Raw genomic sequence first — 251,011 nt, forward strand, 5'->3', positions numbered from 1 at the left:
TTACAGTGCTATATGTTTAAACATTAAAAAAAACTTCATGAAGACAGGACTGGATAAAAGATGAGGCTTGGGCTTGTCAGTGACTTTTTTTGAAACAAATTATCAGCATCTCAAGGCAAAGGTCCTGAGTCATTGAGTGACTGGAGGCAACCTTTGGAAGGCAAGCACCCAGAGTTATTGCCATTGTGTCAGACTACTGCAGTGAGGATTGAGGTCAGTGGATTGAAGACAACCAGTTGTAATTCATGGCAGAACACATCCTAAGGATGGATCCAGAAAAGTTTTCTGTGCCATCCCTTATTCATTCAGCCAGAGCCTTTGGCCATCCTCCTGCAGATGATGATGTAGACTTTCCATTCCAGGTGCCAACTACACTGAAGTTTGCTTTGGAGAATTCCTAAGATTCACCACTCTCTGGTTGAAGAAATCTCATCTCTGATCTTAATAACAGTGTCTTTATTTGATGATTTTATGATTTGAGCTTTTGCCCAATTTGTTTTCATGGAGCTGTGCTACAGAATGCAGTACTAATGTTTTGGGCGATTAAAATCCAATACAACAAAAGTTTTTTTTTTAGTTTTGCTTGAATAATTTTATTAGTTTTAACTGATTGAAATTTAATTCAAACAAAAATATATTGGTGCTTTAAAGTTTTAAGATAAAAAGTAGTTTCTAAGCATTTTTAAAATATTTATTAGTCTGTTAGTTCCCTTGCACTAACAGCATGGGGAATCAGGAAGAGATGGAGGAGCAAGAGGGAAGGCTGGAGGGTAAGGGTGAGAATGACATTACTGTGGACGGTGATGATAAACTCCATGCATCGTTGCACCGGCACTCCACAACACCATGCTGGAGACTTACAGTGGCCAATGTTCTGGGGAGAAGCACTGGGCACAGTAAATTTAAATTAAATTTTTAATTTTTAAATTTAGACAAACAGCACAGTAACAGGTCATTTCAGCCAATGACCCCGTACTGCCCAATTTACTCCCAAATAACCACAAACCCCGTACATTTTGAATGGTAGGAGGAAACCCGAGTCCCCGGAAAAACCCATGCAGACACAGAGAGAATGTTCAAACTCCTTACAGACAGCACGGGATTCAAACTCCGGTCCCGATGGCTGGTGCTGTAAAGGCATTGCGCTAACTGCTACACCAAACATGCCACCCTAAATCCGGCTCCAAGAATGGGGAACCTGGTGCAGAGCCTCATCGGAAGATGGCAATTTTGGGGGGAGGGGAAGGTGGGCAGATGTAGGTAGGAGGTTGTGATTCCATTGTTTGTACTGCCCCAGAGGAACTGGAGGAGGATCATATACTTGGGATGCTTTCTTGTCAAGTCTGAGCTGGGTCTGCCTGCCTGAATAATTCTGAAGCCAGCTCCACACCAGTGAAGAACCAGGAAATTGTGTCTTCTGCTCTAGACCATGCACACTTCTTTGCAAGAATTTGGAGAAAATTCCCTCCAACCGGTCTTATTGATTAAGAAGACGACTTATTTGGAGGCAAAGGTTGAGGACATAAAAATCATTCCTGTCTCGCCCCTTCCAAGAGGTGGCCCCTGTTTGAGACTTTCTTGTTTCTCTACATTGTACTTACATCTATGACAATAAACTCTCTCATGACATTCTCCTGCACTCACCTCATATTGCTTAATTCCCTTAATATCTAAATGCCTATCCTTGTCATATACTCAGCAAATGAGCCTCTACAGTGTAGGTGGGAGAATTCCTAAGATTCTCTATTTTCTTGTTGAAGAAATCTCGTCTCAGATATAAATAATAGTGCCTTTGTTTGAAACTGGAACTCTGGTTCTAAACACATCAGTCAAAAGAAAAATGACCCCTGCATTTGCCCTGCCAAGCTCCCTGAGATTTCTGCACATTTTAAGAAGCAGGCAATATTCCAACCAGAAAGAAATAGAGAGATGTCAAGGTGAAACACTAATTAATAGGAGCAGGGATTAATTCCTTGGCTATTTCTAACTGGTGCAGGTGAATCTAATAAGCAGTGCATGAGGGCAATTAATGCATCACTGAGACATTTTTGGCTGTTATTAGTGAATTACAGTGGTTGGAGAGAGAGTGAAGAGAGCTGTAATTCTTTTGGGGAGGAGTCTAAGCACTATTCTGTAGCTGATCTTGGTGATCAGCTTGAGTTTGTTGGACTGAAGGGTCTGATTCAGTGCTAATGACTCAACAGCTCTATGACAGGACTGGGTGTTCATAGGATTCTTCTTCTATTATGGAATCCAGTGCATCTCTCTTGCGCTGAGTGAGAGGGTTCCGCTCATGTCATTATGTAGGAGTATCCCCCTCCAATGTTTCCTTGTCCTTGCTATCCTTTTGCTTCCTGGGCTTCAACTTGACCTCTCCTCATCAGGATCCATCTATCATTTGCTGGCTTTGGCTGGCATCACCCCCTTTATACTGTCTCTCTCTCCATGTCCATTTCTCTCCACAGATGCTGTTTGACCCATTGAGTTTATTTAGCTGTTTGTTTTTTTTTTAGATTCCTCCCTCTTTTGTCTCTAAATACTAGAGTGAGTTGACAGCAACAATGTTTTAGGAATGAAAATCTTTTTTCCAACCATGATACTCCAAAAAATACACAAAAGCAAAAATTCAGTGGCAGCTTCTTGTGAGAACCTGAGTCAAATGTTTTCCAGAGAGGTTAACCAACTTCCATCAATGTAAACTCTTGTGATTCTTGTCGGCTGAGTGTTTAGACAATAAGTACCAACCACTTCGGAACCCATGGAACCTGAGAAAAGGTAAATTGTCCTTGGCCCCAGTGAAGAGATGAAGAGAGATTAGTGAAAAACCTCACAAAGATAAGCGTATACAGAGCCGTTGTCATACCCACACTCCTGTTCGGCTCCGAATCATGGGTCCTCTACCGGCATCACCTACGGCTCCTAGAACGCTTCCACCAGCGTTGTCTCCGGTCCATCCTCAACATCCATTGGAGCGTTTTCATCCCTAACGTCGAAGTACTCGAGATGGCAGAGGTCGACAGCATCGAGTCCACGCTGCTGAAGATCCAGCTGCGCTGGATGGGTCACGTCTCCAGAATGGAGGACCATCGCCTTCCCAAGATCGTGTTATATGGCGAGCTCTCCACTGGCCACCGTGACAGAGGTGCACCAAAGAAAAGGTAGAAGGACTGCCTAAAGAAATCTCTTGGTGCCTGTCACATTGACCACCGCCAGTGGGCTGATCTCGCCTCAAACCGTGCATCTTGGCGCCTCACAGTTTGGCGGGCAGCAACCTCCTTTGAAGAAGACCACAGAGCCCACCTCACTGACAAAAGGCAAAGGAGGAAAAACCCAACACCCAACCCCAACCAACCAATTTTCCCCTGCAGCCGCTGCAACCGTGTCTGCCTGTCCCGCATCGGACTTGTCAGCCACAAACGAGCCTGCAGCTGACGTGGACTTTTACCCCCTCCATAAATCTTCGTCTGCGAAGCCAAGCCAAAGAAGAAAGAAGTGTAGTTATCAACATTTCAATTCGTATAAATACAGTGAGGTACAATATACTGTAAATGGTTCAATGGATTTTAAATGAATATGCTCAGATTCCCTCTATATAGTTTCTTGCTTTTCAATGAAATGTTTTCAGCCTAACTTATTTCTTTTAGTGATCAACAGAGATTTTTTTTAAAGAAAAATGTCTCTTTTCTTCCGTAAAATTTTCCCCAATTTTCAGGTTAGTGAAGAAGGATGGATGTTTGTAGCTGTCCTCAAACTTGTCCACAAGTTTCAGGAACTCAGAGAATGTTTCTCTGTCTTTTACCAAAGATTAAATTCATAAACTAACTTTAGACATTCAGCACAGTAACAGCCCCTTTTGCTGCCAAATTACACCCAATTGATCTACAACTTCTGTACTTTTTGAAGGGTGGGAGGAATCCAGAGGACCTAGAGGAAGCCCACAGAGTCACAGGGAGAACGTACAAACCATTACAGACAGCATCGGATTCGAACCCGGTTCCAGCCCCCTGGCGCCGTTACGGCGTTGTGCTAAATGCTACGTGAACCATGCTTTCCCAGGTTGTTCAATAGGAGTCTGTGGCATCCAGAAACAGGGTTGCCATCAAAAAGATTGAACAGTCAGTCAGTAAATAAATGTAACAAACAATAAACTAGAAACTAAGAAGTTTTAAATCATAATATAAAAATATATTAAAATTAAAGATAAATACACACTATATAAAATGTATCAGCTGAACACCAAGTATCCTATCGATCTGATGTCCAATAGGACAAAAAAGGAACACTGTAGAAATTGCTTGGTCCTCAGGGAGGGTGAGGCTGTGAAAATGGTTTTGAGATTTTATGTTTAGCACCACTTAACTTGCCAAGTTCCAGTTTATATTTTTAGGATCCTGCATGGTCCCTACAAAAACCGAATGGAGCGATATGTTTAGTGTTTATGGAAGGATTCAACTTAAAGATCAATGAGGCTTAGTCATTTAGAAATCAGCTGAGGCTGAATGGTTGCTGCTGCCCCTCTGCACTCTCACAGGACCATGAATTTGACCCCTGCCCTGACAAGTAATCAATCAAATGCTTTTCTGATGAGATTGATGTGTCTTCAGGGAAATTGCATGCTCAACATCACAATAGGAAAGCCAAATAATGACTTAATTCTACTATGGGATCTGTCAATAATCATAAGGTCCTTTCATCTAGTGAAAAAGCCCGACTGTAAACGTGAAGATTCTCCACCCTTACATTGGGAGACTTACCTCTATGAATTCACCATGGCTCCAAGGCAATCCCTGTCAGGGAAGGATCATCGGTGGAGCGCTGCACTCGACCATCTCACATGAATGCAATGTCGCTGAAGCAGCTGGCTAGAGGTGGGCTGGTGACAATGCAGTGACGCTGTCAGCCAACGATTCATCTCCCCTCTCTCTCCCACCCACTTACCCCTCTCCCTCCATGACCCCCTTTAGGTTGAGGTCCATTAGGTCAGGAACAGCCAGTGGGAGCCATCAGGTCAGGGGTGACCAGCAGGGGCTGGTCCCTGGGGGGGAGGGGCCGTCAGGGCAGGGGCGGCCAGTGGGGGGTGTCAGGGCAGGGGGCTGTCAGAATGGGGGCTGTTAGCTCAAGAGTGGCCAGCAGGGGCTGTCAGGTCAGGGGCAGCCGGCTGGAGACGTCAGGGCAGGGCCCATCAGGAGATGGTCGGTGCGGGCTGTACCCTTCGGCCTTTGGGGCCACTCATCAGCAGTTCAAAATGCAGCAGAGCAATGGCCATCTTCCCTACCCATTATCCCCCACGCAGGTGGAACTGTTCTGGGAAGCACAGAGTAGTTCCAGCTGCATGGGGGAATTATGGGTAGGGAAGACAGACATTTGCTCTGCCTTGTATTTATTTTGGGTGCTGCCACGGCACCAGTCGCCTTGCCTCCATCGGCTGTGGAGAGCACGACAAGGAGCTGTTCAATGTGTATGCGATGCAGTAGCAGGCTTTTAGGGCTGCTCCATGAAAGGTAAGTTTATATTTTTACCTCTGCGTTTATAGCCGGCCTCCAGGCAGGGGTTGGCATGAAAGGGACCATAGCAAGCAGGTAGTGAAAGTGGATTATTCCCCTGTAGTAATCAAACAGTGTCATGCCTACAGTGACTGCAATAACTGTGGTTATCAAAACAATTTGAGATTCTTCAGGATTCATGATGGTTTAAAGGTAAAATAATTTAAAAAACATACAATTTTAGGAAAAGGATCGGAAGTTGTTTCATCCAGACTTAAAAGAGAGCAGAGAATGGTTGGGAATAAAAAAAAACAATTAATTCGAGATAAATCAAAAGCTTTGTGTACTTCTTCTTCTCTAACATGATTATTTTAGAGCTTCCAAAGATAAACCTAATCAGAATACTAAAACAGAACATAAATAAAATCAACAACTCCCAGCCAGTAAATCTGAACATGGCTACTTATCAAGGCAAACTTTAACTTTCTCTAAGACACAAATTACAAGTAAATCTCCACCATTGATTAAATAGATTACTTCTTATGAGTCATTGAGATATTTCCAGACATTGAAACATTGCCTGTCATTGATCCTGGGAGACTTTACTGAAGGTACAACTAGGATTTTTCTCTTTTGTTCAGGAAACTCTGCTGTATTTTATTATTTGGTTTTAATCAATAAGCTCATTGACACTCATGAATTATGATAACATTGTTTCAATAAGCAGGGGCCTTTCAGCTCCTCAAATCTCTCCTGACATTACTTCGAATATGCCTGATCCAATGCATTGAATTGGCTTTCCTCCATTCCCTTGGAACCCATTTATAGCAAAAAAAAGACCAATACAATTTACTCTTACAAATTTTATTTAATTCAGAATTGTTTGGGGGAAGTGTATTCCAGATTTTGGTCACAATTGCCATAGTGAAGTGTTCTGGCTTTCTCTCCTGTACGGTTTCACTCTAATGTAAAATTATGCCTTTTAAGTATTTTGGATAGATGGTTAAACAATCTGGGAAAGGATAATCAATGAAAATAAAACAAAAGCATGATTTTATTTCTGCCTCAGTGAAAGAGGTCATTGATCTTTGATCATTGAGGAATTGGGGTGGGGGGGGGAGCAAATTGAACTTCTTGGGAGTCACTATCTTGGAGGATCTTTCCTGGACCCAATGCTCTAATGGCATCCTGAGGAAAGCATGTTAATGCCTCTACTTCCTCGGATTTTGCATGTCCTCTGATAATAAATTTGAAATCTGAATCTGATTAAAAGACACGTAAAAGAAAGTTTGTTGTCTGGAAAATTCTTTCAAGTTGGTCGAACTGAGCAGTTATGTGACATACAGCTTGTAGAGGAAACCACAGCGGGAGCACTGGATGCAGTAGATGACCCCTTCAGATTCATAAGTGATGTGTTGCTTTACTTGGAAGGACTGATGGGGGCCCTGAATGCTGGTGAGGGTGGACGTGTGGACAGAAGTGGAACATCTCCTGTGGTAACAGGGGTAGGTGCCAAATGGCCAACTGGTGGGTCAGGTGGAGTGGACGAGGGAGTAACAGAGGTTGCGGTCCCTGTGGAAGGCGGAAAGTGGAGGAGAGGGCAATATGTGTCTAGCGGTGGGATCATGTAGAATGTGGTGGAAATGGTAGAGGAGGGTATGTTCGATGTGGAGGTTGTTTGGGTGGTAGGACAAAGGGAATGCGTGGGAAGAGGGGGCCAGGGCAGATGTGCGGGTGATGAAGGATATGCGGGTGAGACCACGTTGATGGTGGTAGAGGGGAAGCCATGTTTTATGAAGAAGGAGAGCAACTCTGATGATTTGGCATGGAAGACCTCATCCTGGGAGCAGATGCGATGAAGACAGAGGAACTGAGAGAAAGGAATGGAATCCTTACCCTTACAGGGGACAGGGTGTGAAGAGGAGTAGTCGAGTTAGTGGTGTTGGTGGGTTTGTAGAAGATGTCTGTCGAGACTTCATCACCTGAGATGAAGACAAAGAGATCGAGAAATGGAAGAACATTACTAGAAATTACCCAAGTGAGTTTGAGGTCAGGGTGGAAGTTGACAGGAAAATGGATAAGTCATTGAGGCAGCATCAAAGTCATCAACGTAGCACAGAGTGCTCCATATTGCCAACAAAAAGACAGGCATTCCTGGGTCCCATGCTGGTGCCATGGCTTGCCCTTTGATTTGGAGAAAGTGGGATGAGTCAAGATAGTTTTTAATTGGAGAATAAACTCTACCAGCCGGAGGAGGGTGGTGGTGGAAGGGGACTGGTTTGGTCTATTGTCCAGAAGGAAATGAAGGGTTTTGGTGTGGGAGATGGAGCTGTATTATGTTTGGATGTCAATGGTAAATATGAGAATATCAAGTTTAGGAAACTGGAAGCTGTTGAAGTGAGGAGGGACTATGAAGTGTGGGGAGGGACTGGACCCAGGGGAGACAAAATGGAGTTGAGGTAAGTGGATACAAATTCAGTAGGGCAGGAGCACGTGGAAACGCTGGGTCTGTCAGGACAATTGGGTTTGTGGATCTTGGGTAGGAGGTAGAAACAGGCAGTGCTACGTCAGAAACAATGAGATTGGAAGCCGTGTGAGGGAGATGACTGGAAGAGATGAGCTCAGAGATGATGTGTGATATTGTGGTTTGATGAGTTTTCGTGGGATCCTGTTGGAGGGGTAAGTAAGAGGAAGTGTCTGAGAGTTGTCATCTGGCTTTGGCCTATAGAGGTTAGTACACCAGACCACAACAGCATCACCCTTGTCCAAGGGAGCAGTGCTAATTTTTTAGGTGCTGGAGCTCACCAAAAATGGTGACAAAGAGGTCCCGGAGCCGTCCCACTGGGTACCCGGAAAGGACCCATGGTATGCTGAAGCTGTTCCCTGATGTGCTGGAGCGGCGTTCTAGTGAACTCCGGTAGCACTGCACCCCTGCCCTCGTCTAAGGGTTTGATGGTGAGGTTGGGATTAGTGCGGAGAGCGTGGAGGGCCAGGTATTCCGAAGTGTTGAGATGGGAATGAGTGAGGAGAGTAGTGAAGTTAAGATGGTTGATGTCTTGGCAGCAGTTGGCAATATAAAGGCCAGAATGAGGTGTCCCGGAGGACGAAGGCATGAGAAGTGGTCTGTGGTGGGGGTGGGGTGAAGAATCCTGGTCGTAGAAGTGGACTCGGTCACGGAGCCAATGGAAGAAGAGTTCAGCATCATGGCACTGTCTGACCTGTTGAGTTCCTCCAGCAATCCTTTATTTGCTCAGGCTTTAACACCATATTTGGTGTTATGCTGCTCTGCCTTGTGTTCAATAATACAAATCTTGAATAGAAATTCCACTTTGTAAGGAATATCATGTTATTTATTATTGCTAACTTCACAAATTAATGAAAAGTTCCCCAAAATTACTGAGACCTTGGAAATGAGAAGCATTAAAACAATCTGCTGGAGGTGGAACTCATCAAGTCGAGCAGCAGCAGTGGGAAATAAAGAATGGGCAATGTTTCAGGCACAGAAGAGGTGTTTAAGATGATGAGAGGGATAGATAGATTTGATGTGGAAAGGCTTTTCCCATTGAGAGTAGGAGAGATGGATACAAGAGGTCATGGGTTGAGAGTTGACGGGCAAAGGTTTAGGAGTAACATGAGGGGGAACTTCTTTACTCAGAGAGTGGTTACTGTATGGAATGGGCTTCTGGGAAAGTTGGTGGAGGCAGGGTCAATTTTGTCATTTAAGAACGAGTTGGATAAGTATATGGTTGGGAGGGGGATGGAGGGATATGGGCAGAGTGCTGGTAAATGGGATTAGAGGAGGGTACTTGGATCAGTGTGGACTAGAAGGGCCAAATTGGCCTGTTCCCATGCTATAATTGTTAAATGGTTATAATTAATTAATTAAACGTTTCAAGACTCCAGCCTGAAAGGGATTTTATGCACAAAAGCCACGTTACCACCTGCCAAAAAAGGCAAATTTACCTTTTAGCCAGAGGATGGAAAAGGTGGATAGCGCAGCCTTCTTATGTAGCCCGGAGCAGCGCACCGGCTTCTCAGGGCAGAAGGGGGTGGGATGTGTAGCGCCCTGCAACAGCCCCGTCATCCTGCTGCCTGACAGCTCCGCCACCCTGCCTCCTGACCACTCCACTGCCCCACTGCCTGACAGCTCTGCCACCTGACTGCTCCGCTGCCCCGCTGCCTGACAGTCCTGTCAGGAGCGGGCAACGTAAGAGAGTGCTGCAGGGGAGCGGTGTGTGTGAGCAGTGCGGTGTGAGGGAGCGGGCGGCATGAGCGGCTGGTGGCATGAGGAAGCAGAGTGGCATCAGGGAGCACAGCCTGACAGCTCCACCGGTCGCTCTGTGACAGCATAGCGGGGCAACAGGCTGTCAGCTCAACGTCAATCATCTTACCTTCCTGTTTCAGTGGCAATCCCTTTACGCAGGAGGTGGAATGATTTCACTCCACCTCTAAATTTACCCCCCTAGGCGGATGGAAACAGCAGTGAGTTCGAGCAGTCAGTCTGCCTTCAGACCTTTTATGGAGGTAAGTACAGCGATGTAATGATGGAGAATGTCTGTCTTGACATTTGCTTTTTTTTCTCTATAAAAGGCTTGAAACATATACTATTTCTTTTCTCCCACTGATGCTGCCTGACTCACAAGCAGACATTGGAACCAGGGCACGAGAGGGCTGGAGTCTTCCTGACTGGGTCAGAGGCTCGGATCTTGTGCTCAGGTTGCCAATGCTTTGGACTGGGGTCTCTGTGGCTGTGGCAGCTGCGGGAGCGCTGGAGGCAAACCAGCAGTCACTCAGTGACTGGGGGGGGGGGGGGGGGGATTGCTATTTTGCTTCTATTTCTCTGACTGTAGGAGGTGCCCAGCAATCTCTACTGATGATGATTACAGCAGACTTAAGAAAATTTAGTGTAATATTCTTCTTCTTCTTTGGCTTGCCTTCACGGACGAAGATTAATGGAGGGGTCTGACAAGTCCGATGCGGGACAGGCAGACACGGTTGCAGCGGTTGCAAGGGAAAATTGGTGGGTTGGGGTTGGGTGTTGAGTTTTTCCTCCTTTGTCTTTTGTTAATGAGGTGGACTCAGCGGTCTTCTTCAAAGGAGGTTGCTGCCCGTCGAACTGGGAGGCGCCAAGATGCACGGTTTGAGGCGATATCAGCCCACTGGCGGTGGTCAATGTGGCAGGCACCAAGAGATTTCTTTAGGTAGTCCTTGTACCTCTTATATTACACTTGTTTTATTACACAACAACAAAGGAATACAGTATTGAATCTTGAACCTAGATTGCATTCAGCTTCAGATTCCATCATTAGTAGATCCCCCACTCTGTGTCTCAATGAGTTTTGTTTCTATTATTTTTTTCTTAACAATAGTACAGTTGGAAAGAACATAAACGTATGATCTAATTATGCCATGAGATATATGATGTAATGTCCTTTCTTAAAAGAAATCATGTTCTGGATAATAAAGTGCCTTGGAGAAAGTATGAGATTGACAATATGTGCTGATCTCTCAGATAGATACCCCTGGAGATCAAATTGTTCCACCTCATGTATTCAATTATAAACTTTAAATCAAATATATTCTGATTTTCTTCTGAATTTGGAGTCTGTGGCCTTTTTTGACCTAATCTACTTTAAGAAAAATGCTTGATACAATTACATTACCACATCTACCACATCTGAAAGGAGAATCCATATTATTTCATACTACTGGTGAACAAAAATTCAGGCAAACTTTATTTTCAGAAAGGTACAATACAAAGCAGGAGGAGAAGTCCTCCCACCATTTTGATTGTTGGCAGGAATGGCTAAAGTTTCAATGAAGTTTGTAAATTTTTGATATCAATTAGACCCCAATACTACTTTGATTAACTTTGTAATGGTGAATTCCTGGTGCTGGTCGGATGCATAAAATAGAAACAGCCATTACAAGCACTTTTTAAAAGATTTTACTTGGTGGTAGGCAGATTGCTGGAATATTTCTGAAGAAATGCAGTGAGTTTAATGAGAAAATAATTTAAATAAAACACATTTTATTAGCATTTCTTGTCATTTAATTAGTTTTATTAGCCAATGGGATTATTAACCCATCATATCTATTCTGCCTCACAGAGAGAGAGAGAGAGAGAGAGAGACAGAGAGAGACCGAGAGAAGGGAGGGGTATGTCGATGCCAATGCCATCTGTTTGGAGAGTGCCCAGATGGAGTATGACATGTTATTTGCAGTATAGCAATTGAATAGAGTTAAAAGGGAAAGTCTGCAGATGCTGGCTTCACAGTGGAGCAGCTGAAAGAGCACCTAATGAACACCTCCTCTCCTTCCCTCACCTTTTCTTTCAAGTCCCTACCTGCTTTCTGCTCATACCTTGATGAAGGACTCAGGCTCAAATCCTTGGTTATATCCATTTGCTTCCTATAGACACAGTCGGCACCAGGGGGGGTGGGGGGCATTCGTGGCCATGGCCTCCACATATGCTTGTGTGGCATGGCCCCCCATCCCCGTGAGGTGCTGTGTCCCCATACGCTTGCAGCCATCGCTCGCCATCAGACCCTTCCCTGCCCGCATCACTAGTGAACAGCTTGACGCACACTAGTGACTCTCCATGCAATAAAAGCAGCGCTGTCGGCCGCTCTGTTAGAGGGAGGGAGAAGTTTTACATCCGCTCAGCAGGTAGGCCACCACCAGCACCCTCACCAACCCCCACTGTTGATCGAGTCTCTGCTACTGTCAGATTGTGCCCCACCCGGGAAGGTAGGACGCCATTAGCACCCTCACCCTCTTTGCTGAGCAAGTTTACTGTGGACTGTGCCCCTCTCGGTTACCCTAATGCCCTCCTCCAACACTTGTTCTGGCGCTGACCCAGTATAGACTCCATGGGGCCTGTTGAGTTTCTCCAACACTTTTCTGAATTGCACGGTGAGTACGGAACAGCACTGGCCCTGCTGAACTTAGCCACAGAGTCGGTATTATCTTTTTATTTCATTTCCCACCAGCCAGCTGTCAGGCTGACAGCTGCGGTGTGCTGTGCTTCAGAATGAACCAGGAGAGGGGTTAGGAGTTGTAGGTTTTGATCTGGTGAAAGGAGCATCAGTTGACCACAGTTGAGATTTACGTGAGTCAGCAGGGGGAGCCCACCCGCATTAAGGTTAAATTCCCAGACCAGCCGCAGATATTCCCACTCCCTCCACTCCCCCAACACACCCACCCACACACCCCAACCCCTCCCACTCCCTTTGGTTGTAAGGTTTCTAGAGCCTTTGGAAAAGCACACCACAGTTTTAAATTTAAATGTCAAGGCAAGGGTATTTAAATGTTATAATGAAACATAGTCTTTCTCCTTGTATATGGGCACATCAAGTCATTCTGACATTAGTCAGCAGGCCCACACTAAACAGATTGTGTCACTTTTTTTCAATTTCAACAACTATCCCCCCCCCTGTCCTCGACCCCGTCGCCATCCCCCAGCCTGCACTATCTTACCATCTCAAAGACAAACGGTGAACAATAATTTTAGCTTGTGATGCACCTCCACTTCAATCCCCAATCACTCCTTCCCATTGTGTCCGAGAGACACAATACTCAGGATGTGGTCTGACTATTCGTTTAACTTTGGATTTGTAGTCTGACATTCAAGCTCAATTCCATTTAATTTATTATTTGCTGTCCTCCCTTGAATGAGTGGACAAGAATACAAGCACTTTTCATATAACTCGTGCAATTGCAGGATTTATTTCAAGGCAACAGTCCTATGGTAAATAAAATAATGTTATGATGCTACACTCTAAACATGAGATTAGGCTAAGGCGGTAGTACAAAGTGATGATATAATTGCTGGGTACATTATTGTGGGAGCCTAGTTACTGTACAGCTGTGGAGAATGATAAAAGGCCACTGAGAACTGCAGGATGCAAACCATATATTTGAAATGGTTTAGGTTCTTTGTTAAAAAGAACAAAGTTATTTTGTGCAAACATACTAAGGCACAAGTCTGTTGCTGTTCAGTAATTAACAATGGAGAGTGAAGGACTGTTGGATTGCAGTTTGAGCAGAAGCAGCTTTAACAATGGGAAATTTGCCGTGACTTTTCCTGGAGGCGGGATAGCTTAATGTTGTGAAGGGGCGAATTCCTCAAAACATTTGCAGAATATGATATTTGCAAATAGCGCAGATGCTAATTTTAGATTTTAACTGTGAATCAAGAAAGCTGAAGCTGCACAGTGCAGGCCCTTCAGCCCTTGATGTTGTGCCAACATCCTTAAAGAAAATTACTAACCCCTCCCTATCTCGTAACCCTCTATTTTTATTCCATCGATGTACCAGTCGAGGAGTTTCTTGAATGTCCCTAAGGTTTCATCCTCCACCACCCTCCCTGGCAAGACATTCCAGGCACCTACAACTCCCTGCATAAAAAAACTTCCCTCCCTTCACTTTGTTCTCATGTCCTCTGGTGTTTGTTATTCCTGCCTTGGGAAACTGGCGCTAGCTGTCCACTCTATCTATGTCTCTCATAATCTTGTAGACCTCTATTAAGTCTCTTCTCATCTTTCAACCCTCCAAAGAAAAAAGTCCAAGCTCTGCTAATCTTGCTTCATAAGGCTTATTTTCCAATCCAGCTAACATCCTGTTAAATCTCATCTGCACCCTCTTCATAGCTTCCACATCCTTCCTGTAATGAGGTGACAAGAACTGAACACAGTGTGGTCTCACCAGAGATTTGTAGAAGAGAAGGGTAACCAACATTTCAGGCCACTGCATTTCACTAGATATTTGGGTCAACTTGTTAATTTGTCCGAAGTAAGAGCATATGACAGGGACCATGGGTTGCCAGCTAAACCCAGCCTGACTCAAAGCAATCTATTTTTATATATTCATAAAACACATAGATAATTAAACATGAAGGAAGTGTCTTTCAATTTCTTCATTCCATTCCTTTCCTTCCTTGGCACACATCAGTTTCAGATTTATCGTCAGAGTACATACATGACCTCACATACAACTCTGTGATTTTTTTCCTTGCTGTAATCTTGAAGGTGAAACAACTTTACAAAACATTTTCACATCTGAAGAAAGAATAATTTTACAGCGCTGGGAAAAACTTTGAGCTCATAATTTGCAGACAAGTTATGTGCTCAAGTATTACTTGAAGCTGTCGAAACACAAAGACTTATCATCCAGTTTGTCATCCCCATGTATTCATCAGACTGATGCCTTTACCATAAACAAGGTGAAAGTTTAAAATGATAATGCAGAGCAAGTAACTGCATGGAAGGCAGAAAACTAAAATGTTAGAGATATTCAGGACAGACAGAGGAAGGGTTAACGATATGATGACTTTCTCTTCAGAGGCCAGTTTTCCTGTATTTTCCGATTTAATTTCAGATTCCCAGCATTCACCACAATTTATTCCTGTGCTGCATACATGGAATCGCCTCTAATACTAAATGGGTTTGATTTACTTGTGTTGATGCATTGATGACTTCACTTCTTTGTTTTGACCCTTTTTACTTCTTTACCCCCACATTTTTGAAAATTTTCACCTGCTGCAAAAAAAGTCAAACCACAGTCTTATTTTGTTGTCTTGGGTGATATTGGCATCACAATAAACCATCAAAACTGAAGGAAGTATATTCTGATTATCACTGAGGGAAATAAAGAACATGTACTTTTGGAGTTAATATAATGCTTATTGGAAGAAGCTTGCTACAAAAATCTGGGTAAGGTATTAAGGATATTTAAAATGGCTGAGGCTTTTAGTGAAGGGTAAAGTTGATTAAATTCCTCCGCCTTTTTTCATCAAAAAAAGAGAAGACAGATATCAGTATAAGAGCATATACTTTAATACAGTGTGCATATTTTACTACATTATAGAGGAATCCACTAACTTTAAACAGTAATGTACACAATATCTTAATATTATATAATTCTGTATAATACAGCTTGAAACAGGTCCTATTTACACAAAGCACAAAACAAATTCAACAGTAACAGTACATCAAACCATTGATTTTACAAGTACTTTTTGAGAAATACATTTGATTATTTAACATATGAAACATGTAACACAAACAGATATTATGATCTTTTTAGAAAAGAGCATTTCTTTAATACTATGAATCTTTGATAAAGGCAGATTAACATATTTTTTATATTTAGAGACATCATACAGCTGATTACAGTTTAGAAACAACTATATACATGATGTTTAAAAAACAATATGTGTTATTTCAATGATAATGACCATTTAGCCTCAATAAAACAAATATATAAAAAAAAAACATTAATTGAGGAAAAATACATCAAAATCAGAAATCTGGCTTTTTGGTTACAGTTTGCTTTGGAAATATTTTGCTGACAGGAATTTCTTTGTACTGGTTTAAGAAAAACAAAGTTTAATTATGGAACAAAGTATATCTATTAAGAATATCTGATGGGCTAAAGACTTCAAATGTATGAGCAATTCCATTATTTGGATGTGGAAATTTATCCGTAATTAAAGTGCTTTCACGAAATAGGTCACTGCTCCACAAATGTGGTTCAGGCATTCTTGAACATCAACACATCTTTAAGTATCTTAGGTGGGCAGGGAGAAAGCTCAGAGCACATTTAACATTACAGTGTTAAGTGAGGTGTGGATGAATTCTTGTTCTGACCAAGTGGTCACCTTTACTTCTGCTTCTGTTGCCCTTTCCAAAATCTAATTTAAGACATTTTTTCCTCATGCGCACTTTGTCAAAACCCGTCCACCATTTTAAGTCAGGATACATAAGAACCAATATGAAGAAAAATGACTGATGTAATTAGAACATTAAATGTCAAAGTAGTTTTTACAACTTTTTCAAGACATCCCAAGTTCAGTGAAGCACATTTATACCATAAGATTTGTTGAAGTAACACAGCAGTCATTTTGCACACAACAAACTCTCATAAATGCTGATATTGATAAATACTGTACAAGCAATTAATTTTTAATCTACATACCTTGATGGATACTTAATTTCTTAGCATAATTTGCAGGAGACAGGAATTTATTCAAATTCCTCTTCAAACTTACAAAACCATAGAATGACATCCCTATATAATTCTGATGGACGTCAGCTCGGTCTTTCATCAGAGATGTTATGCTAAGGTCTCATCTGATGGATAGGAAAGATCCAACTGCACAATTTTAAAGATGACTGTGCAAGTTAGCACTATTTTCTTATAAATTTAAATTTAGACATACAGCACAGTAACAGGCCATTTCAGCCCATGAGTCCATGCTGCTCAATTTACGCCCAATTAATCTATACCCCCAGTACGTTTTGAACGGTGGGAGGAAACCAGAGCTCCCTGGAAAACCCTTGCAGACACAGGGCGCATGTACAAACTCCTTATAGACAGTGTGGGATTCGAACCGCTGTAAAAGTGTCGAGCTAACCGCCTCGATAACCGAGCCACCCTTGGCCAACGTTTCACCACTCAATCAACATCAGGAAACAGATGGCCTCATCATTTTTAGTTTGTTATTTCCCAGGAGCGGTTTTGTGCAAAAGACTGCTGCCTTTCATACATTACATGTGTAATTGTATTTCAAAAGCACTTTGGGTCAAGTTGAAAGTGACATGAAGGGTGGTACGTACAAACAAGTTGGTCCATTGTCATTAACTATACTCGCTTCTGTGATGGTTTGACTCCTCTATTTGATGGAGTAGATTGGTCTGACGTTTCCAGACATCAAACTGCCCTGATAATTTTAGACAGCCCTTTCCTTGCCTACAAAGCTGCAGTAACAGGGCGACAGCCTCACTGCTGTGTGAAGAACAGGAAGGTATAGTGCAACAATAATGTTCCTATTCTTATTCTCACTAGCTCCTTGTAAAGTACTGTGCATGTTAATCATAAAAACAAGTCAGAACTGAAGCAGACAGAAAGTGTGAAATGTTTTGAACAAAAAAAAAGCTTGGGAACACAGTAAATCCCTGACACACTGGCAATAACTCGAGCTGCAAAAGGCCCTCAGATTGAAACTCGAATAAAAATAAGCAAGTAAATCTCAACAGGAAAGACTTGTTCATGCACAGATTGTTAATATTCAATCCTGTTTGGAAAAAAAATGATTATCACTAGTGTTTTAGGCACAAGTTGTGACTGAGAAACAGTAGATCACTGACTGAGCACCTTTGACTAAATGTTTTACATGCCCTTAACCCAAAGCAGTGGCCATGCGTAATAAATGCAGAAATCACTTTTCAGAAACAGGTGAAAAAGATTATCCTGCAATATTTGCATCTCCTTCTGGAATTGGCCTGAAGAGGTGAATGGTTATATTTAATGTTTTTATGTTCTCATACTCATCTCTTGATTCAAGATTGTCTAGTTTGGGTTTTACTAAATCTATTGAATTCACAACGAACTAATTTCTCATGAGAATGCTGCTATTAAATTCTCATTGGAAACCATTGTTTTACTGTTTTAATTTTGTTGACATAGCTTTGCAATAGTTGAATGCAATACAGGTTACATTTCAAATCAGAATTCAATTAATGCAAAGAGCAGACAGCTAATCGTGAAAATCAGCATGTGTTAGAGAAATAGAATAGGGGTCATGGAAACGTAATCATGAAATGTGGAAGTCTTCAAAATGGTTACACAGGTGGATTCACACGATTTCCATCATTATTGAGAAGAAAGAGGGTGAAACTTCCAATTAGGAAAATTCATTCATGAATAGATAACAAAAACTTTGAACTATTCTAGCATAGGTATTTATGCAATCAGCTTCGAGGTCAGAACAGTTTTGTACACATGAGTTAGTGTGTCCACTTGAACTTGGTTAAACAGTCCTACCCTATGAAGGATAATGAACAAGGGAAATTATATCAGAAACATCTGATCTGAATGAAAGTATTGTAAGAACTTTGGAAGTGATTTATAACACTGAAGGTCAGAATCTATCACGAACAGACAAATTTCAGAGAAGTTTACATTTTACAAGTGCACAAATACAGAAGAAACTGTAAATTGTTGGAAACATGACAGATCAAAGGAAATGCTGGCATTCCGTTAAGTTGTTTTTTTTAAAAAAAAAATCCTCTTCGTGGAACAATGTCATGACACATTGGATGAAGTGTTAAAAGAAAAACAGTAGACTAAAATTGGTTATCTTCATCTTTCCTGACAAGAAAACAGTGAAAAAAAAACTGCTGGATGCTTTCAAAGGTCCAGAGTGTTTTTTTTCTTTTATGTATTCAATGATATTAATAAAGGAAAAAAAAATTCCATATTAGATTATCAACATTATGTAAACAGATGCAGTTTGTCACACTCCAAGCATGGAAAACATCACAAAATAAATAATGTTCCTCTGCTTAGTCAGCCACATTATATCATGATGTAACGACACTGAACTTGACTTGTCATGGAAGCTGACATTTCTGAAACATTACTTGGATATGCTTTCAAAACCCAGGGATATATTATTTCCATTGCACCTCATACCATGTTGTAATTGTTTTTGGAAGCTTTCATATTGCAAGCCAGTGCTTCAGCTGTGCAGTGATCAAATAACAATTAAATTAGTCACACAGTCATCACCTTTAATTGGGCTTGACATTGTCTCAACACAGTACAGTAAAACCCCTGGTATCCAGCACCATTGGAGATTGGTAGATGCCAGATAAATATATTTTCTGGTTGCTTGAGACTCATTCTAACAATGCCTAACTAATAAACCTGTATTAAGAATAAACAGTTCAAAAGACAAAAATAATTAAACTAAACAAACTTCACTTAAACAAAGCATTTTATTTTCAGTCACATTCTTTGAAAACATTTAACCATTGCTGCATCTGCAGGTTCCTCCCGCTCCACAGATCTGCCCGAACGATGACCATTAGCATTATAGTTTAATTAGCATCCTCCCCCCTCCCATGTTTACAGATGCAGCCTCTGACCTGGATGGCTCTTACTCAGTAGGGATAAGGAGATACTTTAAGAGTTACCCATCACCAACCAGCTCTTCATCCTGGGCGACACCATTGCCGTTTCACACAACTTTATTCAAACAACAGCTATGAGCTGAATATTTGCTCCCACCTTCACCAAAGTATACTTCAGAGAAATTTACTTTTACAATTTTAAACTTGTATTTTTACCAATTATTTTATTTTTATTAATTTAAAATTTTACAATGTATTTTCTTTGATTATTTTGCTGGTTGCTTGAGGCTGCCTATTGCTTGAATTCTGGATACCAGGGGTTTCACTGTATTTTTATTTGATTTAGCAGCAGTATCTTACTTACCTTAAACTGTTGCACTTTCCCTTGTTCTACAAGATAATGTTCATTTTCAGGGGTGATGCAGTAAGCTATTCTCTAAAAGAGAAGCAGACCAGTCATAACAATCATTGGTTAAGCTGTGATCTCATATTTTCTCCTTATGTATTTTACACTGACAGGGCTGCGTCCTCATTCTCCTCATTCTAGCTTTTTTTTTTGCATACAAACTTTCTTTTCATTTAAAAGAGCTAAACTCGTTTCCAAAATATCAACAAACTTGTCCATACGGAGTGATTTCATCCACTGTATATGCCATCGTATAAAATGAGACATGAAAATTCAAAATGTTACCCCAAAACCAGGCGTTCTCTTATTCAGCAAGTATAAAATCTGAAGCTTGACAACAAAGTTAAGTACTCCCCGTGTCAAGTATACTATACCAGCCTTAACAGTGAAGTCTCAGCACTCCCCTCGCTGGGTCCATCCACCCAGTCTGATGGCTGTTAGCTCTGTACAAGCTTTAAACGGTGTTTTAAAGGAGTCAATGTTGGTCTATCTTAAAACATTCTAAAATTTACACCTTTACTGGGTAATTTGCTTTTAAAATATTGTGACAGCATCACTCCACTGGCCAGTTGTAAGTGCCAGATGAGGTTGTCATATACAGCGAGTGTAGCTGAAAACCTACATCATAAGTGGAAATTCTGGGGGTCGTCTTATGCAAGAGTTGCCTTATTCACCAGCATTTTTGGATTACAGGGATAGAGTAGGAAATCAGCATCTGATTTCCACTGTCTTCCATGTATCGGTTCTGCAGGACACAAGCAATGAACACCAGCTCAGGTTGATACTGCAGCTGCCCAGTGCTTCTCCACGTTGACAAGCTATGACTGGGCCAGTTTCTCGCTCAGGATTCCGCTGTGGATTCACAGCTTAAAAAAAAACAAGGACTGAATGGATTCTTGTACCACCTCTAGTGATAGGATTTTATATACATGGGCTGTTGTCACTGTGCCCTGCAAAATGTAATCACCCGAGCAGGCTATTAAAGATGCAGTGGTCAACAAATGGAAAACAAATCTCTATTTTGGATTTCAGAACCAATCAAAACTCATGACATCATACTTATCCTTTATTTGATTATGGTTCATATTTACTTTGCCAGCTTTGTTTAATTAGGTTTATCAGTTGCAAAAGCCCAAATATCAAATTCAGTCTGGTCTGTGGGTGAGGATTGAACTGCACTAATATCAGGTTAGCAAGAGGCCTCCTGAGTTATTGAAGTACCTCAGATTTCAGATGTATGGTCAGAGTACATACATGACATCACATACAACCCCGAGATTCCTTATTCCTGCAGGTTTGGAAGAATTACCACTAATTGGTGGTGCAAAAAATAAACTGTACACTGCGTAAAACATGTACACAAACAACGAACTGTAAACAAACTGACTGTGCAAAACAGAGAGAACATGGTGTGCTGAACAGCTTCTGTGCTTCAAGAAGGCAGGGGAGGCCATAAGAGCATATAGAGAGGCAGAAATTTGGATTCCTTATAGTGGAACAAAGAGGTATATTCAAAACCCTTTGAAAATCAGTTAACATCTAGCTGAACTATCCACTGAAAATAGATGGATGTTTGAGTGTGAGAGTTTATTGCCATCTACGTAAGTAGAGTGCATACATGCACTGAAATTCTTTCTTGTTGCAGCCACAGAGATGTGTATGGTGACTCCATGGCCAGCACGTACAGCGATCAGAATAAAAGGCACACGGTCTTGTACAATGACAAGCCTCCAACTGTCTGGAGATACTTAGGAGGACAGGGATGAGCACACTCTGTGAAGCAGAGTGGGACAGCGGTTAGAGCTCCAATTCTAATATCTGGTGCAATCTGTATTCAGTTTGCAAGTTCTCTCTGTGACTGCATGGTATTCCCTTGGGTTTTCTGGTATCCTGCCACATCTAAAAGGTATGAATCTGCACCAGAATTAAGTCAGCAAATCAACCTCCATCCTTCCCAAAATATCATTGGGGCAGAAGAACTTGGTCATCCACTTAAATTTAAATTCTGATCTGAAGGCTCCAAACTCTGTGGTTGGTAAATTCTGATCTGAAGGCTGCAAACTCTGTGGTTGGTAAATTCTGATCTGAAGGCTGCAAACACTGTGGTTGGTAAATTCTGATCTGAAGGCTCCAAACTCTGTGGTTGGTAAATTCTGATCTGAAGGCTGCAAACTCTGTGGTTGGTAAATTCTGATCTGAAGGCTGCAAACACTGGTTGGTAAATTCTGATCTGAAAGCTGCAAACACTGTGGTTGGTAAATTCTGATCTGAAGGCTGCAAACACTGTGGTTGGTAAATTCTGATCTGAAGGCTGCAAACACTGTGGTTGGTAAATTCTGATCTGAAGGCTGCAAACACTGTGGTTGGTAAATTCTGATCTGAAGGCTCCAAACACTGTGGTTGGTAAATTCTGATCTGAAGGCTGCAAACACTGTGGTTGGTAAATTCTGATCTGAAGGCTGCAAACTCTGTGGTTGGTAAATTCTGATCTGAAAGCTGCAAACACTGTGGTTGGTAAATTCTGATCTGAAGGCTGCAAACACTGTGGTTGGTAAATTCTGATCTGAAAGCTGCAAACACTGTGGTTGGTAAATTCTGATCTGAAAGCTGCAAACACTGTGGTTGGTAAATTCTGATCTGAAGGCTGCAAACACTGTGGTTGGTAAATTCTGATCTAAAGGCTGCAAACACTGGTTGGTAAATTCTGATTTAAAGTCTGCAAACACTGTGGTTGGTAAATTCTGATCTAAAGGCTGCAAACACTGTGGTTGGTAAATTCTGATCTGAAGGCTGCAAACACTGTGGTTGGTAAATTCTGATCTAAAGGCTGCAAACACTGTGGTTGGTAAATTCTGATCTAAAGGCTGCAAACACTGTGGTTGGTAAATTCTGATCTGAAGGCTGCAAACACTGTGGTTGGTAAATTCTGATCTAAAGGCTGCAAACTCTGTGGTTGGTAAATTCTGATCTAAAGGCTGCAAACACTGTGGTTGGTAAAAACAAAACCATGGTGTCTGCAGACTTTCACCTGCAGATACCTTGATGAAGGGCACAAGCTCAAAATGATGGTTAGGTGCTACATAAAATACACTATTTGACCAGCTGAGTTTCTCCAGCTTTGTATTTTTACTTAAATTCTAATCTATTTACCCCCCCCTCCCCCGATCACATATCCAGTTTATTGTTTCTGTAACAAGATGTATACATCCTTTACACTTCTTCAAAACTATGACTTGACTAAAATGATAAAAGAATTCCAATACTGACCTCTTTTAAAGTCCCACGTACAGTGAAGAACTTGTAAATTGCGTAGATTGGCACCAGTGACATTGAAGATACTGCTATTCCCCATCCAACATTGTTTGCCCAGTTTGGAAATATATATTCATCATAAGTTAGAGGCTTGAACTTCACAATACTGACAATTACTACAAACTGAAAGGCAGAAAAACATGGTGTCACTTTTTCAGCTTCAAATGAAGGAGGATAATGGAAAACTAACATTTTTTTGAGTGAATTAAAAATGAGGAAAATATCTTAAATACATTCAAAACTAGTGCAAAAATAATCCATAGTTCCATTTTCTAAAATATCATGATAACAGTCACGTGTAATGCTTGAACAACCCCAGAGGTGGCAACTTTCCTCCTTTAGTCAATAGACATCTATCAACCAATAACAACAATTTTCATGTGTTAAATACAGTAAAATGTCTTGAGGTGATTAGCCAGGTGGAAGAAATGCAAAGATGTATGAAAACATTTCTTGAGCCTGTAACCCAAGATTGTTTCCCCTGGTGGAATGATTAAAAGGCTGGAGCTATAGAAGTGCGCACCTCTTTCTTTTGTGGGCAAAGGTGAGAATTTTGAAGGGTAAGATTTGATGAGCATTGCAGAGACTAAGATCAAGGGCAGGATGATGCCAAGATAACGGAAGGCCGAACGAGGCACGTAACAAAGACACAAATGGAGGTCTCAGTGGCAGGAGAACTGAGGCAACTGTGGACACCAAAGCTGAAAATTGGCAGTCTTTGTGAAAGCACTTTGGGGCCAAGCAAGACACCACAGTTACAAAGAGGCTGGGCCACCCTCTCAGGAAGCTCTCTTGAAGATTGAGGTTATAAATAGAAGAATACATTCAAGAAAACGCGGACATTGTGTAATTAAATTCTAAGAGACCTTTGATGAGGTTTGGATCAAGACTTCACGAGTGGTACGGTTGGTGCAGCTGTTATGACTTCGCCTTTACTGCGCCAGTGATCGGGACCAGACCAGGCTGTCTGTAAGGAGTTTGAACATTCTTCCTGTGTCTGCATGGGCTTTCTCCAGGGGCTCTGGCTTTCTCCCACCGTTCAAGGCATACCAAGGGTGTAGGTTAGTTGGGTGGCATGGACTCATGGACCTGTTACTGTGCTGCATGTCTATATGGATGTCTAATGGCTTTGGAAAGGAACATATGAAGCAGTAATGCAGGGTGAAATAATTCAGGCACTGGAAAACATGAATGATCTGCACAAAACAAAAATAGGGGATGTATGGGAGAGACATCTGGCTCATGAGCTATATATATATATATATATATATATATATATATACACACACTGCATAAATCACCACCAATTACCTAATTATAACAAAGGACTTGGCATTAAGGATTTAAAGCAGAGGTCAGGGATATTTTGTGCAGAAGGCTCAAAGAGATGGCTGACAAAACTTAACAGTGTGCTGAACAAAATAAAGATCCAAGGATGGAGTGAGGTACATCAAAAGAAAAAAGTTGTCCCCTCTGAGCAGTCAAGTGTTTGACTCAGACAACGGCGGGTTTAAACACTATGACAGCAACGTAAACAATGACCTAGGCTGGGATTGAATGACAGGATTACTGAGGGTGCACTCCTCTGATCAAGGTGCAATCATTCATTGCCTCTCAGATGGATAGTAAATATCCAGCAACTTCATTTCAACATATGAGTAGATCGTTCCTAGACCGGAAACCAGAGTGAGTTTACCCCTTGCATGCCCTCACAGGTAAATACGACTTACCAAATATTCATGTATTTACTTATTTACAGATTAGAAATTTCTTAAAATACCAAATTACTGGACTTTCCATTTTAATATCCACCAGATGTAGTTGATATTTTTCAATTGAATTCTTCTCAGAAAGGATTAATTGAAATTATATATGATAGATTATTGAAATTACATCCAGTACTTCATGATAAGATTAAAAAAGGTTTGGGAATTGGAACTTGTCGATAAGATCCTCTTATCGAAGGATCTATGGGACAAAATTCTTAAACTGGTGAATACATCTTCAATATGTGCCTGACATTCATTAATCCAATTCAAAGTGGTGCACCGTGTTCACATGTCCAAAGATAAAATGGCTTGTATCTCTTCTAATTTTAAACCTATTTGTGACAGAAGCAAATCTGATATTGCTGCATTGACACATATGTTTTGGTCTTGTCCATCCTTAGAAATCTATTGGAAAGACATTTATAATATTTTTTTCAACTGTACTTCAGCTGGAACTATGACCCAATCCAATAACTGATCCTTTTGGGGTTATTAAACCAGACATAGGGAGTTTTCCTGTACATCCACAACTGGTTGTGACCTTCTGTGCACTGTTGGCTAGAAAAGCCATCTTATTCAAATGGAAAGACTCTAGACCTCCAACAGTCTTTCAATGGTTCTCTCATATTAACTCTAGAAAAAAATTAGATATTATGTATTTGATTTATTGGTAAAATTTGAAGATGCATAGTGACCTTTTATGTTTTATTTTCATTTGATGTAAATGTTTTTAATGTGATTAGATGTTCTCACTCTTCCAGATTAGATATAGTCTTACCTTTGTTTTTTGATTCACGGCATGAATCACAAGTCAAAATATATGTAACCCTCAGGATAAGCTGCTCAGATGTTTTTTATATATATGTATGTATTATGTATGTATGTATGTATATTTATACTGTTTGATGCTTTATCTTAATATATATACATAAGTGATATTGTATTTTCAGTTTTGTTCCCATTTCTTCGTTGTACTATATTTATTAAAAAACTGAAAAAGAATAAAAAGAATAATCACATGTATGATTTAAAAATAAATATATAGACAGGCATAAATATTTTGTTAAGATTTACTTGTTTACTATTCAACAATCATACAGTCTGCAGGAAGAAGCTATTTCCCAGGCTGGCAGTCCTGATTTTGATGTTCCTGTACCCCTCAGGATGAACTGTTGACTCCTCATTGATCACCAAGGCACTGCACAGCCCAGTCTCTTCAGTCCACACAAGAAATCCCTTGGGCTGTATAGTAACAATCTCACTATCTAACCTGAACACAGGAAGGAAAAAACACACCTGTTTCTCTCCTGAAGTAATTTAGCACAATTTCTGGAGACACACAGGAGTCTGAAGATGTTGGAATTGAGAGCAACTAACAATCTGTTGAGCAGCATCAGGATGATCAATGTTTCAGGCCTGAACCCTTCACCAAACTGCCCACACTGGCTATCTCTCCTCTGCCCTCTCAGTCTTGATGCTCCACCCACTGTGCTCATCCAACAGAATGCTTGTCGTTAGGATAATTTCTGTGTTTCAAGAGTATTTACTTTGTAAATTGGTCAAGACCCCAAAGTTCACAACCTACATCAACATCTAAGGACAAGATTAGTCCCCTTAAAATGCACATTTCTCGTTAGCAAAAGTAAAACATGAAGATCAACAGACACCAAACATTTTGGGCGTGAGCCTTCATCAAGGTATGCAAAAATGTTGGCACGAATATTTGTGGGATATATCTTGGACTGACCCCCCCCCCCCCACCATTTTGTTGAGGCACTTGCCAACCTTTTTTTATACCTTGTTGAAGGGCTCAAGCCTAAAATCTTCTGCGGCCCACTCTCATACTCACATCTGTCCATGGCCTCATACTATGACACCAAGACCACCTGTAAATTGGAGGAGCAACACTTGATTTTCTGTCTGGGCCCTCTCCAACCAGATGGTACTAACATTGACATTTATGGTTTCAGCTAACTTACTTTCTATTCTTCCACCTTTCCATTTCTTTTTGTCTTCTTACCTCTCGCTCTCCACACTCTTCTCTCTCTATTTACAGAGCCTACATTCCTCCTCCTGCTATGCCCTCTCTCCCTTATCCACATATTACCTCCTGTCTTTGGGATCGTGCTCCCCCAATCATTCTGTTCAGACGCCTGTCTACATTTTTTTCATAACTTGATGACGGACTTAAGCCCTAAAGATACATAGTCGGGCGTGAGTCCTTCATCAAGTTATCTTTGCTATATACCAGTAGTTCTTAACCCCTTTTACTTTCCACTCACGTATCACTTTAAGTAATCCCTATGCAATTGGCACTCTGTGATTAGTAAGGGATTGCTTAAGGTGGTATGTGAGTGGGAAGGGAAGGTTGAGAACTACTGCTCTAGACCCAACTGTTACTGAAATATTTTGCTTGAGAAAAATTGTCATTGGCCCATTTCCTTTGGAGTTATGAAAGCATGCACATAACGAGTCAATTAGGGACAATTAAAACAGTGGTTTTCAAACTTTTTCTTTCCACCCACATACCATCTTAGGCAATCCCTTACTAATTGCAGCACACCTCTGGCATAGGGAATATGTAAAGTGGTATGTGAGTGGAAAGAAAAAGGTTGAGAACCACTGCTATATACACAGTTTGACTAACTGAATTTCTCCAGCATTATTTCTCTAGAGCACCCACCTTCTGAGAGGTTGTGGTTGCTCCTGTACATTGACCAGCTGGCTGGAGAGACAGAGCTTAGAGCACGAGGCAGGCTGGCGCCAGGGTTAGTGGTGTGGCAGGTGGAGCAAAAGTGGCATAGGGGAGAAAGGTGGTGTGGTCAAGGCCTTCTTTCTCCTCCTTTCCTCCTCCACCTTCGACTAGCCAGCTTATCCCCAATTCCTGCTCTATACAAAAAGGGGAAAGGCCTTCACCTGCCCTGGGCCTCAAGAGGCTGTGAGGAGTGATTCAAGGGACTTTCAAGCCTTTCCTGTTCCTGCCTACAAAGTACTGGAAGGTATTCAGTGGGCCAGGTCAGCACTGCCTGAATCCTATTAGCCAGGGACATCCACCATAACAAGGCCAGAACCTGTGATGCTGAGCCCCATGCAGAGGCCTCTGCCAGAAGAGAAATAAACTAATATGTATGGCTTCCAAAAAAAATGCCTATCGATGCCAGAGTTCCAAAACTACATCTCATGAGGCAATCAGATGATAATCCCCATTGTCTTATTTTTGCTTTGTGGTCATTTCTATTCTCCTACTCCATAACATTAGCTGCCTATTTGCAAAGTATTTCACTACCTAGAGAGCTCGTTGAGGTATACAGAGGTTCCTTATCTCTAGTTGAAACCTACATGAGAAAGATTTGGAGATTGCTTCGGTGAGCAGCTTCGCTCTGTTCGCGTCAGTGACAGGGGCCAACCATTTCAATTCTGTGCCCCACCCCTGTCTGTTCAAGTCCCATGCACTGCCAAACAAATGCCACCCATAAATTCAAGGAGCAACACCTAACCTGGGCACTCTCCAAGGGAGATAGCGTAACATTGCCTTCTCCAGTTTTTCCTAGCCCACTCCCAGTTCTCCCTCTCTTCCCTAACCCTTTTCTCCAACTCTCCACCCCTTCCCTCTCCATTCGCAGAGCTATGCCCCCTCCCCCTGTTTTCTGTTGTGTCTTCCCTCCCTTAGAAACCTATTCTTTTGTCTATGGGACAGTGCTCCTCCCACTGTCCCTCCCCCACCATTTTATTCAGACACTTGCCTACATTTTGCTCATACCTTGAAGAAGGCCTCAGATTTCAGATATATTTTCAGAATACATACAGTACATGACATTACATAAAACCCTGGGATTCTTTTTCCTGTGGATGAGATAGAATTACCACATTGGCAGTGCAAACAAACTGACATGTAAAGAAATCAAGAAATCTAAACAAGCTGACTGTGCTATTCAGAGAAGGGGGGAAAAAATCAATAAAGTGCAAAAATAAGAGTCCTTAAATAAGTCCCCGATTGAGTTTGTCATTGAGGAGTCTGATGATGGAGGGGTAGCAGCTGTTACTGAACCTGGTGGTGATGAGTCTTGTGGCACCTATACCTCTTTCCTGATGGCAGCTGTGAGAACAGAGCATATCCTGGGTGGTGTGGGTCCTTGATAATTGCTGCTGCTCTTCCACGGCAGCATTCCTTGTAGATGTTCTCAATGGTGGGGAGGGTTTTACCCATGAAGTCATGGACTGTGTCCACAACCTTTTGGAGGGCTTTATGCTCAGGGGAATTGGTGTCCCCATACCAGAGCGATGTAACCGGTCAGTACACTTTCCACCACACATCTGTTGAAATTTGCAGGGTTTCTGATGTCATGCCAAACATGAGGAAGTCGAGGTGCTGATGTGCTTTCTTCACGATGCCATTAGTTTGTTGGGTCCAGGAAAGATCCTCCGAGATAGTGATTCCCAAGAACTTAAATTTGCTCACCTTCTCTTCCTTTGATTCCCCAATCATCACTGGATCGAACACCTCTGGTTTTCCCTTCCTGAAGTCAACAATCAGCCCTTGGTTTTGCTGAAATTGAGTATGAGGTTATTGTCGGTGCACCATTCAGCCAAATTTTCAATCTCCCTTCTGTAGGCTGACTTATCGGCCATTTTTATACAACCCACTACTGTGGTATTGTCAGTGAATTTGTAAATGGGGCCGTTGTTGCTCCAAGTGACACAATCATAGGTGTAAAGTGAGCAGAGCAGGGGACTAAGAACGTTGGTTATGTATCTGGATCTTAGTTACAAAAAGTTACCTGTTTGACCTGCTGAGTTGCTTCAACATTGTGCTTTTACTTTTATGAGAAAGTTGCTTTTGTTTGGGGAAACTTTCACAGAGGGCTAGTTTACACAGTAAAGGCTGGGCCCCACACAATCTGGTATATATATCAAAAGGGCCAGAGCAAAATGCCCAATTATTGGGCACCAACTAAACCAGCTGCAGATTGCGGGTGATCTGAAGCAGAATCAGATGACGCTTTAGGCAAAAGTTCTGAGGAAATGATGGACAAACTTGAAGGTCTGCAAGAAATAGAAGATTGTGGACTTTAAAGGAAGTCCAGACAGCATAAGCAGAGTGATTCATGGGTTTAAAGATCACAGAGAGCCATACAAAATCAAGGTGAACATAATGAATACATATTGCACCTGACCAAAATCAAAGCTAAGATGAAAGGTAAGTGTTTCTACCATAAAGTGTTAATCACTTAGGTACGTGAAAACGATGGATTGGTCTGCATGACCAGAAAATAAGCCACTCAAGTACCTTTGAAGCAAGTATCACACTCTAATTTGAGCTAGGATGACCAAGTATGAGATCATTTTAATTAGTCTCTTGTCAGTGCAGATAAAGCATTTTTCTTCACAATAACAAAATAGACACATGCCAAAAACAGTTCTGTTGTCGAACTTTAAGAAGGAAACTGCAAAATATAATTTTTTGATGAAATTATTGGAGATTGTTATTGATTAGCAGGCAGGTCAAATATCTCCAAAACCTGATGTCCCTGGGATTAAAGATAAAATGGAAAGCTTTCTGATTTATATCTGGTTACAGAAATGTTTGATTTACTTCCTGATAAGTAAAATTATAAATGGTAAATCAAAGGAATAGCTAAGTGCTCATTTCCTACTCCATGCTATCTTGTAACAATTAAAAATATTTCTTTTACGGTCACCAGGGATTTCTCCAAATCTGATTTCCCGAGTCGACTTCAGTTCTTCATCTGAAACTAGTTACGAGTGTTTTCAAGAGTGCAATTGTTTAAACTGTAATTGAAGGCTTCTCTGCAACTGACAATTCACATTGTGTTGTTCACCAGTAAGTAAAAGAAGTAATTAACTTGACCTTTTAAATGGAATAAAAGAGCTCATCTCAAATTATCTAACGGAGTGTGCTCAGAAATCTAGAGGCACAAGTTGCTAAATTGTTAATCATGGATCTCAAACCCACAATCTTCCAGTGGGGAGGCATGTGCTCCATCAGCTTACCCCTGGATAGTGTTAAATTCTTAAAACAATATAAAATAGGAAACTTAATTTGAGGAAGAATATCTGCCCTAGAAAAGAATTTCAACATCTGTTGTACAGCAGATATTGTTTGCTAATTTTCTACAAGAACCACAATATCATTTTCTGGTCCTGTCACATAAAATCTGTTACTTTGCAGAAGACTCATTGAAGTGAATGTCAAAAGGGTACATTTATTCCATTGCAAAAAAAAAGGCAAGGCTTGGCCAGAGAAATGCCAATGGAGCTAAATTCAATAAGACACATGTTAGGTTGCTTTACAATTTGTTTTTGACAACTACCAGCTGCGTGCCCAGAGACCTGCCAAAAGCAGAATTCTGTTCTGAAAGTAAATGTGACTAATTGTATAACCTTGCTGTAAGGTCTTTAAACAATCCAAATGAACACAGAACACACTTTTCTTATTCTGTAGAGTGTAAACATTTGGCCCAATGGGTTTTGAGATTTAACTAGATGTAATTTTGTTTTGATAGAAAAAATAATTCTCTTACTTTCTGACAAACAAAATCTATTTCAAATGTCTCACCTAAATGCCAATTTCATTGTCAAGAGAGGTACCACAATGGAAACAGTTTGTTCATGCTCACTAAGTTGCCTACAGAAGCCAGGTTCATTTGGCTCATACCCCCTCTAAATTGATCCTGTTCTGTACATTAACAAGTGATTAGTTTGCATAATATTCATTAAGGACCTCGTCTATAATATCTGGAACTTTGCTCTAATAACCAGTTGAAAAATATCAACTAGTGGGTCAGCATGCAAAAACAAATAAACTTGTTTAATTAGCGAAATGCATACAGCTTTAGTATAATTGTGCACTTGTTGGTCAGCATGATGATGATGGGCTGAAGGGCCTGCCTCTGCACTGCATGACTCCATGAGTTCTTGACTCTGCAAGGAATTTTGCCCAACTATTCCTATTTTTTCCTGAAGAGGTGACCAAGAAAATTTTTATGTGAGCAAGCCTCCAATAACTTCAGCAAGACCCTGAATCGCACCCATGGTAGTCTTGCTTTCCTGGTCAAGATTCACACTGATTGTAGCTAAGTATCTGTTTGCACTTGTTGCTAAACAAATGTCAAACATGCATTGCACCATGATTTAACGTTACTGCTGTAATCCCATGTCATTACAGTGTAAGTGAAATCAAACTGCATGTTATCTTCACAAGGAAGGACCAATCATGTTTTGTAAGGAATTTTATACCTCAATTCTTTTACAAACCTGACAAAACATACACTAACAGAATGAATTTTTATGCCTAAAGATTCAGAGATTTAGACATCGTATCACTTAGAAAAGACAGAACTCTTGTATTATGTACATGCCTTATTCCCCATTAAAAAAAATTACCAAAACTTTTTTAAAAGATCACAATAATGAACAATTATATTTTACTCATGCCCAGTTTATAAGTCATCTTTCCATTAAGAATCCCATTTTATCTTGTAAGTTGAAAACAAAGTATTATGTAATGCAGATAACAATTCATTGGAAGTGCAGTTATTGTGAAATGGAGCACTTCTGTGCCAAGGTGACTGGCTTGTGGATAGAGGCTAGTCCATTGAGGATACTCCTTGGAAATTCAAACCTTGCTCCACATTACCTGATTATTAAACCACTTGAAGTACTGAAGTGAATACTTGTGAAGACAGTATTTCACCACCTTGGCTGGACTCTTTTAATGATGTTTCACAGTATTTAATGTCAACCTAGCTATTCTTTGCTTACCAGTAAAAAGGCTGGACTGAAAAACTTCCAGCAGAGCCTCCAGTAGAGACCTGGTTTGAAACCTGTCATTTGTCTGATGTCTTCACTGAATCTGTCAACTCCTAGAGCAGAAACAATTCCAGAACAGATTAGAAAATCAACAGAAATGTGGGCAGGACATTTTAACACCCATTCCAATTTAGTTGCCAGTGAAACAATGCAATTTTATATCTAGTCACAAAAGAAATAGCAATCTAATTGCCCACAAGCAAGCAAGCATTATCATTTCTGTAGACATTCTCTACATAGATTTTAAAAGGATATATGGTCTAGCTGAAGCTAAGTTTCCTTAACTACAAGATTTTCCATTAAAAAAACCATCTTAAGTATTCTTCAATGTCTCCTAAGTTTATTACCTGAATTAAGCAAAATAATGAATATTCGTTGAGGAGACAGAATTTAGAACTGCAATAAAGAAAAATGCTTTTTAATTGTAAGCAGATATATCTGAATGACAAGGAACTTGATTTCATACTAAGCAAAATGAATATTGCAAATTCTTAAAACATTTACTTAAAACAACAGATGATTAGAAGTATTTACATGAATCCCACATTTCAAGACCGAATCTGGAGACCTTGTCATTAAAATGAGGAAATGAGGAAATGGTACTCAGAACAATGATCCTTTGAAAATCCATCTGCAAGGGTTAGTAAACGATAATTATAATGATCTGTTCTATTAATTTGAATTATGTCTATGTCATGTCATTGGAGTCAAGCATTTAATTTTGTGAGAATTAAAGGGAATGTTATTTAATTGTTGACAGGAAACAGCCTGTAAAATCAATTTAAATCAGTTGTTGTAGTCAAATGTATTTAGTATAGTGGATGTGAATCCAAAGCACTCCCATTTTTGACAATCGTATCACTTGACCACAATCTGCATGCTATCAGCTTGAGAACTTCATTCCCTAGCTGCACCTAAAGGAACTAGCACTGGATGCTACAAAGTGTAAACTGCAGTGTTTGTGTTACTGAGATGAGTAAATGCAACAGCACAACCATGTCATTAAAGCACGTAATACATCTGTGCATCCAGGATCCTTTTAGTTCCTGATTAAATTAAGTTTCGCTCTTCTGGGTTAGCTACATCATACAATCAAACCTTTTAAAAAGCTGTAGTTCTAGATATCTGAAATAAAAAGGGAAATGCTCAGCTAGTCAGGCAGTTATCTATGGTAAAGAAAATGGGTAATGCTTCAGATTGAATGCATTTCAACAAAACCTTCGGTTATTTCACATTATAACGGAGTTACTTGAACATTCAAATTATTGCTTACTGATATACAAGCAAGTAGAAAAAAAATAGAAAAAATCGGAGAATCAAGACAGCAGTAACAATTTCAAATATAACTGAAGCAAGCAATTGTTGCTGTCCCAATTCCATCGCTCAGTCCTAAGGCCAAATAAATGGTCATTAAGTTATTATAAAGCTGGCAATCAATGAATCAATGTTTTTAAAATTCTAAATGGAATCACATTGAGCCTATTTTAAGGTAAGCATCTTGCGGATTATAAGACTGATTGTGCCAAATACAGCAAAAGGAGTGTTGGAAAGCAGTCCTGAACTGGAGATGCAAAATGGACAATTGGATCCTTACTTGCTCATGTGACGTATCTAGTGCCTGCTTCTGGCATGAGGCATACATGGTTTGATTTTTGATATACCAAAACAATTTGCAATGTATTTCTGGTTAAAACTTCAGAACACACTTTTTCACCAGTTCCATTCAAGGCTCAGTGGGCTGGAGAGTGCACTTTTATTGGCAAAGAAAAGCCAAATTTATAAACTAAATTGTAAAGCATTTCTGTTACCATTTTTTCCAAAAAGATAACAGTATAATTTTGAAAAAAAAAGTCAAAAGCTTTGTGTTACAATAATCCATCATCTCAAATTGAGAGTTTGCTAAAAGGTATTTTATTTACAATGGAATTGTAATATTTCCTGATGCAGGAAAATTTATGCTATTTACATTGGCTGGGCTAGTAATGAATCCTGAATGATAAACTGGTTATTTGTGAGGCCAGGGACGAACGAGACTATCATTCATCAGACAGAGAATACAAAGCTTACTCTGTTGTTTCAGCTGGTCCTGTGAGCATGAGCTTTATGTTTTTATTAAGATTAATTATGAAAAACAAGATTCTTTGGTAATTAATCATTTCTCAAATTATCATGGATATATGGTTAAGTGAGATATATTGCACACTAAGAATAGTGAAGAATTGCAGATTCAAAACTTTTAAAGTGTTCATGAAAAATTCCTCATCGTAATCTTAATTGAGGTTGTAATCCATTCAATTTAAACTTTTAGGATTAGAAAGTGCTTTAAATGTAGCAAGGATCCAGTGAACATCAGAATGGCAAGGTTAGCATAACAGTTAGCGCAACGCTGTTACAGCGCCAGTGATCGGGTCTGTGATATGAATCCCACGCTGTCTGTAAGGAATTTGTACATTTTTCCTGTGTCTATGTGGCTTTTTCCCAGGTGCTCCAGTTTCCTCCCACCCTTCAAAATCGAACCAGAGCCTGGGCTCGTTGGCCGAAATGACCTGTTACCGTGCTGTATGTCTAAAAAAATAAATAAAATAGATCAGTTTTCCACATGGAGCAAAAACACAGAAAAGCTCGAGGATCTCAGCAGGTCTTGCCACATCAATGGAGGTAAAGATATACAGTATAACTAACATTTCAGGCCTGAGCCCTTCCTCAAGGTATATATCTTTAACTCTTCTGGATGCTGTGAGACTGGCTGAGTTCCTCCAACATTTCTGTGTTTTTACTACAATCTCAGTGTCTGCAGAATTTTGTGTTTTACTTTTTCCATGTGGAGCATCTGGGTCCAAGATATATTCTGTATCCAAACTATGTACAGGTACAAGGTTCACTAAGGTGCTATATTTTATTCATAATGTTGCTGGACTTCTGACAAAATTGAATGGTTATTTAATACATACTTCCACACCCCAAAAAACAAAGAACCCTGATGATTATCCTTTGATAGTACCTTCCAAACCCATGACCTCTATCAAATAGGAAGGACAAAGACATAAAAGGCTTGGGAACATCACCACTTGGAAGTTACCCTCAAAGCCATACACCATCCTGACTTGGAACTGTATCACTATTCCTTTAATAGTCACTGGTCAAAATCCTGGAACTCTCTCTCTTTCAACATGGGCGCATCCATACCTGCAGCAGTTCAGTAAGGCTACCAACTTCTCAAGGGCAATAAATAATGAGCTACTAAATTCTTGAACATCATGCAAACCCCACATGCTTGGATAAATAAAGATAAAACCTGGTTATTTCTGATGGAGCACCAGTTTGTGATTAAACTTCTACAGTACGTTTCCCCATCTCTGAAAAGCTTGGGACTGGATGCTTTTCAGTCACTGGATTTTTCAGATAACTGCCCAGTAGCATCAGCAGAATACTTGTATTGGTTAACGGAAGAAAACAGAAGGTCAGCCATTGCCAATCCCCGACACCTCCCCACCACTGTCATCGACCCCCAACACCTTCCCATCGTTGCCGCCGGTGCTGCCCAGGAGCCCGAATTCCCCTCTCTTTCTCTGGAGCCCGAGGTCCCCACTCCTGCCCAGGAGTCTGCTCTCATTGATGACGCTGGGACAGCGGAGAACCAAGTACAGTGGAAGGTAAAGATGAAGTGGAGGGTAGAAAAAATGGAAAGAGAGAGGGGAGGGAGTTACCTGAAATGAGGACAATCTCCCCATGTGCTGCCTGACCCGCCGACTTCCTCCAGTCGCTCACTGATGGCTCGAGATTCCAGCCTGCTTCCCAGCTGGTTCCGAACTCTGTTGTTACCAAACTGGAACTAACAGCATGTCAGAGCACGTTGTGTGAATTTTTTTTTTCCAACTTGTAACATCATGTTCAGATTATTGAACTTTTCGGTTAACTGAATTTCGGATATGGGGAAACGTACTTGCCTTCTCAAAATCACTTTACAAAGTCCAGCATTTAATGCCAATCAATGCCTGCTCTGCATATATTTGAATAGCAGCCAGCCTTCTGGTTCTCCTGATAATGCTAAATACAATTGAAAATTTACTTATCTTTATTGACATGCAGATAGTTGTGATCCACTACACAGAGATTCCAAGGCCTGTATGAAATTTATCCCCAACCCAGATGCATCATTTGCCAGTCTGCAACATTACAATATCAGGAAGCTTTCCCCTTCATAGGTCTTCAATCTTTCTTAACCACAAGTAGACATTTCCATCATTAATTAGTAGTTTTCTTATACACCACACTTATTTCCAATTTTATCACTGGCTGTCTTTCAAGGAAAAGCTAGTCCAAATTAACAATCAGGAGAGATGTGAAACATGTCACAAAATCAAAAATGCCCCCATGCAGTGATGCCATAGGACATGACTCAACTAAAACGTTCCCTAAACTCTAGCTTCAAAACAGGTTTTATTTCTGTAAAATGGGATGTGGTACTCTAGCTGATGCAAGAAAGGAAAAAGGACATTAACAAGCAAAAGTTTCCAGCTTTCCGTATAGGGCAAGGTACAGAGTAAGACTATTGCACTGTTATGCGCCTCAGCTGTAAGCTCAAAAGAATATCTCATATGGCCAAAAGAATTCCTTCCTCACCTCCATAACGGCTGTCCCATGGATTCTAATTTACGGTTTTTTTTCTACTGTGTGTGCACATGCATGTGTGTGCATGTATATGTGTGCTTGTGTGCGTGGGTGTATATGTGCATTCCCCAGTATCAACCCAGACTAATAAATTACGCTAAATTTAGACCTTCATTCTTTAAACAGGTCACCCTCTTGACATTCTACTTGATCAAAGTTCACTGAGATTAAATTTATTTTATTATTACCATGACATTTGGTCTCTAATGGAATATTTCTCAATTTGCAGCAGACATATGCTCCATGCCAAAATATTTTTTATACAGTCTAAGTGCTATAAACCTAGCGGTTTACCTTAACAGAAAAAAATGGTATTGTAATTCAATTCAAAGGAATCATAAATTGGCTGCATATCCTGTACTTGTCGTTAATATTTCTGTAGTTGCTTCTAGAGCAGATCGAGTCATTTAAATTAGGAAATAGATGGTAGCAAAATGATAATCATGTTCATAGTTATTTCTGATCATATATAAGATCCAAATCTACATGTATCTTTGATTCGGGAAAAAAAAAAGTTCAATTCAAAGAGAAAGTAATTCATTTGAGCACTTGGGATGGATAGGGACCAGAGCAAGAATGTTATTCATACATGATCATTCCATATACAGTATGCCGTATATACTTGTGTAATAGTCGAGCTTTTTGGACCAATTTTTCAGGTTAAATTTGAGGGAATCGACTTTAACATGGGTCATACATTTGACCTTGGTAAGTATCTGCATCGTTCAAGCTGCTGGTAGCTCAAATGGCTGGGACCAGAGAAAAGTCTGCACTCAGGGCATCGGAAGCTCTGATGGATGGGCTGCCAAGGGGAGGCTCCATGGTTGGACCATCGGGAACTCTGGTGGGCAGGCAGGAGGGATGAGGCTTCATGGTCGACAAGTTGCAAGCTCTGGTGGGCAGGTGACCGGGGTGTTAGGAGCTCAGATGGACAAGGGGTCAGCCAAAAAATAGAGGGGGTCAACTTTTACATGGGTCATGTGGAAAACAAGCAGTTTTTGGGCCATAAAAGTGGGGGGAGAGGTCGACTATAACATGGGAGTATATATGGTAAGCATTTGAATAATAGTTGATCCATTATATCCTGCATTTCTGAAAAAAAACAAACCTGACACTTATTCTCTCAAAGTTCCCATGTATTTCAGGACTGGTGTCCCAAAGAAGTTGTTAAAATGTTTTATTAAACCATTGTCGTAACAATTTATAACAGAAATTGAAATATTTGGTCATTGACATGAATTCTATGTGAATTAAAGGACATTTCAAGCAGTAATCATTCATTTTTTTCACTCATTCTATGCTAAGCAATGAATCTAAAAATTACTTAAAATACGCAATGCAGTAGGAGTGCTTTGAAATACTATAATTATAATAAGGGGTGCATTTAATGAAAGAACACAAGCAATCGCTATTTCAGGTATTTAAGTTAACTGTAGGGGACATGTCAACCATTTGCAGTTTTAAAGCTGCGACATCATTCTATTGGAACTGATGAGAAGCCCCAAGATCATTATAGTATTAGAAGTCAGATATAACAATGTCAAATAAATTAACTGAAATCAAAACCTTGAAAATCCATTGTAATTCTTTTTGAAAAGATCGTAAAAATCTAACTTTTCAAAAAAAATTGATTCTTTAGTGTCTCACATTTTCTGGCCTCTCCAAATGAAAAATGAAGTTGCCTTGCCCACACAATTTCTATTTAAGTTATATTTAAATTTAGAAATACAGTGCAGAAACAGGCCCTTTCATCCTATGAGCCCATTGACCTATCTTCCCCTATACATTTTGTAGGGTTGGAGGAAACCGGAGCCCCTGGGAAAAACCCATGCAGACATGGGGAGAACGTACAAAATCCTTACAGTCAGCGCAAGATTCGAACCCTGATCCTGATCGCTGACGCATCGTGCTAACTGCTACATGGCAACCGTGCCTAAATATTCTTTGAATTACTAAGCTGCTGGCAAGTTGAATACAAATGAAGTGAAATGTTTTCAATGAAAGTTGTGCAGAATATCAGAGTGCAAAGGAATAATTTATATTCTTCCAGTCATTTGTTTTAAACCTGTCAGGATTAAAATTATACTCCAAAACAATTTGGACTATGCATAAACATTATGAATATCTTGATTAAAGCAAACTTTATTTGAGCATGAACTTGTTTTCAAATAAAGTTGAGAACACAGTGATTCACTTTCTTTTGCAATACCAAGACCAAGTTAGTGAATGGTCAGAGTTATTACTGCTTTTAAACTGCACTATCACAATAAATTTTAACTTGGACTGGACAGTGTAAAAATAATTTATCCACTGGAAAGCAGAAACTTCTGATATAATCCTGTATTAAGCACGATGATTATTTTCCAGACTTGTTCGTATTTTCCAAGGTAATCTTGGCACTTGTAATTGGATTGTAGGGGCATGAGATGCCATCACAGTTCAATTGCATAACTTGCATGTTTAAGTTTAAATCCAAATATCCAAACATTTTCTTAAATGTCGCACAGTCCTTGAGGGTCTTGGCAATGATCCCATGAGGTGACTCAGATAATGGAGTCTTTTTTTTTTAAGTCAAGAAATAGAGGACAAAATGCCAGATCACGTTATAAGCACAAAATAATTAAGGCAAAGGGGGATGACAGAGCATAATCTTTCAAACATGAGTTTGTCAGGAGTAAAACAAGAAAGTCTGCAGATACCATGATTGAAGTTGTCATTGAAGTATTAACATTAATATGAAGTTACCTATTGTCAGTTGCTTCATTGACCAAGGCCTCAAATGGCCCTGGTAAGCATGAAGTTTTAGAATGGAGGCATATACAGGCTATGAAATCATGATTCCCACTGGTTCATTGAGCTTTGAAGTCCATATTTCTGGCATGACATTCTAAACATTGTGGACACTTTGGCGAGGGTGCAAATTAGATTCACTATGATTTTGCCTGTATTAGAGCGTATTAGCTACAAAGAGAAGTTGGGGAGACTTGGATTGTTTTCTCCAGAGCATCAGGACCCGAGGGAGCATTCTGATAGATGAAAATATAATTACAAGAGGCATCTGTAGAGCAGGTCATATTTTTCCCAAGGGTGCAGATGTCAAATACTAGAGGGTATAAGGTTTAAAGGAGATTTACAGGGCAGATTTCTTTTACACAGTGCCTGGAATAAGCAGATACAATAGCAACATTTAAGATGCATTTGGGACTGGCACATGAATTGGTGGAGGCATTTGGACAAAGTGGGGAGAGATGGGATTAACATCATGATCACCAACACATTGTCAAACAGTGTCCTTTATAGAGGTAACATCGCTGATGTTTTGGGCTTGAGCGCTTCATCAAGGTAGGGAAAAATGTTGGCTGGCACCTGAACAAAATGTTGGGGGGGTGGGGGGGGGGGAGGCCTCCTCCTTACCTTTTTGCTTGGATGCCTGCCAACATTTTTCCATACTTTGATGAAGGGCTCAAGCCCGAAACATTGGCTATAAGTCTTTACCTTTGCTATATCTCTGCTCGTCTTGCTGGGTTTCTCCAGCATTGTGTTTTTACTTCAACCGTGGTGTTTGCAGTCCATTGTGGGCTGAAGGGCCTGTTTCTGTGCTCTACTATTTAATGTTTGATATTTTATTGCTCTTTTTTGTATCTATGGCCAGAACTATTTGAAAGCATAATATTTAACAGAATGTACTGCTTAGAAAATATGGAAAAATAAAGTATCAAAATATTTATAGAACAGGCGGATAACATCCTCTTGTGAAAATCCACAATTGTCATATACAGTAAAATTCCAGTTATCCGGAATTCATGCAACTGGCAGCCTCAAGTAACTGGCAAAAAAAATTGCAGAAAATAAATAGGTAAAAAAATACAAAAGATAAAAATTGGTGCCCCCATTCCACGCCACATGCAATCTCAAGCAACCGGCAAGTTCATTTTTTAATATTTACAGTTAAGCAGTTATATAAACCATTTAGAGTTAAGTGCCCTGATGATATCGAGCTTGTGCCCTTAAGTCTCGCGCATGAGCTAACTGAACTCCAGTACATGAACACTCCGCCCATGAGCCAATGGAAGATTCACGCATGTGCACAGAAATCAAGATGGCTGCACCCAGCCTATGGACCCTGGGACACCGACTAACAAAGTAAGTATGCCCATTTTGGCTCTTACATGCCCTGATTCCCTGTTATAGTTTGTCAAATACATCATAAACCGCATAAATTTTATGTTTTTTCTTATTTTTAAAAAAATTCAGTCATATGTGCGGATGGACTCAAGTTGCAAGTCGGGGAGTACCTGTACTGTGTATACATCGAGGCAACACAGCCATTCCATCATGAGCTGATCCGTTCTCCCTTTCAGCCGCACTTCACTGTCATTTCCCTATAACCCTGACTGTTCAGATACCTATCAATGTACCCTTAAACTCACCCAACGACCTGCCCTCCACAGTTGCCCACGGTAGCAAATTCTAGAGGTTCACACTTTCTGGCTAAGAAATTCATCTGCATTTCTGATTTAAATGGGGACCCTTCAATCCTGTTGTGTCCTCTTGTCCTTGGGTCCTCCACCATGTGAAACAATTTTTCCACATCTACTCTGTCCAGGCTTTTGAGCATGTGAAATCCTTCTCTGAGTCCCCTCTCATTCTTTTGAACTCCAAGGAGTACAGTCCCAGAGCCATCAAACATTCCTCGTATGCTAATCCCTTCATGCCAGGAATCATTCTTGTAAATCTTCTCTGAACCCTCTCCAATGCCAGCACATCCTTTCTTAAATAAGAAGCCCATAACTGTATCCCATACTCCAAGTGAAGCCTCACCATCACATCCCTGCTTTTATATCCACTTCCTCTCACGATGAATGTCCACATGACATTCATCTTCTTCATCATGAACGCAACTGAGAAGTTATCCTTTAGCGTATCCTGCATGAAGTCTCTCAAGGCCCTTTGCACCTTTCCAATCAACTTTGGCCAGTTGGTCTCTCATACCTCCGAAATCACTTTTATTTAAATGGTATGCGGACATATTTGATTTTACTTTCTCCCTCTCAAAGTGCAGAGCAAATTCGATCATATAATGATCACTGCCGCCTAAGGTTACTTGCATTCCTCGTAATTTTGAATACCTTTATCAGATCTCCCCTCATGCTCCATCACTCCAGAGAAGAACCGTCTCCTATATTCAATGCTTTCAGCCCTGCTTAAAATTTCTCTTCACTCTTTCAACTTTATTGTTGTTAACATTGTTAAGCACCAGAAATGTTTCCTGCTCTGCTTGTTCACTCAACAAAGAACACTAAATAAATGATTCTAACAGGGCCGAAGGGGGAAAAAAAATCGAATGATTCATTAGGAAGCCTCATTTTGCAGCATGGTATCGCTTCCTCTCCACCCACACTTGCAGCTCCTCAACCCCCGCTCCCATTACCAGTACTGAATTATAATTATATCTTTAATCCTTTGAAAGTGGGAATTTCTGTCCATGATGAATCCTGTCTTTTCAGATGAGGTGAAAAAATTCTACTCTCTCTTGTAAAGTCTCAGTGAAGCCCTCATATTCCCTTCATTGTTTGGATCATCACTCATTTCCCACTAGCTAAAAGCAAGAAAAGGGTACCATTTTTCTGGCGCTGGTACCCAATAGGATGACCAACAGTGAGGCAAAAAGGATAGAATAGTGTAATGCTAGTTAATACTGGGATTTTAACCTGATCCCTTTCACGTAATTAAAAATTCCGTGCGATGATTCGCAGTATAAATGGGACAATGAACAGTGTTGTGCAAAATAAGCACAGTTCCAAAAATTAATAGCGTTGCTTTAATAAATATGAAATGGCAACTTATGAAATGCCTTTACAACTTCAGATGAGATCAAATTATGTCTTTTTATATTTGATTTAAACCTTATCAGTGGTAAAAATTCAATGGGCAACAATATAGACCAAGATAATGGGAGACAGTTTGCTTATATGTTGCTTACAGTTGAACTTGTGCTGTATGTACATTGATATCATGCATGAGTTAAACTGATATTGGGTGCCTTAGAATTTATTTATTACTTAACGATTTACCACAAGCCTTTCAACATTGTGTTCAAATAACTTAAAATGGAATAGTTAAGAAGACCTTACCATAAAACCATGATACACCAATGGCTTCTATTAATACCCCAAAAAGGATTGCTGTTCCAGCTGCAAATTGGTCTAACAACGTGAGGACATAAATTCCACCCTACAAGAAGCAGAGAAGGGTAGTCAGTACTTTTGACAATTTTAGTTTTCATAAGCTGGTTCTTGAAAACATAAACAATTTAGAAGATTCAAATTGGAAGTTCATTTGACAATATACAGGATTATGAAAAATAACTAAGACTGGAAAACCCTCATTATCATTATAAGGTAATACCTTTCTGCGATTTATACCAGAAAGCAGATAACGGTGTTTAATTGGCATTTTGAACTGAAAAGGTTTCTATTTTCATTTTCAATATTAGATCTAATTAGCTTATTTCCCAGTGCTGAATTTTCCACAGTCTGGTCTCATACATTTGTCACTTTAATTTATCATGTTGTCATGTTGGGAAGAGTATCAGGTTCAGTGGGTTCACAGAGAAATTAATCTGGTACAAGTGCTACATTCATGTGCAACTTTAATGACCACATGGGAGACAAACGGGGAGAACGATAAATGGTACTCAATTACTATTTCACTTAAGCAATGATTTTGACATTCACCTTGGACCTAGATTAGACTCCGACAATAGTGATCCAATACTCTAGATGTTCACAAACTTGAGTCCACACACTACAAACAGGGACCCTTGCACACACACAGTTCCTTGTACCAACAAGGGTGCAGGTCTCTGCAAGTATTGATCTATCGCAATATTACGGCTCAGCTTCAGTGTAGTGCACACCTTAACTGTGACACTTCCAGCCTTGTCCACAGTAGCGACCTGGCATGGAATGATGTCTGGGACTTGGACCATGAGGCAGAGAGCAAAGATCTGCTATGCGTTGGTGTTATATACAGTGCTAATCTGTGCTTCTAACCAATAATGACTTTAGGAGATTTAAATTAGCTAATGGCAAGATGTACACTAATGGGTGGCCGAAGTCCAACCTTGATTGATATGTGATGTGATTTCCATACAAACTTTGGATAGGGAGGGCACATGACCACCCACAATACACACATTCCAGACAGTCAGGGACAAGAGGACACAACACATGTATAAGTGAGCTAAAATTATATAATAATCCAACTTCATTGAAAGTTACAGAACTGATGTAATTCACTAATTCAAAATGAGAGCAAAGAGAAGAGGCACGTCCAACTGCTATCTTATTGTGCCAGAGACCCAGGTTCACTCCAGACCACAGGTGCTATCTGTGTGGAGTTTGCATGTTCTTACTGTGACAGGATGGGTTTACTCCATCTGCTCTGATTTTCTCCAACACCCCAAAGATATGCAGGTCAGTAGGTTACCTGGACACTGCAAATTACTCCATGTGTGTAGGTGAGTGGCTATATCTGGGGAGTGGACAAGGGTTGTTGGGGGGGGGGGGGAGGGTGGTGGGAAGATAAATGGACAGAATAATAATGGGGTTAATGTAGGTCTAGTGTAAAATGAGTGGGAAATGGCAGGTGTGGATTCAGTGAGCCAAAGGGCTGGTTCCACATTGCATCACAGGTGCAGCACAGATAATGTGTCTCTAAGTGCAGTGCTGTTACAGCACCAGTGATCAGGACCAAGGTTTGAATCCTACACAGTCTGAAAGGAGTTTGTACGTTCTCCCTGTGTTTGCGTGAGTTTCCTCCAGGTCCACTGATTTCCTCCTATCATTCAAAACGTATCAGAGGTGTAGGTTAATTGGATGTAAATTGGGCAGCATGGACTTGTGGGTTGAACTGGCCTGTTACTGTGTTATGTCTAAATTTAAATTTAAAAAGCAGTTTTAATTTTTTAAATTTTCAACATTTGAAATGCTTCTATGAGGTGTCCCCCCCTCCCCCCCTGTTATTCTTCTGAACTCCTAGGATTACAGTCCAAGAGCCGACAAACATTCCTCATAGGCTAATCCTATCATTCCAGGAAACATCCTTGTAAACCTTCTCCAATGCCAGCACATCCTTCCGTAAATAAGGAGCCCAATGACTTCTATAACTTGACAGGTTAAAGACAGATGTTTCATTATAGCTATTGACAACGCAAATTTATTCTCCTGGCATTAAACTGAAACTCACTGACCAGCACATCCATTTCAAGTCAATCTTTCTCAAGATTTCCTGTATGTCCAACTCTAAATCTCTTACAGTCCTTTATCTCCAGGTTTCTTCCAGTCATTCATTATTGTTTCCAGATTTACTCATTATCCTTACTGCCCTTTCCAAATTCAAGAAAAAACTGAGCAACTTGCTTTTAACTTTCTCAATAAAAGAAACACAACAAGAGTTGAAATGACAAATTTGGATCTCTTCTCAGGCTTATGTTGGCATAAACATTAATCAGATCCAGCATTAAAATGATACAATTACCATTCATGTTTCAAAGCTAAACAGTAAAGACTAATGGTAAGTCCACTGAAAGGACATTGCTTCATTTTCCAAACTTGTTCTTCCTTGTTTCTCCTTTGGAAAGTATTTGGCATCAGAACAAAAGTTCCATTCTGATTATTGTTGCTTGTTTATGAGGGGCTGTTCTTAATTTCCTTTCACCTCATAGGTCGGAAAAGGTAACAAAACAAGGAAAATGGTACGTTTTTCATCTTGTTCCTTTTGACTACTGGGTGGCCAACATTTTAGGGAGGCTTGAAAAGAACAGGCAAGGAAACTGTTGGAAAAATATTCAAAGCCTCCCCAATCAGTTCAAATTGGTATCTAGACACGTTAGCAGGAATTCAAAAACACTCTGTCTGCTTTCTCATTTGAACACGTCATCAATAGTACAAAGATCCTCAGTTTCAGGAATTGAATCACTCTCTGAAGGATACCCACCTTCTGACCTGCTTTGTTTGTTCTGAATTGGCAGGTCCAGCTGAGTTTCTATTCAATTGCAATCTCCAGGATTTTGATGGTGTTGCATGTTATTTATCACTTAATATTTATATTTTTCTGTTGCTCAGTCAGTTTGTTTACATTTCTTCCTTTGTTTACACTTCTCTCTTTTTATATATGTACCTGTATCTTTTTTCTTGAGTACAGTCTACAGTTACTGATAAGTAGAAATTCTGCCTGGCCCACAGTAAAAGAATCTCAGGGTTGTATGTAATGTCGTGTATGTACTCGGACAATAAATCTGAACTTTGAACTTTGTGATAAGTAATGGTTTTTATGAAATGTTGGACTTTCCTGTAATCCAGTTGCTTGACAATATTGGGCATTCATGTCACTTGGAACATGTCAGCCCATGCCTAAATATTGTCTGAACCTTGCCCATATTCTCTGAGGAGTTATTACCAGAAGTACACATGGACCTGTGATCAGTCCAAAGGAAGGTCATTGATAAAGGAGGTCGAAGGTGGTGAGACCCAGGCCACCCTCATGAAGCCGAGATGTTTGACCTTTAATAGCTTAGATCCTCTTTCTTCATGTTAAGAATGACTCCAACCAATGGATGATTTCCCCTTGACGCTCATTGATTTCAGTTTCTCTGGTGCTCCTTGATGCAACACTAAATTAAATGAGGCCACTAGCTCATATGACACCTTGAATTCAGCTCTGTGGTCTTGGTTTTGATGAAACTGTAATCAGTCAGCAGCTGAATGACCCTGCCAAATCTCGAATTTGACATTGATGGGCAAGGTATAGGAGAACTGCAAAGTCAACAGCACCCTCCATTAATTTGCTGGCACTTTCGAGTGGATGTACAATTGAGTCTTGATGAAGGGTTCTGACCTGAAATGTTGATCATGCCTTTTCTCACAGAGCTGCTCGACCTGCTGAGGTCTTCCTGCAGATGGCTTGTTTCTCCTGATTCCAGCATCTGTATCTATTATGTGTCTCTGTGGAGACTGTTTCATTGTCCACCACCAATCACAACAAGATTTAAGAATGCAGACTTTTGATCCGATCTATTGTTTGTTTGATCACTCAGCTCCCTATGTTGCATCTGATTTTTTAAAAAGCCCACTTGAAACTGCCTTGTTGCGACTTTTCCACGTTGGGACTTCAATTTTGGGTACAGGAGATGGAGCTCTTGGCATGATCTTCTGGACACCTCATTGAACTAGATCTCCCGGTTTGATGGAATGAGAAATATGCTGGAGTCAGAGGATGAACATTGTGGTGATGTAAAATGCTGCTGCTGGTGGTACACATGGCTTCATGGGTACCAGTTTTAAGCTTCCAGATTTGTCCTGAGTCTATAATTTTTAGCACGATTGAAGTGCAACGTAACACAGAAGTCCACAAGAAATGTGCAGTGGTCTCTTCGACCAGTTACGTGGGTGGATGCTTCACTCACTTCCCGACGCAGACCCAGTCTGACAGCTATGTCTTTTGCACTTGACCAGCTGGATCAGTAAGTCATGGGAGGTGTGTGTTACTTGCTCCATCACCACCATCCAGGGGCTTAAACAGCTCTGCCAGGGGAGGCATCTCATCCAACTTGGTCAAATGAACTTTGTACTTGTGATTGTGACCTCTCTGATATTGGTGAAACAAGTGTCAGTGAGATGATTGCTTTGTGGAGCACATGCACCCTGAGCTTCTGGTTGCATGTCATTTCCACTCTCCTTCCTACTCGTCAACCGATCTGTCTGATCTCAGCCTTCTTCCCTGACACGGTGAGGCCAGACATAAATTTAAAGAACAAGGTCTCATATTCCACTTGAGTAGCTTACAATTGAACAGAATTTTCGAATTTCATGTAACTCATGTGTCCTCCCAGACATAGTTTTTTTTCCATATATTCACCTCTCCTGTCCTTGCCTCTTACTATCTGCTCCTGTTGCCAATCATCCCCTCTCCATCTGGCCATCCTACCATCCTCTATCCCATTCCCACCTCCCTTCACCCTCCCTATTCCAAAATACTAGCAGTATTTCATAGGAATACAAAAAAGAGGAGCAGGTGTAGGCCATCTGACCCATCAAACCTGCTCCACCATGGCTGATCTGATGATAGGCTCATCTCTAACTATTTGCCTTTTCCCATATCCCTTGATTTCCCTACTATGTAAAAATCTATTTAACCTTGTCTTAAATACAGCCATTCCCCGACATACATCTGAGTTCCGTTCTGGCCAACCGGTCAGATCTCAAAGTGGACCCAAGTTAGATCCACGCTATCAGTCTTCACACTGATCCCACTGCCTTGTACTTTCCCGACAGCCCATAGTACCTTTACAGCGTTCTTTTATCCTGAGAACTGAGAGTGATGCTATGATGTACACAATATGCAAGATATTGTCTGACGATCACCATCGTACGCACTCAGCTATTAGCACTGGTGGACATACGAACAAGCATAATTTTTATATTTACATATATTTTAAAAAATTTGTACGGTATTGTTTTCAGTTGTATGTATGGATGGTTGTAGATTACATGGTCATGAGTAGGGGAGAGGCCGTATATTTACTGAGGTCACCTCCACTGCTTCAATGAGGAGCAAATTCCTCCGATTTACCATCCTCTGGGAAAAGCAGTTCCTCTTCATCCCATTCTAAATCTACTACCCTGAATCTTGAGCCCATGTCCCCTAGTTCTAGTCTCCCCCACCAATGGGAACAACTTACCTATCTTTATCTTATATATGCCTTACATAATTTTATACATTTCTATAAGATTCCCCTCTCATTCTTCTAAATTCCAGAGAGTACAGTCTCAGACGACACAATCTCTCCTCATCAGCTAACCTCCTCATCTCTGGAATCAACCTGGTGAACCTTCTCTGCATCACCTACAAAGCCAATATATTCTTCCTCAAGTAAGGGGACCCGAACTGTATGCAGTACTCCAGATGCGGCCTCACCATATCCTCTCTGGTCCTAAATTGAATCCCTTTAGCAATGAAGGGCAACATTCCATTTCCTCAGTCCTGATGAAGGGCCCAGACCCAAAACATTGATGATCTCCACCTTTTGCTCACGCAAATATTACTTGACCTGCTGAGTTCCCCTGGCATTCTGTTCAAGGAAGGAGTTGGATATGTAAATTGCAGTCAAGTCAAAATTATTTAGCTCAGGGCAAAAAAAGAAAGCAGCACAAACGCAGTCATAACTGTAGAGGAGAAGAAGGTGAGGAAGGAGAAGCAAGATAGTTGAAAGAAATGATTCACTCACCCCACAAGGAGACAGCAGAGCACAAAGCCAATTAGTTTCATACTCCTGCAATTATGAGTTGGAGGGAATCAAAGTAGAAGGTGATCAGTAGAAGGTGACCAGTGAACACAGGGTGAACTGGATGGTGGAAGTTGGTGGTGGAGGAGAGCTGAATGGGAAAAGAAGAGGGCTCAAACTGTTCTGGTAGGGGATGGAGGAGTGGAGGGATTGGACATCCAAGGTGACACTGAAACAGCTGAAGCCAGGAAACTGGGAGGTGAAGGATGGAACACAAGTGCTGCAGACATGGGTGGGAAGAGACAAAGAAAGAAAATGTATTTAAAGTAGGGAGAAATAATTCCATGGAGCAAGTACAACCTGAAACAACCTGTCTCCTAGGATAGTTTTGATTGCTGGCCTCTGCGAGGACACAAATGTGAACCGTCCTTGTTTGATCAAAGGGCATGCATGAAGGGGAGATTGACAGAGGAGGGGAGATTAGTCTGGGAAATGATAGTCTGATATTCAGAGGTGGAGTAATGGCCTGGGATGCATGTGAATCAGACTGCAGACTCTCATGTCCTGTGATGTTGATTGTTGCACAAATTGCATTGTCTTATTTGCAGTCAGATGCCAGGCTTAATGATTTGCCAAAATACAAATCCGCCTCATGATCCACTATAGATGAATTGAACTGTCAACTCCACCTAAAAATGGAACCAACATCAAATTAAACTCATACACTTGTACAGCTGGATTGTGTACTGGAGTCAAATTTTAAATTGCTGCCCAATGCCCAACCATTGTTGTGGGATTCAATGGAAAAATGTCAGAAAACATTGGTAGTTTAGAGAAGAGAATGGTGCAGTGTTAACCTATTCTGCATGCCAATTTCCATCTTACAATTTCTGACTTACATTGGTGACGCAAATGAGTGCAGCCAGGAATGTTCCACCTGCAGTAACCAATGTGAAAAGCTTTCGGTGCTTCTTCAAAACCTTGAAGTCATCTGTAATCCCAGTAACAACTGCCTCCATGCCACCCATCTGAAAATGAGAAACCAAGAGTGACTGTGTTAAAACCCCAACTAATTGGGCTACTTTTCATTGATTATGAAGGTTTAAAGTAAATACAGAATATTCTGGAAATATACAAAAGCAACTGAAATTTAAAAAAATCATGTTTGTATTCTACCCAAAAGTCCACATTAAAACCAGCTTGATTTAAATCCTAGTTTGGGTTGATACTGTGGTATCTCGGGAAAAGACATTGCAGGATGCCTCAAAAGTTAGATATGTATTTACAGTAAAAGTCTTAAAATCTGACTGCATGGGGATGGGGTTGGCCCGGATTTCCTGGCAGTACATTGGGGCACTTCCGCAATGCATGCACGCGCACAAAAGCCGGGAGTTGCAAGAAGTTTAGATTCTAGAGGGGTCCGGATTTCTCGCATCTGGATTTTTGGACTTGTACTGTAATTAAGATCAAACTTCTAAATTTCTCTTTCAATGTTTCTGGTACATGAGGGTGAATTCCCAATCCATGTGACCCAAGTCTGTGAGAGACACAGAGTTGGCATCAGAATAAGTCTTAGCGGGAGCATGAGGGTAACTGCGGGGGTGGGGTGGCACAATCTGACATTCAAAATATCACTCAGCGGGGGGAGGGGGAAGTTTGATGGTGCCTACCATGAACCCCCTCCGTGCACTGCAGCCGCCTTCCCCCTCCCTCCAACGTAACAGACAAACGCGCTACTTATATTGTGTGGAGACTAGTGATGCTGGATGCTAGTGACACTAGACACTAGTGCTGCTGGTGGGAGATCATAATGCTTCATTTGGGGGCCAATGGCTGCGAGCGGGTTGGAGGGCAATGTCCATGAATGCCCCTCCTCCTTGGTGCCTACTCTGGAGAGTCTGCATTTATGTGACTCATCATAAGTTCCCTTCCTTGTGGCAATCACATTCTGAACAACAGGAGAAATTCCAGGATATAGATGTGGATGGGTAGGAGAATGGACAACTTTCCATGTTTAGGCTGGAGCTTAATCTCAAAGGGAATATGGAGTTAATTATGTTCCACAGCATTGCTGCTTTTGCCAATGTTGTCTGCAAGGAAGAGAGTATCACTGCAATCCTTCCTCTAGATTGGACACATTACATTAGTTGTGGATGATATGCAAGAGTGGCCTAATCGTTGACTTGTATGAACTGAATATTTATCTAAACTGTGAGACTGCTGCAGATGAAATGACATCTTTAGGTTTTCTGTTACAAATGTAGAATTGTATGTTTTTATTACTTTCACCTTTACAATTTGCCAACTTCACAAATTCTTCATTTGCATTCAGCATTTTTGTTTCGCAGCCTTGCCTGAGGCAAGGTAAAAGCACATGAAAATCAAAAATGGTAGTTGCTGGATATCAAGGGTCTTCAACCTGAAATGTCACCTCTGCTTCTCTTTCCACAGAAACTGCCTGAGTTCCTGAGTGTTTCCAGCACTTTCTGTGTTTATGCAGTCAACCTCACTCAGCTTGGATGCATCAGTATTCCTTCAAGCTAAAAAGCGTACCTTGGCAACACTATTGTACACTTGTGCATCAGCCCCACAGGATACCGATTCATGGATGTTTCTTTTCGGGCAGGTTTGGGGGGTTGGGCGGGGACAGAAACGAAAATTGGTCTTCATCACGTCTTGTAGGCAAGCCATGGTGGATCACAGTTTTAAGCACTTATCTTTAATTGATTTTAACCTTGCTAATTATATAATGAAATTGATGCATTTGTTAAATGCAAAATCACCTTTGTCAGATTTCAGGAACTATTTATTATTTTTGAATATTTTGCATTTGTTTAAATTGTTACATTAAAAGTGATTTTAAAGCATCGTGGAGCAGTAAGAGATCTGATATAATTATGATACTAATTATTCATCTATTTTTGCAAAGACTCTAAATTGTAAGTAATTCAGCACTTTATCATTATGAATGGAAAACTCCCAGTTACCTTGTATTCGGAAGTTTTTGTCAGGAATAATTCAGAATGACAGCTGTTGAAAAGACTGTCTACCCCTTTCAACAGGAACCTGTTGTGGCAGAATGGTCTTGTAAAAACCAGACTCAAAAATGAGTCAAGCTCTTTAAATCAAGTGAATGACCCAGTTAAAAGGGGCAGTGTAGCATAATTAAATCATGATTACATGATAATATGTTGTTTTGTTGGGAACAATCAAATCTAATCGTCATTCTTTCTCCATACAGAGGGTCTAGATGTCAAGGGCCACCGGCATAAGAAACAAAACTGTTCATTTACATGGAGTCACTGACCCTCGGAGAAAAGATTATTTTACTTGATTTTACTATATTTAATTATTTGTTGTAATTTAAACATTTTTCAACTAGTTTATGACATTAATTTACTTGAACAGTTTTTAAATGGATCTGGCTATCAGTTACAAGTCACACTGGACAACAAAGATGCTGCTTCCTGAACATTTTTTGGGTGTATTTTATGGATTTTGGGCTGATGATCTCGAAAATCACCTAAAAACCTTCCTATAACATACTGTTTTTACAATATAACCTTTTATTTGTGATTTCCTGTCATATTTTAAGTCTACTTCAAGCTACAAAACCATGAAGTGCAAACAGGTCATTGACAATTAATTGTCTGCATTTGCACTTGGACTCCTTCCCTGCTGATCTTGGTGTGGTCAGTGACCAACACGCTGAGAGGTTTCACCAGGAAATTGTGATCATGGAAAAACGGTATCAAGGCAACTGGATCAGGGCAGCTGGAATCCATCAAAGCTGTCTGTCATTGTTGGACGCTGATACGAGAGGCTTCAGATGCTGAGCGCAAATTAAAATCAGCGGCAGAACATTTTTAAGTCGGTTGAACTGACGCAATGTGTCAGCACCATTATGCGATCAAACTTGCAAAATTTAATAAAAGTTAATTAAATATTTCTCCAAATTCCACCATGAGACAGCAAATCTAAAATTAGATTTGTGTTCAGCTTAAAGTTTTCTATTATTATCTCCAATTTTTTTTCAGGAAGCAAATCTTATGAAAGAAATTGTTGTCCGGTGATATCAAACGGCTCCTGGAACATCTGGCCATTCCTGGGACATCTGGACATTCCTGGAACATTTGGACATTCCTGGGAAATTTGGCCAATCTTGGGGCATCTGGTCAATTCAGGGGCATCTGGCCAATCCTGGGGCATCTGGCCAATCCCAGGGCAATGCTTAAGCATCCAACAGTGAAGGCATGCTCATAGTCCCAGCTCATGGTGCCTCGCAGGGCACCAATTTCGCAGTGGGGATCAGCCTCCCATATCTTGACCAGGTTAGTGCAGCTAGGCACAGTGGATTGCTGGTACAAACAGCAACCAGGATCTAGGATAATCAGGCCCATTCAGGAAAGGGAGCAAGTAATACTAATGAACCTAAGGTGGTATTTATCCTGGACCTGGATTTGTGAAGGAAAGGCTCAAAGTTCTTTTTATTGTCATTAAAAATATAACATACATGGGATACTTTAATTTCTGCCTGCATAAAGCAAACAAGAGTTGTTATGAATATTGCCCGGAGCCTCAAATAATAGGATAAAGAAAAGCAAAAGAGAGTCCCTTCAGAGACAGGGACTGACCGTGGATTTACCCTCCTGCACTTCTGGAGCCTCTGCAGCCGCACATACTCATGTTCTATCAGCAACAACCTGAGCTCCAGATCCAAACCTCTGACACGATCAGGAAGCCTTCAGAGCCTGAGGCCTTTTGGGAGCCCTTCTTGCCCTCAGCACCCTCTCTGATCCCAGCTCTGATACCTGGCTCCCATAAGCCAGTCTTCAGTAGCCTGCGGCCCGTGCAGGTCCCCCGATCGCAGGTCACCCGCCGTCCCTCATCCGCTGAGCCTCACTGGTCTGCGGTAGTTACCTTTCCTGCGTGGGTACTTCAGCTGCTGTGCCATGGTAATGGTCCTATAGGGTCATTTCCCATGCTTCTCCTCCTCAACAGTGAGTGTTACCTTATGGTTTCTGGTGTCCTGTGCCAGTCCACTGCTCCCCTAGAGTCTGCAACCCCTTGTGGCTGCTGTGAGCGTAGGCACGGCCATCTTGGTGACAAACCTCCTATTTGCAGGATTTTACCTACAAATACCATTGGTTCCTTAACAGGTCTTTTAAGCCTGAATAAAGCTGTCAGCGTTAGGAACAAGCAGTTGAACCCTTCGTTAAAAACTCACAGAAATGCTGGAGGAACTCAGCTGATCTTTGCAGTGGTCTACAAAATCCAAATATATATGTATATTGCTGATGTTTTGGGCCTGAGCCCTTCCTCAAGGAATAAGCAGAATGCACCAGAAGCAGGAAATCTCAGAAAGTCTAAGATTTCAGACAGCCAGCATTGAACCATTGAGAGAGGGCATAAGGAGTCTGAAGAAAGGGATGTAACTTGTTGCAAGCTTATATATTTATGCTTGCTCGGCTGAAGCTTGTCATCCTGCACTTGCTAACTAGTGCCAACAAATGTCAGCAGCAAGATAAACCATATCAATACTTTAATCTGCCAATTTCAAGCTATATTACATGCTTTCCGATTAAAAACACATGTGTTTCTTTCTACTTTATTCATTTGTGGATTCAGATTTTGTTGGCAAGACCATTGTTATCTACTCATGTCCAGACTGAACTGTTTAAGTCAGTGGGAAGAGGCCTTCTCTTGAATCCCAGTCCCTGCAATTTTTCAGGGGCCCTGCAGGTTTAAAAAAAATTGTTGACAATAACAGGATAACAAGTTGCTGTTGACAGCTCAGTTTGTTCCCAAAAGAGCTGTGTTTACACTCCATGAATGTGGGTTGATCATGTCTCCCCTTGCATCACCACAAACCAAGGCTGCTAGCTACTGAAGGCTTAATAAAATGTGGGGCCTTGACCTAACCCTGCAGAACCTATCTTATGCAAGATAAACTTTCAAAGGGCTGAAAGCTTCCTGATTGTATCGGAGGCTTGGATCCGGAGCTCAGGTTGCCAATGGATGGAACAGGAATCTGTGCGTCTGCGGAGGCTGTGGGAGTGCTGGAGGTGAATCCGTGGACATTCAGTGAAGGAACACACTTTTGCTTCTCTTTCTCTTATTATTGGGGGACAATGGGCAATGCTGATGGTGTCTCTTTGTTTGCCATTATAGCAGGCAAAAGTTGAAATCTATCGTTTATATACTTGTATTATTAAGTAACAATAAAAGGAACCTTTGAATAAACTGAATGCCTGCAGTGCAGAAAGAGATTGTCTATGTCCTCGTATAAGACCATAATTTCCAATCATAATGGAATTACTTTGAAAATACTAAGCAGGTCAGGAACCACAAGAGATGGGAGAAACAGAGCCAACATTGCAGGTGAATGTATTTGAGAAAGGTTATCGAGCTGTAAACTTGATTCTTTTTCCAAGTATGCTGCCTGATTTGCGAGTCTTTCTGACATTTTCTGCTTCTATGTTTTGCTTTCTAATCATAACATGAGCCAGATCTGTTCACACTTTGACTGCCAACAAAATGTGGGCGGAGGTACGTAGATTGTAGTAAGGGGGCATGGAAGTAGCTGGCCACCTCTCCCTTTCACCACCTTTTCATCTGTTAAAAATGGGAATGTTCCCTCTTCAGCCGCATCAGATACCAGCAGATGGTCCAAATAAAACTAATGAGGGCTCAGGTGAAATTTCAGACCAAGGCCAGGTGTTCCACTTGGATTTAAATTACCATTTTAATTCAGGAATTGGTCTAAAACAGGGGTGGCCAAACTCCCAGCACCACCTGCAGCCTGTTGCCCATTTTTAAGTGGCCCAGTGTAAATTTTAAAAATAAAATGGAATATGGCCCATTAGAACATAGTCTCTAACAATAAATTGCACTGAATGTACATTGCACTTCTTAGTTTCAACACTAGATGTCACTGCCATTTTGAACAACTACTAGACTGACCATTGCAATGTTACTCATTGAAGAAAACATTTACCTGAGCTGATTAAACATGGCAGATAGGAAAAGACGGAAAATAACCAGTGAGTCCCCCAAGATTTCAGACATGGTGGGAAAATGAATACCTTATCACAGAAGTCAAGTGGAACTGCGCTTGTTTGATTTGCAAGGTATCTGTTAAATTTAATAGCCTATCCACAGATTTACACATTGCATCATAATCATTTAGGTGGACACTTGGGCCATGAACTGTATTCACTGTGGGTTGTGGAGGAATGTTGGAGGCTGCCTTATAATTTTCTTGATTTTTTTCTCTTGTTATTAATTTGCACCCAGTTATTTTTATTTTGCACCGCTTTTCGAATTTGAGTTTTAAAGAGTTTTATTTTTGCATTCATTTAAATTAAATGTAAGGGCAGCAGATACAGAAATGCCTACTGTAATATGTGAGCACATCAATAAACTACTGTAATGTCAACAGTTAAACTGTTCAGTAGTGTCGTATCGTTTTTCTGATAGTAAATGAATTTTCGACAGCACAGGGGTTTTCTGGTCTAAAACACAGCTTTTCCTGCGGTGTAACTGGTCAAAAACTGTTGGGCTTAATATTGTTTGGCCCGTGACTCTTTATATTTTTCTATATTATTTTTGGTTTTAACCCACAACCTAAAATGTTTAGCCACCCCTGGTCTGAAAGATCTGATAAACTTTTATGTCAAACAATACATTAGTTTTGCTTGTTTGCTTTGTGTTGCCCAATACACTCAAATTTGTACAACTTTCACAACCGCCTAACAGATATGCAATATATAATGTTCTGAGTTTGGGATTGAATTATATGTTTGCAGCGTTGAAGAACCTGCCCTATGAACATTTGATTTTGATCCTGGGTGAAAAGAAGTTTCATTTCCATTGTGGATATTTGTCACCAAATTAAGCAAGTTACTCATTAAAAATATAGATTTAAAAAAACGTTCCAGTAAGGATACTTACTGTACTAACAAGTCTCCCACAGAATAGATTATGGCTGCTCTGTTGACCCATTGTTTTATTTACAAGGGGGATTTTCTGTCATGTGAGGTACAATGACCAAGCATCTCTGATTTTCCCCATTCAGAATCTATGTTTTTCCGCAAAACACAGGCTCATGTCAGCAGAAATTAGCTGGCATTTCTCTGGAAAGTTTTATGGATGAGAAAGTGACTTTCAATATGTTAGGACTATCCTGCAATAACTGACTAATTTTTTTTGTCTTGGTTAAACAAGCATGATTCTAAAATCAATTAGATGGTACAAATTCTGGCAATGAGGTCTAAGTAATAATTGCTTGATGCGATTACAGGCTATTCTACATATTTTTATATGTGACACACTATATATGTCCATAAACCTTTTTGAGGTTTAAAATATTAGAAGTTATCGAGTTTAAACAGAGTCGAGGAATTAAACATTTTCGTTATTCACAATTACGCTATTAACAGCCTGTATAAATTGAAAATAGGAGTTTCTACTCCTTCTGATACTTTCAACGTTTTGCAAATTGAGTATTAGAAGAGTAATGTTAAATTTGAAAAAAATTGATGCAGTTTATTTGAACCACCTTGCAGGGTCACTGTAAAGAATGTCCCGACTGTGTGTGCCCTTTGTGCTCCAGTAATAGTTCAGCGTTTTAATCCTTAAACCTTTATATTATCATTGTGTCTCTAATGTTACATAAAGGATTGTACCAATGCTAAGCAAGAGTAGGAGCACAGTCTGTAAAATCAGTTTATGTGGCATATATTTTTTGTATATCTACAAATTGCAAATTTTCAGCAAGGTGAAAAAAGGCAAAAAAATATTGCAAGCCACTTACTGAACTGTCAATCCCCAACGTCAACAACATTATGAAGAACATAATTGCCCAAAATGTTGAACCTGGGAGCGTAGAGATTGCTTCAGGGTAGATAACAAATACCAAGCCTGGACCTGAGAACAGAATAACCTAGAGTGAACTTGTTGAGGTAACAGTCCTCTGCAAAATAGAAACACCAAATAACTTTAAAACAGAAAGAGCACAAGTTATCTCTTTTGGTAGCTGAGTTCTACAGAACATTTTGAATGTAAGAGGTGGGTTTGCAGATGGTGCTACTATCAGTCTGGTTTGAACTGGATATTCTGGTTTGTGAGAAGAGTATTTAAACACCTTTTAAAAGGAAGATAAAGTAATATTAATCTTGCCTTTTTTCCATCTTTTTTATCTTGGAGCAATTATCAACATCATCAACATGACCGTCCATCCACACTCTGGCCTGATGCAGTTCATTTTAGATGCCAATAGAGTCACCCCTTGTTAGCTCCTCCTGCTCTCTACTGTACTGCCTCATCATGGACAGGGGAATAACTTCCAGTAATATTCCTTTACTTCATCTGGCCCCTCCAATGCCTCTGTTTTATCACAGAGCCTCTGCCGCATTCAGAACCAAATAAGGTGCAATTTCCACTGGCTAAGTGATTGAGAGAGTAGTCCTCATCTTCATCCCTTGTCATTAATTCTGTAACTTAACCAACAAATACAGGGCCACAATCTAATGTTGGTGGTATAGTTGACCCCAAGATACATTTCCAATCCCATATCCTACCCATCACACTGCCGAATAGTAATAGAGCCTGGCTCTCTCATTACCTCAATCCATCTACCTTTGTTATCTGCAGATTTAATTATGCTCATGGTCTCCTGATTGATATTCTGTCTCCACCCTCTTGACCTCGGCTGTACCAAATCACATGCATCTAACTTTAGCCACTCCTGCAGTTCCATACTTTCTACTTCAGTATCAATCCCATTCAATCACTAATTTTCTCTATAAACTACTTTCCTACATTCCCATCCTTTCCTCCCAGATCCTACCACTCAACTACACACCAGTGGCAACTTACAGGAGCCCATTAATCAATCTTCCTATGTCTTTAGGATATGAGAGGAAATTAAAATTCTGGGGTGGGGGGAAACCAATATGATTACAAGGAGACTTCCACTCAGGCAGCACTGTGGGCAACATTGAATGCATTTGTAGTGTTTCTGCAGTATTTCTGCTTCTTAAACTAAAATTTTGCTTACAGTTCAAAGTCACAGTTGGATGTAAGGTTGGTTAGAAGATGAGCAGCTATCCAATATTAGTCAGTCTGTGCACAGTTAACCAATTCCAATTTTTAACCATCCAAGGAAAAGCTATTTGGGGAGATCGATGAATAGTATTAAGTGTGGCATGTGAGAGAACACATTCAAGAGTTGAAAAGGCAGAGCTGAAATCTATTTTGCTTAAGTATTTGTGCAAGATTTTCATCTGAAAACTTTGAGCTGTCTAATTGGTCTTAATTGTATTAACAGGATGTTGTGATTGAGCAGGGAGAAAGCATTAAAATCTAATGTGAAGCAGAGGATGGTTCATTTTATGCCCCTACAGCCTAATTTCCCACATTTAGTTAACTGACTGCTCTTGCTTACATGGGGAGTCAATTATCAACGACCTATCCTAGATTCTGAAGATTGATGAATGACATTCATTGCAAACACAAGATTTCTGTGAGAAATTAAGTATGAAAAATTAAATACAAGACTGGTCTTAAGTTATTTCAACCAAAAGGAATCTGAATATCTCACCTTCGCAAAGTTCAAGCCGAGTTTTATGACGCAAGATTTGCGCTGTAGAAACTCACCAGAAAGAGGTATGTGTTGCAGCATGGATACCTTACAATTACTGTCCTATCCCTGAGCTGTGCTTCCACTTGGGAAACTTCAGCTGTGAATTATAGACTCAGTGTTTGCACTGTGGATGTATGTGAACCTGGTGAACACATTTTCCTGAGGTCCTGTCCCCTCTGTCACTCAAGTGATATCAAACTTGCCACAGACTAAAGCCTTTGTTTTATATTTTTTTCTGTGTCAAGTTTCCTTTCTCTGTACCTTAAATCATTTTTATTAATCACTGAAAAAGAACCCTCTACACACTCTACTAATTATCATTGATCTATGACATATTTCTGCAAAGAAAAAACTTTTCTTTTGTCCTGCTACTTAGACATGCACTTGTACCAGTTTTTTATCCCCCCCACTGTGAATTCTTATATCTACCATTTTAACTCTAAATATTTAAAAAATATTGGACACAGGCTGTTGATGAATTGTTCAAAATGCATTTTCATTATTATGGTTCAATCTAGGAAGTCAAGAAAGAACGGCAAGTGTTTTCCCCTCCACAGCTGCCTTGGCTCAATCGCTGAACGAAACCGTGCAAATGTATAAGAACAATGAAAGAGATTTACATTTTGGGGCATCTTTTATATCTCTTTCAGGATGCCCCAAAATGTCCCACAGCCAATGAAGTACTTCTAAACTGTAATCACCACTATAATCCTGAAAACTATACTTCGTGTTCCAATCTAAAATAGTGCTATTGGATTTGTTTTTGGTTGTGGGTACATTCTCAGCTTTGAAACGTACTCCATGTCGCGACCTCTCATTATCAACCCCGCATCCTGAAGTTGGAAACAGATGAGCACATCATGAAGTTACTGAACTTAACATGGCATATACTGACTCAATAAGGAAAATTAATGGAAAAAGATTACAACATAATTTCTTCAACAATGTTGTATCAAATCCAGAACTCAATGAGATACACAGATTGGGACTGTTCTTCAAGAAGCCCCCAGGTTCTAGTGAACCAGTGCAGACTTGAAAGGCTGACATGGCCTGTTTCCGCTCCGTAAATGGTTATATGGTTATATGGTTAATGTTTATATTAGGTACTGCAGTCTTAGCCATTTTCCTCAGTATGGTCAAGTTTGGTGTTGTATTATACTGACTTGAAGCATGGATCAAATGTCCTGATGATCACAACACCTCCGTACATTGTTAACTCTTCTCCTTGTGCCATGCTGTTTTAGGACTGGTTATAGAAGATATGCTTTGAGTGCACATATATTCTAAACTATTCTGAATCTTGAAGCAACTTGGACATTGCCTCCGTTTTGTGTTCCAACAATCATACATACAATTGAAAATGTACATTCAAAATGATACGAATTGCTTACCATCTGTGGCTACCTCTGAAATATCGACTCCATGCTTGACGGCCATGTAGCCCAGCACAGAAAATATGGCAAACCCTGAGAAGAAGCTTGTCACACAGTTGATGGAGCTGGTAAAAATAGCATCTCTGAGCCACACAAAAGAAATCACAGTATGAAAATTCCATGGATATAAAGTTACAAATGTTCAGGTATTTAATAATCTAGCATAAAATTGTTGACTTCTATTTGGGTCAAACGGCCAACCTCTTAATTTGTTCCAACATTTGATTCAGTAGTCTCATTAAGAAGAAGGATGTAATTAACCTTTAGAAAGCAACAAGTAGCACTATGTTAAAAAAAACTTTTATCCATAATAAAATCCTTGATTCAAATTTAGAATGTTAACCTGCAAATTTGTAAATTACTTGCTTCTAGTGGTGATACAGCAACCCCTATATTGTTAGATGTATGTTTATATCAACATAGTTTTAGGATAAATGTGTATTGGAAACCTGTAATGGACAAAGAAGAACAATGAGAGGAGAGGGTCTCGATGATTTAAATTCACCTCACCTAGAGACCATACTTGAAATTTTAATGTCAAATAGATGTTGCAAATTAGGACAACACAACACATGAACAGGCCCTTCAACCTATCTTGTCCATACAAACTATGATTCTATCCTAAATTAATTAATCTCACTAGCATCCCTCTTCCTGTACATTTATCAGTCTAAGTGCCTCTTAAATATTACAGTTGTAACTGCTTCTACCACCTCCCAAGGTACCACATTCCAAGTGCCTACCACTTACCTGTACAAAAATAAACTTGACTTGCACATCTCCTTTAAACTTTCCCTCTCTTATCTTAATGTAATGTCTTCTAAAACTTGACATTTTTATAATGGGTCAAAGACCCTTTCGACCCCCATCTATCCTTCTCCTCATTTTGTATACATTCTCTCAGCCTCCAATGCTGCAGAGAAAACCATCTGAATTTGCTCAAACTCTCTTAATAGCTAATACACAGAATGCAGGCAACATGTGGCTGCGTCCTTTCCAAAACCTCCATGTCCTTCCTCTAGCGAGATAACCCAAGTTTTGCACAGCTGCTACATGACTCCCAGAAGTTATACTCAATGCCTTAACCAGATTCGGTAATACAGATTGCTATTATTAATGTGCAATAAGAATTACTAATAGGGAAAAAGAGGGATTTAGACTGTGAGGTTGGGAAGAGTTAGATTGGTGGTGGAGTAGGTTATAGGTCAGCACAACATTGTGGACTAAAAGGCTTATACTGTGCTGTACTGCTATATGTTCTATAAATGGGCCAGTAATTCTTTTATCCAACTTGAAGAGCAGATGGATTCTATAATAAGTGGTCCATCTGCAATGCTAATTTTGTGCGTCGACCAAGTTGAACGACTATTCTTGGCCATTTGCACTACAGGGCAAGATTTTAATCTTTGCGTACACATTGCCCTCATTTTAGCAATTTAATAATGTATCTGTAACATGCACTTCTGCCATGAGGTATTGTTTCAAAAGGTTCATAAGCTGAAGCTATCAAACAGCTAAAAAAAAAATAAAGCTGGTGAAAATCTGGAGTACATCAATAATGCTAGGCCACATCTATGGCGATATAAAGAGTTAACTTTATCAGATCAGTAATCTTTTATCAGAATCCTTCTCACAAAGGGTTATTTAACTGAAGTTTTAATTCTGTTTCTCTCTTCGTGAAGTAAAAACACAAAATGCTGGAGAAACTCAGCAGGTCAAACAGGGTTCTTAATATAGATAAAGGTACATAACCAACATTTTGGGCTTGAGCCTTTCATCAAGGTATCTGAGGTATCTTTAGCCTTGCAATATAAAGGACCCTGTTTGACCTGCTGAGCTTTTCCAGCATTGTGATTTTACTTCAACCATGGTGTCTTCAGATCTTCCTGTTTTAATTCACTTTTCCTGAATGCCTTAACCAGTGAGAACCAATAGTATTCACATGATATTTCTGTGCTCCAACCTTTTCCCATTGTAATTGCTGTGCCAATCTCCATCTATTACATGTTAGGCCACACATCACCTCTCACAAAAAAAAAAGTCAGATTTGTCAGCGGGGGAAGAGCATTTAACTTCCAGTACACTTTCCACTTGTGAATATTGTTGCCATTGGTCATTTGATGTGAAAAAACAAGACTGTCACCTCACATTAGGACTTGCTCCAACAGTGCTACATTCGGGATCTGAAAGTCAGCATGCATTTCCGCCACAGTGGCAGTAGGTGGTAGCACAGCAATGTATAAGCTCCTAAATCAATGGCAACCAAAGTGTTGAAAATCTTTGAAAATGATTTCAAAGATTAAAACAAAGACGAATATTAAGAATGGCTAATTTCTTATGTTTGAAGTGTGATTTGGCCCAGCAACTCATTAATTCTATGTGTTATTTTGGTGTTTGTTTCAAGGAGAACTTTTAAATTGAGCTACAATTGATGTATCCAATTACAGTAAAACCCCTGGTAGATGCCGGATAAGTGAATTTTCCAGTTGCTTGAGATTGTATGGTGTGTGATTTGTGAACTAATGGCAAAGTGTACCAATTTTAACCTACCGTATTTTTTACCTATTTATTTTCTGCAATTTTTTTTGCCGGTGGCTTGAATTTCAAATAACAGCAGTTGTACTGAAAATTGATATCTATATTTTCCACTTTCTGCAAAACATGTCTGAGTTTTCTCCCATTAATTTTCCTTCATCTTTGCCAATAGTTGCTCTGGCTACGTCTGAATTAATATATTCTAGGAAATGTATTCACAATTGTGCTTTGGATAATGTTCATTCAAATGCCTGATAATAAACAGAGCATTAAACCGACAATGCCAACTTCAATCTCACCATCAAAAACCAGTATTACTTCACACCAAGGCATGGTGAGAAGAAACAAAAGTTTGGCAACTTTGGAAGTATTGGTTGATTGGCAGACAGTGTGTGGACCTGCTGGAGATGTAATGTAAAGTGGAAGTGAATCAATCATTGATTCACGTTGGCCAGTGCATCCGCTCTGCAGTTTCTTCCTTTTTTGTAATGAGAGAATTAATTGACAACAAAATAGACCATGATAATCTTGCACATTGGAAACAATTTTGGCATTTCACTGAATAAGGTGTAACTGCCATCTTCCTGTAAGTTCATTAGAATCCTCTTTCCTCTTTATCCCCACATATACCCTTTTTACCATTCCACTCTTCTGGTTAAAGTTATTTTAATGATTTGTAATTCCTTTGAGAAATAATTTGCATTGATTCCCCTCATGCAATACCACAGGAGGTCAAATTAAGGATTAAAGTTATGTGGTGAACTTGATTTCTCACACTAATTCATTCCAAAAGTAGTATTTGGTGGTTCAGTTTGCAATGTGTGAGGGATAAGATGAGGGTTCTCTTTATCATCTGTTGTTTAGGTAAATCATGTGGGATCTTCATGATTACTCCGCTGACCTAACAGCAGATGCTCAGCAGGAAATGTCAGAGAAATAAATGAATGTATTTCCACTGTGCCCATTAAATGCACCTGAAAATGGTTTGGTATTTTTCAAACTATAAACCATCAGTTTTGTCAAAAGTGGTTTCTAACACTATGCAGAAAGATTTTCATTTGACCTGCTCAAGGTTACAATAGTCTTGAATGACCATAACCCCTAGGACTTGATGACTTGCACACTAATGCTTTAAATAGCTGAAGGGAGATTGTAGATGTGGTTAGAGTAGAACACAAATCAGGAAACGAGAAGCACCTGTAGCAAGGATGAACCAACAATCATGGGGACTCATTGATCAACCAAACCGAATTAGCACTAATTATAGTGGAACCATATACCTTGACAAAGGGCTTGGGCCCAAAATGTTGGTAATACATCTTTGCCTCCAGTGGATGCTGAGGGACCTGCTGAGATTCTCCAGCACTTTGGTGTAATAACAGTAATTATACGTAGGAAGAGAGATAGCTTAGCAGGTCACTATGTTGAGAAACCTGCACTGAATAGTCATTTTAGATTTCTTAGGAAAGGATAAGGGGGTTTCAGAGGAGAGCAAACAAAATATGGAAAAATATTATAAGAAAATTGAAAGCAATTCAGTTCATCAGGCAAGGGTTGGCCTTTATAGATTGGAACACTTATTAATTGATATGAAAGTAAATGAGCAATGGCTATCATTTAAAGAATTAAAACAGATGAACTCAACAGGAAATTAATCTAGCCATTATTTACAAAGTAAAGGTGGAAAACATTGCTAAAAAGAACAGCCACCTGAGAAATGTGAAAATTTCACATTTCAGTTTCGCATGGCCAAAACATTGACAAGGAAATGAAAAGTAGAATCCTGAAAAAATGTGGAATAGGGACATTAGAAAACATTTAATGAAGTTTCTATCGATAAGTGAGAAGGCAAAAAGCAGCAAATCATGAATTTGAATCTCACACAGTCTGAAGTGGGAGAAATTATATTGATAACTAAGGAGATGGCAATTAAATTACTATAAAATTCCCGTTACTAAAAATACAAGCAATGTCAAACAACCAGTAAAACAAAACAAAAGAAATTTTTAAAAAATCACGTCAAATAAATGGGTAACTAATATGGAATTTTAAAATTGGGGCCTCTTAGAGGTTAGTTTGCCAATCTATGCAACACACAATCTTAAGCAACTGGAGAATTCAGTTATCCGGCATGCACCAATCCCCAAAGGTGCCAGATACCGGAGGTTTTGCAGTAAACCGTTACATTCTATCATCATTAATGAAGAGACTGAAAACATCATAGAACTAGATCTAGAGTAGATAAAGTCCAGAAAGAAATGAGCATGTGTGAAAATTATGGTAAGTAATATAAAGGGGACCAAAGAGCAGAAGTGCCCAGGTCCTATAAGTTTTATCCCAAGGTCGGAAAAGGGTTCTTTGGAAAGAGAGGGTGCTTTAGTTGTCTTCCAAAATTCTATGCACTCGAGACCAGTTTCCAAAGATTACTTGACAGAAAATTTTCATGCTCCTTCCCACATTTCAAAAGACATAGCAATGGTAAAATTATGAAGGGAAATCCAATACAGCACTTTGAAATAATAATAGGATTGGGGGCAGCCAACTGGGAATCATAAATGGGAAATCAATTTTGTGAGTGTTTCTGAGATTGTAACCAGGAGCAAATAGAAGGAAAAACCAGTGGGTGTGGTGTGGTTGGATTTTCAGAAGGCTTCCTATAGGCTGACATACAAGAGATTATCAAACAAAATGATAATACATTGCACTGGTGCAATATGCTGGCTTCAATTAAGGAAATGAATGGGGAGTAAACAAGTTATTTATGACCTGGGAGGATGTGACTGGTGGGGTACCTCAGAAATCAGTGCTGAGAGCAGTTGTTTATAGCCCAAAGCAGTTATTTGTCTGAGGGGGTGAAGCATAATAAATAGAAAAGCTGGGGGCAGTGTGAGTTGTGAGGTCGATAGAAAGAGGTCTCAAGGAGGATATAGACAGTTAGTGAAATGGGTGAGAACGTGGCAAGTGGAATTTTATTTTAGATTCCATCCAAAGTGGTCATCCATCACTCTCATTTTCAAAAAAAAAAGGAAAAGTGGTGAGAGATTGAAAGGCGCTGTTGTTCACAAATGACTGAAAGTTAATATCTCGTTCGGAAGGTGCACAGCGCCCTGGCCTTTTTTGCAGGATGGCTGGTGTAACAAGAGTAACAATTTCTTCCTTATTATCTGTATGTGTAATAATGGTCTCTTTAACTAAGGAGGATCGAAAGGAAACATTCACCATATTGATCCCTGGGATAATGGCTTATTCTATAAGGAGATAAGCAAACTGGCCTTGAAATTAGGAGTATGAGAAGTAATATCACTTATCTATAATGTAGAAATCTTAACAGAGTAGATGCGAGAATAATAGTCCCTAGTTAGAGGTTCCCATTATAAAATAAGGGGCCAGGTATTTAGGACTAAAATGGGAGGAAACTTCTTCACCCAGAGGGTACTCAACCTTTCCAATTCTCTACACAGTTGAGTTGCTGAGCACTTTTAAGGCAGAGATCAATGGATTTTTGGATAGTAAAAGAATCAAGAGATGCCGTCAGGAAAATGGGACTTAGGTGAAAGATCTGCTCTCATCTTATTGAATGGTGGAGTAGGCACAAGGGGCTGGATGATTTACTTCTGCACCTCTTCTTTTCTTTTGTTGTCTCAATCCAACAAATACACCAGATCTTTGACAGTTTTATTTCTACATGCCATTTGTGTGCAGAATCATTGCATCCATTGTTTTACAAAACAGTCCTGCACACTGAAGGGATTATTGATAACCTCGCTATTTAAAGCGATGAAAAGATAAACATAACCACCAGACTTGAACAAATTCAATAATTAAACAGTGATAACTTACCTTAATTCCCATCCTTATTGCTAACTAAACATATTTTAAAAATGAGCAATAGAAATATCCAATCAAATGCAAATACTTCTGTATTTTTGATTTTGAAATGGAGCAGTGACTTGAATAATGAAAACTAAGAATAAACTGTTCACCATTTACATCTCCAATTCCTAATACTTTTCATAACTGGAATTCCAATTGCATGATCTGTAAGATTAATCATTGATTTAAGACTATAATTTTGCAGAGAACCCTCGATGTTTCCAACTAGATTTTGATGGTATAATTAGTTTACATTTCCTAAACTGAAAGGCATCGGATATTTATTTAATAATCATGCTTGTTTTTGTTTGGCAAGAAAAGCAAAAACATGGCCTTCTGCTAAGTTAAAGTTTAAGTCAAACTCACACTTGGATCTAATGATTAAATTGAATTCTGTATAAATTTTATCAGACACACACCACCAAATCCAAAATCCATGAAGGACTTACTACCTCATGTAACTTCACTTTTGTATCATAACGTAAAAACTCAAAGCTGGAGAAACTCAGCAGGTCAAGCAGTGTCCTTTATATAGAGCCCTTCATCAAAGTATGGAATATACCTGTTGTAGGTGCATGAAATCAAAATAAAGCAAATAAGTGATTAAGAACATATTGTTAAAATGGTAATGTAAGTAATGCGGGAGTTGTACAGTAGTATATTCACTGCAACCTTTTAGAAAATTTTAAACCTGTTTTAAACCATTTTATTTCAAAATAGTCAAGAATGAGAAGGTCATTTTCATAGAGGTTCAAGGATGCCAATGAACTCCTTGGAAAAAAATAAGATTTTATTTTAGTGCAGGTGGAAAGGAGTCTAGGAATAAGATTCAAAAATGTATAAATAGTAACAGCATAACTGAAGACATAAGTATAGGGCTTCATTTTCAGTGGAACAGGATTAGAAGTGAAAAAGGTACATTGACCTTCTATAAAACCTTGGTTCCTTGGGTCTCACAATAGATTGGGTTTCAACTTCTGTTAACAGTTTGGTCAAGTGATTTCCAGTATTTCAGCCATTATAAAAATAATCAGGTCAAGTTCATCTGATATGAGTGTCCCTTACAAATCTATGTTAATTCCCTTTGTCTATCAAAAGAAAAATTTGATCAGACATCTCAGCATAAGTTATAAACTTAACAGTTGCACATTCTTCAACCATTGTTAAAAATTCTTGTCTCAAGAAGAGCATAGAAGAGCTGGAAAAAGTGTGAAACATTTTAAATTGAGAGAGTGCAATTTCAGGAAAGACAGAACAGAGTGGGATTTTTCAAAAACAAGGTGGGGCCATGACCTGATATTGATCTCTACTTTGTGAAGGAGTTCAGTGGGGCAGATATAATCCCCCTTCTTATATGGGAATCCATGAGGGAAAAGGAATGGAAGGATACACCAAGAAGACAAGATGAAGTCAGATAGGAAGAAGTGCACATGGAGTCCAACTGCCAAACAATCCTATTGCCTGCTTTTGTGGTATCTGCACTTGTGGGAGATATTGATAATTGTATCAATGATAAATGAATAAATATTTTAAAGTTAAAAAAACCTGAAAATCTACAAATTTAAACAATTTTTAGTTTAAAATTATTTTGGTAAATAAAGAAGTAAGACACACGAGATATTGTGTAAAATTGTGATCTGTCTGGCAGGATTATTGTGAGACTAAATTTTGAGGAGAAATGTTTGGAAAGCTTCACATTCATTAAAACAAACAGCATGGGGTCTGAAAGAGGAAGTAAAAGTGGCCTCTGCTTGGAGAAACAACACTAATTTACACTACTCAGGCACTCTGATTATCCATCTGCCAGCAGAAATGAACTCCAATTAAATGTGAAGGACACTTATTACGAGGTCCCATTTCATTTAGTGAGAGTATCACTTTAAGGGCTAGTACAGGCTGCAACCATTCACAGCTTTGGAGAGACTGGGTGGCAAAAACTAGTACAGGCTGTATCTAAATTCACTACTTTGGAGAGGAAAAGGAGCATTTGTGTTAAAAGCTCTTACAAAATATTTCATCTTAGTAAGTTTTCCTAAAGAGATTTAATCAGACCAGGGAAGTAATTTCATGTTGGGGCTGTTTCAGCAGATAGATTATGAATTAGGAGCTAACCAAATCATGCCATCTGCATATCATCCAGAATCTCAAGGGGCCTTGGAGAGGTTCCAGTCAACCCTCAAAATTATGATGAGGACCTGTTTTGAGAATGAGAAAGACTGGGATGAGGGTGTCCATTTGCTTTCTGTTTGCAGTGAGAGAGTCTGTACAAGAATCATTATCCCTTTTGAGCTGGCATTGGGGCACCAAGTTAGAGGATCTTTCGCATTGTTGAAGGAACAATGGGTTAATGAGGATGCGCAGTTGAATACGTTAGGTTATGTTTCAAAGTTTAAGGATCGTTGGCAGAAAGTCTGTAAATTAGAGCAGGAGAATTTGAAAATGGCTCAAGGCAAAATAAAGGCCTGGTATAATTAAAAAAGAGCTAGATGAGAACTTTTAAATTGGAGGATAAAGTGTTAATCCTTTTCCCAAAAAATTCGAATCCCCTTGGGGCTAAATTTTCAAGCCCGCATGAGATGGAGTCAAAGATGAATGAAGTCATCTACATAGTTAGGTCCTCTGATCGGAGACGTAAAACACAGAGTTGCCATGTCAACATGTTAAGACCTTATTTTGAAAACATGGCTTTTAGCAAAGAAAAGCCTTCCCCAGTGGTACTGGTTGCTGATAGAACTAAAGATTCTAGCGTCCGTGAGACAGTAGAGGGTCACTTCAAAGAAAACATTGCCCCAGTTCATCTGTCTAATTCGATTGTTTTGCAAAATTTAGATGCTAAAAGCCCCAGGAAAAGGAGAAAATGAAACAGCTACTTTTAAAATTTAGGAACTTGTTTCCAGATGTGCCTGAGAGAACCCCAATAACTTGTCATAATGTTGATGTTGGAGATGGCAAACCTATCAAATGACATCCATAACGAATAAATGCTGAAAAGTGGAGTCTGGAAGATCAAGAGATTGGATTATATGTTAAAGAATGATATTCTTCCTCAGATTTCCGTTTACCTTGTGTCCTGGTAACTAAACCAAGCGGGATGATTAGATTTTGCACTGATTATAGAAAAGTTAATGCAATAACAAAGACAGATGCTTATCCTATCCCTAAGGTGGATGATTATGTGGACAGGCTTGGAAGAGCTAAGTTTCTTATGATGGACTTGATAAAAGATTAGTGGTGTGTTCATTGAACAGTCAGAGGTGGGGAAATTTCTGTATTTGTGACCTTGTCAGGGTTATATGAATACAATGTTTTAACGTTTGGAATGAAAAATACTCCAGGGACATTCCAAAGAAAGATGAATTCTGTGGTTCAAGGTTTAGAGCAAACAAATACTTATACTGATGATTTGGTTATGAGGAATGACACCTGGGACGCACATATCTCTGAGTTAGAGAAATTGCTTGAAAAACTTTCAAAAGCTACCTTTACTGTTAATTTAGCTAAAAGTGAATTTGGCTATCCTACTGTGACTTCTGCTGTTGGTCAAGGCAAGTTGGTGGCTGTTCAGGTGAAAGTTCAGATAATTTTTGAGTTTCCCATTCCCATGGGTAAGAAAGCTGGTGGGAGGTTTTTGGGAATGGCAGTGTTATTATATAAAGTTCTTTAAAATCTTTGCTGATATTGCCCTTCATTTGACCATCCTTCTAAAGAACGGTGAAAAGTTTGTTTGAACAGAACTTCGTCAGGAAGCATTTGATAAACTGAAAGCCATTTTATGTCATATGCTCTTGATGAAGCAGTGGCAACAGTGTTATTACAAAAGAATGGTGTGATGATATTGACCATCCAGTGGCTCACTTATGCAAGAAATTCAATGAACATCAAAAGAATTATTCTACCGCAGGGAAAGAAAAACTGTCACTTGTACTAGCTTTGCAGCATTTTGATGTTTACATTTGTGCAGCTCAGGCACTACTTGTTGTGTTTACAGACCATAATCTCTTAATGTTCTTGAGTCAAATGAAAAACAAAACTAGACAATTGTTAAACTGGAGTCTAATTCTGTAAGAATATGATTTAATGATAACTCATATTAGAGACAGGGATAATGTAATTGCTGATTGTCTTTCAAGACATTAAGTTTGCCATGTTTTGCAGCAAATTGAAACTTATTATTTGTATTTGCTGATGAAAAATGTTATATTTGTATATATCATGTGACAATAGTGAATTTATTATTTCAAACATTGTAGGATGCAGTTAAAATTTTGCTCAGTTTTTGCTTGGGGGAGGTATTATGAGCTCCAATTTCATTTAGTGTGAATATCATTTTAATGGCTAGCACAGGCTTCAACCATTCACAGCTTTGGAGAGACTGGGTGGCAACAGCTAGTACAGGCTGTATCCAAATTTGCTACTTTAGAGAGGAATAAGAGCATTTGTTTTCATTTCTAGGGATACAGGTGGTAAGACAATCATGTGTGTGGAACACTGATTGTGGAACACATTATTGACCAGCAGCCATCTCATCAAACACAAAGATGGAATGACTCTGTGTGATAATGCACAATTCAGCTGATTCTCCCTGTCAGGGAAATTATTGAGTCCCCCACCATGACCAAAGGAAAGGTCATTTTGATTGACCCATACCTGGGTTTTTGAAGCATCATGGAAGTCATGCATTTTATTTTCCCTACACAAGGAAAAGGAAAGTTGTGACAAACATTTCTACAAAAGGATACTTCTCTGGAAGAAACTCAACAGGATTTGTGAGTTTTTGGCAGTCCAGTCACTCAGTCTCTCCCATCTCCTTCATGATTACTTCTATGCATCAGTTTAAATGTCTGCTTTTCGACAATGGATTTCTAAGACCGAAATTTGGATTGACTTTCCAGAATTGGGCCTAAGCTTTAATGGTTTGGATATCCAACAAACACATGTGCACACACACACACACACACACTCATGGGTTTGATTTAACTAACGTGTTATATTATTATTAGTTATTAATAAATATAGAAAAACAATAAAACTGTGTTGATGAATTTCCATTGCTGCTGGTCTGTGACATTACACATTGAAACCATTTTTTTTTCCTTGAGCTAACTTTATCACTTTGCCACCCTCTGCCTGGCATTTATCAACAGGAGTGGAACTTCAATATTGATGTTGATACCAAATATGAGCTTTAAGTTTTGTGTTTGTGATGTATCTATGTCATCTATTTACAATGTAATAAGATTGTTTCATATCCCATCACTACTCCTCCAAGTTCTCTTCCTCAACTCTCCAACCTCTTTAATTCTGCTTTTTGCCCTGATTTTAATCACTGCACTTAGATGCAGCTTTATCTCTCAAAGCTCAAAACTCAAGATTCTGCCTTCAATCTTCGTTACTCCTGCGTTTTCCTTTGACACACCTCAAACCCAACTCTTTTAATCAAGCATTTGTTCAAAAATCTCATATATCCTGAATACTGAATTTTCTTTAGTAAAGTTCCAACATTATGGCTTTGATCATTTTGCAACATTAAAGATAACATAAAAATGCAAGATATTGTATTTGTATTCAAATATAAACACAGCCCTATATAACCACCATGAACCCTTTTCAACATTCACCGCTTACCCCTGCGAAGTATCTTGTGTTTACAATTGTGGTTTAATGAACTGAATAACAATCATCTCACAACACCACAAAGTGAATGCTCCCATGATTTAACAATTCACAATTAATGTGAAGAGGAGAACAAGCCTTGATGCATCAGTTTATCCATTCAACTTTCAACACTGACCTTGTGATTAGTGCATCTTAAATTCAGATTAAGCAAGTCAAACATCACAGAAAAGCCAAATGCACAAAAAGGTTCTATATACAAATCTTGCAGAGAATGGAGAAATTATCCGTGACACAAGTATTCCATTTTGTTGATAACTGTTAATTTTTTTCACTCATGATTGACGTAACAGTTAGCTCAATGCCTTTATGGCACCAGCAATCGGGACCGGGGTTTGAATCCCACGCTGTCTATAAGGAGTTTGTATGTTCTCCCCTTGTCTGCGTGTTTTTTGCCTGGAGGCTCCGGTTTCCTCCCACCGTTTGAAATGTACCGGAGGTGTTGGTTAATTGGGTAATAATTTGGGCGGCACCTACTTGTGGGCCAAAATGGCCCATCACCAAGCTGTATGTCTAAATTTTAAAAAAATTTGGAATTCTTACCGATAGCAGTTGTTATCAAATTTGTTATAACTGGCAAAAGCAATTATAACTCCGAAACCAGCTCCAAGGGAGTAAAAGATCTGACTTGCTGCATCGATCCAAACCTAGAGAAACAGAGGTAATGTACTCATTCATAGGGAGAGTCAACCTCGCATCAAGATAACTTCTCATTCATTCATTCATACGCACGATGCAGAAATTGCTCTCAAAAACATGACTAATCATTGAACTCTGGTCCTACCTATGAAGATGCTCACATTGCATTTTGGGGTTAGGGCCCATTGATAAGGAAATGGTGTTGATATCTTTCTAAATTAGGAAAAGATGTGATTTGGAGACAAATACATGGGATTTCTATGTGCTCCTACTTCTAGCATTCTTCAGAAGTTACAGGTCTGTGCATTTCGCTGGATAAGCATAAATGAGAGAGGAGATTTAATCTGATGGACAGAGGAGCATCTAGTGGGCTGAAAAGTTGGAAATGATACTGAGTTACTCAAGTGACATTCAGAACTATAGCCATCCAGGCACACAGAGGTTGTTCAATAGACTTGAGCCTTATAGATAGCAGAAAGAAATTTTCTGGAGTCAAATGTAACTCAACCATTGTGGTACCCAACCTGCTACAGTAGGTAAAAAAAAATAAATGATTATGTTTACTTTCTGCCTGAATGTTGAGTGTGGATATTCAGCAATGTTGATCGTCAGAGGAATTCTTTATTCTCTCTTATCGATGGGGTATTATCTGCCACTTGTCTGATGGAAGGATTATTTCTATTTAGCAGCCCTGACCTGAGTCCTGCCCAATTCTTTCTCTATGCAGGCTCAAAATAATTCTGTTATCCCAAGAGATGTGAACAGAACATGAAAAAGTAAAATCTACAAATCTACAATCTATGAAGAGAGATACTGGAGAAGGTAGCCAGTAAAGCAGCATCAGTGGACAGAGAAACAGTGTTCCTACTTCAGGTCGGTGGTCTATCATCAGAACTTGCATTGCCAGCCCACCTCACAGCCATATGATGGTGCATCTCAGGTTTGGTGATTTTATTCAAGAAAGAAATATTTTAAAAATTGCTTTAATCGCAATTCAATCGCTGTTGAGAAGAAATGCTGCAACTGGTTTTGAGTTTATAGAAATCTACTCCATCAGATTTGTTCATTTCCCTTCTCTGCATTTTTTGAAAAATATAAACTTAACTTTGGGATGAGATGCTTGAATTTTGGTGTAAATATAAATGGGATGAAGGAGACCAGCCTCCCTTATAAACTGATTAACAAGTGTGCAGACCACATTGAAAATCCAATGATTGAAATGAAAACTTTATATATTAAGGGGTACACTTGGTTTTAAACTGAAGTTTCAATGCAAGTGCTTAAATTAATATCATTGTGCATTTTAAAGGCCAGAAAGTGTCTTCTTGCCTTCGTTTAATTAATCAGACAATCCAATTATGTTTAAAATCTGTGTACAGATAAAAACGTAGAACATATCTTGGAAAACTGGGTATAGCTAAGAAGTGGATTAACTTTTCAGACTGAACAATATGAACAATGCCTTTTACAAAGACCAGATGTCTGGGAGCTGTGACATCTCATGAAGTTATCATCTTCTGTTTTCCCTTTCATCAAAACATTATTCGTTCAGCCATAACCCTTCTGTCATGACATTTCCCAAATGATTTAGTTTTCATTATGCTGCCAAGATCATAAATAAAATAAAAACAACCACAGCTGTACTCAGTCTCTTCATCAGAAGAACCCCTTGGTCATCATACAAGGCTCATCTTTATCTCAAATACTGCTTATCAAAGAGGTTGCTGCCTTCTGTCCAAGTCAGGGTTAGAATTGTTCTGTAGGATACAGAAACTTGTAAACAGCTGGGATAATGCTCAAGTCCATGATGTCAAAGTGAGTGTTTAAAAAAAAAATCAGTTTCAACAATGCCAAGCAATAAAAGGTAACTGCTTTACTTTGGCAATGGCAATTCTTAATTCATTGCAACATGGGTTTTGGACAAACACTGCAGACTCTACAGCCTGCCAAATTAATTACCCCATTCATCAATGTTTGAAAACTTAATGAGTCAGTTTTCACACATTTAGAGCAAAATGATTCAAGTGAATTTCAGAAAATATTCAGGAAAAATATGAAAAACGTAAATATAGATTGCATGGAATATGTGTCAGAATGCTGAGTTCTTTAAAAAGTCAGGGATCGAGAATCTGATCTTCTATAAATGAGGAACTATGTCCAGATCCCTCAGGAGAACACCATAATGTTCTGCCAACTACCTACATAGATACATTTCAAGATACTCAATTTACCCCATGCACCAGAAACACTGGTGAATGATTCTATTTTTTTAAAAGATAGATTACTCACAGGTAGTGATCTCAAGACTCTTACTAAAATTGCTTTTATTTTTGAAATGACCACATATTCATTTGTGTTAATAAACTGCAAAAAATGGAACCCAGAAACTTCACCTCAAGGGCTTTTCATAGCCTTAATGGATTGATTTGCTTTATGAGTTGTTTTTATGTTATGATTTCACATTTGCGATTATGCGTGAGATCCTTTCTTGAAACTATTTTCTTGAAACTGCAGAAGGACATATTCAACAAAAAATCTAACGTACTGAAAAAGAATGCACCTGACCTCAATTTATACCAACCACATTCACCCTTCCCTACCCGACTCTGTTTTATCCCCCCAATTTATATTTCAGTGTTACTCGAATGCCTAAGTATCCTTCTCTGCATATTGCTCCAAAAGCAATGAATGTTGCAGTGCCTCAGGCAAACTCAGATATTTAACCGTCAGAGCTGGCAGTTTTCCCCTCTTGTTTTGCCAGCAAATGGCAGCACAATTTAACAATTACTTGTACTGCTTTGGTCAGCAGCAATTATCAAAGACCATCTTTGGTGTGCTGTAAGCCAGAATCAGACACACATAAGATAAAAACTGTACAACAGGCTTTAGTCCACAAAGACATCCACAGAGCCAGGCTGGCTGCGGTTGCAGCAACTCTGAGTGAGGCCTCGGGAGGCCAGCACATGCTTATATCCCGGAGGGTGATTGACACCCGACCGGGTGGGGCTTGATCCATTCAGGCCAACTGATTGACAGCTGGCCAGGTGTTGTCCTGTCCTCTTACACTCCTTCAGGTACAGAGGTTGCCCCCTGTAGTAGGCCGGTGGTGTACCACTACACCCTCACCACCCAGCACAAGCTCTGTTCTCATTGCTGCCATCAGGAAAGAGGTATTGGTGCCACAAGACTATCATCACCAGGTTCAGGAACAACTGAACAACCATCAAACTCCTCAATCAGGGACTCATTCAAAGACTCTTACTTGTGCACTTTATTGGTTTTCTTTTTGTTCTTTCTGTATTCCAAAGTCAGTTTGTTTACATTTGTTATCTGTTTACAGTTGTTTGTTTGCTTATGTTTTTCACTGTGTACAGTTTATTTTCTTGCACAGCCCATTAGTGGTAATTCTGCCACCCTCACAGAATATAGGAATCTCAGGGTTGAATGTAATGTCATGTATGTACCCTGACAATAAATCTGAAATCTGAATCGGATACAATTGACCTCTGAAAGTACACCCAGAAGGTATGAAGATCTGAATGGAATGCATGCCATAATTTTCTGGCCCAATGGAGGAAGTCACAGAGAGTCAGGTTTACTGATTATTATTTCCTGATTTCGTGTTGTGTCAATCACTTAAAAGGATAAATCCCTACCAGATATTGCAAATACAATGAGCTACAGACTACTAAACTTTCATTCCAATCTGAGTAGAATAAGAGTTATTAATCAGTAGACCTTCATTCTATAGAGATACAGATGTCTGGGTTGACATTATTGGCAAATAAAGTATATGAAAGGACAATTCCAACAGCCTCCTCCTTGCAAATTTGTGATTACCTACACAGTTTTTAGATAACATGGCAAGTGAAAGGCTGCATGGAAAGAGTTCAAACCTCCGGCACCTTGTAGACGACATCATTGTGAAAGCTCAAGATCTGAAGGTTGCTGGCATCACCGGGAGTAGCTGAGCTGATCATTTGTAGTTCAGACTGGCTCCAATACAAAAGGCAAAAGACACTGGGCGAGTCTAGGACAAGAGGGCACTACTTCAGGATTAAAGAGCATCTGCTTAGATGTGGATGAATTTCTTCAGCCAGAGGGTGGTAAATCTGTTCTTGATTAGGCATCACCACCAGGTTCAAGTGGCTGAATGGGAAAATGGATCTGTTCAGGATTGAATGGTGGGGCAGACTTGATGGGCTGAACAGCCTATTTCTGCTCCTATATCATATGGTCTTACACCAAAGCAGACACAAAACCCTGCTGATCCAGGGACCCAGGAAACAAAACAAAAAAATCTCAACTGACAAGAAAGGCTTAACACTGAAGATGATTGGAAAGCCATAAAACACTGTAATCCAAAGGCTTGCCCTGAACTGTCATCAGAGAGGATTGATGAAAGTGGCTCCAAGATCAAATGTTTGCTTGATAAAACAAAGACATTCATTTTCAAACAGCAAAGCAACCTTTACAAATAGTTCTAACCCTTTAATAAATCAAAGTTAATGCATGAAAGAAGATGTAAGTGCCAAGGACAACTGGTGGCCAGAAGAGATGAGGAAAATCCAACAGTGAACACAGACATGCTCCCACTAAGACCACTGGATCCTCTGGATCCCAACAAAGCTCCCCTGCAAAAACTTCCATGGTCACCAGTGCTTCATTATGGCTGTGTAATTTAGGTTTTTGATTATAAACTTTGATGGACTCAGAGCAGCATCACCAACAGCATCGTCAGTGGGGCCTTCCATAATGGGGAAGTCCCCTACAGAAATCCCAATGTCCTGTCTGAAGTTGGCCTTACCAGCATCATTTGTGCTGGGTGTGCACTGGTCAGATGAGCTTCTCTCATCCATCAAGATGTTCAATTTCCCAATCTCAATCATAAAATGTGGCAAGGTCATCCACAAAGGAGATCAAGCCATGAAGAAACTGTTCTGGTGGCAACTTCTGTACGAGATATTCCTGGCGATCAGAGAAGCTCTCAGAGAGTGAGAAAACAAGAAAGGAGAGAGCAAAGGGAAATGAAACAACAGCATGGATGGGTGGCATGGTCAGCAAGGTGGTTCATCCAACACCATCGCAACAAGAATGACCAGGGTTCAAATCCAGCACTGTCCATAAGGAGTTTGTACAGTCTCCCCATGGTCACATATGTTTCCTCCAAGTACTCTGATTTCCTCCAGTATTCCAAAGACTTAGAGGATGAGTAGGTTAAGGAGAAATTAGGTGGCACAGTCTCATGGGCCAGAAGGGTCTCTTACTGTGCTATATTTCCAAATTAAAAAGTTTAAAATGTAAACACAGCCTCATCTTCCCTTGACCAAAGTATGTGATTCAAGTCCGTGGGTTTGGTCCTTAAGGAGCGGGTGAAAGAGCTGCCGTGGGCCCACAAGTCCCATAATTCTACCTACAGAAAAGTAGAAGGCGTCCTCATTCTCTGAGGATCTTGCAGGAACCCTAACAAAGATTCAACTTTAGTTTTGAAATATTTTCTTGACCTACTCTTGAAAGATCATTTTCGAGTATCAGAAAAAGTATCTACTGACATCACCGGGGTGGTATAATGGCATAACATCAGGGTTCCTGTGAATTGGGTTTGATCCTGATCTCAATGGCTGTCTGAGTGAATTTGTGTTAAATTTAGATTTAGCCATACAGTACGGTAACAGGCTCTTCTGTCCCATGAAGCCCATGCCACCCAAATATTCCAATTAACCTAAAACCCCCATACATTTGGAAAGGTTGGATGAAACTGGAGCGCTGGGAGGAAACCCATGCAGACACGGGGAGAATGTACAAACTCCTTATAGACAGCACCAGACTCAAACCCAGGTCACTGGCACTGTAATAGCGTTGCGCTGACTGATACACTAACCATGCTGCCCTATGTTCTCCCTATGATCATGTGGGCTGCTCTTGAGTGTTCCAGTGTCCCTCATTTCCCAAACACCTACCAGTGGTAGGTTGACTACCTTAAATTGTTCTTAGTGTGAATGGAGGGCAGGAGGTGTTGATGGATATGTGAGAGAGAAATAAGTAGCAGAAAAGTAAATGGGAACTGATGGGACTGCTCTGAAAGCCACCATTGACCCAAGTAGCCTCTTACATTATTATAAGGAAGTACAAGTTCTAATTTAGTTTGACTTATTTTCGAATAGCAATTTAGATCCATTTCAGGAGGCAGAGGTAAACTTCAAGAGTGTATGAGATCAATGAATGCAACTTGGTGGAGCAAGAGGAGCTGCTGCTTCACTCCAGTGGATGCCTGGGATCATTCATGACCCTGTGAATGGAGTTTGCAGATTCTTCCATTGCATGGTTTTCCTATGGGCGCTCGTGTTTCCTCCTACATTCCAAAGATGAAAATTAGCCACTCTGAATTGTCCCTTATGTTTAGGTGAATGGAAGAACCTGGGGGCATGGGTGAAAATGTGGGGAGAATAATGAATGGGATTAATATAGGTCTCAGTGGGTTGAATAGAAATTAAGAATTTTTGGAGGTATTCAGTGGGTCAGGCAGCACCCATGAGGAGAAATAGTCAGTCAACCTTGTTGGCGTGGACCCATTATTGATACTAAAGAGAAAAAGGAGGTGATAGTCTGCATATAAAACAGGAAAGAATCTAAGGAGGGGCTGCAAGGTGATACGGTACAGGATGGAAGGAGTGAGAGATGAAGAGACAGGGAGAGATCATGGGAGGTGGGGGAAAGAAAAACAAGAGATAGTCAAAGAAAACAGTACAAGAGCAGATAAAGAAGAAATAGAGACAGTGGAACAAGGTTGGGGTAGAGGTTACCTATGATCTGGAAAATCAAATGTTCATTAGGTTTAAGGCTGTCCAGAAGGAATATGTTCCTCAAGTTTATCTTCTTGGCCTTATCCAGAAAATGGAAGAGACCAAGGTCAGAGGCATGATTGGGGCAGTAGAAATGGTTGGCTAAGCTTGGACCCACAGACAGAGTTCAGGTGTTTTTCAAAGTGGTCTCCCAATCACCTAGTGGGCTAAAGGAAATGTTTCTATGCTGTTTTTAAATATACATCCTTGGTAAAAAGCTATAATTTCTAATGCAGGACAGCAACCTCAGATGCATCTGCAAGCCACATCATAAAACTGTTAACATTGTTCAACGTGGATTAGTACAAACTCTTCCAATTATGTTAATTAATTTGCAAGGTGGGTCTTCAGGTGAAACTCATTTACCATGCCACTCTGATTTTGCCTTTCATTACTGAGAAATATAATAAATGTTCAAGATAAATGGTTATATGTGAAAAAATCCTCCTTCAAATTTTCTGACATAAAAATAGCAGATGTTAGGGCTCCACAACTTGATAATAGAAAACTACTTAGTTGCCAAATATTCACTAGATTTTAGTGGTTATTAATAGACAGACAATATATTAGTAAGCTGTGATCTTCAGAGGTTTTCCTGATAAGACTGTTCTTACTTTTCATTTACTTTATTTAGAATTGTTACATTTAGAATATTGAAGAATCTGTTTATATCTTCATGAAAGACTCCGATTGTAAAGCAGATCTCTTCATTCAGAAAACCCATTTTCTAAACCTATCACCCTCCACACCTCCTGCTGCTAATCACGACTACTTATTAGAGGTGGAAGTTCTACTCTAAAAGATAGGAGAAGGTGCCAGGATGACAGAATAAAATGACGAATGTGAACTACGTGCTCACTTTGTGCACAAGTTGGTACCACTTCCACTCATCAATTATCCTAGGGAAGGTACTTGCCAGCTCAGTGCCAGAAGATAAAAATAAACCACACTAAGCTCCTCCATGGCACAATCTTTCTTTTTATCACAGAGCTAGCTTTTTTATGTTGCTTTTCCTTAATTGAAGCTGGATATAGGTGCCCACAAAACTCGTACCACCACATTCAGGAACAGTTACTCCCCCTCTACCATCAGTCTACTTCACAACAGAATCAATCAAAATCTCATTCAAGGGCACTTACAGTGCACATTATTTATTATTGAATATTTATTTTCTGTATTGCACAGTTTATTTGCACTTCCCTCTTGTTTACAATCTGTATTTTTTATATGTATCTTTTCTTGCACTGCCAATAAGTAGAAATTCAGTACGGCCCCTCGGAAATGGAATCTCAGGGTATATGTGATTGTCATATACAGATTTTACTCTGACAATAAATCTGAACTTTGAATTTGAACTTTCTAATATTTTAAGTGTAAATCCAAAAGTAACTTACTGTAAATTTACAGACCTTTGATGAGATAGTTTTCTGATTTTGAGACCTTATCTCTACCAGATATATAATTATGTAAATATATAAATGTGTGTGTCTCTCTCTCTCTCTCTCTCTCTCTCTATCTATATAAATATAAGAAAGATAGAAACATAATTTTATAATTAACTAACAGTGAAATGAATAAAATGTGCACTGAATGCTTTCAACTTTATTGCTGAAAGTACAATAAAAATATTATTTCCTGCTGTTAATTTCCACAAAGAAACTCATTAGGATAGGTGATAAATGCATTGAAATGCTTTGCTCATGACCATTACTAATAGCTTGTTTTCACTTGAGGATAATTATTTAAAGTTTTCTCTTTCTTAATTAATCTTTTGGAGAGATGAACAGAAAGCTGTAGGACAGTGTACATCTGTTCTGAAGATATCAGCTCTTCCCATAGTCCGGACAATATTTTATGAAGCTTCTTATTGTAATACGAATAACTGATTATAGATGGGACCTCTACACAATGACTTCTAGTTTACTTTGCCATTACTACATAGAATCATTTTATTTAACATTTTTAGACTGGATAAAATGTTGAAAATTGAAATAAACTAAAGGTTCCATTAGAAACACTGTTAAAGGAACAGATCAACTGAAAGAAAGACAGATTAATGTCACTACAGAACCAAAAACTTCTTTTTAAGGCTTTCACCTGGGATGTTAACTTAAGGTCTTAACTGGCTAACCAGTGTTTTAATACTACCCATTTTTAAAATTTAAACATTTAATATTTACTTGAGAGCAAGTGACAGAGTAGTGAGAAAGGCTAGAAGTATTGAGACAATCTCCTGGCCACAATGGAATTTTGTTTTAACTAGCAACTTATTTAGTACATTGAATTTAGAGATTTTCTTGCTTCTTTTAATAGAGGTATCTGGCTTAATATGGAGTATTCTCTACAACAAGTTATTTAATTTTTTTGTAAATGCAGGAATGGAACAATGCGTAAATTGAGAGCAATGTTTGCTGGCAAGATTATCCCCATTTCTAATAGCAGTAGTTCCTCTCTCTGTTAAGGGAACATATGGAACATTGGCAAAGAGGAGCAGACCTATTATTATGAAGCACATGAAATTACTTTATTTCATTAAACTTATTGTGATTGTGAGGATTTCATGAAATGTCAAAGGTCAATCCAGCCAGGTTCATTTCTCTAAGTACAAACAAGGTTGAGTGCAAAATACAAAACACCTTTTCAAATTTGATGTGAGAAACCTTTCAGTTGCTACTGTCTTTTCGGCAATTTGCCCATCAAAATATACGGGGCCAGAACATGCTGTCAAAATAAAAGAGAGTCCAAATCTCTTCACCATAATTTATGGACAAATAGTACAGCAATTTCAGAAAATGCATTAATGTGTCATTAAACACATTAAAAAAATCATTATCTGATTGCAACATTTCACAGAGAAAATCCCTAATCTCTTCTGAATATTTGCCTTTTGGATTTTTCACAGGCAAGTTTTATATTTAAGCGCACACCAGAAAATGTGCAGTAAGTAATCATTATTACCAATAAATCTTTTGGACATTGATTATCAATCAGCATCATTCCTTAAGGTTTTGAAGTTTTGCATTTTTATCTTAATTTTTTTTAATGAAGAAAAAGTTTCTCTACCCCTTTTTTTTTTGCATCTGATTGGCCACTGAAGTCATCCAGTCTAATCCTTCCCTGTTCTTTCAGGCTTAATGCCCCAATCCCTCATATATCAAAACTTAATTTCCCTTACAGCACTACTTGGCCTTATCCAGAGAATGGAAGAGGCCAAGGTCAGAAGGCATGAATGTACAAATTCATTACAGACAGCACAAGGTTCAACCCCCGGTCTAAGGTGATCGTGCCGTAACAGTGTTGTTAAAGCAATGTTATTAGCATTGCGGAAAAAAACTTTTGAATTGAAAGGTGCAAAAATGAAGTAAAGCCAGAAACTATTAGCATCATTTGTGAGTGGAGGGATAACAATGAGACTGAATATAGTTAAATGATGTTTGGAAAACATTAACTAGTAAATGAAATAATAGATTGCTAAAAGCAAGTTAAGTTTGATTAATTTCTATGATGTGGCCTGATGAGGTTATTGCAGTTGATATGAAGATGGACTTTCAAAAGGCAATTGGCAAGTGCCTCTTAATTGATTCATGAGTAAAATTAAGAGAATAGAGGGAGTGTGGGTAATGAAATTAAATAAGGGACAGAAAAAAGATTGTTTTTCAGAGGAGACGGATGACCACAATGGGTTTCCCAGCACAGTTAGCGCAACACTGTTACAGCACAATCACCTTAGACCGGGGGTTGAACCTTGTGCTGTCTGTAATGAATTTGTACATTCTCCCTGTGTCTGCGTGGGTTTCTTCTGGGTGCTCCGATTTCCTCCTACTATTTAAAACGTCCCAGCAATTGTAGATCAATTAGATGTAATTGGCCGGCACGGGGTTGTGGGCCAAAAGGGCTTTATGGCTAAATTTAAATGTTAAAAAAATAACTGAACTTCATAATATTTATTAATGACCTGGATTAGGCATCATTCATAAATATGTTGATGAAATGAAATCAAACTTGGAAAGGTTGTGAACAATGGCAATTTTCAAAGAACAATGAAATACTTGTATAGCAGACTAAATTTAATGCTGAAAAGTGCAAAGTGAGATACGGTATATTCACAGGAAGATTATGGATAATGAATTTGAACTAAAAGACCCAATTTTAAATGGTTATAAGACCTCAGGATGCTTGACCTGAATTAAGACATTGTATAAAAGCAAGATAATTGTTCAAGAACTTTTTGAAAAAAAAAACACCACTTTGGCTTCTGCTCTAGATTCAATTTCAGTGACAGGCCCTACAACATTAAAGAGAATGTGGAGCCCTCAGAGAATGTTTGATCGATATAGGTGACAGATGAAGGATATCATTCAAGGGAATGAGGCTGAGGTTTTCTCCTTAGAGCACAGGAGAGATGAACTGATCTCATTGCAGTGTTTGAAATCATGAGAAGTTTCATTAAGGACAAAGAGTCAATAACTCGGGGACAATAATTTAAGACTTTTGGCAAAAGAACCAGATGCGACATGAGGAAAACTTTCTTAAATTTTACCAAGTGAGGGATGGTATTCCAGAATACACAAGCTAAGATACTCGTGGAGGCTCACTCAGTAGTAACTTTCAAGGAAAACCAACAAGGTTGTGGAGGAGTAGTAGAGAAGAACATATATGGAGCATTAATACTGTGGACCAAAGAGATTCCTGACATACTGTTCGTTCTATGATTCATCATTCAAAATAGAGATGGTACTTGTCTAATATGCAATATGAGTTGATGTGCTATATGTTTCAATGCAAGGAATAGCTTAATCTGCTGGAACTTTTCTTTCTCTTCACCAACAAATGGAGCCTATCAAATGCACATTTCTACCATAACATGGGATATCCAATTGGATGATGGCAATTCATTTGCTTTGAAACCATCATCCATCTTTTGTGACCTCTACAATATTTTTCCTCTGTTCTAAACTTGATAAACTTTAGTCTTGTTCCAAACTACATCAAGTAATTCACTCAATTTAAATGTAACATTTTTATCCCTGCACTCAAATCTGTCTATCCAGCCTTATGCCTTTAAATGCTGCTCAGATTATTTTTTTTGAATATTTTATTTAAAAATTTCCATCCGTGTAATTAATAAGCAAAATTGGATTAGGTTAAAATTCACAATGATTACATGGTAATTTTAATCCCCTCCCACCCTTTCCCTCCCTCTCATCCCACATATACTCACCCCCCCCCCCCCACCACCTTATACCTAAATGTTGCTCAGATCCTTGACTTCTATTCCCTTTTATTGATAACTGGCCTTTAATTACTCAAGCTGTAACCTTTTAGAATTTTCTTCCGAAAGCTGATTTTCTGCTTCTGTCATCCTTTAAGATGTTCCTGACAACCTACAATATGCCCTTCGTCACCTGCAGTGTTAGATCTTGGTCTTTTTGTGTCAAATCCTGTTCGATAATTTTTTTGGGTGAAGGTCTGGTGTATTTTAGTATCATCATGGCACAATTAATGCTGATTGTTATCATATATTCGAAGAGCCACAGACTTAAAATAATGTTGGACTAGTCTTATGACAATGAGAGGAGAGAAGGCAGCCACTTGGTGGAGAATACATTGTGCTGTCTTTACTAAAACAATCCAAAATTAATTCCACTGCTCTATGCTCTTGCCTATACCTTCAAATTTTCCACACAACTGCTGTTCCAGCACTAGTTTGAATCTGCTGCTGTCTGTAAGGACTTTATATATTCTTGCTGTGACCATGTAGATTTTCTCCAGGCACTCTGAGTTTCTCCCATATACCACTAACATGCGTGGGTGTATTTGGGTGGCATGCACTCATGGGCCCGAAAGGCCTGTTGCCATTCTATATCTCGAAATTAAATTAATTTGACCTAAAGGACACAATAGTCCTTTGAGCACTATCCAGGGTCTGGGATCCAACAACCGTGTGGAGCAAGAACTTCTTATCAGCTGTCCCCTGACCCTCAGGAACAGTCACAAGCTAAACCTTATGATTATTGATTGGCAGCAGAAATGCATTTCCCCCATTTTAATTTAATTTAATTTTGGACATATAGTGTGGTAACAGGCCCTTCCAGCCCACAAGCCTGTGCTACCCAAATAAACTACTATCCCTGATGCATTTTGGTGTGTAATGTTACACAAAATTTGCTTTAGTCTGCCGAAAGGCAGACATATTCACCATCAGCAGAAATTGCCAGGCGCCTCTTACAGTCAAAGAAAGAAGCAAAAGAGAGTCCCTCCAAAGTCACTGAGTGTCCGTGGATTTGCTTCCAGCTCTCCCGCAACTTCTGCAGCCACAGAGACTTCAGTCCAAACCACTGGCAACCCGAGATCCGATTCAAAACTCTGAAATGATCAGGAAGCCTTCAGTGCTGTTGGCACCATCTCGCATCTTGATTCCTATCCCTGGTATCCCCTTCAGCCAATCTCCAGTCTACAAGGGTTCCTCGCCTTGAGTCACGAGCCTGTGTGTGTTCTTCAGCCACAGAGCCCCTCAGTGTTCTGCTGCCATGGTCAACATCCTGTGGGTCCTCTCCTCTGCTTCTCCTTCTTAAATGGGATGGTGGGGGGGGGGGGGGGTGACCTCCCTATTTTCAAGTCCCCTGCACAAGCCCTCTGCTTCGCTGGAGTCTGCAACCCCTCGAGGATGCTGTGGAACACAGGGCCCAGACCCTCACGGTTGCAGGATTTTAAAATAAACCACATTCAGTTCCTTGATCAGCTGTATGGAGCAGTTGGAGTGGATGGTAGAACCCTGGGGAGGAGGGCTGTGTCCCCTCTCCTTGCTCTCTGTGGGTCCGCACCAGCAGCAGTGCTGCCATTGCAGTAGCTCTGGCAGCCCCGCCATTTTAGAATTTGGCAAAACTCCATTGTGGTGGTACACCACCGGCCTACTGCAGGGGGCAACCTCTGTACCTGCAGGTACAGACACCTGGCCGGCTGTCAATCAGTCAGCCTGAACGGATCAAGCCCCACCCGGTTGGGTGTCAATCGTACTCCGGGATATAAGCCTGTGCCGGCCTCCTGAGGCCTCACTCAGAGTTGCTGCAGCTACAGCCAGCCTGGTTCTGTGGAAGTCTTTGTGGATTAAAGCCTGTGGTACAGTCTTTACCTTGTGTGTGTCTGATTCTGTTGAACAGCGCACCACATCCAGTACTAACAATTCTTTTTTCTCTAGATTTACCAACATTTTGTTACTTCTTCACTCTTGTACTTCCCTAGCTTTTGAAGCCAATATTCTATTGGCTCTTTCATGCTCTCATTTACCTGCCGTCATTATTTCAGTGGGTGCATGAACTAGTCCTTCTAACTTGGCACTTTATCCAGATGATTTAAAAAAAACAAATTATTTCCTTATTGCATTTCTATATTTTTGAGTTCCTACATCTACATTTTTCCACCTTTGTTTTTAATTTGGGGTGTGAGAAGCACAAAAGTTTGCAGACCCTCTGATTGTAGTAAAAACACACTAAAATGCTTGAGAAACTCAGCCAGTATTGTAGCATCCATTGGAGACAAAGATATATTGCCGACGTTTCGGGCCTGATGCCTTCTTCAAGGAATAAGCAGAATGAGCAAAAGAACAGGAGGAATCCTGGCTGGGGGAGGAGTCCAGACGAACTAAAGTTGTTAGTTGGATATGATAAGGGGAGAGGCAAGAATCAATTATGGCTGTGCGAAAGGAGACAGGAAAAAGGCAGAGCTGAAGGAGGATGACAGGGGAAGAAGTGAAGGGGGTGGGGTTTAACGAAAGCAGAGGAGTCGATATTAATGCCATCCAGTCTGAAGATGAAGTTTTGTTTCTCCGATTTATGGGTGGTCTCAGCCTGGCAGTGCATGAAGCCATGGATTGACATGAATGGAATGGGGAATTGAAATGCCACACTATTGTGGCAGAGGTGCTCAACAAATCCATCTCCCAGTCTGCGCCCAGCCTCTCCGATGTAGAGGAAACCACAATTTAGAGTGGTTTTTGGATGAAGAGAGAACAAGGCTAACATTAAGTGCAACATATACATCAGTGTGAAGGCCAAATACTTTAACTCCCAAGTCCCAGGAGTCAGACAGCAGGTTTAGATGCATGATTCTCCTGCTCCGATTGCGCTCACCATTAAGTTTACACCAAAACATGCTGCAGTCTCACACTTTAACACATTTCAGTTCAGAATCTGAAACCTTTATTCTCCACCATTCATTTCCTTTCCTACAGCCTGGAGCTTTCTCAGTTCCAAATTTGCAATCATTTAACTATTTCCTTTATTAGTGTTTTCAATAAAATAGCCATAGAGTGCAAGGAGACTGAATTCCATGGGATCAGTGCAGGCACAGCCTTACATTGGGCAAAGTTATGACTTTAGTCTCAGCACTCCTAGGCGGAAGCAGATGTCCAACAATCCAGAGGATTCAGAGAGTGGTGATTGGTGTTGGCTGATAGTGAACCAATTGCTGGCCATTTGCCAATGTGTTTTGGAATCATAATATTATACCACAGAGGAGGATATTCAGCCTCTCGAGACTATAGTTCATTGGTGAAGCAGTTTTTGCCTCTTTCCTCAAACTAAATCTCCTTCATGTTGGTCCAATTAACTTTTAAAGACACTGAATGATTCTGTTTTTCTTTCCTTACATGCAAGAAATTCAGGATTTTAATTTATCTCCAAGGGAAAATACTTTTTCTCGCTATTTGCCAAAATTTTTAATCTCCCTTCCTGCTCCTTAAACATGGTTGATGAGAATAGCTACCTACCATCTAGATCAATTTAAAATGCCCACAGATCACATGATTATCAGATTATCAGCATGTCATAACTTTTCAAAAAGAAATCATAAGGAAAGATAGAGTTTTTATTGGAAGTTCACAATAAGTAAGTCAACAGGTGAATGTGTGGCTGATTGGGGAAGTGTGGCGACCTGGATCCAGCAGGGGATTCAGTTTCTACATCCTTTTACCTATTCCGGAGGCTTACAAATAAAGAACAGCTGAAGGAAGCTTACTGACAAAGGGTTGGAAGTTAGTAGAACCACTGGAATGGCTGGAGGTAGGTGAGGTTTAAGAAAGCTAGTTAATTATTAGCCACAATTCAAGGCTACATTAAAGACTCATAGCATGGCCATTTCAAACTTTCCAAAATGGAGAACATGCAGGGTCAGCATCAGAAACTGTCTCAATGGGGTGGGGAGATGAGGCCTACCTGCTGTGTGCCGCCATCACACTTCCATTGTGCAAGCACCAGCTGGCACTTCGTGTGCTGCTGTCACACGTCCCTCACATCATGCATGCGCGAGTCGGCAATCGCGCTTGTGCGCGAGAAGAAACTTGGCTGCACACACCAAAATTAAAAAGTAAGTGCACTTTCTGCCCCTTAATTTGTCTTCCATTTGGGGATGTAGGGCCTACATTCCCAAATGGAGGACAAATTAACATCTGGCTCAAGTTGGCACCAGACGGAGGACAGAGTGCTCAAAAGCCAGAGTGTTCAGCCTAAAACTAGATGTCTGGCCACCCTAATTGTTACTGTGAATGCTTCTATGAAAAACAATTGCATCATCAACAATTCAGCATTCAGTGAGATTAATAGGATCAGGGTCAGTGGCAGATTAAGTACCACCCAAGCCCCTAGGATGAGCTGCAGTGAGGCTGCCCCTGATCTTGCACCCTGCCAAACCCTTCGTTGAGTAGAATAAAGTGACATTAAGTTACGTTAAATAACATAGCAGGGATCTCCAAAGTAGTCGATATTGATCTCTGGGGGACGATGTAGCTATCCAAGGGGTCAGAAAATGCCACGGAGTCGAAAGGGGGGGGGGCGATAACTGCTGGGGGATTGATTAAACATTTGGGGTTGAAAGAATTGTAGAGCCTGAGGTCCCTGCTCCTGCCCAGGAGCCTGACTTTCCCGCTCCTTCTGGGTCCCTCTCCCTTCTGGGCCCCTAGGCTTAAGCCTACTCAACCTAATGGTTAATCCACCACTGATCAGAGTCTTGTATTCAGAATACAAGATCAGCCCGAAACAAAAAAAAACAATACCAGGGTCCTGATTGCCTTGAAATGTACTCAAAATGTTTTTGATGATAACTATTACAGAACTTTCAGGGTTGTGCAAAATACCATGGGACAAAATTTGGCCTTGATGTTTCACAGCTCCACAGTCGGGTTTAATCTCGCCTCCGATCTGTGGGATCTTTGCATGTGCTATGTGGAACATTTTCATTTTCTCTGTGTGGTGTTTGCATGTTCCCTGTGTGGTATTTGCATATTTCTTGCATGACATTTTCATGTCCCATTTGTGGTATTTGCATGATCCCTGAGTGACATTTTCATGTTCTTCGTGCATTGTTTGCATGTCCTCCTTGTGATTGCATGAGTTTCGCCAGGTGGCCACTTTCATCTCACATATCTAAGATGTTGATAGGTTAATTATCATCTGTAAATTAGCTCAATGCAGGAAAATCAGGGAAGCAAGGGGAAAAAAAATAGGATTTGTGTAGATGGTTGGATGGATGTGGTAAGAGCCATTTTCCATGCTGTAAAATCTTTTGAATGATTATTTAAATATACCCCGTTCTATTTGTCCTTGCACTGCATATTTTCACTTGCTTTATGAATCTGCAATTTTTAAATACCTCATATTCTTTCCAACATAGAAGGAGGCTATTTGCCCCATCGAGCATATGCAAGATGTCACAGCAATCCCACTTAATTTCCTTTAAGATATTCTCTCTTACACACCCTGATTCTCCTAATTCACAGCAATTTACCAAATAGCACATCTTTGGGATATGGGAGAAAACCAGAGCATCTGGAGGAAATTCACACAGTCACAGGGTGAAGGTGTAAACTCTTCACAGCCAGAACCAGGGGTGAGAATTGAGCATGAGTCGCCAGAGCTCAGAGAGGGTAGTTCTATTTGCTGCTCTGCCATGCTGCTGTTATACTAAACTCGAAATGAAATCCGGGGCATTAAAACATCCGAGACAATACTTATATCAGATCCTATTTAAGATAAGTCAGTCATATATCCTGCTTTAATATGGTTCAATAAAAGTGGAACTACTTACCTGAGGTTCCTTTAGGCGTACAAAGTCGATGCTGAGGTAGGCCTTGATCCCATCCATTGCACCTGGCAGTGTGATTCCATGGATCAACAGCACAAACAAGACCATGTAGGGCATAGTTGCTGTAATCCACACTACCTGCAGGAAAAATCAAGGGACAGGAGCACTTTATTCCAATCCGATCACTGGACTTGTAAAACAAGATAAACAAAGCAGTACAGTTGACGTAGCAGTTAGCGCAACGCCGTTACAGCGTCAGTGATCGGGATGAGACTGGGGTTCAAGTCCTGTGCTGTCTGTAAGGAGTTTGTATATTCTCCACGTCTGCATGGGAAAAAATCCAGGGGCTCTGGCTTCTTCCCACCATTAAAAAAACTTATTGTGGGTGTAGGTTAATGGAGTGTAAATCGGGTGGCTCATACTCATGAGGCAAAATGGCCTGTACCATGCTGTATGTCTAAATTTTTGAAAAAAATCAGATCCTGTCTAATTTTGCTGATGTTAGGAACAGATTGTTCATGGAAAGCTCGTCAAGAGGAGTACGGTTTGAGTAGCGGTTAACACAATGCTATTACAGCGCCAGTGACCCAGGTTCAAATCCGGCACTGTCTACAAGGGGTTTTTAGGTTCTCCCTGTGAAATGTGTGGGTTTCCCCAGGTTCTCCGGGTTCCTCCCACCCTGAGGTGTTGGTAGATTAATTAGGTTTCATGGGTCTTAGGGGTTTTCTAGCATACTGAACTGTAAAATTAAAATTAAGAAAATATTGTATTATTTTGGAGAGTGGCATCCAAACTGAAACAAAACCTTAATTGTTGCCAATTTTCTCATGCAGGCCACAATGCAAAATTTGAAAAATTGAAACTAAACATATTTTATTAAAGCAGTCAGCAAAATAAGACGCATCTTAGTTCAATAGTCCCCTACAGAATATGGTGTCCAGGCAGATATGAGAGGAGGTTGCATTGCAAATCAAAATGATAGAACTGTTTACCAATAGACTACAGACCAAGTTTTCTAAGAAATATTCCATGGAAATTGTAGCACTTCCCCCCCACAACTGCCAGGAATCTGCTCCAGGATAACTGTGGCCTTAATGCAGGTCTCCCAATAATCTTATAAAGAATGGAACTGCTCACATCTAAAAGGAAAGCAGACAATGTTCCAATCAACTAATAGAGAGGCTATGGAGACATGTGGTCAGAAATCATTGGATCAATCCAACTCATAAAGCAGTGTTCATTAACACCAGTGAATCTGGAAGCCCTGGTCAACATTGTAGTTGAGGCTGCACTGTAGACCCAGGTATGGACCCAATTGTCATTGGTATCATGCTGGGGTCCACACAATGTTAGGCACAACCAAAGGCCCCAATACCAAAGTTTGAGCACTTTCCAAGGACACAGTGACCAAGATCAGATAGGGTGGGAGAAGGAATCAGAGATACAGGGACTGGAGTCCAGGGACCCGACCCTGGAGTTCAATTACACAGGGGCTATGTTAGGCCTGATCTGATTTTTCAGCCAAGAGCCAACATCCATATCAAGTTCTAGACCCAGCATGCCACACATATGAGCAAAATTCAGATGCTTAAACATTGGAGAACAGGACTGATTAAGTAGGCAGATACATAACCAGTGGATGCAGGTATGTCAATAAGTCCTTTCAGATATTTGAATGACCATCCCCATCTCAGCCTCTCTCCCAAACTTTACTCTGCTTAGGCAAAGGTCATGTGTCCATGAATCTGACAGACTCCAGAACAAGTACAGTGAATATTGGAGGTAGTCAGTCATGACATATGTCTAGATTCCTGACATTGACGATTGAATAGCTCAGTTTAAAAAAGACAGGTTTTCTTTGTTTTGCTCTTGGATTGCTTGCATGTCACCTTTGGAGCTTTCCTTTCAATATAATAAACACATTTTGAGGATAGCAGTGGTCAGGCCAGGGCACACGTCCTGTTTAGATTCTCCTTTCCCTCCTTAATTTATATCATGTCCGCACTCAGAAAGCTGACTGACCATTGCACCAATGGCGCTTTTGTAATTTTCTGCTGAAGCACAGGGCTTGCTGTCACCTTGTCCAGAATGCATCAACTGCAAGATGTTCCTTACTGCCTGGACCGCAACATATTCTTCAGGAACTAACCCAAATCTAGTTGGTGAAGGACTGGCAATTTGAGGATCTTACCCTGGGCCTATTTGCATACCACGTCACATCCAAACTTATTTTAGGTTTCCTTTCAACATTTCATTCAAAGTATTTTTTCCAACCCACAGCAATGGAATAAACAAGTACCATCCAAATGAAATTCTCAAAATGTCGAATGCACATCCACAAGTTGGCGTATATTTCACCTTTCTCTCACTGGGAAATGATGCCAATATGTTGGTGGTAAAACATTTCAGAAGTAGAAATATGCAAATACTCTTCTCAGATTTGAATGACAGCCATTTAAAATTCCCATAATGTTACCTTTGGAAACATTTTGTTAAGTACATACAGGTACACAATCCTTTATCCGGAACCCTTGGGGGACAGTGTGTCCCGAATTTCAGATTTTTCTGGATTTCGGAAAGCCAGCTTTAAACTCACCCAAATTGTGCTGCCGTATCCACCCCCACCCACTTGCAGTCGCGCTGCCATCTTCCCCCTCACCCCTCGCCCGCCCGACTCAAACTCCCGGTCTCCCCCCCCACACCTCGCCCACCCGACTCGTGGATATTGATTAAATTGGGCCAGAATCTAGATTTGTCAGATTAAGGTTGCCTGACAGTTTTACAAATCATTGTTTAATCCATGTCAAACTCACACAAACAACATTGACCACATCCTTCATCTGATCCAAGAGATAAAGTCTAAACTTAGAGTTTTAGACATCGAACTTCTCAGGAGCTGGTGAACATTAAGTTTTGTAAAAAACAGAAAAATGAAAGAGGAACTCAGCAGATCTCACAGCATGAAGGTTTCGTTTCATGAAGAATGGCTCAGGCCCAAAAAAAGCAGTTCTATATCTTTGCCTCCTATGGACACGGCAAGACCAGCCGAGTTCCTCTAGAATTTCGGTCTTTTTACTGCAATCACGGGTCTGCAGACTTTTGGGTCGCTCACAAACATTTAGTTCTGTTCTGTGCTTGTGAGGAGGACTTTCAATTTGGTTTGTCTTCTGGTAGACCTCCGTGGACTTTACTGGGCTTTGTCTGCAAAAGGTTGTTCTCAAATCATGTATGAAAGATGATGAGAAGTCAAACACAATACCTTTCCTGAAGTCTTCACTCCTTTCCACAGACTGAAGTAGAGAATGATTATCACAACAAGCAAGCAAAGTAAAAGCGGCCATCTCGGCAGCCCCAAGTTATGAATTCCAGCACTCTCATGGAGATTGAGGACACCCCGCCTAGGAAGATAAAATACCATCAATGACAAGGAACTACATTGGTGCAGATTTGCCTTTGTAACATAACTGTGACATTCAGATGTGTCAACTGTGACTTGTCCTGCATATATTATTGATGTGTGTTATGTCTGGTTGTGTGCCTGTGTGTATTGCACCAAGGACCAGAGGATGCAATTTCGTTGGGTTGTACTTGTGCGAACTTGATGACTTGACCAGATTGAATGGTGCAACCAGACATGAGAGAAGTTTTGGCCAGGGGAGGAAAATGAAAGAAGCACATAGGCTATGGCTGGCTTCTCCCATTTGGTGACACAGGAGAAGCTTCCTCACACTAACACACAACTTCACCCATCCACGGAACCATTGTTTGACTCACTGTGACCATGAAAGGATAATGACTCAAGAGTGAATGGATTTGAAGGAAGATGTCCTCGCAAGGTGTTTTCTTCTACTTGCCATCACTCAGGAAAAGAGACACCAATGTTAGTTATATTTGGAACCCATTTTGTCTGTATTTGGGGACATTTTGCATTAGACCAGAGGTTATTTTGTGAAAACATAATGGGAGTTGTCCTCCTTGTGTAGTGCCATTCAAAATATTCACCATCGAGTACAGGTCATAGAGACATTGAGCTATATCAAACTTGTCCTATTTGCCTGAGTTTGACCTTATGCCTAGAAATGGCACATAATATCAGAACTTGGCTTCAATCTGGTCATTGGATTTGAACCTCAAAACAAGCAATATGTTGACAAGGTCCATGGTGATCCAATATTAAATGTGCAATGAAACTACATGATTTGTATTTGCCTTAACATTTGACTTAAAGTCAAGCAGAAATACCTTCCTCAGTATATCAGATTAAGTTAACATCAAATATATTATATTTGATCACATTTTGCATTTTAAACAAAGTGCTTATGACACAAATAGATCTTAAATAGCTTTGATTAATAACCATAATACTGATCTGGTGAAATAGTGATCAAAACCATGCATGAAATATTCCAGAATTCATGTGTTTTAAAAGGATACCCAAAATACACGAGATGGTAGGCAAGCTAGAGTGAGGAATGATTTTGGTTTGGAAGACAAAAAGCTGAATCAACATGGATGAAGATTAATGTTACACTGACAAAAAAAACCCATTAAAATAAGAGTAATTTGTGATGTGGAGAGGAGATCTACTGAAGAACAGAGATTTCATCAATGAATGAATGATACCTGCTAAAAGGTAATGCAACAACTTGACACTGGTGAGGCCAAATTTGGAGTATTGTGTGTTGTGTGCAGTTCTCATCGCCTAACTACATGAAGGATTTCAGTAAGGTCGATAAAGTGCAGAGAAGATTTTCTAGGATGTTTCCAAGTCTTCAGGAGTTGAGTTCCAGGGAAAGATTAAACAGGTTAGGACTTTATTCCTTGGAGCGTAGAAGAATGAGGGGAGATTTGATAGAGGTTTACAAAATTCTGATGGGTATAGACAGAGTAAATGTGACTATGGTCTTTCCACTTAGATTAGGAGAAGTAATTACGAGAGGACATGGCTTTAGGGTGAAAGGGGGAAGGTTTAGAGGGAACATTAGGGGGAACTTCTTCACTCAGAGAGTGGTGAGAATGTGGAACGAGCTGCCATCTGACATTGTAAATGCAGGTTAAATTTTAACTTTTAAGAATAAATTAGATACATAGATGGGAGAGGTCTGGAGAGTTATGGAATGGGTGCAGGTCAATGGGACTAGTGGAATAATGTTTCGGCACAGACTAGAAGGGCCAAATGGTCTGTTGTATGTGCTGCAGTGTTCTATGGTTCTAACAATCATGGAGGACTTCAATCTTCCAGCGAACCTATGAGAACCAAGGATCATTTATAATGCAAAAGGAGGTCCTTTTAATCTCACTGCCCATGTTAACCAAAAATAGATGTGAGGTTAATTCCACTTGCCAGCTCTAGATCAATAGTCTGCAGGTTATCATTCTGCAAGGGAACTAATTCAACAATAAGTTCTTCTTTCATGGTCATTGTGTCCGACAGCACAGATATAAGCTGTTTTGGTTACTGAGTTGACACCAACTATCAGGCACCAAATTATACTGATCCTCCTTTATTCTACCCACGCAATCCTCCCTGATTCGCCTGACGCCCACCTTCACCAGGGAAAACAATTGTTTTTTTGGGTAAGGGTTGAAGACAAAGCTCCCAGAGTAAAATTACAGGTTCACAAGGCAAATGTGGGATCTCCACTCTGAGAGACCACTTGAATCAAAATTCCAGCTGCATCATTATTTCTTTTTGTCCCTGTTCCCTCTTAGAGTTAATTCTGTGAGGTTTTCTGCCTTCACCATCCTTTCAAGTAGTGAGTTCTAAGCCCCCACCTCCCTTTGACCGAAATCAGAATTACTCTATCCACCCTGGCCCAGTCCTGCCCTCTCTTCCTTGGGTCCAACAAACAGGAGGTTATTTTGGAACAATTATAAATGTAATGATTAATCTCATAGTAATTTATTTTCAGGGAACAAATGTTCATGTGAAACAATGTAATATTTCATCAAAAGTCAAGTACTTAAGTTTAAAAAAATAAAAGCATTGTTTGTTGGTGTGAGTAAGAATTGGTAGAATAGAAAATTAACTCAAAAATTGATAAATTGGATTGAAAAAGATTTCTAGCTGATGAAGATTTTAAAATATTTTTGAAACAGAGAAACACAAAAAATACAGATGCTGGAATCTTAAAATATTTAATTAAATATGGTGATTTTCAATTAGTATGCAGTCTTAAAGTTCCGATTATTCAGGCATTGGTTTGGTCCAGATCTTTGGATTTTCTGGATTCTTGGGCAATGCATCTGTGGTGCTTGTGCAATGCAGGCACAATGCATGGGTGCACACAGGCAATGCACACACTTAAGCATGCAAAAGTCCAGATTCTCAGGTGGTCTGGATTTCTGTTACCTGAATTTTTGGGCTTTTACTGACATGTTCCAGTGAGAAATAGAAACTGGAGTGAAAACATTTTCTAAAGAAACGACTTCAGTTTAAAAATAAATTGCAAGGGATAAAGAGGGAGAAAAAGAGAAGAGTAAACAACAAAATATTTAAAAAAAAGATTCCATCCTCATGCAAGTAGATGAAAAGGAAAAGAGTAGCAAGAAAATGTATATGTGTCTTCTTGATAGGATAAGAAGAAATAAAAGAGCAAATGGAAATAGCTGAGATATATTGTATATTGTGCTCTCTTTGTCTTTGTGTGTTATTCTGTTGTTATTACCAAATGGTTCATTGAATAGACAAAGGCAAGTCATGGTTCATGCAAGGTGGTAGATGACCTCCTTCTATAACAAGATTATGTTGAGTTACTCATGTAATCAACCAACAGGGATGAAGGAAAACATAAAAAGCCATGTTTTCTCTGGCCTGGTGGGAAGTGGACACAGGTTACATGCAAAAATTGGGTAAAATAGGGGCATCACCAGTTGAAGAAAAAGGCTTGTGACAAACACACCTTTCTGCTGATACACACTTAAATGTTTGACAAAGAGTCTATTTGGTGAGAGTCGATGCAAGAAATATAGAGTCCAGCATCAGAATGCAACAAAAATGCGGTTGTACCTAACCATCCAGCTTCCCACTGTGCTTGCAAAGCATTGAGCCATATCTCAATAAGATAATGGAACCATATCCCTACAAGACATGGACCTATATCTTTTCTCGACAAGGCATTGAGCCGAATCCCAATATCAGACCATGTCCCAATAAGACATGGACCCATATCTTTTCCCTACAAGGTATTGAGCCATATCCCAATAAGATATGGAAACATGTCCCTCCAAGACATGGATCCATTTGACCCTTATCCCAACACACCATGGAGGGATGGCTACATATGCAATAATTGAGGCACCATGAACTCAGCAAATTATGTTGGAGCAAAGTGCAGTCAAGAAATCACCCTGCAAGTTCCTGGCCAAGAACTACATGACAGGAAGTGACTGACACAGTCCAGTGGTTGACCTGAATGTCATCAACCTGTGATAAGATTTCAACATACAACTATTACAACACTTTTTCTACTGTTGCTTACCTTCAGTATGATTAAAAAAAAAACCTCAGCTGAATTAAAGGCAAATCATTGGAATCAATTCAGAGTAAAAGATAAACTTTCAATTAGGAAGATGCAAATTAATCAAGGACTGTTGAGTCTAAGTGTCTGACTAACCCCAACTGATCTTTTTGAGGAGACAGCATGGTGTTGATGAGGGCAGGACATATTGTGTGGTCAACGTGGACTTTAGCAATGCTTTATTTTTCAAATAAAGCCTTTGGCCAGGTCCAACAGAAGAGGAAGATAAAAAAAATAAAAACCCATGCGGTCCATGGGGGAAGGGGAGGGGTGAAAATTGGATCCAAAACCAGGTTTCAAAGCAAGGAGCTGATGGGTAAAAACAAAGGAAAACAAAAATTAGATGCTGGAATCTGGAGCAAACAATGAGAAGCCATGCTTCGCACAGAAAGGGAGGATTTAACACATAGGTTCTCAAGCTGGGGTGTAGGAATACTTTGGGAAATAATTCAAAAAGTTGGTTTGAAAAAATAAACTTGTTTTGTTGGTGTGAAAAAAATGATTTGGGAACACTGTCAGTACGACACAATTGTGGTAACTTCCAAGTAAAATCACTTTGTTATTTTCATTTTCATAACGTGTTTTTGCTCTTCTGACGTTTCTGTTGTTTCTACTTTGTTTCTCTTATTTTAACTGTTGTTCTCCTTGGTTAACATTATAATTATATTTTTTCTGACCAGTATTATTATCATCCATTCCAAATTATCTCAATGGCGATGAGAATTCCAAATGATCTCAACAATCATGTTTCTGTGCATACCCTTTTACTTTTTCAGTTCAATAATGAGTGAGACCTGTTTTGTGCACTAGCATATTGATGAGGGGTGGGGGGAGGGGGGTTCCTGGCCCAGGTGCCAGCCTGAGGAGGACGCCAAAATCAGAAAAAAATAGGGACCCCAGAAAGTAAAGCAGTTTTGATGCACTCTCTGTGAGAAAAAAAATGTCAGAAATCGCACTAGTGTTTTTTTTCTCATTTTTGTTTAGGGTCAGTATTCTTCCTTTGATTCAATCATTACTTTTATTACATTTTTCAATTCTAAGACATACTAAAATATAGATTAATCTGTTTTAGGGAGCTTGCACTGTTGTATTAATCTGTTTCAGGGAATTTGCGCTGTTCTATATTCAAAATGAGCAGACCAAGCAAGCAAAAGGTTCATCAATATTCAAAAGAGTTCTTGAAGTTTGGGTTTCTACCTGCTGTACACGATGAACGTGCACATCTTTGACTATTATGTCAACAGACTGACAAATGAATCAATGAAAACAGGCCTTCTTGAAGCTCATTTGAGGAAATGAGGAAACTGACATCTCAACCATGTCAATTCGAAACTGCAATATTTTAAATCACTGAAAGAAAAGTTTGAAAATAGATCAAAAATCACTTCATTATTCGCTGTGCAAATTACAGCCCTGAATCGTACCCTTGAAGCGAGCTATGAAATTTCTCTGCTGATAGCAAAACATGGGAAGAATCGTATGATTGGGGAAGAACTGATTAAATCTGCAATTTCATTGTTTCTCAAAACAGTTCTGCAAAAGGATGACAAAGATGTCTGAGCAATGTCATTGAGTAATAGAACTGTCTGCAACAGAATAGATGACATGGGTCAAGATGTTATAAAACAGTGTATTGAGAAGTTGAAATCATGAAAGTTCTCAATACAAGTGGATGTATCTACCATATGGGACAATGAGGCTCTGTTATTGGGATATGTGAGATCTATTGATCAGGAAGAGTTTCAAGAAGAGATGTTGTCTTGTGAATCATTGGAAATAACCACTACTACAGTTGATAGGTACAGTAAGCTGAAAAATTATTTGGATGAAAATGAAATACCAAAGGAAAACATTGTATCTTGTACTGTAGATAGTGCACCTGATGTGATGGGTATAAAAACAGGATGTTTAAAATTAATGAAGGATGAAAATCCAAGCATGTTGGTTGTGCATTGTGTTATCTACCAAGAAAACTTAGTTGCCAAGAAAGTTTCCCCTGTTCCACACTAGATACTGCACTCTGTGATCAAGTGTATCAATGCCAAATATGAATGTCTGTTTAAGCAGTTTTATGTTGATAAAAATGCAGAACATGTGAGATTATTGCTTCACACTGAAGTAAGGCGGTTGTCAAAGGAAAACTTCTTCAAGAGGTTTATGGAACTCTTTGATCTCCTCAGTGAGTTTATGAAGGACAAACCTGAAATTAAGCTCTCTCTAACAACAGATAGCAAAGCTTATGTGAGTTACTTGATGGACATTTTTGAGAAACTAAGTACATTGAACAAGCAACTCTAAGTAGCAAATATGACACTTGTTGATGCAAAAGCAAAGATATTTGGATCCATGACACTTCTAGAATTATGCCAAAGGAATATTTCTGCAAGAAACTTCAGTCAACTCTATTGGTTGAAGAAGTTTGAGGTAACTAATGCTGCTACAAACACAGTGTTGACCATTTGAAAATGTTGGTTACCGACTTGATTGATTGATTTTGTGATTTAAAGGCAATGGATTTTCCTTCTTGGTTAACTCAGCCATTGCTGGTGGATTTATCTGAAAAACAGTGCAATACCAAGAGGGGTTATCTGAGTTGCCACATCATGAATCTGTGAAAATGAACAACAAAGTGAAAGGAACCATGATGTGGCTGTCTAATGAGATTGAAAAGAAATACTCAAACTCTACTACTTTAGCAAGGGAACTATTGATACATTTCCCATCATCTTATTTAGTAGAATGTGGCTTCAGTGTTGTTAGTGATTTGCTACAAGCAAAGAGAAACTGACTAGAAATTACAAACGTCGAGATTTAAGGCTGAAACTAACAAAATTAGTTCCTCAGATCAAAAAAAAATCTGCAGCCAATGTCAGGGGCAAGGTTCCCACTGAAGTGACGACTATTGTTGAATATGTGTTTGAGATGGTTGGCATATTGAAGTAGTAGTTGAATATGAAACAGGTGTTCCAGTGTATTCCCAACCTTAATTGCACTTGCAGTAAATGATTAAAATAAAACTTCTTTTGAATATATAACTTTTTTTTCTGCTAATGGTGGGGTGTACATTTTTCAAAAAATTAAAGTGGGGCCTAGGGCAAAAAAAGTCGAGAACCTGCTACTGTAGAATAAACCAGAGCCGTTAAGAAAAGTAGAAAAGGAAACCACAATATCATATGCATTAAGAGAAGGGCAAGGTATGATGAAAACTTGATCAATAAATTTGGAGCAAGATTGATTTGGAGGTGTTGAGATTAGAAATTGGAAAGGTGATTTGACCACAAACAGGAAAGTCTGCAGTGCTGAGATTGGAGTACAATATAGCAGATCACATAGTGTCCATAGGAAGCAAAGGTATTTAACCAATGTTTTGAGCCTGATCCCTCTGTCAAGGTATAAGGAAAAAACAGGCAGGCACCTGAATAAAAAGGATAGGGGAGGAGGGGAGAAGGGACAGGAAGACAAGCACAGACCCACAGACAAGAGGTCATAGGTGGATGTGGGTGGGAGGACAGAAGTGAAAAGAGCTGAGAAATTATAAGGGGGAAGCTCTCTAAAAGTGGAGAGAGAAGGTGGTCTGGAGATGGAGGAAAGGAAACAGAGGGACAGGGTAAGAGAAAGAGAGGAGGGGCTTCACAGAAATTGGGAATCAGTTAAGGCCATCTGGTTGGAGAGTGTCTAGACAGAATATTAGGTGCTTAGATTTTACATTTAGATATACAGCAAGGTAACAGGCCCTTTTGGCCCACGAGCCCGTGCTGCCTACTTACACCCAATTAACCTGCAACCACTGGTACGTTTCAAGTGTGAAGGAATCAGAGTCCCTGTGGAAAACCCAGGCAGACTCTGGGAGAAAGTACCAACTCTTTACAGACAGCACAGGTTTGGAACCCCGGTCCCAATCACCGGCGTTGTAACAGTGTGGCGCTAAGCACTCCACCAAATGTTTTCTTCCTCCTATTTATGAGTGGCCCTGGTTTGGCAGTGCATGAAGCCATGGACAGACACGTTGGTGTAGGAATGGGGAGTGGAATTGAAATGGCTGGCCACTGGAATGTCTCCGTTACTGTAGTGGACAGAGTGAAGGTGCTCAACGATATTAACAAATAATATTAAACAGCGATGAGTAGGGAAACTGCTCAGATGAACATAAGAATTTAAGAGATATTTTATTGAGCGATTTGAGCTTTCTTCACCATTTAGTAAGTTTTATAGCTCATCCCTCATGCTTAAATGCAAGGTTTTTCCTTTAACCTCTTTACAACAATGTGGTATCCAAATGCTCCAGAGAATTATAAGTTTGAAAACTCTCTGAGTGGAGACTTTCCTGCTCATGTCAGACTCCACAAAGGGGAAGGGGAAGGTGTCCTTCATATCTGTTCCCTCATCTTCGCTCCAGGAATGGCAGCAGGATCCCACTCATTCAAATAAGGTCACTGACCTTATTTTTCTGGTTTTGCTAGTTCCACCTTTCAAAAATAATGTGACAATGGTGCCATTAGATCCTGTAGAGGCCTAACTAAATAAAATCATTGGACCAAAATGTATCTAAATGAAACGCAGAACATCATTTACTAACTTCAAGTTAAATACCAAATACACAACAGAGAAACACACAAAATGTTGGAGCAAATTAGTCGGTAGTACATTGTGGATTTCCAGTGTCCATGGAAAGCAAAGGATAGTTAACATTTCAGGTGGTAACCCTTCATCAGGAATCTGCAATCTTTCTTGCCTGCCTTCTTTGAATACACGAGACATTGGTTGCCTTTGATACAATAAAGTTGTCAACGATGATTAAACTAAATGCATGAATCAGATGATTCCAAGAGGAGAATTCATTAATATACCACGAAGACTAATGCAGGATCAGCAGAGTCGGTTAGACGTGAACTTTACGGGACTGTGAGAGGGTGTTAGCCTCAGTTATGTCAGAGAGTCATACAGAACCGTAACAGCAGCCCAAGTGCACGCTGACAATCAAACACCCATTTTAACTAATCCGATACCAATCCCAGTGTATTACTTCCACATTCCCATCAACTTATCCCCAGATTTTATCACTTTGCTAATGCAATGGGGAGAATTTATAGTAACCAATTAATTTTCCTACATTTTCTATTATTGCTTCGGATTTCTAGCATCTGGAAATGCTTATTTTATTTTTATTAAAGATGAACCTTTAAATTACTCTCGAGAGTTCTGCTCCAAGATGAAAATTCCTGATTCACTCAAGCTGGAGTGGTTATTGTTAATCCTCCTTATGCAGGACTCTTTTTACAACTTTGTAGTGATCTCTTCCCCAAAACATAGATTTCCATTCCCACCTGAATGAAGGGCTCAACCCAAAACACTGATTATGTACTTTAATTTGGCTACATATATAAAGAACACTGTTTGACCAGCTGAGTTTCTCCAGCACATTGTACTTTTACTTCGAACATGGAGTCTGAATCAAAATCAGAATTTATTCTCATGAACCCGACACAAAATTTGTTTTGTGCCAGCGTCACAGTGCAAACATTCATATTATGAACCATCTTACAACAATAGTATATATAAAAAAAGTAGTGGATGAAAAGTAAGGCAGAGTCTTTGGTTCATTGACTATTGAGGAATCTGATGGCAGCGGGGAAGAAGCTGCCCTTGTACCGCTAAGTGCTCAACTTTAGGCTCCTGTACCTTTTTCCTGATGGTAGCAGAGTGAAGAGGGCATGGCCTGGGTGGTGGGCACCTTGGAGGATAGAGGCTACCTTTTTAAAACACTGTCTCATGTAGATGTGCTCAATGGAGTGAAGTCTGGTGCCTGCGATGTTGCAGGCCCATTTAACAACCCTCTGGAGTTTTTTTCTTGTCCTGAGATTTGGCACCTCCATACCAGTGATGCAACCAACCACAATGCTCTCCACCTTTAGAGGTTTTTGAGAGTCTTCGATGACACACTGAATCTCCTCAAACGCCTCACAAAGTATGGCCGCTGGTGAGCCTTCTTTGTGATTGCATCAACATGGAGGCATCAGGACAGATCCTCAGAGATGGTGACACCCAGGAGATTGAAGTTCTTGACTCTCTCCACTACTGAGCCCTCGATGAGGACTGGGGCGTGTTCCCCCGACTTCCTCCTGAAGTCCACAATCATTCCCTTGGTTTTGCTAACATTGAGCACAAGATTGTTGGTGCGACACCATTCAATGAGCTAATGTATCTCCCTCCTGTACACTTCCTCATTGCCATTTGTGATTCTGCCGACAACTATGGTGTCATCTGCAAATTTGTAGATAGCATTAGAATTGTGCCTGGCCACACAGTCATGGGTGTATAATGAGTAGAGCAGTGGACTAAGCCTGTATCCTTGGGGTGGGCCTGTGTTGATGATCAGTGAGGAGGAGATGCTGTTTCCAATTCATACTAACTGCGGTCTTCCAATGAGAAAGTCAAGGATCCAGTTATAGAAGGAGGTTCAGAAGCTGAGAGTTTGTAGCTTCTTGACCAGCACTGAAGGCATAATGGTATTGAAGGCTGAGCTGCAGTTGATTAAGAAGAGTCAAATGCATGAATTGCTGTTTTTGAGGTGATCCAGAGCTGAGTGGAGAGCCAGCGATATTGCATCTGCTGTGGAACGATTGTGACAATAGGCGAGTCTGCAGACTGTTCATGTTTTCTTTCCTATTCCTCTAATATGTCACACATAAATCAGGAACTTCCAGGCAACAACCTTTCAAATGTGCTTCTTTGTACTACATTGGATCAGGTTGGTTTCACAAAAGTAGATTAACATCCTTGACGCAGCATGGAGTTTTGCTGAGTAATTGAATGGATTAATTATGCCCAATGGCACATCTTCAAACTTTTAGCCCAATTCAAGGAACAGAATTGTTTAATAACATTGATTTAATTTCTTATACACTCTATACTTTGAATTACACTGACTTTCCATTTTTATTCCTATGAGTGTTGTTTGCAATCTAACAGCTTGTAAGAAAAAAAAACTGTTCCAGTGATTTAGTTATTTTTCTTAACCCATGCCCTTGGTGATTTGACACTTAAATTGTACAATTAATCTTTGACATTCACAATGCAATTGCAGGTACATGTATTTAATCACTACCTACTGAATTCAGAATACTTCTTAATTGGGGTTTATCCAGAAAAGTTGCAATCTGATGGCATAAGAAACAGCCTGTGATTGCTGACAATTTCTTTCTCGCAGCTCTGCAAGATTATTCTGACTCCGTCGCCGAGGTTAGAAGTGCAATGAGTTGCTCAGATGATCTCTTACAGTTTGAATCCCACGAGGAAGGCATATATCTGAACTGCAAGAGAACTATAAAATTTATAAAGTGTAGCACAACCATGGTTCTCAATCTGTTCCAAATCCTTTCATTTCCTTTTCAGAATTAATTTCAACTCGATTTGCATTTGGACCATGTCCTCTTCCATGAATTTCATTCCTCTGGAATATTTGTGGCTGTTTCTTCTTGCGTGTAATTCATTTAGTGCAAATGAAGATTCTTCTTCTTTGGCTTGGCTTCGCGGACGAAGATTTATGGAGTTGTTTGTCCACGTCAGCTGCAGGCTCGTTTGTGGCTGATAAGTCCGATGCGGGACAGGCAGATACGGTTGCAGCGGTTGCAAGGAAAAATTGGTTGGTTGGGGTTTGGTGTTGGGTTTTTCCTCCTTTGTCTTTTGTCAGTGAGGTGCGCTCTGCAGTCTTCTTCAAAGGAGGTTGCTAGATTACCTTTAAATATTATATACCCACATATATCGTTATGAGTAAATGCATTCGGAAATTCCATTTCCTGAGGATTTTATTGCTCAACTATATTCTTGGAGTCAGAGGAAGAAACGTGCAGGGAGCTGAAGTCAATTTGACTGAAAATCGGCACAGGGACTGCAGGCAGGATTTATTCATGTTCTCCATTGACTAGACATTCAGCAGCAGAGAAGCATCTCCAGATAAATTTGGGCCTCAAAGCTGGCCAGCACCTTGCAGAATGGAAGTACAGTATATCACAGTCATGCAGTGTATTTGACAAAAATGGACACTGATCATCCGAAGTTGCTGTGGTCAAAGAAAGTGCTGTATCATCCCAACAAACATTGGCCTCAAACACTGGTCGATACACCAACAATTCTCTCTATCAGGACACATGATAACATTCATATTCACAGTGATTCTCTTTATTGGCGAAAATATCATCCCCAAAACCTCACATCTAGCGTAGAGAGAACACTAGCTTTTTAACCATGACAGGTGCATCACCTAAAAACATTGCACCACATCGACTGACACCCTCTACTCATCTGGAGGATCATGTGCTACAGAAGTAGAGGCAGTCGGAGCTGACCAGAGGGGAGCAGGCACACCAGCATGCAACAATCTATGAATTTAAATTAAATTGAAATTCAGACATACAGCACTGAAACAGGCCCATCCGGCCTAAGGGCCTATGATGTCAAATATCCTAAATAACCTAGAAATCCCATATATTTTGAACAGTGGGAGGAAACCGGAGCTCCCAGAGGAAACCCACGCCAACACAGGGAGAACATACAAGCTCCTTACAGACAGCATCAGATTCAAACCCCGATCACTGGCACTGCAATAGCGTTGAGCTAACAGCGATACTAACCATGCTGCCCTGATATTGGCTTTTATATTGCAGCTAAAAAGTTTGCCATCTAATGTCTGAATTCTGAAGGGGAAGCTCCACTGCTGTCCCAATTAGTCAGGCACCTACGATCATTGCTGTGGAATGTAGGGTTCGAAACGGTGTCGTCACATTACAGCAATCTAAATAGTGGCATGCAAGAGCTGGAACCAAGTGAATGGGTCTGTGATTGTTGCCATTACATTCAGATAACCCTTTTGTATCATCTGGGGCAGCCCAAACCACTTCTCTTTCTCCACTCATTCACCATGAAGCCACCAATATTCTTCCCCACATGGGATCGGACATGGCTCATCCTACTGATGTTCATTTGGCTTTCTTGAGCTTTATCATCAGGAAACAAGAATCGGCACTGCCAGTTCCTCATCTAATCGCAAGATGGCCATTTAAAATGAGTTACTGTCACTGTTTAATAGTACGTATTATTTGAGCGATGAAGTGAAAGATAGGAGGGAGATATATGAGGTTTATTTTGTCGATGAATGTGAGTGAGTGAGAGTGTTGAGATGGTGAGTGTGCGTATGTGAGTGAGAGTGTGTACATATTGTAGGTCTCTTATCATAGAAACACTATCATTTGGTTTCATTTGGATCACAATCTTCCCTATGATATTAAGATCATTTCAGAGATGACGGCTTTTATCTGTTACAAATTATAATAACAATATTAATCACAAAAAATTGCAGCCTGAGCAAAGTGAAATTTTTACCTCTACAAAGGCACAAATTTGGAACATCTTCTTCATCATTCTATGTTCAAAGACTTACTTATCCAATTAACTGATTTTTTTTTACTATTAATTGAATTTATTTTAAAATGTTAAATGTTTAAATTTTTAAAATAAATTTCAATTTCATACAGCATGGTAACAGGCCATTTTGGCCCATGAGGCCATGCTTCCCAGTTACACCCAGTATGTTTCGAATGGTGGGAGGGCACCGCAGCCCCTGAAGGAACCCCACACAGATACGGGGAGAAAGTACAGAGAGCATGGGATTCGAATCCCGGCCTCGTGAGAGGCAGTTATTGCCTTTCCTCAGGATGTTTATTAACTTCTGGAAAATTAGGGCAGCTATCACAGGGGATGGGGGGAACCTTTGTTCCAAAATCACCAGCTAGTTCGGTGAGGTCCTACCGGTTTTGTTGACCACAACTTGGAGAATGGAAAGGAAAGAGGTTCGTCTCTGATTCCTGAAACAATGAACAAGGCACTGGATGAACTCAGTGAGTTGAGCAGTGTGAGTGGGATAGAAAGAATTGTCAATGTTTCAGGCCAGAACCCTTCATCAAGCATCCTCAATTCTCCGCTTGATTTCAAAGTCCGATTCCTTTCGATTTGGCTGTTGCATGAAATAGTTTTAAGTTTAGAGTCCTTGTAGAGCACGTCGAAAGAATCAAAGGCTTGCTGATCCAAACCAAGGCTTTTATTCACATGTAGGTCGACCAGTCCAGAATGACCTGGTCTGGCTAGGAGCAACCCTTTAAGACCTGCCAGTAGGCTCTCAGCCAATCACAGTCATCCTGCACTACAATCTGTACATATACACATTGGTGATAGAACCTGTACCATCACAATATTATCATCATGTTCCACCAAAACATGCTACGTGTACAGACATTCCCCAGCTGAATAAGTTGCAAAGCACATCATTGCTCTGTCACCTCTGCCCTTTTCCCTCAATTAGAGCTGTCATGAATGTTTGAACATTTGAAGCAGCTACAGGCTGGCCTAATTGAAAATTCAACTCCAAGGTAATTTATTGACAAGCAACTGAGGATTACCTTACCTGAATGGATATGGTATCTCAGGAATGTTGGTGACCTTCTATACTAACTTGCCATCCGTTCATCCGTTGTCTATTACTGAACCAGTTAGATTTAAAAAAAAACATCTGAACAACATGTATTACTACTTTGGCAATGTTTCAGGAAGGCACTCTGTAATTTTATTATTGCCTAGAAGTTTGACCCACTCAGTTTTGGATTTTCTTTGCCTTTTGACACCAGTAAATGAGGCAGCTTTTTTTTAAAGCTTTTATGATCATATTACTATGGATGAGATTATCTGTATAAACTTTCATTATATTATCTAATCTCAATGAATAAACAAAGATACCCTCCCTAAATTTGAGGATCTACATTGAACTCAAGACAGTAAGAATTCATACCAGCTCATTTGTCCTTTCAGTTGTACTACCCAAATTCTTATAGAAATCATTGAGATGTTATTATTTGGTTTCAGCCCACTTGAAAATATTATCTACTAAACTGACTTAAGAGTTGTCAATAGAAATGTTCTGAAACTAAATCCTGGCCTTCTAAGTGGAGTGGGCTTTCATATAAGCAGCATTCAAGGCTATGAAGTTTGGAAAAATCTGGTATATCCTCTTGTTGATCTCTAATGTTTGGAGATTAGGTTGCCTTAATAATATTCTTTATCTGACCTGTTGTTAAAAAAAACTATCATCATCTTTACCATCACTCTTGACTTTTGCCTTCAGTAGGGAAATACTGCTGGTCTATTCACATCACTCTGGACATTCAAGAGCTTTAAAGAAAGGTTAATAAAACATCCTAGGATGCTGCTCTTTTATACATATTACACTTTTCTTCCCCTGTGCAGTTAAGAGAATTTAACATAATCGCTAAAATGCATATGTTGATAATTTTGTGCACTTGTGTTGTACCAAAGGAATGCTTGGAATTTAGAAGGGAGCCAGAATATCTCCATGTTTGACGCCAACCATAAGAGAGAAGTAACACTACATCATGTTACACATGCAGAGCAAAGCTGGTGCAATAACTGCATTATAGTCCTTTCTGATTTACCAACACTTTATGTGTGTATGGGCATGAAACACGCAGAACTATATTCTCTTAAACTAATAAAACCATAGTCGCTCAGTTTCAAAAATATCCACTTTTTGTACTTTCTGAAATCAATATCCAATTCAAACCTTCTCAAAGTAAGGTGTCACTCAAAGACAGCACATGCACACTCCCTCTATATTATCCATGCAGTTAAATAGGATCAGAAGTTATTTCAGCAATTTCATCCTCTTGCCAGGGAAGCTGCATGCACAGGGAGTGTGGGCTAAAGATAAGGATTACCAATCAGATTCTTCCATTCTCATTCTCTTCAAGCAAGGCTCCTACTAGAAGCATGTGATTGTTGAACTATCATATATGCCGGCATATGAGTTGGCTCTGTGTAAGGCGACCCCATGAATTTCCCTCTAAAATGTAGGTTTTGAGCTATGCTCGCTGTATAACCAAGTCTGGCACTTACTGCTGACCAGTGGAGTGATGCTGTACATTTAATATACAAATTCACAATATTTTAAAAGCAAATTACCCAGTGAAGATTAAAACTTTATCAGCATGTTTTAAAATAAACCACTGTTGGCTCCTTTAACAGGCTGTTTAAAGCCTGTACAGAGCCGACAGCAGTCAGATTGGAGTGGGGGGTGTGGGGGGGTGATGAGATTCGCTCTTAATGTTCATATTTTAAACTTAATGCAGGGGAATGCTGAAGTTAAGGTTCATACTTTAAACTTGCCATGGGAGAGCGCTAAGATTCGCTGTTAACGTTCATATTTTAAACAATGCAGGGGAGCGCTGAGAATTTACTGTTAAGGTTCGTATTTTATACTTGGTGTGTAAGTCAACCTCTGGTGTTGGCCAGTCATTTTTATTGTCCAAGGACCATTTTATATGCTGGCATATATGGTAATCTTCCATTAACTGGTTTACACATCTTCGGAGATCAACCATTGGTTCTTTAATAACTGCTGCTATTCCTTTTTACTTTCTAAATGGAGAAAAATAGAAAGTACGCTATTAGATGCAAGAGCTACAGATAAACTCAATTGATAGCAACTGATTGCATTGATGCAAAGGATTGAAAATCATTGCTGTGTAATTTAGTTGGTAATCATTGCTCACAGCAGGTCAGGTACATGAAAACAGAACATTTAACCTTGGGAATCAGAAAACAACAAAATTAATCCAGGATGCCCTTGGAAAAAAAATTAATGCACAATGATTATGTTTCTGGTGCCTTACAAAAAAAAGCAAACAGCTCAAGAAAAAAAAATCTCACAGTTGGAATTCATCCAAACATTGACAACTCCAGCTTTCAGCTCCTTTATTACAAAAGTGTTGAATTCAAATAACTTAATCAGTAGAAACACTTGGTTCCCAAGGTGATTCTTTCCCCCCCCCCCCGTTTTTTTCCACTCTTTCTCTGCCTTTATCCTTCAGTCCTTGTGTTTAGCCTCTCTCTCTCTTCATTTATCTTGTCAAATACATTACTTTAATAATAGGACACGAAGTTGGAGGTGTGGCAGAAAGTGAAGAAGGCTGCAACAGGATATAGGCAGGGTGCAGAGTTGGGTGGAATAGTGGCAAATGGAGTTCAATCCAGATAAGTGTGAGGTGATGCATTTTGGGAGGTCAAACCTAATGGCAGGATTCTTAACGATGTAGAATAACAGAGGAATTTTGGGGTCCAAATCCATAGATCTCTCAAGATGCTGCACAGATTGATAGGGTAAGAAGATTAATGGTATGCTGGCCTTCATTAGTCGGGGAATTGAGTTCAAGAGTCGACCAGTAATGCTGTAGCTCTATAAAACTCTGGAATATTGTGTTCAGTTCTGGTTACCTCATTACAAGTAGGATGTGGAACCTATGGAGATTAATCACGATGTTCCCTGGATTGGAGAATGTGTCTTATGAGGCAAGAATAGCTGAGCTAGGGCTTATTTTTTTGAAATCAAGAAGGTTGAGAGGTGACTTAATAGAGGCCCACCTGATAGTTGGATAGCCAGCACCTTTTTTCCCAGGGTGAGAATAGCAAACATCAGTGCACCTGGATGAAAGTAAAATAAAAGGCTATGAGGTAAGTAGGTTTAGTTTTTTGTATAGGTGTATATAGGTCAGCACATCATGAGCCGAAGAGCCTGTACTGTGCAGTGATGTTCTACGTAGGATTCATTTATTTAAATAAAATTCATATAATTAGCAATGCATGAGATAATTGTGCAACTGAATAAGCAGATGAACTTGGAGTATGATTCCATTATATGTAGGTTTACAATTGACAGTATTTGTTCAACCTGCATATAAAATTGGAACTTCCGGGTATCCATTGATTTACACCAGTCAATCCTGTTGCGAGCTCTCTATCTGCCTGCATGATTCATCAGAACATGTGGTGGAGTGCGTCCCATTTACCTCTGAGCAGGAGTAGAGGAATAAGGGCTAATCCTGCATTACCAGAGGGCGAGGCACAGTTTATCACCCTGCCCTCTCAGATTAAAAAATGGAAAGGCAGTGAAGAAAAGAACCAGCATTGTTCTGAAGTTTGTTAAACTGATGAGGGAAGAAACTGTCAGGGTGAATAGAATGAGAGACTACCAAGGGAGCACCTAATCCTATGATCTGTTTGGGACTCCACTTTTTATACAAGAGTGAGTTTTGCCTTCTTCTTAAAATTCACTCCTGCACTGTTACCACTCCTCATCATTGATGTACATTTATCTCCCTGACCACCACATACTGAATTTAAAATCTCTTCTGCAGATATAACCATATAACCATATAACCGTTTACAGCACGGAAACAGGCCATGTCGGCCCTTCAAGTCCGTACCGGTTCACTTGAACAACTCCACTAGCTCCTCCGCAAAAATATATGGGTTGGGTCAACATTGAGGGCTGAAGGGACTGAACTGTGCTGTAGTGTTCTATATTCTAATTCTCTGATGACATTCCTACGACAGGCAAGAGTAAAATATTTTAGGCAGAAGTATTGTAGTTTTTCTATTACTTTACCTCCAGGAGCAATGTGATTTTGGTAAAATGGGTCAAAAATTTGTATTACCAGGTCTTTTCAACTTTTACACTGCTTTGAGGGTCTATTCACGATTTAAAGTACATCCCCTCCAGTTTACTATCACTTTTCCTTAACGTTAATCTCATCATTTTTGAGTTTGTTCCTTCTCTTTGCCTCAAGTAGCACCTTGATTCTACTTTTGGGAAGCCCTTCCATAACGCTTTTGCACTCCCTTTACCCTCAGAAACCTAACATATTATCAGTCACCTCTCCTCATCTAATATTTTAATTAATCATAGGAGAGTTTTGTTTATATTTATTCCTCTTAAATCATTTTTACTTCCTCTCATTAAAGTGTTTTAAGGCATCTTCCATGTTAAAAGATGCTTTAACGTAGATAAAATGCTCTTGTAGCTTATATATTTGCTCAATTAGATCCAATCATTAATCCTAGAACATAGGAAATAAAAATGAGCCCCTGTTTAAAAACAATGATAATAATGATGAGCTTACTGGCATACACTTTGTGCGGTGCACGTATCTACCAAAGTTCTTACTTGATGTGGGATGCAGAAAGAAAAATAAAGTTGAAGAGATAAGAACAAATTGAAGGAAAATGGCATATCCCTTCCTAGTGTAGGGAGAAATTCCTGTTTGCAACTCCACAAGTGATACCCGGAGTGGTTCACTTCACAATGGCACTGCCACTGGCAGGACTAATTTAATTATTGGTACTTATTTTTAATTGGAAATTATGAAATATAAAAAAAATAACACCAGTACTTGGAAAGCACCTTATGAAAAGTTGATGCAATAGATTCACAGTACAATATGAATTGTACTTTGCTCCACTGAATCTGTGCTGACCAACAATCACCTATTTACACTCTATGTTCATTCATCCCATTTTTTATTCTCCTCACATTCCCATCAACTCCCCTCAGATCTTACGGAAGTGTTGGAGGCAAATTCACAGACACTTGGTGACTCTGAGGGGCTCTTTTGCTTCTCTCTCTCTCTCTCACTCTCTCTCACTCTCTCTCACTCTCACTCACTCTCACTCACTCTCACTCACTCTCACTCACTCTCACTCACTCTCACTCACTCTCACTCACTCTCACTCACTCTCACTCACTCTCACTCACTCTCACTCACTCTCACTCACTCTCACTCACTCTCACTCACTCTCACTCACTCTCACTCACTCTCACTCACTCTCTCTCTCTCATTGTATAGGCAACTCCTGCCAGGGGAGAATCTGTCTGCCTTGCAGCAGGAAAAAAGAAATCTCTTGTAATATGACATAGTTTTATTACTATGAATCATCTAAACCAATTTACAATGGCCAATTAATCTACTGACCTGATCAACTTTGCAATATGGTAAGAAACCAGAGCACTCACAGGAAATCTATGTAGTCACAGGGAGAATGTGCACACTACCCACAGACAGAACCCAATGTCAGGATTGAACCTGGGTCTCTGGAGCTGTGTGACAGCAGCCATACCTGCTGCATCACAGTACCAGCCAGTGTAAAAAGATACAATCAGGAAACATATTGTTGTGCCACTCAGACACCCAATCACAACAAAGAGAATATGAGTTGCAGGGTTCATGATTTGAAAGCAAGAATCAAAGCTAATGTGCTCTTCCCAAGTGTGATCCCAAATGAAGTGGGAAAAATGTCTGTTTGATTTTCTGGCTTAGACAATTGAAGAACATTAGAAATCTACAATCACCTCTGATCTGGTCAGGTTATTCCTTAGTTATCAGAGAACAACACAAAAGCAGCAGCTTCAATTCCACACACAAATAAATTGTTGAAAGCAGCTACTGTAGAGGAGGCAATGGCCACATCCTCTAAACTTATGGAAAAATATACCTCCAAAAACAAAACACAAGTTCAAGACACATTGTTGAACTGCTTTGTTCCATTTTGTGCATCTGACTGATATTTTTGCATCTTATTCTTGGAATAGAATTGTATGGGACATGTAACACAACAAATAGAGTTATTAACTCTTTTGAATTTGCTGAAGGGTATCACCCAGTCAACAAACATTGCCAGTCAATCAACAAGTGAGTACTGTCACTGTCGAATTGCTTGGAACTTAGCGATCCATGGGCTTGTGCCAGTCATTTAGATTGGCGGGAGGAGTCTGACAAAATGCTTCATGCTTTCTGTTCTATTCCTCATTTGGCTTCTGGCACTATTTGAATAACTCACATACTATAATTATAAATGCAACTCACTGGCATTTACTTGTGATCTCATAAGCTTTGTACAATAGAAAGATTCATTTACCTCATTTCTGAAAACACATTGGTTTTTAAAATAGCAGAGATCAATTTTGCAAAAGAATTTCAAAGTTAATTCACAAAATTGGGAATGTAACTGGTGATAATTAGTCTAATATATTCTGCGGCAAGTATCCTTGCCAGCAATGCATCACTTGGTCCTTCAAGTATTCTGTTGTTCACAAATAGGAGCAGTATGATAGATGGGCAAATTTAGAAAACGTGCTATTTTTGGATCTGTACTTGTACTTAATTATCACAAACTAAGAAATGTCTTTGACATTTATGACACATCTGAAATCTCGTCCACTGATTCTGAAAGCACTGAAATGATATAGTCTGATATATACTGCAACTTCTCCACTTTGCTTTCCAAAATATTACTATCACAGATTAAAACAAAAACCCGACAAAGAACGACTAATTCAGGCAACACACAAATGCTGAGAGAACTCAGTGGGTCAGTCAGCAGCGATGGAAAGCAATGCACGGGATTTGGTCGGTCTGGAATTTTGGATTTTCCAGATTCTTGTGCGGTAATTTTAAAATTCAAATTGAAGGTGGAAGAAAGAGATAAACATGTAAATGCTGATTGTTTATTCAGTAGCAAGTAAAAAAGAAAAATATAGTATACAAATTAATTTTGTGATAAGATACCTACAATAAGCGTGGTTGCTTGTTGCCATGGTGCATCTGTAGCACGTATGCATGCACGCACACATGCACATAGAAGCTCACCCAAATCCTTGGGTGGTCCAGTTGGACTTTAACTGTAGTTTCAGCCTGAAACCTTTCATCAGGAATAGCAAGAAACTGGCAGAAGTTCAAACAAAAGTCTGAGGGGCACAGGTTGGGAGGGAAATAAATGGCGGATAAAAGGTATGAAGCTAGGATGTGAGAGGAGGAAGAGGCGGAGGGCTGAGGAAGGTGCATTCTGATTGGCGGTAGGAAGAGAAGGGAGTGGGGAGCTGGAGGAAGAAAAATATGGGGGATGGGGAGGTAGACGGTGCAAGGTAAGTAAAAGAGAAGGAAAAAAGGAAGAATGGGGCTAGACAAATAAGGGAAAGTGAGGAGGGAGGGTGGGAAAGCAAGAGGCGAAGTTACTGGAAATTGAGGGAAATATGACTAATTCAAATTTTTGATCAATGTTCAAAGAAATTTCAACATGCTATCAACACTTGTAAAATGTTGTTCTCATGTATCCCTATCAATCGCTTCTTTAAAAATAAAGGAATCAACTGTCGGGTCTGACCTTTGATTCATTGATAATGTCTATCTTTCATGTTACTGTGGTAACCGCAGGTTATTGATGGTTGAAACTCAGCACTGTTAATGCCATAGAATGTAAGGGTAGATGGGTAGGAGACTGTGCAATTCACATAACTGGTGGAGAAACTCAGCAGGTCACACAGCATCCGTAGGAAGTGTAACCAATGTCTCGGGTATGAGACCTACACTGGGAAAAACCAGGTGGGCATAAATTACAAGGGAGGAGGGAGGGGGAAGAGGGAGGAGAGGGTAAAAGGTTGAGAGGTAATAGATGGGCTGCAGGTGGGAGGATAGATGAGGATAAAGCTGAGAAGGGGTAAGGGAGAGGGCAGAGGGTGAGGAAGGGTAGCTTTTTCATAGAAGAAAGGGAAAGGGTTTGAGAGCTAGAGGAAGGGAGACAGAGGCGTAGGGAAAGAGAGAGAGAGAGAGGGTAGATAGAAGTTTGTTGGTGCCGGCTGGTTTTGTGGTGTCAATGTTGCTTGCCATTTCTCAGCTGTGCCAGAATGTTATTTAGATCTCACTGTATACAGATGTGAATTGCATAATTTGTTAAGGATTTGGAAGTGATTCTGAACATGGTCCAATTAGAAAACATTCCCACTTCCAGTCCTCCAAAGGAAGATAGATCATTGATGAGGAAGATGGAGATGCCTTAGTGAGGACATTAACCCCTCAACAACTCCAGCAGTCACAACCATCTTCCTTCTGTAAGGTAGGAATCCATCTACTCAAAGGTCTTGCTTTGATATCCAGTGACTTCAGTTTTACCATGGATGCTGCATTTAATTGAATTTTAATTTTTAAAACATTTAGACATCACAGTAACTGGCCCTTTAGGCCCATGAGCCCATGGTGCCCAATTACACCCTCAGTGTGTTTTGAGGGGTGGGAGGTAACCAGAACACCAGGAGGAAACCCAAGCAGACACAAGGAGAATGTCAAACTCCTTACAGACAGCGCATGATTCGGACCCTGGCTGGTGCTGTAACGGTATTGTGCTACCTGCTACACAAACTGTGATGCACGTTGCCATTCTCATCTCTGGATCTGCTCTGGTTATGCTGCTATGTTCCTTAGTTGTCAGAGAACAACAACAAGATAGTGATGAGGTGTGGACTGCCATGGTCCTGCAGAAACCAAAACTGGATATTGGTTCGCAGCATTATTGGGTTAGAACGTGTCACCTTAACAACTCCTCCAGCATTTTGCTGATTTGTGAACAAGATGAACTGGGAAGTTGCCACATTAGTGGGAATATGCCAGCTCTACTAGAGGCACAGCTAGCTCTGGTCCACAGGTATTCAGTACAGGGAGTCCCTGAGTTACAAACAAGATCTGTTTCTATGTATGTCTTTAAATCAAAAAAGTCAGAACAGGTCCATACAGTTCTTATTTAGTGTTAGTTAGTCAAATGTTTGTCTTAGTACTGTAAATAACATTTAAAAAACAGTTTACATAGAAAAAAAAATCATGATTAAAAGTTAACACTTACTCTCATTCCGTTGATATCTCGTATACTGGAAGGGGCTTTCATGACATAACATTATGCGCATGCACGAATTGAGGGCACAATTTGTTCATATAAATGATTTGTGCGTTAAGTCAGACGTTTGTAACCCGGGGACTCCCTGTATTACAGATTGCTGAATGGCGTGTATCAAATCCATTTGGTATCAAGATCCATCTGAGGCTCTCATATGTACAAAACAATATTTATTTATATAAATAAAATAATTATCCTGTATTGTTTGTCTGTTTGTGTGTTAAGTCTAGTTGTGTGTCTGAGTGTTTTGCACCGAGGACCTGAGAACACTGTTTCATCAAGATGTATTTGTACAGACGACAATAAACTTGACTTAAAAAATCAAATTGGCTAAAGACTGGTTTCTGTGAGGATGGGATGTCAGAGGAAGATGAGAAGGCTCATCCACTTGGACATTCAAGCTGAAGATGATTCCCCCTTGTTTTCAGCCCTCACATCTGGGCAATCACGGACAGATTGGTAGGTCAATGAGGACAACATAAAGCAGGTTTATCCCTCATGTTTGCTTGCTGCCACAGGTCTAGTCTAGCAACCCTGTCCTCCAGGATTTCGCCAGCACGGATGCTGCTGGTCGACCAAGCCTCTGTTGGTGACATTGATGTGTCCTTGCTACTTTCAGTTACCCTTTTTAAACTGAAAAGACACATTATTGCCGAATACATGACCCATCTCAGGAAGCCGGCTTGCTTGTTCACACAGAACTGAGAAAAGGCAGCTCCATAAGTCAAATATGCTCCACCACTGAGACTACCTACCTAGGTGGATCAAAGGCGGATAAGTCTAGACTCCTCAATCTACCTTGTGATTCTTTCACACAGTGCTCGGAAGGTGGATAAAACCCGGCTTTCAAGCTCAGAATAAAAGGGGCTAGTGTTTTTACCAAGTGTTGAATGTCAAGGAGCACTGATTCATCAGCTGGGAAGGCCAAAGGTGGTATCAGGAGGAGATTTCTTTGCCCATGTTTGACCTAATGTTGTGAGACTTCATGGTCTACAGTCAATTCTGAGGGCTCTGACCGATACTCCTACTCAGTTGATAATTATGGTAGCCTCACTTTTGGTGGATCTGTCTGGTCAGTGGGACAAAATGTATGCAGGGTTTGTGATGGAGAACTCTGTCACTTTGTCAGTAGGTTCAAGTGAGTGAGCATATCAAGAATGGAAACATATTGATGCCTTCTCTCTTTGTCCTTACTTTGCTCCAACAGAGCCCAGGTCTCTTGTAAAAATTCTTATTATCAAGGTAATAGTCCCATTTGTCATAGCATTTGTCCGTTTTCTTGATAAACCCTCCATTCTGACCAAACAATTCACACATAACGAATTTTAATGCAGTGAAAATACCCATTTATGTTTTAAAAATAAATGAAGAAAGAGCATTTTAAACTCAAGCCACAGAGTTTTAGGATGGATGATAAGAACATTTGGTCAAATTTTGAGTTGACAAGGCAGTATTAAAGGGAGAATTTTAGGAAAGGAATTAAGGAGCTCAACGTCTAAGCAGTAGAAAGTTCAGTCATCATGGATAATATTAAAGATGTACAAAATCATGCATCTATCTTTTAAATTGGTCCGTGGATAATATCCCATAAAGAATTTCACTGAAGAAATATTGACCAGAGAAAAGGCAAAGCAATAAGGAGTTGCTCAGAATCTATTCTTAAATTTTAAAAATTAGACATACAGCACAGTAACAGGCCCTTTTGGCCCACAAGCCTGTGCCACCCCATTGATCTACAACTCCCAGTACATTTTTTGAATGGGGGGGAAGAAACTGGAGCACCTGCAGGAAACCCATGCAGACACAGAGAGCATGCAAACTCCTTACAGGCAGTGCCAGATTCAAACTGTAACAGCATTTCGCTAACCGCTATGCTAACTGTGTCACCCACAATCTATAGTTAACAGGTTCTTTAAATTCTATAAGCAAATAATTGTCATCCAAACTTCCAAAGTTACTTTGTCAGTAGTGACAATGTTTGGCCCTAAGTTTCAACACTTTGCAATATGGCAATCAAGCGTGGAGAAAGGTTATACTTCAAGATGGAATTTAATGATGAAGGAAAATGGAGAAGGGACATGAGATAGGAACTAATGAGTATCTAGCATTCTTGGAAAGAGTCTAGTGAATTTTTGCCACTCTCCAACTAGGCAAATTCATCTTTTTTTTTAAGGCAATGAGACCATACATGTCGACAATATTTCACCAGAACACTATATAATTGCAGTAAGACCCATTTACTCCTGTACTCAAATGCTATCTTTTTTTAGGCCTATCTTTTTTTAGGCCAACATTTCGTTTACTTCCCATATCACTTCTTGTGCTTGCATGTTGACTTTGAACAACATAAAGGTCAATTGATATTACCTAAAGACACCCACATTATGAATATCAACATTACACAAGTTGTCCACATTTAAAAAGTACTGTACAGAACTCCATTTTTCTGTTTTGTGCACCAAAATCTATGACTTCACATTATTCCACCAGTTCTACCTCATTCAACATCTCCTCACTTGTCAGGAAAGCACAACTTCTGCAACTGCTCTTCCTGAGAGGACTGAGGCTGGCAAGGCTACCATTCACCATTATGTCAACTTTCTATAGGAGCTCTATTGAGAGTACCCTGGCCAGCTGTATCACAGCATGGTACAGTTGCTGCAGAGAAATAGATCAGAGGTCAATCCAGAGGACCATAAGAGTGGCGGAAGATCACTGGAGTCTCCCCACCCCCCTCCAACCAACAATGGAATGATCTAACGGGATTGTTGTCTGAAGAGGGCGCACAAAATCATTGAGGACCTCTTCCATCCCGCACTCAGCATCTTTCAACTGCTCCCACCAGGAAAGAGAAACTGCTTCTTCCCACGGGCAGTGAGAATGCTGAGTGACCAAAGGAACTGGTCACACTGACCATCCAAGACTCTCATATTTACAAAGAAATAGTGATTTATTTATTTGTAGATATGAATAGTGATCCTGCATATGTATTGTTTGGCTATATATGTGTTATGTCTGGTTATGTGTCTCTGTGTTTTGCACTGAGGACTGGAGAACACTGTTTTGTTGGGTTGTCTTGTGCAATCAGATGACAATAAACTTGATGACTCTTAGGAACCGGATTGGGTGTGGAGACACAAGCAGGTTATCACATCTCCATACTTAATTACTGATACAACAATTGTAAAATTTCATGAAAGCATTCTCAAAACACTAGTTTGAAAGTCTTAAAAATGCCATTTGTATTGATGGAATGCCTCCTTATGATTCAACAGGATGGTATGTATAAGAACTATTTGAAGTAACCACAATATATGGCTTTTTTCAATCCAACCAACTCTCAGCAAGTGACAGGTTTGAGTAGAAAAAGGGAGAATCTCAGAAACCAAAGGATAAGTACTAAAAATAAATTTATATGCAAAACCTCTGCTGTGGTTTATCTTTGCTGTAGTTTATCTTCCTCTTCCCCTCGAGCTGTCATTTTTAATTTACTTTCTCTCACAAGACAGATTCTGGAAAAATATTTTTAACATTCACGCAGAAGAATCCCAACTAAAGGAGCATCTGTGGACAAGAACCTGTAACTGGCACATGAAGGTTAAGGACAAAAGGATTTTATATACAGTATATAGTCATGTAATAGTTGAGTTTTGGGGACTAATTATTTGGGGTCAAATATAGGCAGGGTCGACTTTTACACGGATACTACTTTTGACCTAGGTTAAGACATCAGGAGCTTGGATGGCCGGGTCTGGGTGGTAAGTCCACATTCAAGGCTTAGGGTGCTCTGGTGGGTGGGCAGCTGAGGCAAGGATCTACGGTTGGGAGTTTGGGTGGGTGGGTGGCCAAGGTGAGGGTCCACAGTCAGGGTGTCAGGAACTCTGGTGGACGGGTGGCCAGGGTGAAGATCCACGGTCAGGGAGTTGGGAGCTTGGATGGGTTGGCTTATGGTCAGGGTGTCAGGAGCTCGGATGGGCTAGTGGTCAAGGCACCGGAAGCTCAGATGGGCAGAAGCTGGGATGTCGGGAGCTTGGATGGGTGAGCAGCCGGGGTGGGGATTCACTGTCAGTGCTTCAGGAGCTTGGATGCGTGGACGGTTGTGGCAAGGTTTCATGGTCGGGGTGTTGGGCAGGTGGTTGTGGCCAAAAATAGGAGGTTCAACTTTTACACAGGATATATGGAAAATACTTTATTTTGGGGCCAAAGGAGAGGCAGGGCCAACAATTATATGGGATTGAGTACGACATGAATACATAAGGTAAATATATCAATGTGTCATCCCCCCACGCCCCTGTCCCTTGCTTTAATTATTGGCACTGGTTTTATTTAACTTGGTTCAAATCATATATTAGAATTGTCAGCTTAAGATCAGCAAACCTATCTCAAAATAGCCTTTTAAACAGCTGCTAAAATAACGTATTTAGTTCTCTGTGGTGTCCATATTATGGTGGCAGTTTTGCTGCACCTGGGTTCTCTTTCACAGATTGCTCATCTGCACACTTGGGTATACAAAGCTCTTACTCCCTGCTCCAAGTCATTAAAGGGTCAGGATCCTGATCAGTCAATAACTGAGGGTCACAAACTTAAATCTCAGGATATTCTGCTATTTATATGAAAATGACTCGAGGACATAGGTTTGAGGGGAAAGATTTAAAGGGAACGTGAAGGGGAACATTTTCATACTGAGGATGATAAGTATGTGGAACAACTTGTCAGAGAAAGCAGTGGAGACAATTGCAATGTTTAACAGACATTTAGGCAGGTAGATGGATAGAAACCATTTAGAGGGATATAGACCAAATGCAGACAAATGGGATTAGTTTAGATGGACAAATTAGTTGGCATGGACATAGAAACCATTTAGAGGGATATAGACCAAATGCAGACAAATGGGATTAGTTTAGATGGACAAATTAGTTGGCATGGACATGATGGCATGAAGAGCTTGTTCATGTTGCCAAACTCTATTTGTCCCATTTAATAGGATTTGTGATATTACCAAAACAGCCCTTTGAGCAGAGTTCAAACATCCTGCAGAGTGGCAAAGGAGTTGGGTCTTTGACATTAAAAGTAAATCAAATGCTTTACTGAAACAAATCTGAAACGACATGTCTACTATCCCTCTAGCAGGAAGCCATGCTTACTGAATTGATTTAAAGAAGGACATCCAGCAATCTACACCATTTCTGAGAACAAACAGTGCAGGCTTAGCATGGATGGAAATACTTCCAATTTCCAGGAGTAATATTTGTCTATGTTTAGCATGAGAAACTTCAATGCTGTTTGCTATTTTCCCCCTTCCAATTATTTTCCTCTCAATTATATTTGATGTAGTGTGAGACATGAATGTTATTTTCTACTTATAAATGACTCGAGAAGAGCTTAAACCTACAACTCCTGCCACTGGAGATTAGCATCTAATATCATGAAGTATACTAATGATGCAGAAAGTCTTAGAAAAGGAAGTTTTCAAACCACGCCTTGCAAACTCTGCCTCTATTAGGACATGTAGCTGAGACTTATAGACCACCTCTACACTTTGGATACATAATCAAGATGCACGAAAAAAGAAAGCAAACCTTAAAAATATTAAACTACTTTTGACATTACAAAATAATTAAACCTTTTCTGCACTGGTCGAGGGAATATTCAAAATTTCTACACCGTTGAAGAGGAAGAAATGATTCTCTAATACTTTTGCCAACTTCAACACAATCCCACACCTTCCCCACCCATCCCAGAGAGTCCGAGACCCTTCCCTCCCCACTGACACTTACACCCTCTTGGACACTTCTTGTTGTAATTGCAGAAAGTGTAAAACTTGCCCCAATCTCTCCCCCTCTCACCTTCATCCGAGGCCACAAACAGAACCTCAAGGTGAAGCACATGAACATTATCCAACCTAATCTACTACATACATGTACTCAGTCTCCTTTACATCAGTTAAACCAAATGCAGACTGGATAACAGCTTCGCGTAGACCCATGGTCCACTTGTGGCTCTCAGCTAGAACTCCCAAGAGCCATCATTTTCACTATTCCCACACAGACATGTCTGTCCTCATCCACTACCAGGGTGAAGCTAAACATAAACTTGAGGAACAACACAACATATTTTTCCTGGCCAGCCTTAAATTTTAACAGCATGAACATCATTTTTTTTTCTAATTTTAGGTAACACCCATCTCTATCTGATTCCATCTTTACATTACCTACAGTAGCGCCATTCATACTTTTCTCTCCAATAATCCTCTCCCTCTACTTGTCTCACCACTTCTTCTACCCCCTGTCCAATGTCCCATCATCTCTTAGCACCCCTCCCCCAGCCTTTTTATCCTCCTCTGTTTTCTCCTTTATAACCACCTCTTCCCTCTTTAGTGTTGATGAAGGTCCCCACTCAAAACATTAAATGCCCATTTCTACCTGTGGATGTCATCTGATCCACTGAGTCTCCTAGTTTGTCATTATTTGCAATAAAATAGTGATGTCAATTGTTTCAACATTACAAAATAATTTCTAAAGCCCAATGATAAAACCAACAGTTACTTTTATTTCCAATATTTTATAGAATAAAAATGAATGGAGAAAAATTGGAAGCTTTAGCTTTAATTCAAATAGATCCAAGTAGTTAGTACAGGTGCTCATTTATTCCAATAACCAATTAAAATGACTGGTAAGTATCGTGATCAAGAGGAGAATTAAACTCTTAATTATTTGGTGATAGGATGAAAATGTGACAATGCATGTAATACTTTAATTTTTATGTATATAAATATAGATTCTATTCTACTCCAATTGATACATAAGTCTACCCTGGCACCTTTGTTTTCTAGAATCTCCAGAGTTAAGAACTACGGAAGTACTGAAGAATATCTCTCATTTTCTTTTTTTTAAATGTCCTTTCAACCATTGTAAAGTTAGTTCTAGACCATGGGTTGAGCCTACACAGCTGAAACTAAAAAGAACATGTACTCAGCAAAATGCTTTCTCCCTTTAAGCGCTTAGATTTAAGTAGCATTGAAACAATTCAATATTACATTTCCCCCTATATAAAACTGGAGCTGAAATATGCAGGTCAGAGCTCTCTCACTCTCCAGATGGCTTTTTATGGAAAAATGTTTTAACACCAGAAATAAATCACTTTGGAAGAAGGAGTAGACAGATAGTAGTATTATGTTTACAAAGCTCATGAGGTTCCCTAAAACAGCGTTGTTTTATTGATAGGCATTCCTTGACTATTCACACAGAAAATAATAAAAGGGGACATTCACAATGGTTGCTTGTGGATGCTGTTATGTGCAAAATTAAGAAGGATGATGATATACTTCAGGTATGAACAGCATTAATTTGTAGAGATGACCATGTTTGGTAAATCTGGACTGAGGGAAATCCCCCTGAAGTGGAAATTGAGCTGCAACCCATATTTTGTGTACTTTCAAAAGACAGATCTGGTTGGTGCAAGCAACAGATGATGAGGTGAAGTTACAATGGTAGTACTCGACTCATTTCTTTAAGGAGCTATTTGCCTCTTATTTATAAGTAAAATACAAAAGTCTGCAGACACCGTGGTTGAAGTAAAAACACAACGTTGGAGAAGTTCAGCAGGTCAAACAGTGTCCTTGGTCTAGTAAAGATAAAGAAACATAAACAGTTTCAAGCTTGAGCCCTTCATAAAGGTATTTGATATGTATATACCTTGATGAAGGGTTCAAGCCTGAAACGTTGGTTATGTATCTTTATCTTTGCTACATCAAGTACACTGTTTGACCTGCTGAGCTTCTCCAACATTGTGTTTTCATGCCTCTTATTTATCCCTAGCTTATTAACATGTGATTACCAGTAGTAATTGGTTCTCAAACAAGTGAGCAGAAAAATGAATCTGGAACTAGCTTCAAAGGCCTGTTCAATGCTGCCCAACTCGATGATTTTGCGAAAGCACAAGCCAGTAAAATATATAATAAGCTAGTATTCATATCCTATAACATAGCTATACTTGTTTCTGTATGCTAACCTGTTGTGCTTTTGTTTCCAAATGCATTTTTACACAGCATTGAATCAGCCCCTTTGGCTCCCCTGCGCTGTGTCAACCATCAGGCATTCAGTCAGGTTATCTGTTTTCTCTTTAGTTTCACAGCAGTTTATTGCCTCACCCCAGATACTGGAGAGACAATTGATCTAGAGCTAAAAAAACGTGCTGGAGAAACTCAACGGGTCAGGCAGCATTTGTAGAGGCGAAGGGGTTCAGGTCAAAACCTTGCCTCAGGACTGAGAGGAAAAAGGGGAGAAAACCAGTAAAAAGAGGTGAGGGTGAGGGGTGAGGCAGGAGCTGGCAAGTGATAGCTGGAGGAATTGATGGGTAGATGGAGCTTGGTGAAGGACAGAAGGCTGGAGACAGCATCAGAGGTTGTGAGGAGATTATTTGAGACAGCAAATGCTGAAGATCATGGTACCTGATAAGAAAAGGTGAGACATTGAACTATTTTACAGGAAGATGCTGAGCAAATTGGAACAGTAAGGGGAGAGGATGGGGGACCAAGTGCATTGAAAATAAATGCTGAAATATCCAAAGGACCTTTGTGATATATTACTGAATATTATAACTATAATGTTGATAACATTGGACAACAAAGATCTTGCTTCCTGAACACTTTTGGGTGCATTTTATGGATTTTGGGCCGCTGCTCGCAAAATTCACCTTCAAATTTTCGTATCATGTACTTTTTTTTAATATAACATAATTTTGTGATTACCTGTCATATTTTAAGTCTACTTCAAGCATACAAAACATGGTCCAACATGTCAATGAAACTTCATTTTCTGCATTAATACTTGGACTTCTTCCCTGCTGATCTTGGTACAGTCAATGTTGAACATGGTGAAAGGTTTCACCAGGACATTGCCACCACAGAAAAGTGGTGAGAAGCATCAGATGCCGAGTACAAATGAAAATCAGCGTCAAAACATTTTTATGTCAGTTGAAATAATGCTATGTGTTAGCATCATTATGCAATTAAAAGTGCTAAATTCAATCAAAGTTAATTTAATGTTTCTCCAACTTCCTACATGATACAGCAAATCTGAAATTATCTTTGAGCTCCACGTGAAGTTGTCTATCATAATCCCCATTTTTTTTTGGGAAGCAAACCTTCTGAAAAAAATTGTTGCCCAGTGTAATAAGGATAAAATTGATTGGTGAAGCAAGAAGACCATATATAGCCATCTTACGAAGTGATTGTTTTAAGAGTTTCCTTTTGTGGCATGAAGTACCTGCCCACACTTTTCCTTCCAAATAAATTCACATCATCTACTTCCATTTTTTTTCTCTCCTAAACTATCACCAACGAGCTGCAGTCTCCCAGCTCTACCCTACCCAACTCCCGCTCCTTAACCTGGCTCCAATTGCCCATCATCACCCTCATGCCTGCGTCCTCCTCTAACCTGTTCACACGGGCTATCCTTCCCCCCCCCTTTATACTCCCCATTCTGTTGCAGGATCTCAACATAAAATATTGACCATCCCCCTGCCTCTACAGTTACTGCCTGACCTGCTAAATTTCTCTGGCAGTTGCATTTCTCAACTTGGCCACTTTGTGATATTCTACAAGTGCTGGCGAAAGTGGTAAAGTTGATAACATTGCAATTTTGGTCAGTCCATTTTTTTCCCAAATCTATGTGAAGAACTTTGCTTTCAATACTGTGCAAAAGTTACACTACTCAGCAAAGATTTATCTGATATTTCTTCCCAAATTGCGCACTTAAAAGTCATCAGATACAATGGTTTCTCATTTTCTTTTGAGATAAGAATCTCTATTAAAATGACGCTGGCATCATCATGTTCTCGGGTTTACAGTTTGAATGGTGTACATTAGTACAACTAGTACGAATGATTGAACTAATGAATCTTTCAAGCAGCAACAAAACATAAAATGTTCATCATAAAATCTGTTTTACAACAGACATGTGCATTTAGAATTTGGAACGTATCCCACCTATTTATACATGTAAAACAATCACGTTGAAATCAAATGGTTCAAACGGTCATTAACCTTTACTCTTTCTTTTTCCATAGATGTTGTCTGTCCTATTGACCATCCCAAATCTTGTTTTTCTTTCAAATTAGATGAAACTGCTCTGACCAACAACCTCACGCATATCAAGAACAATGGAAAATTTAAATGGGTAAGTGAAGCAAAAAAAACAGCAGACGCTGGAATTCTGAAACAAAAACACAAAATATTCAGCAGACCAGGCAGCATTTGTGCAGAGTGCAGCAAATTCAGCATCTCACGTCAATAACACGTCACAAGATTTGGAGAAGTGATGAAACAAAGGTTGCAATGGGGGCGAAGAATGAAAAAACAGAGACAATATCTGTGATAAGTGGAGACTAATGTTGTCCAGGCAATGATTTCTTTTAATGCCAAATATTAGAAAGAGGGAGTAAAAAAGAAACTAAGAGAACACACTGGAATGCCATTTATAGGACACAATAGTTGCAAAGCATCTGGAACAAAGAGAATACTGGAAATACCCAACAAATCAGTCAGCATCTCTGGAGAGAGAATGTTGAGTTGAGCAACTTCAGGAAGTCAGCCTTTCTGGTTCATGTCAGAGTTGGGTGGATCTGATACAAGATGTTAAATCGGGTTTTCTTTCTCCATGGCTCCTGACTATTTCCAGCATTCCTTTTTGTTACTCCAATAGGGAAAATGCTAGTATGCGTCATTAAGTGGATAAATCAGGGCAGTTCAAAAATAACAAGATCAGCAAGAAGAGAAGGCATCAATGAATGGGAAACTGTGTTTGAAAAGTTTGCTGGAACTCTTTGAAGTCACAGGATGTTTGGATTTCCATAAAGCATTTGATAAACATTTACTCACAGGAGTGCACTGGATTGAGGTACGACAATGGAATGTATCATCAATAACTTGATGACTTTGATGAAAGAACTGGATACGATGTCATCAAATCTACCGATGAAGCAAAGATAGGTAGGTTTGCAAATTGCAAATGAGGACATAAGCAACCCGCAGCATTTTATGGACATGTTCAATAAGTGAGCAAGAAGTTATTTGAAAAAAGTATGTCATAGCAGAAGGAGATTTAGGAGTCCGAGCATGTGGACCACAGATAGCTAGCACCCAGTTTCAACAAGTAACTAGAAGGCTAATGTAAATGCAAAATTTATGAGTGAAAAATAGGGAAGCTTTGATGCAACTTTGCACAGCACTGCATATAGTTTCATCCTCATACTTACAAAGGAATATACTCATATTTGATGCAGTAGAGAGAAGGCACATTTGGGTTGATTCCTAGGATAAAGGAGCCGATGTATGAAGAGAGGTTGAACTGTTTAGGCTAATACTCATTCAAGTATTGAAGAATGACAGATAATCCTCATGAAACATAAGATTCTGAGGTTGATTGACGGAGTGAATGCTGAGATGATGTTTCCTCTTTGCGGTGATGTCCAGAACTAAGAGCATAACTTCAGAATAAAGAGATGCTCAATTTTGATGGAGATACTCTTCATTATGGAGTTGTGAATTATTGGAATTCTTGACATTAGTTGTAAATGTGACATCATTGACAGATTTTATACGATGGAGTTAAGGGAAATGAGGTAAATCCTGTGATATTAAGGTCAAGACTGGATCAGTCATTGAATGGCAGAACTAACTCAAGGGGCTACATTAGCTCCTGTTACTGATGTTCTCGTATTTCACGATTCCAAACACCACTACGTTCTGTGTCCTGTAGATATATCATGTCTTTTCGTATTTTTTTCAGTCCCTGACTCCATTACTGAGAGTAATTGTTACTTGCTAAATATCAGTCGCCATCCAATTGCAGATATTTTCTTTGTTCTCTCCATCTTTTCCTTCTCTCATTTTTCTCCACTGTCACTCAATTAAAATGTTAACAGTTTATCTCACCACACCCACTGCCTGACTTCTTGATTATTTTCACTGTTTTCTGCTTTTGTTTCAAAATTGAGCCCTAGTGTTTTTCTAACATTACTGCAGAACTGCTAAAATAAGTATTAGGACCTTCTACAAGTCAATAATGACTGGTCATCTTTTTCGAGCTTCTTCAAATTTAACACTTTAGGGATCCAAACTCTTGGACCAGATGAAAATAACCATACGCAGTCATGTATAGACTAACAGACTGCAACACAGGAAATTCTCATTGACAGTTTACAGTGCAAAGTACAGAATTCACTGTCCCATGACCAACATTCCTTTCAATTGAAATGTATTGAACTTGATGCTTGGGACTTTTAAAACAGTAACAGATTAAATTCATTGTAGAATGTTATGGCGTATCCTTTCTAATGCAAAACTACTTGAAACGGCATGCCAAATCTGAGTTACAGTCAATCAACTTCTCTGTCATTTAATTTAGCTTTCACAAAGCAAGGCACAGTTAGTGCAATGCTGTTACAGCGCCTGCGGCTGGGATTTTGAATCCAGCGCTTTCTGTAAGGAGTATGTGCGTTCTCCCCAACTCACGTGTGTTTCATCCGAGGGCTCCTGTTTCCTCCCACCCTTCAAATTAGACCCAGTTGTAAGTCAATTGGGTGGCATGGTTTTGAGGACCAAAAGGTCCTGTTATCCTGCCTGTATGTCTCATATTTCTTTTTAATTTAAAAAATGCAGAATTTAAAAGAAATTAACTCCAGAACAAAACAGTACTTAAAATTCCAATTTTACCTTTTCATTCTCTCAACACTTTTAATTCACCTTTCTTTTCCTTTCCACTTCATGTTCCATGCCTAACCTGTATTCAGTACTTTAATTTGCATGTCAAATTCTTCTTTCTACTTGGCTCAGACAAAATACAGTCACTTGATCTACTCACACAAGTCCCAGATGCCCTGCACAGGGTGATACTCTTTCGGACATCAGGTTGACGGCAACTTGTTAAACAAATCCACAAATAAAGTTTATGGGCAAGTACAAAAATAACAGAAGGCTGGCAGGGTCATAGCAACATACGTCTCTTTATGTTTCTTGTAACATTTGTTCCAAAGGTTACATATTCCATGTTCTTAGCTTTTACCACAATAATGTTCAACTAAATAGAAGATATTCAAAATCTAAAATTTAAACCACTAATCCTTGCATTTCAAATAATTAGCTAGTTTCTGTCTGATCTTTTAGTGTGTAGGAAGTTCACAATAAATGCTGTCATAATCTTCTCCACATTTTACCTATTTTTAAATAAACTATGATTATAGACTACTTTATTAGGGTAAACTGTTGCAAATAATGTTTGGCAGTTTTTAAAATAGTCAGAAAGACCATTTGCTAATATGATTAATTGTTTTCCAGCAGTAAAACAAGTGGCAATGAATTTGCTCTCTTTTAGAAAGTTTAAACAGATTTTCCACAGATTTAATGAACAAATGATGTCCTGGTACAGTGAATTTGTGGCTACAATAAAATCAATATGTTAAAGTTTAACAATCTAATCTATAAACCAGAGTTTTCAAGAGCAAATATAACAAAAGATTTGACTTACTCATAATACTCTGCAGCCGGTGTCATTTTATATTTTGAGTATTTGGTATTATGTCCCAGTAACGAGGTGTTGAGTAGCTTTGGGTCACTGCAGTTCCAACTGTTCCAATAGTTATTGCAGTGCACCCATGGAAGGTCAGAAGTGAATGAAGAGAAGAGATAGTAGAGAGACCAAGCTATGATGACATTATAATAGAAGCCAACATATAGGGCTATCAGTATCACAGTGTAGCCCACTCCTAAAAGAAAAAGGTAGTCATTTAATTTCTGTCAACTGTTACAGACATTACAGACACTGCAAAATGTGAAAACAGAAACTAAACTACTCCTTAAAATACAATGCCAAATGCTCCACAGGTATCTCAAGGTTTTCGAAAAGTAATTCCATTTATCAAAGAAAATATATCTTAACAGTACATGCTTTTCATATTAACAACAGACTAGTACTTGCCAACAAATGGGGAAAGTATGTACTTATATTTTGCATGTCTGTTGACGTTGACTTGCTATTATGTGGCACTCTACTCCTAAATGGTGCATATATACACAATAAAAGTGTCCTTCATGATGCATCATGGGATAGTGGGAAAGAGGTGAGGGGAAGGAAAGAAACTCCAAAAAAAACAGTTTAAAAATTGTTGTTTCTGAGCCTTGGGTTAGCTGGCTCGCAAAACTGTCACCACTTTCAAAGTTTCTGAATACTCCTCTCATTCAGAAAGATTCAAAGGCATTTAAAAACTATGAAAATGAAAGAATTAAACAGTTTTGAATTTGAAATTAAAATAGACAATAAAAATGTAACAGTTAGCACAACACCCTTACAGCACCATCCATCGGGACCATGCTTTGAATCCCGTACTGTTTGTAAAGTGTTTTGTACGTTCTCCCCGTGTCCGCGTGGGTTTTCTCCAGGGACTCTGATTTCTTCCCTCCCTTCAAAACTTACCAGGCATGTATGTTAATTGGGTGTAAATTGGATGGCACAGACTTTTGGGCCTAAATGGCCTATTACCATACTGTATATCTAACTTTAAAAAAAATTAAAAATGTAAAATAGGTTGGCATTTATTTACATACATCTCATACTTCTTGAAATAAAGATGTACGGGTTAGTAGCTTAATTGGTCACACAGGTGTAATTAGGTGGCGCAGCCTTGCTGGAAGGGTCTGTTACTGTGCTGTATCTCTAAATTTTTTTTTTTAAATTGTTTCACCATTTGTGGGCAGGGTAACCAAGAGCAGATTCGAACTCTACCACTGGACTCCACAAGGAACCTAACAGTAGTGTTCATTCAGGAAATGAACAACAGAGAGTGACCGGCAGTTTTTGGAGATCCACTTTTGGATGGAAATACAGGTCTTGGAGGCAGGTGCTCAGAAAATGCTAGCATCTCCCAGAAATGTTTTCCAGGCCAATGTAGTAAGTGGTTTTAAAACTTCCATTAGATATTCTTTGTTAATTTTAACACTTGCACGGTATTCTATTTAAACTATGTTAAGAGTCTTGATCATCTGGTCTTTTAGAATATTGTATCATTTACAGTAAAGGATTATTTTTCATGCATAAGAAAAATTGGCCTTCTATCTGTACTGTATTAGATAATAATTTTTTTAATTTTAAAAACAAAAAAAATGTTTCTTATTTAGAATTTCTGTTCAAAACATATTGCATTCCAAGAATTAACAAGAAATATTGACCCAAACAATAAAACTAACAATAATTGTTCGAGCAGTGAAAATGACAGACATTGACCTCTTTTATCCCTCATTTGCATATTAATGAAATTATGTCCAGTCTAATAATAAGTGTAAGTTTAACTTTGTCACTAAATATAATGTTATAAAGGTTTGCAGCAACTTCCTTTTTGAAATGTATTCATTCTGTGAACAATGGCTAAAATTCAACATCCACGACTTATGCTTGCATGAAACCTTCTGTGCCAAAGAACTGTTTTGCAGATGTTGAAAAATGGGCACAGTTATAGTTCCCTTTATAGTGCTGAAGTATAAATACCAGGAATAATGCAAGAGTTCCTTTGACATCATTCCTCAGTCTTACAAATTACAAACATTGAAGTGCACACTGCAAATGCCATAGTTGATCACCACTCTTTTTATATCTTTCAAATCTCAATAATTTACTTCCTGTATTCTCCTGAGTTGGAGATGGCAGTGCAACATTAACCAACATCATCTTTTCTAACTCAACACAAAGTGAGGATTGAATCTAGGGTCCTTCCCATTGACATGGCTCAGAATGTCAATGGGCTCACTTGTTTAATCATGGCAGTTCTCAAGAGATGCCACTCAGTGCATCAATTCATGAACTCTGAGAAACACTGTTACTATTGGTATGGATTCTTTTCTAGCTCTCATGAGCTAAACTGCCATCATTTACTTATAAAATTCATATGATTCAAAATTTCTTTAGCAATTAATCTGCCTTTTTCCAAGATGTCCTATAGACTAATCAGAATTTTTTATTTAGAAATATACATATTATTGGCAAAAAAAAAGTGAAACAAAGGCTGAGAAGATGTCTGGGAATAAGATTGTCAAATAATATTTCTTATGAGGGTCATAACATTTCTTAACAAGGTTGCAAGTTTAATCATGCAATTACACGGGTGAGCAAAATGTCAAAGTTCCTTTTCAAAAAAAACAGACTTGAACTGTTCCTGTCTTGACTAACAGCCAAATAAATGCAATAAGCACAAGATCACTGCCAGACTTTTTCATTATGTCACCAGAATTAGAATATTATAAGATTTAGACATCATGTTTATATTTTTCATGACAAGTTTGTTCAATTATCAGACCTGTAGTGGATTTCATCAAAGAGATTAAATATATTTTTTGCTCTGTTTTTTCAAATTTTAAAGACTCTTACAAAAGAACTTTTCTGAAGATGTATCTTACAACAGATTTTCAGCAGATCTCAGAAAATGTACAATGTGGCAACAGGCCATTTGGCCCAATTCATCCAAGCATACCAGTGGGCACACTTCTGTATTAATCACATTTACCAGCATTTCTAGTTCTCGAATGAAAAACCATTCAAGTGTTCATTTAGCCCTATTTAAAGGCAACCATGACCTAGCTTTAATCATTCTCCCAAGCATGTAATATTAAAATCATATTTCTGCCAGGAGAAATGAGGAATCCCTCCTCAGCAAAGGGTGGAAGAAGTGAGGAACTCCCTGAACAAAAGGTTAATCTGAAATCTGAGAAGACAGATGATCTCAATGAAATACAAGATTCTAAAAGAGAGTAACATAGTTATTAGTCGGGAAACCTTGAAGTAGTGGGCCATAGTCTAAAATATGGGGCAACATTTTGGGACTATAAAATGATCTGAAAGTTCCAGGTTAGGAATCATTGCAATTTGCAGCATTAAATTGTGGTGAATACTCAGCCATTTGAAAACTGATACTGGTATAAACGAAGTCTCTCAAGGAATATGGGGATCAGAGGAGGAGGTAAACTCGGAATGCCTACTGTCTAATTGAATTGTAAAGGATTTTCAAGAGCCCTCGTTCTGCTATTACTTCCATATTTTGTTGGAAATTGCTCAACATTTTGGATAAGATTGGGTATTTTAGATCCAATATTGGATCTTATTAAACAGTAGGACACTCTCAAGGAGTGTAATGAACATTCTTTGGCAATAACCTCATATTTTCTGCAGCAAAGCTGTTCCCTGGTTGTGGAGGGATGGGATTAGTCTTCTCTGAGGTACATTCTGATCAGCAGGATGTCACAAATGGGAAAGGGTAGTTCTTTCACTGCTGAATTGTGCATTCACCAAATCATGAAGAGGTTTGGTTATGTGACAACTAATGACGGGTCTTGCTGAAGCTGTGAGGGTGATTGTTTAGGTGCTGCCCTCACAGCTAAAACGTGTCCAAGCCCTGGGCATGCCTGCTTGAAAAAAAAAGTAGTTCAGAGAATTTCTTTAAAAAACTCTTGCAACCAGCTAAATTATACTCACATCCTCAGAAAATATATAATTTACTACAGAACTTCCATCTTCAGCACTCTCCAGTGGGGTGTCCCTGGATTGTGGAATATCTTGTTCTCCAATGTTAATTACCAATGATTCTCCTCTCCTCATCAACAAATGCAAAGCCCCCTCAGGTCTTCCACAGCATCAAATACATAAGAATCCCCAAAACTATTTTAATACAATATAATTCTCATCATGATCAATAATGCGGGGGTAAACTCACCCTTATTAAATCACAAGGTATTTAATATTGACCCCTGGTTCAAACCGTGGATAATTCTGCAATAGGAAACTTGGAGAGTGAATGGTTTCCATGATCTTCCCAAACCCTTCCAGTGGTACAGGAAGAAGCACGGGAGATCAACTCTTCAACCAGGAGAAGCAAACTCGACACATTCATCTGCACCCGATTTCAGGACGTGAAAATTCGAAAACAGCGCATCGTATATTACTAAGATCGAGCACTTCGCACTTCCCTCATTCAGTCCAGAACTCAGGGGTACTTTCGCGTGGGTTATTGACACCTTGTCAATACCTGTATTCACTAAATAGTGCGTTAAGTACAGAACCTTCCATTTGGTTGGTTCTCTGTCTGAAATTCCACACGGGACGTGCTACTTCTGAAAATAGCAAAGACAACTCACCTTTGAATATGGGGCAGATTTTCCAGACGGTGGCAGCGCCCTCGCGATTGTACTGTCCCAGTGCCAGCTCCATGTAAAACAAGGGCATGCCAGCGATTAACAGGAACAGCAGGTAAGGGATAAGGAATGCACCTGGAGACAGGGAGAGAACACAGAACAGCAAGTAAGGGATAAGGAATGCATCTGGAGACAGGGAGAGAACACAGAACAGCAGGTAAGGGATAAGGAATGCACCTGGAGACAGGGAGAGAACACAGAACAGCAGGTAAGGGATAAGGAATGCACCTGGAGACAGGGAGAGAACACAGAACGGCAGGCAAGGGATAAGGAATGCACCTGGAGACAGGGAGAGAACACAGAACGGCAGGTAAGGGATAAGGAATGCACCTGGAGACAGGGAGAGAACACAGAACAGCAGGTGAGGGATAAGGAATGCACCTGGAGACAGGGAGAGAACACAGGACAGCAGGTAAGGGATAAGGAATGCACCTGGAGACAGGGAGAGAACACAGAATGGCAGGCAAGGGATAAGGAATGCACCTGGAGACAGGGAGAGAACATAGAACAGCAGGTGAGGGATAAGGAATGCACCTGGAGACAGGGAGAGAACACAGAACAGCAGGTAAGGGATAAGGAATGCACCTGGAGACAGGGAGAGAACACAGGACAGCAGGTAAGGGATAAGGAATGCACCTGGAGACAGGGAGAGAACACAGAACAGCAGGTGAGGGATAAGGAATGCACCTGGAGAAAGGGAGAGAACACAGGACAGCAGGTGAGGGATAAGGAATGCACTTGGAGACAGGGAGAGAACACAGAACAGCAGGTGAGGGATAAGGAATGCACCTGGAGACAGGGAGAGAACACAGGACAGCAGGTGAGGGATAAGGAATGCACCTGGAGACAGGGAGAGAACACAGGACAGCAGGTGAGGGATAAGGAATGCACCTGGAGACAGGGAGAGAACACAGGACAGCAGGTAAGGGATAAGGAATGCACCTGGAGACAGGGAGAGAACACAGGACAGCAGGTGAGGGATAAGGAATGCACCTGGAGACAGGGAGAGAACACAGGACAGCAGGTAAGGGATAAGGAATGCACCTGGAGACAGGGAGAGAACACAGAATGGCAGGCAAGGGATAAGGAATGCACCTGGAGACAGGGAGAGAACATAGAACAGCAGGTGAGGGATAAGGAATGCACCTGGAGACAGGGAGAGAACACAGAACAGCAGGTAAGGGATAAGGAATGCACCTGGAGACAGGGAGAGAACACAGGACAGCAGGTAAGGGATAAGGAATGCACCTGGAGACAGGGAGAGAACACAGAACAGCAGGTGAGGGATAAGGAATGCACCTGGAGAAAGGGAGAGAACACAGGACAGCAGGTGAGGGATAAGGAATGCACTTGGAGACAGGGAGAGAACACAGAACAGCAGGTGAGGGATAAGGAATGCACCTGGAGACAGGGAGAGAACACAGGACAGCAGGTGAGGGATAAGGAATGCACCTGGAGACAGGGAGAGAACACAGGACAGCAGGTGAGGGATAAGGAATGCACCTGGAGACAGGGAGAGAACACAGGACAGCAGGTAAGGGATAAGGAATGCACCTGGAGACAGGGAGAGAACACAGGACAGCAGGTGAGGGATAAGGAATGCACCTGGAGACAGGGAGAGAACACAGGACAGCAGGTAAGGGATAAGGAATGCACCTGGAGACAGGGAGAGAACACAGAATGGCAGGCAAGGGATAAGGAATGCACCTGGAGACAGGGAGAGAACATAGAACAGCAGGTGAGGGATAAGGAATGCACCTGGAGACAGGGAGAGAACACAGGACAGCAGGTGAGGGATAAGGAATGCACCTGGAGACAGGGAGAGAACACAGGACAGCAGGTAAGGGATAAGGAATGCACCTGGAGACAGGGAGAGAACACAGTGTGTTTATTGCCGGGAAGGAGGAGACCCGCCGCGGAATCACGGGCGCTCTACACATTCCACGGCAGCCGGCGATTCTGATTCCAACCACCGCCTGGCCAGGGTTTCGTTGGATGATGAAAACCAATGAAAAGTTAGAAGCATCTCATCGATAAAACGCCAAGACAATGTTTCCATTCTTAGCTCGCCGCAGGAAACCATTTGAAGTGGGGAAGTGCTGTTCCAGCGACTCTGCTGAGATAATCAGAACTTTCTGTGTGACCTTTTGTGACCTTGGATTGCATCCATTCCCTGCATCAGAGGAACATGCCACAACACCATTTTAGTGAAGAGGACCAATTGTCAGGATTTGCTTCTAAAATGGCTCAAACGGCGGATCGATGCTCCGTTCAAGGGCAGCGCTCTCTCTCTCTCTGGGAGGGACCCTGTGGCGGCGGAGGTGTCGACGTGGGCTGGATTTTGCCCACGACGGATTCTGGTGCCTTGCACCGGGAGGCGAGGAGAGGGACAATTTCTCGCCACCCAGGAACCGCGGCTGCCTCGGGGCACAAGCCCGGTCGAATCTGCCCTCAACCCCAATTCTACTCCAAGAAAGTTGCACTCACCGCCACCGTTCTTGTAGCAGAGGAAGGGGAATCTCCACACGTTCGCCAGGTCCACGGCAAACCCGACCACAGAGAGTAAAAAGTCGACCTTCTTCCCCCACGTCTCCCTGGCCTCCCGCTCTGGGCCGGCCGTGCTGTTAACGAGGGCAGTGTTCGCATACTGAACCCCGTTGCGTTCCTTCAGCAGAACCAGCTCCACGTCCTTCTTCTCCACATCGTTACACTCTGCCATTGGAGCAACAGATGTCAGCCTGGGATCAGAAGCCACTCGCTTGTTCAGCATCCCCCCCCCCCCCCCCCACTCCCACTCCGGTCTTTGGCAATGCGGTGGGGCAGAGAGTGTCCGGAGGGAACAGAAGTCACAGCATGGACAATCCTGATGGAGGCTGGGCAGAAGTTCCTCAGCAGCCGCCGGCTGTGGAGACAGAAAACAACAAAAACACTGTTGCTTCACCGCCTAATAGACACATCGTGCACGGGGCGGGGGAGGGTCTCACAGGTACTGCTCAGCGGAGGGTCCAGTCGGGCAGGGCTCCCTGACACAGACTGGGAAAGACTTTTGCTTCCGATGGAAGTTTAGGAGGCAATGAGCCGCGGGCAGTGTGAAATGTCAGGTTTTAAATCAGGCTCCACTCACTTCACGTGGTCTGAAGTCAGTGCTTTGCCAAACAGTGCCACCACTTGACTTCCGCGTCTTCTGAGCCCATCACTCCCTCAATCCGTGTGCTCTTCCGTCCTGGGCTGTTGGTGCTCTGATAGGGGCGCCTCAATGAGACAAAACTCAAAACCCCTGTCCAAGTCTGCAAACCAGGATTCCCCGCTGTATTTTAAACTCGAATGAATTTCTGGAATTGATATTATTTGCGCCGATTGCAAATGGATAAACTGCCGTCAAACTCCAGTCGGTCGGATGCATTGGCTTTGAAATTGTCGCCTGGAAACCCACCGGTGAAACGTTAGCAGGTCTCAGGATGGCACCTTGGTGAGACTGAGCATCGGTGACAGGGCTCGGTGGTGGAATCCGCACACGAGCTGCAAGCTCCCCGGCCTCACGAACCCACAGCTTCAGGTGAAAAGCCAGCGAATCCCCTCACAGAAACGGAGGGTTGTATTTTCCCGGTGGGAAGGTTTGACTTGCATTGCAGTTGTTCCCCAGGACCAATGCAGGTCTTAGAAGCAGCCACGATTTCCCAACTTCCACAAGAGTGGTCACAACACACTGGCCTGCCCGCATTAAGACTGACATCGTGGTTAAAACACACGCACACGAAAGCCTCTCAATAGATAACTTTGTTTTCTGAATGTAAATGCCATTAACAAATGGGTTGGTGGTTCGCATGCAAGTTCCTAAAACACAAACTATATCTTCTAGCCAATGGACACCCTGGAGTCAAAATCCCAAAAGGTTTGTTTTCTCTCTGTGAAGGGCAATCGACATGTTAGCAACGTTCTTTTCCCGAAGTCGGAACCAGTCCAAATGAACGGTGCATTTGGTTGTATGCTTTTCTCTGACATCCACAGGGTCATTGTGCTGACGGCTGGATTTCCTTAGAAGTTGGAAATCATGTTTTTCCAGCTGTGTCCAATTTACACAAAACTCAATGACAGAGACCTAAATTCTGGAGAATCATCGAAAATCTACAATACCCAAGGAGGCCATCATGTCTGTGCTGACTGTAGAAGAGTGACTGTGATTTATGCCAACTTCCAGCACTGAGTACCATAGGTCCACAAATGCACATCCATGTACTTCATAAAGATGATGGGGATTTATGCCTTTGTCAGGCAGTTAGTTACAGACTTGCCTTTCTTTACTAGTGAGGTAACACAACTAATTATTCAATCCAAAGAACCAGATCTCAAATCAAGACGTTTGCAAGATTATAGTCAGTTACCTGTAATGTTCTTTCACTGCTTCCTTTAAAACCTAGAAATGCATACCATCTTGTTCAGAGAATTTCTCTTTCTTTTAGGGTTTAAAGTTTGGGGTAGAAGATCTACAGGGGCTCTGAGGAGTGTGTGTGTTTTTTTCCCCCAAAGAGTGCCAAGTGATCATTGGGGTGGGGGGGGGGGGGGGGTCATTTGAGCATATTTATGTTCTTGGGAGTCACTATCTCAGAGGATCTTTTCTGGACTCAACACACTGATTGCATCATGAAGAAAGAACATTGACACCTCGACTTACTCAGCAGATTGTGGAGGTTTGGTATCACACTAGAAACTCTGGCAAATTTCTACAGATGTGTGGTGGAAAGTGTGCTGACAGTCTAGATGCCTTTCAAAAGGTAGTGGACACAGCCCAGGACATCACAGGCAAACCTCTCCCCACCATCAAGAACATCTATAGGGAATGCTGCTGTCAGAGAACAGCAGCAGTCATCAAGGAATGACACCAACAAGCACATGCTCCGTTCACACTGCTACCATCAGGAAAGAGGTATAGGTGAACAAGACTTGGACCATCAAGTTCAGGAACAGCTGCTACCCCTCCACCATCAGACTCCTCAACCACAAACTCAATCAGGGACTCATTTAAGGACTCTAACTTTTGCACTTATTGATATTTTTATTCTTTGTATTGCATCATTTGTTTACATTTTATTATCTGGTTACAGTTCTTTATATTTTTTTTCACTGCCACTAAGTGTTATTTCTGCCTCCCCCACAGGTAATAGAATCCAAGGGTTGTATGCGATGTCACTTATGTTCTCTGACAATAAATCTGAAATCTGAATCTGAAGTGCCTGGAAGACACTACTTGAGAGTGGTGGAAGCAGAGTCTTGGACCACATTTAAGTAGTGTCTAAATGATAGCACGGTTGGTGTAGCGGGGCACCTTTACAGCGCCAGTGATTGGGACCGGACCAGGGTTCGAATCCTGTGCTATTTGTAAGGAGTTTGTACATTCTCCCCATGTCTGCGTGGGTTTTTCTCCGGGGCTCCGGATTCTTCCCACTGCTCTAAACATATCGGGGATGTTAGTTAATTGGGTGTAAATTGGGTGGCACGGACACTGTGCTGTATGCGTAAATTTAGAAAGCTAAATGATGGAAATGGGATTAATATGGACCATTGGCCACAGATTGGAATGCACGTAATGAATGAAATAGCTGTTAACTTGCTGCACGATTCTGAACTCTTTAATTTATCACCTCCATATTTCTAGGCTCTACCTATATGGCCTCATTTAAAACAAAATCTTCTAAAATATCGTTCTTCTTTTCTGCAGTAATGAATTCCTTGATCAAAAATCATCTGCTCCTTTACCTACCCACATGCTCCTCACCTCGTCTCCACATCCAGGAACACTGCCAGTTCTGCAATCTTTCAACCATATCTCCAAGATTACACCAATATCATTTCCCCACTGTCCTCAGTTCATTAGACTTTTTAGTCAAGATTTTGTGTTAAAGCCTTGCATCCCTCCCATGTCCCTGATGTAAACATCCTCCCATATTTGTCAGTTCTTCTGTACTTCTGCTGTAGACCAGTTTGACATATGACATGTTTTCCTGTCAGATTAATTTAAACCATCCCCAAAGCACCCCCATAAAGACATTGGATCTATTCAGTGTCATGTGCAATCCATCAGCTTGTATTATTTTTCCAGAAACAATCCCAATGGTCTAGGAATCTAAAGCCCTCCTAGATCTGCCTTTAGCCACATATTCATCTGACCTTTCCTCCTCCTGTACTTGTTAATGTGTGGTACTGAACATGATCCAGGGATCACAACCTTGGAGACGCTGTTCTTTAATCGGTGAACTCGCTCCCTGAATTCTCATTGCAGGATGTTATCCCAATATCTACCATATAACTCTGAGTCTCACAGAGTGTCCATAAATCCTGCAATGAAACAGGTTAAACCAGTGGTATTTCCTTCAAATATGGCCATCCAAGTGTAATTAGGATCCAGAATTTCCATATGTTTCACTCAGTGGACTGAGCTCCCCTGCCACACCTTTATCTTTAATAAAGCCCCCTTACTTATAAAATAAATCAAGGAACAAAGAATTATTTTTGAATGAAGGCCTTAATTAAATAATATAATCATACTTCTAATCAGCCTCCCCTCATTTTAGCTTTAACAAATAAAGTACTAAAGTAGCAGAAATCTTCATATGGCCCTGGTTACCAACCAGTGGCCTCACCTGACAAATTCTGAAACATGACATTATTTCTAATGCTGGTTTCTGTGACAGTGAACTCTCACAAGTATATTCTCTTTTCCACACAATCAGCAAATCAGGACAATGCAACAGTAACTATTAAGACTAAAATAGTGAATACTGCTTTGAAAACTCCCTGCTGCTCGATGGCAGTCTTAGCAGATTTGCCTAGCTTTACAGTGAACATCTGTCTTGTTGCATGCAAGGATGTAAGCCTAAGGCTAATCTAGAATATTTCCAGCTATTTTGTATTTCTCCTTTTCAAAAATTATAATGATTGCAATTATATTGTGATTCCTATTGGATAGATGTCCCTCCACTGTGAGGTAGTTTGCAAAATAAGGTATTCTACAGAATATTAATTTTAATAATGCTTGTTCCATTGGTCCTTTCAGATGGTCCTCATAACCAACCTTTGATTAAGATATTGGTCCAAACCTCCATCATCTTGTGTGATCTTGGGTCAAATTGTAAAAAAAATGTTATTATAAGTAATATCACATTTGCCAAGGTATTTCCCCAAGAAATACCTTGTTTCTCAAGAATGATGTTCAGGTATGTACGTTGCTAGATGGGAATATCACAATTGAACACAGTCTTTAAACTCACAGCCAGGACCAAGAAGAAACCAGAAATTCCTCAAGAGCCGAGGCCATTTTTTGGCGAACTTGCTGGAGTCCTCTTCAAAAGCACCACCACACCCAAGCTAGAGATTTGATGTTAGTGTTATTGGACTTTTTTATTTCATTCGCTAATGTGGCTGGTTTGAGAACTTAATTGTTTTAAAAATGTATTGCTTCTCATTTTTAAATTTAAAATTAATTTTAATTTTAAAAAATGTAAATGTTCCATTTAAAAGAAAATAGACATATAGCATGGTCTAAATTGGGATTCTATCTTGAAGTGAGTGCATTCATCCTCTCTTTGTGCAAGACACTCATTATTACAATTTAAGGTAGTGCACCGGGCCCACTTTTCCCAAGTCCAATTGGCTAAATTCTATTCTAATCTCTCTTCTAAATGTGATAAATGTATAACTGAAGAGGGTACACTGTATCATATATTCTGGTTATTTCCTTCTCTTTCCAAATTTTTGGGAAGGTGTATTTCGTACCTTGACTTCAGTTCTTAATATTACTTTAACTTCAAAATCTTTTCTTGCTCTTTTTGGAATAAATGGGTCAACAGGTCAGATATTGACTGCTTCACAATCTCATGTAATTGCCCTCGCTTCCCTTATTGCTAGAAGGGCCATATTGATGAGATGGAAAGATGCTATCCCTCCCACTCACACACAATGGTTGTCCGATATGATGGCATGTCTGACTTTGGAAAAAAATAGATACTCCATGACTGAAATGAATCTTAATTTTGTTTCTTTATGGGCTTCTTTTCTTAATTATTTTCAAAATTTATAAGATTAGTTAACATGTTTTTTGACCCCATTGATTACCTTCCCTTTTATTATCAGGTAGTGGACTGCTTATGTTTCACCAGTAGCCTCTGAAGAGAGGGGGTTGATATTTACTATAGTATGTCTTTTAAGATTTTTTTTCTTTACTTCTCAATGTAACATAGGTCTCAACAGCATTTTTATTATTGTATGTGATTTGTTAATACTTTATATGTACCTATGTAACATTTACTTGATGAAACCAATAAAAATATTGAAAAGAAGGTATACAGCACAGTAATAGGGCCATTTCAGCCCACAACCCCACCCAGTTGCATCCAATTAACCTACAACTTACAGTACGTTTCGAATGGTGGGAGGAATCTGGAACCCCCAGAGGAAACCCATGCAGACACGGGGAGAAGGTACAGAGTCCGTAGTGTGGGATTTGAACTCTGATGCCGTTTGATCAAGAATCTCTTTGTATTTCTGAAATAGAAGCCAATTAACTATATTAAACAACAATGAATCGATGGAATTACAGAAACCAGTGTACACCAGGCTCTAACATAATAACATCACACTTCATCAGCTGGAGTGATCAGTGCTATCACATTGCAGCATCTGCTCCAAAAGTGAAGCTGCTATTCAGGTGAAACACAGAGATACCACACAAAGCTCATCCCTCTCAAGGTGAGGATAAATGCCATCACCAAAAGGATTTGTTCTTTTGGTTATAAGCTGCTGCAACACCACACCCACATTTGAGATCTACCAACAATATGGACAAAAGCCATTATTATTGATTCCTGGCACAAGTCAAAATCCTCATGTTAACAGAATCAACAGAAATAGACTCATGTCAATTATATAACAGTAAACCAAATTATCTTGTAGAGAAAGACAAATATTTTAAAAGGTAATGCTCTCCATGCACACTTAACTGAAATCATACTTAATTTTAAATTGCTGCTGTCATCAGTACAATACTTAAAGTAAAGTTGTTAAGCTTTTGGAATAGATAAACCCTTCATGGCTGTTATCTTCTAAAAGGAGTGTTGAATATTAATGGAAATTTATGAAGTTGAAATGTTTTATGAGTGGGATCTGTCCATAATGTAGCATTCTGATTATTTCATCCAGAGGATAGATGATACATTACAATAATTCACATTAATTCATGCTGATGGAGCAAAATTCTCACCTTTCTGTTTGGGATAAAGTTTCAAAATCAAACAGGTTTAGACAGATCCAAGCCAGTTCTTGATCCAGCGTACACTAAATTACAGCTCAGAACTGACAGTAATCGATTCTGGCAGCTTCCCTGAGATAGTCTTCCTGGGTGGCCTGCAGAACACTGCGCCAAGAATGCTTCTGGAGTGATGTAAAGGCAGCTTTATGCTGAATCTAATCCCTATCATCCCAAGCATGTTATATAAGAACTTAATAACAGCTGCATTTCTGCGCACTGACTTCTCATCTCACCAAAATCCATCAAAACTTTCAAAAATTGAAATAATTCAAGCTCAAAATTGATTCATTGAAATACCTGGGGGTTATTATCTTGGATGACCCAACCTGGACCCATTATACCGATGCCATTGGGAAGAAAGCATGTCAGCGTTTCTACTCTCTCAGAAGTTTGCGGAGGTTCACAACGTCATTGGAAACTTTGCCAAGCCAACAAATGTGGAGTGGAAAGTGTGCTGACTGGCTTCATTATGGCCTGGTAAGAAAGCACCAATACTTCTAACAAATAATTTTGCAAAAATGGGTGGACTCAGTCCATCACAGGCAAAACTTTCCCCACCATCAACAACATCTACATGGAACATTGCCATTGGAGAGCATCAGCAATGATTAAAGATCTGTATCACCCAAGACGTGCTTTGTTCTCACTGCTGTCATCAGGAAGGAAGTACTGTGGCCACAGGACTTGTACTTCCAGGTTCAGGATTAGTTGCTATCCATCAACCATCAGACTCTTGAACAATAGACTCTTTCAGAGATTCATTTAAGGACTCTTTCTTATTGCATATATTACATACTCCTGTATTTGTAGTCAGTTTGTTTACAGCTCTTTCTTTCCTTGAGTACAGTTTACAGTTACCAGCAAAGAGACATTCTGCATGACTCACTAAAAAGGAATCTCGGGGTTGTATGCGATCTCATGTATGTACTCTGACAATAAATTTGAACTTTGACATGCTTATTTTGAATCATGAAGGCATAACTGGAATCTCAGTTTACTATCATTTCTTGAATTAAATATGGGGGTGAATTACTTTGGTCACGATGTCAAGCAACATTGCAAGTGGTTTGCAAAGAAGACTGCGTTTCCTGGATCAATTTTTCTTCCTACTTCATCAAGTCAAGTCAAGTTTATTGTCATCTGATTGCACAAGCACAGCCCGATGGAACAGAGTGCTCCAGTCCTCTGTGCAAAACATGTGGACACACAACCAGACATCGCACATGAACAGACAAATGATTCATAGGCAGGGCAAGTATTTTATGTGTATAAATAAAGAAGTATTGTTTTGTGCAAATGAGAGTCCTGGATGGTTAGTGGGAGCAGTTCCTTTGGTTGCTCAGCATTTTCGCTGCCTGTGCATAGCAATTAAAAACAAATATAGCACAGAGAGCATTACCTTGGAATAGCACAGAACAGAAAGAACTTTCAAGGTTGCAGCAGGTCTTTCAAAGACCAAAGGGAAATTTTCTATTTCCCCATACTTTGTTTCCTTCAAATATTTATCTAATTCTTTTTGAGAGCTATTATTCATTCTGTATCCAACAATCATTCCAAAGCCTGACCAGCTATATATATCATACAAGAAACATTTTCCCTTATGTTTTATCTGGTACCTTTTAAAAATGATCAAAAATATGTGTACTCTTAACCCTTTAATTATAATACAATCAAACATGTATATTTAACATCTGTAGAAGAGGCATGGGTTAAATTGATTTTACAATTTCTCATGGTCTTGTATGCAAATTAAGATTTATGAGAGCTACCAACACACAATATACTTGCACAATACATTCAACTACTATTGCTAAATTCTGAAAAGATGACACTTGGAACATGAGCATAGTCTTTCTCTTTCTATCATTGATGAAGCCATACATGTTAGCTCCTTCTGCTTTCATTGAAATTTTCCTGCACTCTACATTTTTAATACAATATTAAATTGAATGGAACTTGTGTTTAATGACATTAAATTTGTAAATTTCTATGTAAGCTGCCAGCAATTATTTCTAAATATCTTACCTGAATAGGTTCCAGCTGTTGCTATATTTGTCTTGAGTGAAATACAGAAATCTTCAGACACTAATAATTGTAGTAAAAGCACACAGTAAACGTTGGAGGTGGCTCAGCAGTTTTTGAAGCGTCTATAGGAGGTAAAGATATATTATCGATGTTTCGAGCCTGAGCCCTTCATCGAGAGTATTAAGTAAGGTTCCTTGAGCAAGGGCTCAGGCCGGAAATGTTGGTAATATATCTTTACCTTCTATGGACACTGCAAGACCTGCTGAGCCACTCCAATATTTACTGTGTGCTTTTGTTTAGTCTTGTCCAAGTTCAATAGCCTTGAAATATTCTGTATTCCCTTAAAAAAGGCATGATTTAAAAAAAAATAATTTCTTTATTAAAATGAACAACGTTAGTACTGAGTAAATGGAATTCTTCATTTAACGTTGGATTTTTTTTAAAACCACATTTCTGCATAATTCTTGCTGCTTGTGGGTTAGTTACAGAAAGGCATGCATTCGACATTCACCTCACCAGCTTCTGCCTCTTGTAGCCAGATTGATGATATGGCAGAAGTATTTAAGATTTTAATCGCAGAACAGTAATTATATTTTTGTTATTAATGTTCTAGAAATACTGGGCATTCTTGTTTAATCTTCAAGCAGGGAGGTAGGCAATTCAGTGCTTAACATTCATATTGCAGGAAATACATTAACTATGTTTCCTGTTGCTTCCACTCATATCTCTTCAAGTTGATTAAATACAATGCTCCAACTCTCGCTCCGAGCTGGAGTGTATCCATCTCCTTCAAATCAGCCCCACCAGTGAGTTTCAGCCCCAACCAAGGTTGTAATTTTTCTGTGTCAATGTGACGTTTTTTTCCCAACTTGCTAAATGAGATGAGCAATTAGTGCTAGTTTTAAGACAACTTCATGAGGTAGGTCCATAATCACGATGAACTTAATCGAGCAAATCCATGCTCAATTCCCTTGCTAAAACAGACTTTTGCCCCATCAGCTTTGGCTATGTTTAATCTACAGAAGTCACAGCATTGAAAACTGTCATTGATGTTAATGTTTGCACATTAACTAATCATTTTTATGTAACTTCTCCTTACCTGTTCTTCGCCAACTCATTCTTATGTTGGATGAACACCAAACAATGAAGACACAATGATTATTTTTCATAAATGACTTTGCTCACTACCCCATCTCCACTGCAATCCAACAAGGATAGATCTTTAGATCAGTATTTAAATGGTCTTAAATCCCTTCCCACCCAATGATTTTTTCCCATCATGTTGGGCAATTTTTGTTGTGATGATCTAGCTACCAGCTTCTCAGTGTACTCTTAACCCATTGCATTCCATGCATTGTTTCCAAATAATACCAAATGATTAAACTTTTCATCCATTCTATGATTATATCCTGATGTTCCCCTTTGGAAGAGCAAGAGCAGCAATTAATTTTATTTGACCCATTTTCTTGAACTGCGGCAGTTCAGACATTATAATGTGTAGCTTTGTTCAGATCTCCCAACATTATAGTGGAAGGAAGGTCATTAATAAAGTAGATGAAGACGACTGAGCTAAGGAAACTCCCTTGAGGGCAGTCTGTAGTGAAAACCTAGAACTGGGATATTTAACCTCCACCATTCACAACCATCCACCTTTATGCAAGGAATGACTCCAGTCACTTGAGTGTTTCCCCTTTAATGCCCATTGACCTCAGACTCTGAAAGAGTTACTGAACTGCTGCAGCCTTTCTGCTGAAGGTGACCCCACAAGGCTTTTTAGGAAAGAATTCCAAGATTTAGACTCAGGCACAATGGTGAGCCAGGTATATATTTCACAGTTGTGCAGCATGTAATGTGTAACTTGGAGAGGAAGTTGCAAGTGGTGGCATTCCCATGCTCCTGGTTACACACAAATTCAGCGGAAAATAGTTTACATGGCATTTGTAATGTTATTAACGTTGGTACAAAATAAAAATTTACATGTTACTGTTCATGGTCATACACATTGTACAATGTACACATACACCAAAATTCTTACTTGCCACAGCCAAACAAGTACTTCATAAAATAAAACATTACAAAACACATAAATGAATTAAAAAAGAGAATAAATATAAAAGATAGATGGGTAATAAATATTGATTTGTAGTTGCCTATTTTTCATTTAAACAAACAAGCTGAAGATGATTGTTTCTCTATTAAGTCTTATTACCATATATTTCGGCATGAATGTCAAGTCTTTAAAAAGCTCAAAAAATGGGGGTCGACATACACCAGATATACTTTTGAGACCTTAAATTCACTGGGAAAAAAAAACAGATTGATGTCGATTCAGCGTATAAGTCCGTGTTGGAAGCACCTCCCCACCGCCGGCACTGCTGCTCCCCGACATCTCCCCACCACCAGGCAGCACCATAACTGCTCCTACCTGAGACTCTGAGGTCACCATCGCTGCTCCTGCCTGGTAGGCCAAGGTTATTTTTTACTTATTTAATTTACAGCTTTGTTACTTGCGATTGGGGTTTTAAAAAATTTTTTGGGTTGTTCCTGGGAGGCTATATCCACGGGATATAGCATAAAATAATTAAAATTAGGCTAAAAAAGGGGGTTGACCTATCTGCCAACCAACTTATATGCTGAAATATATGGTAGGTGTTTTCCTGGATCTTAGTGTCAGACTTCAAGTGATGCAATGCAGATTTGCCTTTTTTTTTGATTTCTAGAACAGGTCATTTTAAGAATTTCTATTTTTCCCCTGTCAAGTGGATAAAGCAGTAAAGTATTAATATGAAAAGTTAACATGTTCTACGGAATGTCTGTGGGAAAAAAAAATTACTGGTCACACAATCTCCGTTACACCTATTTCTTGGTGTGAATTCTTTTTTAGTGAGAAGCAAAGACATTGTTCTTAAATGGTAAAGATAGTCACCATCTTATACACAGAACGCTACAGCACAGGAAAACAGGCCATTCTTCCCTTCTAGTTTGTGCTGACCATCATTTCGGTAGTCCCACTGACCTGCTCCCATTCCATAACCCTACAGAACCCTAAAGAACATACAGAACAAGTTAATGATCACAAGATGCCATTCCTTAACAAGATCTGGTTGGTACGTTAAATGGTCACTTTATGTCAGTGGGGTGAAGGAAAAGTGAATAGTAGGGAGAATAAAATGGGATTAACATGATGTTGATGTAAATGGGAGCTTGATGGTCACTGTGGGCTCAAAGAGTCAGGGAGCCTGTTTCTGTGATGTATTTCTGTTTGACCCTAACAAACAAGATTTTGACACCAGTTTGAAACAAAGAGATGAGCTTACTCTGATCCAATCTGAAATGATCATTTTTAACTGCTATTAGTTGCAAATTGTTGGGCTTAGACAAGTCATGACAGTCGGTGCTTTGAATTTCTCGTCAGACTTTCAGGAATGCTTCATTCAGAAGTTGAATCATGATATTAGAACAGTTTAAATATATTTTAACTTTACATCTCTGATACTGATTTTGTACAAATATAAATTGTTACAAATTTTCAAATGGTGAGACATGGTCTATGCAAACAGAAACATTGTTTCAGGTTCCTGAATATTTGTCAGAGACAACTAGTGTTAGATTCGAACAGATGAAGCATCAAATATCCCACTTCTCTGGGATTGACATGATTGAAATTGCTGAACAAAAAAATGTATCAATCATAAAATACAAATTTGAATGAAAAAGTATAATTTTCACAGATGCAATTAGGAGAGATGGAGGCAGAACTAATCCTGCTTTCAGTCATAACAAATATACTTACATGGCTTAGGAGGGGATGCAGCCACACAGAGCATTTGAAGGGGATAATCCTCAAAGGTTGGATGTACTTCAGACCCATGCTCCTGATCTTTCAAAATCCATTCCTCGCAGATAATTCCAGGATCCAGATGGGCATTCACAGGCCCTTCCTGGCTCTCAGCTGAAGTTACATTTGTGTCCTGGGCCACCATGCTGTATCTGTTGATATTCTTCCATAGTTAGTGGCCAACCTGGTGGGATGGAGTGTATCCTGGCTGCTGAGAAACAACGTGATAATGGTAATAATGAATCGATTATCAAATAGATATGCACCAAAATCCTTACTTGTGACAGCCGAGCAGGTACTTCATAAAGGAAATGCATTACAATAGCATACATTAAATTAAGTAGAAATAATACCAAGGATAGATAGATAATAAACATTAAGAGTTACCACAATACAAGAAAAAGTTTATGGCAAGACAATAGTCCAGGGAGCCCGATTGTGACAGCAGAGCTATTGTAACGGGGGGGGGGGGGGGGGGGGGGGGGGGTGGGGTCAACAGCCTGTTCGCCATTCGAAAGAAACTGTTCTTGAACCTAGAAGTGGTGGTTTTCAGGTTTCTGAACCTCCTATCAAAATGTAGCAGTGAAGAGAGGCTGTGACCAGGGTGTTGGTGGCCATGTAAGTATATGATGTTGGCTACCTTCTTGAGGTAGCGCCTCCCATGGATGCATTCAATGGATGGGAGATGAGAGCCTGCGATGGGCCTGGCCATGTTTGTTACCTTCTGCAATTTCTGCCTTTCTAGGCACTCAAATTTCCAAACCAGGCTGTGATGCAACCAGTTTGTGCACCTTCCGCAGGCCTCTTGCAAGGTTGGAGAGAGTCTTCGACAACATGCCAGATCACCTCGGATTTTAACTTGTTACTATTTTGTTCAAAGGAAAAAAATAGAAACTTAACAGAGCAAAATGTTAATAAGGATATGATAAGCATATCTTAAACAGCAGTGGAATGTACAGTACTGATATCTTCATAAATATTGAAACATGCAGTGTAACATAACATAGTGGAGGGTTGTTGGGAAATAAATGATTCCAAGAAATTTTAAGTTGGCCTTCTTCTTGGAAATTAATAGTTTGCTCTTTGTCAGTGCCTGACAAATATTTGTTACAGGCTCAGGGCTAGAAGCCAACCATTTGAAGAGATGAGTCAAGTAGGAATTTGATGGAATGAATCTGACCTATAAATGTACTTCCAACATGAAAAGTAAACCACAATTTCTTGGATAATGCAAACCAGTTTGCTGCAGTACATTAATAAATAAATTTTAAAAATCAAAAAGTTATTTAAAAAAATGTTTGACAGCCTGCGTGAGGGACCTAGGCAGATAAAGTGATTGAATCATTAGACAAATCCATGTCACCTTTGTCAGTTCTGGTTTTTTTTTGGAGGGATAATTTTTAAAGGTAACTTTGCACAAAGAAATTGTTACCAACACCATTAAAATTGGAAATGGCTTTTTGGTATTCGATAATTGCTGAAGTAATATAGCTGAACATTGTCAATAGAAGCAAACAAGCTGATTTAGCATTTATTAATGAAGTCACAGTATCCAGTTCTCATCCACCAGACCTTCAAATTGTACATCATGTACATTCAACAGAAAGCATAAACCACAGTCCAATGTGCCTATTCATTTATTTGCAAACAGTACACTGGTTAAATGCCCACCAACAATTTCAAGTTTTATATCAATCTGTCCGGGTTGTCAGCATCTTGCTGAGCAATGATGCTCCTCAGGGCTGTGTAAATAACCTGCTCTTGTTCACAATACTTACCCATGAACTCAACGCCAGATCCAGTTCCAACTGAGTTATCAAGTTTGCGGATGACACAACAGTCGTTGGCCTCATCAGCAACAATGATGATTCATACAACAGAGATGGAAAACCTCGTGAAATGGTGTGAGAACAACAACCTGAGGCTCAAAATATACAAGACAAAGGAGATGATTCAGGAAAACCAGCAATGACCTCCCTCCACTACATATTTATAGCTTGGTAGTGGATGGAGTAGATGGCACCAAGTTCCTCGGAATTCACTTAAGAAATGACCTATCCAGGACACAAAGCATCTCATCACTTGTCAGGAAGGCACATCAATTACTGCCCTTCCTGAGAAGACTGAGGTGGGCAAGGCTACTGACCGTCACCATCCAGGGTGGCTGCATCATAGGGTGTAAACACATCAAAATGCTGGAGGAACAGCTGGACTTTTCAGCATCTAGAGGAGACAAAGATATTTGGCCGATGTTTCAGGCCTGAGCCCTTCTTCAAGGAAAAATCAGAAAAGGTAGGATGTATCAGAAAGTCTCAGAATTCAAACAATGGGGGAGGAATCCAGACCAACAAAAGGTGTTCATTGGAATATGATAAGGGAGTAGGCAGAATTTATCATGTCTGTGCGAAAGGAGACAAGGAATGGAGAGGGGGTGGGTTTTTTTTAAACAAAGGCCAGAGAAGTCAATATTAATGCCATCTGGTTGGAGGGTGCCTAGTCCAAAGATGAGGTATTGTTCCTCCAATTTATGGGTGGTCTCGGTCTGGCAGTGCATGAGACCATGAACAGACAGGACAGCAAGGGAATGGGATAGAGAATTGAAATGGGTGGCACTGGGAGATCCGCGGTCCAGCATTTTAGTGTGTTTACTACAATCACGGTGTATGCATCACAGGGTGGTATGGTTGCTGCAGAGAAATGGATTGGAGGTCAATCCACAGGACCATAAGAGTAGCAGAGAGGATCACTGGAGACTCCTGTCTCCCCATCAATGTGAATTAGCGGAATCACTGTTCAAAGAGGGTTTGCAAAAGCAGTGAGGAGTCCTATCATCCTGCAGCTACTCCTGTCAGGAAAGAGATACAGGAGTATCAGAGCCGGAGCCACCTGACTGAGGAACAGCTTCTTCTCACAGGAAGTGAGAATGCTGAATAACTGATGAGCTGTTCGTATAAACTCTCAGTGACTCAACTATTTATTTAATCATGATATTTATTTATTTTAATATTTGTATACAAGTACAGTGCATATGTATAGTTTGTCAGAAAATGTGTTATCTCTGTATGTGTGTTTGCAGTACATTGCACCGAGGACAGAAAAACGCTGCTTTGTTGGGTTGCATTTGTACAATCACATCATAAATGAACTTGAACATTCCATAACTAATATAACCTCTTTGCAAACTATTGCTATGAAACAACATGTTGATGCATTACCTTTATTTCCTGCACACAGAAATTCACAGCTCCAACAAATATTTTACATAGGAAAGCCCAGTTGAAAAAAAAGGAAGCTGACTTGGTGCATTGCAACAGAACAGAGGCATAGTTCAAACACGATATGAACTGACATCCTTTGGGTGCAAAGGAGCCCTTATGTTTTCTTCACACACAAACTGAATTACACTTGTAAAACGCCCAATGAGTTTTGACATAGCCAAGTCAATTCTGCTTTTACAGCTAATTGGACATGGGCCTCGCCCTTTCACAGATCATTTCCCAGCCATCCCTCAGCATGAAATGCATATAAAGGAGGACTTCTAATTGACATTATTTATAAATCACCTGTTCTCTTAATATAATTTCATAAACAATCAAAGAATACATATCAAAAGTAAATCATAATTTTGTTTTGGCTGGATCATGGTAAAATTAAATTAAATTAGACAGTTAGCTGGCTCCCGGTGAGAGACATTGACTAGACATATACCCTCAGGCCACATTGAAATTGATATATCAAGCTTTCAAATTGCACAGAAAAGAATGGGGTATTTTAATTGATCGTTAGTAACCTGATTAGTGCAGATTAAATCAACTGATACTGATACTCTGTCTTCAGTACAAATTTTAAAACAAATTGAAGTTTACAATATCTTCCTAGTGACAGATGCCCGGTAAAGCTGAAGTGAATGTTAAGTCTGACAAGTAATGGTTTCTAACTTCTTGTGTTGCAGCTTACACTTTCAGTGTGAAACACATGAAAGACAGATGATGTAATTTACATGCAAAACAGTTTCCTGATAGTTATATCTTTGTTTCCATTGGTTCAGCAGTGTCACTTTTTAAAAAAAATGAGCCTGCATTTTAATTGAGAGAGATTTCTGTTATTTTGGTTATGGTACAGTGGCCTATTTTATAGAGATTTCTTTAATGGTGGTTTGGTGTGTTTATGTTGGTGTGTCAACATTCAAAATTCCATTTATTATCAAGTACACAAAATACACAGATATTGTTTTCCTTTGTTTCCTTTGTAAAGGCAAAAACAACCAACTGAAAAACCTCACAAAGATTAGCGTATACAGAGCCGTTGTCATACCCACACTCCTGTTCGGCTCTGAATCATGGGTCCTCTACCGGCATCACCTACGGCTCCTAGAATGCTTCCACCAGCGTTGCCTCCGCTCCATCCTCAACATTCATTGGAGCAACTTCATCCCTAACATCGAAGTACTCGAGATGGCAGAGGCCGACAGCATCGAATCCACGCTGCTGAAGATCCAACTGCGCTGGGTAGGTCACGTCTCCAGAATGGAGGACCATCGCCTTCCCAAGATCGTGTTATATGGCGAGCTCTCCACTGGCCACCGAGACAGAGGTGCACCAAAGAAGAGGTACAAGGACTGCCTAAAGAAATCTCTTGGTGCCTGCCACATTGACCACCGCCAGTGAGCTGATATCGCCTCCAACCGTGCATCTTGGCGCCTCACAGTTCAGCGGGCAGCAACCTCCTTTGAAGAAGACCGCAGAGCCCACCTCACTGACAAAAGACAAAGGAGGAAAAACCCAACACCCAACCCCAACCAACCAATTTTCCCTTGCAACCGCTGCAACCGTGTCTGCCTGTCCCGCATCGGACTTGTCAGCCACAAACGAGCCTGCAGCTGACATGGACATTACCCCTCCATAAATCATCGTCCGCGAAGTCAAGCCAAAGAGAAGAGAAGAAGTTGGTAGCATCACCATCAAGATGAGAAAAAGATTTGGTACGTCATCAAAGGTTCTGCTACCATCGGGGAAAAGGTACAGGAGCCTGAAGACGAGCTCTCAGCGGCACAAGGACAGCTTCTTCCCCTCCGCCATCAGATTCCCGAATGATCAGTGAACCAAAGACACTGCGGCAATTACTTCGACTTTATGTGCACTAATTTTATTTATTTTTGTAAAGTGGTTTATATGAACGTTTGCACTGTGACACTGTTCATGACAATAAATTCTGATTTTGATTCTCCAACGGTCCAGGAATCTTGCTGCTTCCTCTCTTGCTGCCCACCTCCTCCACTTCTGTAACCTCTGTAGTCCTAGAATACAGTGGCTCAAAATTTCATGTCTGAGGGAACACTGTGCACATGGCATCCTTTGCAAGAAATGTTGAATTGAAGCTCAACATGCAGCTCACTTGATCCCAATAGGTGCAAGTTGCTCAGAGGCCCTGGTCCATTAACTATCTCACAGCCTTCACCACTTAAAATAGATTGGACATTTTCACTTTGCATCTTATGGGGTCTTTCTTTTGCATGTACTTCAGGGCAGCACGGTTGGCATAGCGGTTAGTGCAATGCCTTTACAGTGTTTGACCAACAGGGAAAGGTTAAACAGGCTTGGACTTTACTCCCTGTAGCATAGAATAATGAGGTGTGATTTGATAGAGGTATTTAAAATTATGAGGGGGGACAGATAGAGTAAATGTTGATAGGCTTTTTTCCATTGAGAGTGGGGTAGATACAATCAAGAGTACATGGATGGAGATTAAGGGGGAAAAATATAGGGGAAACTTGAGGGGGAATTTCTTCACTTAAAGGGTGGTGTGTGTGTGTGGAATGAGGTTCCAGCCAAAGTGGTAGATGCAGGCTCAATTTTAATATTGAAGGAAAAGTTGGGTAGGTATATGGATGAGAGAGGTATGGAAGGTTATGGGGTGGGTGTGGGTCATTGGGACTATATGAAAGAATGTGTTCAGCATGGACTAGAAGGGCCAAAGTGGCCAGTTTCTGTGCTGTAATTGTAAAATGATTATTATGATAAAGATTGGGGAGAGTTAATGTGTAAAAGAATAGGGTACAGGGAAATAAAAAGGGGGATATCATCAAAATGGGTCAAATGTTGAAATAAAATGAGAAGATAAAACCATTTTCCTGACCTTTGGCATTTCTTACCAATCCTCACTGATTGTGGTCTGGAAATGAGGAAATCCAGGATCCAATGTCCCAGGTCTTGAGAGTTTTCTGATCAGTTTTGAGGAGATGATTGTATTAAATGTCAAACTGTAGTCGATAAAGAGCATCCTGATGAATACATCCCTTCAGTTCAGGTGTTCCAGGGCTTTGTGTAGAGCCAGTGAGAAGGTTGCTATAATAGGTGAACTGGAACATATCCATGTCGTTGCATAGAGAGGCTTCAACACCACCCTTTCAAAACACTTCATCACTGTTGATGAACGTGCTATTGGCTGATCATAATTGAGGCAGGTTTCTGCACTCTTCTTGAGCACGGGCACAATTGATGTCTGTTAAAAACAAGTAGGTACCATCTCACCCTGCCAGAGTGAGATGTTGAAAATATCTGTGAATATATTGGTAAGTTGATCAGCACAGATTTTGAATACTTGGGCCAGATTGTCATTCAATTTTGTTATTTATTCTTCCCAACATTTACTACACTTATACTACACCTTGGCACTGAAAATCCTATTCCAGCATAATATTTATTTGATTTTGATAGTCCTGTGATTAGAAACTTTAATATAATTATACAAGAACTAAAATTATATGCCGGGAGTTTGGATCATGAGAATGTTTTCTAATTTAATTCACTAATTCTTTTTCAACTGAAAGACAAAAGATAAAGGAGAAAAATTAACTAAATTTTTCCACAAATGCTGAGTGTTCCCGACTCTTTCTGCTTTTATTAGAAAACAGAACAAAACCTTTCTTCTGTTGTCTTTCAGATATATCAGGCCAAGTAACCAGAATGCAACTGAAGGAAATGAATTGTAAGGTGAAAAGAACATTTTCAATATTCTTGAACGAAAGGAGTATCAACGAAGATGGATCTTCATTTAACATGGATTCTGAAATCATACAAGGTCTTCAAAGCAGTACAAATTAATCCCGCATCCTTTAACTTTGGAAGGAAATAGATCAGTATCTCTTTCTTGGTCTCTGGCACGGATGAAATGCTTTTTTCCCTCTCCCAACCTGATCTATTTTGACTTGCAATATCTCAGAGTTTGTAAGTGTGGGAAGAACCAATCAGAAATACTAGATCATAGTTTACAAATATTTAGTCAACATTCAAATTAATACAAAAATATCACTCATTTTAGTTTAAATTAAAAGAAATGAAAATGATTTCCAGCAGTAAATGATTTTTCTTTTGAAAAGCTCATTTAAATTAATGCCAGAAACACTGTTATAATTGCAGCATTATGAACTGAACCTTCAAGGCTAGATCTTATTTCTGAAAACAGTCTATTTTACTGCTCTGTAATTAATCTTGAGTCAAAATAAGATTCAGCATGCTACTATTCACTTAGAACTCTATGCAGATGCACACAAATTTAAACTTGTTTGCTTTAATCCAACTTGCAAATATAGAGACACACAGGAGTTGCAGATGTTGGAACCTGGAGCCACACCCTAATGAGATGATGATCACTGTAACTGCTAAGGGACTCAAATATAGCAGTATCAGTGATGTTCTGGAGTTGTGGGCACATAAAGCAGTCACACCTTTAAAATTGACATAACTAATCAAAAACAAGGTTTGAGGATCAGAAGAAATACAAGCCTGTAAACATAATGAGTTAACTTTTCCCTTTGCCCAGAAATGCAAAGCTTTTCTAGTAAATAAAGAGCGCTGTGAATTTTCAGCAGATCGGGTAGAGAGAGAGAAACAGAGTTAACCCATAGTCAGAACTGAGAGAAGCTCAAAATCAATCATGTTTTCCATTTCAAAGAAAGGAAAAGGGATCTGCTAAGTGTTCCTTGTGGCTGGTCAGTTGCTTCCTGATTGACATGGTGGATTCCATCCATCCAGAGACACAGCGGACAAGATCTTCACTGTGTAACAATCCCATAATTATTATATGCTTAAATGACTACTAATCAGGGATACTCACTTCTACAGTGATGAAGAGTTTTGAGAGGCTGGTGTTGAAGCATATCTGCTCCTGTCTAAGTGGAAACATGGAATCATTCCAATTTGCCTACCACAGCAGCAGGTTTACGGCAGATGCCATCTCACTGGCTCGGCACAAAACCTTGGAACGCAGTCAGCAAAAGCACGTACGTCGGGATGTTCTTTTTAAACTACAGTTTGGCATCACCTCCTCAACACTGATCAGCAAACTCTGAGACCTGGACCTCAATACCCCAATTAGATCCTGGATTTCCTGACCTCCAGGCCACAATCAGTGAAGATTAGTAAGAACATCTCCTCCACAAACTCCATCAGTACTGGAGCACCACAGGACTGCACTCTTAGCCCCCTGGCTGTGTGGCTTGTTACAACAGTAATACCATCTCCAAAATTGCTGACGATATCATGGTAGTAGGTTGTATAAAAGGGGATGATGAGTCAACATACAGGAGGGAGCTCCATCAAAATCATGGAGCCGATTGTGGATTTTATGAGGGGAAAACTAGAAGTGTGTGGTCCAGTGATCATTGGGGGATCAGAAGTGAAAAGAGGGTGAGCAAATTTAAATTCCTGGCGGTCACAATATTGGAGGAATGTCGTCATGAAGGAGAGAGGATCACAGAGCTCTCCCTCCCCAACACTGCCACCCCCCCCCCCCCAATCATTGCATTTACCCAGATCGTTGCCTAAAATCAGTGAGGACCCCAACAATCTCCATGCAGCATCTTTCAGCTGCTCCCATTAGGAATGAGATAAAGGAATACCAGAGCCAGCACCACCAGGCTGAGGATCAGCTTCTTTCCATGGACAGTGAGAATGCTAAACGACTGATGAGCTGATATGCTCCATAAGTTATTTAACAGTGACATTTGTACATAAGTACTATGCATGTGTATAGTTTGCCTGTATTATGTCTGCATGTCTGTTGCACCGAGGACAGGAGAATGCTGTTTCTTTGGGCTCTATTTGTACCATTGGATGATAAATAAACTTGAGCTTGAAAGCATGTCAGTGCCTCTACTTTCTCAGGAGTTTACCGAGATTTGGTATGGCATTGAAGACCTTGGCAAACTTCTACACCTGGTTGAGGAACAGTTGCTCCCCCTCTATCATCAGGCTCCTCAACAACAAACTCATTCAGGGACTAATTTCAAGACTTACTGTGCACATTATTTATTGTTGAATATTTATTTTCTCTATTGCATAGTTTGTTTGCCCTTCTTTCTTTGATGACATTTCTCTCATTTGTTTATAGCTCTTTTCATGAGTACAGTTACTTGCACTACCAATAAGCCAGCCTGGAGTAAAAAGGATCTCAGTGCTGCATGGGATACAATGTGAGCCCTTTGACAAGAAATACGAACTTTGAAGAAAAATGCAGGGGGTAGCACCAACAACTAACTTTTCCCAAAAAAACTTTTGACAAATTCAGCTGCCCACTGAAATTTGTCTCAACCTTATGTTGCTCCCCTCAGCATTCAAGCTGCAGAACTAACCAGTGGTCTGCAACAGAACTAACCTCATTTAAGTCTGGTGTCAATGCCCCATTGTTAACTGATGGCCTACATTGGAAACCATTTCAGTTTAATTTAAAGTCTCGATGAAGGGCTTCGATCAAAATGTCCACCATTCTTTTTTTGCTGCTTGATCCATTGAGTTCCTCCAGCAGTATGCTTAGCTTCCAATTCCAGTTAAGTCTGGTGATAAACTTAGGGCCAACACTCTCCTCAATCTTGCCAGGACATAGTTCTCACCTCCAACAAACACAAGAGTGGAGGTAGCGCACCATAATCTACAATCCAGAATGACATTTGCACACATTGCAGAGTTCCACTGGAGCATTCAAAGGATGGGCCTTAACCTTCACATTGTGAGGCAAAGCTCCTCAGCCAACCTGCCCCCATTATGTCATCTTCCCCACCCCCCACCAACAATCAGGGGACATGGCCAAACCCTAGAAAACATGACTGCTTCACATTCCTCAGGCAGCAACTCACAGGAAGATCAGAATTTAATGAAGAAATTCACCACTGCCTTCAATACGCCAGCACAGACCCTGGTATATTGGGAGAAAGGGCATTTAAAAATCAAGACATCAGATCTGACAAAAAACAATCTACTGATCCCTGCCTTCCTATGCGCATTGGGAGTCCTGCATTATTTTCAGCAGACACTTTAAAGCAGTGGAAAAATAACAACAATGCAGAATCCACAATGTTCTTCTGAATTCACTGGAAGAGCAAGTGAACCAGCATCAGTGTCCTCTCCCAAGAAAATCTCTCGCATTGTTCCAAAATGGACTCTCTGTTCTGAGATCTCACATTGACGAATGTGTCAAGCAGACGGAGAAAGAGATTCAAGGTTGTGCTCAAAGCTTCCATCATCTCTTGTGAATTCTAGCCTATCACTACTTCAAGTGAAGGAGCAGCTGAACAATGAGGAAAGCACCTCACAAACTTACCACCCCACCAGGCACCCACTGTTTCCTCTGCAGATAAAGCTGTGATTTCCCACATCAACCTCAGCAGTAACCTCAGGACACTCAGAATGGAAGCAAGTCACCATCCAGCCCATGGAATTGTCCAGAAGGAAGGTTTCTTGCACTTGCTGTTTTATTTCAGTTTTTCAGTCTCAGACAATATATGCAGTCTTTGTTTGCAAGGTTTTTTTTTCAGTATCTTTCAGCTGCTCCCATCAGGAAAGAGATACAGGAGGGTCAGAGCCAGCACCACCAGGCTGAGGAACAGTTTCTTCCCACGGGCAGTGACAATGCTGAACGACCAAAGGAACTGCTCACACTGACCATCCGAGACTCTCATATTCATGAAACAATATTTATTTATTTATTTGTATGTATGAATACTGGCCTTGCATATGTATTGTTTGTCTGTATGTGTGTGATGTCTGATGGTGTGTCTGCGTATTTTGCATCGAGGACTGGAGAATGCTCTTTCATTAGGTTGTATTTGTGCAATCAGATGACAATACTCTTGATTTTTTAATTTGAATGGAAGAATAAAATCAAGACACAGACCCTCTTGAAGACTGATCTTAAAGCAGCACACATACTAAAATTGGAACAAAGCAGAGGAGATAAGCATAGCCCCTTTACAAGAATAACATGCAAGTTCATGAAACCTTCCATATTTTTCAGCACGGTGAGAATAGCAGTTAGTGCAATTTTATTACAGCACAAGCGACCTGAGTTTGAATTTGGCTGTAAGGAGTTTGTATGTTCTTCTCATATCTACATGGGTTTCCTCCTGCCCTCCAAAAAAAATTGTGTAGGGCATGTAGGTTAATTGTGTAATTGAGCAACATGGGCTCATGGGTCAGAAGGACCTGTTACCATGCTGTATGTCTCAATTCAATAATGTAAAAAAAAGTAACTTCTTGGGCAAGTACTCCAACACACAATCAGCTATTCTTATCGACATAATTAGTTTCATCACATGTTTTGATGTCTCATTTGTTTAATTGAAGAACATAGGCAATTTCAACATGGATTTCAACTTGAAAGTGACTTTTTTTTTGTCTTCAAATTCAAATCTCCCCAAACTGATCAAAAATGACACCTTACTCCCCTCTCTCTCTCTTTTCCCCACCGCATAATCTTTTAGTGACAGCACCAAGTACTTCATTCTGTCATAGCAGGTTTCCCGTCACTCAAAACTTGCAGCACAGTTGATTTCCCCACTGGAGTGGTCCAACAGCACCTCCTGTGACCTGCTTTTGCAGTACTACATTTTCACTTCTATTCCTTGATCTCTTGTTTTATTCCTTGCTCCCTGCCACCAGCTGAACTTCTTTTCTGTCCTTGTAAATAATTTAGCCTCTATATTAACATTGCAGCTCTTGCTGACAATTCTCTTTAACTGTCTGAAATTGTTTTTCAAACATTTCACAGTTCTTCTTTTTGCATTCCATTATGACTGAATCACATCTCAAGAACCAAAATGAACTTCTTCATAGCTCTTAGTAGTTACCCTATCTTATCTGTGGCTTGTTTCCCCACATAAAATTTATTACATTCCCACGATTCATGCCGCTACCCTGGGTTAACTCAAGTCATTTTGTGGTTCCCTTCACATCAATTTGCCTCTCAGCACTTTTCAAACAGTGACTTCTCCATATGGTTATACACTTTCATTTATTGGAAGGTCATTTAATGTGTTATAGAAACATAGAAGATAGGAGCAGGAATAGGTCATTCGGCCCTTTGCGCCTGCTCCGCCATTCAATGAGATCATAGCTGATCTTAAAGTTCAGTACCCCGTCCCCGCCTTCTCTCCGTAACAGATCTTATGATCTGTTTTGGCTGATTCTTCCATTGGGGACTCTAATTTTTCTGCCTTTATGCAGGCAAATATTAAATTACACTTGTTTTAAACACAGGTCCTCATTCTGGTAACAGTGTAGGATTCAACAATATGGGTGCAAAAATTTATTCTGGGCTCAATGATTCAACCTGACTCCAGATTTCAGAATTATTGTCAGAGTACATGCATGACATGACATGCAACCATGAGACTGTTTTTCCTACAGGTGAGGCAGAATTATCACTTATTGGTAGTCAAAAAAAACCTGACTCAATCGACCATGTAAACAACTAAAGAAATGTAAACAAACTGACTGCAATACAGAGAGAAAAATATAAATAAAGTGCAAGAGTCCTTAAATGAATCCCTGATTGAGTTTGTTGTTAAGGAGTCTGATGGTGGAGGGGTAGCAGAGATGTTCCTGAACATGGAGGTGTGAGACTTGTGGCACCTCGACCTCTTTACTGATGGTACCAGCGAGAACAGAGCTTGCGCTGGATAGTGTGGATACTTGATAATTGCTGCTGCTCTCCGATGGCAGCTTTCTCTGTAGATGTTCTCAATGACGTGGAGGATTTTACCAGTGATGTCCTGGGCATGCCAATTTCCTTTTGCAGGCCTTTACATTTGGGAGCATTGATGTTCCCATACCAGACCATGATGCACATCATTGAGAGATTGGAGGCTGAAAAGGTGAGCACCACACATCCGTCGAAATTTGCCAGGATTCCGATATTATACCAAACCTCTGCAAACTAGTGAGGAAGGAGACAATGACGTGCTTTCTTCACAATGCCATTTGTATGTTTGGTCCAGGAAAGATCCTCTGAGATACAGACTCTCAAGAATGTAAATTTGCTCATCCTCTGCATCTCTGATTCCCCAGTGATTACTGGATCTTACACCTCTGGTTTTCCCTTCCTGGTCAACAATCAGCTCCTTGGTTTTGGTGACATTGAGTACAAGGTTTTTGTTGGCCAGGTTTTCAATCTCCCTCCTACATGCTGACACATCACCTCTTTTTATACAACCCACCACCCAGGCAGCCTCAATGTCACTGTACCGACCCACATAGGTGTAAAGTGAGTAAAGCAGGGGACTGAGAATACAGTCCTGGCGAGTTCCACTACTGATGGAGAATGTGGAGGAGATGTTCTTAATGACTGTGGTCTGGAGGTGAAGAAATCCAGGATCCAATTACACAGTAGGGTGTTGAATCCCAGGTCTTGGAGTTTGTTGATCAATTTTGAGTAGATGATGGTATTAAATGCTGAACTGTGGTCGATAAAGAACATACATTTTTGCTGTCCAGGTGTTCCAGGGTTTTGTGTCGAGCCAGAAATGAATCAATATGATTAAGTGCAGTTAGTTTTATTTGTTTACACAAAGTTAATGCACAGCAGTCTTAAGGTGATAATAGATCAGGCTACCTGCTCTGATGCTGGGCATGGGGCATCAATCCTGGCAATATTGAGCAGGTTCAAACTTTTCACTGATAGTCTTTTTAATCAACATTCCATTGAAGACCAGTGGTTACACTGAACATACAACATAATGGTACAGGCGCTCCGACCCATGATATTGTGCCGACTAAAACTAAAAACTAAACCCTCCCTACCTCATAACCCTCTATTTTTCTTTCATTCATTTATATAAGAGTCTCTTAAATTCCCCTAATGTTTCAGCCTCCACCACAACCACTGGTAAGGCATTTCAGGCATGCACAACTCTCTGTTTAAAAAATCTTATCCTTGATGCCTCTGCTAAACTTACGTCCCCTTACTTTGTACAAATGTGCTCTGGTGTTTGCTATTCCTATTCTGGGATAAAGGTGCTGGCTGCCCACTTTATTAGTGCCTCTCATAATCTTGTAAAACCTCTATTAAATCTCCTTCATCCTTTTTCATTCCAAAGAGTAAAGTCCCAGCTCTGCTAACCTTGCCTCACAAGACATATTTTCCAATCCAGGCAACATGCTGGTAAATCTCCTCTGCACCCTCTCCATAGCGTCCACATCCTTCCTGTAATGAGGTGACCAGATCTGGTCCGTTCTTTTCCTCTCACTGATGCTGCCTGACCCCACTGAGTTCCTCCAGCAGATTGCTGCTCCAGATTCCAGCATCCACAGTCTCTCAGGAGGCACCAGGAGAATAAATGGTATGTCTCATTGAGACCAAACCTGATTTTGAAGTATTCAGAGATGGGTACAGAAGGACCTTGAGCAATTTTCATCCTTGGAGTCAGTGTAATTGTAATTTGAAGACTGATAAAAGCAGTCTTTTACCTTTCAACAGGGGTCATAGGAGGGCCACAGACTGAAATCATTTTATATATATATTTTATTTTTTTATTAATTTAGTCAGCCGGAGAGAAGTATGGAAGAAACAAACTAAACTTCACAGAGTAAGGGGCCCATAAACTTTGAGCAGAATCCTTTGCTCAAAAAAGGTTGAGAATTGCTGTTTTACATTATCATTATTGATCGGATTACATATCCATTTATAAACTGATTCAAGTTGCAGTTGTGTCCAATAAAAGGACACATAAGCATACAATGGCCAGCACAAATCAAATCAGAATATCAGAGGGCTTTTTTTTCTCACAAAGTGGAACTCATTGGTAACCCACAGAGGTACCCAAAGATACAAGGGAGAAGAGGTTTTACACTGAGCTCTTGCATGGGATGAAACATATTTTTGAAAGTTAGACATGCAGAGCCAATTACATTCTAACCAATAAAATGAATGATTGGAAACTTAAGGCACACAGATGACCCACCTTCCCATATGTTCTTGGCAAGTGATGTTTTCCAGTAGGAGCAGTGAAGACAAATAGTCCCCTTGAACGTCATGAAAATTTGAAATACGAGCATAATGGACTGCTTGGAATCTTATCAAATTGTATTTTAAAATTCTAATTTTAAAATTCCCAGGTTTACTTTGTGTCAGTTGATTTAGTGGTCTGAAGGTGCTTTGAGACGTCCATTATATTATCATTCTCTCGCTAATGAAAGAGGCTTGCAATGCCAGTACAAAAACATTAATATCACTCAAGACTTAGTCCTGGTCAGGCCTCATGATGTATTGCAACTTTGAGACTACTTTTAGTCAATCAAGACACCCACTGAGATTTTATGCCTGGGATTAACAGCCGAAAACTGCATTTTAATTATGTCCAGGCTGTCCGGGGGACCACCATGAAAACTTCAGATCAGGTTGGAATGTTTTAATGTTATGAGAGCAGGACTTGTTCCCTGCTAACACTAAATCATGTGCTCAGAGAAGGAAAACAATACACATGCCAATTTCAAAGCCTGTAACTGTGCAGGAGTAGAAGACTCCTTTGTTTCAAGTGGTACAAACTTTCTGTCAAGGGGCAATGGAGCATGTGACTCAGCGATCATCTTGAGGGCAGTAAGAGGGAGGGGCAGCAGCACAGCAAGTAGATCCCAAGGTTCAGGTTCAATCTTGACCTCCAGTGCGGAGTTTTTCATTCTTTGTGACCGCGTGGGTTTTCTCTTACATGGCTGAAATGTCTGGTGTGATAGGTTAATTGGCCCCTCATGTGTTAGGAAGTAATAGACTCTCTGGGGAGCTGACAAGAATCCTGGGTGAGGGGGAATAAAAAGTTTGATTAATTTAGGATTATTTTAAATATGTGGTCGATGATTGTCAAGGGTTATTGTAAGTGAATGGTTGATGGATGCCATGGACTGGAAGGGCTGAAGAGCTTGCTTCTGTGTTGCATTTCTCTGTGATTCTATGACAATTTTAATTAATTTTAATTTAGAGAGGCAGCCCAGAGGAAACCCATGTAGACAAGGGGAGAACATACAAGCTCCTTACAGACTATGCTGGATTTGAATCCAAGGCGCTGGAGCAAAAATTGTGTATGTTAACCGCTACACTAACTGTGCCGCCAAAGCTGTTAAATCCTAGACAACAGGGCTGTAACTTTAAATGCATACCCCTCTTTGCTTGTGTACTAAAGGCAATCTGATGCCAGTGTTCACATCTGCTAAGATACTGGCGCATGTGAGACTCTCATCTACCATAAATATGTAGACTAGACAGATGAAAAACTGGGACAAAGCAGTCCTGCCAAATAGGACCTCAATGATGGGGTGGCTCTCACCTCTGAATTGCAACCATAATGTGTGGAGCTTGGTGTCACCAGCAGTTCCAAAGAGGATCCAACGCTGCTCAGGGAATGAGGCAATCATGAAGACTACTAATGGTGTGGTTTCCTGCATTTCACAGATGATTGAACAGGAAGGTGACATCTCTAGGACAACAAGAAAGTCTTCAGATGCTGGAAAACTGAAGAAACAAGTAAATTGGGTCAGGCAGCATCTGTGGAAGGTGAAAGATAGTTCACATTTCAGGCCAAAATTTTTCTGCACTGTTCCCCAATGATCTGCAAACACTGGTGTAAAAACACAAAAAGCAAAGGTATGATATTTTGCTTAGAATTTGACAGATGGTCAAATTACAGATGCAAGAAAGTTATTTATCCAGATAATTCTGGTAACTTATTTACTGTATTATGGAGTGATCTTACTTACATTTTCTTTCATGTAACTAAATGAATAAAGTAAATAATGTCACAAAATAAATCATTTTGAAATGAGAATTATTGAGGAAATTCGGTCAAAGGGACACATGAGAGGTTTTTTTTAACCCCCAAGTTGCTGAAATCTGAGCAATAGAGTAATTGAATTGTACAGCATGGGATCATACTATTCAGCCAGGCAATCTAATGCTAGTGAACACGTCTGCTAGGATACCCAACACACGTGAGACTCTCACCTACCATTCAAACAGCCTTCTGCCATCTGATTCCTAAATGAACCACAGATACTGCCTTACTTTGCCTTTATCTTGCTACTATTTTTATATATTTTGTCAGGTGGTTCATATAAATATTTGCATGGAGATGCTTTACCGCAAAACAAATGTTCTAACCTGTTCATGTCAATAAATTCCGATTTGGTTTCTGTATTACTCACATCTCCAAGCCCTTGGCCCATTTCCTTCTATGCCTAAGTGATTCAATTTTGTAGGTGAGACAAATGAATGTGGAGCTCTGGACATCACTTTCAGATACAAGCAGAGAAATAGCAACTGGAGTTTAATTCAGATAAGAGTGAGCTGTTGCACTTGGGAGGGGGTGTCAAATGTAGGGGAAAAGCATACAATTAATTGCAAGACTCTTACTGCATAGAAGATTGTGCAGATCCAGGCCAATAGCGCCTTGCAAGTGGCCATGCGTGGAGATAGGGTGGTAAAGTAGGATTATGGTAAGCTTCATTGGTGAGAGCATTGCAGATAACAGTGAGGAAGTCATGTTGCACCTATATAAAACTCTGGTGAGGTTGCACTTGGGGTATTGTGTTCCCCATGACACAAAAGCTGTGAAGACTTTGGAAAGGACACAAATGAGATTTGCCAGAATGTAGTCTGGATTAAAGGGTATGAGCTCTGGGAAGAGGTTGGAGAAACTTGGGCTATATTCCCTAGCACATCAGAGGTGGAAGAGAGTCATCAAAAGGGTAGACAGTCTGAATCTTTGTCCCACAGTCAATAAGTTAATGTTACATACCAGAGCACGTGCACTTATGGTGGTGGGGAGAAAGAAATGGGTTAAAGATGTGTGAGCCAAGTTATTTAACAGAGTGGTATGTGTCTGGAATGGGCTACCAGGGAGTGGTATCAGATATGATAGTCCTGTTTAAGAGGCTAGATAGACTGCCTAAAGAAATCTCTTGGTGCCTGCCACATTGACCACCGCCAGTGGGCTGATAACGCCTCAAACCGTGCATCTTGGCGCCTCACAGTTTGGCGGGCAGCAACCTCCTTTGAAGAAGACCGCAGAGCCCACCTCACTGACAAAAGGCAAAGGAGGAAAAACCCAACACCCAACCCCAACCAACCAATTTTCCCCTGCAGCCGCTGCAACCGTGTCTGCCTGTCCCGCATCGGACTTGTCAGCCACAAACGAGCCTGCAGCTGACGTGGACTTTTACCCCCTCCATAAATCTTCGTCCGCGAAGCCAAGCCAAAGAAGAAGATGTGTCTGGAATGGGCTACCAGGGAGTGGTATCAGATATGATAGTCCTGTTTAAGAGGCTAGATAGACACATGAATATGCAGAAAATAGAAGGATACGGATCATCTGCAAACTGCAGAGATTTAGTATAATTTGGGCATCATGATGGGTCAGATAGTGTGGGTTAAAGGGTCTATTCCTGTACTGCAGGGCTCTATGTTCTTCAATCTGTGTTAAATGCAAGAGAGCTGTTGTTCCCATGTAATCAGAGGAGATGTAACACATTTCCTTTCGCCTCCTCCCTTCCCAGCAGCCAGGAATGCAAGGTGACCTTCCCATTTCAGGGACTGTTTGATCTTTGCAGGTTTCTTGCTGAAAGACAGCAATTGTTCTTTATTTTTAGAAGTATCAGTCATCTTAAAGGAGCAGCTCTCCAGTCACAGAACCAAACCCCCTTCCCCTGCTTGCTGGTGTGCCCTCCCACCCTTATCCACCTATTATCTCCTGCCTCTGGGGCCGTGCTCCTCCACCTACCCACCCACCCCACCACTCACCTCATCATTTGGTTCAAGTGCCTGCCAACATGTACCTTGATGAAGGGCTCAAGCCCGACTGTTTGACCTGCTCCAGCTTTGTGTTTTTACTTCAACCGCGGTGTCTGGATGACGGACGGGTGGGAGAGGAAGAGAGAGAAAGAGAGCGAGAGAACAGCAAAGAAATAATTCATACAGCATCCGTTTGCTGAATGTTTAAACCTAAGCCAAATCCACCCTCTTCTGCGTCCATCAAACTTAGGGCCAACATTACCAAAAGAGGACCCCTGATTTCGATGCCCTGCTTTTCGTAGAAGTTGCTACAAATATCGTTTTGACATCTTAAAAGTTCCCTGTTTTAATCGACCGCGAAAATAGACGACTCCAAGTCATTTGCCCAACTCACTGGCTGATAGGGTGTCCAGACCAATACCCAGGCGAGAGATTGCGCATTCAAACAGCTTAACTTCTTTCGATATGGGGAGGGTGGAGTGTCTCTCGATTTATTTAATTGAATTGCTGGCTGACAAAATGAGCGAATGCAGCTGCTAAAAGTTCAAGCTTTTTTTGGAAACTTTTGACCAGTCTGATTTTTAAATGCAAATCTTGATAACGCATCTGAGATGCTGAGCACCTTGGGGGCACATGCCCGTTGTTAGTGTGGCTACATTCTCCTTTCAATCAATGAAAATTAAATGAATGCAACAGACAGAAAGTAAAGGTTTTCTTAAACATGCTTATCGAATTAAGCCTGCAGTAAAACTCGATGAAGGCAAAAAATAAAATTAATATTCTCAAGAATAATTAGTAAATTAAGACTGGTTCTGCACATTCGGGGGAGGAAATCAAATAAGTGGGGAGAAAAGCAACAGTTTCACTCATTCCGATAAGTATAAGCTGAAAACGGCGCTCAACTCCCGCCCCCCCCCCAAATCCCAGGTGTAATCGTTGGATACGTTGCAATACGACGACGAGGTAGCTCGGAGGGACAAACAGCTTCTACAAACCTTGAGCAAACTGGGCGAAGCGGCAACGGCATTTGCAGAGCCCTCCCAGAATTATCCCATGGATAATTCCTCCGCTCCCAACAGATGCTGCTCGGCCCGCTGAGCGTATTGAGGGAGATCTCACACGGGACAGGTGGTCTCGCTCGCTGTCCGCGACAGAAGCTGTTGTTGCTTCACCCCACCCCACCCCTTCAGTCGACTGCCCGAAGATTTGTCCATCCACTGAACTTGTTACCCTGGAGCAATCTCTGGGCCGACGAGAGGGGGAGGAGCAGTGACGAGCGAGTCTGTGAGATGGGATCCCCCGCGATTCTTGACGCTTTTGGCGGCAGGAACATCGAGCCAGGATCCAGCCCAAGCTCCCGGGCAGTCTGCCTGCACCGAGCCCTGGAAACCTTCCTTGCTGGGTTCAGCGCTGTCACGAATGGGCCTACTTCTAACGTCTCCAAGTTATCGACAGCGTTCAGAATATAATAAATATAGTCGAATCAAACTTTCCTCGACCCGTTGCTGGTCTCGCCACTGAATGTAGCCAATTGAATGTTGCTTTTCGTGCTAATTCAGCGCCACCCTCGTGGACACTTTAATTTTCTGCCCCGTAGCTGAGTCTTCCACAACTTTACTAATGTCATCCCCAATATCCAGATGTTGACATTTCTAGGATTCCTGTTGTTTTTGCTCAAATCATGACTTTTCACTGAAGACCTCAACAGGGCGAAATCTTTGATGAGTGAGGCCAGATCCCGAATGCACACGCGCCGGCCACTTCCACTGCCCTGGGGACTGGACAGACGTTATTTAGAAGGCACTTTATTTCAATTGGATGGACTTGACATTTACCCAACGCATGTTGGGGATTAACACTGTCTCACAAGTCGTGATACCAAGCCAGTTTGGAATTTATCTAATTTTCAACGTATCCTACCAACAATCATTTGAATAAATTATTAAGGTGCATTCAATGCTCTGGGGCTGTTCCCCTCAACTCCAGTTTTTCCAACAGGACAGGGCAGACCTCGTCAATCTAAACTTTCGCCACCGATTATGGATTCGGAGCTCGGTCTGTTGGACGCCGTGGGACTGCATTTTTCAAGGATTAAAATGTGCCACATATAATGTCTCTAAGTTATTGACAGCGTTCAGAATATAATAAATATAGTCGAATCAAACTTTCCTCGTCCCGTTGCTGGTCTCGCCACTGAATGTAGCGAATTGAATGTTGCTTTTCGTGCTAATTCAGCGCCAACCTCGTGGACACTTTAATTTTCTCCCAATCCTTTACTGCCACCTGCCGTTCACTCAGGAAATTGATCTATTCCAAATCGTCGCATCACCACTGTCTCACAAGCCATGAACTTACTCTTGGTTTGTTTGCTCCTCTCAGCTCCAGTTTTTAGACCATTGAATAGGACAGGACAGTGCAGACCGATATGAACCTACTCATTCATCTGAACTTTCCCTCAGACACACAAGCCTCTATTTTTTTTGCACCTTTACACCTGCCTCCAACACCATCCCTGCTATGCATTTCAGACTCTCTGTGTAAAAAAAAACCTAGCCCTGATATCTCCCCTAAACTTTCCTCCAGTCACCAAAAACAGATGTTCTCTAGTATTTGCTATTTGTTGCCCAGGGAAAAAAAGGTGCCGGCTGTCCCCCTTAGGTATGCCTCTCATAATTTTGTGGAGTTCTATTGTCACCTCTCATCCTTCTTTGCTCCAAGGAGAAAAGCCCTAGCTCTGTTAACCTTGCCTCATAGGACATGTTTCTCCAATCCTGGCAATATCCTGATAAATTTCTTTTTATCTTGAAAATGGATGAAATTTAACTTTGTTGAATAACAATAGACAAAAAAGTGTGATTATTTTAATATAAAATTTGTTTTGTTAGAAATGCAAATGAATATGACAACATTTTTTACACAGCAGAAGAAAACTGTACTGGCAGGTACAGAAGAAGTTTATGAATTAACTTTGACGACTTGTGGTATTGAGCTGAGATAAATTCCAGGTTTGAAATAAACGTATAACATTATACATTAATTTCTTTAGCACAATAATGTTGCATAGGTCATAGGTTGCCATGTGTCTTCATGCTGCTTCAGTAGCACTGCTCCAAGGCCATGTTGGAATGCATCAGCCGAGATCCTGGTGTTTCTATCTAGGTCATAAAGTTTTAGTACAGGCTCTTCTGTTGGGACTTTTTTGAGAGCCTGGAATCACACTTCTTCCTTGTGAGACCAAATCCACGCATTCTTTTGCTCAAGGAGCGATCTAATTTGTTTTGACAAGGTGGACAGACAAGGGATGAACTTAGTCACCATCCCCAAGAAATGTCTCTCCTCCTCTTTGTTTGAGGGCCTCGCAAAAATCTCAATGGCTGATATCTGTCTTGAATCAGGCTTCATTTCCTGTTGAGATGACATCTCCTAAGAAGGTCAGTGTCTTTACACCAAACTCACATTTCTCTTTATTTACTTTCAAATTGACATTCCGTATCAGGTCATGCACTTTGTGTATCATGTTCATTCTTGGTGGACCCCCATACAATGATGTCATTCATCATGGTCTCAACTCCAGGAATACTTTCAAAGATCATGTGGATGGTTTTATGGAAGACTTCTGGTCCGGGCGAGATCGCATATGGTAGCTGAAGAAAGCAGTATCTTCCTGTGGAATATTGAAAGTGCATAGTCTCAAATTTGCCTCATCGAGTTTCATCTGCTAAAACCCTGATGATGTGTCGAGCTTGCTAAATCACTTGGCACCTGCAAACCGGGACATGATTTCCTTCAGTGTCAAAAATTTAAAATGCTCTCTCTTGATGGTTTTACTGAGATCACTTGGGTCCTGACATATACGCAGTGCTCCACTTTCATTTTGCATGATGACCAGTGAGCTGTCCCAATCAGTAGGTTCTTAAGTTTTCTGGATGACTTTCATCTGTTCTATGCGTGCTAGTTCTTGTTTAGGCATGTTTCTAAGTGGAAACAGAACTTTCCTGCATGCATGGACAACAGGAGCCACTGTCTCATCTATGTGGATCTTGTGCACATCAGGTAAACATCCAAGCCCATCGAAGACATCTGCATACACTTCCATGAGTGTTGTGTGCTCATCTTCAGTCTGTGAAGCTACTATGAAAACTCTATTCACCAGGTCAAACTTTTCACATTCACTCAGACCTGGTACTCTCTACAATCAATGGCTGTGGCTTTAGATGCCGCCTTTTGTGTTTAAAGGTCACTATACAGCCCCCTCTTGCTGGAACATTCTTTCCAGTATATCCTGTCACTTTTAATTTCACAGGATAAATCTTGCTCTTTACGGTGAGGATCTTGTAATCATCCTTATGTAACAGATTCACCTGGGCTCTGGTGTCAAGCTTAAATGAAATTATTGTCTCATTCTCAGTCACTGGAATGATCCATTCCATTTTACTAGCCAGTCTGTAATGAATCCATGAAGAATTCCTCAATTTCTTTGTCCACTGCGTATACCTTTCTCTTGGTTTCCCCAGCTTTGCAGCACTTTGCAAAATGATTCTTCTTCCCACATTTAAAGCGAGACTTGCCATTGGCAGGATGCATCTTTGGAATATGTCTACCTCCACACCTGCTGCATTTGCTGTTTGAGCCTACCTCTTTGTTTTGTTGTTGTTTTGAGAAACTCCCGGTGCCCTGCTTTTCTGTTTTCATCACATGCACTGGTGTGTCTGTCCTGTGCAGCTCCTTACCTGTTGTGTTTATCTTGTGCAGTTCCTTAGTTTGTGCTTGTGTGGCCTCTGCTGCCCTACACATATTCATAGCCTTTTCCAGAGTCAAATCTTTTTCACCCATTATCTGGGATTCTGCAAACTATACTGTCTTTAATGAGTGAATTTTTCAAATCTCCAAATTCACAGGACTTTCTCAGTGTGTGAAGCTCAGCGAAGTATTGGTCAAATACCTTGTTGCTGGTCACAGGAGAAAAACTTGAATCTCTCCAATGTGACTTTTAAAAAAAAACTTGGAACAAAATACTCCTCAAATTTTGCCATCAGAGTGACCAACATGGAAGCTGTCTCATCAATTTAAAAACTATTATAGATGTCCAAGGCATCTTTACCCATCACGTGCAGAAACATAGTCGCTTTCCATTTTCCATTGGTCTCTCCTATTCCACCAGTTTCGAAGTAAATGTTGAATCGCTGTTTGAAGTGTTTCCAATTATCGGTTAGATTGCTGGTAAACTGCATTAGTGTGGAAGGACTTAATATCCATGCTTACGAATGATTGTCTTCTATTACTCAGTCAGACACTTATGACACCATATTATGCTGTTCTTTCAAAAAGAACGACTTTACATGGGATTAACACAACCAAATTTATTTTCCTTGAGCTGCTTCAACCGACTTCCAATGACAAACCCCATTGTACGTCACTTCCCGTTTCAGCCTATTTGCACACATGGCATGCTGGGAAATGTAATTCTTATTTACACACATAATAGCACAATTAAAATATATGCTTCTTACATCCTAAATTAACATATTTTATTCAAGGGGACCAATTGTTTTGTGGAATTAAGTAATTTTCACTGAGAACTGAATGTCAAATTTCTGACATTTTTTTAAATCAAGACATTACCCGGTGCTCTGAGATATCTGTACCTTTTTCAATTCAAATCATAGGACCTCCTGTTGGGTGGGTTGATCTTGCTCAATAGATTAGACAACCTGCCAACCCAGTATTGCCCTCTTTGCTTCTCTTCCAATGCTCTTACCCTCACTAAACAGACGGTTCACCATTTGATTTTGCTGTCACATGACTTCAATGTCTTGCTGCAGGGTCACAACCATAAATGTCAACAATTGCATTCCTCCTACAGATGCTGCTTGACCTGCTGTGTTCTCCCAGCACTTTACTTGTGGTCAACAATTTCCAGTTATTTCTGTTAGTTCTTTGGTCCAATCTTATAATGATCAAGGAAAACTTATTTCTAACTATTCCTCAAGTAATTACTCCGTATAGAGCAAACATTTGAGGTATTTTTTCCCTATTTTGGTATCTGTCTCTGGCAAGAGCTGCTCATCGTTCATTGATCTTCATTAATTTCAATGCTGCTGTTGGGGAGGTTCAGGATTTAGACCCAGAAATATTGAAGGAATATATCTTAGAGCGGAACCTGGGTGCTGTCGTTCCCTTGTGCCGGACACCTGCACCCATTCGGTTTAGAGGTTGTGGATTGAAGATTGAGGCCTCTTTTGAGTCGCCAAGGTGGGTAATTACAGTCCATTTTGGAGGTGCCACCTGCTGCAATGAAAGAGCAAATAATTATCTCAGGTGGTTGATGGAATGTCAATCAAGCATGCTCTATTCTTTTGGATGACGTTGAACTTAAGGATTGTTGGAGCTGCACCCATTCAAGTTTTTGAATATGCATCATATTCCTATCTTGTAGATGGTAGAAAGATTTTGGGAGTTGAGGCACTCACTGCAGAATGCCCAGACCCATTCTCATGGCCAGGGAATTTATGTGGCCTGCTTAATATGATCCCCAGGATCTTGTTAGAAGGGAACACAGCAATAGTAAGAGTGCTGAATGTTGCAAGTAGTTAGTTAGACCATTTTTGTTGGAGATGGCCCACTGACACTTTTTTTTAAACTTGCCACATATTTGCCCGAACTTTAATATTGTCAAGACTTTTTCTGTTTCAGGCAGGGACTCTTTTGTACTGGGGAATTGCAAATATACAATTATCAATAAAATTACTCATTTCTGAAATTAATAAAACAATAGCTGGAGATGGTTGGGCCAAAGATACTTTCATAATTGTTGGCCTAATCTTGCATTTACTTTCAGGTTGAGACATGACTTCAATGTGACACAAAATGCAATCCATTCTAATATGATTGTTTGAGTGTGATATCGATTTTCATGTGGTGCAGAGTTTAACGTGAGAATCTCAGCATGGAGTTCTTTATAAAATGGTTGATTTAAAAAAAACATTTGCATTTGAAAAGTTATGGTAGGGTGCTGTGGTTAGGTTAGGCATAGACCTCAACTAACAATCCAAAAATCAAGAAGTAAAATCCCATAAATTTGGCTACAGAAGTAGTTTGAGTAAATCATCCAGAACTTGGAGAAAAGTCTTTACACAATGGTGACTCAAAAACAGTTCCGAATTATTATAATTCATTAAAGTTCTGCAGGGGAGTAAATCTGACATCCTTAAATGGCTTGACATACACATGACTCAAACAGTCTCTGAAATTTTCCAGGAACCTCCTTAGATATATCACAACCATCCTGCTCAACTGCCAGGCAACAACCATCTCCCTTTCTATTCAATAGTTATCGTTTAAAACAGTATACAAGGACTCTCTAGGTTACAGATGAGCTGACTTACAGAAATTTAACTTCATACTTATTCTCCCATGCTTAAGCATATTTCAACTTAGCAATTATAATGTCTCATTCATGAATAACTGGATATAATACACATTTCATGAGTTTAATTATGGGTAGTGTTATTGAAATTATAGCAATCATACTAAGGTAAACCATTGTAATGCATAATTATCTGGTCAAGCATATCTATTGTGCAGTTGTACCTGTGGCCCCTCCCTACAGGCTTCTGTATAAAGGTGACTGTTTTACAGCCCCCTGCAACTCATGCAGGATAACCGAACAGTAGCGGGATGCTCTGTTCTCAAGTGAATTAAAGCCTATTGGTTTCTCCACAATAGTCTCCTGATCGATTGATGGGGCATCAATTTAATTAACTTGAAGTTTTCTACAATATAGCAGATCCTCAAGACAGAAAAGCTGGAGATCGCTTGAGGCACCTCCCAGGTTCGAACTCTGGCTGCGCTGTTTTGAAGCATTCCCGCAGGCCTCCTCTACCATTGTGCGATCAGAGACCGACAAACTGCAAGTACTGCACTCCCGGGTCAACACTCTGGTGCACTCCATGATCAGGGATGCCACAACAAAGGGAAATACCTGTGTAAAATCAATGTTGTCCATGCTAGACTCCTTTTAGTGACTCGAAAACAACAACCCGGTGAGTTAAACATCAAATATCGAGCCCTGGAAGCACTCGGCAGGGCCTACGAATGCAAAGCTGTGTCCCTAATGTCCGCCGTAGAGTATACAGAGGACCTGATCTGGAATGCCGACGTCATGGTGATCAGGTCGAATTGCATACAGCAGAGACTTTTGGAGCAAAGGAAACTCAGACCCAACCACAGCTGCAGTGCTCTGGGAACCCCCAAAGTACTATTTCTGTAGCCTGGGCAAGCATCAGAGGAAATGCTGCCCAGCGAAGGATTCAATCTGCTCTAGATGCGGAAAGTGTGCAAGTCCAAACCCCTTCCTTAGCAGCACAGCATGCAGGGGCCATCTTCCACAAAACCACCATCACTCGGGGCCAGCAGCGCCATGTGCAATCCATGGGGGCCACCATTGTGGACACCAGCTTCACCTTGTGTGGGCTGCAAAAGTCGCCATCTTCTGGATCTGGCAACACCTTGTGCGGCCCCTGGGCCGGGGGGGGGGGGGGGGGGAAACCATCTTCTACTGCAGCAATGTGTAACAACCAGACTCTAGCCTCTGTCACCCTCAACTAGGACAGTCTGCATAAACTCGCCAGGACATCAAGGTAAATAGCCACGTGATGAGTTGCTTGTTCGATAGCGGAAGCACGAAGAGTTTTATATTGCCGGTGAACCAGAAGGTCTCCTTGGCATCTAAGTCATATACAGCAGATGTTCGGGATTTCTGTATCGTGACTTTAACAGCGCGGGGTACTCTATACTATATACTTTAAACTGATGGTAATGCCGCAGCTCTGTGATGCTTGGGCTTGATTTTCAATGTCACCTTAAAAATGTGACGATGAGATTTGATGGGGTCCATCTACCCCTCACCATCCATAATCAGCAAATTGATAGCCAAACTCCTGCTAAACCACTCACCATGCACAACTTGTGGGCTTTCCACATTTAAAATCCCCCCTCCGTCACTATTCGCCAACCTTACTCCCGACTGCAAACCCATCACATCTAAAAGCAGATAGTCAGTGCCAGGGACAGGGTCTTCATCTGGGAAGAGCTAGAGCGTTTATTTAAGGAAGGGGTTATTGAAGCTAGCAATAGCCCTTGGAGAGCGCAGGTAGTGGTAGTGCAGAACAGGGAAAAGAATAGAATGGTCATCAACTACAGTCAGACCATTAATAGATGCTCTCAATTGGACACATACCCCCTTCCACGAATCGCCGACATGGTCAACAAAATTGTCCAGTATTGGATCTTTTTGACCATCGACATAAAGTCAGCATATAATCAGCTATCCATCCACCAATGTTGTCCATGCTAGACTCCTTTTAGTGACTCGAAAACAACAACCCGGTGAGTTAAACATCAAATATCGAGCCCTGCAAGCACTCAGCAGGGCCTACGAATGCAAAGCTGTGTCCCTAATGTCTGCCGTAGAGTATACAGAGGACCTGATCTGGAATGCCGACGTCATGGTGATCAGGTCGAATTGCATACAGCAGAGACTTTTGGAGCAAAGGGAACTCAGACCCAACCACAGCTGCAGTGCTCTGGGAACCCCCAAAGTACTATTTCTGTAGCCTGGGCAAGCATCAGAGGAAATGCTGCCCAGCGAAGGATTCAATCTGTCAGTATACGTATTTGAGATGGATGGTTGCCTCTACCACTTCCTGCAGGTCCCCTTTGGCGTCACGAACGGCGTCTCAGTCTTCCAGTGGGAGCTGGACCATATGGTGGATCAGTACAAGTTGCAGGCCACTTTCTCATATCTCAACAATATCACCATCTGTGGCCATGACCTGCAGGACCATGATGTCAATCTCCAGAGATGTCTCGAGACAGCCAAGCTCCTTAATCTGATGTACAACAAGGCCAAGTGCATGTTCCACATAACTAACTTGGCCATCCTTGGCTGTGTCATGGAGAACGGCATCATTGGCCTGGACCCAGACCACAGGCGACCATTCTTGGAGCTTCCCCTTCCAAGCTGAAGAGGTGCCTTGGGTTTTTCTCCTATTATACTCAGTGGGTCCTCAATTATGTGGTCAAGGCCTGCACTCTTATCAAATCTACGTCCTTCCCTCTGGTGGAGGAGGCTTGTGCAGACCTTCAACTGCATAAGTCCAACATCACCAAGGCCACAATGAAACATCGAAGAATATTGATAAGAGTCTGTATCAAGTGATGACATTACATAAATAAGAATTACTCTCATAGTCAAACAATTAAAAACAGTCCTGTATCGTTTTTCAACACACTTCCTCATTTTATTGCAAAGGACCAAAATAATCAACTACCAAGTACGTAAATAGGGGTTCATCAGGTGAAACGCTGTCTTGTGGTAAATCTGCCATTTGTCATTCAGGTTTATCATTTGAATGTCGACAATTAACACATTTTGATATAATTCTTTTGATGAATGTTGAAGCACCAAGTATCCAATATTTCTGGCGTAATTCTGATAACACGTGATTACAACCTCCATGACCTGTTTCTCATGTATATGTCGAAGTCAATTCAGAAATATGAAATTCCTTAGCTGTTATAATATGGCAGCCACCCTTAATCAGGCTCGCAGGCCCGTCAAATTTTTTCATGCACCTTGCGGGGCCCCAAGATTCAACACTTCTCAGTCGAAAAAGAGGCTCAAGCTATTGTCGAGGCTCAAGCTATTGTCGAGGCTGTTCGGCTCTGGCGCCGTTACCTGACTGGTAAGAGATTCACCTTGCTGACTGATCAACGTGCTGTTGCGTTCATGTTCAACAATCAGCAATGGGGCAAAATCAAAAATGATAAAATACTGCAGTGAAGTAACTACGACATCCTGTATCGGCTGGGGATTGACCCACCAGACGGCCTGTCCTGATCAACTGACTGCAAAACCTCCATAATGATCTCTGTCACCCCAGGCACACAAGGTGTTTTCACTTTGTTAAATCACACAACCTGCCATACTCCATTGATGAGATCAGGTCCATGACAAAGAACCCCCAGGTCTGTGCTGAGTGCAAGCCGCACTTCTACCGGCCAGACAGGGCACAACTTATTAAAGCGACTCGCTGCTTCGAGTGACTCAGTGTTGACTTTAAAGGACCCCTTCCCTCCACCGACTGTAACATGTACTTCCTTAAAATCATCCCCTGCTCGGACATGACAGCTGTTAGTCATCAAGGCCCTGTGCAGCCTCTTCATTCCACTTAGTTTCCCCAGTTATATCCACAGCATTCCTTTATGAGTGATGAGCTGCGCCAGTACCTGTTAGCCAAAGGCATTGCCACGAGCAGGACCACTAGTTACAATCCCTGGGGTAACAGGCAAGCAATGAGGGAGAATGCTACAGTCTGGAAGGCAGTCCTCCTGGCCTTGCGGTCCAAAGGCCTCCCAGTCTCCCACTGGCAGAGGTCAAATTGCAGCAGTTCCCAAGACCAAAACCCTTACACATCTCGGGACTGCCTATACTAGAGGTTGCAATTGATTTAAGATTCCATTATTGTTATGTATAATAATGCACAAAATTAATGAACTCTTGTTTGCTGCTAAAAGCACTCAAAGAGTTGCGACGCCCGTACCTCCATCAACAAAGCCCTTCAAAAACACTGAGTGTCCAAGGATTGGCCTTTGGATTTGCAAGTGATACATTTCTGAATTTTTTTACCTTTTCGATGTTCTATTGGATTCCTAACCCTAATAATTCAGTGACATTTTTTCAACGTTGCATTGAGCGATTACCATCACCTTTAATTAACACAGAAGATTACAGGCTTTCAGTTGATTCACCGATTCAAATGCAGGAATTATACCATCAACATTGAAAGTAAAATAACCAAAATGTTTATTTACATTTGTTTATTTATTACATTTTAAGCATATATAAAGTAATATTACCATACATAGAAAAATGGAAAAGTCACCTGAAGATTCATTAACTGCTACTTTTCCAGAAAGAGGTTGCCCATTCTTTTGCACAAGTCCTGTATGCTTTCCTTAACAATACCTTTCCACTCCTTAAAAAACTTCCATTGTGAATTTATCCAGCACCAATAGGTATTACAAAATCTTTCTGTTCATAAACTGAGATTCAGAATTTAATTTGCTTTCGAAACTAGGATAGTCAATTAAGGAATACATCAGATCCAAATTATATTAATGTTCTGACCAACATCAAAAGGGCAGACTCAAAATTTCAGGAATTAAATGGATGTTGTTAGACAAATGCTTTTGATGTCAAAACTCCCCTTGCTTTAAAAATTGGTCTCCCCTGTCTTTTCTAATGGCTTTTTTTTTGGGGGGGGGGCAAGAGTTACAAATCAACTTTAAAGAGATTTTATAGAGGATCAGAGAAGAAAGTAGCTCAGTTAATCTTGAATGGTGCTGAGACCAATATGTACATAGAGAAAACGTGTTGTGAATGTTATTCTAGTTTAACACTCCATGACCCATGTCCAGCATGGACCACACTATGGGGTAAGCGGTTTCTTCTTTAATGTGCGCCCATGAGAATTACATTTTGATAAACTTTACAAATGACATTGTAATGATGAAAGAATCAATAATTGTTTTTGCATCATTAGAAATAAGAATCAGGTGAACTAGAGACTATGCTAATTCAGGCAAACCAGTTGGTCCTAGGAACATTATTTCAGATTAACTAACTGATTTCAGCAAGAGTTTAGTTGCTCCTGGCTTGTCAGTGAAATCAAAATAAATACCAGTGATCCCACTTTTGTACAGAGCATGGTGGAGATACGTGCATGCGGATAGAAGTTGATTTGATTGTGGTGTTCTCCAGATTTGACCAGCTTCTTGACAGTGGTCTCATCTTCCCTCCAGTACCCCCCACCCCACCACCCTTGCTTGGGTTTCATCTTCAACATGGAAAGGATAACACTAAAATATGTACTTGAAATGTTCACAGCCGCAAGGGTAATTTTGAAATCAGTATCGGGCAGCAGGAACTGTGCCTCACAAGTTTCCAAACGTGTTGTGAATGTTAAAACCAAACCTGGCCAATAGGAGAATTACAGTATCTTCAATGCAGAAAAAAATAGAGAGCAAATATTTTAAAAGTAGCAACACATAGCAGACACAGTGAGAAATACTTTTGTTGACCCTGATAGTGGACTTCTTTACTCATTTAAAATAGTTTATTGTTCATTTGTGTAATTAAAAAAAGGTTTAGACATACGGAACAGTAACAGGCCATTTAGGCGCATGAGTCTGTACTGCCCAATTTATACCCACTAACCTACACCCCTGGGTACGCTTTGAATGGTGGGAGGAAAGTGGAGCCCCTGGGGAAAACCCACACAGAGACGGGGAGAATGTACAAACTCCTTACAAATAGCATAGGATTCAAACCCCAGTCCCAATCGATGGCGCTGTAAAGACGTTGTACTCACCACTACACCAACTGTGCTGCCCAATTTGCTCACAATAATTATTTTGCATAATTAAAGGCACAATAACAACAGTATAGCTGAATTGCTAGCAAATTAAAACAGAGGAAACTATGCACCAGTTAGGTTTGATCTACTCTTTCCTAATTTTATTTAAGTGTGCAACTTAGATTTGTACTTGATTCATAAACTAGCTGAAAATTCATCTATGCCCAGGAGTAAATGTGGAAATACAAGTACAATTCCAGTTATCCAAAATGGTTGGGACCGAGACCAGGCCCATTTCGGATAAACGGTTTTATCATTTAAAAAAAAAAATCACTTGTAACAGAGTTTAAACCACAACAAACAACAAATTAAGGCTTTTTAAGCAAGGGCCCACTTGTGCCAGGAGCTAAAGGGTCCCGCTCCTGATGGGAGCTTGAGATACCCACTGCCGCTGGGAGCGTGGTCTGCCGCTTCCACCGCTGGGAACCCGAGGTCCACTGCTGCCGCTGCCAGGAACCAGAGGTCCGCTGCTGATGTCGCCGGGAGCCCGACGTCCCCAGTCAGTTGGGCTCCGAAAATTTTTTGGATAAATGAGGATTTCAGATATCCTCTTTCATCCTATTTAAAAAAAAAAAAATTTGGAGAACTGAGGATTTTGGAGAATTAAATTTCGGATAATCAGAGTTGCACTGTGTTCTGTTAGTTTATTCCATCTACAACGGTCTATACAAAAAATGCTTCATCCGTTTCGGCACGAATTGCAGCAATTCTCCATTGAAACTCACTGATCTACGTTAAAAGCCTTCTTAAAATGCTGGTGAAACTTTTCAGTACTCTTCCTAATCCCTACCCAAAATTTCAGTGATCACTTCAGAATTTGATAAAATTAATATATAAATGTAAGTTGTTGCAAGGTTCTGTCTAGTTTTAAAATAAAATTTTAAAAAATGACTAGAATACATTTTGGTCATTTTAATGAAAAAAACCCCACAATTCTGCCAGGTTCAGAAAATAGATATTTTTGCCACTCTCCTTTGGTGCATCCATTTAAGTTCAGTCCTCTTTTTTATCAGAGCTATTAAAGCTGTCATCAGGAATGAATGACTGCCCTTCATTTGATTTTTCCAGATCATCAACTTCATTTATTGTCTGCAATGTCTTATTCCGCTGAAGTTCCAGGTGCATGGTGAACAGCTTGGCATACTCTGGGTGCAGCAGTGCAAACTCACGGAATGTTTCTAGGAATTAAAAATGAGAAGGCAATTATTTTCAAGGTAGTTCACAACTTCTGGTGAACAGTTCTATGAAAAAGTTATTGATTTAACCTCTTCGATTCCATGAACCCAGAAAACAACATTCACACAGCTGCCTCTTGGGTTGTGCAGGTCATACCGTTCGCAAGACAATGCCTTCAGTGCAATCAGAGGCAAAAAGAGATCTATGATTCCAAGCAGCAAATGCCCAAGCACATTTCACCAGCCTACAGAATGAGGTCGAGCCTAGTTATTGTTGGAGGATATACAAAAGACACTGTATGGCTCTAGAGATGCAACATCAAGGAAAAAGTTTACTAATTTTTAATTTAGACAGATAGCATGGTAACAGGCACTTTTGGTCCAGGAGCCTGTGCCGCCCAATTAACATGCACCCAGGCACAGTTTTTGAATGGTTGGAGAAAACCCACATGGACACAGGGAGAATGTATAAACTTCTTACAGATAGCACAGGATTCAAACACTGGCTCTGATCATGAGCGTTGTAACTACGGTTACCGTGTTACATTCAAAGTTTTTTCTAGATATTGACCTCAAATGAAAATACTGTGGGCAGCAAAGATATGTGACAGATAAGAGGTTTTTGTTGATTTTACAGATCAACCTTGTGCAATGCTTCTTAACCATAATTTGTCCTGAAAATATTTTTTTGTTATAAATTGAAAATAGAATTGAAAGTTTTCAAATGGCTTAATTGTTTAAATATTTGCCATAATCTTGAAATAGTAATTACATTATTTCTCTAGATTAGTTTCTGTTAATCCTGATTTTATTTCTATTTATTTAGGACTCAATTGTTTTATTTTGCAATGCAGTTTAGAACTATACATTTATCATTAAATCTATTCAATTGAGTGCAGTCAATCTAAATGGAATTATTATTTCAAGCAGTTTTATTTTCATGGAAATTACATTTTATTTTATTTATTCGATTTAAGGGTGATTAGTGGGAATATAAAATGGCATCTATTTAACAGGTTCAGTCATATTTCAATAGGAAACCAGTTCTTGGAAAATTGAGCAATTAAAAAAATCATTTCACCTTTGAGCAAAACACATCAGATTTTGATATAGGTACGGTTTACACTTTGCTGCTGGGATATTAGAATGAAATAAAAGATATGTCGTATAACATTTCTCACTGATATTCTTCTGCATTTCTTCAAATAGGCAGTTTTAAATCTAGGTGATTGATAGCAAGCATTATATACATTTGGCCAACATCTATACGATTTACTGTTTAGAGATTATAGACTCCATGTATTTTACTAAGAATGTTATAGTTATACCATCAGAAAAGAAAACTAGGTTTCTGTTACATGCTCTGATCATCACAGGTGTAGCAGTAAACAAGTGAAAATATGATACAGAAATAAGAAATGCAGATATTGGAATCCTGAGTGAACAACAAGTTCATTGAAGTTACGCTGAAGATAGTTATTTGCTGGATTTTCAACACATCAAAAGAATCGATTTTCTGTTTATTTATTGAGGACCAATGAGGTACAGATGAACACAGTGGGCCTATTATGGCTGTAGAAATTCAAGGATTTTGATTACCAGTAATAATAATCTTTAATGGACTGTCCAGGCATTTACCTCCAATGTGTAGACATTTCTCAAAGGAGGGATATGCTGATCTCATTTTCATCCAGCCATGACATTAACTGTTTAAAAATACTCCCTCACTTGTGCTTTAATTTTTCAGAGCATTACATAAATGAACAAATGCATTCTGAATTTTTTTTTTAAAAAGGTCTTCATTTGGTTTGAATTATGGATGATATGCAAATATCAAATGGAAGCATTTTTGGTACATTCCAACAATTGATCAGATTTGGAGTAAATAAACAGAACAGAAGGGAATCATAGACAAAGACATCAATCCAATTTGCCCACAACAAGGAATATTATTGACCGTCAACAGTAAGAAGATAGCCAAATTCTTAGTGAGGTTGATTACCAAGTTCTTGGCCACAAGGTGATAAAGAGATTGTTTGGGTTGGGCACAAATATATCAAGTGGAATAAGTTTTGTAGAATTTGGAGATAATACATTTGGGGGAATAAATGTAAATTCATATACAACAAAAGATAGCAACAGAAAATCTTATATTTTATCCTTGCCCTCAGATTTTTCCACCATCACTATCATGTCTTTGAGTCCTATGACCTGCATGACTTCTTGCTCAGTCCAAATATAACTTTCTACCTCTAGAATGCTGTTCTTAAACCTGCCTTTTTTTGCATTTAAGAAACTTCTTTAAAGTTACCTTTTTGATGAAGCTTTTGGTCAGCTGGCAAAATATTAACTTGGGATAATTTTGCTTTCTCAAATGTGATTATACAAATGGTAGTTGTGAGAAACAGAAAATCAAACTGATCAGAGAAGGAACAAAGATCTTCTCTTATCACGGGAAATGGCAAAGTTAACATCTACTCACCATACGAAATCTTTCCCAAATTATTGACATCAATGGTTTTGAATAATCTAGAAACATCAACATCGTGTGCACTGAATGCAGATCGCAAGAGATTGGAGAGCTCATCTTCAGTTATATATCCATCGTCATCCATATCAAACACCTTAAATAAGACGGAAGATGATTCTATAATATTTTAATGTCACATATAAGTCAGCATTTTTTTTAAAAAACAAAGGATTTGTAGCTGAATCTTTTCCTACTCATGGTAAAAGCTCACTACTAAACTTCACATGAATAAAATGAAAGCAAAGGAGTGAAGGAAGTGCAAACATAGGCAAATTTTTGCCTTGGGTTTTGTAGTGAATGAAAGAACAAGGCTTACTGCTGTCTTCAAAGAAATTAATTGAAAAAAGATCTCGTGATCTGTGCCATGGGGACTTTTGACGAAGTACAAAATAAAGATGAAATGTTCACATCGTTGGAAGGAATGGACTGAGTCAGAGTGGTAAGGCTTTGGTAACAATAAGTAAGAGACAAGGAATAGTAGGAGTTGAAGTAAGAAAGGGATACACTATTCCAGGAACAAAAAAGATTCAGAGGGTAGGCACAATTAAGGGCAGGTCTTAGATATCATACATCTTGTCCCTCTTGTCATAAACAGTGGGAATGGCAGCCAAGGCAGAGGAATGCTGCTCTTGCAAAATGTGGGTTGTCAGGGCAGCCAGCAGTGTGCCTGACCACTTCATCTGCAAGAAGTACATCCAGCTGCAGCTCCTGACAAGCCGAGTTAAGTTGTATGAACTAGTGGATCATTCAGGAAGCAGAGGGGATGATAGACAGGAGTTACAGAGACATTAACACACCTAGGAGGCAGGAGGATGGTAGATGGGTGACAGTCGGAAGAAGAAAAGGGAACAGGCAGGCAGTGCAAGGCACCCCTGTGGCCATTCCTCTCCATAACAAGTATACAATTTTAGATACTGTTTGGGTGGGGGCCTACCAGGCACAAGCCACAGCAATCAGATCTCTGGCATGGAGTATGGTCCTGTGGCTAAGAAGGGATGGGAGGAGTAGAGGTGAGCTGTAGTGATAAGGGATTCCATTGTTAGGGGGACAGATATGAGGCACTGTGGGAGAGATCGAATATCCTGGATAGTCTGTTGCCAGGGTCCAAGGTATCTCAGATCTTGTTCACCGCATTCTCAGGAGGAAGGGTGAGCAGACAGATGTTGTGGTCCATCTAGGGACCAATGATGTGGGTAGGAAAGGTGAGGAGATCCTGCAAGGAGAGTTCAAGGAGTTTGGCGCTAGGTTGAAGGACAGGATCTCCAGGGTTGTGATCTCAGGATTGCTAACTGTGCCATGTGTTAGTGAGGTTACAAATAGGAGGACAATGCAGCTTAACACGTAGCTAAAGACATGGTGCAGGAGGGAGGGGTTCAGGTTTCTGGATCATTGGGCTCTCTTCCAGAGAAGGTTGGACCTGTTCTGACAGGACAATTTGCATCAGAATTGGAGGGGGAACTAATATCCTTGCAGGAAGGTTTACTCTGCTCTGGAGGTTTAATGCAAGAAGAAGAAAAACAGAGTACCAGAGCAGATAGAAGAGTGGAGGAGGGAAAAGATGATGTGAACTACTTGCACCAGTTGAAGTCAATGGGTTGCATGTGGTGTAAATTTTCTAAAGTGCAAGAAGTATTGAAGAAAAGGCAGATGAGCTCAAGAGCGTAAATTGCCATGTGGAATTTATGATATTGTGGCCATTAGTGAAACTTTGTTGCATTAGATGCAATAGAATGGGAGGGAGGGGGGGCGAGGAGAAGAGGGGAAAATGAAAGGGGAAAAGTGGTATCGGTCGTCAGGGAAAATATCACAGCTGTACTCAGGCAGCTCAAGAGGGCTCATCTTCTGAGGCTATATGGGTGGAAAGGTATGACCACACATGGGGTTGTACCAACAGGCTGCCTAATAGTCAATGAGAATTGGAAGAGCAAATCTGTAGAGAGATAGCAGACAGCCTCAGGGAAGATATGGTTGGGATAGTAGGGGATACTAATTTTCCACATATTGACAGGGGCTCCCTATACTATAAAAGGACTGGATGGCTTGGAGTTCATCAAATGTGTTCAGGTAAGTTTTCCAAATCAATATATAGAAGTACCAACTAGAAAGAATGCAATACTAGATCTCCTTTTAGGGAATAGGACAGGAGAGATAACAGACATTTTGGGTCCAGTGATCATAATGTCATTAGTTTCAAGTTAATTATGGAGAAGGATTGGACTGGGCCTCGGGTTGAGATTCTAAATTGGAGAATGGCTAACTTTTAGGAAATGAGAAATGATCTAGAATGCGTGGATTGGGAGATGCTGTTTTCAGGCAAGGATGTGCAAGGTAAGTGGAAGGCCTTCAAAGGTGACATTTTGAGAGTTTGCATGTTCCTGTCAGGATTAAAGGCAAGTTTAGCAGGTATAAAGAACCTTGGTTTTCAAGGATATATTGGAGATCTGGTTTGGAAGAAGAGAGAGGTGTATAGCAGGTAAAGGCAACATGGAGCAAATGAGGTAATTGAATATTTTAAAAATATGCAAGAAAAACCTCAAGAAATCAGGAAGGCTAAAAGATGAAATGAGGTTGGTCTGGAAGACAATGTGAAGGACAATCCTATGTTTCTCAGGTATATTAAGAGCAAAAGGATAGTAAGGGAGAAAATTGGTCCCCTTGAAGATCAGAGTGATCGGTTTTGTTTGGAGCCAAAAGAAATAGGGGAGATCTTGAATGTTTTTTTTCTGCCATCAGTATTCACTCAGAAAACAGGCACAGAAAGGTAGAAAGTAAGGAAAACAAGCAGTGAGGTCATGGAACCTCTACAGATTAAAGAGGAGGAAGTGCTTGCTGTCTCAAAGCAAATAAGGGTGGATAAATCCCCAGGGCCTGACAAGCTATTCCTTTGGGCCTTGAGGGAGGTGAGAGGGCAGTGATGAGTGCGGTGGAACAGTGGGAGCTGGGAATACAGATACATAATTCCCTGAAAGTGGTGTCACAGTTGGATAGGGTTGCAAAGAGAGCTTTTGGCATATTGGCCATCACAAATCGAAGTATTAAGTATATGAGCTAGGATGTAATGGTAAAGCTGTAAAAGACATTTGTGATGCCAAATTTGAAGTACTGTATTGTGTGCAGTTTTGGTCATCGAACTACAGGAAAGCTATCATAAGATAGAAAGAAGGCAGAGAAGATTTACTAGGATGTTTCCCAGACTTCAGGAACTGAATTACAGGGCAAGGTTAAACAGGTTAGGACTTTATTTCCTGGAGCATAAAAGAATGAGGGGAGATTTGATAGAGGTATTTAAAATTATGAGGGGGACAGACAGAGTAAATGTAGATAGGCATTTTTCACAGATAGTAGGGGAGACATGTCCACAAACTAGTGGACATGGTTAAACATGAAAGGGGAAAAGTATAGGAGGAACATTCTTCACACAGAGAGTGGTGGGAGCATGGAATGAGCTGCCAGCTGAGGTGTTGAATGCGGGCTCAATTTTAACACAAGAAGAATTTGGAAAGATGGGAGAGGAATGGAGGGCTATGGACTGAGTGCAGGTCAGTGAGATTAGGCAACAACAAAAAAAAAATGGTATGGCACAGACTAGAAAGGCCAAAGGGGTCTGTTTCTGTGCTGCAGTGTTCTCTGGTTCTAATTTATGCACATAAAGTTGGCTTTAAGGGTAGAGCATACAATTCAATTGTGCATTGACAGGGTTTGAAAATACTTTGGGCACTTTATCAAGTGCAGCACCCATGTGCTATTTTTGTTGGAAACTTAGGCTTCCAATTAACCTTCTGCTCTTATTATAGTTATGCATTGTCAGATTCAGGCAATGCCATCACGGCGTGGAAACTCTGAGGGCCTCAGACTTCAGCTCTGCCAGCTGTCCTGTAATCGGCTAAAGCACAATCCAACACATGGGGACATTAATGTATCTCTATACTGGGACTTAGCTAAGGCTATAGCTTGATCGAGAAGGAAGGGCCAATGAAGTGATACCATATGACAGATTACCTAATGCACAATTTTGCAACAGATTGGTTATATTCAGTACAACATTAATCAAGTTTTTTCAAGTAGTAAACATCACAAATTCCAAACTGCATCTGATTTACGAGGAACTTTTGTGACAAACTGAGTTGCCAATTTATTAATAACCGGTGTTGGGTCACTCATGTCAGAAAGCCCCTGCCCAATCCACTGGGAGCTCATCTCTTGTAGGAAGAGTACAAACATCATGTCAGTTATTGTCACAATCCACTGGGAAAGGACAGAGGGAGTTTGTGGATGTCCAGCAGAAAAATGGAAATCGCTATCAGGGAGGGGTAGAGTTGCAAAGCTACCACATTTACACCCAAAATAAAGCAGGTATCCAAATGATGATCACATTAATTTCTGGTATCTCCTAACAAAATTTGATGCCTGTGCCCATTCAGCTACCCCAGGGCCAACAGCTCTCCAGCTCTGAGGGTGCCATTCCTTTTGCTCTTGTATTGCATGAATAAGAAAAATTATCATTACACTGTTCTATTATAATATTTTCTAATATACATGTTCTAAATGTCTTACAGGGATGGCACCCTTGTTGAGAAGATTCTACAGAGCTCCCATTGCCAGAAAATTTCCAAAATCTTCAAGAAAACACTGATCCTCCTTTAATTACTTTCAATTCAAATTTATTTTGGAAATGTACATGGTCAGTACACAGTGTGGCAATACGAGTAGCAGGTTTTTTTTTTACCTTAAATGCAAACTGAACAGTTTCTTCTGTGTTGGCAGGGCTACAAAGAACCACCAAACCAATGACATATTCTCTGAAATCTATGGTGCCATCGCTATTCTATAAAAGGAAAAAAAAAATTAAATCAAATTTATTGTCAATTAGATAATTCATGCTTTAAAAAATCTGGCCAACTGAGATGATAAACATGTATGTGATACTGCAATCAATTGCACAGGTTTAAACCATGGCTCACATATTGTTGTAAATCTTGCTGTTTATAACATTAAGAACAGATGGTACAACTATTATTAATATCCATTTTATGGATAAATTGTTACCCTGACTAAATCATAAAAAAATAATTTCCAGTTTAACTTATCTTGCACATAATAGTCTAATTATTTAAACTCAAGCCAAGTCAAATTTATTGTCATCTGATTGTATGAGCCCAACTTGACAAAACAACGTTCCCTCTTCGGACAATGATCCTGGTAGATGACATCTCCCGGGGGTGGGGGGGAGGGAGAAAAACTGTTCAGTTAGTCTTGAACTATAATCAATTATTTAAATACAAGTAAACACCTACTCTATCAAAAAGGGAAAACACCTCCTTCAGTGCAGGTGAAATCGGCAGTTTCAAATGTTCTGCAAATTCTTCAATACCAATCTTTCCCCCTTTGGATTTACTGGCAATTGCAGCAAAATTATCCAGTTGTTTTCTTATGTTATCCCATTTCAGACTGTAACAGAAGAAAAACAAATAATTGCACATAGTAAAAACCAAACCAGATGAATAAATTAAAAGAGTTTCATAATGTTGGTTCTTTATCAATGTCTACCCATTTATCAACATTCTTTGGGAAGATAATTCAGTAACATAATGAAAACAAACTACAAAAATTAAAAAAAGCTAAGCGTCCTGGAAATGCTCAGAAATTCAGGCTGCATTCTATAACCAGTGATTAATTTTTTCAGGTCTGTGATCTTCCCTTAGCAGCGACTAAAGCTTGTTTTGTTTCAGCTGTGGGGAGAACAAGGGAGTGTTTATATCAGGATGAAGCCGAATGACAATGCTTTCTGAGCAGTCTGACCATTACTAGTGAGGATGGTCAGTGCAAGAATAACAAAAATATTCCACTGAAATTGGAAGAGGCAAAACACTGTTAAAATAGGAAACAAAAGAACACAGTGAAAATATGGAAGAGGTCAGGCACCAGCTGTGGAAAGAAAAAATTGAATTTATGTTATAGGATGATGATCCTTAGTAGAATTGGGCTTTCTCACACTTCCACTCTAATGGAGTCTCTTGCTTGCTAAAAAAAAATTCAAGCCCCCCCCCCCACCATTCTTCACCTTTCACCCGAGGAACTTCCAGTTAACCTTATTTCCATTACTTTTAATGAGATTTCAGTACCAGACATCGTCATCTTGCCTCTCAGCGTAACAAAGAAACCACCAGAAATTTAACCCATCTTTAAAGTTTCACGTTTTGTATTGCCTCAGCTGATATCTGATATGATGGCAGAAAGCTTCTTTACAATCGCTCAATCTGCATGCATCAGAGCTCACATATGTGACTCCTAGCAAAAGACAGGAATCTCAGCATTGCCAAAGTCACTTTTCTTCTCACCAACCCAGTGTCCATTTATCTATTATTGTACAAGTTTCAGAAATGGTGAAGTTTTGATGAATGGTCCAATTGCACATGATGAGTTAAGAGTAGAATCAGCTCACTGCTGCCATTTCCACAATTAAATCACAAGGCTTGGATTAATTTTAATACCATTCTTATCCTGCAACTGACTTCTCTTGATTTCAATTGTTTTTACACTTTTCCTTCGGATCTTCCGTTTATTGACATTCCTTTTTTTTCCCCTTCCTTCTACTGTTCACCCATGAATGCTTACAATTTTCCATTACTTTCTCTCTTTTTTTAAACTTTATAAGGATGCATAGAAGGTTAAAATTGACAGAGATCAGAATTAAAGTCATAAAACAGTGAAAGTTATCTAAGACCTGTTTAATTAAACTCTGTCTAACTTTTTTTATATAAAGGATCTGAATTACAGGTAAGATGTACGGAAGGTGAATGGAACCTTGATTTTCAAGAGATATTGAGACCCTGGTTAAGAAGAAGAAGAACGGGACCATTAGAGGGCACACAAAATCAGTGAACCAGTGCGGACTCGAAAGGCCAACATGGCCTGTTTCTGCTCCGTAAATGGTTATATGGTTATAACACAAAAGACTGTATGGAGGACAAAAACAAATGGCCAATAGTCAAAACTGAATGCAAACAATTGTGACAGTTCTTTATTCCTTCCTCCAATTTGATTAAGCGAACATTTAACCCCAGGTAGGAAACAAAACCAATCAGAAAGTGTTCCTCTCACAAATTAAAGCCTTTGTGATATTCTTCACCCTTTACAAAAGGATTATTCATGATGGTCAAGTGAGCAATGCATTATTACACTTCAAAAAAATCACTTTTTTTCAAGTGCTGACGAATGTTCTCATGTGTGAGGATCATTTTCAGTGTTATACCGAAAATCTATCGCATGTATCTGGGCGTTAATGTGGATTAACAATAGAGAATTGAGTTGCTTTGCAGCTATGTCAGAACACAAAAACAACTGGGGAAAGAAATGGTCTCAACAAAGTAAAGAACTACATTTTTTGGTTCAGCAATATTTTAAAAATTAATTTTAATCAGAGGGTTTACAATCTTATAAATTCAACTTTAAACTCAAATCAAAATTCAAAACCAGGCAAAGTTATGATCTACATACTTGAGTTTTTTGCTAATCTTGGTAAATTCCACTAAGCCGGTTTCCATGGGCAATGTGAGTTCACCTGCCGAAATCATCAATCTGCAATCTTCAAATGTGTGCTCTGTCATTGGTACATCCAATTCTCTATAAAAATAATGAAGTGTAATGTAAGAGGAATCAAAACTAGCAATGAAATTATATTTTTTTTTTAAAAAACTTGCCTGAGAAACTTTTATACTCCTAACACAATGTATCATTTAAATTATTTCAATGGGATACTGATAATCATGTCTAAATTATGAGAACAGGAGTGACTCACTGAAATTGTATCATTTTGCAGTCTTCTCTGTCAGTGTAGAAGAAATGCCATTGTGCACTTTTTGCAGTTTATAGTGTTACGTCACTGCTGGTAAATTCAGCCCATAGCCGATGCACTTGTCCATAGGTCCCTACCCCTTCTCCTTGGACCACTGGGTGGGTTCAAGCTGGCTTGATCTCATCCACCAAACTGTCTCTCAGACAGATTTGACCACATAAATATCAGTACTTTCACTACTGATTTATATAGTGGGGACTCCAACAGTGAGTGCTTTCGGGTCCCGGATCTCCATTCGGGTTGTTGTTCTTAGTTGCTCTGAATCTCTGCCACTGAGAACAGGGAGTAATTTGTCCTGGTACTCCTCTGGAGCCGCAGCGCTCGTGGCTGCATTTAAGGTTAGCCGCGATCAGTTGTAGCCATCTTCAGGTTTGTTTTTACCATCATGCATGACCTCTCACTAGTGGCTATTGGGATTGCTTTGTGGGATTGATTTAGCCGCCCTCCGGCCTAGGTAGCTTTCAGCGGAATCTCATGGAGACACGTTCCACCATGGCGCAGAACCCGGATTTTGCGGTGAGGTGGCACCATGGTAACCTCCCTCTTCCTGAAGGACAACTAGGGCTGACGCCGCTGATCTTACAAAACAGCAGTCCAGACCATCACCCATCAGAGTCATTAGCCCGTTTCACACTTGCAAGAAATCCCAGGAATTAACTGCCAATCGGCCTTTAAAGTGCCTAGTGTGAAAGAAAAATCAGCTCAACGCCAGCATCAGATGACGTCATCTCATGCTGGGGATTGACAGCCTCGACCCCCAGTACAATCCCCGGCATCTGCAGATAAAAAGCAATAGCGGAATTTATAAAGACCATGGGGAATAAAGCAATGGCAGAACTGACTTCCCAGAATTCTGTTCAGCAGAAAAAACCCTCTGTGAATGTTCCATGCATGCAGCCAGGCATAGAGCCATTTCTCTGCCGCATGGAATTCTGGGAGGGCAGGTCAGCCACTTTTTCCCCACAGTATTCATAAATTGTACATGATAGTGCTACCAACTTTCCCACACTCAATAAATTGTGCGCTGTAGTGCTACAAACTTTCCCATGCTGTATAAATTGTGCGCTGTAGTGCTACAAACTTTCCCATGCCGTATAAATTGTGCGCTGTAGTGCTACAAACTTTCCCATGCTGTCTAAATTGTGTGCTCAAGTGCCACCAACTTTCCCACCCTGTTTAAAAATTGTCCGCTATTGCTATGTATTGCTCGCACTTTCCCACTGTCCCTTATAAAGGTTATAAAGGTCTGCACAACAACAGGGGCTGAAGGGCTCATACTGTTCTGTTCATGTAGAGCTCGTCGAAAGAACCAAAGACTTGTTGATCCAAACCAAGGCTTATAGTAGCAAAAGACAGGAGTTCTTCACAGGTGGCCGACCAGTCCGGAATGATCCGACCTGGCTAGGGACACAACCCTTTCAGGCCCAGACAGTAGGCGTGGCTAAGCTCTCAGCCAATCGCTGTAAGCACAGTCATTACACTCTAGATACTGTAACTATATACATTGGTGATAGGTCTGTACGATCACAGTACATCATGCTCAATTATGCATGATTGATTTTGTTCAAATATAAGAATACATTGATCAAGATTTAGATCAAGTCCACCATCATTCGATGCATCATGACATCACCAGTAGAAGGGAGAACAGTCCTCACCCCAGGGATGGCTCCTTGTAAGTGTGAAAGCATTCAGAGTCCCAGTTAGGAGTGGTCAAGTGTGAAAAGCCAAACCCCCATTCCTATCCCAGGACACTGAACTGCCAATTTAATGGGATGCTAGTGTGAAAGGGACTATAGTTACTTTACCCCACCCCCCTCCTCCTCCCACCCAGCCTCCCCACCCTGCACACCTGAGAAAACAAGCAGGAGCAATCCACTTACATTGCCATCACACTACGAACTCTGTTGCCATAGAGGAAGGGATCGCATCGTTCTTCATCATTCGGCACATATACGGGCAAAAACTGCAAAAGTTTATATTGGTCATTGAATAACTAATTATCAACTATGCCTTAAACTGGAGCTGTACAACAAAATTAACAGGACATAATTAAGGCAATACTTCACTTTGAGCCAGCAGTACTGAACAATTGCACAACGGATGTATCAAACAGTAAAATTCTGCAAAAATGAAATATTAAATAAACATTTACATTCATTAGTTCTGTTGAATGATTTGAACATTTATTATTAAAAATCAAAATAATTATACATTTGCATGGATTTTGTGCAATTTGAAATAGACCTGAAATGTTCACTGACCATTTCTACCCTCTGATGCAACCTGATCCAGAGTCCCTCCAGCTTCACTTTGCTCACATTCATACTTATTAGGGAATGATTTGGCAGAGGATAAAGTTGGGTCAGTTTTGAGATTAAAAAATCAGCCTAGTAAGGATGACATAGAGGAGGATTGTGAGATAAATCCTGCACTGTCACTTTCAGTCAGATAGTTATGGGCTCAAGAACCATTATTACACACTTCATGCTGGGGGTGTGGGGGTGGGGGTGGGGGTGGTGCTGCTGGACCCGCTGCTGGCGCTGAACCATGGGGAGTGAGGGAGCAGAGGTGCAGCACTCCCGCGTGGTCCAGCCACCCAGTCGATTCCTGTCAGCTCCACACAGGCGTTGAGGAAGTCGATGGTGGTTTTATTTGAGATCCCATGACCTCATGGTCTGCGCCCAAGACAGTGGCACCTATTAATCGGCAGCACCCACGAGGGGCTGCAGTCTCCAGGGAAGCAGAGGCACCAGAAAATGGGAAGACCAACCCATCTGGGAAGGAGAAACGGAAGATATGACTCACAGGACTGTGACCTAGAAGGTGGACAGTGAGGGGCAGTACTAGTGACTTGAGGCGAGGAACCAATGGAAGCTGCAGGCTGCATGAGACTGCTGTCAGGAGACTCACAACAGGCTGCAGACTGCTGGAGACTGGCTCGAACTGGCCGGAGGGGTATTAGGTTTTGGAACCAGGATGCGAGGAGTTGCCAAGAGTGCCAAAGGGTCCCTGACTGTGTCAGAGGTTCAGATCTGGAGCAGGGTAGCCAATGGTTTGGACTGGACTCTGGGTGGCAGTGGAGGCACTGGTGGCGAATCTACAGACACTCTGTGACTCTGTTGGGGGGAACTCTCTTTTGCTTCTCTTTCTCGGACTGTAAGAAATGTAAGAGGGGCCTAGGAATTTCTGCCGATGGCGAATCTGTCTGCCTTGCAGCAGGCATAAGGAAATTTCATGTAATAGGACACTGTTTTATTACTATGACAATAAATTGAATCTTGATCTTTACATATTAATCTGAAGTTCAATTCCCTGTCAAATGGAAGCAAATGCCATACTTGATACTTAATCAACAAGAAAGCCTGTAGACACTGTAATTGTAGCTTATTACAAAAACGTGCTGGAGAAGCTCAGTCGGTCATGCAGTGTCCAAAGGAAGCAAAGATAATATAACCAATGTTTCAGGCATGAGCCCTCGTCAACGTATGAACAAAAAGCAGGCATGCATCAGGCAAAGTTTTCTGTTTGCCTGGAAGTGTGGACAGGAAACAAGATGATGCATCATGACATATATCCAATTAGTCACTCCAGTAATTGTACAAAATTCCTAATACTGTACAAAGAATTTTCATGTTAATTTAAACAATGTGTTGAGTACATGGGACATTAATAAAATTGCTTTCACCTTCTGCATTGATTCACAACTTAAACCACTGGATAAATGAAAAAAAATCTGCTTGGATTTGCTGGTGAACAGGATATTCAAAATTTGGTTTTTGCCTTGGCACCAAAAATGATGTTATTTTCTTTTTCTCTATATTCTACTTACTTTTGCAGAAGGCAAAAACTATTCAATTATACATTTAAAAAAAACTCAATTGGGGGCGCCACACATCAGCAGTGACTTTTCTAGCCTTGTGTTATTCTCATGTACCAAAGTTTATTCAACAAATTTTGACACAAGAGAGATCTATCACAGCAATTAACACTTTTACCTCAACTTCCACTTTTGTGTGTAGTTGACACAAGGTCAAGAACATAAGTGTTGACCTGCAAAAGAAATGGTGCAACTTGAAATGCTAGAAGAATCTTTCAGATAGCTTGTTACTCAAGATTTCTCCAAAAATAGCACAATCTACTTCTTTGTCTGTTTCATAAGAATATCAAGATTATACTGGACAACAATTTTTTTCCCAAAAGGTTTGCTTTCTGAATAAAAATGGATATGATAGACAACTTCAAGCTGAACAAAGCTAATTTCAGATTTGCCATGTGACAGATTATGTTTTGTTTGTATTGTATATAGATAGGTTTTTGGGAGATAAATTGGGGCAGCTTTTTTCTTGTACGTCACATACAAACACTTCAGAACAGATCTCATTTAAAATACTGGAGCTCTGCTCAAGCCAGACAGGGCGGCTCCTGGGGGCCTTTGCAAAAACTTTGGGGAGTGCCCAAGAGACTTCACTAATGGATTGTTGTTTTGAAAAGCAACAGATGAAAGAGATTGGAGGAGTTGTTTGGAGCTGCAGGCTGCCTGGGAGTCCAGCTTGCTGTTCTAAGAGGGTCATGTGGTTTTGCAAGCAGAGAGAGTTGAACAGCTTTTTCTGTGTGTGTGGGAGAGAGAGAGAGAGATCAGTTTTGCAGTTTTACAGTCAGCAGCAGCAGCAGGAACTGGAACAGGACAAGCTGGCAAGCTTGTGGAAAACCCCATTTGGAAGACAGGTTGTGAGTGCTTAGTTCAGCCTGGTCAAAGTCCTTGTGGTTCATGCAGGATGCCTAATGTTTCACTTGAAATAAGAGAAATAAAAAGGAACTCTGTGGTGGCCTGAAAGAAAGAGGTTATCATCTGGAAAACCTTGATGGGGCAAGTTTCTTCAGCAAGACACTGATGTTGTTGATTAAAAGGGATCAGTTTGTGTCCAGGAACAACAAATCTCTCTCTGAAAACCAACAAGAACCTTCCTGAATGGTAATCATTCACCTTTCAATTACCAAAGCCTGGTGAACTTCATAAATATTAAATTCTGTGCACAGTATAAGAATTGCCTGCAACCAGTGAACTTGGAGGAATGAGAAGTGAGATTGGACTGTGAATCAAATAACTTCTCTGAACTTGCATACACATGACATACACGTGCCCTTAGAATTAGAAGGCGGCTAAGTTAGGTTAGTTAAATTAATAGTGGTAAGTTAAAGTGTGATCCTGTTTTCATGTTTAAAGATAATTAAAAGCAACTTTTCTTTAAGTAACCATTTGTCTTACTGAATACTTATTGCTGCTGGGTTTTGGGGTCCTCTGGGCTCATAACAGCTGTATCACTTTGGAAGTCGGAGAAACATTAAATTAACCTTTACTAAATTTAGTATCTTTTATTGGATAATGATGCTGACACATTGTGTTAGTTGAATTGACCTAAAAATATTTTGATGCTGATTTTTGTTTAAACTCAGCAGCATCTGTTGCATCTTGTGTCAGTCTCCAACAATAATTGGCCAGTGTGAACGGATTCTGGTTGCCCTAATACCGCTTTTCTCTGGTCACAATGTCCTGGTGAAACCTTTCACCACGTTCGTCACTGACTGCTCCAAGCATTGATGTGAAGAAAAGAGTTGGAAGTTATGCAGTCTCTCATTCCGGATATGAGATAATGACATGATAAAAATTAGGCCGCTGTCAAATATCTTCACTTGACTGCAAAAAAAATCTTCAAAATGTACGTGCTAGGAATCTGAAATTTTAAAAAAAAAGCTAGACAAATTCAATAGTTCAGGTAGTCCACCATTTCAGACCCAGGAACCTTTGTCAGAACTGGGAAAGAGGGAATCAATTCATTTTTAAAAAAAGAGAAAGTGTGCAAGAGATGAGTTGAACAAATGGACTATCTAAAGGGTTAATAAAGGTCATTACAAGCATATTAAACAACTTTTTTTGTGACAGTCTTTCAAACTAATGTGTGCGCTCTGCCGTTCGCAATGACGTGATTTTCAGATCGGATTATTTGCCACACCTTCAAAAGAACATTTACACTACTGCCCCTAGTTGTTTCCGCATTAAATTGCAAATATTCAATGTTATTTCAGTAAATTAAAATCTAAGAATTCAGAGGCATACCTTCCAGTTATTGAACGGCAAGTTTTGGATATCACAAAGACCTAGCTCAACCAGAATGAGCATGTGAATGCAATGCAAAAAATACTAAACGAGAACTTTTGTTTTTAGACTCAACAGGAAATAGAGAGAATCCTTCCACTTCTTTGGCACTTCCGTTGCTGGTTAGTTTTAAAACAGGACATTACCACATACTCAATAACTAAAATAGAAAATATGCAACCATGTAAATCTTATTTTCTACTTTGTAAACAGTTTTGCAATTTTTCACATGAACATATACTGCAAATCAAAAAAAAGGATAACACCAAATGCACTTCCAGTAAGCAAAGCAAAAATGTGAACATGTTATCTGCAGATCTTTTTCTGATCTGACTCTGATCTCAATTAGCAAGATTTTAACTAAGTAATTGTACATTGCACAAAATGTCGAATGGGAAGCATTTGCTCAAAAGATTATTTAGAAAATTAGAATTAATCAATAGAGATGCTTAGCTGCTAATCAAACAGATGCGGGGGTGGGGGGGGATACACTTATCACCTTGTCAATCTACTGTTGAGAGAAGTTCTGTAATAGTAATGTTCTAAAGAGCAACTGCAGCTCAAGATGACAAGATGCACAGTACCCCAATGGTCTTGGGAATAATTCTTAATCTCAGGAAAGCTACAATGCAAAAACCGGCCAGCAGAGGGCAAATACTTGGAAAAAACAAATAAAACACAAACTGCAATGAAAGAGTTCTAAAACCAATAAACTTCCAGTTTCAAAAAGTAATGCGGAGGAAAAATATCTTCTTAAAGGCCAATAATTATTGCCATTTTAGATGAACTGAATGAATGGTTCACAGCTAGCTTATTTTGAAAACCATATTTTCTCCATTTTATTGATATTATTCCATCATTGCATAAACAGGTACACTGCTAACCAATAATTTTAGCAATCCTTCCTTTTATCCGAAGGTTAAAATACTTGAATCTAAAGTGGTGGTTTTGGCATAATGTTTACTTTGTAGAGCTTGTACAGAATCTGATACTCAAAACAGCTGATTAGTTTCTGTGAACCAAAGAACCACTTTGTTATGTGATTCTTCCAAAAGTCCCTTGACAAATTTTCATAATTAATAGTGATCATTTGGAGAAGATCTTTCCTGAGGTACCATAAAATTTGTCAAGCACAGTCAATAACACAGCTCGAACATTTTTAGGTTAAGGTATTAAAGGAACCAAAATATTTATTTTCTAATGAAACGGGAATGACAGAATTAGGAGAGGTTTACTTAGACTTTTGAGTCTATTCATCACTCAAGATAGCAGCTGTTTTTTTTTCTGCTCAATTTTCTTCACAACCTCGTGGCCCCCAATGCCTTTACATCAAGAAATTGTTCAATGACTCATGTGATTGGACTAAGATATATTGAAGTAGATAATCCAACATTTCAGCTCATTATATTCTATCTGCAATATACTTACCCATTCACTCTTCTTGAATATGTCCCTTTGAAGCTTCTTTACTCACAATCCCTTTTGTATCATCAGCTAACTTGGACAGTCCTTCCTTGCTACAGATGTAAATATCTAGCACTCAAGCACAAGACCTCAGTACCCCATATGTGAAGGATTTGTGCAAATGGGTGCTTGATGGTTGGTATGATCTTGGGCCATTGGACTCTGTTTCCATGCTGTCTCTATGCTCATAGAAGCAAACCCTTTAACCCATTGAGTCCCTTTAGCCCACTGAGTCTGTGCACCATCAGGTACATTTATTTTCTAAAATTCCCATTAGCTCACCTACACTGCAGTGGAAAATTAACCTGTATTGCCAGTGGATACTGAAAGAGAAAGCGGAAATCCATTCAGTCACATGGAACTGTGTTGGATGTTCCTCCATGTGAAAAGAGGACCTTGTCACCCTTGCACGGTGTCACTTTGACCAAAATTGCAGACTAATAGATCTATCAAAGATATTGAGGACAAAGTCAAATTGGTTTATCCAAGCACGATGATTCATTCACCTCAAGCTACAGATTATTCAGGACTCTGTCAGCACAGTCTTGCAATGGTGTCAACAAGCTACTTTTAACAATGAACAACAAACCTTCTACCCCATAATCGCCTACCAACCCCTACAGAGAACATTCTATGTCCTCGCTACTTTCAGAATTTCTGATGGTTATTCTACTAAGTACAAGATAATCAAGAAGTTTCCTTGTCATTATTTGACCTGATATCACTAGTAAGGACCCCATGGGCTACTTCTTCCCACCTATGCACAACTGTGCCATCACCTCAGGTGAGTCTATCCTGCTGGTTTGACAAGGGAATCTAATAGATCAGGGATTCCAATGTGGGTAGTCTAGAGCATTGCAATGGATGATTCAGCAAGTATGGCTGGTCGGCTATTACTTGTTCAGTCAATGGAATAGTTCTTAGTTCTTCCAAATTACACACCAGTCCCACATGTGTGAGGATGGAACTGGGTTGGAAGTAATTTTACTGCAGCTGTATTAGGTGACTATTTTGAAACCAGGTGGTTCATGGTGTTTTATGCCTTCCAAGTTTGAAGGCATCAGCAATGGTACAGGCCAGTGGCTTGCTTGGCCACTTTAGAGAGCATTTAAGATACAACCACATGGGTTGGTCTCATTTTGAATCACAGGTAGATTTGAAAAGACATTCTATCCACATCCTGCCTTGACCTACAAATATGTCTTTGCAATAAAATCACTTTCCTCCTCCTTCCTCAAGATTAGTTGGTGGTTTTCCCCTCCATCACCCCCACCCTCCAAATGCAAGAACATTAAACTGAATTTGAATTCCAGAATTGCCATGACAGAACTTGAAATTGCTTATCCATGTCTCTGGATTACAGGTTTTGTAATTTAATCTCTGTACCTTGTGCATTTTTTTAGAAATGTTTTTAATATTAAACAGCATATGTGCCTACCATTCTCATTAAATTGCAATCTAATTAAATGTACTGAAGAAATAAGAAACAAATAGAAGGATTTTCTGAGAATGATTCAGCCCATATGACATGAAACACAAAAGTCTGCAGGCACTGTGATGTAGTAAAAGCAGAGATGCTGGAGGAACTCAGCCGGTCTCGCAGCTTCCATAGGAGGTAAAGATATACAGGTATTACCAACTTTTCGGGCTTGAGCCCTTCTTCCTCAAAGAACAAGAGGTAGGTGTCAGTACAGAAGGGTCAGTTGGGGAAAAAGGGAAGAATGGCACAGGAAGGAATATAGTGTAACATACAAGTTAGTTAGATACAAGGAGAGGAGAAGTGAAAACAGAGTTTGGCTCTATGAAAGGAGATGAGGAAATGGGAAGAGAGAGAACAAGACGGAACAAGAGGATGGGAGACATGTGGAAAGATTTTGGGGTGGAGGGGGGGCTTCTTTAGGAAACTAGAGAAGGCTATGTTAATTTGGCAGGTGCCCAGATAGAAAACAAGGCATTGTTCCTCCAATTTACGAGAGGTCTCAGTCTTGCCGTCTATGAGACCATGGACAGACCTTTCAGCAAGGGAATGAGGCAGGGAATTGAAATGGGTAGCCACTGGGAGATACACGCTATTGTGGCAGACAGTGCTGAGGTATTCAATGAATGCTCAACACTATATAAACTTATGATTCTTCAAATTGTTTCTTTTTCTGAGTGTTGCTTAGAAATTTAATTTTCTGAACAAACTAGCCATCATCGAACTTTATTTCTACTGCGAGATTAATTGACAAAAAACTTACGCACTATGTCCTTGCCAAGTCCAAGTAACTGTATCCTGCAGAAAAACATTTTGTAAGTTATTTAAAGCCTCAAATCAATCTTTTCTAAAGAGCAAGTCATTTATACTTATTTAATCTTACTACTGGTACTTATTTATTTGTAATTATTTAATCTTTGCATTACAAGTTTTGTGCAAATAAAAGCTTGATCTCCAAAACAGAAATGTTCAAGGTGCTACTGACTGAAAAGTTTAAAAACAAGCACTAATTATTCAATTTATTTTTCATTTAAAATGGCATTTTTTTTCCTAAATAAACAAGAGAACTTTATCCTTGAAATGAACTGCTGATTCACAAGTGAAGATTTCTTGTCTTGAGAAGGTAGCATGAATTCTATGTATAATTCACTCAATTATCATTGATTGCTCAATACTGCTCCCAGTGCAAGAACATTACACATCAAATTAAATTCTTTATTATGGAAGATCAACTTAGTGGGCAATCACTACCATGAATTCCCCAACAACAGAGTAGAATCGATCCTTTTACTCAAAATCAGATTTCGAGTCTCAGGTTGATATTAGCTTCATTGTTTATGGTCTGGGCCATTTACAAGCCCTGAAAGGGCAGTCGAATTTATTTTTATATTCATGACAATAGTTGATGATTGTAAATTGATTAATATCAGTGTGAATCTCCATGGCCATCATTGCACAGAATCAGGTCCTTCTTCTTCTTTCTTTGGCTTGGCTTCGCGGACGAAGATTTATGGAGGGGGTAAATATCCACGTCAGCTGCAGGCTCGTTTGTGGCTGACAAGTCCGATGCGGGACAGGCAGACACGGTTGCAGTGGTTGCAGGGGAAAATTGGTTGGTTGGGGTTGGGTGTTGGGTTTTTCCTTCACCTCACCATTAATCACTGATCTCACTTTATTTGCCTCACATTCTCAACTTCCCCAAATTCTACCAAAACACTAGGGATAATTAACCTACCAAAACCCACATCCTTATGATGTGAGAGGAAATAGGAGCAGCTGAAGTAAACCCACATGTTTAAAGAGAGAACATGCAAACTGCATATTTTTTTTCAATTTTCTCAAGGACTTGCATGCTTGTGAATAGCAGGTATAAAGACAAACACTCAATTACTTTGTCAGTTGGGTAAGCCGAGGAAGGCATGGTTTATCTGGCTTGCATTACAATCTTGCGGACAAGGTTTGTGACTGAAGAAGCATTTACAACGGGAAAGGATCTGCATTGTGAAAGGCCTTGCAGATCTCTTTGGGAACTATTTATTCAAAGAAGTTTGCATTAGGGGACACATTTCCAAGGATGACCAAGTTTTCTGCAAGGCTGAATGAGTCTTTTCCCCTCAAATAATGACAAAATAGCATGCATGCAAAAAAAAACTCACCTGTCTATTTGGATATCGAATGAGTACTGGTTGAACAGGAACTCCTGGAATAAAAGCACCTGCAAACACAAGGAACCATTAGCATTAGAAAACTCAGTAAAGTGTGTATTATGTCATCTTATTCTTCTGGCTACCCATCCCATAGAATGATAATGGTTTCTTTCAGTCAGTTTGTGGGGTTTGATGAGAGGATACCCCACTCCGCAGAAAGAAATAGTGTGTGCATGAATGGATTTAGGTGAGTAGGGGGCTGCACAGGTCCAGACCCAAGATCTTGACATCCCCTCCCGGATCCAGCAGCATGGTGAGGTCCAAGAAGGCTGGGGAAAGTTCTGTGGCAATGAATGGCCAGACCAAGCTTAGATGGAAGGGATACCCTTTCCGTGCTTCACGGCTTATGTTTGCTTGATGGCCGTTGACCCAACAAAAAGGTTTGTCCACCTTTTGACAGGTCTTGTTTTTCATCCCGCAGGGTGTTTAGTCACCCTTTGTACCAGGCAAGCCTGATGGGGGAGCCAGTTTAGTTGATTACCACCCGATAATGTTACAGGTAGTAGGGGGTTACATGGTACCAATAGCACTCAGACAAGTGATCTGACATGTCATCTTGACCCAGACTTTAAAGGAAGAGCATGGTGACTTGAGAGCAAGAGGATTACCATAAATGTTCTAGTATAATGCAAAAGATTTTGTACTGAAATTCAAGCTAAAAGTAGGGGGCGGGGCGGGGGGAGAGACCCAGACTTTAAAGGAAGAGCATGGTGACTTGAGAGCAAGAGGATTACCATAAATGTTCTAGTATAATGCAAAAGATTTTGTACTGAAATTCAAGCTAAAATTAGGGGGCGGGGTGGGGGGAGAGACGGCAGCGCGGCTGGGGCGGGGGGAGAGACGGCAGCGCGGCTGGGGCGGGGGGAGAGACGGCAGCGCGGCTGGGGCGGGGGGAGAGACGGCAGCGCGGCTGGGGCGGGGGGAGAGACGGCAGCGCGGCTGGGGCGGGGGGAGAGACGGCAGCGCGGCTGGGGCGGGGGGAGAGACGGCAGCGCGGCTGGGGCGGGGGGAGAGACGGCAGCGCGGCTGGGGCGGGGGGAGAGACGGCAGCGCGGCTGGGGCGGGGGGAGAGACGGCAGCGCGGCTGGGGCGGGGGGAGAGACGGCAGCGCGGCTGGGGCGGGGGGAGAGACGGCAGCGCGGCTGGGGCGGGGGGAGAGACGGCAGCGCGGCTGGGGCGGGGGGAGAGACGGCAGCGCGGCAGGGGCGGGGGGAGAGACGGCAGCGCGGCAGGGGCGGGGGGAGAGACGGCAGCGCGGCTGGGGCGGGGGGAGAGACGGCAGCGCGGCTGGGGCGGGGGGAGAGACGGCAGCGCGGCTGGGGCGGGGGGAGAGACGGCAGCGCGGCTGGGGCGGGGGGAGAGACGGCAGCGCGGCTGGGGCGGGGGGAGAGACGGCAGCGCGGCTGGGGCGGGGGGAGAGACGGCAGCGCGGCTGGGGCGGGGGGAGAGACGGCAGCGCGGCTGGGGCGGGGGGAGAGACGGCAGCGCGGCTGGGGCGGGGGGAGAGACGGCAGCGCGGCTGGGGCGGGGGGAGAGACGGCAGCGCGGCTGGGGCGGGGGGAGAGACGGCAGCGCGGCTGGGGCGGGGGGAGAGACGGCAGCGCGGCTGGGGCGGGGGGAGAGACGGCAGCGCGGCTGGGGCGGGGGGAGAGACGGCAGCGCGGCTGGGGCGGGGGGAGAGACGGCAGCGCGGCTGGGGCGGGGGGAGAGACGGCAGCGCGGCTGGGGCGGGGGGAGAGACGGCAGCGCGGCTGGGGCGGGGGGAGAGACGGCAGCGCGGCTGGGGCGGGGGGAGAGACGGCAGCGCGGCTGGGGCGGGGGGAGAGACGGCAGCGCGGCTGGGGCGGGGGGAGAGACGGCAGCGCGGCTGGGGCGGGGGGAGAGACGGCAGCGCGGCTGGGGCGGGGGGAGAGACGGCAGCGCGGCTGGGGCGGGGGGAGAGACGGCAGCGCGGCTGGGGCGGGGGGAGAGACGGCAGCGCGGCTGGGGCGGGGGGAGAGACGGCAGCGCGGCTGGGGCGGGGGGAGAGACGGCAGCGCGGCTGGGGCGGGGGGAGAGACGGCAGCGCGGCTGGGGCGGGGGGAGAGACGGCAGCGCGGCTGGGGCGGGGGGAGAGACGGCAGCGCGGCTGGGGCGGGGGGAGAGACGGCAGCGCGGCTGGGGCGGGGGGAGAGACGGCAGCGCGGCTGGGGCGGGGGGAGAGACGGCAGCGCGGCTGGGGCGGGGGGAGAGACGGCAGCGCGGCTGGGGCGGGGGGAGAGACGGCAGCGCGGCTGGGGCGGGGGGAGAGACGGCAGCGCGGCTGGGGCGGGGGGAGAGACGGCAGCGCGGCTGGGGCGGGGGGAGAGACGGCAGCGCGGCTGGGGCGGGGGGAGAGACGGCAGCGCGGCTGGGGCGGGGGGAGAGACGGCAGCGCGGCTGGGGCGGGGGGAGAGACGGCAGCGCGGCTGGGGCGGGGGGAGAGACGGCAGCGCGGCTGGGGCGGGGGGAGAGACGGCAGCGCGGCTGGGGCGGGGGGAGAGACGGCAGCGCGGCTGGGGCGGGGGGAGAGACGGCAGCGCGGCTGGGGCGGGGGGAGAGACGGCAGCGCGGCTGGGGCGGGGGGAGAGACGGCAGCGCGGCTGGGGCGGGGGGAGAGACGGCAGCGCGGCTGGGGCGGGGGGAGAGACGGCAGCGCGGCTGGGGCGGGGGGAGAGACGGCAGCGCGGCTGGGGCGGGGGGAGAGACGGCAGCGCGGCTGGGGCGGGGGGAGAGACGGCAGCGCGGCTGGGGCGGGGGGAGAGACGGCAGCGCGGCTGTGGCGGGTGGGGAGAGAGACATCAGTGCGAATCAAGCGGGCGAGGCGGGGGGAGAGATGCCAGCGCAAATTGGGCGAGGGGAGGGGGGGTTGTATTATACTTGGGGTAAAATTTCCCCCCCTTTTTTTTTTAACCCTCAAAACGCATTATACACAAATATTTATGGTGAGCAATGTGCTTAGGTTTGAAACCAAGGATGATGAAGAACATTTAAAAAGAAAATTAGCAGGGCAAAAAGGGGGCCTAAAGTATGAGGTCTTCAATTAAATACTACACAATCATATTTACTCTGGAGAAGGGCATGGAAGCTAGTGAGTTCTGGGAGGGAACAGTGATATTCTGGAGCACGCCAACATTCAGGAGTTGAAAGGCAGAAATGTGGATATATTTGTCTGATTACCAGATGTATAAGAGTATGTTATAGGAAGCAAAAAAAGATTGCTGAGGTGCCATCAGAGATTTTTTTGTACCTTCTTTAGCCACAGGTGTTAAGTACATTCCCATTTCAACTACTTTTGCAATCCAAGTTTCAAAGATTCTTTGCAAAGTATGCATCTGAAGTAAGAATACAAGCATAAAATTAGGAAAGTTTACGCACCTGATTTGAAAGTGATTAGGCAGCTGCGATTTGTACAAGTTCCTTCAGGAAAAATCATAAGCTTGAAAGAGAAAGAATACTACTTCAACAAAATGGACGATATTGTAGTAGTCTAGACAAAAATCGAGCAATCTTGTCTACTTAGATCTTTTTCAAATACCTGGGGCCATTTCCCTTTGGATGTTGCACGTTTCATAATCTCTTCAACAGTTTTCTTTCGGGAATCCGTGTGATTACGACATACTAACACAGGTTGAACACATCGCAGAAATGCTAAAACACAAGACCACGTTCAATTAAATATTTTACATTTTTTTAAAAAACTCTCCCTTCACTGGTATAGTGGTTTCTGCTGCATGACTTTAAATATCTTTCAGAAGGGTAAAATGGAGGATTTTTCTCAAATGTAAAGGGGACAAAATTGCAGAATTAACTAATTTCCATCTAGTCTTTTAGTGGGTATGTGACCAGACAGGTACAGAACAAGACCTTTTGGGCTGCGATCCAGTGCCTTATCCTTGAAAAAGTCCTCGAAAGCATTTTTTTTGTTTGCTACTGCTAACATCAACCCCCACTTTTTATTGGAAATGAGTATCAAATCAAAGATTTTTATCCGAGTTGAACTCCTCTGAGCTGGTTTTATTTAGGACTATGTAATTTGAGCGAACAGGAAGTATTTATACTATTAATTGATCCCAAATTCAAAATTATTCTTTTAACATGCAATCCCTGATATTTTAATTATGTGTTTCTAACTAAAATAGTTTTAAAAATTATCAAGAGAAAAGTTGCAGGCAGCTGCAGAAGGAGCAACTGGTCAGAGCACCAAAAGGAGATTATAACTGCTGACCAAAACTTGATTCTAGATCATAATTAGATGTCAGATTCAAACTTTTTACAGTATGGAGAATGGAAAATTGGTTAAAAAAAAGAGGTTGATTTGTTATCTCCTGTCTTGGAGCTCAATTCTTAGTTAAGAGATTAAAATGTAAGCATTCCAACCAATCTTTAATGTCTACCAAATATATGTGGGAGTATTTTCCCACATATATTTAAGAGAGAAGATGGCAAAATAATTTTGCAATTTACTATATTCGAATGGGGAAGGGTTGGGAGAAGAGAAGAAAGAGGGAAAATGTTAAAAACATATCAAAGCTTTAACTATGATAAGCAATGGTTACAAGGAAAAACATTGAATCTGAAATAGCTATTCTAAGAGGCTAATTACCCATATACAAGATTTCAGTTATTACACGAGCCTTCCAGCTGAAGGACAAATCTGTCACAAGATTATTGGAGTCTTCATTACCCCCCCATCCCCACCCCACCAATTTGTAGATGTTGAATTCTCTTAGCAAAACTAAGAAAATAATGTTTGAAATAGCTTGTGAATACTTCCAGATACAATTTTAATCATCTGTATGTTTTTGTATTTTTTACATCAGTATTTCAAACAATATTCTTAAATATGCAGTACGTTAAACCACTAATATCCCTAAAATTCAACAGTTTACTGTTTCATTCTTTCCATTGCATTCACATGAATGAGAAAAATAAAAACTTACATCCAAACAACGGAACATCAGCATTCTCAGCACGTGAGACAATCGATGGTATACCAGCTACGATATTCACCACTGCATCAAAGTAGCTTGAATGTGGAGCAACAACAAGAATTGGAGCCTCAGTTGCTTCAGCTTTCTTCCCCTTCACTTTAATTTGTATGAAACCCATACAAAAGTAAAAGGCACGTCCAAAAACTTGCAATACAACTTGTGAAATATTGCTGCAAATAAAATTTATAAGCATGTGAAATTAGCCAAAGTTGAAGTATAATTTTAGTTTGCTATGCTGGGTTGTGGGTAGGGCAGTGATTTAGCAAAGGACAGAAAAAAAAATGCATGCCCATGAAAAGTTAGATTCACTGGACATATTTACACAAACTGTTTGGGAATTTAAAAAAAAGGGGTCATAAATGTCAAATGAACTTGAAACTATTTTTTAATCTAAATCAAAAGATTGACTTTTGAAGACCCAATGATTCTACCAAAAGCTATTTGGCTTGCTTGACTTAAAAACACCAAATTTTGGTTTCAAGGAATGATTTGAATTCATATCAAATTGGTGGCCTCCTTTTGATGGGTGAACTTCTAAATCAAGCAAGCCAAATAGCTTTTGTTAGACCAGAAGTCCTGACCTCAAACCCAAGTCAACTCTGGTTAATTTACACTACTGTTTCTTCAAAAGACAGAAATTTACCACTCAAAAGGCCATCCAGGCCATTGTGCCCTTGTTTTCCCAAATTAGCGCCAGTACGAAGACCTCCAACCTCGTTTCCAACCTTCTTGCTGGATGTAGGTTCCAGATATCCATCATTACGATCAAATACATTTTCCCCTTAATGTCTTCCAAAGTTTCTATTTTATAATGACCCTTGCCAAAATGACTTGTCAGCCAAGGGAAATCATTACTTACTACCCTTCAAATTTTCCACCTCATTAAGCCTCAGCCTCAGGCAATCTGAATAAATCTAAGCCTCAGGATTTTAAAAAAATTTTCATATCTAAAATTCTCCACTTTTCCACTATCCTCAAATTCATGTTCCCTTTGCAGCACTTTTACATTCAAGTTGTAATATACACTATTCAGAACATTTTTGGCTCCAGCCAAGATTTACACAGTACTTTATTTTTTGCAGGACTTTCCTGTCTTAATACTACACGTCATCCATTGAAATGTGAATGTGTAATATGCTCCCTTAGTAACCATTTTACCTGCTTGCCCTGTTGCCTTAAGGGATCCATGAACAGAACAAAAAATACACTCCTTTCCAAGCCACATGGTTACTTGAAGTGAATATGCACTTGATAGCGGTGTCAGCTTCAATTCTTTTATGCAAATTTAAATCATACATCAGAAAACAAAGATTTGTTCATATTGGGAGTTTGAAAACCGCAAATTATTGAAAACTGAGAGCAATCTTCATGTCATACAGCACAATGTTTGGCCCATAATGTTGTGCCAACCAACATAAACCTTCCCCTGATAATCTAATCCTTCACAAGCCCATAATCCATGTGTCTAAGATTCTTTTAAATGTCTCTATTATATCAGCCTCTACCACAACCCCTGGAATTGTGTTCCAGGTGCCCACCACTCTCAATGTAAATAAAAGCCTAACTCTGGCATCTCCCCTAAACTTTCCTCCACTCACTTTAAACAATGTCCCCTGGTATTGGCCATTTTCACCCTAGGAAAAGGTGGTGGCTGTCCATTCTATGACTTATTATCTTCTTCCATTAATGGTGCAAACTTGATGAGGTACAATTGTGAGACATTAATCTCCAACTATGCCACAACCGTCTGCTTGCTGCACAATCGACAATACATCACAACAACTTCTAAACCGTAACATCCAATTCTGTCAATATGAAATTCTGTCCCTCAACAGTTAGAGGAGCATTTGTTTCCTTTTGTGGTCAGTGTCCAAATCCTTATTTCTACCCTATTCCATGCAAGGCTATTTTGGATTTTGATACATATTTATTAGAATAATCACGTCTAAGAAAGCATTTCTTTAAAAAAAACTTCCTACTTGCAACAACTATATTACTTCCATAGTCTCTGCTGTATGAATTTACACTAATCAGTTTAAAAACTAAGGTACTGAACTTAAAGGAGCTGAGTCCGATGCTCAGCATTATGTACAGCATAGCACTGCATTGATAATCTAGCATGAAGTATTGGCCGAGGAACTCAAAACAAAATCTGCAAAACAATGGAATATATGTTTTGAAAATCAGCACTTCTGGAAGTCCTAAGCAACATATTTTAATTTTTTTTTTAATAGATGTTGAAGGAGCAAAAGAGGGAAAAAAAGGTTGGTCATAGGAGTGTATAAGAAATCAAATCACACATGTACAACTGAGCAAAATCTTCCAATCCATCATAGCTAATCTGTTAAGCATATTCATTGCATTAGTCCTCTAACCATCTGGAGCAAACCGTTGATAAATATTGACCTTCGCATCTTCAGCCAAATGCTGGAAAGATACATTTTCAAATTTAGGTCCATTTTTACACTTTCTGACTCAATTCAAAATAAATAGTTTTTAAAATGAAAAATGGCTAATCATTAATGCACCATTAAAAAGATAGATCCCAAAGATTAATGAAATACTGAGCAAAAGAAAATGCTATTGCAAAATGATAAAAACAAAATTGGGATCACCTCACAATGATCCATTTATAGATTGTTAACTGATGCTTAACACTGCAAGCAAATATATTTTCACTCTTTCAACAGCACAAGGTGAAATTCCAAAATATTGATTTTAATTTGTGAAAATTATTCACTCCAAGTACAAAATAAAATTTATTTTGTGGTGTGAAAGTGTACCTTTGGCAGGCTAGATTATCTGAGAAATTTCCCAACCAGCCTGATATGTCTTAAGTGCATTTATGATGAGCAACATTTTAGTGATGGAAGTGTTTTCGATCAGAAATTTAAATAAATCAGGAAAATTAGAGTTTTGATTGATAGAAGATTTTTTTTTCCAAATTTTCAAAACTAATGATAGTTAATTCCTATCTTGGTTCAGTACAGCATTCTCGTTGTGAATTAGATGTGGACTCAAATCCAATTCTGGAGACATAATTTAGCTTTATATCTAGTACCATGGAAGAATTGGATAGTGAGACAAAGCTCAATCAAAACACAAAAGAATCCCTTGCTTCAATTCAGAGCATGTGATAACAAATACAGATCATCTCACTTGTTGCTCATGGAATCTTTGTCCAAACATCATCACCGATGTAACAAACGACACAAGGGGAATTTCATTTCAGAAGTTTCTCTTTGGCTTCAAAGTGTGTAAATATATCCTCAGCATTCACACAGTTCTTTATAAATGCATATTCTCTATTTTATGATGAAAATATTCTTACTAGATGCATTTTGCTACGTGCAGTTGGACGATGAGGTCTTTTTCATGATGTTGTCGCCACTTCCATTTCATAAAATTAAACACTTAACAATATTTATCCTCTTTAATGTGTTTGATTTTGAGACTACGATCTGAAGGTCAACTAACTTTGGATCATACACTATGTAAATGACAACAATCATCCGAAATTAATTTCATTGAATTTTTTAAATAACAAAAATAGGATAAACTATATTGTATTTGCAGAGGGAATAGTTCTGATAGAATTTTTTTTGAGTTAAGGTACTGTATAAACACAAAACCCTTTTGTTCTTTTGAATAGTCTGAACCTAGACATTCTTCATTAGTGTGACAGATTATGTTGTGGTTGTTTTGTACATACGATAGGTTTTTGGGAGATAAATTGGGGCAGGTTCTTTTTTTGGAGTAAGTCACATACAAATACTTTAAAACAGATCTTATTTAAAATACTTTAGCTCTGCTAATGCTGGACATATTGTCTCCAGAACCTTTGCAGAAGCTTTGGAGAGTGCCCAAGAAACTTCATTAATGGATTGTTGTTTACAAAAAGGCAACAGATGAAATAACTTGTCGGAGCCGCATTCTGTCTGGAGCGGAAGTTGCGGTTCTAGGAGGGTCATGTGGTTTTGCAAGCAGAGAGTAAAACGGGCTTTCTCTCTGTGAGAGAGAGATCAGTTCTGCAGTTTGACAGTCAGCAGCAGTGGCCGCCACTCTTAACCAGGCAGGCAGGCCAGTAGCATTTTTCTCCTGCACCATGCACGGTCCCAAGGTATGTCACTCCTCGGTTGAGAAGGAGGCCCAAGTGATTGTTGAGGCTGTGCGCCACTGGTGACATTACCTGGCCAGTAAACGGTTTACCCTGCTGACAGACCAGAGGGCTGTGGCCTTCATGTTTAATACTAAACAGCAAGGTAAAATCAAAAATTGCAAGATTCTTAGGTGGAGGATCAAGCTCTCCACCTATAATTATGACACCTTGTACCGACTAGGTAAACTCAACGATCCCCCAGACCCCCTATCCCGGGGGACATGCACCAGCGCGCATCTTGACTGCCTCCAGACCCTCCACGACAGTCTGTGCCACCCCGGAGTCACAAGGTTATACCACTTCAAGACTTGGAACCTTCCGTACTCCGTTGAGGACGTCAGGTCCATGACCAGATGCTGCCAGATCTGCGATGAATGTAAGCCGCAGTTCTACTGACCCCAAAAGGCACATCTCATTAAAGTCACACGCCCTTTTGAACAGCTCAGTGTTGATTTCAAGGGCCCCCTACCAACCGTAAATAGGAATGCCTACTTCCTGACAGTGGTGAGCAAGTTCCCCTTTGCTATTCTCTGCCCGGATATGACCTCAGCGATGGTAATCAAAGCGCTGCACAGTATCTTCACCCTGTTTGGACACGCCAATTATATCCACAGCAATCAGGGGTCCTCGTTCATGAGTGAGGAACTTCAACAGTACTTCCTGGCCAGAGGCATAGCCACCAGCAGGACCACCAGCTATAACCCCAGGGGTAATAGCCAAGTGAAAAGGGAGAACACCACTGTCTGGAAGGCGGTGCTCCTGGCCCTTAGGTCCAAAAACATGCCGGTGTCCCGCTGACAGGATGTTCTGCCTGAAGTGCTCCATGCCATCCGATCGCTCCTGTGCACCGCAGCTAACACCACCCCACATGAACGCTTGTTTGCTTTCCCTAGGAGATCAGCAAATGGTTCCTCCATTCCTCCTTGGCTGGCAACCCATGGAGACATGCGAGGGGCCATAAGATGGATCCACTGGTGGAAGCAGTACTCCTCATACATGCCAACCCTCAATGCGCGTTTGTGAGGTACCCCGATGGTCACGAGGTCGCTGTGCCTATCTGAGACCTGGTGAGGGCCAGGGATCCTGAAACTGTCCTGCCTGCAACCGACCTTCCCACCGAGCAGACCACCCCACATGGGAGCGCAATACTGGAGGCTGAGCCACCCGGCTCTCCTCTCCAGGAGTCGGTCCTCCGGGAGACATCTAACTCCCCCCCCTTCCTCCGGGAGCCTTCAATCATCACCCTGACCCAGAGCACGGACACGCTTGCCCACCATCGGTCCTCCAGAAGGAGGAAGTTGCAGGTTTGGCTAAACCTCTAGTTAGATATAAAAAAAAAACTGTTGTGTCAAAAAGAGCAGGGGAGGGGTTTCTGTTAAAAAGAGGGGGTGAATATAATGGTATGGATTGTATGTACTCATTGGCTGGTAAAGGCACGGGCTGGCCCGCCTCTTGATGACACTCTCCCCTGGACTCCTCCCCTGTGGCCTAGGCCATAAAGGTCAAGCCACCTCTCCCTTCCCTAGCTTGGACTCGGGCCAGTTTAAGTCTTATTTACAATAAAGCCTTTCGTTCCCCTCAGTCTTTGTCCTTTTGGGGAAACTGGTAGTGCCCAACAGTGGTGACCTGAAAGAAAGAGGTTATTATCTGGAGAACCCTGAGGGGGCAAGTTTCTTTGGCAAGACACTGGAGTGGGTGATTATAAAGGAATCAGTTGTGGGAGTCCAGTGAACAACAAATCTCTGTGAAACCCGAAAGAACCTTCCTGAGCGGTAACCATTTACCTTTCAAACACCAAAGCCTGGTGAACTTTATAAATGTTAAATTCTGTACACAGTATAAGAATTGTCTGCAGCCAGTAAACTTGGAGGAGTGAGAAGTGAGATAGTGGACTGTGAACCAAATAACTTTTCTGAACTTATATACACATTACATACATGTGCGCTTAGAATTAGAAGGGGGTTAAGTTAGGTTAGTTAATAGTGATAAGTTAAAGTGTGATTCTGTTTTCATGTTTAAAGATAATTAAAAGCAACTTTTGTTTAAGTAACTATTTGTCTTGGTGAATATCTATTGTTGCTGGGTTTTGGGGTCCTCTAGGCTCGTAACATTTTTCGGGGCTCATCAATTGAAAATTGGTGTTTTGGGATCATAAACTTCTGGAGTTTTGGTGATTTATTTGTTAATTGTTTTTTTTTAAAAAGCTAATTTAAAGCTTGTGTGTGGAAAAACAGCAGCAATGGATGTTGATACATTTTTGTCACAACCATCACCTGCAGAGCAAAAGACGAACTGATGGTTATTTCTAAGGCATTACAGCTGACAGAAGTCAAGCATTGGATGAGGAAACTACAAATACAGAGGATTATAGTGAAATATTATGTAGGTGAGGGAAAATTTGTTGAGAAAGACTTAGATAATTTTCCGGAGGATAGATCTTTTGAGTTGTAATTGGAAGTGGAGAAATAGAGAGTGGAAGAAGAAAGATAGAAACAGAGGGTGTTGGAAGAAAGAGAGAAAGAGAACTTTGAGATGCAGAGACAACAATGAGGCTAAAAAACAAAGAGAGGAAACTAAAACAGAAGGCAGATGAAGCTGAAAAAAGGAGGAAACATGAGTTAGAGGGAGCTGAAAATGGAGGGAGGATGAGGAAAGACAAAGAAAATATGACTTGGAAAAAATTGAAAGGGACAGATGGTTTCAATTAGAGAAGTTAAAAATTAAGATGGAAGAAAGAAAGAGAATTGAGGCTGTAACTCTTGGGGAGAGGTTTTTGGCTAGTAGAGAGGTAAATCAGTTCCTCCTTTTAATGAGGGAGATATAGATACACATTTTCAGCTTTTTGAGAAGGCTGCTGAGAGCTCAAGATGGCCAAAAGAAAAAATGGCCTCTTATGCGCCAAAGTGTGTTGAAGGGAAAAGTACAAATTGCATCCTCTGGCTTGACTATGGAACAAGTGGCAAGTTATGATACTGTTAGACAAGCAGTATTGCAAGCTTATGAGTTGGTTCCAGAAGCATGTAGACAAAAATTTAGGAGATTGGTGAAAACATGGAACCAATCTTATGTGGACTTTGCTCTGGGAAAATCTGTATTTTTGACCTTTGGTGTACCTCTAAAAGAATAAATAATGATTTTGTCAGATTGAGAGAATTGATATTAATTGAGGAAATTAAAAGGTGTATTCCATATATAACCATATAACCACTTACGGCACAGAACAGGCCAGTTCGGCCCTACTAGTCCATGCTGTAACAAATCCCCACCCTCCTAGTCCCACTGACCAGCACCCGGTCCATACCCCTCCCATCCTCTCCTATCCATGTAACTATCCAGTCTTTCCTTAAATGTAACCAATGATCCCACCTCAACCACGTCTGTCGGAAGCTCATTCCACATCCCTACTACCCTGATGTTCCCCTTATAATTTTCCCCCTTCAATCTTAAACCATGCCCTCTAGTTTGAATCTCCCCCACTCTTAATTGTAAAAGCCTATCCACGTTTACTTTGTCTGTCCCTTTTAAAATCTTAAACACCTCTATCAAGTCCCCTCTCAATCTTCTTTGCTCCAGAGAAAAAAGCCCCAGTCTGCACAACCTTTCCCTGTAACTCAAACCTTGAAATCCTGTCAACATTAAATGAGCTTTATAAAATGAGATTAAATTATACCTGGATGAGAGAGATGTGGGGATGAGGCAGGAAATGGCTAAATTAGCGAATGAATTCACCCTAATTCACAAAAATACATTTCAGAATAATAAAGCCTGTTCAGAAGGTTAATGTGGAGCAGACTAGTAAGCCTGAAATTAATCTGAGGAGAATGTTAAGGGAAAAGATGAAGGTAAGGAGGGAAAGGACAAAACATCTGGATTTGTATGCCATTTTTGTAAGAAACCTGGTCATTTTATTGTGAATTGTTTAGTGTTGCAAAAGAGACGAGAAAAAGAGGTTTTACTGGAAGAAAGCATTCAGACAGTTGAATTCCAAACCTGGGGATATCATGGATGTTTTCAAACCTTTTGAGTCAGAGGAGGGAGAATCACAGTTTCCAGTTAAATTAATGAGAGATACTGGGGCTGCTCAGTTACTGTTGCTGGAAAATGTTTTAACTCTTGATCAGAAGACTGATACAGGAGAGACAACTTTGATTAATGGTGTTGGAGGTGAGGTAGAGTCAATATCTCTTTACAACATAGTGCTGAATTCAGAATTAGTTAAAAGACCTATTTTCGTATGAGTAATTTCAAAGTTACCCATGCAAGGAGGCTTATACTTATTAAGGAATGATTTGGCAGAGGATAAAGTTGGGTCAGTTTTGAGATTAAGAAATCAGCCTAGTAAGGATGACAGAGGATTGTGAGATAAATCCTGCAGGTGCTGTAACAGGGTCTTTCTCTAAGAAATTGATGAGAGCAGAGGAAGATCCAGTTGATAGAGACTTGCCCAGTGCTTCTGAAATAGTCTTGAAAGAGCAGGTAAATTGTGAGAGTAAGGATTTCTCTTTGTCAATAGTTAATTCAACAAGAGGACAAATGCAGATCTTACTGACTTGAGGGACAAAGCAGTAAGTAAACAGGAAATTACAGAAATGGCTTGTGGATAGGATTTGGAGGGTGAATTGTTAATGAAACCTTATTTAGAGGAAAAAGGTAGTGGAAAACAATCTTTATCAGAGGTGTTAGTTGTTGACAGGGTTGAGAAAGTTATGGATCATAAGATTATGGAAACAGAATCTTGTGAGGGTAACCTTAAAGAAATCATGGTTCCTGTGTGCCTGCCTAACTCAGAAATTTTGGAAAATTTGGAGGAAAGTTTAGGCCATCTTAAGTCACATGAACAGATGCAGTTGAAAGAATTAATTTTGAAATATACAAATTTGTTTCCTGATGTGCCAAAAAGGGCATCAGCGATTTATCATGATGTGGTTGTGGGAGAAGAAAGTCCCATAAAACAACATCCATATAGAATAAACATTCAGAACAGTAAAATCATGGATCAGGAGGTGGAATACATGTTGCAAAATATTATTAGACCTCCAAACTCAGATTGGAGTTCTCCTTGTTTTCTGGTTCCTAAACCAGATGCAATTGTTAGGTTCTGTACAGATTACAGGAAGCTTAATTCAGTAACTAAAACAGATGCTTATCCTATTCTGAGGATAGATGACTTTATTGATATAATTGGGAGAGCTAACTTTCTTAATGTTGGATTTGTTGAAAGGTTACTGGAGTGTGCCTCTAACTGAAAGAGGAAAGAATATTTCAGCTTTTGTAACTCCATCCGGTTTATACAAGTATAATGTGTTACCTTTTGGCATGAAAAATGCCCCTGCAGCATTCCAAAGGATGATTAGTTCAGTAATCCAAGGGTTAACACATACAGATGCTTATATTATGACTTGGTCAAAATGGTGAGACAGGGGAAAAACGTCTAAGGGAATTATTGTTTGCAAGATTATCCAAAGCAAACTTAGCTGTTAATTTAGCAAAAAGTCAATTTGCAAATGGCACTTTAACATATTTGGGTCATGTAGTTGGTCATGACAAAGTTACACCTATTCAAGCTAAGGTGAATGTAATTTCTGAGTTTCCTATTCCCAATGGAAAGAAAGCAGTGAGAAGGCAGGTTATTATAGGAAATTTTGGAGAAATTTTGCTGAGGTTGCTCTTCCTTTAACCAATCTTTTGAAGGGGACAAATGTGTATGCGGGAGCGGGGGAGCGGGAGCGGGGGAGCGGGAGCGGGAGCGGGGGAGCGGGAGCGGGAGCGGGGGAGCGGGAGCGGGAGCGGGGGAGCGGGGGAGCGGGGGAGCGGGAGCGGGAGCGGGAGCGGGAGCGGGAGCGGGAGCGGGAGCGGAGAGGGAGAGGGAGAGGGAGAGGGAGAGGGAGAGGGAGAGGGAGAGGGAGATCAGTTCTGCAGTTTGACAGTCAGCAGCAGCAGCTGGGACTGGAACAGGACAAGCTGGCAAGCTTGTGGAAAACCCCATTTGGAAGACAGGAGATGGGTTGTGAGTGCTTAGTTCAACCTGGTCAAAGTCCTTGTGGTTCATGCAAGAGGAGAGGACTGGCTGCCTAATGTTTCACTTGAAATAAGAGAAACAAAAAGGAACTCTGTGGTCATCATCTGGAGAACCTGAGGGGGAAAGTTTCTTCGGCAAGACACTGATGTAGCTGATTAAAAAGGAATCTGTGGTGGGTGTCCAGTGAACATTTCAGAGCGGTAACCATTTACCTTTCAAACACCAAAGCCTGGTGAAATTCATAAATGTTAAATTCTGTGCACAGTATAAGAATTGCCTGCAACCAGTAAACTTGAAGGAGTAAGAAATGAGATTGGACTGTGAAATAAAGAACTTTTCTAAACTTATATATACATTACATACATGTACGCTTAGTTAATAGTTAAGTTAAAAGTGATATATTAAAGTGTGATTCTGTTTTCATGTTTAAAGATAATTAAAAGCAACTTTTGCTTAAGGAACCATTTGTCTTGGTGAATATCTATTGCTGCTGGGTTTTGGGGTCCTCTGGGCTTGTAACAGAGTTCCTTTCAGGTTTTATACACTAAATTTTACAAAATCTTTGAAATTTGACAACCTTGTACATCTCCATCATTGTACAATTAACTGCATTTACTTCAATACTTTCGTCACAGATAAATTAGTGAAATTAAAGTTATACACATGTACTTGGAACACTACACAAAATCTAAAAATCAGATGTTAAAGTTTTCCATTCATCGAAATTAACAAAACCTTAGTGTTAAATTGGCACTTTTCACCAATATGGGCATGGAAGACTAAATGGCCCACTTCTGCGTCAGAGTGAATAAAGTTATAGGACTCCATTTATTAATTATGTTCTGGCATGAATTTGACCAATAAATTCAAGAAGTAGTGGATACACACCAAAATGTTACAAATCATTTTCTTAGAATTTTCAAGCCTAAAGAACAATGTAGTTTATCATTACGTGTAGGAAAAAAAAACTTTTTCTGCAAGATGAAAAAAAAACTGGACAGAAAGATTGCAATTGACCTCAACTTCCTGCTTTAAGAAATTACAGGAAGCAGACAAACCAAAGGGAACAGCTTGTTCTCTGAAGATTAAAAAAAATGACAAAGAACAGAGGTGGTTATGACAAGATGTGAGATAAGGACATAGAACGCATGCACATATTTGAACCTGAAAAATTTTAAAAATATGGTTTTAATGAATCAAATTTATGTTTTAGATGTGGTGATACGGTTGGAACTTTTTTTCATGCTGTTTGGTCATGTATACATATACAATATTTTTGGAAGAAAATTCAATCTTTTTAGAATATCTGTACAAGATTAAAATAGTTTTAGATCCAACAGTATTTTTATTGGATAGTTTGCAACCTCTTAAAGATGGGATTAAACAAGTTTCAGCTTGCTTTTGTATATTTTTGTATATCTGTAGCGAAAAAATGTATTGCTAGTATGTGGAAAGATACAAATATGATTGATATTAATAGATGGCATAATGAGATCAAATATTGTTTAATAATGGAAAAAATTATGTATGTTTTGCATGATAATTATAATTTTTTATTAATAAGTGGCTGTTATATTTGTAATATTTACATTTCAATTTACATTGATTAGATTTTAATATGTATATTTAACTTTTTTTATATCCTCTTTTTTTATGGCTCTCCTTAGGAGAGTTGGCTGAAGGGGTGGGGGGGGGGTTTCTCTCTTTCTTCTTTTCTTTTTTTTATATCTATAAAAAATGTTCATGTTTAATTGCTGTATATGTCATATATTATTTGTTTTTTGAACAAATAAATAAAGTTAAAAAAAAACTAATGCTGTAGACATTCATTTTCTTCTTTCATTGCCATGACTTCTACTTTAATCCACAGCAAAATGCTGCTTAAAGAAATGGGATAAGTTTAATGCAAAGACACATTATGAGCAATTGAAACAGCAGAAAACTTTTGAATTTGCAACGAGAAGTCAAGATATAGCAATATATCAAAGATCAGGTATACCTCAAAAATCAGATGCCAAACTGGAGAAACTACAATACTCAACTGCATACCAAAACAGCATGGAATGGAGAGAACCAAGTAATCTCACAATAATAGGTCAGATCAAAGATCTGTCAACCATGCCCATCTATTCTGGAAGCAATTTTTGACACTTCAGTTCAGCAAATGAAGCAGGCATTATCTGTATGCGGAGACCAAGACAATATTTGGGCACGAGCTGATAAGTGCAAAGCAAATTTCATACCACACAAGTCCAAAATAATGACCAACAAGTCAAACTATTGATCCTTGACGATCAGTGGCATTGCCAACATCAAGTCCTCTACCAATAACATCCTGGAGGGGATGAGGAGATTACAGTTTACCACAAATCGATTCACCCATATAAATACACTGGTAGCAAAAATGAGTGGCTGAAATTTCAGTGGAAAGTGACTCATTTCCTGATACCCCAAATTTATCTGACCATCATGTAACACAAATGGGAAGTGATGGGGTTATCAGGATGAGTGGAAGTTCAATCACTGACCAGCTAAATTAACTCTGCTTGACTGGTGCCCTGCATTGCATTTCTTCTGCCAATGTACAAAGTGGCAAGTAGTATGCACAAATTACAGCCTGCGCTACTCCAGTTGAATCAACATCCACCAGCAAGGAGCACAAGGGTTTAAGGCACTTGGGAACAAAATTATCCTCACTTTCTGTCCAAGTCACAGACTATTCTGACATAGAAATAAATCAACATTCCTTGCCACTTAACCATGGTGTCAACACAATCTCGTGTTTTACCTCTGAAAACCCACAACGACCTGGACTCCACATCCTTACATCGTGTCCCTTGCAAGGACTCCATCCCCTTCTCCCAATTTCTTCATCACCGCCACATCTGCTCCCAAGAGGAGGTGTTCCAGTCCAGAGCCTCTGAAATGTCTGCCTTCTTCCACAAACATGGCTTCCTCTCCACCACTATTAACTCGGCCCTCACCCGCATCTCCTCCATTTCCCACTCATCTGCCCTTGACCTCCCACCCTAAGAAACAATAAGCACATAATCACCTTCATCCTCACCTACCACCACATCCAACATATTATCTGCTGGAATTTCTGGTACTTACTACAGAACCCCACCACCAGAGACTTTTTTCCTTCTCTTCCCCTCTCAGCCTTCTGTAGGGACCTTGTGCACTCTTTCCACTCCACCCATCAACCCCACACCTCCTCCCTCACCACAGTCCAAGGTCCCAAACAGACCTTTCAGGTGAAGCAACACTTCACTTGCACCTCCAAAGAACTCATTTACTGCATCTGGTGCACCATCTGTGGTCTTCTCTACATCGGAGAGACCGGTTGCAGATTAGGAGATCGCTTCACCCAGCACCTCCACTCCGTCCACAACAAAAACGACCTCCCTGTAGCCAACCATTTCAATTCTGAGTCACACACTCAAGCTCACATGTCTGTCCATGGCCATTCACACTACCCCACCCTGATCACTTACAGATTGGAGGAACACCACTTCATTTTTTGTCTGGGTACTCTCCATTTGAGTTCACTGCATTCCACTAATCAGCTTGCCTTTCCCCCCCCCCTCCAATTAGGTGTTAATTGGACTGATTTTGTGGAATCAATGGACTATTGTCTTTAAAGCAACAGAGCAGACATAGTGGCTTCTTACAGCTTTTTGCAGGAGCTTTGAAGAGTGCTCAGAGAGGTCACTGATGGGTTTTTGTTTACCTAAAAGCAACAGATGAAAGGGCAGGCTAGTGCCCTATTGTCTACAGAAGACTTGCTGTTGTAAGAGGATCATGTGGTTTTGCAAGCAGAGAATCAAACAGGCTGTCTCAGTGTGTGTGTGTGTGTGTGTGTGTGTGTGTGTGTGTGTGTGTGTGTGTGTGAGAGAGAGAGAGCGAGCAGTGTCAGCCAACTGAAATAGGAAAAGTTAGCAAGAAGCTCCAATGTGGAAGATGGCCTAGTCACTGTCTTGTAGTTCATGCAAGAGAGGACTGGCTGTCTAATGTTCTCTTGGAATAAGTGAAACAGAAAGGAACTCTGTGGTGACCTGAAAGAAAGAGGTTATCATCTGGAGAACCCTGAAGGGGCAAGTTTCATCAGCAAGTCACTGAGGTGACTGATGGAAGTACCTCAGTTGTAGGTCTCCTGGAACAACACATCTCTCTCTGAAAACCAACAAGAACCTTCGTGAGCGGTAACCATTTACCTTTCGAGCACCAAAGCCTGGTGAACTTTATACATGTTAAATTCTGTGCACAGTACAAGAATTGCCTGCAACCAGTTAACTTGGAAGAATGAGGAGTGAGATTGGACTGTGAACCAAAGAACTTCTCTGAACTTACACATACATTACAAACATGTGCGCTTAGAATTAGAAAGGTGTTAAGTGAGGTTAAATAAGTTAATTATAGACAAGTTAAAGTTTGTTTCCTTTTTTATGTTTAAAGATAATTAAAAGCAACTTTTAAGTAACCATATGTCTTGGTGAATATCTATTGCTGCTCGCAACAGAAACAATAAAAGGAAACTAATTATAGCCTCTCCCTGACTTACGACTTATCCGATTTACAATCATCGGTGCATATGACCGAAAAGAAATAACGGCTGTATGCATACGATAGTGACCGTCTCAGTTGCCATTTGGTAAGATCGCCAAAGAAGATGGCGAGCAAGAGGGAAAAACCCATCCCCTGTTAATAGATCTGGCAAGAAGACACTCAATTTAGAATTGAAAATGACTTGATTTATGACTTCTAATGCCATGGTAACATACTTCCGTCTTGCATCCATTTCAAGATGCGGCCAGTCAGAATGGAACTCGGACACACGTTGGGGAATAGCTGTGTTCCACAGACCAGGCTAAAAGAGGAAAGTTTATTTTCAAAATTTTAATCGAGATTTCCAATTTCTGAATAAATTATACACTTGAATTGTGTTTTACAATATAAAAGAGAATCAAACCAAGTTCTCCTAAGTCATACCAAACCTACTATTAGTCTTCAAACAGATGAAAAAAAAAATCAGGATTGTTCATTTGCTGTCACATCGCATCCCGTAATCCAACAAATGTTGCAGCCGGTGAGCTCACAGTTCCAGAAAACAATAATAAATTCTGATCTGACTTCTACTGCTCTATGGAGCACATTCTCACTATGAACGTGAAATTCGGTTTTTCTCATATTCCATGATGAGTGAATTGTTTCCCTGATGTATGATAAGTTGAGAACCTGGGAGGAATTGATGTAATTGTGGAGAAAATAAAAATAGATTTGGACAAATGTTTCTTCCTGCTCAGTTGCATACCTGAAAGGCCAAAGAGGTCTATTTCTGTACTTAATTTTTCCATAACTATTAATGAAGAGAGAAAATCCAAATGGAAGAAAATTATATACTAAAGAGTTACAAATTTACTAAAATGACATTGCAGTTTTGGCTGTTTAAGTTGAAATATAGCATTGCAACCTGGGTTTTTAGATCCCCAATAGTAGTCAAGCACAGGAAGAACAGCTCATGTAGGTTACGCTCAAGAGTTAAAATAAACTACTCGAGGAATTCAGCAAGCCAGACAGGGAACAATGAACAAGGAAACAAGCCAATGGTTTGGGTTAAGTCCGTGAATCAAAACTGAGTGTAAAGGGAAAGATAAACAGTAAGAAGGTGTGTGTATGTGTGTGACGGGGTGGCGGGGTGGAGTAAAGCAGGTGTCAGCTGATTTCTTAATTTTTTTTCCTCATGGTAATAAGATCTGAAATTTTGTGCTTCCATTGGAAACTGTACCAGCTGGACTGCAGCCATATTTAAAGTGGTTACTGGATAATGATTTTACCGAATTCTAGTATCATTCTGTTGAAAAGAAAGGGAATGACAATGCCATACATTTAATATTTAAAACTTGATGCCTGATAAATAATTTTAAACATGATAAATGTTCTGTTGCTTTTCCTTTACATATCAAAGTTATTCAAATCAATCAACTGCAAGAGCTCAGAGACTCCATAGTAAAACCACCAGACATATATCATTTCTTTATCTGAAAGGAGGCAGCAACATTGAGTTCACCATCCACCCCCCATTCTAGTGGGCAGTGAATGGTGATACACACACGTTTATAAACAGAAATGCTCACCGTTTCCAGTTTGGAACTGGTTCCTGATTTACACAAACAGGAATACAAAGTCGTCCAAAAAGTGAACATGGCCAAGCAACGATAGCTAGCAGGAACATGCATACAATGCGCAAGGGAACAAGAGTGACGCTGGCCAGAGCTATCTGTGGGGGAAAAACAATAGAATGTATGGGCTTTCAATGAAATGTTGCTTCGTGCCTACGCCAAACTCTGCAGTGGTTCCCCCTCACACTATTGCCCTTTTCTCCACAGTGCAATCAGAAAACTCAATTTCTCTCCCTTCTCCACCCTATAGAGTCATGTCTGAGTCCTTTTACAACTGGGCAGATCCTGCAACAATGAAATGATCAACCCCTGAACACTGACATCTCTAATATTAATTAAACCCATTCCTCTTCCCTGCTCCCAGTACAGTTATCCTCAACATCACGTGGGGCACATCCCAATTCTCAATGCATTTTAAACCTTGATGAAGGGCTCATGGCCAAAATGTTAGTTATGTATCTTTATCTTTGCTTTATAAAGTACACTGTTCCTGCTGAGTTTCTCCAGCATCATGTTTTCCCTTTGCAAGCATCAGTTATTCAAAGCAGTCAACTGTAAGAGCTCAGAGTCCCCATAGTAAAACCCCAATCACAGTGACCAAAGACTTTCCTGTGTCAATTCTTGGATTTTTATTCCCCACCAGTTCTGGTAACACATGTGACAAACCCAGCTGCCCCCGACCCTTGTATCCCTCCTTTCCCCCAACCCTGTGAAGTCAGCCCCTCTCCCCCAGTCCGGTGGTCCCTCACACACGAGCCTTGTATCCCTTGTGGTCACCCCATGCCCCCATCCACGTCCCGTGGTCCCTCACCCCCAACCCTGTGAAGAGCCCAGCCCGTTCATACCCGTCGCCGCCCGGCTCCGACCAGCTGTTCGCCGCGATCACCCGACTTACCTTCAACTTGTCGGTCACGCTGAGCCCGATGCGGTAGACGAAGGGGTTGTTGACGCACGGCTGGAAGAACGAGCTCTGCCTGGGCACGGGGATCACTCGGCTGCCCCTACCCCACCGGCCATCGCCCGGCGACCGCGGCACCGACATCCTCTCACCGCCGGTGAGCAGCCAGCCCGGGCATGCGCAGAGCAGCAGCAGCGCTGGGTTCACTCGCGGAGCGGGTAGGATGATGAGTGAGGAGGTGGGGAAGTGGTGAGTGGGGATTGAAGGGAAGTCGGGGGAATGAGGGGGGGGGGAGAATGGGGGAGGGGAGAATGGGGGAGGGGAGAATGGGGGAGGGGAGAATGGGGGAGGGGAGAATGGGGGAGGGGAGAATGGGGAGTGGGGGGTGAGGGGATGGGGAGTGGGGGGGTGAGAGGATGAGGAGTGGGAGGGGAGGGGATGGGGAGTGAGGGGTGGTTGGCAATGATTGGGGCAGGTTGTGAGTGGGACAGGCTGGGTGGATGAGGGCTGGCAGTGAGTGAAGCAGGGTAGTGGTGGTGCGGGTACAGTGAGTGGGATGGCATGGGTGGGGGAGCAGACGATGGTCAAGTGTGGGAGTGTCCCTGGGTGGTGCTGGTAATGTGTGGAAGTGACCCAGGATGGGGAGGGGGAGTGGGACTGTAATGTGTGGGAAAGGGGCTGGTAATAGAAAATTACAACACAGAACAGGCCTTTCAGCCCACAATGTGGTGCTGACCAATATATACCTAGCCCAAAAGAATCCTAAACCTTTCCTACTTCCTAATCCTCTGTTTTTCTTACATCCATGTGCCTAAGGCTCTCTTAAATGCCCCTATTGTTCTGGCCTCAACCACCACCTCTGACAATGTTTTGCACGCATCCATAATCTTGTGATCCTCTGTTAAGTCATCTCTAATCCTTCTTTGCATCAAAGGGAAAAGCCCTAGCTCTGATAACCTTGCCTCAGAAGACACATTCTCCAATCCTGGTAAATCTACCCTGCATCCTTGCCACAGCTTCCACATCCTTCTTCTTATGAGCCCTCATAGAAGCTTCATCCCCTCTTGTCCTTGTTTTCGTATTAAATTAAGAGTTAATGTGTGGAGGGGTGGGGAGGGAGGTAATGTGTGGGTCTTGGCCAAGGAGGGGCTGGTAATGTGTAGGAGTGGCCCAGGGATGGGCAGTACTGTGTAAGGGAGTGACCCAAGGAAGAGCTGACACTATGTGAGGGAGTGACCCAAGGAGGGGCTTACATTGTGCAGGAGAATGACCCATCAAAGGGTTCATGCTGTGCAATGAAAAGATCTAGAATGGTGACACACAGATTGCAGATGCTGGAAACTGGAGCAAAAAATTGATCTGCTGGAGGATATGTGTGTGGGTGATATGCAAATAGAACTAGGCGGGATAGGGGGAAGCACTGGGTAACAGCAGGGGTTGTTAAAAAGCATGGTCTTCTAAGAGAGGACCAAAGCTGATCAGGAGATGAAATAGCAGAGAAGAGCTGGTATGTGTGAGGGAGTGACCTGAAGTGAACTTGCACCATGAGAGTAGTTTGCACAATCTCAAGGCAAAAGTCAGTAAAAATACAAAATGCTGGAGAAGCTCAGCAGGTTAAACAGTGTCCTTTATGTAGCAAAGGTAAAGATACATACCCGAAGTTTCGGGCTTGAGTCCTTCATCAAGGTATGAGAGAATGCTGGCAGGCATCCGAACAAAAGATGGGGGGGTGGTAAAGGCAGAGATGATAGGTGGAGAAGGGAGGATGGATGGTTGGGTGGGTAAGGGAGAAGGGAGGGGAGAACTGGATAGGGAAGGGAGGGGAGAACTGGAAAGACAGGAAAGTGGGAGGGTGGGGTGAGAAATTTAGTGGAGGCAGAGAAGTCACTAAGCCATAGATTCTCAAGGTGGGTCATAGGAATATTTTGGTGGGGCTTAAGAATATTTCAGTGGAGCATCAGAATATTTGAGAAATAATTAAAAAGTTGGTTTGGAAAAAATAAATTCAAAATGTTGGTGTGAAAGATGTGACTTGGCAACACAATTCTGGTAACTTCCATGTAAAATCACTGTTATTTTCTTTTTCATAACCTGTTTTTGTTCTTCTGATGTTTGTCTGTAGTTTCTCCAATTTTAACTGTTGTTATACTTGGTTAACATTATAATAATATTTTTTCTGACCGATCTTATTATCATCCATTCCAAATTATCTCATTGCCGATGAGGATTCCAAATGATCTCAACAATCATTTCTCTGTCCATACTCTTGTATTTTTCAGTTCAGTAATGTGTGAGACCTGTATCTGTTTGTGCACTAGCGTGTTGATGGGGGGCAGGGGGCAGGAGGTCCACCCAAGGCATCAGTCTGGGGGGGGGGGGCGCCAAAAATTGGGAAAAAAATAGGGACCCTAGAAAGTAAAGCACGAGGCTAGTGCAGTTTTGATGTACTCTCTGTGAGAAAAAAAATTTCAAAAACCGCACTAGAGTTTTTATTTCATTTTTTTTAGGGTCATTATTCTTCCTTTGAATATCAATACTTTTATTACATTTTTCAATTCTAAGGCGTAATAAAATATTGATTAATCTGTTTTGGGCAACTTGCACTGTTGTATTAATCTGTTTCAGGGAGCTTGCGCAGTTGTATATTCAAAATGAGCAGACCAAGCAAGCAAAAGTTTTGTCAACATTCAGTGGAGTTCTTGAAGTTTGCTGTACACGATGAGCATGCACCTCTTTGACTATTATATCACAGACTTTGACAAATGAATCAATGAAAGCAGGCCTTCTTGAAGCTCATTTGAGGGTAAAACATCCTAACCATGTCAACTCGAAATTTGAAAATTTTAAATCACTGAAAGAGAAGTTTGAAAATAGATCAAAAATCAGTTTATTATTTGCTGTGCAAACAACCGCCCTGAATCGAACCCTTGAAGTGAGCTATGAAATTTCTCTACTGATAGCAAAACATGGGAAGAATCGTATGATTTGAGAGGAACTGAATAAACCTGCAATATCATTGTTTCTCAAAACATTTCTGCAGAAGGATGTCTGAGCAATGCCATTGAGTAATAGTACTGTCTGCAACAGAATAGATGACATGGGTCAAGATGTTGAAATCATGAGATTATATTGATCAGGAAGAGTTTCAAGAAGAGATGATGTTTTGTGAATCATTAGAAATAACCACGACTGCAGTTGAATCTACAAGCTCAAAAACTATTTGGATGAAAATGAAATACCAAAAGGAAACATTGCATCTTGAGTTGCAGATGGTGGACCTGCTATGATGGGTTAAAAAACAGGATGTTTAAAATTAATGAAGTTTTAAAATCCAAACATGTTGGTTGTGCATTGTGTTATCCACCAAGAAAACTTAGTTCCTAAGAAAGTTGCCCCTGTTCTACACGAGGTACTGCCCTCTGTGATTGTGTATTGATGCCATCAAAGCTCATGCCAAATGTGAATGTCTGTTTAAGCAGTTTTGTGTCGATAAAAATACAGAACATGTGAGATTATTGCTTCACACTGAAATAAGTTGTTTGTCAAAAGGAAACTGCTTCAAAAGATTTATGGAACTGTTTGATCTCCTCAGTGAGTTTTTGAAGGACAAACCTGAAATGAAGCTCTTGCTAACAACAGATGGCCAAAGCTTATGTGAGTTACTTGACGGACATTTTTAAGAAACTAAGTACATTGAACAAGCAACTCTAAGTAGCAAATATGACACTTGTTGATGCAAAAGTAAAGATATTTGGATCCATGACATGTCTAGAATTATGCCAAAGGAATATTTCTGCAAGAAACTTCAGTCAATTCTATTGGTTGAAGAAGTTTGAGGTAACTAATGCTGCTACCAACATAATTGATGACCATTTGAAAATGTTGGTTCCTGACTTCAATGATAGATTTTGTAATTTAAAGGCAATAGATTTTCCCTCTTGGTTAACTCAGCCATTGCTGCTGGACTTATCTGAAGTTCCAGTGCAATACCAAGAGGAATTATCTGAGTTGCAACATGATGAATCTTGAAAACTCTGTTCAAAGTGAAAGGAACCATGATGTGGCTGTGTAATGAGATTGAAAAGAAATGCCCAAATTCAACTTCTTTAGCAAAGGAACTATCGATACATTTTTCATCATCTTATTTAGTAGAATGTGGCCTCAGTGCTGTTAGTGATTTGCTACAAGCTAAGAGAAACCGACTGGAAATTAGTGTAGGCGTGTGATTCGGAAATGAAATGGTTGGCTACTGGGAGGTCGCTGTTGTTGTGGACAGAGTATAGGTACTGAGCGAAGCCATCTCCCAATCTGTGACCAGTCTCTCCGATGTAGAGAACGCCACAAAGGGAGCACCAGATGCAGTTAATAAGTCCTGTGTATATACAAATTTACTTCAAAGATCTGTTTGGGACTTCGCACTGTGGTGAGGTGTGGGTGCAAGTGTTACTCCTCCTGCTGCTGCAGTGGACAGTGCCGGGGGTCGACAGGTGGGGAGAGATGAGTGCACGAAGGACTCACAGTGGGAGCGGTTTCTACAGAAGGCCGAGAGGGGAGGAGAAGGAAAAATGTGTCCGTTGGTGGGATTCTGCAGAAAGTGCTGGAAATTCCAGCAGATAATTCCTGCTGAGCTTCTCCAGCTTTTTGTGTTTTTACCTCAACCATGGTGTCTACAGATTTTTGTGATTTACTTCAAGGCAGGAGTCAGATAAGACTGAGGCAGTGGCCTGGGGAGTGCCTTATACTTTGAGAAAGGAATGCTGGAAGAGATTCACACTGCATGAGCATGAGGCACATTCAGTGACGTGCAGAGAGAAACTAGGAGGAGGCTATTTGGTACTTTGAACTTGCTCTGCAGCTAAAAATACAACTGTTCTGATACATTGGTCCCGCCATCCCAGGAATCTTCTCTGCATACCTTCTTGAGCAAGAGCAATATTTTTCTGAACCTTCATGCAATTCTGAAAGCATGACCCACTGTTCGGTTATCAATGCAGGAGACTGCAGATAATAGAGGACCTCACCAGGTCAAGCAGCAGCATGGGAGCAAAAGAATGGCCAATATTTCAGACCAGAATCTTTCATTAAGACTGAGAGTACAGACGGAGGATTGCCAATACAATGAAGACAGCATGGGTGGGATGAGGTCATCGCCATTCAGGGATCTGGTGAATGAGGGAGACACGAAGCATGATGGACAGAAGCAGTTGATTTGCAGGTGTCAGATAAGCTCTCGTTTTATTTAGTAACTACACTTTAAGGATTAACACAGGCTGAAAATTTTTCATGACAAAACCTTTTTATAACAAAACCATCCACAACTTGTGCTCTCAGACAGCATGGAACCATCAGATCCAAATGATCAACCAAATCAATGTTTTGGGAGAACAAATAAACAATGGTTATTATAGGACACTTGAAGAGAGTGGTGAGGAAGACCAGATGGGACTTTTACAGGTCATATGATTATGTCTCCTGTTTTTGTGAAATTGAAACAGGAAACAGATTTCAGCATTAATCAAGCAAGTCATGTGATTGAGACATTTGAAGAAGCAAACTTGATTTAATAAGTAACCAGCGATCTGCAAGACAGAAATGAAGTAACTTGGTGTGAGATGTTTCTCCTTGTTAGGGGAAAACAGTGACCTACTGTAATCATTATAATGGTAATTTTTGATTACCCATATCTGGGTAAAGGAAACAGGATCATTCCTGTATTTGGATTGTGACCATTCCAATGTTCATTTGGTCTAACCCTTGGCTGGGCATGTGGAAGCATCATGGAAGTCACAAGTTTTGTTTCCCCTATGCAAGGAAGAGGGGAGTTGCAACCATCATTTGTAGGAAAGAACATTTTTCTGGAAGCAACTCGACAAGGATTCATGAGTTTTGAGATTTCTTATAATTTAGTGTCGCACCTACTTCATAACTACTTCTGAACATCAGTTTAAAAGTTCTGAGTTTCAACACAGGATTTCTAAGACTGAACTTTGAATTGACTTTTCAGAATTGTGTATAAGCTGTAATAGTTTGGGTAATCCCCACACGCACACACACGCACACATACATGCACATAGTTGGGGTTATGTTTTGATTTAAGTTTTTATATTATTAACAGTTATTAATAAATATATTTTAAAAAAGCTGTTTTGGTGAATGTTATTGTTACTGGTCTATGACATAACAGATAGAGGCGAGAGAAAAAAAGGTCAGGTGAAGGAAGCTGAGAGGGGTGCAGTCAAAGACTGCTGATGCTGGAATCTGATCGGAGAAGTTGATAATTAGGAGAACGATCAGAGGAGAGGTGAAGTACAAATAAGGATCATAAGACGTAGGACCAGATGGGGAGTGGGGGTGGGAGGGGAATGAGGGGACAGAATCCTGGAGGGTAAATGGGATGAAAGAGGAGGAATCAGGAGGGAATGGGAATGAGAATTAGTGGAGATGTGTGGGAAACAGAACAAAAAAATGGGGGTGGGGTGGGGGTGGGGAAGAACATGTGGCTTGGAAGAAGGGACTCATAATGTGAAATTGGAAAATTCAGTGTTCATAGCATTAGGCCGTAGACTGCCCAGAGAGAATAAATTTAATACTTTTATTAATCAAAGTATTGAGTATAGGAGTTGAGAAATTATGTTGACATTGTTTAAAGCATTGTTGAGGCCAAATTTAGAATATTGTGTGCAGTTTTGGTCACCTAACTACAGGAAGGATATCAATAAGATTGAAAGAATGCAGAGAAGATTTACTAGGATGTTACTAGGAGTTGTGTTATAAGGAAAGATTAATCACGGTAGGGCTTTAGTCCTTGAAGCAAAGAAGAATGAGGGGAGATTTGATAGCGGTTTACAAGATCATGAGAGGTATAGACAGAGATTTAGATTGTGGGAGATAAATGTGAGAGGTTATAGTTTTAAGATGAAAGGGGAAAGGTTTAGGGAGAACATTAGGGGAAAGTTCTTCACTCAGAGAGCAGAGGGAGTGTGGAATGTGCTGCCTGCCATCTGGTATGGTGAATGTGGGCACGATAAATTGGATAGATACATGGATAGGATAGATCTGGAGGGTTACAAAATGGGAGCAGGTCAATGGACTAGTGAAATAATGGTCAGTACAGACTAGAAAGAGCTAAATGACCTGTTTTCTGTGCCATAGCATTCTATGGAATAGAACGTTGTTCCTCTAGATGGTATTGGGCCTTGCACTGAAAATGGAGGCCAGTGTGGGAATAGGAAGTGGATTTGAAATGGCATGCATCAGCGAGCTTGGGGTGGCCATTGTGGACAGAGTACAGATGTTTTTCAAAAATATCCTTGGGTTTGTGCTTGGTCTCACCGATATCAAAGAAACCATATGGGGAGCACAGAATGTAGTTGATGAGGTTGGAGGGGGTTCTCATTGAAAGGCTTCCTCTTATCACCTTTTGTTGGTCTGGACTCTGCCACCAATTCTTCAGCCTTTATTCAGATGCCTTCCTTTTTTTTTGCTTATACCTTAAGGAAGGGCACAAAAGATAGTGGATACAGCCAGTACATCACAGGCAAGATCCTCCCTACTCTTGAGCACATCTACAGGGAACACAGCCATTGAAGAGCAGCAGCAATCATATAGACCCTTACCACCCAGAACCCACTCTGTCCTTGCTGCTACCATCAGGAAAGAGCTATAGGTGCCACAAAACCCACATCACCAGGTTCAGGAACAGCTGCTCCCCCTCCACCATCAGACTCCTCAATGACAAACTCAATCAGGGACTCATTTAAGGACTCTTACTTGTGTACTTTATTGATTTTCTTTTTGTTCTCTCTGTATTGCACAGTTTGTTTACAGTTCTTTGATTGTTTACATGTTTTATGCTATGTACAGTTTTTTTTTGCAGTACCAATTACAAGTAATTCTGCCGTGCCCGCAGGAAAAAGGAATCACAAGGTTGTATCTGACAATAAATCTGAAATGTTGGTAATACGGTATTTCTTTACCTCTTATGGATGCTGTGAAACCAGCTGAGTTCTTCCAGCATTTCTGCGTGTTCTTACTACAATCATAACTGCAGTCTTTTGTGTTTCACTCTCATGAAAGGTTATCAACTTGAAATACAAATGCTTATGGAGCTACCGAATATTTCCAGCCTCTTCTGTTATTATCAAAAGATGTGTATAAGATTATAAGAAGTTCAGATGAGGTAGATAAAGAAAATACCACCCCTTAAAGGAATTTGAGATATGCAGATTTAAGATTTTGAGTGATAGATGCTAGGAACATGTGAGGGACTTTTTGTACTGAGGGGTGAAGGCTTGAATCTTGCAGCTGCAAGAAGTGAGGAATATCAATAATTTCAAAGGTAAGTGGACAACACATGAAGAAAATACCACCCCTTAAAGGAATTTGAGATATGCAGATTTAAGATTTTGAGTGATAGATGCTAGGAACATGTGAGGGACTTTTTGTACTGAGGGGTGAAGGCTTGAATCTTGCAGCTGCAAGAAGTGAGGAATATCAATAATTTCAAAGGTAAGTGGACAACACATGAAGAAAATACCACCCCTTAAAGGAATTTGAGATATGCAGATTTAAGATTTTGAGTGATAGATGCTAGGAACATGTAAGGGACTTTTTGTACTGAGGGGTGAAGGCTTGAATCTTGCAGCTGCAAGAAGTGAGGAATATCAATAATTTCAAAGGTAAGTGGACAACACATGAAGAAAATAGCTTGGACCCTGGGATGGAGCGAGATAATTGATTGGCTGAATCATATGACAGAATTGGAATTGAGCCAATGGGATGATTGGTTTCCTGTGGTGTGCTGATTCTATGCATCAATGAAAAATTGTTGCTAAGTACTGTATTACGTTAGAAAATTATGAATCATTTATCCAAACCTAGCCACAACAACATGTCAAATCCTGTTATTTCAAGTTTTTCAGTTGTGTTTTTGACAGATATTGATAACAAGGATAATGGATTTATTGTCATATACATTCTCTTCTTCTTTGGCTTGGCTTCGCGGACGAAGATTTATGGAGGGGGTAAAAAGTCCACGTCAGCTGCAGGCTCGTTGGTGGCTGACAAGTCCGATGCGGGACAGGCAGACACGATTGCAGCGGTTGCAAGGGAAAATTGGTTGGTTGGGGTTGGGTTTTTCCTCCTTTGTCTTTTGTCAGTGAGGTGGGCTCTGTGGTCTTCTTCAAAGGAGGTTGCTGCCCGCCAAACTGTGAGGCGCCAAGATGCATGGTTTGAGGCGTTATCAGCCCACTGGCGGTGGTCAATGTGGCAGGCACCAAGAGATTTCTTTAGGCAGTCCTTGTACCTTTTCTTTGGTGCACCTCTGTCACGGTGGCCAGTGGAGAGCTCGCCATATAACACGATCTTGGGAAGGCGATGGTCCTCCATTCTGGAGATGTGACCCACCCAGCGCAGCTGGATCTTCAGCAGCGTGGACTCGATGCTGTCGACCTCTGCCATCTCGAGTACTTCGACGTTAGGGATGAAAGCGCTCCAATGGATGTTGAGGATGGAGCGGAGACAACGCTGGTGGAAGCGTTCTAGGAGCCGTAGGTGGTGCCGGTAGAGGACCCATGATTCGGAGCCGAACAGGAGTGTGGGTATGACAACGGCTCTGTATACACTTATCTTTGTGAGGTTTTTCAGTTGGTTGTTTTTCCAGACTCTTTTGCGTAGTCTTCCAAAGGCGCTATTTGCCTTGGCGAGTCTGTTGTCTATCTCATTGTCGATCCTTGCATCTGATGAAATGGTGCAGCCGAGATAGGTAAACTGGTTGACCGTTTTGAGTTTTGTGTGCCCGATGGAGATGTGGGGGGGCTGGTAGTCATGGTGGGGAGCTGGCTGATGGAGGACCTCAGTTTTCTTCAGGCTGACTTCCAGGCCAAACATTTTGGCAGTTTCCGCAAAGCAGGACGTCAAGCGCTGAAGAGCTGGCTCTGAATGGGCAACTAAAGCGGCATCATCTGCAAAGAGTAGTTCACGGACAAGTTTCTCTTGTGTCTTGGTGTGAGCTTGCAGGCGCCTCAGATTGAAGAGACTGCCATCCGTGCGGTACCGGATGTAAACAGCGTCTTCATTGTTGGGGTCTTTCATGGCTTGGTTCAGCATCATGCTGAAGAAGATTGAAAAGAGGGTTGGTGCGAGAACACAGCCTTGCTTCACGCCATTGTTAATTATACAATCTATATATGCACCAAAATTCTTCCTTGCTTCAATTTTGTATTTAAAAATACAAAAACAATCAAAATCAACACAATAATACTTAATTGGATAAAGGGACGATAAATTTTAAAAATAATAAATATTTATGCATAAAAAAAACTGACATTAATGGTGCAGACAGTCCTTTTGTGGTGTTGGAGTCGTCCCTGATTAATGCATAAAGGGGAGGTTCAAAAGCCGTCAGCTGAAGTGGTGAATGCGAGCTTAATTTTAATATTTAAGAAAAGTTTGGACAGGTATGTGGATGGGAGGGACACGGACTGGGTGCAGGTCAGTGGGACGAGACAGAATAGTTTGGCACAGACTAGAAGGGCCAAAGGATCCTTTTTTTTTTCGCTATAATATTCTTCAGTTCCTTATTGGATCAGTCATTGATCTTGTGAACTAATTGGCATGGGTAAAAATTTAATTGTGAAATTTCAATGCAAATGTTGCCATTGTTATTCTTTGTTGTGACTGCCTGATCGACTTTTGTTGTATCTATACACCTCTTATATGAATACAATAGAGGAAATGAAGAAAAAATAATTTTAATTGAAGAGTCAGCCTGAGGAATTCTGAACAATAGTTCTTAATTTAAACATGTAAAGGTGTATAGTAATCTATCCAGATTACAGTAGACTTGAAATCATACAAATCAATGATGCAGACAATGTTAAATTTTGCTCATTGTTTCTCCATAACATCCTATAAATAATGGTGTTTCAAGTATTCATCTGGATATTTTCTGTATGTGGTGAAAATTAACTACCTATTTCTTCAGTGAGTTCCAGACTTCAACTAATCTTTGGATAAATTTATTTTCCTCAATTTTCCTATAATTTCACCACCCATTATTCCAAATCATGCCCACTTTATAACATAATTGTTTAGAGAAATAATTTATTCTAATCTATTAATTTGATAAAGTTAATGCTATTAGACTTTTAATTTAACCAATTAAATGTTCAACAGAAAAATGAGGTCTTTCTTTCCTTGCACACAAACGTAGATGTGTAGCGGCGGCTACTCTGCTCCTGCAATAGCACACCCACAGCCGAACGGGTTGAGCGCAGTGAGCAGACTACTTTATTGCAGGCTGCTGGGCTGCACTTATACTCCCAGCCCGGACCTGGCTGAGAACCGCGCTGGAGGGCGCTGACGTCACCCAGGCATCACGTGGTCCCCCAGCGCAGGTTTCTGAGCCCCGTGCTGGAAGGAAGGGAAACTCCAACGGTGCCATTTCAGCCGGCTGCCCCGCCGCGTGGTTTACGAGTGGGGCCGGTTCGCCTGCCTCGTGGTGAGCTGTCACAGATGAAGTTTTACAAGTACAATTTATAACTAATTACATTGTTTTCATTATCAGGCTAGCATTTGCAAATACATAAAACATTAGCAATGTTGATTTGCATGTTCAGTTAAAAATTCTAATTTGACGGAAATCCCTGATACAATGGACTTCTACTGTCAGGTACAAGGGTTGTTTATGAGTACAGTATTTCACCATAGTAGAGGCAAGCATGCACTAAACATACAAAATTATTTTAACCCTTAGTAGCCTGAAATATATTTGCTCTTCTACACTTGTCTTCATGATGAGGATAAATCTCATTTGTGCATAAACAATTGTGTTTTACTATACAATGTTTCAAAGATAGTTTAAAATGGCCATTTATTTTCTTACAATATGTAATTTTTTGCTTGAGAAGAATTGCTTTTGGCCCATTTCCTTTGGAGTTATGAAACTGTGCACATAATGATTAAAACAGTGATTTTCAAACTCCACCCCCCCACCAATCATGAGCACCTATGGGATAGGTAAAACACTGGATTCTGTTGACACTGTGGTTAAGTGAATAAACACTCAAATGCTGCAGACACTCAGCAGGTCAAGCAGTGCCTTTATGTAGCAAAGGTGAAGACTCATCACCCACGTTTGGGGCTGGAGCCCTTCATCAAGGTGTGGAGGAACATTCTCATATTCACCTTCGCTACATAAAGGCACTGTTGGGTCTGCTGAGTTTCTCCAGCATTTGCGTGTTTTTTCACCTATGGCATAGGGATTACTTAAGGTGGTATGTGAGTGGAGAGATAAAGTTTGAAAACCACTATTACACCAGTCTGGTTTTGAGTCATTTAGTGTTGTTAGGTATTCAAAGAGCTTTCATTGACTTAGATCAAAATTGGATATTAGTCCATATTTTAATTGATATAGCTGTTCAAATTCTTCTGAGTAATGTGTGAATTAATTATTAAAATGAATGTAGATCAGTTTAGATCATGGGAGAGCAGCTTTAATGGAGCGGTCTCCGGTTTGATTCGTTATGTGTTGTAATTTTTTGTAAAAGTATCAAAGAGCAGTCCTGCATAATTTTGGGAGAGAACAAGATGGGAATAGAGCCAACAACATTTTCATCAACTCTTTGGTACCAGCTGGTAATGTGACAACATTTGCTGTCTCTGTATATGGTTAATTGAATAATGAACAAAGGTAACACTGCAATATCACAACATGGCACTGTGGCTACAAAGAAATCTAGCACCCCTGTGCATTTGCAAAATTTGAATACCAATAATTCCTTTCTCCCTCTGTGATGGTGCATTAGATTTATTAGCAATTAAGAAGCTTTGCAAGGCAGCCTGTTGAGAAGTTTCATCTGTTTGCATTTTGTCTCACCACACCCATGTGACAAATTTATCTTCCCCACCTGATAGTCATGTTCTTTCCCTGCTGTTGTAGCTTTGTTGTTTGATGCATTGATGGTCTTCCCCATGTTTTCGTGCAGGATTAAAGAGCTTGATTTATTTGCCCATTCTATTTTTCACAAGGAAATACTTTTTAAAAGTTGCTCTTATTACCCCATGGATAATCAGTTGTAAGCAAACTGGCCTCATTTTGTCATTGTCAGAGACCCTTTCCATGGACTCCTCAAACTCAATGCACATCAAAGTTTTTCAACTTTTAAACATAAAGATAATAAGAAATGATTAAGTAGCTATAATTATGTATTTTAACATTTTGAGTAAAGAGAGGCAAAATTACATATTTACAAGGGAAGTTGAACTGGCAGAACCCATCTGAACATTCATATAACAGTGCTTGGTTCAAGAGTTCTGAGCAAAACATCAGACACTCAATAATATATTACACTTGCAAATCTTTGATATACAAAATCACTCATATTATGTGAGAGAACATGTCCTGAACTCTTAAGTGGCAGATATATATTTAACAAAGTCTGAACATAATGTCCTTCACCCAATAATTACAAGAGTTGGTCACAGCGTGCATGTCATCATGAGTGTTTCAATGAAATCTGATTAACATCAGATTAATTACATGTGTGGGCCGAGAAATAGAGTTAATCCAGACAAGTATGATGTGTGGAATTTTGTGGTTAAATGCAAATGGCAAGTGGATAGTTAATGTCAGTACTTTTAGCAACATTGATATGCAGTGGGATCTTGGGGTTCATGCCCATAGCTCATTGTCAGTGGCCATATAGGTAGATAGGAAGTAAAGGATTCGTCAGGCCACTGAGTATGAGAGTAAGGAAGTCATATTGCAGCTATATAAAACATTGGTTGGGCCGCATTTGGTGGATTATTTGAATTGATACTTACTGTATCAAAATAATTCTGTCACCCACAACTCTTGATTAATTCCTCATAGAACACAACCTTTTGTAGTCCAAGTATCATTTAGCATATCTATACTGCATTCCCTCAAAGGTCTAACCCAACATTTCTGAGGTACAATGCCCAAATTTGCCTGTTCTACTTGGGATGTGGTCCAGTCAAAGTTAAGCACAACAATGTTACACTTACTAGAGATGTAATTTCAATGCATTCTTCTGTACCTGCCAATGCTATTTTAATAATCTATGCATATGAAGCCACAAGTCAGCCAGTGCCCACCCCACAACTTCCTGGTTAACACATTCAGAAATCTTCAACAGGAAGATTTGTTTATATTGAAATTAATTTGCCACAATGTGCCCATTTAACATAGAACACAACAGCAAAGTACAGGCCTTTCAGCCCTCAGTATTGTGCTGTCCCATATATTCCTAAAAAAAGTAACAAACCCTCCCTATCCTATTACAATCCACTTTTCCTCCATCCATGTGCCTGTCCAAGAGTGTCTTAAATTCCCCTAATGTTTCAGCCTCCACTACTAGCCTACAACATTCTAGGCATCCACAACTCTGGTTGAAAAAACTTATCCTTGATGTCTCCTCTAAATTTCCCTCCTTTCACTTTGTACATACAGTATGTCCTCTGATGTTTGCTTTTCCTGCCCTGGGAAACAAGCTCTGGCTGTCCACTCTATCTATGCCTCTCATAATAAAGTCTCCTCTTATCCATCTATACTCCAAAGAAAAGTCCCAGCTCTGCTAACCTTGCTTCAAAACTTGTTTTCCAAACCAGGTAACATCTCTCTCCATAGCTTCCACATCCTTCCTATAAAGAAGTGACCAGAATTGAATGCAATGCTCTAGTTGTGGTCTTTCCAGAGATTTGTAGAGTTGCAACTTAACCTCTCAACTCTTGAACTCAATCCACCTATTAATGAAGCCCAGCATGCCATAGGTCTTCTTAACTATTCTATCAACCTTTCCAGCGACCTTAAGGGATGTATGGATTTGAACCGCAAAGTCCCTCTGTTCATCCACATTCTTAAGTCATTAATCCAACCATTAACCCTGTACTCAGCCTTTTGGTTTGTCCTTCCAAAATCCATCACCTCACACTTATCTGGATTGAACTCCATTTGCCATTATTCCGCTCAACTCTGCATCTTGTCTATATCCTTTTGTAACCTTTGACAACCTCCAGCTCCATCCACAACTCCTCCAACTTTCATGTCATCTGCAAACTTACTGATCTATCCTTTCGCCTCTTCATTCAGGTCATTTATGAGAGTGGGGGGCCCAGAACAGATCCTTGTGGCACTCCACTAGTCACTGACCTCCAAGCAGAAAAGGGTCTTTATCAATTCGTCATTGATGGAGACCCTTTTCATGGACTCAAAGCACATCGAAGTTTTTCAACTTTTAGACAAAGATAAAAACAAATAATTATGTAGCTATAATTATATACTTTAACATTTTGAGAAACGAGAGGTAAAATTACTTCCTTCCATTTTAGGTATACCCTGCTTTACGAATACTTGAATTATGAAAATTCGCTTGTATGAAGAAATCAGTGTTTGCTTTTACAAAAGGATTTGAACAGGTTTTCAGTTTTATGAAAATAGTCTCCAATAGTCGTGAATGGGTTGTTGCTTTATGCCACTTTGGCTTACAAAAGGTTTCCCAAGAACACTTGTTTTGTAAAGCGGGGTATACCTGTACTACTTTTTGCTTTCTACATGCAAGCCAATTTTTTATCCATACATTGATCCCATGCCTCACAAATTTCTGGATGAGACTCTCATATGGGACCTTGTCAAATGCCTTACTAAAATCCATGTAGACCACATCTACTGCCCAACCCTCATCAATTTCTTTTGTTGCCTCATCAAAAAAACTTAATTAGGCTCATGAGGTAAACCTTTCTTTCACAAAGCCATGCTGACTATCCTTGAGTAGACTGTATTTCTCCAAATGCTCATAGATCCTATCCTTAAGAGTCCTCTCCAATAGTTTGCACACCACTGATGTAAGACTCACCAGTCTATAACTCCCAGGATTCTCCCTTTTACCTTGGCTGGAGAATGGGCAGAATTGGCTGATCCAGGTTCTGGGGTTTAGGTGTTTTAATAGGAATAGAATGGGAGGTAGAAAAGGAAGAGGAATAGCATTACTGGTCAGAAATAGCATCATGACTATAGAAAGGGAGGGTGCTGCAGAGGGACTGTCCATTGAGTCAGTGCGGGTGGAAGTCAGAAATAGATAGGGAGCAAACTGTGCTAGGAGTTGTCTATAGACCCCCAAATAGCCCCCAGAACACTGAGGAGCAGATAAGCAGTCAGATCTTGGAATGGTGCAGCAAATATAGGTTGTCGTTATTGGGTGATTTCAACTTCCCTAATATTGACTGGCTCCTCCTGACTGCAAGAGGGACAGATGGGGATGAACTTGTCAGGCATGTTCAAGAAGGATTCCTGACATAGTATGTGGACTGGCCGACAAGAGGAGAGGCCGTACTAGATCTAGTTCTGGATAATGAACCTGGTCAAGTGGTGGATTTCTTGGTGGCAGAGCTTTTTGGTTAGAGTGACCACAACTCCTTTGGCTTCAGCATAGCTATGGAAAAGGATAAAAACACACAAAATAGTTAAGTGCTTAAGTGGAGAAGAGCTAATTATGAAGGGATGAGGCAGGAACTAGTGAGAATAAATTGGAAACATGTTCAAGGGTGAAAGCACAGAAGTAATGTAGAGGAAGTTTAGGAGCCACTTGTGCTGGGTTCAGGATAGGTTTGTCCCACTGGGACAAGGAAAAGATGGGAGGAAAAGGAAACCATGAAATACACATATTTCAATTCCACTAACTGGCTATATTAATGTTTTGTCCACATTCTGACCTTCCTCACAAACTCAGAACATATGGCATCATGCTTTTGACCTTCTGCCCTAAACTCTGCACTCATATTCGGATTCCCACCCCCCTGCCAAACTAGTCTAATCCCTCCCCAAAAGCTCTAGCAAACCTTCCCGCCAGGATATTGGTCCTTTTCCATTTTAGTTGCAGCCTGTCCTTTTTGTGCAGGTCAGATCTTCCCCAGAAGAGATCCTAATGATCCACAAATCTGAACCCCTGCCCTACTCATTGATCTGCCATAACTTCCTTTTCCTACCCTCTCTGGTGCATGGCACAAGCAGAAATCGTAAGATTACCACCGTTGAGGTCCTGCTTTATAACTTTTTTATTAACTCATTTTTTTAAACTTTATTTATTCGTTCAAAAAACAAACAATATATGACATACAGCAATTAAACATGAACATGAACATTTTTTTTATATATGTAAAAAAGAGAACAAAAAGAAAAGAAAAGACCCCCCCTTCAGCCAACACTTCTAAGGAGAGCCATAAAAAAAGAAAGAATATTAAAAAAATTAAATATACATATTAAAATCTAATCAATATAAATTGAAGTGTAAATATCCTGAGTATAACAGCCACTTATTAATTTAAAAAAATCATAATTATCATGCAAAACATATGTAATTTTTTCCATTATTAAACAATTATGCCATCTATTAAAATCAATCATATTTGTATCTTTCCATTTATTAACTCTCTATTTTCCCTCTTCAGGACCTCATCACCATTCCCATCTATGCAATTGGTCCCCACCTGATGACAACATCTGGCTTCTCCCCCGCCAGAATGCTGTGAACTCAATCAGATGTCCCTGACCCTGGCACCTTGTGATAGTTGTGCCCCTGTCAAGGTACAAAAAAGTACAACCAACCACACAGTACAATTCAAACAGACTTTATTCTAATAATGCTAGCAGGAATGAGCAGTCTGTAGTGTTGGATCAACACCAAGACTGGTCTCATTCAAAAGAGCAGTCACAGGGTACAATATTTAAGGTATTTTCCTGAAATTGATATAATTTCTTTGAATGTACTGTTATGTTTTACATTTTACATATCCGCTTCCTAAAGATAGGGAAATGATTTGTTGTCAGTCATTTATTCTCCAGTACAAGTCATAATTAAGAGACATGCTTCTGACAAAAGAGGAAAAACCCAACACCCAACCCCAACCAACCAATTTTCCCCTGCAACCGTGTCTGCCTGTCCTGCATCGGACTTGTCAGCCGCAAACGAGCCTGCAGCTGACGTGGATATTTACCCCCTCTATAAATCTTCATCCGCGAAGCCAAGCCAAAGAAAGAAAGAAGAAACAGAAGTCTAGAAGGGTTGCTCTCATTCCATTCTCTGCCTCCAATTAACACATGCAAGGGGCTAGTTTTCACTCTAATCTTAAATCATTGAAGTTAACAATGGTGGCCAAACCTTCTGAGCAAAAACAATGCCATCCAGGGACTGAGTGGCACCTTTAGCAAGACTGTACATTTACTGCTTCGTCAATCTACATAGTGACTGACAAGTAGTAACTTAAAAAATCAGCTGATTTGGGCAGGAAACAGATTTATGAATGGGCTGCCTTTTGACAGCTCATTGACTCTATCAGTAGTCAGTTAGCACTATTGTGTTAAAGTCAAGACAGGCATCAGGATATCTGGAGCTTGGGGGGTTCTGTCAAAGAGGTGAGAATTGATTCTTGTCTGGCAGGTTCTTTGGAAGCTTGTGATTGACTAAACAAAAAATGTTTTTTGAAAGCTTGACCTTATATGTTCGACCCTGCTCTCACTGGCTGGCTCATGACTCCTTCCCTTTATTCCCCATAAAGGCTGTCATGCCACAACCCTGCCTCCAGTTTGAGTCCGGGTCAGTGTGAGCCAGCAAGTCGAGATGCTGTCCATCTCTAGCTAATAAATGCCTTCAGATCCGTACTTCAGTCTTTTGGTTAATTGATCAGGCATCACAAGACAAACTTAGAACCATGCAATTACTCCAAACAAGTCAAATACAATGCACAGAGAGTGGGGCCAATCAAGAAATGTGTGTGGAAAGTAGCACTTATTCCCAAACATGAACTGTTGTTAGATTGGGCATTGAGTTTTAATCCAGAATGAAGGCATTCCATTAGACAACAGGCTCACATGTTCAAGTGCTCCAGTTTGTGATCGCAGAACAACCAAACATTTGGTCCTTTTGAGCAAGGAAAATGCCCTACTAAAGTCTTGAATGTACAGCCACTGCAAGCAGCTGGTTAGGGGCGAGCTGTTGATGCCGTCAGCCTGTGACCTATCTCCCCACTCGCCCTTCTCCCTTCATTGGACCCCCTCAAGGCTGGGACAGTGGGGGCCATCAGGGCTGGGGCAGCCGGTGGGGACTATGACAGCCTCACTGGGCCACTTAGGCCTTTGAGGTCATTTTCTGCGGCTGAAAACGTGGCAGAGCAATGGCTGTCTTCCCAACCCATAATCCCCCATGCAGCTGGAACTGTTCTGGGAAACAGTCACCCTGCCTCTATCGGATCTGGCGGGCACTATGAGGTGCTGCTCAATGTGAATGCAATGCAGGAACAGCATTTTAGGGCTGCTCTTTGAAAGGCAAGTTTTAAGTTTTCCCTTTCTCTTGTAGTTGGCCTCCAGGCCTGGCATGAAATACCCTATTAAAAGAAATGGAACCACTCCCAAAATATGAATATAAAAGGTCCATTTTGCCAAGAATCTAAGAGTTTTAGAACACCCTGGTGAATAACATTGTCAATTTGCTCTCATTTTCTTATTTAATTTAACCTGCTAAATCTTAAGCCTGATCAAGTATGCAAATAGTAAATGTTGAATACACACTTCCTTAGTGTGTCCTTCCTTAAACTGGACTTCCTCCCTTAGTCTTTGAGCCAATTTGGAAATTCTTATAACCCTCTTGTCCTGCATAATTCCAAACTGATCTTGCATTTTTGCACTTTAAAAGTTATAGCTGATAAGCAAGTAACTCTGGGATTTGCTGGTGATCCAGTACGTTTAAATATCTGGCAACAGGAGGAGAAAAACCTGTTGTTTTAACTGCTTATAATCTTTTCCTGCACAACTTTTTAGTTCTTCAGGAAGTTGCATTTTTTTGGCACGCTTGAGCTTATTACAAATAAAAGGCAGCATGGTTAGTGCAATGCTGTTATAGCACGAGCAAAAGGTTCAAATCCCGTGCTGTCTTTCTGTCTGTAAGGAGTTTGTACATCCTCCTGGGTTTCCCCGGGGTGCTCCAGTTAGTTCCCACCATTCAAAAATTAGATATAGTTGAGCTGCATGGGCTTGTGGGCTAAAAGGGCCCATTACTGTGCTGTATGTCTAAATTAACAAAAAAATTAAGAAATACAAATCTAAATTTATGACTTACTATAGTCTCATTAATGCAAATGAAAATTAACTTTTTCCAAGTGTATTTTGTACTAGTCTTTCTCTGTTACGTTGCTGGTGCAGAGTCTCCAACCCATCCTCACACATGGTTAAGCAGCTTTGGTGATTACATTTTGATGATACAGCAAACGGCAATGATTGTGCAATAATCCCTCTCACTTGTCCAGATAGGGAAAGTACATTTTAAGATATTAGTAGTTGGTTTTAAGTTTGCCAGGAAGGTGGGGGGGGGGGGGGGGTAAAGATACAGGTTGCATTATTGTCACAAAATACTACATTT

General features: G+C 40.5%; 2 protein-coding genes, 1 long non-coding RNA gene and 1 other non-coding gene across 6 annotated transcripts; 1 reads left to right on the forward strand and 3 right to left on the reverse strand.

The window, feature by feature from the left end:
* Positions 1 to 15,297: 15,297 nt before the first annotated feature.
* slc6a2 (solute carrier family 6 member 2) lies at positions 15,298 to 141,678 on the reverse strand. 2 transcript variants are annotated; one of them, XM_069901562.1, is made up of 15 exons: positions 140,246 to 141,678; positions 137,702 to 137,833; positions 133,053 to 133,290; positions 113,392 to 113,451; positions 95,649 to 95,787; positions 92,393 to 92,527; positions 74,376 to 74,479; positions 61,710 to 61,834; positions 58,489 to 58,601; positions 50,573 to 50,701; positions 43,522 to 43,621; positions 32,669 to 32,769; positions 23,073 to 23,240; positions 19,764 to 19,835; positions 15,298 to 19,009 (listed from the first exon to the last, which is right to left on the reverse strand). In XM_069901562.1, exons 1-15 carry the CDS (start codon positions 140,526 to 140,528, stop codon positions 18,986 to 18,988), a joined length of 1,923 nt encoding a protein of 640 aa, XP_069757663.1. In that variant the 5' UTR covers positions 140,529 to 141,678; the 3' UTR covers positions 15,298 to 18,985. The 2 variants fall into 2 exon arrangements, with proteins under 2 accessions (XP_069757663.1, XP_069757664.1); XM_069901563.1 differs by lacking the exon at positions 113,392 to 113,451 and having other exon boundaries at positions 140,246 to 141,675.
* A 9,212-nt stretch (positions 141,679 to 150,890) lies between these two features.
* LOC138743977 (uncharacterized) lies at positions 150,891 to 173,634 on the reverse strand. Its single transcript, XR_011345152.1, has 3 exons — positions 172,965 to 173,634; positions 169,511 to 169,695; positions 150,891 to 153,133 (listed from the first exon to the last, which is right to left on the reverse strand). It is a non-coding gene; the product is annotated as an uncharacterized lncRNA (long non-coding RNA).
* On the forward strand, positions 164,105 to 164,208 carry LOC138745143 (U6 spliceosomal RNA). Its single transcript, XR_011346066.1, has one exon. It is a non-coding gene; the product is annotated as a U6 spliceosomal RNA (small nuclear RNA).
* Positions 173,635 to 183,818: 10,184 nt separating the features above from the next.
* On the reverse strand, positions 183,819 to 230,815 carry lpcat2 (lysophosphatidylcholine acyltransferase 2). Of its 2 annotated transcripts, XM_069901565.1 has the most exons (14): positions 230,580 to 230,815; positions 229,640 to 229,782; positions 213,274 to 213,494; positions 211,869 to 211,981; positions 211,709 to 211,769; positions 208,262 to 208,320; positions 206,869 to 206,903; positions 201,006 to 201,060; positions 198,891 to 198,973; positions 196,650 to 196,775; positions 194,447 to 194,600; positions 193,879 to 193,977; positions 189,105 to 189,246; positions 183,819 to 186,625 (listed from the first exon to the last, which is right to left on the reverse strand). In XM_069901565.1, exons 1-14 carry the CDS (start codon positions 230,724 to 230,726, stop codon positions 186,441 to 186,443), a joined length of 1,623 nt encoding a protein of 540 aa, XP_069757666.1. In that variant the 5' UTR covers positions 230,727 to 230,815; the 3' UTR covers positions 183,819 to 186,440. The 2 variants fall into 2 exon arrangements, with proteins under 2 accessions (XP_069757666.1, XP_069757667.1); XM_069901566.1 differs by lacking the exon at positions 229,640 to 229,782 and having other exon boundaries at positions 211,709 to 211,787; positions 230,580 to 230,601.
* Between the last annotated feature and the right edge of the window lie 20,196 nt (positions 230,816 to 251,011).

Source organism: Narcine bancroftii, chromosome 10 (genome assembly GCF_036971445.1).
Source record: "Narcine bancroftii isolate sNarBan1 chromosome 10, sNarBan1.hap1, whole genome shotgun sequence".
Taxonomy (NCBI): Eukaryota; Metazoa; Chordata; class Chondrichthyes; order Torpediniformes; family Narcinidae; genus Narcine; species Narcine bancroftii.

Coding starts and splice junctions, on each gene's coding strand:
- slc6a2 (XM_069901562.1), bottom strand. CDS start 140,528: ATGCTGAACAAGCGAGTGGCTTCTGATCCCAGGCTGACATCTGTTGCT. Junction 32,770..43,521: donor TGGTGTATCATGGTTTTATG/GTAAGGTCTTCT, acceptor TTTCTGCTCTAG/GAGTTGACAGATTCAGTGAA. Junction 19,836..23,072: donor TACGTGGGACTTTAAAAGAG/GTCAGTATTGGA, acceptor CTTCTCTTTTAG/AGAATAGCTTACTGCATCAC.
- lpcat2 (XM_069901565.1), bottom strand. CDS start 230,726: ATGTCGGTGCCGCGGTCGCCGGGCGATGGCCGGTGGGGTAGGGGCAGC. Junction 201,061..206,868: donor ACTTGGCAAGGACATAGTGC/GTAAGTTTTTTG, acceptor TTTCTTTTGCAG/GTCAACACTTATGTTCTTGA. Junction 189,247..193,878: donor CTGTTCAGTTTGCATTTAAG/GTAAAAAAAAAA, acceptor GTCTTATTTAAG/GTGTTTGATATGGATGACGA.